Source organism: Apostichopus japonicus, chromosome 13 (assembly GCF_037975245.1).
Source record: "Apostichopus japonicus isolate 1M-3 chromosome 13, ASM3797524v1, whole genome shotgun sequence".
Lineage (NCBI taxonomy): Eukaryota > Metazoa > Echinodermata > Holothuroidea > Aspidochirotida > Stichopodidae > Apostichopus > Apostichopus japonicus.
In genome coordinates, this window is record NC_092573.1 from 3,733,710 (window position 1) to 3,937,957 (window position 204,248).

The 204,248-nt window shown below is 37.1% G+C and overlaps 9 protein-coding genes and 1 non-coding gene across 12 annotated transcripts; 3 read left to right on the forward strand and 7 right to left on the reverse strand.

The window, feature by feature from the left end:
* Positions 1–74,977: 74,977 nt before the first annotated feature.
* Positions 74,978–114,278, reverse strand: LOC139978506 (coiled-coil domain-containing protein 87-like). The gene is made up of 23 exons (XM_071988791.1): positions 114,117–114,278; positions 112,494–112,603; positions 111,672–111,744; positions 110,693–110,742; positions 109,978–110,091; positions 107,847–108,015; positions 107,152–107,233; positions 105,741–105,876; positions 104,738–105,015; positions 103,302–103,461; positions 100,247–100,411; positions 99,694–99,794; positions 99,174–99,339; positions 98,392–98,508; positions 97,382–97,545; positions 96,486–96,771; positions 95,923–96,035; positions 95,205–95,320; positions 94,373–94,566; positions 93,779–93,931; positions 81,724–81,838; positions 80,734–80,876; positions 74,978–78,293 (listed from the first exon to the last, which is right to left on the reverse strand). The coding sequence occupies exons 2-23, from the start codon at positions 112,575–112,577 to the stop codon at positions 78,108–78,110; spliced, it is 3,165 nt and encodes a 1,054-aa protein (XP_071844892.1). The 5' UTR covers positions 112,578–112,603; positions 114,117–114,278; the 3' UTR covers positions 74,978–78,107.
* A 1,380-nt stretch (positions 114,279–115,658) lies between these two features.
* On the reverse strand, positions 115,659–123,873 carry LOC139978507 (histamine N-methyltransferase-like). 2 transcript variants are annotated; one of them, XM_071988792.1, is made up of 4 exons: positions 123,629–123,873; positions 122,633–122,855; positions 120,317–120,649; positions 115,659–119,367 (listed from the first exon to the last, which is right to left on the reverse strand). In XM_071988792.1, the coding sequence occupies exons 1-4, from the start codon at positions 123,719–123,721 to the stop codon at positions 119,009–119,011; spliced, it is 1,008 nt and encodes a 335-aa protein (XP_071844893.1). In that variant the 5' UTR covers positions 123,722–123,873; the 3' UTR covers positions 115,659–119,008. The 2 variants fall into 2 exon arrangements, with proteins under 2 accessions (XP_071844893.1, XP_071844894.1); XM_071988793.1 differs by having other exon boundaries at positions 123,538–123,761.
* On the reverse strand, positions 118,340–118,412 carry Trnac-gca (transfer RNA cysteine (anticodon GCA)). Its single transcript has one exon. It is a non-coding gene; the product is annotated as a tRNA-Cys (tRNA).
* A 2,408-nt stretch (positions 123,874–126,281) lies between the features above and the next one.
* LOC139978839 (myogenesis-regulating glycosidase-like) lies at positions 126,282–129,594 on the reverse strand. The gene is made up of 2 exons (XM_071989363.1): positions 129,060–129,594; positions 126,282–128,305 (listed from the first exon to the last, which is right to left on the reverse strand). The coding sequence occupies exons 1-2, from the start codon at positions 129,345–129,347 to the stop codon at positions 126,623–126,625; spliced, it is 1,971 nt and encodes a 656-aa protein (XP_071845464.1). The 5' UTR covers positions 129,348–129,594; the 3' UTR covers positions 126,282–126,622.
* A 3,902-nt stretch (positions 129,595–133,496) lies between these two features.
* Positions 133,497–141,127, reverse strand: LOC139978939 (eukaryotic translation initiation factor 3 subunit J-A-like). Its single transcript, XM_071989522.1, has 8 exons — positions 140,931–141,127; positions 140,271–140,359; positions 139,616–139,694; positions 139,013–139,122; positions 138,156–138,255; positions 137,091–137,255; positions 135,960–136,033; positions 133,497–135,381 (listed from the first exon to the last, which is right to left on the reverse strand). Exons 1-8 carry the CDS (start codon positions 140,941–140,943, stop codon positions 135,271–135,273), a joined length of 741 nt encoding a protein of 246 aa, XP_071845623.1. The 5' UTR covers positions 140,944–141,127; the 3' UTR covers positions 133,497–135,270.
* Positions 141,128–142,395: 1,268 nt separating this feature from the next.
* Positions 142,396–146,426, forward strand: LOC139978940 (uncharacterized). Its single transcript, XM_071989523.1, has 3 exons — positions 142,396–142,547; positions 143,602–143,895; positions 144,439–146,426. Exons 2-3 carry the CDS (start codon positions 143,745–143,747, stop codon positions 144,690–144,692), a joined length of 405 nt encoding a protein of 134 aa, XP_071845624.1. The 5' UTR covers positions 142,396–142,547; positions 143,602–143,744; the 3' UTR covers positions 144,693–146,426.
* Positions 146,427–146,850: 424 nt separating this feature from the next.
* Positions 146,851–161,987, reverse strand: LOC139978935 (ubiquilin-1-like). The gene is made up of 13 exons (XM_071989518.1): positions 161,753–161,987; positions 160,221–160,323; positions 159,483–159,529; positions 158,807–159,034; positions 157,857–157,982; positions 155,705–155,833; positions 155,071–155,200; positions 154,789–154,944; positions 154,024–154,172; positions 152,595–152,678; positions 151,863–151,978; positions 151,340–151,583; positions 146,851–150,232 (listed from the first exon to the last, which is right to left on the reverse strand). Exons 1-13 carry the CDS (start codon positions 161,855–161,857, stop codon positions 150,095–150,097), a joined length of 1,755 nt encoding a protein of 584 aa, XP_071845619.1. The 5' UTR covers positions 161,858–161,987; the 3' UTR covers positions 146,851–150,094.
* A 113-nt stretch (positions 161,988–162,100) lies between these two features.
* Positions 162,101–174,940, forward strand: LOC139978937 (endonuclease 8-like 1). 2 transcript variants are annotated; one of them, XM_071989520.1, is made up of 8 exons: positions 162,101–162,235; positions 166,368–166,831; positions 167,375–167,494; positions 169,071–169,237; positions 170,312–170,467; positions 171,435–171,514; positions 172,295–172,517; positions 172,878–174,940. In XM_071989520.1, the coding sequence occupies exons 2-8, from the start codon at positions 166,374–166,376 to the stop codon at positions 172,913–172,915; spliced, it is 1,242 nt and encodes a 413-aa protein (XP_071845621.1). In that variant the 5' UTR covers positions 162,101–162,235; positions 166,368–166,373; the 3' UTR covers positions 172,916–174,940. The 2 variants fall into 2 exon arrangements, with proteins under 2 accessions (XP_071845621.1, XP_071845622.1); XM_071989521.1 differs by lacking the exon at positions 162,101–162,235 and adding an exon at positions 162,243–162,261.
* On the reverse strand, positions 173,925–185,405 carry LOC139978936 (protein disulfide-isomerase A3-like). Its single transcript, XM_071989519.1, has 13 exons — positions 184,954–185,405; positions 184,551–184,638; positions 183,682–183,799; positions 182,421–182,528; positions 182,156–182,279; positions 181,564–181,680; positions 180,987–181,087; positions 180,096–180,117; positions 179,632–179,799; positions 179,127–179,235; positions 178,182–178,310; positions 176,850–176,929; positions 173,925–176,055 (listed from the first exon to the last, which is right to left on the reverse strand). The coding sequence occupies exons 1-13, from the start codon at positions 185,088–185,090 to the stop codon at positions 175,905–175,907; spliced, it is 1,452 nt and encodes a 483-aa protein (XP_071845620.1). The 5' UTR covers positions 185,091–185,405; the 3' UTR covers positions 173,925–175,904.
* Positions 185,406–193,465: 8,060 nt separating this feature from the next.
* Positions 193,466–200,406, forward strand: LOC139978560 (probable ribosome biogenesis protein RLP24). Its single transcript, XM_071988872.1, has 5 exons — positions 193,466–193,709; positions 194,954–195,067; positions 195,609–195,745; positions 196,280–196,365; positions 198,251–200,406. Exons 1-5 carry the CDS (start codon positions 193,629–193,631, stop codon positions 198,328–198,330), a joined length of 498 nt encoding a protein of 165 aa, XP_071844973.1. The 5' UTR covers positions 193,466–193,628; the 3' UTR covers positions 198,331–200,406.
* The last annotated feature ends 3,842 nt before the right edge of the window (positions 200,407–204,248 follow it).

The window sequence follows — 204,248 nt, forward strand, 5'->3', positions numbered from 1 at the left end:
TTGGAGGAAGTGTTGTTCTACACCAATATCTCTATCGTAGAGACCAATGATGATATTTCACACAGAGGTTACAGTAACTACTGAAAATCTTAAAGTTTTGTACTACAGTAAAAACTGGATCGTGCTGGCAAATCTGATAAATAGATAGCATAGTGCTATTAGGTTTACAGTAAGAACTGAGGATATGTGTAAACAAATGCTTCAAACTGGATTTGTTGGGATAACAGATATCCTCAGTTCTTACTGTAATCCTAATAGCACATGCTACTGAGTATAGCACGATCCTGTTTTTACTTTGGTACAAAACTTTAAGATTTACAGTAGTATAACTGTCTTCTCCGTGTGTATCGGGTGGATTGCTGGGTTTCCTTCTATAACATACAATAAATATTGTTGATTTTTTATTGTATAGCAATTCGTGTTTGTATAAATTTGCGCTATAGATGACCGCATACGAACGTCATCATTAAGGACATTAGTCGATGTTAAAACGTAAAATTTAAAGTTCAAGTTTGCACAAAAAATAATCAATACGCATCTTAAGCGTGTCAAAAGTGCCCCACGTTTGCGTGAAATTTGTAAACTTTGTTGAATTATAGCCTGCGGGATATGTATGCACCTCGTATGTATGAACTCAATGTATAGGTGACAACTGTTGCGTCACTACTTCTGCGAAAAGTTACCAAAACTGCTTACAAAATTAGTTTATCTTAAAGCAGGCTTTTGTGTTTGTCAAATTAAAAATTCACAATAAGATCGCAATTCATCGAACTGAGACAACCCCTATCGATTTTGTTTTTGCACCAAATGGAGGTTAATAATATCGAATAACGAATGGATTAAATTAATCCTAAACATTTTCGTCGCCCAGGCACCTTTAATCAGAATAGCAAATGTCAAATTAAAATTTAAAAAAGAACAACTTTTCCTGGGAAACTACTAGTGACCAGGCAAGCTGATGACCTGTACTGCTAAATAGAATTGTGTTATCGAATAGCGTCGACATCATAATTAAAATCAACTAATATAGTATTTTGATATGGCCTAGCCGCGATCGTCAAATTTATCAGACTCAACTCTAGAGACATGTTTGAAAGTCCAGATAATCATCAGGCAGTCATTTAGCCGTTTTTTTGTGGATAACTTAGTAGTTCGAGAATTTTTTTCCAACAACATTTTCACGAGACAACGTGGTCATTACAACGGTAATTTTATATTCGTTTTACTCACATTCATAGAATAATATTTTATATCTGTATAATGTAATTCGTGTGTAAGAAAGGGATTTTTTAAAAATATATTTCTCTAGTGTATACACATTCGCCAAGTAAAAAGATATGTCTGCTGAGAGTATTACTTCCCTACATAGTCAATTTGCATATTATAAATATATAGTTCATACTGCATAATACACACAAACATATATGCTTTTAAGTGTTATCGTGGGGAACAGCATATGACAGGGTTGTCCAACCTACGGCCCGCGGGCCACACTCCGTCCCGCCGCATGGTTGCGTCCGGCCCGCCTCATGGTTGCTTCCGGCCCGCCAGAGATGCTCTACGGTGCGAAATTTTAGTGAGCACATTTATTGATAACAATTTGAAGCTATATAATCAATCATTCGAACCTTCTGGGTCCAAAAAACTGGATACAGGTCAAATTGTGTGACACTCTCTCAGCGGAGGGGGGGGGGGCGGCTGCACTTTATTAATCTGTTTTATCAGGAAGGAAAATAAATCAGTGCGCTCCGCGCGCAGTGCTCACATTGTGTTGCCTTGGGCTTCGGGCAAAAAATCGAGCGTATAGGGTTCATGCGGCCCCCTCTTCATCATAATCATTCCATGTGGCCCTCCTCTGCAAAAGGTTGGACAACCCTGGCATATGACAATACAGAATTTCGCGGTTGGGTATAGCCATAGCACAATAAACATGGCTGTCGTGTCAGTCCTGTTAGTCTCCCGTGTGTCGTATCGTATATGCATGAGTACAAAAGACATTGTTTGCTTCTATTGTTTTACTTAATTGTATTTTAATAGTGTGACTAATTGATGTTAAACATGGAGGGCACTTTTTTATATTTCCAGGCCAATTCCCATATGTTTGGTATCTATAAAACAAGTTAACCTAGGCCTACCCTACTCTTGCAATTGGGCTGATCTATTTTGTCGTCGAGCGATGATAACACTACCATATGCCGCAAGGCAAATGCTTCATATGCCCTCTATATACACGTGACCGTTATGCTTGAAAACAAACAACAAATGAATAGGACAAGCAGTCTGGCTGGCAGACAAGGCTGAATTGGTTTATTAATGAAACGCAACCACCTGCCTTAAAATTAGAGGATATTCCATCAGCAGATGTAGACAACACACAAGTAAACTAGAAATGACCATTGTACGCCTTATTGTTTCAATAAATGAAGGGGGGGAAAGGGGTCAGGTTATATTAAGAATAATTGTTAGCTATATCTGTTCTAAAAACAGATCCAATTCATATTGTTTTTTGACAGCCTTGTACATCACTACAAGGTCAGCAAGATTAGCTGGTATACGTCAATAGGGGGTTTAATTAGACGGCTGATTTTTAATACTTGAACGTGACTGACCGTTGCCTGAAATAAGTAGCGAATTAGTTGACCTCAGCCGATTTCAACAACTCAATAGAAAATACCAGTAATATCCATGAAGAGTGCTTATCAGCTTAAATCTAGACTTCCCTTGGCTGTACAACTGCTGTGATCATGACTCAAATATAGTTTTTATTGTTCCGATCCAGTGTACGACAACCAGTGCATTGACAGACCTGTACGAAATTAGTTATACAGTAATCATCGCATATGGAAGTTAAGTCTCTCTCAGTAAATAACAATATACGGTAATGCCAAACTGTTTTTTTTTTTAAAGAAAACTATATAATGGCATGGAAACCGGTGTTATTTCACTTCACTCTTGGTCTAAAATTAGACAAAAGCAGAGAAATAAGATATGAATCACAATTGACAAATAAGGAGTACTGTTTTAGGAAATACATTGGAATTTTCGGTCCCCCTCTCCCACCCCCCCCCCCCCGGACTTTTGGCAGCAAAACGTGACAATGGAATGAAAAGTACAGAAATGTTACTCAATGTAACATCAGGTAATGATGATCGCCGTACTACACGTACATGCGTGAAACTTTATCTACACCGTGTATTATAGTATATATATATATATATAGTGGTAAGGGTGTCCGCATATAAAGCGGGAGGCCCGGGTTCGAAACCCGGTGGAAGCTGGAAGTTTTTCACTGTTCTGGATTTTTCAAGTATATATAATTGAATATATATATATATATATATATATATATATATATAAATATATATAGATATATATGTATATGTATATATATATATATGTATATATATATATATATGTATATATATATATATATTTATATATATATATAGGCTATATATATAGGCTATATATATATAGGCTATATATATATAGGCTATATATATATATATATAATTGAAATCGTAGTGAGTTGAAAAATCACTAGTCGGTTGCTGCATGAATATCCCCTGGGCTCCACCGTTTTATCTCCATAATCATTCAGATGGGACCTAGAATAGACCACCGTTAACTCTATGGGTGTTTATAGCACCCCTTTGCAAAACAGATAAAGAGATAAATATGTAATCATTGTTCGACCAAATTCGTGGGAGGGCTATTCTTTCTATAAAAAAAAAAATGAATAGCTGTAATTGAAAAGGGTGTATATTGTATTGTAATACACAGGTTTCGAACTCTTTACGAGTGTGTAAGATTTTTGTTTGCGGCACTTACTTATCCTTTGCTGTAGATTACTGCTAATTTTTTTTTTTTCATCGAGGAGTGTAGAGGGGTTACCGTTGTTCACCAATGATACACCCATTGCGTAACATCGTCATGATAATACGGTCAGAGTCTCGATGTAAGGGGGACTGCATGGGGTTGAGAGTGGATCAAGTCGTTTGCTTTTCGTGTCCATGCAGGCTCTTTCTTCGGTGACCATTTTTAAAAAGTACCCATGTAAGCCGCATGTAACAGTTTGTGTTCGGTTCACTGACATTTTGTCAACTTTTCCATAGCATTCGTATCCTTGACATGTATCTTCCTTCGTCACTGTTTTAGTCGACGGTCTAATTATCATAACATCTGTAACAGAGGTTACTCCATATACTGAAGTAAGCAACTGCATATCGTGTTTAAAACTAGAAATGACATTGGTGTCGAGGATTAATAGTGGTTAATTACGTTTTACATGCAAGGTTAAGAGTTATTTATATAATAGAGAGAGCTGGGATGGGACGGGGTGGGGGGGTGTGTATTAGGAAGGTGGTGATGGTAACCGCAATCAAATGTCACTATATGTATCACGTATGTTTGTATGTATGTTATATATATATATATATATATATATATATATATATATATATATATATACATATATACATATATATATATACAACAAGAAGCAACAATTATTTGTTGTTGTGTGATTTTCTTTAGTCGTTAATGTAATTAATAACAAATTCGGCCTACACTCTGCATATGCTCTTTATATACGATGTACTTTCGTCTCCATACGAGCAGACATTAAAGCAGTTAAATTAGAAATTTAACTCAGTACATCTCACGTGGGCCTGTCACGTGTTACTCTGTAGAAAGACGATAAAATAAACGTACTGGTTTGATATACGCGTTACACTATTTACAACCGTAACTGCATGTAAAACCAGCCTTGCACGAAGACACAGTATAGGGATATCCATGCGATGTATTGTAGCTTAAATACTTATGAGCAGAATATGTTTGTTGCTGGTTTGCTAAATATTTGCGCAGTATCTTAATTGTAAACTCAACATCAAAAGAAAAAATACCGACGTATTATACTGTATAAGTATATAATAGTTATTAATAATATGCATTAATGTATACGAATATCATACTATCTTGTTTGCACAGACTATATACTGCGCAGTTCACCAATATTAATGCGAGACAACTGTTATAAAGCAGGAATGTCAAACATTTCAGTCACGAGATCTTTTCTATAAAAAAAACTTAGCAAATATGAAAAATCTTTTTTTTCATTTGTAAAAGAAGTCAGTGATTAATTTGAATGAAATACAATTACGATACATCTCAAGTCGATAATTTCCTTTGATTTGACTTTTCGCTGGGTGTTCACAATCCTCGGATATACTGTGCTTTTCTATATATAAACATATAATAAATTATGAAATATTATGTTTGCTTTCCACAAATATGCGGATGACAGTATTGTAAACATTATTATTAATACAATTCAAATAAACATTGATTAATCAATTTATAAATGTTTCGAGTGAACTATGATTATGTGGAAATGACATATTCACAATTCGTTAGCGAAGTGCCCTGCATGGATTTACATCGTTCAGAAGTATGCCCCACTCTATATCATATAACACATTTTGTTAACCAAAATGGGATTAACCTGGTCACCAATTCGAAAATGGTTGTGTCTTTTTTATTTATGATAGTTGATCCCATTTTCGCTGGTTTCCAGTATACGGTGTTGACGTGCAGTGCTTTACATATAGCTGTGTTGATACACAATATTATCTTCTGTGTTAGAATGTCGAAACACTAGCAACGGTCAATCCCGATTTTAACATCTATCACCCATCACAAACAGATTAAAAGCTCTATATTTCAGCAAACCAACCAGCAAAATAATTGAAAAATTACATAATTATATATGCATTGCTTATCCAGGACCCATTTAATTATATATGCACATATCGGTATATATACTATACATTTCTCAACGAAGAAGCTTTCAAGGACTCAGTGCATATATTTGAAATGTTCTGGTTCTTTGAAAAGGGTTTTGTTCCCTTCCAAGTTTTCTAAATACTGGCTATATACGTATTCATATTCATCTGATCCAAATAAAAAAATATGATATAAGTAGCGCAAATTGTAAGCTTTTCGTGTAGGCCTATATATATATATATATATATATATATATATATATATATATATATATATATATATATATATATATATATATATATATATATATATATATATATATATATATATAATCAGCGTCCATAGCCTAGTGGTAAGGGTGTCCGCATACAGAGCGGAAGGCCCGTGGTTCGAATCCCGGTGGAGGCTGAAAGTTTTTTCACTGTTCTTGATTTTCCAACTCATTACGATTTTCATTTATACATATATATATATATATATATATTGTGGACGAAAATATCGATAGATATGCGCTGTAACGAGTATTAAACTTAAACTAGATACCGGTACTGAATGAAAACGAAACGTCATGGAACATAGAACCACTAAAGACCAAAATATGTCTGCCGTTTTTGCTCTATGTCCATTGGACAGAGCGGAATATATGTTGATACTAGATGAGACTAGTGGAACACTAGTAGTTGTAACTCGGAGTTTCACGCTTTATTGCGATCTTCAGACAACTGGTAGCTTCAGGATACGATACGATACGATACACCTCGTGTTCTGCTTCCACCCGAAGGTGCTTCAGCAAACTAAGGAAATCCTTAGTCGGTAATTATTGAGGCTCCATGTTTTTTTTTGTGCGTGGAAGGACACCGGCGAATTTCGCCTTCTCTTTTCGAATAGTGCCCTGAAGTAACGAGGCAGGGGTGTGTAATCCTGCTCCCGGGACCGCAATTTAACGTCCCCTCCGAAGGACGTGAGTACCGCTTCCACGTGTAGCCACTTTCCTACCACGAGAAAGGAGCGGGGTGAAAATTGGTGTCAGTGTCGACACCGAGGTTTGAACCAGGGACCTCAGGTACTGCAGACGTGTACTCTCCCGTTCTGCCACCTCACCGCTCTAAACGCTCTGGTAGCTTCAGGTTATGCTCCATGAATATATAGGATCCTCGTCGGGATTACCGGGGATTGTGCGGTTGTTGGTGTATTGTTCTGCCGGTGTATTCTCTTTTGCGTCCGTTCTGTTAGTGGGTTTGTAAGGCTTTCTTCGGTGTTCGGCTTTGAGCGGTGAGGTGGCAGAACGGGAGAGTACACGTCTGCAGTACCTGAGGTCCCTGGTTCAAACCTCGGTGTCGACACTGACACCAATTTTCACCCCGCTCCTTTCTCGTGGTAGGAAAGTGGCTACACGTGGAAAGCGGTACTCACGTCCTTCGGAGGGGACGTTAAATTGCGGTCCCGGGAGCAGGACTACACACCCCTGCCTCGTTACTTCAGGGCACTATTCGAAAAGAGAAGGCGAGATTCGCCGGTGTCCTTCCACGCACAAAAACTTGGAACCTCAATAATTTCCGACTAAGGATTTCCTTAGTCTGCTGAAGCACCTTCGGGTGGAAGCGTAATACGAGGTGTATCATATCATTATCGGTGTTCGGCTGTAGGTGTATTCTCTTTTGCGTCCGATCTGTAGTTGGGGTTTTTTGCCTTCCTTCGGTGCTCGCTCCTTAGTTGTGTGTGGTTCTCTTGACGGTGTTTGGTGGTTGGGCTGGAGTTGTTTATGTAGAATTTGTTTTCGTGGCGACATTTCGATATGAGCTCTGGGCGTTTGTTCAGGAGGGTCCGTTTGTCTGTGTTTCCGCACAATCCCCGGTAATCCCGACGAGGATCCTATATATTCATGGAGCATAACCTGAAGCTACCAGTTGTCTGAAGATCGCAATAAAGCGTGAAACTCCGAGTTACAACTACTAGTGTTCCACTAGTCTCATCTAGTATCAACATATATATATGTATATATATATATATATATATATATATATATATATATATATAGATATATATATATATGTATATATATATATATATATATATATATATATATAAATATATATATATAAATATACTCCCTGCTTAATATGCATGCTTAATATGCATATATATATATATATATATAATGTAAATTGTAATACAGAGGTCACTGGGTCGAAGTCTGCCATTTTGTATTTTACAATTTCTACTCTAAAGCTGCGTTTATGCAAAACGATCAATCTGTTGAAACTTCCATGCTCCATTATTCCAGCAAAGAATATCACCCTTACTCTTGACAGTCTGGTAAATGATGAATAAGTAATTTGGTTTTTATCTTATAAATTAACTTTCTTTCCTTCAGAGACTAATATATGTAATTACTTCAAAAACGCCGGATAAACCTTTATTTTCCATTTCTTTGCCGGAAGATAACTTATATATAGGAATCTTTTCTCTATTTTTTTTTTGTCGACATGCGATGACAATACATAATTAGCATATACACTCGCTTTGACTTTATTTCTTTTCTTTTTATTTCTTTCTTCTTAAGCATTTTCCTGATTCCTTTTAATTACAAAGCGTGACGTTTCGTCACCTAGCCGTCTACCGGTTATTGATCACCTAAGTGACCCGCGAATCTTCTCCTTCCCAATGGTTGTATCAAAAATTAATGAGAACATAGTCTTATTTCTCACATCCGAGGAAGCTTTCCGGCGGCGCGTCGGCCATCAGGAGCCAGAAAAGTGTGAAAATCAGAAGAAACGTTACCACAAAATAACTGGGAGGATTTTCGATAGATATGAAATGAAAGATAATTCTCTTCACGGGAAGCGATACAATCGATGAAACTTTATACGAACACAACCAAACAAAATCTAACTTCTCCGTTTTTTTTTTGCTGCTTTTTTGCTTTTCCGAGATTTTAGTAAATTTTTATTATCCCAGAAGATCCGTGCCGGGTTGAGATTTAGACGAAATGTTTTTCTACCAAAGTTGAAAGAAAAATGATCTCAGGTTTATAATAAATAACTCAGTAAGCTGAATCTCAAAACCGCAAAAAAAAAAAGATAGAAAAAAGATAAATTAAACAATGCGTGGAGTTGTTGAATCGCCAAACACGAGAGTCGCGAGAGTATCTACAATTTGCCTTTTGAGTCATGAAATAAAAATAACATCACTTTTAGAATAGCGTTTTATGCTTGAGATTCTAGAAAGGAACATGTACCGTATAACGCCTCTATACACTACGACTTAGAGCCCTGCATATTACCCAATTCCAACTATCTTTATTAGAGAAGATTTTTAGTGTAGGCAATAAGGTATTGAATCCAAGTAAAGCGTAATACCGATACTGATTTATACGTGGGGTGGGGTGGGTCGTGGGATTATTCAGTGTTCCAACTTACAGCATGACTTTAGGCAGAATTTTATTCTTGATATTTTATAATCCCAGTCAGAAAGGAAAAGAAACCTGATCGGTAGTATTGTTTATGTAGCAAATCCATTTAACAAGGTATCCACCCTTTAATCCGTTATAAATCTCTGGAATGCACCTTTAAGGCTTAATTGATGATGAAGTCGGCTCCTCTTTTGTTTGTATGCCTTAATGTTAATAATTATCCATTGTTTTATAAGTTCTAGTACTTAACTAAAGATGTTTCTTCTTACTTAAATAAACAAAGCACTATAGGTCTGTGTTACATCTGAACGAGGAACGGACATTATTGTCGTTGGGACTAACTATATCTAGTCCATTCCGATTAATCGATGACATTTGTACTTAAAGTCATCATTATCCCAAATTAAGCTATGTTTGTGGAGAAACATGGAATTTATTCAGCAAATGCATATACTTTCCATACCATTGTTTCATACATATGCATAAAATGTTTCAAATGTATCGAGCAATTATGTTGCTATTGTTTATGATGCTTGTTCCAAGCTATGAAACTATCATTCACTTTCTAACAGAATCATTCATGTAACCATATAGTACATTATTCCACATTATTGGTAGGCATTCTAGCCAACATAAGCTGACAAAAGTAGCATCAAAATTAATGACATTGTCCTCGATTCCTTAATTGGAAACCTGTCTAGACCTAAATATAGGTAGGAGCGCAATAGCCTTTGTTAAGGCGTATCGGCCAATTTGTCTTTGCCAAATGCGCTGGGTCGATCCTTACTATTCATCACGCTATGAGCGATTCGTTTCGTGCATTGCGCCTGTGTGTGATTCGTTCCTCCTGTGATTGCGCCGGCATCTACTGTGAAGCGTATGTAGAAAGGGGAGGAAAATATAACAGCCGAACGTTGTATTTTTCTATTTTTATGTCGGGGGTCTCATTCGCTTCGGTGAGCAGACTCAGCAGAGACTAGGGGCGCACAGGAGCATTAATTGCTAGCGGCTCAGTGTGATCCAGCCAGGGGCGTTGATATATTAAAACAAGCGGCGGTATTTAATACTTCGGGAAAAAACCCAGCACTTTCGCGTTCAACAGGAAATCGGTGTCTACGACCTCACAACTTGGCGCCTCGAAACAAACGACGTACCTATGTTCTGTGCCAGTAAGGAAGTAGCGCAATCCATCCATGCCTAAAGGACATGCATCTGTTATAAAAATGTTGTAGAACCTACGATGCACTCTATCCGTTGATGTTAGCTTTGAAGAGTGTCTTAAACGTCTGGTCTGATTCATATTTCACAAGCTAACAATTTGTATTCAGTGCCTTTCTTAGGCTTGTTTATGTCTATAGCGAAATTTAGTTGTGTAGAAAACTCAACCAGTGGATTGTATTCACTATTACGTCATGCTGGCTTAATACAAATATACAATTAACAGAGCCCCTGTCAGTCCCCAGCGGTACGAAAAGTGCTTTCTTTTCTTGTAGAATATGCAAGGAATTTCTTGACGTCACTCCTCATTAATATTTAATGAGGAAAAACTTATCATTTTCGGAAGTCAATTTCATGCTGGTGCTCTTCCAAGTACAAGCCCTGTCACTGCAAAGACTACAAGCCCTGCCAGTGTCCCGTCAAATCCACCCTCGTGAAATTGTACATGTGGAGTGGAGTGGAGTGTGTGGAGTGGAGTGTTAGTGGAGTGTTAGCTCAGTGGTTAACGTCGGTGCCTTCCAATCATAAGGTCCTCGGTTCGAGTTACTCCAAGATTAATGTATGTCGTCCAGTTACAGAGTTGTTGACAATTGACAATTTATAATCATGGACGTTAAATATTAATCTAAGAGACTGACTTCGGTCAGCTTGAGGCTTCTCCTCCTCCTCCTTTTGTCCTTCTATTTCTTCTTCTCCTCCTCCTTCTCCTCCTCTTCCTCTTCTTCTTTTTCTTCTTCTCCTTATTCTTCTTCGTCTTCTTCTTCTGTTATAGACATGTTTGTTATTTTAGTTAACAATGGATGATCCGTACAGCTTATGTGATTTCATATGCATCTTTACATAATTGCTTTGCAGGAAATCGGCAAACATCTTCCACATAGATCTGTGCGACGTAACATACATATTGTAATAATAAAGACAGCGGGCTTAGAGCAATATATCTTTGAGGTTTCTAAGTCTAATAAATAATTCACAGTAATAAAAGAAAAGAATTTAAAAAAAGTCGTCAATGAATGAGCAGTAGATTTCAGCGAGATAATATTAGAATAAAAGTACCATGTCATTCGGCGCCTTCGCTGAAAGAAGAAGGGTTTTAAAAAACCACAATAAAGGTTGTAATAATTTTGCAAATAATTATCTTGTAGTTGAAATAGTCATTATCGTTATTTTTCAGGAAGTGATTTTGTTCCTACCAATGAGTGAATTCATATAACCGATAAACTGAAGATACATTTTTCTCTCTTCATGATCTGGTTGCCAAAATGACGAAGTCCTTAAATTACGTTTCCTTCTGATATGCAATTGAAAAGCTAAAGTGACCAACACCTTCAACTTTTGAAATAAGACAATTCCTTACGAGTTAAGAGTTAAGCTTCAACCGGTGTCACAGCCTTGCCCGATCCTCTCGCATTGACGAGGCAGCGGTTATCACACACAAAACTTTTATCATAGGATCAAAACTTTTGAGCACACCTCCTTTTGTTCTTTTCTTTATCTTTTTCTGGCTGTTTTGGCTTCTTAATCATATCCAAACGTGATTGTTGATCCTAATGTAGTTTATATAAGTGCGTGGTCTAATTGCCATGAATGAAATAATTTAAACACTTTGAAAGATTAAAATGGAAATAATAGCAGGTTCATTTTATTGTTTGTGTATGACTCGTGGGTATGGTATTGATGAGTGTAATCTGTATAAAATATGTATTGATGAAACGACCTTGTATTAATTATAGAAATGACGGTTATTTATTCCATAGCAGCTAATATTATATTACTCGCCGTTTTCATTATGAAAACCCAAGATGAGTAAAACTATATATGCGACTGTTATAAGTAAAGATTAATAAGTAAAGATTAATATTCCCAATAATAAGTATAAACGTCCTCTTATATCTATCTGCAGTGCGCTGTATCTCTAAATTGCTGGTCATTTTCTCCACTTGTACAAGATAATGACGTTTACGCCCATCGCGATATATTAGTTTTCTGCGATTTCAATAAGCAAGCTTTAATCATCAAACGTTTCTCTTTTGCATGATGGGTAATCAAAAATACTGTAAGTCAGTATATGTATTCATCAAATTTTATTGTTGATAACAGTACTGAGCTACAAAAGAAGGGCGATATTATACAACCTATTTATTATTTTTTAATTAATTTTGTACGGAGGACAAGTGTGTGAGTGTATTGGTGATTCAAAAGTTCAATTACAGCAGCCTATTAATGTATGCACAAGTGAACAACACTGCCATTGCATTACCGTGCAGTTAATTATGATCTAGTGAACAAGATTTTCATTATACAACAGTTACTTATGATCAAATGAACAATGTTCCCATTACATAACATTTTAATGAAACATTAGTGAATAAGATTGACATGGCTTATCTATCTAAGAACAACTAAACAATGTTATGATTGCATAATTTGTCATTTTTTAACAAAAAGGTAAACAGTTTGTTACATCTTAAGATCAAATAAATAAGTTTGCCATTACATAACCACTTACTTAACGTCGAGTGAATAATGTTGCTATAACATAGCCATTTATTTATGAACAATTACATAGACAATGTTACTACTACATGAACAATTAGATAAGATCGAGTGAACGATGATGCCAAAATGAAATAACATGATAATAACATGTGGCCTTTTTATCTAGAAAGAAGTACAAAGTTTTAGCCATTACACATCAGCAACAACTGTATAAAAAATTAACTATATAATACCCGTTGATAATCTTGCTATTGCGGGTCACCTTAGAATATTATTTTTCTATATCTTTATTATTTGGACCCAATCTTCAACCAATCAAATTTCTTTTTTCGAAATATAGGTATACGGTAAAACATATAACTAGAGATACATGAAGTTTTCACTTTGATTCAGACAATACGGGAAAAAAATCTGCAAGTACTTGATCAGAATTTTCCATATGCCTCTGCTTAACAAAATGATGACGTGTTTAGTAAGTATAACACGTCACAATATGTTGTACTTGATAGCAATCGTTAGATTTTTGCCTTAGGTTTATCAAAGCTGACCATAAAATTATATACAAACAATATATATATATATATATATATATATATATATATATATATATATATATATATATATATATATATATATTAACTACTGTATAGATACCATCAAAGTTTTCATTCTCACAAAAACACAACTTATGGTAGATAATGCAGGACAGCTTATGGTTAATAACAAGTAACCGTCGCAAGTTGGTTTTCAGCATATTGTTAACTTTACGTTCAACTGAACAAAACTAAACGAACACAAATTTAACGAAGCCTATAATGGGTTTCAGTTGGTAGTATGTCATATGTGGATGAAAAAGCTTATCTCAAAAGTCCATTTGATAATTCAGCCTTAAGGAGTATTCCATAAGCAGTTGTGCAATTCACAATATAGAAGACGGGAAATGATGTTGATTTTTCAAAATCGTGAACATAATAAAAAAAATAAATATGTCAGCTTTCTTGTATTTGTTATTAGTTATTTTTTATAGATATAGGTAACATTTATACAAAACAAAGCGAAGATCAGCGAGTTTGCTTACAAACAATCACATGGAATATAAGTGTGCATGTCAGGGACGTTGCTATGGTCTCTTGTAGGGGTTTAGAATCGTAATATTCCAACTAGAATAATAATTTTATAACTGGATGGATTCGTAAGGAGGGGTGTCGTACCGCAAGTTCGAAATTGTCAGCAGTATAACATTAGTGGGTTGCCAATTCGTTGTACCTTAAATATGCTATACTGAATACGGCTTAGAAATAGACTAAGGTGCTAAATCGAACTCCAATTTGTCGCATTCAGTTTATGCAACTTTTATTAAGGTTGCACAAGGAGGTAGAAAAAAGATGTTGGTTAATTGTTAGTTCGAATTTCGTCTACACTTGTGTAATAATGTTAGCCTAAAATTAGAACTAGCCTATGTTGAATCACAAATGAGAATTATCCTCTCAAGAGTGCGATCAGCTTAAAACTATTCTAAGAGATGTTGCATAGATAACATTTTCCAACTGTCATGTTTTTGACCAGCGATTTCCCAACTATTGAACATTCAAGCCAATTATCGTGGGTGAGGCACCCCCCCCCCTCCCCATGTAGCTACGTCCTTGGTCCATGTGTACCTGGAGAGGCATTTGGCATTTTGTTTTTCCCTTTGAGGCCATCACATCATCAGTTTTAAGTAGATCCCCCACTCTCTCTCTGTCAGTGATAGGGAAATACTATAGTTTAACATCTTTAGACTTTCATTCACTCTCAACCGTACAATTTTTTAATTAATGCAATGACGATGTGACTCATTCAGAGAATTGATCATGACATATACCCATTGGCAATGAAGCCATATATGCATAACCAACCATAAATGCGCCCTAAACAGATACTTATAAAGGCACATCAAACGAGTTGCCGGATAAATAACAAAGAATTGCATAGTACCTTCTTTTGTTTTATATAGTCATGAAACTAAGGGGGTTGTTTTCCCCCAATCTACCCTCACAGTTTTGCCAAATTAGCCACGTCGATTTGAGTCCGTAATGTTTTTGATAGCACTTCCCGTTTCGATAATCACCATGGCACCTTCGCTAGACCCAAAGGTCCATAGGCAATTGTCCAAAGATTTCAGCTAGTCATTTTTCAAGTGCACGTGTGAGCACTAACAGACAGGAAACACTTTCCTCTGGGGCTACCCACCGTTTAAGAACCTTCAAGTGTTGGGTAACAACCCTTAGTGGGGCTCCCACTATTGTTCCAAGTTCAATCCAACGTCGCAGCTTTTTTCTGTACACAAATTGCTTTTAAGACCTTTCCATTTCTGTAAAGGTGATTTATTAAATTCTGCTAGACAAATAGGTATCAATAATTTGAATGAATATATATCCAAAAGATACGACAAACAATATTAATTGCTTTTTGCTGAATAATGTTCTTGCTTAGGTTTTTTATTCGGTTTTAACACCTCCCTTATACTGTTTCTTATTTTTTCTGAGGATGTTGAATTTGTGAAAGAGTGTGGTTTTTGTTGTCTTTTGCATTCCATATATCTATAAGTTAAGGCAGAACTAATCATCATGCTACTTACTGTGTCTATATTGAATCTTTATTCTATTATATCTCTTCATTTTTTATTCATTTATTTTATTATACTTTGTTCTGATGATGTTTGTTATATGAAAGAGCTTTACTTCATCTTCAGGTTCATGTAAAATAAACTAGGAATCCTTAAAAAATTCACCTTCAGCTCTACGTTCATGAAAAGAACAAATGTTAGGTCCATACACATTTGCTATGGTTAGTTTTCAGGGAAAAACACAAAATAGGTCTGCAAAACTTATGTATACTTGTGTATTCTCGGATATACTTCGAAACTCGGTTCCTCATGCTCCAAACTGATGGCGAAACTTATTGGTACAAAGTGTATGATTTAAGGAACATGTTCTTTCAGCAGTTCAAATGTCCAAAATGTTAGGTTTGAAATAATAGTTAATTAAATATATAAACACCATGAAAATGCCAACAATTATAAAAACTTACCTGAGCATACTTTTTATTTATACTGCTAATAAGTGCAACAAGTTCTGATCTATCTATCTATCTATCTATCTATCTATCTATCTATCTATCTATCTATCTATCTATCTATCTATCTATCTATCTATCTATCTATCTATCTATCTATCTATCTATCTATCTATCTATCTATCTATCTATCTATCTATCTATCTATCTATCTATCTATCTATCTATCTATCTATCTATCTATCTATCTATCTATCTATCTATCTATCTATCTATCTATCTATCTATCTATCTACCTACCTACCTATCTATCTATCTATCTATCTATCTATCTATCTATCTATCTATCTATCTATCTATCTATCTATCTATCTATCTATCTATCTATCTATCTATCTATCTATCTATCTATCTATCTATCTATCTATCTATCTATCTATCTATCTATCTATCTATCTATCTATCTATCTATCTATCTATCTATCTATCTATCTATCTATCTATCTATCTATCTATCTATCTATCTATCTATCTATCTATCTATCTATCTATCTATCTATCTATCTATCTATCTATCTATCTATCTATCTATCTATCTATCTATCTATCTATCTATCTATCTATCTATCTATCTATCTATCTATCTATCTATCTATCTATCTATCTATCTATCTATCTATCTATCTATCTATCTATCTATCTATCTATCTATCTATCTATCTATCTATCTATCTATCTATCTATCTATCTATCTATCTATCTATCTATCTATCTATCTATCTATCTATCTATCTATCTATCTATCTATCTATCTATCTATCTATCTATCTATCTATCTATCTATCTATCTATCTATCTATCTATCTATCTATCTATCTATCTATCTATCTATCTATCTATCTATCTATCTATCTATCTATCTATCTATCTATCTATCTATCTATCTATCTATCTATCTATCTATCTATCTATCTATCTATCTATCTATCTATCTATCTATCTATCTATCTATCTATCTATCTATCTATCTATCTATCTATCTATCTATCTATCTATCTATCTATCTATCTATCTATCTATCTATCTATCTATCTATCTATCTATCTATCTATCTATCTATCTATCTATCTATCTATCTATCTATCTATCTATCTATCTATCTATCTATCTATCTATCTATCTATCTATCTATCTATCTATCTATCTATCTATCTATCTATCTATCTATCTATCTATCTATCTATCTATCTATCTATCTATCTATCTATCTATCTATCTATCTATCTATCTATCTATCTATCTATCTATCTATCTATCTATCTATCTATCTATCTATCTATCTATCTATCTATCTATCTATCTATCTATCTATCTATCTATCTATCTATCTATCTATCTATCTATCTATCTATCTATCTATCTATCTATCTATCTGTCTGTCTGTCTGTTTATCTTTCTGTCTGTCTATCTATCTATCTATATGCCTACCTATCTATGTATCTCTCTCTCTTTCTAGTTTTGTTTGTTCTTTATTCCTTATTGTTTACATTATTTATAGCTAAACCATTATATCTGTCGTCCATTTTATGCACCTTCTATGCATGAAATATCACTGCAACATTCCATATTATTTTCTTTACGTACAAACTACTCGACCCTGTTTCAGATTGCTGTTTTTCTTTTCATTTCGTGTCTTTAATATCTACTAAAACTGTCATTTCTCTCAGTTAGAATAATTTTACTTTAACAAGGATTCATATGGTGAATATTCATTAAGTGCACATTATTCCATATAATAAACTCTTGTAAAAATTGATTGAGATTTGCCTTTTTCAGTTTTAATTCCCAAAGATTGATTTATTAACAATTACGATTGGACATCAATCGTGTTTTAAGATCTTTTGTAACAAGTTTTACTTCTCAATATGTGTCACTTTCCGTTACTTTGATATATTCCATCTATAAAGATAACGTGTTCTACATAACAAATACCTTACAATGAGTATTTGATTGATTGAAACGTACATTCGTATGTGTAGAGATGGCATATATAAGACAAGGAAACACTTATTTACGTTCTATTGCTCAGCTGTATGAAAAACAAACGAAAAATAGATTTGTTACATATACGCAGATTGATATCGTGGTACACTACTACGAACTACTACGTAGATGTTAAGCTGCCGGTTAATTGTTAAGAACAGACTCATTCGTGTTATGAATATAATGTTAAGCATTTTGGTATTACTTTACTTTATTTAAATTTCCAATTAGCAGAACCAGTTGTCTTTGTAGATACATATTATTTTCAGTTACAACTGCGTCGCTCATTACAGTATGATTATATTTTAAGGGTGTTAACCATCCATGTATATATGCTATTGTTCTATGTAATGTCGTTATCTATTGTCTAGTATTAATCTTTTGTCTTTTCTCTTATGGCAATCGTTGTAAGTCTTTTGTGTGATAGTCCTAATCCAATACCCTTTAATATTCCACTGGTGTCTCTTATTCAATCCCATTGTTCTACGTTGTCAATACATTTCCCCCCACACTTTCTGTTAACAACGCAAAACCGAAGTTAGCAATATTCTGGTAATAATATTCAACTCGTTCTCTGGTATGTTGTACGTACAGGAGCAAATACAAAAACCTACTCACGGAGGCGTTGTTCAGACTTTATGTTTGCCAAAATATTTCCATTACATTTTGGGGGAAAACGACACACGGTGATGACTTTTTCGATTTATTTTGATTGCCACAATTGCTTGGTTAGGTTGATAACCATCTCATACATTCAACAAGTCAAATCATTTCTGTTTTGTTTTTTGTTTTTTTGGCTTGCAGTAATAAACATATTCATGACCAGGCGTGTGTCTACTAATATCACACACAGTGTTACAGTTACTATACTTGTATTATTGCTTATTACTCCTAATGTGTATAGTCAGCCTCAGGTTTGGACAAGCTGGCGAATCGCCACAAGTGTATCTTATAAACCCATTCACACTGTATCCATAGCTAAATAGTATTTTGTGAAAATTCATGAACACGGTGTACTGTAAATGATATATAGGGCCTAATATGAATATGGAGGCCTACCTCTCTAGTACTCTTCTCTCTGTATAGATTAGATTTACGAGAAATCATTGAAAGATTTACACTTTCTACATAGCCTCCCACTTATAACGCATTTTAACATTCAGAGGTAAATTTTGTTTATAGGTAGTTGCCCTTCAGATGCTGAATTCTTGAATTCTCGCGAAATGGCCTACTTTTGAAAATTATTCATTTCTCCGAACCCATGAGGACCATTTTGGAACAGTTTGCATGTATTTAATGAAACTGTTATAGTACTTGAAGTTTTGTTTGTTCGTGATGTAAAGGTATTTGTGCAGTAAGTAATTGATTGATGAGGGAAAATGCATATACGAAACATTCTCCAATGTTGTGTCAACCGTTCCAACGACCGAACAATTGATGGTCGCAGTCTGTATCACTTGAGTTGAAGAAAAAGCGGTAAAGTTCGATAGACAATAATCAATATTTTACGTTTATTTTATGAACGCACCATATTTATTACTGTTACTTATAGAAACATTACTTTTGCTACAACAGTACCATCAGATGCGTTAACCTTTTTTTGCCGAAGTTTTAAGGACTAATATGACAAGCAATATAACACTGAAATTATTGTGAATTTCAGTTTGATTAGCAATGCCACTCATGATAGTTTTAAGTGTTTTTGAGATAATAACATATGTCATCGTTTTGAGACAGATACATATATGATGCTAAGCCTGGGTGCTGTAAGCTGCTATATTATAGTCATTTTGTTATTTATCAGGTTACTCATTGTACCTCACATTCTACTTGAGCAGTTATATACATATGTTCACAAAATATTTTATTTGTGATTAAAGTTGACTGATGCCAAATACAGGACGGTAGCCTGTGGGGACAAGGGGGAGGGGCAGGGTTCAGCTGTCCCCGTGAGAGTTCCACTTCATATATGAATGAAGGCCCACCCTAATGCGAATGCCTGGACAGTTAGTTTTAGCGAAATGTTCAAATCATTTCTCCTGCTTTCATTAGTTAGTAGTGTGCAACCTCAATATTATAGCCACTTATTTTAGGAAGGGAGTTCAAAAAGAACACACATCACTTGCCCTATAGTAGTCTTCACGAGTGCACTCATTGCATTCATCGGGATGAAACAAGTGGTTTCACATTTACAACATATTTAACCGTTTTCAAGGAATTTATAGGTCCACAAAATGATATGACTAATTTTGCTGACATGGGACAGTATTTATCTGTACATATATGTTAGATACTGATCGACCATATTTTGTTTGTTACCAAGACATTTCAACAATTTCAAATCTTAAAGGAGGTCAGTTTGGTCAAAGAAGTGGATAGATGTTATGCAGCTTTTGTCGGTCAATTTTTTGAGAGCTTTGTCTTTTCAGTATAATTTTTTTCTCTTCTTCTGAAATCAAACCATTAAATATATGTATGCAACTTCCCTTTACAAAAATAATATTTAGTAATATATTCACACAACGAAGCTTGATTAATGAATTGGACACTGACAAAGCAATTTGCAAAGAACTTTATTTGATACTAACCTCTCATATACTATCAACTTTTGAGTCTAATCAATCTAATATTATTGTCAGATAAACAATTTACATGATAGCGCTAGAAAGTATTTTGATTTTTATTCTTTTTACAAAAGTATCAAATATAAACATGAAAAAGTCATGTCAAAATAGATTGCACATTATTCAACTTATTACAGTTCAACAAGTTGTACTGTAAAATGTTCATTGATAGGCTTTTGTATTTTGACCGATTATTCCCGTGGTATACAGCTACGTACTGTGCGCTGCTTAGCTACAAGTGGCCTCCATTTTTGGTCACCTCTCAATCAAGAAACCACGTTATCATGTTGTACATATTTACATCATTTTCCTTAAATTGTATCTTCTACAGGTAACGTGACATACTCTTGTTCAATAATAAAAGAAAAGCGAATTAGTAACACATGATTTTACTGAATACAAATCCAAGCTTAGCTATATGTAAACTACTACAATGCTATCTTACATACTGTTAAAGTTAATTGCCTAAAGTAAATGAAAGAAATTAACAAATCCATTGACAGTTGAAAAGAAATTGTCACAAATAAATGATGATGTCATAGTGACCTAACAGCGTTACACCCAATCATGCACTCGTCCATGGGCAGTAATTATCATCACTCATTCATTGTTCCATAAAAAAAAATCAAACTATTTATAAAATAATATCACTTTGATGAAAACGTAAATTGCCAATTCATTCTAAAATTCACTAAAGATTTTCCATTACAATTCTCTATTCGATGTAGAATATTTCATGCAATTTAATGTCGCCAAACATGTAGGCTATATTGAAGAATATTCAAGACTCATGTTTTCCTCTGACATGCACTAAGCTTCTAGACTCGATTGCTTTCTTGCTAATTAGCCAAAACATTTATTATTCTCTAATGAGCAAAGTTCTTTGTTTTAGTTTTGGGAACTACTTCATCCGATTACGTTTATTAGCCTGGGAAAAAGGTACCGTGACGGAAATGGCTGTTGTTTCTTTGAAAAATTCGAATGTAACCTAGTCATGCTTCGTGCAACCAATTCTCAATTTTATATGGATAATTACTGATTATAACGATAACTTACGGAAAACACGAGAACATTTATGATCTGAAGAGTTACCGTTATAATTGGTTTGAAATTTATATCATCTTCTTACCACTTTCAGCAACAAACTCTACCGAAGTGCTTTCATCATTATGTATAATTTAAGTAGAGAAACCTTCCAACGGCAGTTCACAACATATATATATATATATAGTTGTTGGATTCATTATGCACACATAAATATTGACATAAATAATGACAACTTGCTGTTGTATTTAAGTAGTCTACACGTCATTGAGTTCATGTAGAATAATATGCATAACATTTACTCTACAGAAGCCACATAGAAGTAGTGTACGATATTTGCCAGTTTGATGCTATCTGTATACATTTCATCTTAGGCTGTAAGTTTCTATCATGGTGCGATACCACTAGAGACAACGCGCTCATTTCTCCAGCCACAGAGAAAACTTATCATAGATCTCGATCAACGGGGCCAATCTTGGTAAAGCGTCAAGTGGTGAGAAATTCACACGTTATCCTTCCCTTTTGTTTAATTAAGTGTGCGTTTTTGCGTTGGTCTCAGCTCATCTTCCCTTCTCAAAGTGTCAACTGTTGTCTTTGACTGGTTGTCTCCGTCCATTGACTCTTGTATCATTCTTCACGGATCAATTTTTCATGGATGATTCTCGCCTTGTCTGCCTTTATCTTTGGTAACCTAGCTTTATGATGTGTTAACGGCACTCATACAGCTAGATAACCAAAGAACATGACAGTGGCACAGACAAATCGCGCTTAGAACAGAGTCTTCAGAACGCAGGAAAGGAGAACGTCAGTGTCACATCTTCATCCATGGGCTGACCATCGGTAAAAATCATAAATACCTATACTTTTCATAATTCAATCAATAACATTTAGTACAGTGAACGTTTCAGTGTAGGAAACCTTTGATGTTTGAACGCAAAGACAGTCACAGTGTGAATACAAAAACAGACAGGTTTATATTGCGCAATTGAACATATTTGTATGTACGACTAACGCTTTTCAACTGTTATAACATTTGAAAAATTAAATAATTCATTTTCTATTTTCATAATATTTTATTCAAATGTAACACACCATAGCAAACACAGATATTTAAAAAGTAAAGTAATTAATTGTAACTGTGCCTGACAAAGGTCTGGATGTTATCAACTTGTTGCGTGTACACAAAGTAGATAGAAATATATAGCCTACAATTCTATAGACAGTGTTATACAATACATTTTGATTTATATATATATATATATATAAATATATATATATATATAAATAAATAAGACATGAAGAATATGACACAGGAAACGGCACCGTTTGCAAAGCTGCATCGAAACAGTGTGTCATGTACTCTTCATCGATATGACTCATTCTAATAAAATCAAATATAGAAAGAAACTTACAACGAATAATGATTCCAGTAATAGTACTAATTACTATACGCCTGCATATCACTTTACGTGGCAGATACTTTGGCAGCCAACATCCAAGCCCAACCAATGATTGTAACGTACTCAATGTGTTAGACTGGAATAATATACTAGTTATTAATAAATACTTTAAAACATATTCCTCACAATCGTAAGTATGACTTTTATGACAACAAATGCACTGCGCATACGTAACATTTTATTTTGTGAGACGAGAGACATGTTGGATGAAATTTTAGGTACCACTTTGATCATTATTAAGATCAATTATGTTATCAGAATATTCGATAATACTTAAATACAGATGCCAACGTGTTTAGAATTGAAACAATATTCAGGGCTAAGGTTAGAAAATACGATAAGGTTAGTCATGTTGAGAGGGAAGAGAAATTTATTTAAATTGTTGAAGAGAGAAAATGGAAATACCAACAGCAATTGTCCATTTATAATTACCTTTCAACTAAGGAGAGAATGGGGGGTTCAAATTTGTAAACTTTATGGTTGAATTAACATACTGCAATACAACATACATACATACATACATACATACATAGATACACACATACATATATATATATATAGCGTATATATAGCATATCTATATATAGTATATACATACACACATATGGCCTTTATATATGTATATATATATATATATTTATGTAGCCTATATATGTAGCCTATATATATATTATTATTCTTATACTTCTACTATTGTTTTAAGAAATGATCTTTCATCTGTAATGCATTTCGACCATTTCCTGTGACTTTTGTAACTTAACTTGATACTAATGGTTAATATCGAGCTAACTTTAAAAGTACATTAATTTGCAATATACTAAAAGGGTCAAAGTTGTCACTGTACGGTTGAGTTTCATAAGGGATTTACGTTTTAATATAATATTACACTTAGCAAAAGAATCACAGACGGTTATTTCAGGGTTTCTTATGTTAGTAACCTGTGGTTCAGTTTTCCAAGCACTTTTTTCTTAAAGATTTTGAATTACCTGGACGACATCACCGTACATTCAATTATAACATGTACAGACTTGCAAGCAATTGGACACATTTCAAACAAAGATCATTCCACAAGATGTTAAAATTACATGCTAAATTATATTGATACCGACATGCTACAACATGAGTAGAATCGGACTATACTTTGCGTCAACAAAAAATAAGGTTTAAAACTCCCAAAATTGAAAATACTGATTTTTGTGAGTAGATCATAAAAATGCAGCCAAGGTAACAAGCTAATGAAGCTGAGAACATGTCTGAATTTACAAATGAGATTAAATTAACAAATATGATTAAACGGATAGAACATACAACAAAGACAAGAACGCATGTCACATGTATGTTAACACTATGTTCAATATCTATGAAATTAGGCATTTGAGCTCATTGGTATAGTGGCATTTTGACGGCTTCATGATGGAATTCCAGTTACTCCAAAGAAGAAAATATGATATTGAGCTATACCGCTTATTGGTCAAAAACTTGAAAAATTAGAACCAAAAACCTCTTTCCTTTGAGTGTCAAGTGAAATAATATCACAAATGACCGATCGCGAGTTGGTAAATTATGTCAATTGTTAACGATTGTTAATAATTAAAATCTTTTCTTACAGCCTATGGATAACTTTTTCTTTACATAACATAATAACCATTTACCTAGCACTTTAACCTCATGCATACCAGGCCTACATGTTTAAATCAGACGTAGGATAGCGGCCTACCTTAAACACATTTAATATATATATATGCTATCAAGCCATGACTTTTTTTCTTCTTTTTTTGGTATCCGTTTGTTACAAATCCTGAATCAATCGTGAAAATAAATTACTCAATTCTACAATAATGATAGATTTCTCCGTGATCTTTAATATGTAGGCAATATACTAGGCTGACATTATAACATTACAGAATCCTATACACTTGGGTGCGATATTTACAAGCATAATATCAAGGCACATTATTTGGTATTCAAAGTTATCAACAAAAACATTCTTTTACCCCTTTCTCTTCCTATTGCTTTGAACCTACCAAATAATTTGAGGTATACTCACATTCCTGCAGCTATACTGACTCACATGTGTGCTGAATGTTGTACATCAGGAAACGACATTGGTGAGAGCCAATCCTTCGTGGTGATCGCAATATGGTTATTGAGGGGGTGGGGGGGGGGGGTCTTTTCGAGATTCTTGACCGTAAGGTCATATATATACTTACTCCTTTGAGACTAAAAATCCTCACACGAGCTTTCATCTCTCTGCGGTGTCTATTCTTCAGTGCACCTGTTTGTGTCAAGTTTTAAGAAAAATAAAATAAAGCATATATATATAGTTACCGGTACTTGCCAAAGAAAATTCCATCGGCAAAAACACTAACAGTTTTGATATCAAACTTCCCTGTGTTGTACAGAATCATATGCAAAAGCATTACTGCACACACTAGACGAAAGTCGAACGAATTGTTGTTCAAATATTTCAAAATCTCGTGATAAAATCATAGCTGCATTTTTCGATGCACAAGTCCCGGGTAATAAACCGCTGGCAGAAACGCAGAATTTGACGCAAAACCTAACAGCTTGTGAGAACGACTTGGTTGTCCGCTTCTGGGCTAAAGCACAGAGCATGTCGTTCGTCTACGAGAGCATCCGTACAACTGTAGCGAACTAACAGCCGCTTGACTCAGCCAGGCATGAGCCTTCAAGCTTAGCCTACCCTTATTTCTTAACGCGTTACGGTTCATATCCTTCGAAGCTATATGGCGTCGTGTTGACGCTAACAGCCATACATTTTTGAATTGTTTTATATTGTTTATAGGCACAGACTCCAAGGTCAACTTCGGTGTAAAGGGTTTAATTATGACGAACGTGAACCTGCCTTGCACTTTAAAATGCTTTTTTTTTCTACTGTAGAGAGAGGAAAAAAAAGGCCGCACAAAAGCAATAACGCTATTGTAGGTGATACGTTTGGTTGCTTTCAATTATTCAGTGTATGACACGACTATATTATATTTATCATTACCATTTTGATTGTAGCAATTTACACAGAGAACTTACTGCACGAGATTCTTCCCAACACTGCCCAAACGACTAATAATCCCGCGATATCCAGCATATTAACAATTATTCAGCAATTGTGTTCAGGTGTTAATATAAAGTAACTTATCTGTAAGATATGATGACAAACTCGTAAGTGCTACAATTTTGAGAAATTTGTAAGACATGGAAATATTATTATTTTAAAAATTAAATCGACAAACAGGATTGTTAGCAAAGGAATTAAAGTTTTATTAAATATACATATGCTAAAACTAAAAAACATAATAATGGAGACATTTAAAACCAGTGTGTTCCCTCTCTACTAGGAATTTCAATTATTCAATTATTTAAAAAAATATTTGTTTCTCAAATCATGCATTTAATATTTACACTAATCAGAGGGTGAGAAGACATTGATAAAAGAGAAATGAGGTGGAGACAGTATAATGAATATATATTGAATTAAAACTCATTTTACTATTTTGTGAAAATCTGTGTTATTATGTGAAAAGAAAATTCTCACTCATCGCTGTAATCTGTAAGACAACAGATCATCAATGTAAATGTATGAAAAAGACAATCACGTGACTAAATTCAACCATAACTTAAGTGCACGGTGTTTTCTCGTGGAACTGGTATTACTACTTCCATGGCACATTAAGTTCAGGAACCTTCGTTTTGAAAAGCAAGATGCACCATTTCAAAGACCGCAATAATGGGAAGACAGTTAAAGCAAAGGAAAACTGAACTTTTGTATGTTTCACAGTTCACATGAAACCTCCATTTACTGAAATGTTGTAAAATATCGTCTCGCGTTTTTGAGAGATTTCTCTAAATAAACTATACAAAACTTGTCGTAGTTAGTCGAATATTAGGGTTTTCATTTCATTTCCTTGACTATTATAGGTTTAAAGGCATATCCCCAACACCGTTAAGTAATGGTCTGTCATATTGAAAGTTTTATCAAACAGTTGTACTGCGCCCATCAATACATTTTACCCACAGCATGAAGACACGTATATACGCACGGGCCTCTTTCAAGTCGAATACATGCAATAACTGGCGCTTTACTGCTCTCTTACATCCATGGAATCTAGGTTGCTAAATCGATGTCAAGGAGTTTCAAAGAGGCCAAAATATGTTATTAATTCATCATTTCCAAATCACAAGTTATAAGTAAAACTGCAGATAAAACGGAATGATTTCATGAGAATGGTGCAAGGGGGTACATAATTTGTTATTGGTGAGAGCAATTGAGTATACGAACTTCTCTAAAATTGCGCAGATTGGAGGTATGAAGGCACTTAGCAAGACTATAGATGGGAATAAATATTCATAAAACAATGGTTATCGTGGATGTAATCATTTAATCAGTTGTATAGATAGAACATTTCCATTTTACGAGCGACAGATATGTCGAATCAGCAGATACACTGCTGAAGGTCCCAATAAACTCAATTCGCAACAAAATGGCTGCTGCCTAGTAATGTAATATTAGTTATTACTTTTCTTCAGAGAATGACGATTCAACGGAGCAGAGGAATTCCGCAATTCTTCCGAAGTCACTTTATTTTGAAGAATTCAGTTATTATCCGTCAAAGACTTATCATAAAATAAACTTACTCTTGTTATTAAAGCTAATTTAAACGCTTGACAGTAGTTTTTTTTTTCGTGTTTCATTATTCCTTCTCCATAGTGCGATCAAATGAAACTAGGGTGTGATTATATCAAGAAACTGAACAAATTAAACAGGCAGCAAGCAATCAACTAAATAAAAGGCCATTATGAATATCAAAGAAGAAATATTGAAGGTACTTCTGCCAAACAAAAAGACCATAAGATAGAGATATATTTTCCTTCCCTGCTGTTTTAAAAAAAAAAATTATGTTAAATGTTAAATTATATTTATGCCATTTTTTCTACTATCTTCTGCATTAGAGATGTCAACGTACAAACTCCATCGAACTTTTATCGTCATTTCCCAAATCTCTATTTTATCGTACACAACAAATACACCGTATTGACTTTCATTTCATTAAATGAGATTGAAACAAAAGGTTTGATGAAGATGAAGAAGGTTTGATTGAGTTGAATATACTGCGACGACAACAGCAACAGAGATCTAAAGTTGGACAAAATCGTGTCATTCTTCAGATTTCCTCATATTGTAAGACAGGATTTCGTTTTTCTGTATATGATATATACATTTCAGGCACATATTTCATTTTCTTCGTCATTTTTTAGTTAGCATATAGATTGGTTTTTGATGAACGACTTAAGCCAAAGAAATAAGACAGCTTAGAAAGTTGTCAGAAGCATTTCCCAGCAGCATTGTTCACGAACACTAATAGAACAACCAAATACAAAAGAATGGAACGCGATTTAATTAGCCCTTCAACTCTATACGCATTATTATTTACCATTCGGTTTATGTTATACATGTACAAACTCGTTGAAATCTTTGAAAGCCATTCAGCTTTTTTTTTGGTCTTTTGGAATAATATAAATCAAATCTGAAGAGCTATTTAATAAAAATTTTAGCGGAGACAATGTAGTGCAACCTTTTGGTATACTGTAATAACTCTTTTAACTCAAGTTTATTTCTTTTCCTAAGATGTACTTCACTATGTCAAGTCCTCTTAAGCCATGCTCTTATTTCATAACACATTCAGACTTTTCTTTTTTTTTCTTTTAAAAACAAAAATTCAATAAGAGCATACAAAACCTGATGACATATAAAACTATAAGTTCATTCTTAGTAAAATGAGAATATAAAATCTCTAGAGTAAAGCCAAAATGTTTTCTGACAGAAGAAAAAAATAAAAAGTCAAAAGTCAAAAAAATTTTTTTTTATTTGTTGAACAGTTACTTAGTACCTTGCAAGGCTGCAGGGAAGAGCACTCTTGTGACTTGAAACCACAAACTAATTATCCTTTACTGGATATTTCAGAAATTCTTGTGTTTAGCATTAAGAAGGAAATAACTTCTGAGATCACATCTTGAACTGAATTTTGTCAACTTAAAACGCTTTTACGAAAGCCATTTCACCTTGGAGTTTACGTATTGATTTCAAAGATTTAACAAGTTATCGAACTCATAATAATCTCAGTAGCAGCTTATCATAACTGACTTTCAGCTTATGCTACCAAATTCTAACCCGGATATATATATATATATATATATATATATATATATATATATATATATATATATATATATATATATATATATATATGTCTTTATATAAATATATACAATGGAGTGATCAAAAGGCATGTTACGGAAATGAATCTCCTTTGTGCAAATTGTTAGTCTGCCAAAGAAGTACAAACAAAATTAAAATAAATTCATTATATAAATTCCCATTCTTATCTAGATCTTCTTCCACGTTTCTTTATCTCCTGTACCTCCCCCTCTTTTCCCAACTCTCCATTTTTTCTCTTTCTTTCCACATCCCCACCCCCCCCCCCGCCCCTCTCTCCCTCTTTCTCTTGGACTATTCAAATTTATCTAACAAGCTTACATGTAGGAGTTTGCTAAATAATTCATCCCCAACGAGAGACCAATGCTTCTCTAACAGACTTGATGATTCTCTTATTTGATCCATGACACATCAACTACATGTATTAGTTTTAATATCAAAATATGGCTAGAAATATCAACTTCATATATTTCAGTCTCCATAGATTAAGTGGACTAAATGCACCATTGGCTGCGTGTACATTAGACATAAAACACGTAGAACACTAGAAAAAAACACACTAAGAAAGGAAAAGTACATTGACGTTTATAGTGTCTTGGCTATGAGTCAGAAAATATTGCACTCCTGCACGATTGAGCAGGCTTAGACTCTTTGTATCTAAATACGTATAGTGCTTCCTTCACTTTTCTTTTCTTTTCATCTCTTTTGTTTTGTTTTTTCTTCTCTTTTCCTTGCAATAAGGGACACGTATTGAATTTCTGTTAGAAAACAGTTCCTGTGTTGGTTCCAGAGTGACGCGTTGTGAATTGCAAACTAATACATGAACTAAGTTTGCTTGCTTGCTTTTATTTATTTTTTTTGGTATGTTTTACTTCGTACATAATATGAGTATTTCATTTCGTATTTATTTTTTTAAAAGAAGAAGTTATGTCGTGCTGTTTGCTTTTCCTGTATACTACTACAGTAAAGTAAGGCCCATTTTAGTATCTATTAAAAGAATATTGAAGACCTCAAGATTGATTTATTAATTCAATATTTGGAGTCTCAGTTATTATTACGAACTTTTACAACCAATTTAAAATATTTCTACTGATATTTCGTTATACTGTTAGAGGTCAAATCACCAATAGAGTGCTTCGTGAATAGTATGAAAATGATCTTCATCATTACTAATCATTACAGCAGTATCTGGCTTATCAATTTTAAACTAGCGCCCTCGTAACATCGTAAAGAGGGCGCCATTCCAACAATGAACAGTTGATAGTATGATACTTTGATATTTGCGCTGTATATCAAAGTACTTGATGTAAATGAATAATTCCTTCTTATCTTGTCTGCTGTCTTCTTTTCTTTCTACCTAATAACATAAAGTTCAGCGCTGAACTTGAAACAATTGGCGATACTAACAAACAGAATTCACATTACGATAACCGACAACATTCACCTTTGTGTGGTCACCAGTTTAAAACTTTACTTATCATCCAAAAGTATGATTCTATCTGATAAGATTCGGTGCAAGTGCTTTGTGAAACTAAAAAAATAGTACACAATGAGGAAAAAACAGATTAATTCGTAGTTGGAATTCTTTAGTTAACGATGCTACCTCACTGCTGACGGTGATACTAACATTCTTTTCAGAACGTTAATCTTGATCAGCTTTAATTCGCTTGAGTCTTTGAATGAGTCATAATTCCATATATATTTACACATGAGTACTTCGTTGCAACAATGTACAAATAATGTATATTTTGTCATCGCTAAGTTCAAAGAACTTTTTGAGAAAAAAATCCTGGCCTGGGGAAGATATCTTTCTGAGAGCTAGGCTTATATGGTTAATGCTTGTGTCATTAGCCAGTATAATCGGTATAGGATATTAACAATTATTACTTGTTCCTCATGTATCCTCATGGTGTTTCTATAGTACACGGTCAGTTTGCTATTAATCTAAAGTAATTTAAAATTTTGATTTATATCCCGAGCTTTCTTGCATCATCATGTCAGTCAGATATATAGGTCTCCCGGGACAATAAATTGAATACACACACACACACACACTAACATTTATATATATTTATATATCTGAATAAAAATTGGCACAACAAGTGTGTGATTAAAAAATAACCCACACATGTTACGCTATATTGTATATTAGATAAAGAAAATATAATTAAACCTCACCGGAAGTAGTCTGTCCTAGAATTGAAAATAATTACTACTTATTACTATTAATGATCACCATCTCATCTCATAGGTACACTGAGAATTATAATTTACAAATAAAATACGAACTTCCTGTTTGGATTGGCTAGAGTGGATGATTTCGTAATTTAATCTTGTTGAGGGTCAAAAACACTGATTTGAAAACACACAGAACAACCTCTTCGAAAGTTATATGTGACCATCATAATAATGTTAAGGAAGACAAATACCCAAACAGTCATTATTGTTCTATAATAGGATAGTAATAACCATTGTGATGAACAACTTCCACAACACAGCTAAGAAAAAATTATATTTCATTTTGGAGATATCACAATTTTAATGGAACTTCACTTGCAAGGTCAAGACTTTGTCAAATATAAATATGATATCATCAAGCCCACCTGTTCTTCAGTTGCTTATGATGCTTTAACTTAGTTTATTCTGCACAAAGGAGGTGCAGGCGCTTGCAAATACTGAATATAAAATATTGAACCGCTTAACATGTCTCTATGATTGTACTGGATTCAGTGTCAACACTGTTTAACAGTCTACCTTGAAAATATATGAAAAGAAAAACGAAAAAGCAATAATAGGTTTCAGATTCTAGTGACATTATGACAGCTCCCTGCACTATGATTTTTTAGCTAGGATATAACTCCCAAAACGGAAGAGATTTTGTTGTTGTTGTAGCTATTCGAGGGAGCTGTTTTGTTTTTCACAAAGATCTCTGTTAATATAGCCGAAGATGATGGTTGAGTAATATCCACTTTACCTCTATGTAGACTATGTGTTCACATAACATAGTATATAGAAAGAAGTTAGCCATCTGTCTCTCTCTCTCTCTCTCTATATATATATATCTATATCTATATATACATATATCTATATATATATATATATATATCTATATATAATATATAATATATATATATATTATATATATATATCTATATATATTATATATATACTATATATATTTATATATATATATATATCTATATATAATATATATATATATATATATATATATATATATATATATATATATATATATATATCAGAATCAAAACACGTGTTTAGCGAGTGGAGGAAACATCACTGTAAGGCACGCCAACGTATCATTAGTCTGGTTCATTTAATTTCTTTTTGACATGAAGTTTTTGTCTGTATTTCGATTACTGCAGACCAGTTAGAAATCAAATGTGTACAAACTTGATCTTTCTTTGTCAGCGAATTGTGGAAATAGGCTTCAGAAAAAAAGTTCAAGCAGACTTCTACATTACTCTCTAATTGTTTCCTGTTGTTCGTGCTTTGCTTTCAGTTTCTCATTCAGCGAACTGAATTTGATAGCTTCTGTCCTCGGATTGAAGCATTGACCTCATAAAGACTTTTGTCAAGTATTTTTCGGTATTACCAATATTGCTTTCTAAGTTACTAAATTCCTTTGCTGGTATAAAATTTGAAGTGACACAGTCGCCGGTTTGAAGACCTTGTGTATGGTTAAATTTTACAACAGAAGTTTCCCTTGAAGGCTTTGGACTTTTGTGCATATGTGTGTGTATTAATTATATATATAAACCGTGGAATTTAAACCCGTATCCACACACACACACATAAACAACCGCGCAGACACACACACACTCATCCGCCTGCATGACTACTGGGTAACGATTATATATATATATATATATATATATATATATATATATATATATATATATATATATAACCCCAGACAACCCTGCAACCCCAGACAACCCAGCAAACCGGTGTTCTATCATTGTGTATGTTTGTGACAAGTTCAACCCCGCAACGATTTATAAGTTTATGTAAATGCTAATGTTTAATAGTAACTTAATGGTATCGTCATGCAACATGTTTGCTAAGTTTGCTGTTGTTGTTGTTGTTGTTTATTCCAGGGATATAAGCTTACTCTGTCCGTTAATATTGTGTTTGATTGTGTGTGTCTTTTAATGCATCACTTTACCTTGCTTATATTACATCTTCCGGGCCCTTTGTCGTTATTAATAGCTTCGTAATGTATTATTTGTTATTGCGAAATAAACAGGCTACAAACAGTCCCCAAACGCCTCCTGGCTCGTTATTTAGAGGCACACGGCAACACAGTGAAACATTATTATATATATGGTTCACGGTGTCCATGATCATGTAAATCTTACACTATCGTTCATGCATATTTTTTCCTGTATGCAGCCTCGAGATACGTACACAGTAGCCTATAGTATTTCATGAATTAACTCTTTTCTGATAACCAGTTGTACTCACATCTGTACACTTTTACACACATCGTATTTTTGGGATTTAAGTCACAATCTGACCTGTTCTCATGTGGGGTTAAGGGGGTCCAAGTGTTCCTCTAAAGCTCCTTTATAAACCGCATTCCTTTCTATATCCCTCCGGACAAACAGTTGAAAAATAAGAGAGATTACCCTCCCTAAATAAAACTGCCATCTGTGTTTCCATATCGTAGTAAATCTGCTGCACCATCGGAAACGCAGAGCTTATCAACGGTTGTTTGATTGTCCAATGTTGACCTTGCATGTAGTTATGATTACCAGCCATAACTTGATGTATATCCTTACTGAAAGAAGCATATGTCTCACAAATATAGCACCACAACACACATTGAAAGTTGACAGTTTACTAAAATGCCGTCATATCTATCGCCTGAAGTTTTTTTTTTTCTGCAAGAATGTTGTGCCATTGAACACACATGGGTTATAGACATACAACGCCTCTGTAAAATCATATGTGTGGTACCTTGGACTAGTCAGCTAAGTTTCCGATCTTGATATTCAAGTTTAAAACTACGGGTACCTCCATAAAGTCATTATGTTGATTACAAACTAATTGCTCTTGGTTTTGGCGCGCAAATATTCTCCATAATGTCTGTAAAAACTATATGAAATAACGAATGGATAGAAAAACGCGTGGACCTATAATAGGTAGAAACTTAGGGATGTCAAATTCCACTTGAAAAACAACCAGTTTCTTTCAAGTGTTACAACTAGTGGCGTCGACAGCATCAGTGGCCTATATACTCACAATATATATTACTTTGTGGCTACGAACAGATAGCATAAGAATACTGTAAAAATAGCATATCAAAATATCATACTGTAGAATACTGCAAAATCGAGTTACCAACAAACGTATCCATTCTTTACTGCAGATAGCTCTATTGGTGTTAGCATGCACTGAATCTGTGTGCTTCATTCTCAAGTAAAGGTTGTTTGCCTACAATGACTTGTAGACAAAGAAATGGACATTCAACAATTTTTGTAGCTCTTGTGATTTCATCTAATAGTGACTAACAATGATACTTTTAACATCCCGTTTCTTCTCTTCTACGCTTTAGCCTTTGTTCCTATCGTGTCGTACTAATATATTTTCTTTATGTAAATATAAACCGCAATTATGCAACAAAACATAGTTTTCGATTATGGAGGGCTAAAAAGCGACATTATACGATCTCATTATGGATACAATTTTTAAAGAGTCAATTGCCCAGTAGGTTTGAGGGTCTTCATGTGAGAAACTCATTGGAGGCTGGAGGTCTTTTTCAAACTATTACTGTTTAAAGGAAATTAGGCTATATCTGCAGATGTCGTTCTTTTCCCATTGTATTAATTATAGTATAGTATAGTATTATAATAAATAGCTTTGTTTGACAAGTTTAAGCAATGTACTGCAATAATTCCGATGATGTTTTATCCATCATGCCTTCGACATGCCCTACCTGTTCCCCTGTCTTTTACAGCCTCTTATGTTAGTAATTGCATTCTTGTTCTCTCACGAGAAGAGTTATAAACCAGGGACTAGTTGAATTGCCTGCTACACTCAAATGACCGCGTTGGTATAATCTAGTATGTACCAAAATAGCTCAATTCACCGCAGGACAGTTAAATTGAATGGAAACCGTCGTAGTCGCATTCCACCGGTCAATATGCTAGTGTTAAAGGTCAAAACCGAGCGCGAATGTCGTTGCTTTCATTTGTATTGTGTATGTGTGTGTGTCGGCTTACCGACTACCAATGTTCTATTCATTTTGGCGGGAAAATCAACCCTGACCCGCAATTGAAAATCATTCATCACTACATGTAGTGGCAGGCAGCATCAAAGTATCATGTGACTTAGAGCTTACATCTATCTTTTGTATGGATAAAACACACACGAACATCGAGATCGCAAAGAGACTTGTCAATAGATGAAGCGACTAACAGATGTTGACATTAAGAACTCACCAGACAGTAACAGATGTCGGTCGTAACTCGTCCGTATGCAGAAAGAGAAGCAATTGTCAGGAAAATGGGTGCGCCCTCAGTTGTGTACCTTCATTACACCGTTAGGTCATCTTGGCAGGATAGCCTATCCACACGCGGACACAGTACATGGCACGTCAGTCATTGTACTTGACGCAGACCTGCAGATTGAATGGAAAACAAACTATTCAAGTTATAAACTACAGAAGGCTTCCTTCACCATGAAGTGCTATATAGTTACTAACCGTTCGTGACTTTACAACGGGCTTTTAACTCATATCTCTCTGATGTCACAATTATAATAACAACTCAAGCGGCATTTCCAGTGTATGGGTAAACCTTTAACTGCCATACACGACTAGAGCACTTACCACACACAATGAAGCTAATATATATAGGCCTATACCGTCTTATCAAATGTTAATTTATTTCGTCTGTTTGGGTCAGCAAACCACCGAAGCTAGTTAAAAGGTAATATCCTGTGAATGATATGTTGTATGTTGACCGGCATCCAGGAACGTTGCATTTTCCCTGGTAGTTTTTTTTCGAACCCTATCCTAAAACAAAGAATCCTTCTTCATTCAATGGTGTGTGATCGGCGTCAAGTATAGCGGTTAAAACGGTGTCCTCTCTTGAATAGCCGTGTAGCTGACAACCGAACTGCAAGGCGAAGGTTGAAAGAGACCCCTGTCCCGATATACATATATTTGCATATTTGCAACATCTAGTAAACCCCTGGATTTTTCAGCAGCTTCTTTTTGTATAAAATGACAACATCATCAGTCAACCTCTGCATGGCCTTGAGGATTAAATTTCTACCGACCTCGCGAGACTTCTGTATCATCAGTTGAGGCTCAAAATCAAGTTGTCGTTAACGCTTTATCATAGAGAGAAAAAATCATTCACTTTTCCTTCCATTAATTAAACATTCATTCACTACTAAGCGGATGGTACGTTGACAAAAATTGTACCATTACCATAATTGTCACATAAAATTTTATCTACAAAATATTCGCCATTTGAAGCCTTAATACTGCAATAACTATTAGTAATCGTTGACACGTGCTAAGCTAGTTGGCGCCAAAATTAAAGTCCTCGGTACGGCAATGCACATACGACTGTAGTTCTCTGTAATGGTTTCTGCGTAGTCAACCAATTACGGACGTCGCTCGCTCTATATGATTGGTAATTGCTTCAGGTCAGATCAATCCTAACGTTTTGCCGCTGCTCCAAAAGCAGAAACTAGGTTCGTGTCGTCGTATATGCAACTGACAGAACATATTCTACACCCACGAAACTAAAATGAAAAAAAAAGTTGTCACAGGTTATCATTCTCCTGTATTTCCAAGTAAATACCATATTTATAGAATCAGTTTCGATAAAGCCATGATGCGTAGGTCACTTTAGAATATTACCTTCGTTTGATGTACTATAACATGAAGGTTTTAAAGGAATAAATGGGGAAAAAACATGTAACAATTATGATAAGCTACAACATGCTTGCAGTTATAAGTTTGGGAAGCTGTATGGACGCTCCCTCAACAGAGATTTACAGTCAGGAGGAATGAACATGATAACACGTGATATGAGAAAACGAGTTGACACCCCTCCCCCCCCCCCCAACCCTTCTGATAATGCTTAACATAGCCCAAGCTAATGTGATTAAAGGATATATTCGTCTCATCTGTTTCTTTGTTGGTGAATATTTTGAATAAATAGTACATTTTGGTTGGAGAATATTCTTACTGTTGTTGCTGTTTTCTTTTTTAAAGGAATTGTCTGGTGGAAGATTTTGAAACATTGTCCTCATTGTTCTGATTTTTCTCTTTCTAACCATTCGACGTTTTCTTCTTGTGGAAATCTGGTTTTCAAATTCACCAGTTTCTCACCGAAAGGAACTGTATGCAGCGTGGGTTATGTCGCAATCTGCATTTGCCCAGATGACGTCACGTTCGTTACTGTTCAAATTATATTTATGAAATATCCATCCTAAACGATTAAAAAATCGTTTCTCTGTCAAACGCAATATTAGCGTTCTCATACTTTGAATACATGTTTGGAAAATTGTTGATCGTCTTTTAAGGTAACTTCTAAGGGCTACCAGACAATTCTTTTAAATTGACATTACTAAAAGTTAAAAGACATACTACAAAGTTTGCCATTCTTAGATAGCTATGACATAATAATGTCGTTTTTCAAGAGGCGTTTATATCTAGGTTAAAGAAATAACATAACGAGTGCCCACTTTGTGGTCAGGTTTGCTCTCTAGGGATAAAGTTAAGATACAGGCTACATTAGAAAGACATCTACAACAGGTGAATAACGCAGATTATCTGGGGTCGGCTTGATCGTGATAACGGGGGGATAATTGCATCGTCAATTCAAAATTTAATTGACACATACCATCAACAAATTCAATATTTCCCATCTTGTAACATCGAACGTTAAAAAGAAGAAACAAATCCTTCTATCCTTTCCAGTTTATAAAACCCAATGTTTGTTTGAACGAACAGTTCTCACAAAATCTGAGGAAATTTGTCTCCGTTTAGAAAATTACATGGCTTTAAAGTAACGTCACAGGGCTGCCATTTTGTGACGTCATATTGCCAACCGAGGGTGATGTATTTTGTTTTTCCCGTTGTGTGCCATTACATATTGGTAAGGTGAAAGTACAAGCAAGTGCGTGTTAACATAGAAACAAATTCAAGCATTAGGTCATGTTAAGAACTTCAATAATGTAAATACCAGCAATTGAAAACACTAACTTTCAAGAAAATGTAGCTTAATGACGTTGTATGCACTTGATAATATCTTCAGCTCTGTGCTAGTGAAGACACATATAATCTACGAAATCTCCCAAATTGGAGTAAGATATATCTTAGCTGTTTGAGGGAGCTGTTTATCACAGTTGTGGTCTCTGTCACATTAAGAATTGTACAATAAAATCGTAATGCTCTTTACAATAACGTGAAACAACTGATTTACACAAAAGACAATGTCCAAGTCAGTTTTGGCAATGTGAGTAGCACATTCATGAGCATTGTATATAGAATAGAATAATTGGGTACTCATTCTTTCACCAGCAAAGCAACTGATATTGTAAACCTCAGGGCCGGCCCATATTTCATGATTCTTTTTTTTTTTAAATATTAATATTAATCATAATAATAATATTATTCAGGATAACGGTGTTCAAAGTGCATAGCAATATCACCTTGATCAATGATAACCTGTCAAACTTAGAGACAAATCCCTCCACATAGCAGCAGCTAAACAGCGCCCAACTGACAGTTTATCCCAAAGGTTCCCATTTATTCACCTGGGTGAAGAGAGGCAAGATAAAGTTCCTTGCCCAAGGACACAACATAAAAATGATCTGATCAGGACTTGAACCTGCAAACCTTAGATCACAAGTCCACTGCATTAACCATTTGACCACAACGCTCTCATTTATTTATTATAATTGGGTGAGAGGGGGGTGGGTCAGTCTTCCCCTTCCTAATCAATCGATAGTTAACATACATCTCCTATATGCACGTGCCGTTTTTTATGTTATTTGAAATGTTTCCACCTTGTTAGTGTGTAAGGAATAACTGAAAAGACCGAACATGGAGGTCAAAGTTCATACTATGGGTTATTCTGATTAACGGATTATTAAATTCCATGTTGTTGTGTTTACTGTGAAGCTGTTGCTCTGCATGTGTGTATTACATCAACGTTAACACACTGTGACAACGTTAATGAATCTAAAGTTAGACACGAAAGTATCTTCTTCATAAAACCGCAAATTATGGTTCTCATGTAACAACACATGTTAGGCACCGTTTTCTCCCCCCCCCCCCTCCCCTCCTCCCTCCTCCCCGCCAATTTTTTCTACACACGCAGCATATATACACAATTTCAAACATGCAGAAAAAAAAGTTCTTATCATATTACTTTAAATGAGCAAATAAAACATTTGTATAGTAATTGTCTTGCCTCTGGAAATGAGGCTCCCCCTTTAAAAATCCAGATTTCAGGCATGAATATATTTATGATTAACTGATGAGCATATTTTTCACAGATTCAGTTAGAGTCACTCTATTATTGATAGAGGATACACGAATTTCCTGCTCTCCGCAGTGAGGTGAGTATTTACATGTTACACTGATTTTCCGAGGTTCTAGGTTCACCGGCGGCCTCTTCCTGCCACACGGCTCGAGCAATAATTTGCAGATATCAGGGGAACCCATCATACGGAGACGCAACTAAACGTTTCTGACACCTACATTTAGGACTCCCCGGTTGGACAACCAGCTCGGAAATGGCTAGGTCAACTCAACAGACGTATTCACATAGGCTGGCTCTATCAGGCAAAAATATAAAAAAAAAAATAGGAAAGAAAGAAAAAAAGAAAAAAAATGGCGCGTTGCGCTGCTCCACACCACAGACTTCTAACAGCCGTACCGTGAAGATCGTGATTATTTTGTGGAGATTAGAATCCATTACTAGAAGGGAATGGTAAAATCATTTCAGTCTTATTTCCTGTAGGCACAGCAGCGCTAGAGGTGAAGAGAGAGCGAGAGAACTTGAGCAAGCAGGTTTGAGAAAGTTACGGATCGTGGTGGTCGAAGTCAATACGAAACAGTTGGTAGCTAGCTACTGCGACTACCGACGGGGGTTAAACACGTATGTCTCTCTATGTAGTAACTTGGATTGTACAAGATTACATTTGTGGCAAAGTACGTTACATTTGATACCTCAGCTTGCTTTATTTTAGGGGGAAGACGAGAGTAGACATGCAGCGGCATTTAGTCACATGTGATCGATGTGCTGTATTGCGTCAGTACGCTGTCTGATCATCATATATACAGAAATGAAAACCTTGGTTTGTGCTTCATCGTTCATAGTGTCTTGTGGTTCCTTTAACATTGAAAGTATTTCCTCAACAATATCAAAATCACGTAATAATACTCATTAATGATTTCAACATGGCGTCTACAATTTTTACTGTAATAAGAATGTTAACAGTATAGTGCTCCTTCACGGCATTTCAAACATGAATGACTATATTAGTTTACTCAGATTCAACAAACTGACGTTATTCATGAACACACACACAGTTTTTACCTGATTTGACTAGTTCGATATAGAATTAACTACATTCTGAAGGGCGTGTTTTCATTTCGAGTCAAGTCAAGCACCTTTGTTAGAAGTGAAGAAAAATCAAATACAATCATAATTTGCGGGAGCCCTTTCGTTTCAGTCAACACGCATCCTCGTAAACGCAAAGCCCACACTTCACAAACATGACACAGTGATAAGAATAGTGGTGTCTTTCTATCTGTGACAAGAATATAGTCAAATATGATCTAAGGTTTGAAGCCATTCAGACATCCCAACACAACCCCCCCCCCTCCCCTCCCCTTACCTTCCGCTTCAAGATAAAAATGACTCTTAAAAATCTAATCACAGAGCTGTGCCACTGACCGATTTATTATAAACCGTTCTTTCTGCTAATTCCAAACTGAGACTGATTTGAAAGATAATAAAAAGGAGAGATATTTGCCAAGAAAAGATATGACAGAATCCCACCGATCCCACGTGTTCGCATAACATAACAGCATAAAAGCTAGAAAAGTCTGAAAAAGGCCTTGACCACCTTATTAATATTCATGAATCAGCAATATAAATAGCCACGAATGGGACAACATATGAATCTTCCCCCAAACGGATCACTTCCGGTAAGTGTTTTGTTATATGGATATGCTAAAGAGTATTCACACAATCAAATTATACACCGCCTCATTAATTTTCATAAATCAACAATATAAATAGCCACGAATAGGAATACGTACAACATTCCCTTAAAGGATCACTTCACGGTAATTTTCTGGTTTTGTTATATAGATATGCTAAAAACTTCAAACAATTAATATAATCTCACACTGCAATTTTACTCCCCCAAGTTTAGGTTTAATGAGATATTGCCCTTAATCTTATAAGTGCTCATCGATCAAAGCGGCTGAACTAACTAGTTTAACATACCAGCTATTTTGTCTATATCGTCAAAGTAATGTAACAGTCAATATGAAAGCTAGATGGTCGGTGTTCACATGTGTACAGTCTATATATACTAGAACTGTTTTTAAGTACACAATGTGCAATATATTTCATCAATGGGTGTTTGCTTTTTTATATATGAATTTTAAAGGACATCATTGCTTTACAATAGTGTTACTATTTTAAATTTAGCATATGGTTATAAAATTCTATAGCTTGTCATGGATCTACAATGTAAATATGGGTACTGCTATACAACAGTCTTTCAATCCAAGGTGGAAGTGAACCTAATAGTACCATTGACACAGTAATTCATAGTATGGTTTCTCTAGTCAATACTACAGTTAGATTCTTGATACTAAGTCTTGAACAAAAGTGACTCGAGTCAATATTCCAGTTAGATACTTGATACTGAAGTCTTGAACAAAAGTGACTCGAGTCAATATTCCAGTTAGATACTTGATACTGAAATATTGAACAAAAGTGACTCGAGTCAATACTCAAGTAAGGTACTTGATACTGAAGTCTTAAACACAAGTGACTCTAGTCAATATTCCAGTTAGATACTTGATACTGAAATCTTAAACACAAGTGACTCTAGTCAATATTCCAGTTAGATACTTGATACTGAAGTCTTGAACAAAAGTGACTGGAGTCAATACTCCAGTTAGATACTTGATACGTATAGCATAAAATGACTAGATACGACTTCATTTTAGAATCGCGTATTAATGACCTCGTACTCAATGGTTGGTACATTAACTACTGTTCATGTCCCAGAGCCGTGCATCAGTTATTACTACTTTGTGTTCGTAACACGTGTAACATGTGTTATATGTGTTACATGTACGAGTAATGAGTATCAGGTGGCAAAATTCACAGTCGATTATGAATCATAGATGAACCTTTAAGTAAGAGTAAGAGTGCTTTCTTGTTTAGAGTAATATTTTAAGCCACAGTTCGGGTAAGCATTGAAATCAGCACTCTTCAAAAGAGTGATCTTCTTGACACTCTGGAAAATAAAAGAAAACCTTTAATTCTCACTTTTCTTGAATTAAGAGTACAAAAGATAGACTTTGCAATTCTATATATTATCATTATTTGTATCATTATTTTGTATCATTATTTGTATCATTATTATGTAGCTTTCATTTACTTAATGCAAGCACGGATGGGTGATTGTATACTACAGCGTGCTACTCCGCCCCCACCCCCCCCCCCCCCATTTCATCCATTTTATATAGGCTATACACACACTAATCTTAATCGCACTGAATCATCATGGATAGGCTTCACTTTTTAACGTTAAATTATCTTTGTCTATATTTACCCTAGAGTAAAGACGTTTTCCATGTTATAACAGTTCATATACTTTTCTTGTATTATCATCATTCAACATAGACGCCACAGCTTGCCAACAAACTATTTTAACATATGTTACAGAACAAAGAACATGTGACTGAAACAACGTTTCGATAATTGCCTTGATCAACATAATATTACAGGAAATGTGGATCTTGTGATATCTGGAAAAAAGTCCAGATCAAAGAATGATTTATGGATTTGTCATGTGTATAGCAGCACAAAGAAACGTAATTCAATGGCCTAACACTAATCTTTGTTCCCTACCCACACAATTATGGCCTACATTTAAGTTACAAATCTTTGCTGTCTGGGGAAAGCAGTTAAGAGATGGAGATCTCAATTGGTACACATGTAAGATAATAGAAATAACCCTGATCTGACTAAACAAAAAACACTATCATTGACATTGCCTGTATAGAACTTACCATGGTGTGGACAAAGGCGTCGTTAGTTTTATGTATACAAGGTCGCAGCTGCAGTTTACACCCACATTTTGTAAAGGGGACCAGCCTTAGGGTGAACGCCTTCAGACGAATGACTTGTCCATAGTATAGTCACTTTATTATTGTCCTCTGGTACACCAATGAACCTCGAAACCCTGACAGTTAGTACAAACTCTTGAAACACAATTGCACTTTGAAAGAAAACTTTATCCTAATCTTGAACTGAGCCAACAACAAACTTCATAAAATTCTCTTCCGACCGTAAACTTGGCATATCTTTCTATATACAATACAAACACTGCAGTCAAATGTAACAACCGAATCGGTTTACCTGAAAACCAAGGTGCGTACTTTGATGACCTTTGATATGGTGTAATTAAACCTAAGTTATATTTGATTAAAATACTTTTTTTTTAGTGCCGTTGTGAACAGGTCAAGTATTTCTAGGGCTCTCAAATAGTGTTGACAAACTGCATATTTTACCACAGAGACGCCGACATTGTTACGGAACTTGACGGTCAGTCAGTAACGGTTATTCACAAGTTTTTTGTTTGTTCAAGCAAACCGCATTCTTACAAATTCTTGGCAAGAATGCGAACATTGTTGCAAATTATCCGGGTATTTAGTTGGAAACGCGATATATTTATATATATATATACACACACACGCACACACACACACACACATATATATATATATATATATATATATATATATATATATATATATATATATATATATATATGTACACATATATATGTACATATATATATGTACATATATATATATATATATATATATATATATATATATATATATATATATATATATATATATATATATATATATATATATATATATATATATATATATATATATATATATATATATATATATATATATATATATATATATATATATATGCAATGGAGGTAAACGACAAAGGCAAATGAATATATATAAATGAAAATCGTAATGAGTTGGAAAATCAAGAACAGTGAAAAAACTTTCAGCCTTCACCGTGATTCGAACCACGGGCCTCCCGCTCTGCACGCGGACACCCTAACCACCAGGCCATGGACGCTGACTGCACGTCCAGAGGCTCGAAACCGGTAAGGAAGATCGTAATTCCACTGTAGGCGCCCGTCACCCATATCGAACAATACTAGTTCTGTTTTTGGTGACATATTTTGCCCTACTCTAGAGATCAAACATGATGCTATCCATCTCGAAAATCATTTGTGATTCCTAAAGCCGGATCTCGAAAGAGATACTTTGAACAGATATATATATATATATATATATATATATATATATATATATATATATATATATATATATATATATATATATATATATATATATATATACATATATATATATATATATATAATATATACATATATATATAATATAGTATATAAAGATCTGTGTGGTTTACATGAATTCAACTTCATGGATTTTTATCTTTGCGTTGCTCGTACAGGGGCGCTGTTATCGTTATACATCAGTTTGGATGATATCCCTCAAATCAAACAAACGAATCTCAGTGGCAAAAATCATTCAACTTCGTAGAGACTTGAGACCAATTTGAAATCAATGCCAAAAACTTGTGTGTCCAATTGTTAAGCTTCTATTTCCCGTTTGTCACAGCCAATGTATCATAATGTCAGATGCTGTTGACGTTTTAACGTGAGAGACAACACTTCCCGCTATATCACGCTATTAAAGTTGACCATTACATACGGGGGTGCCACCAATTTCGAAAACGAACTGCAGCTTGAATGGAGACACACTTTTCACATGTCAGATGTACTTTGTATGTTTTCCATCTGTTACAACAAGGAAATATACATTACTCAAACGTCAGAATAGATTATATTATAGATATCCCATAAAACTGTATATTAAATGACTCAACAAATGACTCTACCGAATAGCAATCGTTTTTTGTTTGTTTGTATAATTCCTTGTGTTAAAGTATTTTGCTTCGTCATGTAGAATGAGATATGAGGCTACTTTACCTAATTTATATAAATTGTATTCTATTCCATTTAACTCAGTATGAATGGTTTATTCATTAAATATAAACATTGAATCTAGAATGAACCAGTGAAGTTAAGAATCGTTAGTTCAGTGCGAAGGGTTTGGACAATGAAGACGAACACGCAATCTATACGATGAAACGTCTTCACCCTGTTAACTCTGTCATTGACTAGAAATTGTTTTTGTATCCTCTTACTAATCGAAAATAAATCGATAACTAATCGATAATATATATATATATATATATATATATAGGCCCTATATACGTTTATCTTTGCCATGAGTTCAAAATGGATGAGGTTTAACTACAACCCAACATTTTTTTCCTTTAATATTCCTTTCCTTTGCCCTCATATAGTGGAACGTCTTTGATTAAGTATAGCAAAAGGTTGCAAAAGACTGTTGTTATGTAGTGTACCTACTGAGATATGACAAGGCCAGGGGTGAAATTTGAAGTTGGGACTCAAACTTGATATTTGCATAATATGCAGACGTACCGGTAGTATATCCGAGGTAATTTGAATTTCGTTCGTTCATCACGGCTGTACTGTAATGATAAATATACGCATCTTGCATTTACCCTCTCATCCATCATGAACTGCACAAAATAATGTTCGTACACTTGGGATTTCGTGTCTTCAGTGGACAGGAGGAGGATTTTTTGTTATTCTTCAATTTTTTTTGCCTAACGTTTGCACTGCCTATACTTCTCAATCCTGCATGCTTGTCTATAAACGAGGAGTATTGATGTTAGCTGCTGCAGTGTGTGCATCAACGATTATCGTGTTTGTATTTCACAATGCAGTCCAGATGTCGTCGTGTCACACTTTTAATTTTAACTTTCATAGAATGAGGCAACATGTTGGCTCCTATAAACATCACATATTTCAATTCAACTTTAACTTAACCTGTAAACTGCACATGTTCAGCTATTTATTACCTTATAAGTTTTCGATAATTTTCTTTGCGTTAAGTTTTAACTTTCTTGAATCGAAAATTATAAATGTGCCATGAGTTAATATGATGTTTCAAAGTTTAGCATAGAGTCATATAACTGCATTATTTTTTTTTATGACTTGACTTTATTGTTTGAGTATGTTAGTTTTAACTTAATATTGACACGACTTGACACGATGATACTGATCATTAAAGCCGATTAATATCAAAATGATCTTTCATTTGTTGTTGGTAACATGCTGACTTATATAATAGCATTATCACATATCACGAATTACATTGTTACATTTTTCTGAATTCAAAGAACAAACATTCACTAATTGAGAGTGTCTGGGATTGTCCATCTTTTGGGGAGTTATATCCACTCCAGGTTCCTCATCTACAAGACTTTAAGCTAAAAACCTTGAGCGAAAATATCCTGGATGGTTAAGATTCCTCGCAAAAGGGTGACCATACTAGAAACTTCAAAAGAGTGAACACTCTTTGGAATTAGGAGTGTAATGTTGTAACATATCATACATATTTTCATATCTACAAAATAATGACATTCGTGGTCACATTGTCTATGTGGTGTAATTGTGTTTGCTAGTACAGGAAGCCGTATACCTACTAAGGGGATCTGTTATATTATTCACAACTTCTTGAAGCGGATTTTGTGTTGACATTGATCAATTCACTAGACAATATTATAATCACATGATAATGTCAAGAGTCAAGTTCTAATTATTAAAACTTAACTGAGAATGTTCTATTTGTATTAATAATACTTACATGAAAGTGTCTGGTGAAAGCAATGTTGAGGATCATATTCACATTTAGAAAGCCCTACTAACTATAGCAGAATATGTTTTAATCATTCAAACTTCACCTGAGTGAAAATCTTATAACCTGAAGTTGAAATTTGATAAATTTACTACTACTACTAGTCGATATTTCAATTCACATGATAATGTGAATCGTCAATGGTCAAGTTCCGTGTCCTATTTGCATTAATAATGCTAATTGAAAGTAAACATGTAAAGGATCGATGGATTAGGTAATCATAATGTGAACTTACTTTGTTGCAAAACAATAGCCTGGATGACGTAATGACAATAGCCTGGATGACGTAATGACAATAGCCTGGATGATGTAAACCCACTCTAATCTCACTTTCAGTAATAAGTGGTAGGATATGTAACATTGCCTATACGAAAACAAAACCTAGCTGCTTTCATTAATTTATAAATAAATTAAATTGTAAACTAAATAGTCCCCTCGTTGACATCATTTGCAGACTTCCATATACTGGAAATAAATTGGTCACATAAAATAGAAGCACCTCTCTATCACTTAATTCAAGGCCACTCTGTGGTGCTACTCATTTAATATTAGTACTATTAGTACATATTAGAATATATTAGGGAATAACTGTATGATTCTATCTCTCAATTTTGGAATTCTCCAAACAAATATATGTTAATGACTGATACTTTATGTTTTGTGATTATTATTAACGATAATTAAACCATTCATTGTTATTCATATGTTATAGGAATTTTCGCAATCGTTCTTGCAGGCTGGGAGATTCGGATACAATTGTGCGAAACCTTTCTTATATGTGAACTACTGCAGTAACATATTGTGGCAATGGTGAAGCATGTGCAATTATACTTTTGGGGTTTACCCCTGGGTTTAGTTTGTTTTCGTTTCTGCATGGTCACTAGCTTAGATAGCAGTATTTTCTGTTTTTCAAGTGCCCTTCTTACTTTCCAATCATACTACTATATTGTAGTTTTAACTTGAACAAACATATGAGAAATAAATTCGAAATTGAAATATATTTCTAAAAAATCCGCAAGATAACGATCAAAAATAGGACTTACAAACAATATACCTCTGTGACGCAACATGTTCTCTCACATCCCTTTCACTACTGCAAAATTGTATATGGATAGTAATAGAATTTGAGGTTGTTGTCAATTTAGATAACAGCTGATGTTAGGAAAGTTAAAAAAAAAAAAAATAGAAAACAAACACACAAATTAATATTTATTCATATTCAAACATATTTTTGTGATAATTTACTAACTGAAGGGGAAATGGAGGCAAAGTATGATGTAAGATGTTAGGCCATATAAAACATTACCCATAACTGCGTCATTGAAGGATGTGGGTTGCACGATACCATTATCATGCAATAAGTGCATGTTTCATAGCCCATTTTGACATCATTTCTTGAAATAGCTAAATATTATCACGTAGGCTGAGAACTATATTAAAACTCCCAGCAGAATACAATAATCTTCAAATTTTGTGACTTTTAAGCATCAAATTACTAACAGTTTAAATGGCAACGATTCCAAAGCCACTTTCACCCCGTAAGATGGCACCAAGTTGCTTTAGTTCATTACTCTTGCTGGTGTTATGCCCTTGAGATTAAGTGTTTCATTTCATTCCGTTCCAATAATATCACTGAAAGTAGACGTATATACCTGACCCATGGGAACCATATGTGGTATAGACGATAAGTAAACACATCAACTTGTTATAGAGGAAATTCTCTCCTCCCTTGTGGTTCAAAATGCGTTGATGTAAAAAAAAAAATGTATATTGATAAGTAAGATGTATAACGTATATATGATGTTACAGTATCGCAGAACTAAACGAATGTTAAATATGCATTTCTAGAACTGAACATGCAATAATGTGAAATATACTGCAAAACTTATTGTGTATTTGCGTATAGCAAACTCTGTAGCTCTATTTCTATCCAAAATCATTGAATCAATGTTGACAAGGTCAAAGTTGTTACCTTTTCATCAATCCGTTCATTTTTTTTTTTAAATTTCTGTATCTGGATTGCAAAATGGCAGTAAATATATATGAGAAACATGCATTAGCCATACGCATATATATACGCATATGATTAAGTCTAAATATGCATGCAACCGGTTAAATTTGAAGACTTTCAAGTGATTTGCTGCCTTGTCTTGCAACACATAATCAATACAGGAAAATAATAGATTTTCATGTAAGTTTTCATTGATATTAATAGGGGGAGGGGGACATAACAACAGAATTTTCTTTTTCATAAAACTTTCGAAAAATGCAAAGAAACTACACTGACCATATAGGCCTATATTAATATCGTATTATTATTATATTAATATAGTAGTTATATCCCCCTTAAGACATAACAGAAATATATAAGAGTATTCTGGTTATTACAAGAGAGCCGAATCATACAACGCAAAATATAGTTATCACTTATTACAATATACATCTTACACATCAGACAGACAACTCATAACTTAGAGATTTTAAAAGTAGAACAATATTTTTTGTTGTTGCTTTGATGCGCCTTCAACGATGAAACCAGACCTGAAGAGTGACATATCAATGATACCCTTGAATATTATCAATAAAGTCTGTTTTTGAAAGATGTATTGTTGTGTTTATTGAAAGATGATGAAAATAAAAAGAGATAAAAGGTTGGCGGCAGCGTTTCTTTGAGCAATCGTATACACACACAAGCACATATGTCACTTATTATGTATCCCATATTAATCTGTCTTGAACATATATTTTAAGAATGAAAGTAAAATTTAGGATATTAGAAGTTTTTTCAATATATTCTGACATATGGTCTGTAAAACACCCCTAAAAAGGTTAGTTATTGCCCAACGCTATTTCAAATTAGTTCACTAATTAGGAGTAAATAGCCTATATGGTCAGTGTTAAAAGTTAATGGAAATGTCTTATATGGGGCGTTGGTTGCTCAGTCTATTCAAACATGAGTACCGCATGGTCACAATAGTTTACTTGTAAACTTCGCCCTTAATTGGGGAAAAAACATCACTTGATGAGAAATATCGTAGAAATATTATGCAAAGTTATATCTAACATGGGTACAACTGAACTTTGCAAATCTCCTTCAGGTTTAAAATATAGAACCTAATTATTTATAATATAATAATGACAAGTACTTCAATTCTTGGTCGGTGACCTAGGGCATATATTTAGTTGATAGTGTATGCATATACTAACACACAAAAACCTGACATATGTTATCACATGTTATCATATCAAGCATAATGTTGAACTTAAGCGTTCCTAGAATGAACAATACGTTTTAGTATAATAATTTGTGGTGAATGAAAGAAAGAGGACAACCAAAACACCGTATATATCTTAAACCAAGACATGAACAGGAAGGATTTTTTTCCATGTTGAACTGAATAACATATTATTTTATTTATTTGTTTTTTTCTTCTTCTATTTCTTCTTACCGGTGGTTTTCTTTACAAAAGATATATTTGCATCTGAGGTTCATATGCAGTACATATTAATTAAGTTTAGTATGCTTAAGTCACCTGCTCTCGATTTTGTAATATTATGATAATTTGTTTTTTATCAAAACCCGGTTAGTTTCCAGAAATATTAAATTTTAAAACATGAAACTATATAAGTTTGAAAACATAACATATCACTTACCTCCATTTTCAATTCAGATAGCGATCCTTTCCTTTTAGATGCTTCAAAAGCAGACAAGTTAATTTGTTTGTTTGTTTGTTTGTTTGAAAAGCGGGTCAGTGTTGGAAGTCATGCCACAAAGGAGAGGTGGATTTCTGTAGATTTACAAAGAGGTATAGTTGCGGCACGGTATACGCTATATGTCACTCTAGTAAACGTTTTGGCTCATGTTCCAATGGGTCTCAATTTCAAGTACTTAATACGACGTCACTTCTCTGTCGTTGACTAATAATTTCTTCTTCTCTTCCTTTTTGTTGCCTTAATATTTCCTTCCTGGTTATGAAATACAGGCCGCTTTCTTCGTCTGTTAAACGCATTCACGATTCTAACCGTTTCATGCATGTTGTCCTGATGTGCAGCAAGTTGATTTCGCTATATATCGAGCCAGTATAGCTAGCTATACACTGTAAAAACAAGTTGTCGCGTGCGTCGTACTAGTACTAGCTATAGTTCCAAATTGTTACAATTTATTGTTACTCACATATTGCAGTCAAAGTAACGCTCGTATACAGATAGCAAAGTGGAATAAGAAAGCAAGTCCATTTAAAATAGATATTCGACGAAAGTTTCCCACGAGACCCTCAGAATTGATGATCAGTATTGAGTATACACAGAGAAGTAAACATGGATCTTATTATACTCAAGAAGCATTCACCTGACCGCTGTCTTCAACACTTACAATTGCTATGCGGTTAATATCAATATTGAATTCAGCACACATTGTAATAGTAGTATGCTACGTTCGCTCTCCTCGTATACGGTAAATGCGAAACTTGTTATGCTAACAACAGTATACTTGGGAAGCCGGTTAAAATTGCCTCGTCAATAACATATCGCAAAATGTATGCTGTAATACAGAGCCCCTCGTTAATTCTCACACACTCTCTGTATTAGAATAGCATCGTTATGCACGTTACATAATACAGCCCATGTAATGAACGTGTTAGCTATTAACAAATGTTGGATGTTTCTGGCCTAAAAAAGTCTTGATCTGTTGTTACAGAATGTGTGTCGTCGTCTATCCAGTTGGAGAGACTCGTTTCAATGCTTTCAACAAGCCTGCCAGGGGAGCTGTAAACGGTAGATACTAAAAAAGAGTTGCAGACCTAGGGAAACTCACCGTGGCGTGAAAGGCTAGTGCATTGAACCCTTATCCCATGAGAGCGTGAGTGAGAGAATCGGGTTCACGGCCATTAAACTCCGCCTTTATCTGCCAAGGAGAAAAAAATATATATGTTTTTAAAATCTACTATAGAATCATCGAGAATCCACATTGTGCTCATACAGCCTTGGACTTGTGTTAAGGGTGTCACATAACTTATTTGAGTATGAAAAATAAGCCTATCCATGTATAATATTATGATAATGTTTATGTCATGACAAAATAGGATAAATAAAAAAAAATAGTGGCATTGAACGAATCGTGAGACCATAGAAGATTAGTTTGTCATGGTGGGCTGTATCGCCAACAGCTATTGTCGTTTGAGTTAGAGAAGATGATTGTGTTGCGAAAAAAGAAAATGGTGTGGAAACCTTGAATTTTTGTTGGAAATTCTAGTGTATTAACTCATTTGCCAAAATATGCGAGAAATGTTTGGCTTCAATTTCGATCGGAAGTTATGAATCAACGTCGTCGCACGTAAAGGTTTGGTGTATAGCTTTATAGATACAGACGGTATAAATGTAAGAGTTCTATTGACACCTTCGGTGTGTGGAGTTTCGAAACTACCAGCCTAAGGTGATTCGTTGGGTTGAAGAAAGGGTACAAAAGGATTAAGTAACTTTCTCGACAGCCTTGAAATGTACAATAGTATACACGAATGTTTCCAAATCTGATATTTCTACTAAGTTTCATGTTTCTAGTTTATTATAGTTTTCAAATATTTTTTTATTTACTTTTTATTAGAAAATCCAGTATAATTACATAAAAGTACATATTTATAAATAGGATTTTAAAACATTTTGCTTAGCTACTGCAATTTGATCCTGAGTAAAGGTAAACATACAGAGTTACAGTGCTAGCTGGTGTTTATATACATCCGAATATTTCTTCAGAGGCTTATGAATACTACATCTATAAATACGCCATTTGGTCGCCATATTGTCATCTTCCCGCAGATTTAGGGATTCGCTCAAAGTTGCTTAAATAGCAGAAGTTTCATATCTCACATTCAAACCATTGTACTCCCCGTACAAAAGAATAATTAAACGTACTCACGCCCATTTGTTAAACCATTTACCACTATAGTTTTTCCAAGTCATCGCATAGTTATGGATATAGTTTTAATATTATAAACTGTAGGAATTTAAAAAACCCACATTCGATAGAAATATGGCAACTTGTTTGCTCTGACGTCATAATAAATACTATGCAAAAAAACAGTTGAGATATTCTAATGCTCTTGTATCAACAATTCTGTCTGATTCTGAAATATAATCCTGTAACAACAACAAAAGTTGGTCATTTTAATATCTAATTAAATTGGTCACTATTACCAGTTCAAAAGATTCGAATAAAAATTTATGAAGTGAAATTGTGTTTCAGTTTATTCATTTAAGATTATAGTTATTTATATTTTCGCTTTTTTTTTCTCAAAGAATATTTTTCTTCTTTTTTTCGGTCACACCATTCACTTGTTTACCCTAATTTTCGTCGGCATCGAATGGCAGGTTTATCAAAGATTCCCATCAATCATGAACATTATAAATAATTAATATATGAACCGAAGAAAGAGAAGAAGTCACTAGCCCAGAAGAAATTCTTGATAGATTGAGGTCAATGTATCGTATAGGAAAAAGATCTGTAATTCGGAAGTTGATAACTTTTGTGCAATGACATAGCAGACGATGGATATCTGGTAATGATGTTAGGTGACCGTAAAATGTGTAGCATAAATGATGGATGGAGTTATGAGATCCTGGCCCCTGGGTAAACCATCTATAGCGTGATTAATGCCAAAAGAAACGAACGCGTTCTAAATAAAGGGTCTAAAAGTAGAACTGCCTGGAAATGTTTTCTCTGGTAAATGTACGGATTTTTACCATTCTTTCTTCTCTCATCAATGCGTTTACATACACAACACATACCTATATTTCTTGAAGCTATATAGTAATATATTTATAAAGAAAATAGTATGAGTAACCAGAATATATTTTTGAAAAAGAAAACAAAAAATTCTGCAAAGAATAGAAGACCTCTGGAGATCTTTGCTATTCTTAGATATAACTGGTAATAATATGTACTTTTTTGGGGTGAAGGTCGCTTTATGATGTTATGCAAACTTCGACATACTAGCGTATTTTCTTCTATAGCAATTTTCTTTCATAGAATTAATAAAAAAAACCTTCGAATGGTATACAGATCAAAGGATTAAAACAATTATTTGTCTATACAGAAGAATAATCTTGTTTTTGTCGTTCTGGTCCTAGATACTGATATACTGTCGATTAATATTTAAAGAATAATCCAGCGATAAATCTTTTGATAGACTTTGATCAACAGAAGTAGATCAATAACGTTAGCATTCTGCAAGCGTTTTCCATACTTCAAAATATCAGAGAAGCCTAACAATTTCTCTTCATATGACTTTTTGTTAAGTGGTCTTTATTGCAACCATTTAATACAGAATAAATATCTTAAAAAAATTCGTTCGGATGAAAATCTGTGTCTTTTCCATATTTGACCTATATACTGTTTATTGATATTGAAGAATGGCCCAGAAAATTTTCCGTTTTGAAATTGTGAAACAGGAACTATAATTTTACATAATGTGCCTTGCTGTTTCGAGTTTCCAGTGGTACAGATTCTTTTAGCAAAACTTTAGGAAGAAAAATATCATTTTACTCTGATATGTGCATCGTATGTTTAGAATGAAGACCACCTCTAGAGAATGGTGTGTTTGCGTGGACGGTATATTAATGTCATTTTGACAGAATATCGCACAGCCGGACGTCAAACGGCTTCGAACAGTTAGTACTGTTATTAATTTTTATCGGCATTGAGATAATAACCACTGTGTAGGTGCTGACTACTATAGTACCGTATACCCGTCACAAACCATCGACAAGGGCACCATATTTACCTAGTTGTCACGGGCGAACAGTCAACAAGTTTAACCGTCACGACCAGCTAGTCAGCCAACCTATAACTGCAATCACCGCAAACAGAATACCGATCAGTGAATAATTGTAACCACCTTGACCAGCCAGGAGAAGAGCTAGCCTATATATAGGCACCGTGACCAAAGGATAATGCGGTCTATATTTATACCCGGTAACGAACCTACAGACGAGCAAACAATCTATATATAGCCAACACGACCAACCCCGCGACCAAAGAGGTATATATATATATATATATATATATATATATATATATATATATATATATATATATATATATATATATATATATATATATATATATATATATTTATATATATATATATATATTTATTTATATATGTATATATATATGTATGTATATATATATATGTATATATATATATATATATATATATATATATATATATATATATATATATATATATATATATATATATATATTTATATAGCTGCCACGAGGAACGGACTAGGACAAAACTTTGCTCTACCTGCTCAGCGCTGGGACCTTGCAATGAAGCCACTCATTTTGGTGTTACGGACGCCGTAAAAAAAAAGCACTATCCGCAACTAAGCTTTTTACCTATCAATTGTAGCGGCCCCTTCGGCGCCTCGGACCCAGCGGTGCACCGAATGTCGATGCGATCCAGGCGACCATGTAGACAATTCATAACTATATGAAACATACATGTCCAGACAGTCAATGACTATAGCCGCCACGAATCAGAACAAGTGAGAAACCTTTGCACGAAATCAAAGGATTATTGAGCAACACAGTTACCTCTAGGCTCTTGGAATATCCTTTTCTTCATCGAAACCTAGCGGACTGATTCTTTATACAGCGCGGGAATGTTGTCTGCCTATCCAAGTGCAAATCGAAGATGGAGGCACTAGTTTGTCTATACGCTGCAGAAATGACACGAGCCTTCTTTTTCATTTATAGCCTTTAGGATTTAGTCTATTGCATACAGTGGTTTCATAGCATGACGAGAACGAGTGTCGATACATACTTCTGTTTAATATATATACCATAGGAAGGTAAAGAGGTAAATAGCACAGAGAGAGAGCGATTTCATATTCAATGCGCAAGAATGAATACGGCATACACCGACCGTATTAAAGCTGTTTCATGAGTTAGCTTGGATGCATGTGTAAAATCGATCGCAAAGGGATATTGGGTTTTTGCGGAAACGTAATATACGAATTACTACGCAGTTAAATTCCCTTACAGATGAATTTTTAATCTTTTCTGGATTAAGCAATCTATTTAATTTAGGTGAATTTGAAATAGTCAAATAGGGATGCAACCAAGTAGATCTCCAGGAGTAGTCTTTATGAATATATAACCACCAAGATAAATATGAGTATATATCAGTATGGATATAAACACAAATTTTTCTACAGATGTTTCATGAGGATGCATGTAACCACATAGAGCTCCACGAGTGCTCTTATGAATGTAATCACATAAATCTCCAGGGGTATTCATGTGTATGTAACCATGCCTAATGGTATAGTCATATGAATGTAACCACAAAGATGTCTAGGGTATAGTCATATGAATGTAACCACATAGATGTCTAGGGTATAGTCATATGGATGTAACCACATAGATGTCTAGGGGTATAGTCATATGAATGTAACCACATAGATGTCTAGGGTATAGTCATATGAATGTAACCACATAGATGTCTAGGGGTATAGTCATATGAATATAACCATGCCTAAGGGTATAGTCATATGAATGTAACCACATAGATGTCTAGGGGTATAGTCATATGAATGTAACCACATAGATGTCTAGGGGTATAGTCATATGAATATAACCATGCCTAAGGGTATAGTCATATGAATGTAGCCACATTGATGTCTAGGGTATAGTCATATGAATGTAACCACATAGATGTCTAGGGGTATAGTCATATGAATATAACCACATAGATGTCTAGGGGTATAGTCATATGAATATAACCACATAGATGTCTAGGGGTATAGTCATATGAATATAACCATGCCTAAGGGTATAGTCATATGAATGTAGCCACATTGATGTCTAGGGTATAGTCATATGAATGTAACCACATAGATGTCTAGGGTATAGTCATATGAATATAACCACATAGATGTCTAGGGGTATAGTCATATGAATATAACCATGCCTAAGGGTATAGTCATATGAATGTAACCACATAGATGTCTAGGGGTATAGTCATATGAATATAACCACATAGATGTCTAGGGGTATAGTCATATGAATATAACCATGCCTAAGGGTATAGTCATATGAATGTAGCCACATTGATGTCTAGGGTATAGTCATATGAATGTAACCACATAGATGTCTAGGGGTATAGTCATATGAATATAACCACATAGATGTCTAGGGGTATAGTCATATGAATATAACCATGCCTAAGGGTATAGTCATATGAATGTAGCCACATTGATGTCTAGGGTATAGTCATATGAATGTAACCACATAGATGTCTAGGGTATAGTCATATGAATGTAACCACATAGATGCCTAAGGGTATAGTCATATGAATGTAACCACATAGATGTCTAGGGGTATAGTCATATGGATGAGGCTAATATTTAAGCCTACAACGTATTTTATATCAATTTTCTTTTGTTACCCTCTTCTCACTAATGACAAAATCAGTTAGATTGAAATGCCTTCCTATATACGGTTGTAGAACACACTGCTAACATAGGCCGATGATATGGTTCATTTCAAGTTGCCGATCACAGGTGACTTACAATCATTATGGATTCAACGTATGGGTAGCTTCTCCTATTGATCCCCCTGGATTCAGTTATCTGTAGATAATCCGGGAATGTTTTAGTCTACAGATCTGTTTCAACGATGGCTTTGTTGAAGGTTTGCTATTCTCTTGACCAGGAATAATCCCATTAAATATACTGGTAGTATACATTTTACGTCAACTTCAATTTGTACCAAACAATGACCTCTTATACTTGACCGAATTATGCGGGCTCTGATATTATTTGGTTACATATTTACATCAACGTCCACCTCCCCAGAAGTGGTACAGAAATATATAAACGAGTCAACATTTTATCTCTGTATATGATGAAGACAAGAAGGTCAGTGATGGCATCCCTTGACTATTTGTCTTGCAATCTGTCGGGACATGGAATAATTAGTACAGTATTTATGAATATGCATACAGAAGAACATTACATCTGCTGACAATATCCTGTACAGTAGATTAAATCTAGAAAAGAAGAATAATCCATTGATTAGGATGATTGATTAGGATTCCGCAAGAATCGCACTCATCACGGGTCTTCAATGTTTTAATAGGCCAAACATCACTGACTTATGGATAACGTCCGTTCATATATGGACATAAGTTTGCGTCTCTCTCTTTCTTTGTGATACATTATGACTCTGTTCATGTTTAATATCTTTCATTTCAGTTTCTTTAGAGGATAAACGGTGAAAACAATCCCTAATGTGCGACCTAAATCTCTCTCTTCACTATCTTTCTTCTTTTATATCTTACTAATCCATAAAGTAACTCTAGTAATCCACTGGCGGCCACGCCCCCTATATCCGTTTTGGCATCACAGTCCCAAGGAAGTAGTTCGAACCATGACCGAAGGAGTACACATATTCTTTATCGAGATTACCCGTTTTGCAATTAGATTTGCTCGCGGCATCATAGCGTACAGAGAGCTGCAAATCCCATTTGTCTGAGCTCGCTGGCACCCTTGACCTCAAACTCCGGCCACAACCTGGTAAGGTCAGACAGTCCGGAATTACAAAGAAGAAAACCTCTTCCTTTTCATAAGCGATTTATGCCGAGTTATTTTAAGCTTCACGACGGATGCCACGTTTGTACTGCAATATTACCAATAGCTGTTGTATATATGGGTGTATGGGCGTATGTCTATATGTATGTATGTATGTATGTATATATGTGTGTTTGTAAATTATGTAGGTATGTACTTTTATATGAATGCATGCTGTATTGAATTTCTACGATTGCATAAATTTTTTTCTTCCCCCTTCTCCCTTTTATCCTCTGCGGCTAACCGAGTGCTATGTAAGAAAACATACCCACAGGACTGCAAAGCGCGGCAGCCAGCTAGAAAGAAAAAGTTGATTCGTAAGAAAGCCATCGGGAATGTGGAATGAATTAGAAGGCGCTCAAGCGCTTTATATGAAAATGGATTGGTGGAAGCGAGGAGGCAAGCTCATCAGGGGCAATTTAGGTACAAGTAACGGGATATGCGGAATTTTTATCAGGATATGTGAAACTTTGCTCCGCGGACAACTGGTGATGTTTGATGATCTTTTTTTTTTTTTTTTTTTTTTTTTTTTGGAGGTCATTTTCTTCTTGAAGGAGGATATGATTGAAGATTTTTCGTTTTGACAGATACATGGCGGTGTACACCGATGAGGAGCTGAACCAATCAAAGGATGATCAATCATTCTCGTCCGTGGAATTATGATCTATCATATCTATGATAATGTACTAAGAACACATATACACTCATTATAGCAGGTTACGTCCTATACGGTTATACAAGTTGCAGCAAGTTTAACAAATACTTCGAGTGATAGGTAAAATTACGATTTCAAGTGACTTTAGTCCTTTCTTCATTTTTCTTTTGCCTTTTTATTTTGTTTGTTTCATTTTGTTTTGTCTTTTTCATTGTTTTCAGATATCTAGTGCTTGCTATTAATGTACGATTAGTATTCATTTCTGACCAAATTTGCCGCCAGTACACATTGACCATTATCATCTATACCATGTGCTTAATTCTCTCCTCCTCCCTATCTATATATATATATACGTGGCTAAGATCATACGTTGCACGCATTCGTTTCTTTAAATCGTGATACATTTATTACACACACCATCGTCCAATCAGGCGCGTAGCGAAGGGTGGGCGAAGGGGGCGACCGCCCCCCCCCCCTCCCTTGAGCAAATTTGTTTGGTATGTTTTTATGATATCCCTAGTAATTTCAAAATAGAAAATGCTTAGATGCAACTTACAAAGCCTGGGAAGTGTCATTTCCAGCGATCTAGGAGGCATTTTCGGCCAAAATTTTCTTGTACGCTTTCGCGCCAACTTATGGTGGCGCGAAGCTTAGATAGTTTCTAGTGACGAATCAACGGCTCCAAGAGTTTGCCTACAGGTTCACCCCTCCCTTGGCAAATTTCTCGCTACGCGCCTGCGTCCAATATCGTATGGTCGCAAGTCTCAGTAAGGTACAACGACTGAGGCCGACTGTCTGTCAGTGGGGATCGGGGCTGAGAATATACAGGGGACCGGGCAGGGGCGCAAACAACATTTGTGTTATTGGGGAGGGCAAAGAGGTAGTAGTGTGACGGAGGTTCTAAGGGGGAGAAGTTCAAATAAAATATAGACGATATTGAGATGCAACAAAATGGTGCTATATGATATTTTGGTACTATGAGTTTTCAAACCATGTGGAAAGAATTTACAACTGTTCACTGTTCGAACTGCTTATTTAAGGTATATATGTTTATAAACTGTACAATAGGATTGTTTTCTAATATTCCGTCTTTGGGTGGTGGGCTGATTCCCCCCCCCCCCCGTGCCCTTGATTTCCCCCAAAAGTATATGCGATTGCGCCCCTGGGACTGGGGCTGAGAGTGTTTCAGTGATTACTTTGGCTAAGAGTGTTCAGTTTATATCGTTTGGTTCTTCGTGTTCAGCCTGGCTGTAATTTGGCTATTTTTGTGTTTAAAACGGCGTAGAATTCACGTGCAGGCCCTGTAACGAACACTTATTCAAGCACCAAGGAATTTTGTTCTGGATTGTTTGAAAATGCATTGAATCGAGCTTATGGAATAAATATTTAAACGTGAAATGCTGCTCCGTAATAACAGAGCATTTTAGCCCAAATATGCTAGCTAGTCATGTCAAATATAGTCACATTGAATCTCCTTTACTTTATTTACAGAGTATGAATTCTCGTGGGAGTTTCATGGGAGGTTTATGCACTTGAATCCATGTATGTATATATATATATATATATATATATATATATATATATATATATATATATATATATATATATATATATATATATATATATATATATATACTGAATAGTAAGAATTAATAATAAACTTGATAATTGTCTATATTATTACATTTTCTCCGAATTGTCCTCTATATATACTGGCAAAAATCAAATCCGTTTATGAGTTCGAAGAGTGGGGATATCACGTTTGGTCTCTTTGCTTCATCGCCGGGAGCTTGCTCGATATCAATGAAAGCTACAGCGGCTTTGAGACATTTTACTAAAGGTCCAAAAAAATAAAGATGTCATAGCGCCAGAAAGAAAGTGTTATCTATATTAGTTTCCCTGTGCTTCTTTTGATATTTTCAAGGTTAAAAAGGTTAAAGTAAGCAGTGTTGTTACTGACAACATTACTAGTATATAAGGTAGCCTATAATGTTTGAAACTATACATCATCGCAGCAACAATCATTACAAATATACTTACGAAAACAAAACAAGATTATTATGAATAATGAAAAATATGAAATACGTAAACATGAAAGTGTTTTCTGTTTGTGATATAATTTTTTGGGTTTCAATTAGCTCAAGCCTTCATGTACGGTCATGCATAATTGAACACGACATCTCGTAAAAACGTTGTCAAGTTATCCTGTTTACTTGGTCTGGTTTTCTAAAGTATCTCTCCTAGATACAGGAATGACGATAACTGGGTTCCCCATTCATTAAAATATTAAATATCGGGTATAATTTTCAATGAAACCAAATTCTGCACTTCTCACTTTTCAGTCCATGCACTCGTGCTTCACATATATACAGTAGGTCTACATCGTTGCCTACAAAAAGTTAATGAAGTAGGCTTATTTCTTTCCGCACAAAATAGTAAAGAAGCAGTATATATATATATATATATATATATATATATATATATATATATATATACTGCTTCAATAGTTTACATATACATGCTTCTGAATGCACCATTTGACTTCTAAAACTTTCCTGTCTTTTCCTGGGGAGGACCCTCCTAGACCCCCTATATGGGAGTCTACCCCCAGGGCCATACCTCTCCTATATTAAACCTTGATCCGCCACTGTTTCGGTTATAACAACTTACTACAACCCATTCCTCACAAACTTAACTTACAATTTATATTCAGTTCTGTAAAACGTACCACACCGTATAAGCAATAGATTTAACTGTTAACTTTATCAAGTGATATTACTGCATTCATAGCATTCTCTCATGTAACAAAAATACTTTTTTAAATACTCTCACCTAATTATTTGACTGCTTCTTCACAATTTTATTTGCCCTAGATGTTTATTTAAAAGTGCCATTATTCGGTGGAAAGCATTCCAATACCTGAGTTTTGTCGGAAGGTCTTGAAAAGTAACAATTCAAAGTCGTCACGTGTCCCTCTGCCGCCCCCCCCCTTCACTCCTGGGCACCGCCAATTTAACTCTCTTTTGCAGCCAATGCTAACCAATACAGTCTTTCAGTGAAACATGATATACCATCAATTAAGACGGCCTTCTTTTAACTTTTTTGATGATTCCCTTTAATGCATACAATTTTTCAGTCGGACTTGTAACACGACCAATTTTCTTTGAACACGACGAGTATATAGCTATAGTATAAGTTGCTAACATTTGATTGATCATGAATAAGTAGTTTTCGCTATATCCTTTAAACTCCATTTTGTATTCTTATATATTGTGTCATTGAGGATGACGCCCTGTGGCAACAATTAACTAAGATAGATGCAGTATGGGCATGCGCACATACAGCGCGTAGCTCACGACAAGAAGTAGGCGGAAAAAACGTTCTGTTTCAATTGGTGATTTTAATGAGCTGAATTGTTTCAGTCACTAAATATGATACCCGTTCTTATCCTAACTCTGTTCTTGATAACCCTTAACTAGCCAATTATATATTATGATGATTATATATATATATATATATATATATATATATATATATATATATATATATATATATATATATATATAAACTGTGGCTTACATGCACCACCTTATCCTAATAATTTGCACAAAATCACTGAATTTATGTGAGGAACTGCGTTGGTTTTTTTTTATCATCTACAGCCAACAACTCGACAAAAGTCGGTTTGAAAAAATCAGTATTTCGTCGAATAAATTTATGGGAGCCTCAAGGCAATACATAGAATTCTTCAATAAGAAACACCAGAATATCTAGTGTAAACTCCACGCTGGGTGAATCATCATCCGTGTACTGCTGAGGAAAGGTACAATAGTTTTTTATTGATGTTTATAAACCACAAAGTTTGAGTCATAGTTTCTTCTAATCCACAGACAGACATGAAAAAAATTATCACCATCATAAAATTATTCATAGCAAAATATATCCCCTCACGTGATACCATGGTGATCTCTTTTGGATGTAAAATATTTGTGAACATTTAAAGTATATTACTATATACTGACTCTCTTGTCTGTGGTTGTTAATCAACGAAAAACGAGAAAAGTGACTGAGTTGTTGCAGCTGGAATAGGATAAAGTCCGAATAAACAAAGCGTAGATTGTGCTTTTTGCCACATTTTTTTAAAATATGACTCGCATTTTCATTCTCATAATTTTTCATAAATGAACCCATGCATGCTATACGATTGCACCGTGAATATTTCAATAATTTTCGAGAACAGTTGTCTGTCTGTATGTTTGTTCGTTTTGTTTATTGTTTATTGTTTGTTGTTTATTATTTTTTTTGTTGCATTGTTTAAGGCCTTTTGTTGTCTTTATTCTCACCTTTTCTCTTTTCCTGTGAAGGCCTTTTAGGACTTAACATTTTTGTTAGTAGAAGTCATATATAATGGAAACTCCAACCAACTGTGTCGGTGTTTATCCAGTAAAATTGACTTTCTATGCGGGGAAAGAAAGGTTATCTTTAAGCTGAGGTCAAAGGTCAACGGAATATATGGAGAAAATTACCTAGATATATAACTTTCTTGATCATCTGTCCACACTGGCGTATCGATTAGTTTGGGACCGGGGCCGGGGCCGGGCCGGGTGGCAGGGATCGGAAGGGGCCCCTAAAGATTTGGAAAGTGACCAATTCCAAGTATCAGGAGGAACCACTAAAGCGAGTTAAGTGAACAACCATTCGCTGGGGGCAATTTTTTTCCTTCTTACCATGGGCCCTTTTTGAGTATTGTTTACTTCTCGATTGTTTGTCTAGTCAAGTATTTACCTTTTCAACACTTGAGGTAGCTATATAGTAGGCCTACATGTATTTTCCTAACATAACTCCACTAGCCTAATGAGATTCGTCAAGTTGCGCATCTTTGTGGGGAATCGAACCTGTCACTTTTTAACACATGTGCTGTGTGTGCACCGTTTTGTTTGTAAGCACGGGCCACTAAGGCTTAGGGGGCCCTCGCAAACCCCCTGGCGCTAAGCCGCTGTCTGTCTACTAATATGATCATCTTCACCAAAGTATCATTTAATTTCAGCTAATCTCGAAGTAGGATCTAATTATATATGAACTGCCTGCGAAGATCACGAAGCAGAATATATACCTATTAAATAAATACTATGATACAAATAATTTAAATACTGTTCGCTGTTTGCCTTTAAACCGTTATCAGATGTTTTTTCGTTATGTTGTAACTTTGTGTCAAATAGACCAGGGAAGCAGTAACCAATCTCTGCTTTGACCAAATCATGTGAAATTCACAGTTAATTCTCAATATGAAACATAGATTTATGTGGATACAACCTCTCGGCTGCACTCCCACCTCCCCCTCCCCCATATTCGATGTCCCACTCATGTTTCCCCTCCCCTACCCCACCCCAATGAAAATTTGCCATGTCCACACACAAATAATTGGCAGGAAGATACACTTACTTCTACTGACTATAAATTAACTTACGGAAAGCCTAAGAGTTCATTATCCATAAACTTCCCCATGAAGGTTCATTGCTACTGCTGCACCAAGCCTGCTGGACCTTGCTACGCACGCCCCTGTCACAACGAGTTCATCTTGCAGAAAATGTCTCATGATTCAAATAACGATAATAATAGCATTGTGCAGTGGCGTAGGAAGGTACTTTTGTGTGTGTGGGGGGGGGGGGCTGAAGACTGATGGCCGGCCTGGGGGAGGGGTCTAAGGGGAGGGGGTGTTTTGCATTTCCAGGTGGCCTCAGATGCAATTTGGTGCAATATAGCACACTTCAACACCTGCTCCATTTTGTAAACTTAATTTTGTATTTTCACCTGGCCTTAGATGCTATTTGGTGCTCCAAATGAGATTTTTTTCTCATTTAGAAATGAAAAAGGGGTTTTCTGACTTGCGAAGCGGGGGGGGGGGCGGAATGATACTTCCGCCCCTCCACATTTTTCACTGGGGGGGGGGCTGGCGCCCCCAGCCCCCCGGTTCCTACGCCCTTGGCATTGTGTATGAAAGAGTAAAGCCTAATGACGAAATAGTTTTGTTTTTTAAAAAGGCCCCAGTAATTAATGTTTTAGATCATATCTTATTTTGTCATACTTATCCATTTCTTTTCGAAAAAGGTGACATGTAGGTTTAAAACGTGCTACATATAAAAGCAAGGAGCGTAGAAGTGACAAAGTTGAAAATGTGAAGGAAATTCTCATAAGAGCTTCGTATATATTTCTCTCCAAAGTGAACATCATTTAATCCATGACTAGCATATGGGTAAGAATCTAGGTACTGCTATCAGGATAGAACATATTCTGTACGGTATTTAATTCATTCAAATTGCTGTCCGTAATTTATTCACGTAAACTCATCTTTTACGGGCACTCGTTGTGTCTTTGATCAGCGGATGACTCTCTCCCCGACGCGCTCCTGCTTTCACAACGGTAGTGTAGAAGGATCGTCGTGTGAACATTACGATTAAACAACAACCTGTAAAGATTCTTCACAGATAACGTAGTATCCAAGAAAGCGGTAGAATTTGGGCGATACAAATCCTCGATCTCCCCCATCTCCGCCTTTCTCCATTTTGTCGGTCATTTTACGAGTTAATCCTTTCTGCGACGTCGTCAAAACCATCTCTGTCATGTCCTGCAGCACTTCCGTAATATTTCGTTCCGTTTCCCTATTTGTCAATAGATAAAAATATAAGCTGTCACAGCAATCGTTGCCTCGTTCGTATAGCAACTGATGCGCAATGGAGCGCTGAGAAAGAAACATGTATGCAAGCAGACTACAGTGAACACCACGCATCTACTCTGCGGCGATATCGTTTGTCTTTGCTTGTCATTCAGGGATTGCTCTATACAATTCGTGAAATGTGTCCAATAATCATCAATAAACGGATCGACGATTCGACTACTGACTATGCGTTCCAAAGAATTAAGTTCGATAACACGACTTTTAGTGTTGACCTCTGATAATTTCCTTGCACCTGTTACAAAAAAAAGCTACACACAGATCTTAATATAGACCTATACATGTAAAACCTACAATTCGCGAGGGCCTCTCTTAGGCGCAGTTAACGCGCTCACACGCATTTTAAATGGCCTTCACCAATTGACCTCTCTTGACCTCTTTTGACTGACTGATCCAGTCGACAGATGCACATAATGGAAGTCTATACATAAAATGGTCAAACTATCCACGAAATCGCCCGTATAGAAATTACCTTCACTAATAATCGCCGGCAAAACTGGTTTCAGCTTTTTAATTTTTTATTTATTTTTACTGACCCCTTGTTTCACCGGACCTGTACCAAACTTTAATATACTTCGATAATTCGGCATTACCGAGTTGCAAAACCATGCGTGATCTCATATTTCAGGTTAGATGGCTTACTTATAAAGCGCGAGTAAAACACAGCAAGATTAACTGGATGGATTTGCTTAGCCTCTATGAGAGATCATGCCCCCAAAATATACAATGAAGAAAAGGGGAATGCAATATATTTATTTCGAGAATATTACTACATTTAGGCTAATATCGTTATTATCTTTTTTATTTGTACGATAGTTACATTAGCATATATAGCCTATAGACCAAACAAAGAGCACAAACATCGAACGATTGCTTCCATTTTAGTCTTCTTTTTGCGTTGATGCTATCACCATGCAGTAAACCTGCATAATGCTGAATTAGTAAATAATTGAGCAGTCCCGCGAATTTATTATTACTAAAAAACCTCAGCGATGACTTCAAAACACTCTACGGGAAGCCCTCGGGGACTTTGTCGGTCACGTCGCCGGCAAGTCAAGAGCCTCCTTCGACGGCAGTTTAGTAGACTGATTCAGTACAGTTGTACTAAAAAGAATGCAAAAACGAGGTATTTTATGATTGATTTTAATTGATGACAAGATATTTCCAGAGCTCTCCGAGAAACTTCTATACGTCAAGTAAAACGAGTTTGGTAGTTGCCGTACTTCCGAGGGGAGTGTTGGTTCAGGGCAACGATCGTAAAAATAAACTTACGCATCTACAAGGATAATCTGAAACGCTTTGGAGTAAGATAACAGCCTATAGAACACTCGAGGAGTAAAAGGAGGTTGCAACTGAAAACTTGTTGAGATTACAAGAAAGAGCCAAGGTTCTGTCTTTGGAGACCTATTTCCCTTTGAGCATTCACAACTACTATGAATTGTGTTAGCGTTTTCAACTTTAATAACATAAAAAAAAAACTGGAATGTTCATCCCTATTTGTCATAGAAAATCTCAAAAGGAAGATAAAAGCAAAGAAAAGAAAAGAAAAAGAAAAAATAATAATGTTATTGTAGAATGCAAATAATCGGTCACATTTGTCTTATTAAATATTTGTCTCTTAATATGATCAAATTGAGTACATGCTGCTCCTGTGTGGTCATATAAGAGACATGTTAGCTTTTTGCTGAAGGCAGACATTTGGAAAATGACGCATATTAGTAAAAGTCATGGCCAAATGACGGAAACCTTCATTTGACAAAATGTCATCATCGTTTATATCAAAACAAATCTTCTGTTCCTCTTTCTGCTTTTGAAGAATGAAATTTTACTTTATATTTTTTATATATTTCAACAAAAAGCGTATACCGTATTCTCTTTCCAATTACGACCTGCATATTATTTTACACGAAAGTATAACATACAAAAATTGCCTTAGGAGACCTTCCATCCATGGAAACAAAAATTGCCCAGTCGAGACGTTTCATTTAAAGGGCACTAGTAGGGCATACTGTCCAGATATGTACCAGAAATTGAAATAATGGTCACCTATTTATATTCGAATTTTCAACAAACATTTCACAGACACCCGCCTCCCCCTCCCCTTCTCAAATACCTTTTCGGTCACGGAGACCCATTGTTGTCTACTTTAAAACTCTGAGTGTCATGGAGATAATATGAAGGAGCCATGTCCCTCAAAGAAGAAGCACTCCTGACAGGAGGGCCAGATTGGTCTACCTGCTTACTGGTGACGAATTTCTGCGCCCGTGGGTCCGAGGCAATGCAGGCGTCACAGATTTTAGATGCAGAAGGCGTATATTTTCTTGGCGAAAGGCGCTATTTTCGTCCAAGGCGCAGAATGCGCCGCTTCTTACAACCCCCCCCCCCCTCTAGCTGTGTTGACTGTTAATGGGCTGTTATAGCAATCTATGCCCCAGTCCATCAGTGCATGTATGATAATTTGCACAATACTTCCTTCTTCCCGGGGATTAATTATCGGCGGCCCGCGAGAGTTTTCAAAGCCCCTTTAAATGCGGCCCACGGAAACTTATGGCAAGGAAACATGAAATAAGGATGCTTCACTTCTGATGATCTATACTTATGATAGGAAAGAGCTACCAACCACTTTGTTCATCGAGGCAGATTAAAAATCTATAGTAGTAAAACGATAAGACATATAAGACGGGGTCTTTGAACGAACGTTTTCCTGCTTATAACTTATCATCGAGCTATACAACGGTAATATGATACTTATAACTTATTTCTAGGGAATGATAGCAACAGACCATTCATAGAATAAAACAGAATGAATGACCTTGAAAATCACTCCGAGGCGCCATCATGCTGCAAGTGTTACCAGCAAAAACACGTACGTCATCAAAGCTAATATGTAGCCTATAAATGGTGGCAGTACTTCAAACTTTCAAGCTTTACTACTACTACTAAAATCAAGGGCGGCGGAAGCATTTTTAATCTGGGGGGGGGGGGCACCGACGTCGAAGGGCTGATGCAGCCTGATATTTAGTACACTTTATAACTCTTATTGTATTATCTTATTTGCGTATACACATCACTCCATCAACGCCCGCCCCCCCCCCACCCTCAAGGAAAATATGCATACTAGCACTGCAATATCCAATGTGCAAATTGGGAAACAAGGAACAAGTTTTCTTTTGAGACAGAATGAGGTGAAATCATGCTAATTGCTAATGTAGGAACTTCCGAATTAGAGTTTATTTCTTGTTAATATCTTAACAATTTTTTCCATTCGAAATAGCTTTGAGTTTGACCCACAGAAATTCATTAAAAGTCAGGGGCGTAGCAAAGATTTGCAAAGTTGTATGCACGACTATCTGAGCGGAGCGCCACCATCAGTTGGCGCGGAGCGTACAAGAAAATTTTTGGTTTTACAATGCCCTCAGATGGCGGGAAACGGCCCTTCCCGAGTGTTCATTCTGGTTCCCTGGCCTCTTGCTAACTTGAGACACCTCAATTTTTATGTAGAAAAAGGGCACATTTTTAACCTGAGGAAAAGTGGGGGGCACGTGCCCCCTGTGCCCCCGCCCCGGTTCCGCCGCCCTTGACTAAAACTGACGTAGTAAGGTTTGGAGTCAATGAACAACATCCGACACTAGATCTTCGCCTCGAATGAATGCAATCTGTCGTATCAAAGCTACACGAAATGATAACATATATCTTCTACTAACAAAATGCACAACTGGTTAGTTTGCCGGCGATTAGACTAAGCAGTAAATGACGATAATTCCTGCCGTCCTAGTTGTTCGGGGGCTGAACCAGGATATTAAAAAAAAAAATGAGAGAGGTTGCCCCAGGGGTCGTTGAAGCCGGGTGTTATGTCCTCCGACAGATACAAAAAAGAAGAGTTTTCGACGAAAACTTGTGCATTATAACATCTAAGGCATACTAAGACTATAAAGTAAGGTCTATGAGTATAGGCCTAAACGCAACGTTAGAGAACACCTGCTCCCCGCCACACAGTCATCTAGCGATGTTATGAACACATAATATCACAGAACTTAAACGAAACAAAGACCGATCAACTGATTAAAGATAATGGATGTGCGTGTGTAGGAGGGGCAGAAGGGGTGGGGGGGGGGGTGATGATTAAAAACAAACCATTCTTGGCCATTCTTCCCTAGAATCCTTCAGATGTTTAATGTAGGCTATATAAACCATTCGTTCTCTGGATGAACAAGTTTGAGCAAAACCATAAAAACAAATTGAAAAAGACAACAAACCGACCGAGTTATGCATATTAACTAACCATATACAGCTGAAACGACACCATCGCAGGGAGGAAACTGACTTTGCTGACCTACACCAGCCCAAAACAAAGTAAATGAGTGTTCACCACGTATCCTTCACCCCTAACACCACCCCCCTCGCTTCCCCACTCCATCCGCCCTTATCTCCAGTTGTTACTGCAGTTTGGACACTGCGGTAACTTGACGAGCTTCCATTTTTGTGGTTGCAAGATGGCGAACGTCCCACCTCATGAACATGTTGCACCGTACTCTTGACTACTCTTACTAAAGCAAGTACTATATGCTATAGAATGTACATGTGATGTGTTAATTCTATGGTCAACGACCTTAATTCATTTAATAGCTCGAAGTTCGCAGAGATTATATTCGAATTGCTATACTTAATGAAGGTGTATACAGGAATGCCATCACCCGATTCTACAGTCCTTCACTCTTTGTCTTTGTCCTGGGTGGATTTTGAGGATCGGTAGGGTGCACATCCTACCATGAGGTGGGACATCTTCTCGGTAGGGTACACTGCAACCGATAAACATGGCTGGCAAGGAAGTCTTCCTTGGTGTTTGCGCATCGATAAACTCATTTTGTAGTTTATGTAAACTAGAAAATACAAAGAACATATCGTCACGTCTGCAATTTACTAGGGCTGGTCTGAAGTTCATGCCATTCCAAATTTTACACGCAAAGGAGGACAGTCTTTAAGTTGCATGACAGAGTTTTACACAGTTTACTGCAGGATTTTCATCATGCTGTTAATGGCTTATGAAACTCTCCTTTATTCTGTTTCTTGTTTTCCTTTTTTTTTTTGATATTCGGTCATATGGATGTCAGCAATATATATATATATATATATATATATATATATATATATATATATATATATATATATATTATTTTACAATTCTTAGCCAAGTAGAACTGTGAGCTATACCGCTGGGAGACCTATGAAGTTTATGATTAAAATCATGATAATATCGTCGATAGTTTACTTTCCTTCTACACGTGTGGTAAGACTTTATGGAGACACGGACTCTGCTTCTGACTATTAGCTCTTGTATAAATGAGAGATCTTATGCATAATTTCATAAGCCAAAACCGTATTTATGAAACGAAATATATGCAACAGTTAGATATGGTGTCTTTTGATGTGAACGAGATGTGATTCTGGAGATTTAAAAAATAAATGACAGGAGGCGAAGTGGGCATATAGCATGATGACACGAGGACGAGAATGGGTCAGGGGAATGGGGGACTGTCGGGAAAGAGAAAATGCAACTCTCATCATGAAAGACAAAAGGATTCCACGCTGGTGCACGTGACAGTAAGAACCTGCCCATGTGCATTTTACATCGGGGGGGGGGGGGGCGGGCGGATATTCTGCACTAGTGTAAAAAAAAAACTCCGGGGTAACTCCAACACTAGTATAGAATCTCACAGCGCATAGTAAATGCGAATAGAGAAAATAAACGAAAATTTGGCTGTGTATGTTGCAATAGTTATGATGGTAATATCTTGCATTTTGAAGCAATCTGGGACTTGGCAAAATGATTAACAGTGCGATATAGTGGCGATGGGGCAGGGGACAGGGTGGCCAGGGGTACGTCTCATCAGTTTTGTGAAAAACCTCAAGGTACCCCTATTCGTAAATTTAGACGTGCCCCTTTTTCGTCCATTATTGTAACTTAAAAGTTGCCTTTTGCTGAGAAATTCGATCATTTGTGATTAAAAAGTGCCCATTGAGGCAAATTAAAAAATGTTCAAAAACATTCAATTAGTGGAATTGGTGTTACAGTTCGAATGCATAAAGGATTAATTTTGCAGGAAATAATTAAAGTGATTTCCCCCTCAAATCAAAGTCAGATGTTACTCATATATTCAGCTGTTGAATCATATAGATTTCTTAGCAGCATCGATAAAATACTTGAAGAAATTGTTTATACTAGAAGAAATAGGTGCAGTATTTAAGCAATAGATAAGCTTTTTTTGGGGGGGGGGGGTGAGGGGATCCGGGTCTATACAAACGGAGGAGACTACACGATAGCAATAAAATCTCTCTGCGGAGATTTTACCCTCCTTCAGAACATCTTCAGACATAATAATCAACGGGAGATTGTACAAATTCAAATATGCTTAAAAAGTTAAAACTGGTGAAGCTTTGATGAGTACTTCTCTGTGGTCCAGTTTCTCAAAAGTTTGCTCAAAACATTTCGCTTCCCGGCCTCCCACCCCACCCCCTTCAATCCAGGCTACTTTACCCTTTGGCGACGCAACCGAATCAAAACGCAACATCCTGTCTTTAGTCGAAATCCACCCCCCCCCCCTCTCCACACTCCCATCCCACATTCGCCACTTCTTATCACCTAGATAAATGAATACAGCGTAAGTATTAGGGTACAAACATGGTGTGACCGCGATTGCGTGGGAGGTCATATGTCCCTTGGAATAGCTGTTAGGAAACTATTGAATTTTAATAGGATATTCTGTGAAACTTGATATTTCGACAATCTTAAGCCACGGAGATCGAAAGCCTGGTCTAAAAATAACCATTACTCATCTACTTAAAGCAACCCATACATATCGCAACGGAATAGCGCTTTATCTCCACCCGTACCTATCCGTACGGGTTAGCGCCTTCTTACTCCCCATTACGACATACACCCCTCCCCCCCCCCCGCCCACCCCCTTGTCATAACACCAATATCCACATTTAACGTAATGATGATCTAAAAGATAACTTCCTCCCAAAGATAAATATGATTTCATAAAAAAAAACCTTAGCAAACGTTCCATAGCCGGGGTTGTTACAGCGCTTCTAAAGTCCCTGTAGAAGAGCCCCCGTGGTTGGCTAATCCGAGGTGATGGCGATCACACGTGACGTGTGGGATTTTAGTTAAGACCGATAGAGGAAAATCGAATTACTGTTGAGAGAGATCAACATTACATGTGAATGTGACGAATTTCCGAGAGCAATTAATAACACTCGACGCATACTTATAGTCTGTGGTCATGTTATTTAACCTGTGTGGACGGAGAAATGCAAAGTTATTGGAGGAATCCTTTATGGACTAATGGTAGAGGGGAAAACGTCTCCAATCTCTGTTGAATATTTTACGTGATCTACTGTATTTCAATGATGAAAAATAGGCCTACAGAAGATAGATAATTTGGAATTCCAACTAAGCGGCCAAAGAGATAATAAATTACGTAGAGCAAATCTAGATTTTGACAACAGTTATCTTGCATGGGCAGAACTACTTACCAAACTGGTTGACGAATGGTTGGTGCAGGCTGATACGTGCAACGTCACTAGTACCATATACAAGTTGATACCTTATTACTGATTGAAGAATGGTTGGTGTAGGCTGATACTACGTCACTAGTAGCTTATTTGAGACCCTATCGGTGTTAGATCGTGGATGAACACCGGCTTGTTTCCAGCCTTCTCTTTTCGATAGTGTTCAGAGGATAACAAGGCAGGGGTGTGAGTTCGCGCCCATTCCTGCTCCCGGGACCGCCATTTAACGCCCCCATCCGACGGACGAGAGTGTATGCCTGTTATCTGACCACTTTCTCATATAATGAGGTAAGCAAAGGCTCAATGCAGCGAAATCAATGCAGCGCAGCCTTGGTGTAGGCTGATGCTGCATCACTAGTACAATATACAATTTGATACCTAATGATGACAGGACAATAAAATTGTACACATTTTTGAACAAATAATCAGACAGAATCGGGGTTAGAGATGCAGAAGTTGGCAGAACATCAAACTTTATCTCCCACTGACTTCGCCATTACCCTAGGCCCCTTTCCTAGTCCCTACACTAGTAAATCATAAACAACAAATCTAGTTCAGGTATAAGTGGTGGAAGTTTTGCATTGGGACAACAATAAAACAGATCAACACTAAACGAGGCATACATTACAGGAATTATACTCTCGTCTTATCCTCCACTTCTCCTCCTCCCAACCAACCAACCAACCACCTACACCCCACCTCAGGAATGTAGTTGAAAACAAACAGTAACATACAAGTGAAATAAGACACACATACTGAAAAATCATTGTTCACATCCTTGGAAGACCCTCCCCCCCTGTCCCATCCCCTCCCTCTCTATCATATAAAAAAGAGGAAAACAAGATTGTTCAAGATGTGATTATTCAGATTCTTGGACGGACTTCATCTTACTGATACAAACGGATATGAATAACATTTCTTTCTTCTTTTTAAATAGATGAGTTTACCAGGAAAACATCACCTAATGATATTATCATTCCAGACACATTCAAGATGTACTTGCTGCAAATTCAAAAGCAGTTAACATTTTTGAAGAACCTAATCATTTTTCCATGGTAAAAAAAGAATTGAACACAAACTAAAGGAAGAACCATAAACTCAATTACATATCTACAGAAAAAGCATAAGGGTTTTGATCTCTCTCTCTCTAAAAAAAGATAAATAATACTAAAAATATCAATAACATTACTCAGAATACATTGCTGTAAGTTCAAGGTCAAATAGTGATAGCATTCAGTCTTGTACAGGTCTTTGCTACATAGCTTACAAAAGTCTTCGTAACTAATATAACACCTTCAAATTAACGACAAGACCAAAAAACAAAACCCCACCTACTACACCAAAACACTCCATTAACTTCATTCTTGCCATGCCCTTTTGCATTCATAAACAAAGAGGATACATGTGAATATAGTTACCCAAATAATCCATAACTCTTTTATGCAATAGCTACAGAAGATAAGAGGCACATCAGTGAATGCTCTGATACAAAGTTGTATTTTATCAGACCACCACCACTGTAATAAAGAGCACCAATACTTTGTAACAACAAGTAGTCTGCTGTTCTCATCAGAGAGCCAACGCATCACAAACACAGATTTGCCAATACTTAAAGATTCTTACGTTTTCTTTCTTTTTTCATCTATATATGTAGCTCACTGTTTGTTTTCAACAATCACAGTTTTGTCACCTGGAAATCTTTACTGACAATATTCTAACTTTGATGGATTCTCACAAAGGAAATGTAGGTCATGAGAAGAAGAAGTGACAACCACATATTTGCAATACTGATCACTTTTCATATGTATGCATTTTTTTGTCAAATAAAGAAAAGTTGTAGGTTTCAGGGGCAATGTACTCCTCAGTCCTCAAGATTATAAAGAAATAAAAATAACTATGCTAGAACAGTCAGGTGGGGGTGTTGAGCATGAGGCTAGCAGGAACAGTGTGTCAACATCAATAGCCTGTTTAGTATCTGCAATGTCAGCAGGCTTCAAAAGACAGAGCCTTTATTCCACATAGTAAACAGAGAATCTGCTAGTATGGTCAAGTGAACCCCCTAGTGTACCAAGTCCAACAGGAACACTGTGACAATACTAATAACCTGTTTCGTGACAGAAGGGTCAAGTTTCCTTGGCTAATTCTGTCCATCCCGAAAGGCATACAATTAGTTTCTCGTTGATAAAGTCTTCATAGCAGTCTGTCTGCAAGGATTTGGACACGTAGCCGACGAAAAAAAATATTCATAAATATTGATCGTTCTCAGCAAGAAGTGTTTCATGCAAGAATAACCTACGGAAGCACTGAAACGCCATGGCAAAAGTCAAGTCACTCACATGGGCATAGAACGAATCTTTGTCTGCACTCTGTAAAGTGTACAAATTAAATAAACAAGACCGACCATAAGCCTCCGGGCTTTCTAATGAACACCCAAACATTTGAAGAGGGCATAGTTAAGCAATTCACTGGTTTACACAAAGGTCCATTGATGATAGATATATCACAAACCCAGCCACAGTAGAATTCCTCAATGGTTAGTATTACAAATCGATAACTGGTAGACCTGATGTAGGGAGTGCTTCAGAATTAAACATAGGAGGAGGAGGCAGCCAGTACCAAACGTATTCACCATCCCCTCTACTCCACATTCTTCTCCTTTCATTAATAATAGCATCCCTGACCAATACAACGATTAAATATAGACAAATATATATAACAATTTGATATCATGAAGTAATAATTATTTTTTACCTTTCTACCTCACCTATACAACCTCCTTCAAACCCTTCCCATAACTTAACCCCCACCCTATTATGTCCTTCACTACCATTAAAGCAGCCATTGAGAGAAGAAGGCATTACTTTTAATAGACACAGACTCCTTCAAGACCAGAGAGAAAGACGTTTTTTTTTTTCTGATTTAGTTCAAGAGGTTAAACGAGCTCACAGGAACACAATGCCAAAGTTGATTACCTGCACATGACAAACACTCTGTCGGGAATGCCTCAAAATGGTGATAAATCCTTTCAACATCTCACATCCTCCTTGGAGGTGCAGGAGGCAGGCAGAGTGAGTTGGACTCACTTCCTACCTTCAGACTCCCCAAGATATCATCACATATCAGCCAAAACCAATCAAGTGGCCCACAAAACAAATGCGTCTTTTCTTATGCAAGCATTACGAAGCTTCTTTCTCATCCAGAACCCCAATTTATTTTAAAACCTGATGCGTAATTTCCCCGAGGAGGTGATCAGATCTTGGGAAGCTTCTGTTCGCAGTATTACACACCCAGGTGTCCCCAATATAAAGTTGATATGGAAAGCCTCTTTCAATCTGTGGAACCCAATATAAACGAAAACCTTTTCTTGGGGAACTAAATGACAATAGCACACCTTCCTGTTTTCGAACCCTTTTCCGGGTCAAACGTTTATTTCGGAGATAAATTTCAAATTGAAACACATATACCCCCCAGACAGATTCAGATTGAGTTCGCATTAATGTGATAAGATTTACCACTGAGATTACACAAGATCAGATACAATGGGGTATTAAAGGATATTTCTGTACAGTGATATCTAGTTGTATACCTCAAATGAACAATCAACACAGCTCATTACTGTCTTAAACAGCATTGCAATTAGCGGCTTCATTTCAAAATACACTTTTAACTTCATACATGTGTAGGGTAGGAGTTTTCACAATTCATAACTAATTTATGTAAATTTATTCCACTACAAGGCTGTCTAGTAACAATGCAGACAAAGTTGAAAGGGCAGTATAAGACAAAAAGTGGATAAAAACACTGCACGAAGGTCTCTTTTATAAAAATCTACTACAAAAATTTTCAATATATATTTTTTCTCCCATACACAAATATTTGACTTTTGCAAATCTGCATAAGGGTATACAACTTAACATATATTCACACGTTCTTTGAGGAAATTGCACTTGAAACTAGACGTCGCTCACTAACGGCAGAGTTCAACGGACGGATGTAGAGATTGACGTAAATTCTGGAAGTTCTGCTACGGGAAGACCTTTGACTTCAGGAATCTCTCTGGAGGAGGTCGAGGAGGCATGCTCTAGGGCCTGCTGTCTCCTCTCCTGCTGTAACCAGTACAGCATCTCTGTACAGTCTACTCTCATTTTATCCAGATATGGACGACCCTGCTCGCAGAAAACAACACAAAAAAGAAATGCTTTGGTGTTTTTAAGACGGTTAAGGGAGAGAGTATTGGCACAGCGTTTTACATCCCTACGGTGTGATTTCAAGATGTAAAAGATACATAGGGAAATGGTTGTTTGTGATAATATGGTGGTAAGTATAAAGAAATTAACAAAGGAAAGCAAAACTATTTATCTGTTGTACTGACAGATGAGTTTGAAGAAGACCTGTTTAATTTATCAGGTAATCCACTGTAATACAATATTACTATGTTCTTCCCAATGACTCCAACACAGCTCCTAACCAAAGCATCTGTAGAATGCACAACAATTCACATGGTCCATCTGCTCTTTAACTAAGGAAGGAGTGGGGGTTAAAAAAAGTTCAAATTCTGGTGTAATTTGTCCATGAGCATAATTTCATTTTCTGTCTCCAAACCTACGTGGACATCCAACAGGAAGTTTAAGGTTTCATAAAAGTGCAAACGTTCTGCCAATACTATTCAGCATACAGTACATCGTGCCGGAAAAGCTTTGCACAGAGTTTGGAAGACTTCCTTAATATGACACCCACACACACACACACCCTTTACAGTAAAATTTAATTGGGGATTTAAACTGTACACATATAATAATAATAATAATAATACACCACATACAGTATGCCTTGAACTGAAGCAACCCTTGCTTCAAGAAGAGTGACTCACAACTGAGGGCAGCAGAGTACATTTCAGGGGACTGAGGAAGGTACATACACCTAATCAGTCATTTGGTGAGTGATACCTTCATTGCCAGCAACAACAAAAAATAGGATTCAAATCTCAAAATCTGTAGATACTTATTTGGTCTAATTAGTGGTGGCGGTTGTGATTTGTTTGATTAAAATTTGCTCTTTTAATCATTCGATTTTTCAGTAACTATTCACTGACGTGAACAATTTATTTGACTTTCGTTGATCTGTCATTTTGAATAGTTGGAACAGGATTGGCCTGATCTGTAAAGTTTTTTGTAAACCTCTGAGGTATCATAGCTCCCCTGAAACTACCTTCAAGGCAAAAATAATTTTCTTTATGGTTGTAACGAGGGTGACACTGACAACCAAAACTGAATACTTCAAACAGTCAGACCAGGTTTTATAGTATGTCCTGAGGTCCAATAAGACTACATTCTTTCATGAACAGCCACAACTGTCCTTGCGGTTGTCCTCAGGCAAGGACATTGTTTCCACAGTAAAATCATTTATCATCTTGCAACCAACTGTTTGCATATCTTTTAATAAATCTTTCAATTTAAAGTTGTCCAAGGAAGAACCAATGGCATGTATCTTACTATGTTAACAATTTGCATCTATTGAAAATTCACTTTTTTCATGATTTCAAAATACTGTATGACAATCAGAATAAACGTTTTAGCCTTCACTGTAATATTAGTCTTGACAATTTTCTCTGATGAAATGAAGCAAACATACTTTTCCCCTCATATTCCTTTTACCTGTTAACCAGTGTTAGACTTTCAGGTTTGTTTCGTAGCATTCTCAAAATTAAAATGCTTAAAATACTTGCAAAAAGAGTATATGCCAGGCATCGAAATGACATTGCGACTGCCAGCTCTGCAAATGGAAACGTTTCAATAGAGGGCGGGGGGGGGGGGGGGAATAAGGCAAAAAATGCAATGAGCCCTGAAACCATTCACGAAGAACTTTTACTTGTCATTGAGAGTTAGGTGCTACCGCAACAGTCCAGAATAGACATAGCCAAGTTAACTGTCACAGATTGATTAAAATAAACTGTGAAAGCAAACTGTTCATTCATGTTTAACGGCAAAAAAGAAGATGAAAGGTGCTTTTGTTGCATTTTAATCAAATGGAGTAAAAAAGAGTGTCTAGATATTGTTAATTTTTTTTTTATGGTAACAAAATCTTATTAACCTACTTTCACAAGGTAAACAGACGCTTTGACACAGACAAACATGCAGACATACAAATGCCACTTAGCGTCATGCATTACTCACATTTTATTTTCAGTCTGGAACAAAACCGACTTGGAATGGAGACCTGTATTTTACAAGGCTAAGCAACCACACATGCACATACACTTGGGGAATGACACATCACTTAAACTTCACGTCAGGGTGGTTATCAAATTTAATAATTGAGCTCATTTTGGCATTTTTTAACCAAATTTTGCAAGACCATTTTCAGATAGGATATCCATTGATTTCTCCTTGATGGAAAAAAAACCCCATCTTATTATAGCCGGACCAAGGCTGGAACCCACAACCTCCGAAAAGGTTGGGTCTCATTGCTGCTAAAATCACAGCCTATGGCTACAATGTACTTGACCATAGCACTGGCATATATATACAAGTAACCCAAACCTAAGAATTACTGGAAATTACAAAGCACATTACATTAAAAAGGAATACCTATCAGATTTATATTCACCTGGTAAGTGACCATGTCCTGATACCTTTTCTGAAGAGTTTGAATTTTTCTGCGAGTTTTCCCTTCTAGGTTGTGTAAACCGGTATAGAGGGAGCTTCTCTTTTTGGCCTCCTCCAGTCTGGCAACTGACAAACCTCTTTGACCTGTGTGGAGTAAATGCACCACAGTGAACACACTCGTGATGACATAGGACTGACAGAGATGAACCAGGGAGGCGAGATGAAGTTCATATTGTTCAAGGGAGGGGGGAGGGAATATTGAACATTTATCAGCTAAAATTGTCCCGTTCTCAGATATACTTAATACCAATTTTAAGGAAGGAAAAATCCTTTTGTATGGTAATTTACCTTTATACAGTATGCTATATTTCCCAATCAACATTGTAAAATAGCAATTTCTGGTGAAGTATATATTTTTGGCTTGATTGTATAAAATTTCAAAATGAAGAGAATTTGTCAAAATTGCCATTAACTTCCAATTTATCGCTCGATGACAGACATTCCCATATTTGAATACGTACCACTGAAGGAAACAAGTGAAATATGATATAATAGGTTGGAGTTGTCGGGTAAGGTTGAGGAGACCTTTCGAAAGGCCTACGAAACAATGGCTTGTGATGGATATCGTTTTCAGGATTCGGATGCAATCGTCACAGGCTGGTACGTGGGAGTACTTAATGTTTACTTCCGCCGCGATTAGGAACAGGACAGAAAAGCTGGGTCACTTTCTCCTACTGTTTCAGTATATATACGATGAAGGCAATTTATAGATTTGTGTAACTGAAAACCAACGGTATCATCAAAAACAAATGTCCCTAACAACAGAAAGAGGTCACTTGTTTAGATCAATGTTTTAAAATTACTGGGGGGTTTTTCTGTGGGAATTTTTTCTTCATCAAGAAGTGTACATCTTTGATAAAGCAGACATTGATACATTCCATCAGTTCAAATTTATAATCTGCCTTCCAAGTTTTTGCCCCTCTTAACTAACCTTTTTGAAAGAATCTGTCAGGATCTGATGCAAACCTTTCAAAAATTTCCAATTTTGACAAAATAGCCTCTCGTTGCAGAATCAAGTCAACTGCCACTTCCCAGGCTTCTATAGACTGTAAGACAAAATTAAACACATCCAGTTTGAGACAAAAATAAAAAAAAATGTGAGAAATGTCTCTGACAAATTAAGAAACATTGCAGATGAGATTTTCATTCACTGCAATTATGGATGACAATACAAATTTTTGCCCTGTGACCAATACAAAACATTAATTACTGTGCATTAACATAGCAGAACACGTATCCAAACATTACAAAATCATTCACTAAGGTTAACATAAGCTAATTTAAAATACCATTAATAAATGATCATGGATTAACACACATCCATGTGGAAGGTTGGAATGTCAGATGGTACAACCATGTGGTTCTAAGGATCCAACAATCGTCTCCCCAACACCCATCTCCCCACCTCATGCTCACTTAACTTCCCCCCCACCTCAACATCAAAGAAAGGAAAAGAAATGAACTGTTTAATACTGGTGAAACTACTGTATGACCTAAATACTGGTCCCTAACGTACATGTATAGTCTACATGACTAGACCAACAGAAAGCCAATGGACCCAAACAAAAATTTATACAATTTTGAAAGCTTCAGTCATGTTAGAAACTGTTAGAATCCATTTGTGGAATGTTCAATGTGCTTCCCATATCCTGGGGCTTTAGACTTCACAGCAACTAAAGAAAGTCTGTACAGGCATCTGTACATTTTCCATATGCTATACTGATGTGACATTGTGTCTTCTTCAATTGAGTCAATTAAAAAAAAACAAAGAAAAAAGCAGAGAAAAATTACAGAAAAGGAAGTATTTGTCTAGATACAATACATTAATTACAAAGTAAATCACAGTTTGTGCACATCCTCCAAGACAATGATCTAGTGGTGTGTTAAAGTTACGATTCATATATACAAAGTCAGAGTAATTGCATACAATTCTCTTTCGCTACATGCATACCCTTCCCGTCAAAGTCAATGCAAGCTGAATAACAACCTTTTCATGTTTTTCCAATTTTTCTTACGGCAATAACCTCTACAGGGATTCTCGTGAATACTCTAGCAGGGTGAACTGTTTAATGGTCATTTTGTTTTGATTTATGTCATCATAAACCGCTCTTAATAACATCCTGACTCGTTTTTTCCTTCTTCGATGACGCCATTTCTCGTACATCACATACTCTGTGGAGGATGATGATGATGAATTCATTCATAGGCATGATTGAGAACCTGAACTTACAACAAACTTAAAATATGCAATTTTACTTAGCCAAGCAGAAATGCTATCTGGGATGCAACTTATGAAATTACACTAATTAGAAACAAAAGACCTACGACCCAACCTGAAAAGATGTCTTTACTAAAAAAAACATCACACAGTGTGAAGTAATTATGTCCTCTAGTCCCACCGCTAATTACTTTAAAGGAATGAAGAATAGCACAAAGGCCTAATTTTTTTTAGAGTTCAGAAATAAAGAGTGTTGAAGCAGAATAGATGCGCTGCTTCAGTTTTTACTCTGCCCAATACATTAGTATTATTATCTGAGTTACATCACAAACCATAATGTCATAATGTGCATCAAATTATTAAGTATCTTTGGAATAACTTTACCATATTTATAAAAGGGTTGGTAATTCCCACTGAAACAAAGCCAGGAGCTGCATGATAGGGTGCTGTAACCTATGTTTTATCCCTTCCTATAAAGGTATGTTACTGGAGTAAGGGTAAACAACACTTGTAAAGAGTAGGGGAGAAGGTTTAAATATCTGAGAGGCTAAACTTTGACAAATATACACTACATTACAGGAACACTGCTCTCTATATCTTTACAGTGGCCCTTAAATGTGTCTATGTGGTGTTTGGAAGATGTTAGTACTGAACACTGCTCTCTTTATACAGTGGTCATTGGATGTGTCTCTGTGGTGTTAATAGTACTGGACACTACATTACAGGGACACTTCTCTCTACATATTTACAGTGGTCCTTGGATATGTCTATGTGGTATTTGGAAGATGTTAATACTGTACACTACATTTCAGGAACACTGCCCTCTCTATATATCTGTACATATTAAACTATGTCAGCTTCTGTCAACCACTTAAACAGTCAATATTACCAAATTCTTCACTTGGGCTAAGTTCATACAATATGACACTTGTGGATAATTAATAACTCTCCTTTCTGAAATGGTAAAGAAAACAAGGAATCTCTTCCAATACCTCCTCTCTGTTTTCACAATTTGGATCAATTGGATTAACTAAATTGGAAAACATTGTGTGTTATGCTTGGTCACATGGTACCCATGGATCTGAGGCTTCTGATGAGCACCCCTAGACAATAAATGTTAAATAGAGATCAACATCAATTTGATTTGGATTGCTCAGCAGAGATGGAGGGTTTCTGTTAATTCTTACAATCACTGGATCGAATCAAGTCAAATATATCCAATTCATAATGCTTGCTTGTTTACTTTGGGGTCGAATTGCTTTTCTTTTTTTTTTAAGGTAAATTACACTTCCTTGTTGTTGTTTTTTTTTTATATGAATGTTTTAATTATGTTCACTTTTGGAATGCAATTCAAATTTATAAATTACCCCAGCTATCTCCTAGCTTAAACATTAGTGGTACATATACCATGAGCACACTTTACATACATGTACATATCTACAAACAAATACGCCACCTGACCACAATGTTTAGCTTACATATAATAAACTAGACTATTTGATATTTCATTATAAGCTCGGATATTAAATGGTACTCTCTCCTATAGATGCTATTTCACTACCAGTGCACAGATCTGCTAACATATTGCAAGGAGATATATATATATATATGCGCCTGCTTTATGCAGCATTCATTAGGAAGTCAAACCAATCTCACTAGTCATAAATTTTCCTCTCAGAAACCCAACAATTAATGACAGAGATGCATTGGCCATCCATCTATCACGTTAAATATTTAATGCCAAACTCAATTTCTGAAACAAAAAAAATCCTCGGCAAGACGGTGGAAACGGAAAACAACGAAGAAGGAAACATCCATGTAAGGCATGCCTCTGTCGAGAATCGCTGTGTGCACTAATCTCTGTAACTTTCAATATTACATGACCCTAAAACTCTTCTTCAAGGCAGTGACGACGTCGTCGTCGGCGAGAGACAGACTGTTATGCCGATCATTTTCAAAACCGCAGAAAATGTGGTCGTAAGAAAAAATCAAGGCAAACGTCGACTCAGATGGATACTAAAGGAAAAAGATTTATGAAATGGAAAGACAACAAAAAAGAAGAGAAGAGAGTTTCACCAGTTGAAACTTTCATTTTGAGTGGGTGAAAATAGAAGTTACTGCGAGCTAGGGTTTAGATAATATTATGGAAACTGTCGATATTAATCACTTTAAGAACTGAAAAATATAGCTTACAAGCTATATCTTGTACTGCATTTATAGGTCACGATCTTGCTATATTCCAGGGACACTTAACTGTTATACAGTAGGAAGATTGAGGGTAGTACTCAGCAAGCATGAGTTGCTTCTTTAATCTACCAAAATTGCACCGTATAAAACGATAAAAGTTCTGGCTGTGATGTCAAGGTACGCCAGTGAAATCTAGAAAGTGTGGGACACAAACTTTTCTGCATAGCTGCAAACTGCATGTGTAAGTCGCTACAACAATGGTAGCAGCCAAAATGATTGTACCACTTTCTGCTTCTAGTGCTTCATATAAAGCACTAAAAATTACTCAAATAGTACACCCAATCACACATATATACACACCCGTATGCACGCACACCCAGGCAAACACACACAGAATAAAAAGGAGAACTACTGGTTTATGTCTTCCCTCTGTAAATCAATTTGTTCATTTATAGTATGTGGGTACAGTAGTTATGACAGTAAAACAGCTTTGTTAGTGATGCTAATAAATACATTTTGAAGACTGTATTATTACACTCAAAGCCATATGGTGACCTCAGTGAGTCAGTATCCCACGCATCCATCCATACCAGCATGAACAGCTCTCCCAGGCTAGCTGTATGCATATACCGGTTTCTAACCTATGGATGTATACATTCAGCATCCATAGCCTAGTGGTTAGGGTGTCCGCATATAAAGCGTGAGGCCTGGGTTCGAATCCCGGTGGAGGCTGGAAGTTTTTTTCACTGTCCTGGATTTTCCAACTCACTACAATATCGTATATATATATTTATATACATAAATATATATAGACATATATATAGATAGATATATTTACACATATAGTCAAAATCAGAGAAATAAGATATGACTCATAATTGACAATTAAGGATTATTGTTTGAGAGCATTTTCTTAAACAGCACATGGAGTACATGTTGACTTACATATAATATATGTATGTATAATACCCTCATAGACTTGATTGCGTGCCACATCTATAACATCAAGGCGCAACAGAAACAGCACACACAACACTGGCCTCTTTGTTTCTTGTTTACCACTTTTGAATGTAACAATGAAACTGTGCAGTAGTGGTCTGCTAACTCTCAGCTAGAAGGAATTTGAAAAATCACAGATGAAGCTTTCAGAATTTGGCATTCTAAGAGATAAAAATCACTTCTGAATGGTCTACCTTCCATCAGATGAGGATTTTAGATTTCAGAGGGGAGGAGGGGGGGAGATAGGGTGGACATCACTTCTAAATTTAGAATGTGCCAAAATTTGTGATTATGTATATAAATTCTCAGTTAAGCTGAAGAATCACTGTGTATGTTTCTTGCTGTTGATATTAACTTGAAGGGGGATACTGTGACTCAAGATGTTATAGCTCAAAGAGGATTTTATGACTCTGAGATATTATGAAGGTGATAATGTAACTGAGAGACTACGACTCAAGGAAGAGGATATGTACTGTTACTGAGAGATTAAACCTTGAGGGTGATACTGAACCTGAAATAGCCTGGCCATAGTCTAACCCAGAGACACTGCAACCTAACAGGTGATATTGTAAAACCCCAAAACTGGGAGAATAAATATGATAATGCCAAATAAGGTAGGACTTTAACTAAAAATAGTATAAATTTAAGACCATGATACAAAATAAAAGATGTACTACTAACTTGAAAGGGATACTACAATTCAAAGATATAAGGAGACTTAAACAAGAGGATCTGTTGACTCGTAGATATTAGAACTCAAAGAAGAGGATATGTTGACTCAAAGAAGAGGATATGTTGACTCAAAGATACTAGAACTCAAAGAAGAGGATATGTTGACTCAAAGATATTAGAACTCAAAGAAGAGGATATGTTGACTCAAAGATATTAGAACTCAAAGAAGAGGATATGTTGACTCAAAGATACTAGAACTCAAAGAAGAAGATATGTTGACTCAAAGATACTAGAACTCAAAGAAGAGGATATGTTGACTCAAAGATATTAGAACTCAAAGAAGAGGATATGTTGACTCAAAGATATTAGAACTCAAAGAAGAGGATATGTTGACTCAAAGATACTAGAACTCAAAGAAGAGGATATGCTGACTCAAAGATACTAGAACTCAAAGAAGAGGATATGTTGACTCAAAGAAGAGGATATGTTGACTCAAACATATTAGAACTCAAAGAAGAGGATATGTTGACTCAAAGATACTAGAACTCAAAGAAGAGGATATGCTGACTCAAAGATATTAGAACTCAAAGAAGAGGATATGTTGACTCAAAGATATTAGAACTCAAAGAAGAAGATATGTTGACTCAAAGATACTAGAACTCAAAGAAGAGGATATGTTGACTCAAAGATATTAGAACTCAAAGAAGAGGATATGTTGACTCAAAGATACTAGAACTCAAAGAAGAGGATATGTTGACTCAAAGATACTAGAACTCAAAGAAGAGGATATGTTGACTCAAAGATATTAGAACTCAAAGAAGAGGATATGTTGACTCAAAGAAGAGGATATGTTGACTCAAAGATACTAGAACTCAAAGAAGAGGATATGTTGACTCAAAGATACTAGAACTCAAAGAAGAGGATATGTTGACTCAAAGATATTAGAACTCAAAGAAGAGGATATGTTGACTCAAAGATACTAGAACTCAAAGAAGAGGATATGTTGACTCAAAGATATTAGAACTCAAAGAAGAGGATATGTTGACTCAAAGATACTAGAACTCAAAGAAGAAGATATGTTGACTCAAAGATACTAGAACTCAAAGAAGAGGATATGTTGACTCAAAGATATTAGAACTCAAAGAAGAGGATATGTTGACTCAAAGATACTAGAACTCAAAGAAGAAGATATGTTGACTCAAAGATACTAGAACTCAAAGAAGAGGATATGTTGACTCAAAGATATTAGAACTCAAAGAAGAGGATATGTTGACTCAAAGATATTAGAACTCAAAGAAGAGGATATGTTGACTCAAAGATACTAGAACTCAAAGAAGAAGATATGTTGACTCAAAGATATTAGAACTCAAAGAAGAGGATATGTTGACTCAAAGATATTAGAACTCAAAGAAGAGGATATGTTGATTCAAAGATACTAGAACTCAAAGAAGAAGATATGTTGACTCAAAGATACTAGAACTCAAAGAAGAGGATATGTTGACTCAAAGATATTAGAACTCAAAGAAGAGGATATGTTGACTCAAAGATACTAGAACTCAAAGAAGAGGATATGTTGACTCAAAGAAGAAGATATGTTGACTCAAAGATACTAGAACTCAAAGAAGAGGATATGTTGACTCAAAGATACTAGAACTCAAAGAAGAGGATATGTTGACTCAAAGATATTAGAACTCAAAGAAGAGGATATGTTGACTCAAAGATACTAGAACTCAAAGAAGAGGATATGTTGACTCAAAGATATTAGAACTCAAAGAAGAGGATATGTTGACTCAAAGATACTAGAACTCAAAGAAGAAGATATGTTGACTCAAAGATACTAGAACTCAAAGAAGAGGATATGTTGACTCAAAGATACTAGAACTCAAAGAAGAAGATATGTTGACTCAAAGATACTAGAACTCAAAGAAGAGGATATGTTGACTCAAAGATATTAGAACTCAAAGAAGAGGATATGTTGACTCAAAGATATTAGAACTCAAAGAAGAGGATATGTTGACTCAAAGATACTAGAACTCAAAGAAGAGGATATGTTGACTCAAAGATACTAGAACTCAAAGAAGAGGATATGTTGACTCAAAGATATTAGAACTCAAAGAAGAGGATATGTTGACTCAAAGATATTAGAACTCAAAGAAGAGGATATGTTGACTCAAAGATATTAGAACTCAAAGAAGAGGATATGTTGACTCAAAGATACTAGAACTCAAAGAAGAAGATATGTTGACTCAAAGATACTAGAACTCAAAGAAGAGGATATGTTGACTCAAAGATACTAGAACTCAAAGAAGAAGATATGTTGACTCAAAGATACTAGAACTCAAAGAAGAGGATATGTTGACTCAAAGATATTAGAACTCAAAGAAGAGGATATGTTGACTCAAAGATATTAGAACTCAAAGAAGAGGATATGTTGACTCAAAGATACTAGAACTCAAAGAAGAGGATATGTTGACTCAAAGATACTAGAACTCAAAGAAGAGGATATGTTGACTCAAAGATATTAGAACTCAAAGAAGAGGATATGTTGACTCAAAGATACTAGAACTCAAAGAAGAAGATATGTTGACTCAAAGATACTAGAACTCAAAGAAGAGGATATGTTGACTCAAAGATATTAGAACTCAAAGAAGAAGATATGTTGACTCAAAGATATTAGAACTCAAAGAAGAGGATATGTTGATTCAAAGACACTAGAACTCAAAGAAGAGGATATGCTGACTCAAAGATATTAGAACTCAAAGAAGAGGATATGCTGACTCAAAGATATTAGAACTCAAAGAAGAGGATATGTTGACTCAAAGATACTAGAACTCAAAGAAGAGGATATGTTGACTCAAAGATACTAGAACTCAAAGAAGAGGATATGTTGACTCAAAGATATTAGAACTCAAAGAAGAGGATATGTTGACTCAAAGATACTAGAACTCAAAGAAGAAGATATGTTGACTCAAAGATACTAGAACTCAAAGAAGAGGATATGTTGACTCAAAGATATTAGAACTCAAAGAAGAGGATATGTTGACTCAAAGATACTAGAACTCAAAGAAGAAGATATGTTGACTCAAAGATACTAGAACTCAAAGAAGAGGATATGTTGACTCAAAGATATTAGAACTCAAAGAAGAGGATATGTTGACTCAAAGATATTAGAACTCAAAGAAGAGGATATGTTGACTCAAAGATACTAGAACTCAAAGAGGATATGTTGACTCAAAGACACTAGAACTCAAAGAAGAGGATATGCTGACTCAAAGATATTAGAACTCAAAGAAGAGGATATGCTGACTCAAAGATATTAGAACTCAAAGAAGAGGATATGTTGACTCAAAGGTATATACAACTGAAAGGGATACTACAAGACAAAGATATTAAAACTCTGAAAAAAAGGATATGTTGACTCAAAAATATTAGAACTCAAAGAGGATACATTCACTCAAAGGTATATACAACTGAAAGGGATATTACAACACAAAGATACTACAACTAAAAAAAAAGGATATGTTGACAAGAGATTTACAACTAATAGAAGGGGATACTGTTGAGGTATTATGCCTAAAAGAGGAGGTAGTAACCTAAGGTCAGCTGTTACTTGTAATCACAAAGGATATCGTATACCGAAGAGATTGTAATTTCAAAAGGGAAGCTTTCATCTAAAGAGACTATTGATGGTTTATTTTTCAATTTTTTTATTTGTCCCTTGACTTATGACAATCAAGAAGTAATCCAGCTACATTGATAATTTAATGGTCCAAAAAGAAGATTGTTTACTGACGACGTATCCCTCCCTTCTTTAATCTTACTAAAACATTGTCTGAAATATCCAAGTTTTAATAAATTCCTCCCTCATTAAAACTTTTTTACCAATCATTAGTTTTAAACAATGTGCTTGTAGATCTTCATCACTCTGCTGTATTCTAGTAGCAGTCTTAGATACATGGATACCAATCAACCATACTGTACAATGTCAGAATACCTTCATTTATATTTACCATATCTCAAGTACACAAGACTTGAAAAACCTTCAATTTTATTTGCTGGCATAAATGTACATGTATCAACCGAATTGTGCGTTCACGGTGGAAGTGACTTTGACATTGTATACTGCAGATTTCAATTAGCTTGGTTTCAACAGCACTTGTGTGTTAGTTCTAGCTTACATTGTATCAAATTTTAATTTGGTATCCATACCATCATCTTTTGTAGGGCGATAAAAACACAGTATGCACTCGAATAGGTTTCAAAACACTCCTAATGAAAAAAAAACTAAAAATGGAAACTTTATGACCATTGAGAAGTAGTTCACAAATTTTCACCCTCTTGATATCTCGTCTTTTTGTTGTTGAAACACAAGCAACTTTAAGAGTGCAGAAGAGTGTATACGACATATATGCACCATGTGACTGACCTTATATAGTCAAACAACTCAATTCTCAGTCAAATAGGTTCTAAATTTAGAGCTATTTTGAGAGGTCAAACCATCAATCTCTTGTATTTGAGACAAGCAAAGAGAAGGAAATATACTCATATATAATGTCATGACAGTATACATTTATAGTTTGTATGACAGTTTTTTATTAATATTTCACTACACTAGGAAGTTTAAATAAAGGTTTATAAAATATATATCACTTATAAAAAAATCCCTGTAGTTATAAAAGCAAATTTAATTTTTGTGGAAACGTCACATCGTCCAAAGTGTAGTTTAACGGCTAGAAACTGTTCCTTGATCTCATTTCATACGGAAAAGCATTTTAATGTAATGAATTTCAATGATGTATTCATAAACAACTAAGCTGTTCATATTTGATCAAACAATACAGTAGGTATTATTACAGGATAGGCATTGACGTTTGTTCCCATTCGAGGCCATTACTACAAAGCCCATATTCTTCCAGATTTCGCATGCGTCTCTCCCAACTATAATTGTAACAGCTTGGGGGTGCATTTTTCCTTAAACCAGTCCATTCATGATTCATGTCAAATAACAGTGTTTATTATGAATATTTGTGACTCAAGCAAACGAATCAAATGAATTAAATTATCAAGTTGTTTAAAGCAAGACCACTTTTGCTACAGAATCATGAATAATATGGAAATACATATCTATAGAACTATGGAAATACATATCTATACAAATGTGAATGAAACCATGTGCATGAATAAATGAATCAATCAGTCACAATAAACTTGAGATACTTTTTAATAAAAGTCGCCCCATGATAGAGCCCGAGCGTGAAAATCAAATGACTTGAACCAATGTTAACTCTGTTCCCCCTACATCAGGACTGTAACCATGTGATCAAAATCAAATGGCTTGCACCAATGTTAAAACTGTTCTCCCTACATCAGGACTGTAACCATGTGATTATAACAGTATTACATCAAGGGAGATCGACTTGATCCAATGTAAACTCTGTTCCCCCTACAACAAGACTGTAACCATTTGATCAAATCAAATGACTTGATCCAATGTTACCTCTGTTCCATCAAGACTGTAACAATTTGATCAAATCATATGACTTGATCCAATGTTAACTCTGTTCCCCCTAACATCAGGACTGTAACCATTTGATCAAATCAAATGACTTGATCCAATGTTATCTCTGTTCCATCAAGACTAACCATTTGATCAAATCAAATGACTTGATCCAATGTTAACTCTGTTCCATCAAGACTGTAACCATTTGATCAAATCAAATGACTTGATCCAATGTTATCTCTGTTCCATCAAGACTGTAACCATTTGATCAAATCATATGACTTGATCCAATGTTAACTCTGTTCCCCCTACATCAAGACTGTAACCATTTGATCAAATCAAATGACTGGATCCAATGTTATCTCTGTTCCATCAAGACTGTAACCATTTGATCAAATCATATGACTTGATCCAATCTTAACTCTGTTCCCCCTAACATCAGGACTGTAACCATTTGATCAAATCAAATGACTTGATCCAATGTTATCTCTGTTCCATCAAGACTGTAACCATTTGATCAAATAATATGACTTGATCCAATCTTAACTCTGTTCCCCCTAACATCAGGACTGTAACCATGTGATCATGACAGTATTATGTCAAGGGAGATAATCACAAGTTCCTTCGAGAGGGAATAGATACTACACATGATCTCAGTTAACTGTTGATAAGCCATCTACTTGTGTGCCATTGATTTGAGAAAACAATTTGACACTACAAAGAGACAGGAGTGGGCAAACTATGGCTAGGCTTTATTTTTCTCTCTAACTTTGACTGAAACAATGCTGGGGTGTTCCAATCATTTTTGATGACATTAAACTGGTTTTTATGGTTAACCATGCAGCCATTTACCACAACGGTTTGAAATGCCAAGATTCAGACACTTTGGATGGGTTCAAGTGATCTTTCTTCTAAGTACTTTTTTTAGTTATTTCTAAATCTGTTTGAAGTATCTACATCATTAACATAAACTTACATAATTCTAACAATGATCAGCAGACAGAGAGTCTCATTGACGGCCAAAAAACATGGTTAATGCTAAAAATATTTACATTGTTAACAATACAGTTTGCCGCCACAATTTAAAGTGTACATAACACAAAGTTTGATTTATAGGTCTGTGACTTTGATGCCAGTTTTTGTTGTTGTTTTGCTCTGTAAGAATAAGTTTATGATGCAATGTTGTCACCTCTTGTTGCTGTCAGTGATATTTGGTAAGTTTCTTATCAGTTTATCATCCAATTTTGTCATCTTTTGTTGCTATCAGTGATATGTGGTAAGTTTCTTGCCAGTTTGCACAAAGGATTAAAGAACCTGATGAAGAGTTCTAATTTTGATTTCCTCTCCTTAAACTGAAAAGTTGTAAGATGGAATTTTTGAAACATGGAAGGAATTGTTAAATATTCATACCTCTACTAGTTTATCTGCATATTCATTAGAGCTGTACTTGATTGCCATATCAAGCCTCAAATGATCTGGCATTTGTAGAGAGTTCCACACAGCTTCCAGTCTTTCCTGAGACGTTGGCAAAACAGCTTCAGGACTTCCAATCAGTGGACTTGCCTGAAAATGTCAAAACAAAAATGCTGCGTAAAACTTTAATCAAACTTGAAGAAAGATAGCGTCAAAGGTATGATTTGCTATAAATTTTCTCCGTTTCCAGTGGTGATGTCAGAGTTTAATTTTTTTTTTTTTTAATTTAAAGTGTTTAGAATGTCTGCAGCTTTTATAAAACAGAATTTGCATACAACAATCAGGGCACAATACTTTAATGTCAATAACTGTTGGGGATAACTAATGGCCTTTATAACACATCCCTTATGAAAAATATTATAGACCTATTAGAGAGAACACTGTTGAAATTACTTGAGTATCTTTGAAGAATATACATCCAGTCTGATAAATACCCTAAGGAGTTCCTAAAGGAACCTGGTAACCTGGCCCAGCCCAACCACAACGTTACAACTACAATAGTCTCTTTTCTCTACAGGAGGTATTACTCACTGTATCAAACTGGGCTCTGGATAGGCCTGACCTAGAACTGCTCCTGGATACTCCAGGGACTCTTAATGCTGCGCCTGCATCTGTAGGAGTCGATGAGTGGGATTTTACTATCCTAACTTTACCCGAGTGGGTTCGGTGGATATTTTGAGGTGAAGGTGTGTTTGGTACTGTACCAGTGGTCTCCTCTAGGTCCTCTGTAAAATGAAAATATAGAAGACAAAAAATCGTAAGTACGTTTGCATTTGAATGAATTTGACAAAGAAGTGAACAATAGATAACACATTTAGTGCTATTAATGTTTGCATTTAGTTTTGGTATTTCTAAATAGCACAAGGTTAAAATACTGAGAGAAAATGAATAAAGTCATGTAAACATTTTAATTAGTAGCCAGGCTGAAAATTAATGCATTCAGGTGCCAAAAATGATTAATTAAATGTACTTGACACACTTCAGACAGTCTGTATATTTTGAAGGAATGTATGTAAAAAAAAATATAAAAAAAATTGGGGGGGTGTTTTTACAGAAATATTACAGTTCAAAAACTCACATTTAGCCATTATCTAGCACAAAGAATTCATCATGATAACAGCAACATTTCCGATTCTAATATGCAAAGGAGGTTAGGCTTGGTAGATCTGCTTTGAAAGTGTGGTAGGATAAGGGTAAGTGTTGATATTAGCTTTGAAAACCAACACCTTTTTATTAAAAACATTTTATACATCTGTTGTGATAATAAAACAAGTTAATTGACAAACTTAGTTTTTTTTCAAGTACACCTGAAGATGAAACACAACCTACTGCTTAAACATGAAAGGAAGAAAGAACTGCTTACCTTCTAGTTCAGGATCTCTTCCCAATCCTCCCAGGGTAACCGTGGCAACATTCCACATTCCTTCTGTGAACTGAGATTTTTGTTCCCTAAGCTCTGTCAGCTTCTGAAGTCTTTCCCTGTTAGAAAGGAACAGCAAAAGATTGAATGCATGTGATGATTAGCAAATAAATTATACCCAGTAGAGATCTCCTTGGTTTTTCACACAATCCTTGTTTGTATAGCGTAATGTCTTAACATTAATAACACAACAAAAATTGTCCAATTGACCGACAAGTGAACAAGTTCAATAGACAAAAAACTTCACCCAAAGCTTTAACATTGTATCTAATATGCGCAGCAAGCACGTTTTTTCAAAGTAGTGGCCTTACTCAATTTGTCATGAACAGACCAGCTTCCCTGTCATAAGCTCAAGTCATTCAACTTTGAGCTACAGTAACACAGCAGGTCAACTCTTGTAGTTTTCTGCACCAACATCTTCGCATGTTTGAAAGACATGTCAAAGTTAAACAAATGAAGTGTTGCCTGATGTTTATGACTCAAACTGAAATCAACTTATTGACGAATCTTAATCGTAGTGAATGCTAGTTTACTACAACACACTAGACAGACTTTCTTGTAGATAGTTTTGTAGAGGTAAGATGTTACAAACAGTGGTACATATCATGTCAGACACAGAGCCTGGAATACCTTGAGAGTACACACAACATCTGCCACTCACTTTTCTTTTGCCATCTGAGCCAGTCTCTCCTCGTCTGTCTCTGATTTGTCATCGATGGAGGTGCTCCCCTCGTGGTCATAGAAATGAAAGACCACACCCAAGTAGTCACTTTCCTGTAAGAAGTATTCAATAGTTGAGAGATAAATATGTTTCTTTCATTCTCAACAGAGATATACTTTGAAACATTCATGTTTCATAGTAAATCAATATGAAACACAAAGAAGAAATATCAAATTAGTCAAAATATGAAGCAGTTAAATAGTTACCTGTATCTGCTACTCATACTTCAAAAACAGCCAAGCACTTAATGATATGCGTGGGGACATGGTGCCCTCTTTAACCCACTACCCACAATAGTATTGTTAGGAGTGAGAGTGCGAGGGAGGATGGGAGAGATTTGATTTACTATTCTTACCTGTGTAGAGAGGTACTGAATGTAGTCTTCACTGCTGACAATGTTCTTCTACCATGCCAGCCACTAACCGACTAAGGACAGTGGTATTCTTAGGAGGGAGTAGGGGGAGGGGGGGGGGTGAGGGATATGCTTTGTTTAGAGCTCTCACCTGTGTAGAGAGGTACTTAATGTAGTCTTCACTGCTGACTGTGTTCTTCCACCATGCCAGCCACGATGCATATGATCTGGCATTTCTATCATCCATTAGTGCCTGGTTCATACCATGGCTGTACCCGTCATCACCAAGGGGACCAGACAGGTTCTGCCCTGGTCCCCCGAGGGTGTAATGGTTGTTACCCGTAGGTAGAGTGAAATCCCCCAGAAGAGTATTACCACCAGATGGATGGAGAGGCTTGGCTGGATTTTGTTGGGCAAATGTGGCATTAAATATTGGACTGTGTAATGAAAAGGTGAAAATAAATGACAAAAATACGTAACATTTGGACAAAATTATTACTTTTTTCTCTTGAAGAATATTTTCTGATAGATTTTAAATTAATTAAATTAATTGATTACAAACCTCAGTTCACATTTAAGAAACTCAGAGTAAAACCTGCATGTTTGTTTTTAAAGTCATTTAATCTTTTTGTACCTTACTTAAAATACTCATATTGATATGTAAACCCGAAAGGAGCCTTCGAAGCATTCATCTTGAAGGCTGCTTAGAGTTTTTTAGACGATTGAATCACTTTTCAGACAACCAAAGCCTACCCATAAAGTTATCCAAAAGGAGAACAACTACTTTCATTGTAAAACAAAACAGTAACATCTCGATATTGCAGCAGGGTCTAAACCAATCAACTTTGCTGTTTGGACAGCTTTTAATGAAAGTCCAAATTGTTCCATGGATCACCAGAAAGAAAAAAAACCAACCCTCCTTTGTTAAACAAATAAATAACTTTGGTTGCTGTAATCAACTGTTAGGTAGTTATGACATATGACTATTTCAAAGTTTTTGTTCCTTTAAAAATGTGTGTAGAAAATGTCAGTGATTTTTTTGGTTACCTTTGGCACCAGACATCTCTATCTTCACCCCACGGAGGTTCATTGATTGCAGAGAGTTCACTATTGATGACACGTCCTTGTCTAGTAGCAGTCAGGTTCGCTGCAGCAAGGAGGGGTGTCTTGTAAAGAGCCTTTGGATCAGCACACAGTTCTATAAAGTCATCCTAATGATGGCATTGAAAGACAGATAGACAATAATTAAAACCGGGAAAAGTAAAGAGAGCAAAGAGTTGTTCGTAGTTAGATTTGAATCCTTTCTCGGTGGGACATTCCATTGACTCTATTGTTATGGCAACGTTTCATTTCGTTGCGTTTATTTTCTGCCATTAAATCCATTAAGTACATTGCTAAATACATAGTAATAGCAATGAGACAGCGGGACCAGAAGTAAGAAAACGACCAATTTGTGATAACTTTTAAAGGACATTAGGCAAGGTTGCCCTTCAGTGTAGTGATTGACAAACTCAATCAATGTCAAAAGTAGGGCACTGAGGGAGCTGCAGCTTCTGGCAGCTGCAGCAGGCTGTGAAGGACGTAATCCTTTGTGCTGTACAATTCCACACAATAGACACTGCAGGTGGTCAGAGATATTCCCTATCATTTGATATTGTTCCATCCTAACTGAGCAGGTTTTTGCAGCTGCTGCAGCTTTGTTCGCTTTGACGGGGCGCTTAAATGAATCGACTCTTCAAGCAACATACTCGTGATATCTTTACAATGGCTTTGGCCTGGCACAACTAGACTTCATTTTGTAAACAAAATATATATATATATATATATATATATATATATATATATAAATCTTTTGTTCCAATTGACCCCACATGTGGTTGTTGTTGTTTTTCATAAACAGCCATTTTATGATACTAATAAGTTTCTTTCTCATTGAATTTTTGGCTCTAGGAAGTGATGAATTGCCTAATATTAGCATACCCCACATTGCACTGAACGATGAAAACATGAATTCAATATACGTTTCACTTTTACTATTATTTTTTATCATTACTCACCCCGTCAAAGTCGTGATGATCTGTAGGAAGGGTTTTCATAATCTCATTGTACACTTCGTTTATCTCCTGACCTCTGAAGAGATTGCTGTCCATACGTTTTATGGTATTTGCATCAACCTGAAGAGAGCAAAACAGAAATGATGGATTAAAAAACTTATCTGGGAAGAAACTTGATTTTGCTCATTTGTAAGGTTTCCCTTAGCTGATGATGTCTGTCCAAACTAATTTCCTTGATTACATGTTAAGTCTGTTTTGTTTCTTTCACATGAATTGTTTTCATACCGGCATTAATGATGTTGTAGACCATCTCAGCAAAAGGTTTGAAAAGTCACAATTCATGTGGAGACGTTAAAATATCTGTTTTAACCTTCCTATTTCCTTTCTTTTCTTAATGTCATCCCTTCAACCGAAAGTAAAACTGTAATTTACCAATCTACTACCGACAAAAGTACAGCAACTATTACTGACTTTTGAAACTCGTTGAAATCTCGCAAAATCGGTTCTCTTTTCAAATCAAAACATCCAGCATTTAACCTAGCGCTGCAACGATTCATACCAGATATATGCCTTAACTTGCCAACCACTTGTAAGCTGTCTACATGACTACTCCCTCAACTTGTTTCTTGACAAAATATTGAACCAGCCCACAAAAAAATTCCTTCAGAGTTAAACACTCTATGATCAAATTAAATTGAGCCCTTTTCATCAAAACTCTACGCTCTATCAAGACCTATTTTCTGCTAGATGTCACTCTCCGACGTGTATATGGTAGGGCAACGTACCTCGTCTGTTAATTCGTTGAACACCGTCTTGTACAGCTGCAGCGATACTTTCCCCTCTTGCACCCGTTGTGAGACTCTCACGTCAGACGTACGGACGACGGACTTGTCTCGTAACTTTGTGGTCACTGTCGCTGGTTGAGGATGAGTCGGTTTGGTGACTTTGTACCTTTCGGTGGGAAATGTTCAGAAAAATAAATTCAATTCCTCGATATTTTGGAAGGCCCTACACAGAACTGAAAACTTATATGGCGAAACTTAAGTATTACTACTAAAAAGTATTGCCTCTTCTGATGTTCTCCTTGTTTTTCATTCCACTCATTGTGGGCACAGGATGATTTCAATCATTGAATAAGTTTTCTTTTATTCAACCAGTGATGTGCAGACCTCTTGATGGGATTCTTTAAGCTGATGAAGACTAAAAACAAGAGGCTTCATTTTCTATATATATACATACGTGTAAGAAATAACTCCCATTTTTTCTCCCATTTTCTTAATTTATGGAAATTGTTCAAAGACCAACCTCTCCTCCTCCTCTTTCTTCGTCCTCTCTGCTTCCATCTCCTTCATCTTTTTCTGTAGCATCATCCTCCTGGTTTGACCTCTTTCACTCTCATCTACCGCCTACGAAACACAGAGCACGATGAAACTAGTCACAATCGGTTACTTAAACCGCAATTAGCATTTCTGCAAATATTGATTTCTGCCTGTAAGTACATGGTAACTGTGCCCCCCTCCCCCCCCATGGTAGCTAGACCTGTGTGTATTCAACTCCGGTATTTGTCCAATGAAAACAAGCTGAGAAAGCCTTGCAAGTACCCACATGTACCAGTTTTCCAGAGTTGATGAAGTAACATTTTGGGAAGCACCTATTTGAAAACTAGACATAAAATATACATTCAGGTTTTGGTGATATGATATGATGAAACACTTTCAATTAATGTTACTGTTTTAGACAAAGGTGCACAAGCATATTTTTAGTCTTGCTCTCTTCTTTGACCTGTTGCTGCCCATACCCCCCTCTGCCCAAGCTTCTCCCCTCCCCCTCCCCTACCCATCATGATATTTTCAGCTACCTGCAGGAGAGGAGGGAGGTCTTCCTCTTCTTTCATAGGTTCATCCCGGGCTTTCTCTCTCATAGATGTATAGACAGACAGTTGCTGGAGGTCCCTTGTCAATGGTGATTGCAGAGCTGCTTTCACTGGAAGCACCTGGTCAGTAGACTTAGCTGTCGCACTAACCTATATAGATGTTGAGAAAGAAGAATAAGATGATATATTTAGGTCAACTTCAACCAACAACCATTTGATTTTAGTTAGACAAGTTTATCATTCCATGTGGAATATGGGCAAACCTCTTAGCTTCAGGTCAACCCCTTTTCTTCCATGCAATTCTTCATACCTATATATGCCAGCAGGAAAAACTGTGACAACTCACTCTTTGGATTTAACAAGGTTTACCCAAAAAAAGTTCAAATTTAGAATTGAAAAGGAGTTGCAGAAGCTGGCAAATTTTTGTTCGGTGTGTGAGTAGGCATGGATACACTCTACTTTTGAAGAGCGCCACCTATTAAACCGCATGCTCTGAAGGTCAGCATCATGTAATGTTTCATGTCAGATCTTCAACATAAATGACACATTATATGAATTAGGCACTAGGCAGTCATGGTGACAGAAATACCTGTAGCATATTATGCAAGGAACTGACTTCCATTAAATATTGAGTAAACTAGGATTTAACAATAGAAGCTAAAGTACAAAAATGAGATAATTTGCCTCGAGTATAATTGTTTTCACGAAACCATTGTAATAAATGTTAAAATATCACTTTGAACTAATTTGTTTCCCCTCATTGTAACCAATTACTTCTATCCTTGTAGGTTGTTGCAAGAAAGTGCTCAATACAGTGGCTTGCTTAAACTACATGTAACAATTCACACTGCATTTGTAGAAATTTAGAAAATTAACATCCATTAACATTTAACAAAAGGCAAAAATAGGGTTATATTTATTATATCAGGACTTATTTGAATTATGCTGAACTTATCACAAAATGTACCGTGACCCATTCATATTTCTGAATTTTTTTTTTATCAGATATTGCAGTCTGTTGTTTTCAACAAAGCTGTAAGACGAGTTAATAAATTACTAGATTGTAACAAAGGACCTAATAATGCCAACTATTATTCCTTGACATTAACGTAAAATAGCAATATCTTTATCAAACACAACGTATGACCAGCCCAAAATTTTTAAAATAAGAACAAAGTCATAGCAATTGGCAGATCTGGAAATTTAGTTCCAGTACCTCTTTCACTGCAACATGACACAGTGGTTTCAATTTTGTTTTATACATATATATATATATATATATATATATATATATATATATATATATATATATCATAATGGGTTTGCCCATTTACAAACAACTTATGGAAAAAATGGCTTAAGTTGATAGGAAACTTATGTGAACCTTTAAAGTACATGCAATATCTAGATGATGAATAATAATCCAGTTTCTATATTTTTTTTATTTTTACTTCATTCAACCATTAAGGTTTGGCTAGAGTTAAAAAGGATAAGACCAGCTGCTTATAAGCCTTATCATATTTGGTTTCTTTGAAAGAAGGGGAAAAAAACGTATTTGCTACAAAATTCAAATACACCATTCCATTCCTTCCTTATAAAGGAATTGTTAAACTACTTAATCACTGATGTGCTATGTCTTAACTTACAGCCTAGGCTGTAGCATTGTTTTAAATTAATCTATACAGTTGAAAATTTTATTACTATTGGTATTTCATAACCTTTCCACACATGTAAAAACCAATTTGAAAACTTTTCCCAGATCTGAATGAAAATCTGGAACATATATTGATCAGTATTGAATGTATGTTTAAAGGTTACAAAAGTTACATCACATACTAACAAAATAAATAAAGGGCGATTTTTCTTTAAACAAAATGAGAAAAACATCAAATGAAAGCATTGATCTACACAGAAACTCATCTGAAGACATTGTCCTCAGTCAGCTATATTCATTCCATTTGTAACAAATGTTCAAATGCTTATAGCTTCCATGATAAAGAGCCCCATGCTCTCTTTTCTTGATTTGTTACACATCTGTACAGCAATACATGATCTGTACATTACATTGCACAATCTATAGTTCACTTTATCATCAAAATGCACCATTCATTGAACTGAGGGGGCTATTCCAGAAGACATGACCTTGAAACTAAGACAGAGACCCAATGACTTCTTTTTTAACCTTTGCCGTTGTTTGCATAACTTAATGACGAAGACAGCATTCTAAGAACTACGAAGAAGGCTTCACTGGAAAACTGCAAACCATGTGAGAGCATACTTCAAAATCGAACAGTCCTCATGATACACCCACAACAGAAATTTAAAATTAGCTATGAAATATATCAATAACAAACAGTGCTCAAGTGAGGATTTTTCCTCACTTTTCCAGACTTAACTTAAGACACAGAAGTGAGGTTTTTCCTTTCCTCTACTTTTTCCATCTTTTCCCTTTATTTCATACTGTGTAGGAACCATGAGATATGTAGATTTCATCACTGGGAAAAGAATCTGTCTCCTGTTTACTTACAATTAACATTCATGCATAACATCTACTCCAATGAGATCCAACAGAAAACGGTTGACTCTTTTCTGGTTCACAAAACTAAACTGATTTTGAGGACAGCTTTTAATCAAGATTGTATGTCCCTGAGGTAATGTTAGCAGCAAGTCTGTTACCTTTTATGAAATGTGTAAAAGTAAGTTGGCCTGACGTTTCGATCTTAGCAGGATCTTCTTCAGAGGCTAAATGACAAGTAACAGTAACAGAAGGGACAAAAACACGCACAGAATACAGACAGGTTAATGAGCATGGTGAACACAATGAGATACATGTAAGGGGATTAGTAGACAAGGGATGGAGAGAAGAAAGCAACAGGGGAAGAGAAGACGTAGGAGATAAACAGTGGAGGGACAAAGGGAGGATTAAAGGAACGGGGTAGGGAATAAACTGGAGAGGACAAAGACAGAAAGGTGTGGAGAAAAAATAAAGCAATAAATAAAATTAAAAAAATGAAAGAAATAAATAAAAAAGTCTACCCACCTCCTCTTCCTCTTTCCATAACTTCTTCCTAATTTGAGTGGAACTTGAGGGTCTCTCAGACTCGGAAGGCTTTTCCATTCCAAGTTCTTCTAGAAGGACATTTTGATGCAGCTCAGGCAAAGAATCCGGTCTCAGTAATCTGTTACCCTTTCTCTCTTCACTGTGTAAAGAGAGATTAAGAATGAGAGGAGAGAATAAATTTACTAGTCATGTTGTGATTAATTCAGTAGCAGCATTCTGTAAAATAGTGATAGCTTAACAGAAAGTCCAGATAGCAGTCTTTAATCTGCAAGTAACTTGATTTGGATGTTGCATCATAATCAAACAAGTTCATTATATATAGCTTCTGGGTCGGGTAGCCATTTCATACGTCAGAATTATTGAAACCACTTGGAGTTGGTTTCACATGAAAGCCTAAAATAACTGGTCTCATTTAATGATTGGAAGTTGGAACTGGCTGCAAAGAAAACTTGAAAATAAGCAACAAGACTGCTTTTTCACAGTTTCTGATAGAGAGATCTGCAATCTCAGTGTGGAAGGATGAAGCCATAGATAAGAGAACTTACTGTCAGAAATATCAGCAAGGGAAAATGAGGTGAGTATTTCCTCTCAAGTGAGAACCTTGCTAACTTCAAACAAAACCTTTATTCCACATACAAATATCTGACTGACATTTACTCACACCTTAATTCCACATACATATACTTTTAGGAGAAGCAGCATTTCAATTAAATTTATTTACTGAAATGATTCCAATGACCTCAAAAGACTTTCACTCAGAATAATTAAATTTGAATGATTATATATCAGAGTTAGACTACTGCTAGGACCAATACATCAGGTCCTCTACTTTTACATATTAACCTACACAGGCCTTTTGCAGTAGATAAGCAGTTTGCCGACAGTTTTTTTTTCTCACTCTGAATAATTGTCAGAAGTTACAAATCCCTCATTCAAACTAGCACTGCGTGTAAATCTTACAGTATAAACAGAGAGAATCAAGTCGACAGAAGCTGTTCAAAATATCATGCAACATTTTTAGCCAGAAAGACTCAACAGATTTAAAAGCTGCATAATAATAACTTTAATAAAATGAATTGGCCCAAAAGCACACACTTAAACAACAAACAAACACAATTACAATACACATTTACAATACACATACACATTTACGATTACTTCCAATTGTGCATAAAAAAAAGCTAATTTTCTCGGTTTTCAGGTTGTCAAGGTTTGTCAAGATTCTTCCTCAACATCCTTCCAGTTTTTGTCATAATGACAGTCATTTACATTAAACACAAAAAGTACAAATCAGCCCTTATTCCTGTGTTTTCATCAACTTTCTTGAACAACCAAGGGATGGCCATTTGGGACAACCTCAAATAAAACTAAACATTTCTCCAGAGTCCATCCTGTCAAGCATATTTCAAACTCACCTGCATATTTGTATACTACTCTTTTCATCTTGTAATGAATCTTCTTCCTCTGGTTCCTCGTAGAGGATTTCATCGACGACCACCGCCTCTGGTATCTCCTCAGGATGGTAGGTCCTCTCGTCCATATCGTCTAATGTGCTCTGCATCAGTTCTACATCCGGCATGAACTCCAGTGCTTTCTTAGGCTGGATAGGAGGCATCTGTTGGTCCATGTCTCTGATCTCTTGTTCCACGGTCTTACTGTAGCCATGCCCACGTTTGGGCCTGCTGCATTCGATCTGGCGAAAAACACACACAGAACGAGAATCTCGGGTGAAAAGTTAAAGCAGCTCGGTGTGTTCATAAGCATTGCAATTTCTCCTGACATACAGAATACAGAACAAGTATGAATTATATTTAGTGGTTGGTGCAGGAATGTCTCAATTAAACTGAACCATAATAATACCTCAACAAAGTCTATTTCTTCAAGATTCAAAAGCAAATATCAACACTGTTGGCATAACCCTGTAATATTTTCAATTATGCATAGGACTCTAGTCTAATTAAACTTTGTACTGCACAGTTTTAATTGTCATCAAATTTTCAGCCTAATTGCTAGTTATCTGACATCACATGGATATTTATTCTTCATAGAAACTGTAAATATACAAAAACAATGAATCATACATAATTCCTTCATTGACAAATAGTGCACCAAGGTCATATACTTCAATATGTAATGATTTGCAACTACTTGCTCACTGGTAATGTCCGATATAGTAGAAGTGTGGAGCATTTATCAGCATTTGTTCTCATTGCTCAAAGCGGCATAAAAAACATATATTAACATAGCTTGCTAAAAACCTTTGATGTCAATAAGGTGCAGAAAAGTCCCAAAAAATCAAACCTTTTCGGTTGGATTTTAGTACTTGTTTTGCGAAGAAGTAAAAGAGCACAGGCATGCGAGGTAGAAATACAAAAAGGTCAACCGTAACAATGTTCTGTCGTTGCTTGCAATGCTTACCAGTTTTTTGTATGATAATGGCGCAAACGAGTCTTCTGCATTCAGTAGTCCTACTGTTGGGTTCTCTTCTTCCAAATCCAACAATTTGCCTTGTATGTCAGCAACGATGTATCTCCTGATGGCCAGTATGTTAAGACTGAGAAAGAAAATGAGCTTTGTGGTTCAACCCATGGTTCTTTTGAAATAGATTTTCTTGTCACCTCGTAAGACAATGGGATTTTACTTCAATCATTGAACTTTTTAAGTTACACATGCTTTTAGAACCTCCACCAGAGACAGTGTTTCCCTAAAAACTTGAAATGAACTGTATAAGAAAATATAGCAATTAAGAATTTAACTCTCTAGAAATATAAAAATTTATCAAGGAAAGTGAGATCAACCCGTGCAATTATTCACCTGGTCCAAATGAAAACCAAAAATTGTCTTTACCCATATGGTTTCGTGACAATGACTGTAAAACCTGATTCTTTGTTTTATTGAACCTAGTAGTTTTATACTACAGCATTCATTTGTAGCAATTTAAGCTACAAACACTTATCCCAAAAAAGAATAACTATGTGAAATTATACAGTAATATCTCCAATGGAATTTGTCTAGATTTTCACATATTTTTCGCATAACGCCTGTCAAGGAAGTACGGTATATGGAATCATTTCTTGGTTTGATATCAAGACTGTTTTTGCATCTACGCATGATTGGCTATGTTGAAGCAAAACTCTGATTCCTGATTTATGGTGATCAATTTTACATTGAGCTCGCATTGTTCTTGAGGTTAGTACAAATACACCATCCGACCATTTATTCATCACTTGAAACTATGATTACACACTCTGTGTTTAGTTACATTTCTATTTACAAACCTATGCACTAAACAGTGTTCCTTTGTCTTTTTTGTTTTTTGTATGCAGTACCACACTACATTCCTTACATTCCCTACATTCCTTATCTCAGCTAGAGCTCAATATGCACAAAGTTCTTCATTTTTTACTCATTAGTAATGTTATAAGTCAATTTTATCAGTACGACCTGAACAGTACGGCACAAAGTCATTATAAGTGACAAAAATTGCATATTTGCCAAAGTGGAAAATACTTTAGATAAAAAAGAAAAACATGCATGGTGTCATTTAGGTCCTCATCAGGTTCAAGTTTTTTTTTTTTTTTCTTTTAAGACATGCATATTAATGAGGTACTGCAAACCATGTAGCTATTCTTTCCTGTTTAATATCCATTATTTTATTGAAATTTAAAAAAAAAAGGGAGGGGGGACAGTAAATAAAGTGTTTTGAAAAGATACCATACTGTTTGGTAGGTCAATGTGCTACCTAAATGCAAGGCTGATATTAAGTTTTGTTCAATACTGTAGTGACAAACAAAGAACATGGAAATTTGCTACAAACGAACACACTCACAATTTGTTAGCATCCAAGGACAGCTGAGCTTTTAGACGACTTATATTTGCCTGTTCACTGAAGACACCCCTGCTGTTCAGAACTGTGAAAAAGCAACACGACAGACACATTGGACTCGTGCATAGGACAAATATTGATTCAAATAATGAAAGGAACCGTCAGTGTGAAGGATATCAAAAAGACAAACACATTGAGATAATGCGTAGGACAAATATTGGTTCAACGATACAATTGAAACTTCGATAACTTTATGAATGAAAACAAAGTTTGAAGGAATTCAAGCATGGCAAAGCGAAGTGTGATATAAATGAATTCAACTTGATACACACATACATACAAAAATGGTGATCTAGTTGAAGACTATTTTAAGAGGCCAAATGTAGGCTTAAGGCCAAAATACCACCTATATCATTTGCTCTTTGGTTATTTTATCTGCACTGTACTGAAGTAATGTTCAATATGGAGTCAGAGTTTGAAAAAGTTGGTAAGATACTTTGGTTGCACTCTTCTCTGCTGCACAATACAGACATAAAGTGGCAGCCCCAACAGGAGTAGCTACACAAGCAAGGATCAACTCACTCATTCTCTATAAAAAAAAACACTTGTCAAGGAGACTTACTGTATGTTTGCTATAAGCCAATCAGACTCTTAAAGGTGAAATTATTCACATTTCTAGTTTTTGACTCAGTGTTTACCTTTCGCCTTTTCCACATAATGATGGAATATCTGCTGACAGACTGTCACAATATGCACTGTTATCCTCCTTTGAAGCTCTTTATTCTCCTCGGGAGTCAGAAAGGGATCGTCCACTTGTCTTCGAATGTCGGGCCAAATGCAATTGACTTCCCCCATGATAACACCAGCCTGCAAGAAATGGAATGCGTAAATTAATTATAGGGGCTTGTATTCAAATTTATACCCCCTCTCACATCCACCCCCTACCCATCCCCATCGTTGACAAGGAAAGCAAACTTCTAAGTGCCAACTAGAAGGAGCATACAGTATGTAAGCAAGAGCCTTGCTTATTCTGTGATACAACTAATCTAAATTCACCAAAAATTGAAACCTCCTTCCATCTTTAGTAGTTATCACTCAAAGGCACAACAACTGTGACCAATTGGAATGCCACCTCATTGAACACATGAATCGAAGCATATATATGCATTAAGTGTTCGTAACATACTGTTTAAATGAGGTAAACCTTCACAATATTATTTGTTGTCAACAAGGAATGCATTTCTCATTTCAATCTTCTGAAATGTTTTTTTTTTACTATTTCTTCAACATGATCAAACAGCACATGCAATTTCATAGAGAAAATCAAAGAATTAGGTCTTGTAATCAAGTTGCATGCAAGTAGATCTGTATGCAGGGCTCAAATATAATCACGTCTGACAACCTAAAACCCTGCTTAGGTTGTCATACGCACGACTAGCTTATTTGCCGTAAGTGTTCAACACTTCGAACAAAACTTGGAAAATCCTATTCTTTAAAGTAAAAAATCCAACCCAAAAATACTATAGTAGCTCTCCATACATATTAGAAAATGTGTACACTTTAGCTGTATGTGCATACTGTACATATGCACTAATGGTTACCAACAGTATCGTATACTTTGAACACTACAGACCCTGCTTGCCTTCCGCCTCATGGCCACAAGCACGTATGACAGGCTAGCTGGAGCACAACGTGTATGCAGTACTATACTTTGCATGTGGGCATACCACATGCTCATTTATGTTGCTGCAAAGTACATGATGTATACCCTGGGCTTGCCCTCTATCTCTGGAAATGATCGGAAACGATTACGGAAACTTTTTTTTAATACCAGAGAATTTCTGCAACCCAACATGATGAATCATAAACAGTGTCATACACCACATAAAATTTGTATACAGTTCTACCCAAGATTTGTCGATCTCCATAAGACTATTCATTAAGAGTGAGACTCAGGCCGAAAGACTAGGCCTGCATAGCCTAACATTACGGTACTCACATGCAAGGTTAAATCGATACATTTTATTATCACTTAAGGTCAGCTCTCTTGCAAGGCTCACCATTTTTAAAAATCCAAATGCTTTCATTTGGACGACCCAAAAATTCTTTGGACAACCAAATATGAAGGCAAGTTTGTCCGAAGGACGACCTTAAAGCAGCATTTTGCGTCCTTTTCTATGATTTTTCTCAACCTCACTGATTCCACTTTGCCATAACGACATACATAAGTAGCTAATCTATTTATATTTTACTTCAAATGGTGGCATAAAAGTCGAAAAAATTGCAACTTTCAACTTTGTTGTTCTCCAAGATATTTTCCGTTGGGAACCCAATAAACCTCGCCCATAATATGAATATTTAAAACACTACGAACGTCATTGACAGATACATAATATAACACCACGCTTGATTTGTGTACAGTCTATATGGCAGTTGTACCAGGGAGTTGCATAACAACTCCCTCGTACAACCAACGCGAAGTCTTGAATCTATTTTTAGCAACGGCTCATAACTAAACCTGCATCTCTGATTGGTTGAATTCAAACTAGTGGGTTTGGCGGAATTGTATGCCATTAATTTTAACTGTGAAATTTGTCGAGGACACTCTTCTCATTTATCGACATAAATCGTTAATTACTCGCTAATTAACGCTCTTGGCAGGGTGAAACTTGGATGGTATCTTAGATTGCTGTTTTATGATTGATACATGTAAAAAAATCGATGCACATGTTAAAAAAGTGGAAAAAAGCGACCCAACGCAAAATGCTGCTTTAAAATTTTCTTGAAAATGAGCCCTGGTATGTATGATGCTAAGGGGAGTATTCTCACCAATGTCTTTTGTTCATCTTGAGTTAGATGTTCAAGCCCAGGCTTAGCAGCAACTCTTCTTCGTATCAGTTTGGCTAACTGCTTGAAGGTCGATGGCGGAGCTTTAATACTTTCCTAAAATCATTTACAAAATGAAAAGCAAAAAACAAAGACTGAATTTGATGTTCTGGACTTGTATGCACATAAACCCAAATCAGACTATCACTTGTATCGAATTGCCTAAAGCTTTTAGAGAATACTTTGATTATGTCCATGCAGGATGGTGTTCAATACTAAAAATTAATATTTCATATCAATCTAATAGGTGAAACAAATTACTACTTTACATTCACTTTTACCACTTTACATTCACTTTTTAACTTTACAATTTATTTCAATGATATCTGCAGCAAAATACAACAATCAGAATGACATTAAAATGATAGTAAAATTTTACACAGTATAGTAGCAATATGTGTGAAATTATATCTGAAAGACAATTAGCAGTAGAAATTTTTGGGAGTCCCTGGAAATGGGTGAACAAAATTAGACATCTAGAAGGATAAGAGCACCTCAAGTTAACTGCTTGATCTGCTTTGATGACAACTTTACTCAGATGTTACAAATTCTTGACTTAATTGTCATTTTGCAAATGTCAAATATTTTCCAACCATGAAACACTTTAAACTCATCAAAGAAAACAGACCAGAATGTTTTAGCATAGAATGTAACACACCTCTATAGGGGTAACAGGTCTCTCCTCTTCAATGTCTTCTTTTTCCTGAACTGTCAAACGAACAAGTCAATACTGGATTTAACATATGACAACGAAAAGATTATGCAGTGTTTATATGAAAAGAGAAGATGCACAGAACATTACAGCAAAGCATGGTACAATACAGTAGGGTACAGAACCTTTGCAGTGACAATTGAGACATTAAAAACAAATAGCCCTCACGATGATTTCTGACTATCACCTTTGAATGCAACTCTGTGAAGAACAAACTACCAGTGCAAGACGCTACAGTTTGCCATCAAGTTCAAACATTCTCAGAGGTACAGTAGGTTTACATTACATCGTAGGTTTAATAGGCCAAAGAGACTTTCATGTCAACAATGACTTAGCTATCACAAAAGTGTATCATACACCCATAGAAACCCTGGCATAATGAATAGCAATGGGGCTTCTGTACTGCAAACAAAATCAGTCCTATCTAAGTCTGCGAAAATTGACAAGCTTTCGATTCAAGTTTTTGTACCATTGGAATGAAATAACCAGTTTCCATGAGTCATTCACTAGAAGCTTTTTAACAAGTTTGATCATTTAGGTCAATAGTAATTGTTTTATAATATGCACCTTAACTTGTGTTTTCTGAAAAGGTCTTTTTGTTTTGTTCCATGAAATAGCACAGTGGAACTTTGAGTGAATCATCCAGCATGAATGAAAGTAAGTTCATCCAACATGTTCACATGCTTGTGAGTGATTTCACAAATGTGGTGTTACTTTGGTTCAGAGAACTGACAACAGATCGGGCACATTATGACATACAGAGCATATGACAGTGCCCTCCTTTGAGACGATGAGAAGCCCCATTGCTTTAGTGCCACTCATTAGTATTGGAAATCTGGGGTAAAATCTTTAGCATTCAGAACCAAACACTAACACATTGCACCCATGTGTACAGTAGGCCTATGTTCTCAATACTGTCTCATACCTTCTTCACTTGGTAAAGGGGCAAACAAACTCAGTGGACCTAAAATGTCTTCATACTGCTTTTCCAGTTGTCTCTGTAGAAGAAAGGAAACAAGGGTTTAATTCAACACACTAGTAACCTTACAAATATCCTTAGCTGTATGCTGTCTGATGTGTTCAGGTAAGGATTGATTTTTAATGACTGTCCATCTTTCTGAGACAAATTCATGTCTCTAGAAAGAAACAAAACTGCTGGAACCACTTTGGGGGAAAGTATCATCATACGCACCAATCCAAATATACAGTAATCGTGTTGGACACTGAGGTACATAGGGGTCTTAACTCTCAAGGGTACTGAATAAAAAACCAATGTTGCATAATGTCCAACATGCAGCACCCTGACAAGTTTAGGGGCTGAGTTTATTTTATGGGGCATGGACTAGGTATTATCTCAAATGCTTCATGGTATTCAGACCTACAGTAATAGCAGGGGGAAGAGCTATTGACTACAATTGGACTTAAATTGGTATCAAATGACTGTAGCATGCAGAAAAAATCATTTATTGGAACTATAGTACTGTGTCCATCTTTTTATGTTGTAAGTTTCCCTTTAAGTACCTGATTTCAGGCTTTCTTTTACACTGATAAATGTATATCAAAAGTTGGTTTAGTCTTGTTTTGAGTGATTGTACCTGACATTTACTGCATTGACTTAAATAATACCTGTTCTGAAAGACACTTTGAAAGCGAACTAAGTAGGTAAAACAAACAAAGTATTCACTAGTTATTTAAGAAAAATTGTTGTAGAACACAAATAAGGATAATTTCTGCGTGTATGACTTACTGATCCATATTTTGTTTTCTCCAGCTCATACAAAGATGGTCCAACCATTTGGTCACCAGGAATCCTGCCAGTTAAACTAGTCATTGTAATGTTGAGGTTGCTGTTATCACCTGCATCAAAAATGTTAAATACCAACACCAGTTATTAATAATGGTATCCTTTAAGATCATTAACTTTGCTACTGCATATGTACCAATCCGTAAAATTAGAAATTTAATGCAGATAATTCTAAGCATATATACCCAGTGATATTTTGCAGCACCAGGTGCACTATAGATGACTTCCACAAACCTTTCCAATTACTGTAACTTAAAGGATGTCTTTCAGCACAGGCCATTAGTTCAGTTCCTCACATGCAACACAAAATATAATGGGGCAAACAATATAGACGTTCATGTTACAGTGTAGTAGTATTAAAGAATAAACATGCAATAAAAACATGTCCCGACTTGCTCAAGGCTTATGACTACCCAATCATAGTGCACCGCCTCACTGCGCAATAACAACCATCCCAGATTAGTCCTAGTAACATTGTATTAACCAATGCTCATTCATCTATGGGATGAGAGCAATCAATACATGCAAGTTGACTTAAACCTAGCCAAGGTAGGCCCAACATTAATTATGTAAGTTACTACTAGTAGTACGACTTCTAGTTCTATGCTAGTACTATGTATTAGGCTAGTATAGTCAGTATTGCGAAGTTCGGCATACTGCGATGTTCGGACCACCCTAAGAAATACACGATTTCACCATGAAAATCTACAGGAAGAGTCAAATTTCACCAAAAAGTACGAAGCTACAGTTATTTTCTCTCCAAAATGACCTGCGTGCAAGAAATTACTTACATATTTGTCAATAAAATGACGAAGATCTATGAAGTCTGTTATAATTACTGAAAGAGCAACTGCGCCACCAATTTTATCACCAGCGCCACACTGTGGGTTGCGTGTCCGAACTTCGCAATACTCTAGCAAAGAAATACCAGTTCCACAATCACGAAGAATCTTCTTGGAAAACAACGTGAAAACAGTTTGCAGGAAAGAAAGTTTGGCCGTGTATCGTACTATAACACAATTCTCCCACCTTATGAAGTATATTTTCAAATGATTTATACCAGAAGATTTAGTTTTGGGGTGTTTTAAGTCTTAAGTGTCCGAACTTCGAAGTCACCATGCTACTATTGATATCTGTTGGGCAATCATACAAAGTGAGTGAAACTGAATTGAAACCCGAAGAAAATTCGGACCATTGTTACAATGTTACCAAATTATGGCTAGCCTACTACCAGTTTTAGCCTAGGCCCAATGTGTTTCCTGTAATAACCTTAACTTGGCGGAAAGTAAAGCCTAACGTTAGCTCTAGCCTGAACAATTGTGTACAACGTGAACAATGATTAGCATAGTTTACGATCAAAGCATAATCTATCGGACATTCAAATGCAACATTTATTTGGGACCCTCCATGCTGTGTGTCATACTCAAACTGTCCTCACTAATTAGACTATAATAGAGGCCTAGCCTAACTTAGGTTTTATGCGTGGGTTATCACTGGCTTGGGCCCTTGGGGTTTAGAATTGTGTTTAACTTTAACTAACCGAATTTTCAAACACGTTTGTCTTACCGTTTCTCGCGCTAGCTTAGCTAGGCTTGACTGCTTCCATCTTCCAGCAAAAAGACGAGGTCCGTCTCACTAGAAGAAATTGTGACACTGGTGGAATACTAAAAATATTCTTAATGTTCTGTGCTAGCCTTCATCCAGGCTTCTTCTTGGCTATCCGAACAGCCTAGGCTAGGCGACTATTTCATATCTAATATAATCAGCCGTACCCTATCTACTAGTATAGATGAAGTACCTGTTATCTGCGTCGTTGCTATGGCGTAAAATCTATGGGCGGCCATCGGGGTAAAAAATACACTTTGGTCAAAACGTTATTAAGAAAATTATTTTGAACGGAACAAGACTTCCTATGTATTAAAATTAAAATCATTCATCGTGAAAGAAGAATAATTATTGATCAGCCAAAATAAGTTACCTAGATGCAGGATTAATTTAAACGCGAGAGACAATATCATCACAAATCAATGTAAGTGATCCAGAAATAATCAAATAATGGGACTAGGAATTCCGACCACAGGCGTAATAAACGAGAGAAGAGGCGCAGCTGCTACATCACATTGAAAATTGGTTAGCCTATGTAAACTCAATGGCATTCACAGATCATTTTGCGTGATCCTTTGCACTAGTGAAATGAGTGTCAGGCAATCAAATGACATATTTTCCAGTGGCGGAGCTAGGGGTATTGGTCATGGGGGGCGGCGAGAATGGTCTGTAGGGGCGCTTCCGACACTATCTAAGCGGAGCGCCACCACAGGTTGGCGCGGAGCGTACACAATTTTTTTGAGTAAAGATACTTCCTAGATCGCCGGAAATGACCCTTTCCGGGACTTGCTAATTTCAGATAAACGAAGAATAAATAGCTGTTAAAGCATCTTGTCAGAAAATTACACCAACAAAATGTGACAAATGTCAATAGGTAGATGAGAGCGCAATAAAAAAGTCATTAATCGCGAATAAGTAAAAAGTGGTAAAAAGCTGAAAAGGGCGCCAGCAGTCCATTTGAGTCCGTCAGGGGGGGGGGGCATCCGCCCCCTGACTGTATGGACGCTCCGCCACTGATATTTTCAGTTTTGTATACCATATATTCCGTCGTAAACTCTATATCTTTTCGGCTTACTAAGAGTTCGTCACTGGGAACCCTTGCCAACTCAACAGTAGTCACGAAATTATGAACATCATGCAACTTAGATCAGTCGGTCTCAATTGGAATTTTATCCAAAAATTTTAGCATTTGTATGCACTGCAAACGTTTGAACGAAGGTGGTGACTTCGCAGTTTTAGTGGCCTGTGCGATATACAAGAAAAACTGTAGGGTCGATTAAAGAGGAAGATCCCCTTTCATGCTTCTGAATTTAGTAGGATTCGATGCAATTTGCCACCAATTCTTCTATATTTATAATTTGTTCAATGTTCCGGACAATATCAGCAATATTATCACAATTAATAGAATATCTTTTATAAAATATCATACGGAAGAATTTACCAACGTAAGAGGGCCTGACAATAAAAGAAAGGAATGATGCGTGACACTGGTACACTTTAATATTCGAGTTGTTTCATTTATTTTCCGAATACTTTTAACATAACGTGAGGAAGGCACGAGTACTAAATATATTTTACTTGAAGAAGACAAAAGACCCAAAATAAAGCACATAGAACCGGAGATAACAAAAATGAATTAATTCAATGGAAAAAAGAAACAACTCTACCGTGGGTTGATTTTTTTCTCTCGACTAAATGTTAGTTTCATATGACTATATAGTAAAAAATCCAGTACGAGAATTGTTACCAAGTACGTTGATGATTTATTCAGATCAATAACGATTTCGTATCAACCGGACTTCTATACGTTAAGTTACTTGCACCTATTTCTTCTTTCTTGTTCCTGAACGGCCAGACATTTTTTTCTTCCCCCTCTCACACCCCTCTCCACGTTTGAAAACTTCCTATGTATCACCGTTGACTGAGTCACTTTTGCGGCTATGATACAACTTATATAGGTACAACTTATTTTTGCCATGCTTTCAGATAAATACATTCATTCATTCGTTTATTCATTTATGTTTATTTTTCTGAAAACCAAATAAGTTGCTTCACATGTTTTCATGCAACGTGTAAGCTGAGGAAAAAAATCGGCGGCTTAAGTTTTGATAAACCGCAGTCAATAACGGTATAAAATTTTGACGTAATTGTCCGTTTTTTTTTTTCTTCTTGTTTTTTCTTTGTCCGAAATTCATTAGAGCTTGACTATTTTTTTTTTGGTCTACCCGTGTAGCCTAATTAGAATGGACAGCCAGGACTTCGTCCTTGAGTCGAATAAATGGCAGGTATGAATAACAAAAACAAAAACAATTCTTATTGTTTAAGTCAGTTTCCTTTGATCTCACACAAACCACACGTTCCGTAGAATATGATAGTACCCTGCTGGAGTTCAAAGGGCAAGAAGTGAAATTCCTAATCCATAGTGTCAAGGGGACAACAAAGCTCCTGCAGGTTATAGCAAAAGTTTTGTTTTAAACAGACTATTAAATATTAATAATACTTTAATGGTAAAGAATACAAACAATATACACAGAATGGAAGCTTTAAAAGATACAACGAGGGGAAGGTTAAATACTAGGGGGGCTGCTCCAAACCATGGCAACGCCACCCTCCCAGGAGGAGAACTAAGCTAGGAAAAAAGAAGACAAACAAAATTAACAGTGGGTGGGCATGTTTCCTATTCTTCCGGAGTGTAAAAATTCCTAATCCGTCCGAAAACAATTTTTTTTACACCGTAGCCTTGAATAAGTAAGAGTTTAATTTCGCTAACGGTTTAATGCATTGTGAGCTGGTGGGCTTGTACATCCTTCATAAGTTAGGTGATCTCATCGACTCGCACGATATTGGCCCCACAGAGATGATGGTCTTGCTGTACTCAGGAACCACTCGGGCAGCCAAGCGGATAGAATGCGGAAACGTATCGTAGCAGCCTTTCATACCTTCGGTCTAAAGATAACCACCCAAGCCAACATTAAGACCGTCAACTACCTCGACGCTACACTGGACCTACGCACCGGAACACATCGCCCATTCCGTAAGCCGAATGACCAACCCACATATGTTCACTGCCTCTCCAACCACCCCCCGGAAGTCACCAAGCGTATTCCAGAGGGCATCGGCAACAGGATCTCCACTCTTTCATCTAACGAAGAGATCTTTGACAACGCTGCCCCCATATACAACGATGCGCTCCGAGATAGCGGCTACACCGACCACCTAGTATACAACAACAGTACGGAGAGCAGCAAGAAGCAACCCAGAAAGAAACCCCGTACCAGGAACATAATATGGTTTAACCCACCTTATAGCCGTAATGTCAAATCTAATGTGGGGAAATTGTTTTTCAGACTACTCGCCAAGCACTTCCCGAAAGGAAACAAGCTCCACAAAATTTTCAACAAAAACAACGTGAAATTGAGTTACAGTTGTATGGGCAATATGCGATCAATCATCAACAGCCATAATAACCGGCTTTTATCACAAAATGAGCTTAGACCGCAGCTGGCTCAACGCATATGCAATTGTAGAGAAAAACTTAATTGCCCCCTCAACGGGAATTGCTTGGTGAGCAGTGTAATATATAGGGCCGATGTTACTACTGGTGATGACACCAAATCATACATAGGGCTATCGAGTGGCCCCTTTAAGCAAAGATACAGTAACCACAGTAAGTCATTCCGACATGAGCGTTACGAGAAAGAAACAGAGCTTTCCAAACATATATGGGACCTGAAGCGTAAGGGTGCCCCCTTCGTTATTGAGTGGAGCGTGCTTAAGCATTCCAATACCAGCATGCGTAGATCCGGTCAATGTAACCTCTGTATTGATGAAAAGCTTTGTATCCTCCTGTCCAAAAACCCGCATTTACTCAATAAGAGATCTGAATTCATCTCCAAGTGTCGCCACAATAGGCTCAAACCAATGAACCGTGCACGTAAGAAATAGGGTTCGTGTTCCCCATAGAATATATCCGCGCAGAGAGTATTTGTTCAGTTGTCTGACGATCGCCACCCTAAGGGCGTGAAACTCCGAGTAACAGCTGTACTTACCAAGGCATTTACTTATATGTTACTTATATATATATATATATATATATATATATATATATATATATATATATATATATATATATATAAATGAAAATCGTAATGAGTTGGAAAATCAAGAACAGTGAAAAAACTTTCAGCCTCCACCGGGATTCGAACCACGGGCCTCCCGCTCTGCACGCGGACACCCTAACCACTAGGCTATGGACGCTGACCGCATGTCCAGAGGCCCGAAACCGGTAAGGAAGATCGTAATTCCACTGTAGGCGTTTGTCACCTATATCGAACAATACTAGTTCTGCCTTTGGTGACATATTTTGCCCTACTCTAGAGATCAAACATGATGCAATCCAACTCGAAAATCATTTGTGATTCCTAAAGCCGGATCTCGAAAGAGATACTTTGAACAGACTTTATGTATATATATTTATATATATGTATATATATATATATATATATATATATATATATATATATACATATATATATATATATATATCTATATATATATATATATATATATATATATATATATATATATATATATATATATATATATATATATATAATATGTAATAGAAAAGGATTTTGCTATTGCTGAATCTAAACAATTCTTAACGTGACCTTACACCGACAATCTTCTCAGTGCCGATACAGTTCTCACCCTCTAGAGACACAGTGACATATATAACATAAATTGTCAGCTCCCTGTAATAACTCTTAACAAAATATGGATTTTCGTTAGGCTTTTTCCGAGTGTTTATCATCATAGTAATCTGGTTTGCTCCTGTTTCAGCCAAGCCTTACTTATGTCTTTATTGCGAGTACGGCCTCCCACTTATCATGAAACATTATCTTGCCATCTGAGGATATTTTGGAACAAGTAGACGTTTTCAAGAAATCTAAAACCTCCTCTTCCAATGTAGGCGTTGCCCACTCACGAAAATTCACAATGCTTGTGATGAAATCAAGCGCCAGATCGCTTTGCGTTGATTGGTCGTGATAACATGACGTAATATCCAGAAACGCACTACCATGAAACGAATAGTAAGGTACATTCATCCAATCGAGCGTACTCTTAACATGGCCAGAGTGGAGATGGAAATAATTATTACCCATTGCTAGGACAGGGAATCGAGACCAGAGCTCACCAAATCCACTGTCACCTGCATGAGACAAATATAAACATTCAACATAGTTGTAGTTAGATAGAAATTGATAGTTTGCCAGATCATTTATCTTTATTTTTGCTAAGTATACACTTTTAGTTTTAAAGGTAGTCAGTATAGGCCCCAAATCATAGCACGCTATACTTGCTAGAAGTTTTCAAAAAGGACTTTCATGGAGGTCTTTACTCTCCAAATTGTTCTCAGACATTTTTAACGAACATAAGATATGACTGAATGTCCCAGTGAGGAAAATTTCCTCGAAGGTTGTAATAAAAACAATTGAAGAATTTTGACCACAGGTGACCATATTTGAATATCTAGCATATTTGGGACAAATACAGCATACCTTTAACGCATGCAATGTGCCATTGGCAGTAGCTTATAACACTACATGGAGACTGCCCAATAGGAAAAGATGTGTGGGTTTATGTGGTGCTTGCAATATGGTTCATTTGTTGTTGTTGCATTATGCTGTTATGAATGTCTCAATCAATAGACATATAGGCTCTTATTTAGTTTGCGAATACCTCTTACAATCGTATTGTAAAGCAAGGTATAAACAGCCACAAGTATACATGTTGGGCAGGTCGGATGCATTGCAAATTACCTGTACTTTACTTTGAGGCCATCCAGTTAATCTCACCCCCACTCCACCCCAGTAATCTCCTCCCTCGCTTCTGGTTTGTATCAGGGTAGACTATACCTGAGTGAGTGGGGTGATACTCGTTCCCCACTACTCAAAACTTCATCATGGCTGCGTTTCTTGAACGAAATTACATATGGAAGACGGCGATCTTAACCCATTTCAATGTCAGAGACACGTTGGGAGGGCCTCGAGCAAAGTAGTGTCTTCAAACATTTGAAGCAACTTTAGCATACTAAAACTGCCATGCACCAATATATACTGATAACTTTTAAACAGTCGAAACAGTAATGATAAATTTACCTGTCGAAAGGATCACCATCATTATGCCTCCACTTTCTAGAGAATCGTACATGAATTTAATGGTATCTGACGGATCTTTGACATGATATAGGCAGTGAAGCGCACTGATAAAATGGAAACGCTCTGGCTCCTGCTCACGCGTTCGTGTCATTCGTTGATATTCTCCGATGGTTTGGTTTTCCCATTTAAAGTCAACAAACTTCAGAAGTTTATCATCATTCGAAACCGACGTTTTATATTCCAATATCCTTTCTTCTGATGGTTCCACCACGGTATTCTCGATTCGGTGGAATTTCTTGAGTAATTGGAGTAGCATTTCGGATTCAGCCTCACCTGAAAATGACATTATATATATATATATATATATATATATATATATATACGTTTTCAATTATATATATATATATAAATATATATATATATATATATATATATATATATATATATATATATTCCATTCGTTAATCGTGTGCGTTTTTCTCACCATGGGGAACAGCTCATTCCCCCACCCCTCCCTGTCCCAAATGTACTGACGTCATCATAAAAGATCAACATGTTTTATTCTAGTTCATATGTACGATATATATATGTACTCAAACAGAAGCTGTATTTCTGCGGTTTCTCTTATATACATATACGTTAAAGTCGAGTGTATTCACAAAACCTTGAATTGTTCAACCTAAATTGAGTTAATATCGGATAAATGTGGACAACAGAAACCTCCAGATGCAGCTTCTTTGGTCAAACTTTACTACCAATAGTTCAAACTATTTTCAATCGAAAAAACGTAGGTTCAGCCGAAAGTATTTAGAGCGTGTAAATATATCGGTAATGACGCAAAGATAATTCATCTTGTAACCCTTAATAATTTAAGTCTGTTTTCTTTCTTACTAATTGCCTTGTTTGCGCCTGGTTTCTGTTTGTCCTGTTCCCTTTAACAGCAAGTGTGCTTGACCGAATTAAGTTCCATCGTAAAGAATCAATTTTAAGCTCGTGGACGGGCCATAATGGTTTCCTTTTGCACCGATTGAAGTGTGTTTTGCAAGCCGTCAAGGTAACGGGGATGTATAACAATCTTTACTTACACAAGAGATTAGTTCTTACTTGTCATGCATGGATAACAGCAATCAAATAAATTGTGTAGGTTTTTTCTAGACCATACTAACACCTATATTCATGGTATTAACTATCATGTAAGACAAAACTGCGGGATATCTGTTTTCAACGTCAACAGTATCAGCATTTGCCTTTGTCAATGTTCTCTGTAGATTTTGCCCTTCCATGTTGTCGGTTTATGAGAAGCTGAACTCCGAAACTTGGAGTTAGGCCTCAATGGATCACTCACTGAGGTCACTTAGAAATGGGAGACGCAGAAGACAGATCCCGAAAGGCTCAAATAGTGACGGTTTTCTTAAAACAGGGGTCGGGAAGAAATCAGTTGCGTGCACAAAGTAGGGGGAGGTCATTGCCCCCTACATCCATCGTCATTCTGTGGAATAGACGTTCAGTCGAGGAATCAATTTTCATTCATTCGGGGAGGGATATGAACCACTCGTATGGTGCCCGGATGCCCTGAGGTGGGTAGATCCAGTAAGTAGAGTACCCCAGACCCCCGCCATTTATTGGTTTCAACCACGCCATTGAGGAGCATTGTCGTACGTAGTCAGTCTGTTCGCGTTCCACAATATTTCGGATATATAGCACAGCGTGAGTGCACCTTGCAAGAACCCATTTGCTTATATAGCCAGTATAATGGTTGCCAGGCAAAGATCATAAATCTGATATAACTGATTCTCTTATCCTAACCCAAACATAATCAAAATGTTGTAAATTTGATATAATAGTTGCAAGTTCTGTTTCACCCATCACTCATTCAAAACGGGGAGGAAGATCATATCGGATTGGAAACAAGTAATTAAAGATTTGCACATCACACCCTGCTCTTCTCGAACATAGGGGCCTTGTAAAATCATCCTTCATGTTCATTTGGTAGGGCAAAGAGCCCCCTCAACACACACAGCCTCTTCCACGTGCACGTAGCAACAGTGTGCAAACTGTTCAGAAGTGTAAAATGCGATTAAACACCACCAGACAGTGATTACTTAGATTAATAGCAGCTTTTAGAAATTGACATTGGTTAAAACAACATCGTCATTGTTAGTTTTATGAGGCTTTCAAAAAGATTGAAGAATATTCGCTTCTATAGTTCCAATCTTAATGGCAGTTATAAAATAACGTAACTTTGTGAAAAGAAAGGTATCAATAAAATATTACTTTATTTACAATCTTAAGTTATTAACCAAGGTCTTGACTTACCTGCCCCACTACCGATTCCCAGCATCCTTAGCGTTGACAGTCCCGGATGTAACTTATCTACCACCGCAGACGGGAAGAAGCGTTGACTCCAGTTTGTAAACTCCTCGTATTTAGCCGAAAGATTCTCAAAGGCGTGATAGGCTTTAGAGTAATGTTCTGGGTCGCTACAGATACAAACCTTCGTTAACTTGCTCATCTTTGATCCAGTGTTGTGATGTGCAGTCTGTTAGGGTTAGAATTAGTTACATATATTTATAGATAGATCGATAGATAGATAGATGGATAGACGGACGGACGGACGGACGGACGGACGGACGGACGGACGGACGGACGGACGGACGGACGGACGGACGGACGGACGGACGGACGGACGGACGGACGGACGGACGGACGGACGGACGGACGGACGGACGGACGGACGGACGGACGGACGGACGGACGGACGGACGGACGGACGGACGGATGGATGGATGGACCTCGACGCCGTCAGCACATCAACCTAGAGGTACCTTCCGCGCCGATAAGACGTGCCGAAGCATCGTTTCTGAGTCAGTACGTTTACGCCCCTAAATAGTCAAATCCACAAGGGTTGATACAATCTTAAATACCGGCTGCGTTCATTTTCAGTAAAGGTTACAACCAATGTAAGTTACTTTATGTGGTACTTAATATACAAAGTCGTAGTTGTCACCATTACTGTATTTTTCACATTGCAAATTCAAAGAGCAACATATATTGCATATCGGCCCTTTGAATTCCAGCTATATTACCTTTAAACGATAAACATGTATAACGATAACACTTAACGGACCTATTATAAAGCGAACACGCAGGGCATGAACTCCTATATGCACATATGAAACACTTCACCTCGAACACAGAATCGTACAACTTTTGGTACTCACCAACAAGATATAACACGTCGTCCAAAGTTAACGTACTAGGTTCGAATTTGCTGATTTGCATGAAAATAGTTTTTACAAAATTTGATCAAACCTTATATATTTTGTCGAAGATATTTATATATAGCCTACAAAGTGGAACCGCAGTGAAGTTGCACGAAATTATCCAAGCGTCTATTAACTTCATTGTGCGCTAAAGACCTGGCATACGTACACAATGTATTCATATTAACCATCTGGAAGTATCTGAAGTATTAACAAACAATAGGCAGGAAAAATTATGACGTCATTTAATTGCTTTAAGGGGACAATATTTGTTTTACAGTGGAAATGCGATATGAACCTTTCCACAGATATGTGGGCAAATGAAAGGTATAGGCTATCCCTGTTTTTCCCCATTTCCATCGTCCTCGAAAAAACGTGGTTACAGATCAGGGCAAGTTTTCGACTTTTGGACTTAATTTAACGCAAAGACTTTGCCCGAAGTAACTATATAATTATATATATATATATATATATATATATATATATATATATATATATATATATATATATATATATATATATATATATATATATAAATGAAAATCGTAATGAGTTGGAAAATCAAGAACAGTGAAAAAACTTTCAGCCTCCACCGGGATTCGAACCACGGGCCTTCCGCAGGTTATGCGCAGACGTGGAGAATAGTGTTGGCTTGGGTCAACCAATGGCGTATGGTAGCATACATCATCCATTAAAAGCTCCATATATATATATATATATATATGGAGCTTTTAATGGATGATGTATGCTACCATACGCCATTGGTTGACCCAAGCCAACACTATTCTCCACGTCTGCGCATAACCTGGTGAGCAACGAGCGAATGCTTGAGTTAAACGATCAAAGCTTGTGATATCCATATATTTATGACATCTACTCAGTAAAACATCATAGATCGTATTTTCTCCGTGTGTTCTTGACACCTTTAAATTGCTATACCCAGGCACCTTTTCAAAATTCAATCCAATCTTTGGGAAGTAAATATTAGCTTTATTAACTTGGGTGGGATTTCTTAAGTTTGTAAAAAAACAACTCATTATTCATATTGATTTCGGTTGGTACATATAGGTCCTTGCGTTCATCTATATATAGCTGATCTTTATAGATAGATTAATATGCTCTAAATTTGTCTGGCTATTCTTTATATACAGTACTATAAATACTTTATCCCTGAATAAAGCAACTCGACCTACATTAATGGCATATATCGCTGTGCCAACACACTATAGAAAATACAATGTAGGATCCCTATATGTTTAGGATTTGTACTTTGTACTTCAGATGTCGCGCAAATCGCTTGTAGTGTTATTTATTTTTAATTTGACAGCGGTTTATGAAACATCACATAATCGAGTAAATTAGAATCTGTTCATTGGATGGATCATCGATATACTATAGTGGACGTGTATGGGCTGGTTTGCGGGGGGGGGGGGGGGGGAGAAAGACCGAGCAGGGTGGGGCGGGTTGGGAGGAGTATGTTTCACCTCTATACAGAGGCTACCTCCTTAATCCATCCCAGGATAACAAGATTGTAAGTCACTAATTTTCAACAGTGGTAAAATATCCAAACCCTCTACACAGTGGCGGAGCGTCCATACAGTCAGGGACGGATGCCCCCCCCCCCCCCCGACGGACTCAAATGGACTGCTGGCGCCCTTTTTAGCTTTTTACCACTTTTTACTTATTCGCCATCATTGACTATTTTTATTGCGCTCTCAACTACCTAATGACATTTGTCACATTTTGTTGGCGATGACACCTATTTATTCTTCGTTTATCTGCAAATTAACAAGGCCTGGAAAGGGTCATTTCCGGCGATCTAGGGAGTATCTTTACTCAAAAAATTTATGTACGCTCCGCGCCAACCTGAGGTGGCGCTCCGCTTAGATAGTGTCAAAAGCCCCCCTACAGATCATTCTCGACCCCCCTGACCAATACCCCTAGCTCCGCCACTGCCTCTACACACCCCTGAACCCCTCCCTCCCTCCCTTCCATCCTTAGATCCTGTTCACAGCTTACATTAGGTATCGCATGAGTAACATAATATCAGATCATTTCAGTGGAAAACTACGGTAAGTACATGGACCTATGTGCAGTTGTTACTTGTCCATGGTATGACTGATAATTCTTGTCGGCCTTTTGCTGAGATCAAGCATGTGTAGTATCATTTTCCCCTTCTAGGGGAATCGTGATACACACATGACGATGATCAAACAGTCACATGTGTCTCGAGGAGGCTGGGGTTGAGATCGGATCAGTCGTTCGGTTGTTTGGTTTTTTTTTTGTCCCCAGGTTCTTTCCTGGGTGACTTTTTTTAAAAAGTAATGATAATTCTTGGTGTGACAGTTATTGGTTTAACAAGTCGTGTCTTTTCGAATTAAACTGGGGAAAGTTTCATTTTTTGTCAACCTTTTTTGTTCTGAGCTCAAATTTATTTCACAAAATCCAACTTGTTGTTATTATCTCAATGTTTACTTGCACACATCAATAATGGATATGATAATAATCAAAATTCTCTACAGTTCAAATCGTTTGCAATTTGCAACCTTCTGTCGAGGCTATAGCTTTGTGAACTGTGATGCATAATACTTTCAGCACAGATGACCACCCCTCCTCCTGTCCAAAGTATCATACACCTCCCCTCCATCCATACCCCCCCCCCCCCCGATAACAAAAGACAAAAATCAAGCACGGTATAAAGGTAACTTTTTTACATCAGTGATCTGTAGGTCGACCAATGTCGTAGATTTTAATAAATGCTGTTAATTTAACCACGTATAGGCGTTGGTGGCAAAAGGGTCAGAATATATTCATTGGGTAGGACTCCCCCTCTCATCTCCCTCCCCCTTTCGTTGCAAAATATAGCTCAATGTAATGGATTTTACCTCCGTTGAGTCCTTTTAAATGTTAACTCTGGTACAGTAGCGGGTGCAAATGGGGAGAAGGGGGGAGGGGGCGTGCCATAGCCAATATGATGAAGGTGAAAATTGGGGTCACCAAGCAAAACAGTCTGAATACCTGCAGGGTCCTACAACATTGTACTCTACACTACAATAGTATAATATAATATCTCATCCAATGGCACATCCACATCGATTAACCATCTACCGCCCTCTATTATTTCCTCATTCATGTGATCGAACCATTGTCCAGATGGCAGATATACGTCACGGCTTAGAGCTCCTTCTGTCACGACAGGCGCCACCAGCATTCCATCACCGAGTAAAAACTCTGAATCAATCTTTTGTGCTTCCGGGTCATTCGGAGCAATCCACCAAAGAGGACGATTCAGGGGTTTCCCTTCCGGGACAACCTGATCTTTGATGATTTGGAGTAACATGGGTGTGATGACATTTTCATGGAAAGCAGTCCACCTGAGCGCTATTTGGATGACCTCATCATCGTATTGCCATGGAGATATTGAATACTGCATGGAGGGAAGGAATGCCGTTAGTTCTAACCAACGTATGAAGAGTTCTCGAGATGGTAAATTGGTGGAATGGAATCCATCATCATATACATTGCCACCTATCATATCCGGTAGGACGTATGGATAACCTAATATATTAAAGGTTAACGCGGTAGTTATCAGTGTCTTCAGGCCATTATCCCAGCCCCAATGGCTCTCCTTGTCCATCATTCTTGCAAAGACAGGTTGATCTTGATTTTCGAAGCCAACACGTACCTCGATTTGCCCCCCTAGACGAGCACACATCTCGACGTATTTCGTGGTATACTCGCATGGATTTATCAAAGTTTCGTGAGTGATAAAGTTATTCACAAGGTAATTCGTCTCACCAGCATCAAACTTAAAAGAATCTATTCCGAGTTCATTTCGCACTGCTTCCAAACGGTCGACGAACCAATCACAAGCTTCGGGGTTTGTGACGTCAAGCATACCAGCTACACCGTTCCACCAGATAACTCTACCAGATTCACCTCTGTCATTTTTCACCCAATAGCCCTTCTGGTCCCCTTCGTCGTATGCGTCGCTGTTAATATTTGCAAAAGGGGTCGTCCATAGTGTGACACGGAAACCCATTTCGTGTAATTGATCTACCATAACGGAAACATTTGAAAATTTAGACGGATCGAAATCATAGTCCCCATATTTCAGTTGAAATCCATCGTCAATTTCTATCTGGCTGTTATTAAATCCATTATCTCGAATACTTCTCGCGTAGTCAAGAATTTCGCTTTCGTTGATATAAATTTTGTACTGGGCCCAAGTCGACCAGATCGGTGACTTAATCATTCGCTCATCTGGCCACCCGACTGGTTTCGAAACGTAGGTCGATGACATGTAATCGTGTACATCTCTGACGTCATTTCCGGTACATACGGTGTAATCAAGTGTTGGGAGCTCATTCTCAGGATTCGGGTAGTATGAATCGTCAAAAGTCGCCACGAAACATAATTTGCCATCGTTGTCAGCATTAATACTTACATGTAGTGGAGAATGTTTGTGTACCCTTACTGCTACCCCTCTGGATGATAACCAATACCGTTCTAATACTGACCCGTATTGATCTTTGAATAGGTCCCCAGATACGTAATTTTCGATGGTCTTGTTCTGTCTTTTGATTGGCCAGTATTGGTAGAACATTTCAGCGGACCCGTACCAATGCGCCGGATCCATCAGGTAGCAGTCACTGAGCCTGTTATTACTGAGGGCGTTCCACGAAAAATGGTGGCACGTGATGCTGTCTATGATCTCCAGAGTTGTCTGTGGACGGAATATACAGACACATCTAGTACTTGGTCATTTTCACTATGTAACAGACAGTACTAGATATTGTGTCCAACACAGAAGCGCTGTTAAAATAGTCGACAAAACTGATTGGCTTGCATGTTTACTTACAACGCTGGTCATGTCTTCAGCAAGTATATAGGGTGAAGCATCGCTCGGTGATGCCAACATTTAGCTTCTTTTACTGACAAAAATTATGATTACTATATCAAAGATATTCCAAATCTGTTAGGTAATGATTCGTAATTTATTCTTTTTTTGGTGTAGCTAATATAGTTTATCTAGCCACCTGGCATCACTAAAACACTAAAACATTAAAACACTTGTTGTGTTATTGTCAACAACAACTTGGAAAACGAACGAGTGAACAAAGGAAGGAAAGAATGAATGAATGGATGCATGCATACATACATACATGGATAAATTAATGTAGAAACGAACAAAAAAGCGAACGAATTAATTAATGAACTAACTAATTAATTAATTAAATAAGGAATAAATCTATAGATGAATAGGACGAATGCACGGATGGTTGAATGATATGATATGAGATTATAAATAGAACACCCCTCCCAAGCAGCTCCAGGAGCTTTTCTTTTTGCCTAATTATGCCTTCCTTCCTTTTTTTTAAATTATTTTCGAATACCGCGGGTTTAGCTGGTTTTGTCCACGTGTGACAGGTAGAGGTTATACATAAATGAACTCCAGCTGGATTTTTTTGGGTGCTTACTTGTAAACGAGCTTGTCCAGTCCACTCGAAACAGAATTCCGAATCGTCGATTAGTTCACATTGAATTGCTGCCGTGTCAAATTGAGATCCAAGGTGTCCTTGTAGAACTATATCTTCACTTTTCCATATCTGGATATCACCTGTTTCCGGATCAATAGATAACTTACTTTGTGTAACTTCATTACTGTCCTGGTCGTCATCTCTTAAAGTAACAATCAAGACTGGTATAAGTACTGCTACAACCAGCACCAGTATCACAATAATACTAATGACAAGGCCCTTCGCCATCTTTTCTTGTCGGCTACGAATAGTAAATGCTTGATACAACAGGTTTGATGGGCCAAATAGTAATTATTATTATAAATTTGATTTGACTTGTATCAATTTGATGATTTCCAGAAAGATAGTGTAAAATTATAGTATAGCATATAGAGTGACTTGTCTATGTGTAGAACCCGGCGTTCTGTATTCTTATTGATCCAAGACTTAGGCACACACGTTATAAAAGATTGTTCCAACCATGAAAGCCTAAAAAGGAAAACAGTAATTGAAATAGTTTGGCTTACATCACAATCCATGTTAACTAACAACAGACTCTACTAGGTAGCAATAAGATCTTGTCTTATCGGAACAATTCACCTTTGATCAACTTAAGATCGATTACGATAAATTTACAGGCTATGTTTGCCCGGTAAACTATACTCAATCGACTGCAGATGTGTATATGGAACGCCAAAAGCACCACTATACATAATGACGATCAAGTAAAACTTATACGCAATATTCCAACACATACTACAGTGCCAATGTTTAGTCGTAATGACATGTATGCTGTTATGCGTAAAAACATATCATAATTATTCCAATTGTAAGATGACGATGTGTTAGATGATTCTCATGTATTTTTTTATGTAGCTAGCTACATCGTAATAATTTGAACATGCATAATATTCATTTACATCGGGTATTTAATCACATTGGTGATGTTTTCCTACATAATAAAGTGTGTTTCTACATGATGATGTAAATGACATCATCATCATCATGATGTGTATGTAGTAAATCGTCACGTGTTTGTGGAACAGCATCGTATACTTTTATCATAGACGTTTACACAATCATCATATGTGGCTGTACATCATAAGGTCCCCAGTTCGAGTCACTCCAAGATTAATGTATGTCGTCCAGTTACAGAGTTGTTGACAATTGACAATTCATAATCATGGACGTTAAATATGAATCTAAGAGACTAACTTCGATCAGCTTGCAGGAGGTTCTAAATTACATACATGCAGGGACGTCGCTAGAGGGGGGTGTGGGGGGTGTCTCACCCCCCAATCATGGTAAAAGTGACGATAGTTGGAAAATTTGAGTGCGACAGTCGGAATTTCCGACTGTCGGAATTTCCGACTGTCGCCAGCTTCAGTTCGGAATTTCCGACTGTCGCGCTCTAATTTTTCTGACTGTCGCACTCTTATTTTCATATGTTCTTGTAATTTGTGAGTGACATGAAATTTTCGATCAAAATTGACCTTTAATCAGTCATATTTACCACGTTTTCCTCGTCACATTGAGAAATTGTATCTCGCGATCCTTATACTCCTCCATACAAAACTTCGTATGATTTTGAATACTCTAAAAAAATACAACGTTCGCCAGCTTCAATTCGGTAAATGTATGTATTAATTTTGCTATTGAATGGGGCGACCCTGTTCGCTAGCTTAAAGTAAGTTCAGGATATACCAGGGACGTAGCCAGGGGGAGCAGGGGAGCGACTGCTCCCCCTTTTGAGTGTCGAAGAAAATGTTTACAAACTGTTGTTTTTTTAGCATGGTATTTTGTCAGTGCTCTTTTGATCTTGAATACTCGTCAGCTGCGTTAACTCGATTATAATCGTAATAACATGCAGGCCTACTGATTCAACTACTTACTTAGTTTGGCAGATGCAATTAGATAAATTTAGCCTATAGCCTATTTCAAACCTACAGTTGGCCACTGCGTAATAAAATACATATTGCCTACCTAACCTCACTCGATGGAATGTCACGAACCGTACGCACAACGACGACGATAAGTTCGTTCTCATCCGTATAATTCTATGATTCGTCCTAAGTTGTTGCACCAACAGCATGTTATGAAGCTAAGCTAGCAATCGTACGTGATACGCACTTCCTATAAATAATTATTACATTGTTAATACACGGAGATAACGATATTTTTTAGGCCACTGCAAATCTGGCTGTCTTACAAAATATGAAAGTTTATATTGTCCATCAATTAAGTTCGTCAAATGTATTTAAGTCCAGACATTGGACAATAAACAAGAATCATCCTTCTGGAAATATTGTAAAAGAGCACTATGTTTTTCTTTCTGATATATTATGTAAAAGAACATGTAAAAGAATTCAAACAGGAAACAAAATCTGCTGATAATATGATATCATATGATAATGATGAAACTGGCAACAAATTGCACCAGATCGCATCTAAGGACCTTCAATTGTTCCAAAAAATCTCAAAGGGGAGGGGGACACCCCCTCCCCTTAGACCCCTCCCCCATATCAATTGCAAAAAGTGCTTCCCCTTTCAAATTCCTGGCTACGGCGTTGGGATATACATTGTCTCTATGGTATACAATTAAAACACTCAATGTTAATCTACGGAAGTTTAGAAGTGCCATCAACATAAGCAAAAACTTTGCCCCATAAGGTACAAATGTATTGAAAAAAGTTCGATGGGGGAGAGATGGGGTGTCTGACTGACACTGACCGTATCGTTGACGATGAGTGCGGGGGGGGGGGGTACAAGGCAGCAGTCGGAATTTTCTGACTCCAAAACCCATCCAGTTGGAATTTCAGCCACTACACCCCCCCCCCCCCCAATCATCAGGCCTTAGCTACGTCCCTGCATACATGTGAGGTGGTGGGGGGGGTCGCCCGTGCTGCATGCGTACTTGGCAATGGCATTCTTGAATTGTTTTTTCGACTGTCATCGCTGGTCTGTCGAAGAACAAAGTGATAGCTATGGGGAATTGGCCCAAGATTAACGTCGGGTATATTCCTGTTAAATATTCGTACACTAAAATGAGCTGGGTTCCTGGGGATATCACAGTGCCCTTAACGTTTTATTAAACGTGTTCTAGCACATGCTAGTATAGCCTCCTGCACAAACTGCGCTGAGAACATCCCTAATTCTTAAGGCATATGGATACAGTGTACGTACCACTTAGGTCAGTTTACGAGAGTGGCATACTGTCAGACAGACATGGACTCCTTTCGACTTCAAATCTGCTTTGGCCCACATCAGTGAAACTCCACACATATCATGCATTAGGGTTTGGGTAAATGTACACCATACGAATTCAAAACCTGCATGTCTTTGGTGTTTGGAAAAACTGGTCTCATTAGTGTTACAATTGAAGTTGAAACAAGATAAATAAAGAACATCTTACTCACAGTAAGGCTGTTTTTTGTGGCATTTAAAGGTTATCTCCATAATATTTTAAAATAAATTGTATTGAAGAACAAATTGGTTTCTGTTAACAGTTTCCTTTACGTTAGCAATAATCCATTTTCATTGAAATATGAAACTGCTAAAAGGCACTTAGAATAGGTCCAAAAAGCATGAATTTTGCCCTCAGATAACCACAAATTGTAAATGTTCACAGGAGCTGTTGACCCCCCACAAGAGGTCCCAAAGAACCTGGCCGTATGGGTGAATGCTTCATGTTTGCGAAGTTTCGGCATCATGATTTTGTGACACAAAAATAACACACCCATTATTTTTTTTAATTTGCACACTCAAATGGCCAATTCCTGCCTCAGCCCCTGATTGGGTACATTTGTTGAAATTGTGCCATAGCAGTCTAAATTTATTGCACACTGCCGAGAGCCTGTCAGATAAAAACAAGATAAAAAGAAAAACCATATATGTTCAGTTTTCTCTACCGAAGCCGATGCGACATAGACCTAGTAAAATCTCGATGAGGCTGTCTTACGTAATCGCAGAGGCTGTCCGGACATTCAACGGAGAGAGGTGCCCCATTCTTAAACTCTCAGGCTTTAATGACAGACCGGTTTCCTGCTAGGGGCGGATCCAAGATTTAAAGATAGGGGGGAGGAGGGGGAAAAGTGACCCTGAAGTTGATGCAGACTCCCATGTAAGGGTGTCCTCCCCCAGAACAAAATACGATTTTAGAAATTTCGTGAAATGATGCATTCTGAGGAATATTTCGGGTAATGATTATGTATGTGCACACGGTTGGGCTAATAACTCCTTTTCACGAGGGGGGGGGGGTGTGATTGGGAGGTGTGTACACCCCTGGAACAACGCCTGCCTCCCATCACTACATGCCATTGAAGTAGGTCATTATCCACGGTAGATGTGTTTCTACCTTTCCATAACAAGAACACACAAAAAAGGAGACAAACCCAAGTCTCCAGTTTACTTTGGACAAAATATTTGTATATTTCCAAGCAATTATATTTGTTTTAGACATTTAATACAGTAATACTTTGTCAGAATTGATTATTCGCCCACCAGTATGGCAAAGTAGCAGTATTCATAAGGAATATTGATACCATCTTTCACATCCCAAGGCCTTTGACTCGATACTAGCCAGCAAATTCTATCATTTAAAGGGCGGTCAATATGACTCTGTGTGAGCTGGTTTCCATCACTCAGCAATGCAACTTAGTATGATACAAGATATCTTCCATTGGTGTATATCTTAAACCAGAAATGAAAGACTCACAAAAGAGCAATATGTCCCTGGAATTGAGTAAACAAGTGGCATAGCCACAAGTTTCCCCACACCCTCTACATCCAACCCCACCCCTCTGCTACCCATTACCATAAAGCAAAAAATGGTGAAGGTCCCCCTCCAAATGCTGTAGGCCAAAAGTTGATGACTTAATTGCTTTAAGTACAATATTGGTTGTAGAAGTTTGGTAATGGAAGAGTGACTTTGGGGTGGAGGGGGTTGGGGAGGAAGGGGGCTGGGAAACAAAATCACATTATGACATATTCAACCTCAACATTACAAGGATTCAAGATGTCACTTCTCTTAACCTCTTGTATAATATACCCTTCAGTTTCATAATTAACAGAAAACACTACCATGACAACTAAACTATGATTGTCATAAATAACTCTTCCCACTACCTTTAAATCCTACCCTGCATAAAATACTTCACTCCGTATAAAATGCCCTTATAAGCCCACCTCTCAACCCAAAGAACTAAACAGACGAAACTTATCAATGACAGAGTAAACTCATAGAGCATGTAGCACCTTCCAGCAGGTGGGTGAGGAAGGGGGTGGAGGTGGGTGGATATGATGCTGTAATCCATCAGGATGGGGTGCTCTTGGGTGATCTCTGAACCAGGATGGGAAGTGATGAAGTGAAACAGAACAAATTTGCCTCATAACAGTCTCAGGAAAGAGAAGAATTAACTGGGCCTTCCTTCATCGTCAATCTTCAGAAGGATGGGCTTGCCACGGAACCAATATAATTCCTAATCCTCTGGGTGCACATAACTGAACTAAGCAAAAAAAAATGTATATCCTGTTTGCCCTTGTAATGTTGAGGAACCAGATTTCCTTCTAATATTGCCAAACCTTACCATGGAATATTTCACCCAAGCTAAGATATAGTTTAACAACATATAAATCTCATATTCCTATTTATGTACACAAATGCATTTACTTTCCATCTTTAAGTTATTCCTTGGGTATGACTCTGAAGAAGCACTTTGAAAAGATTTAACTAAAATGAGAAAGAAACAAAAAAGAAAAGAAAAGGCAGGTTTTAAAACTTCATCATGATAAATAAAAGCCAGTGTAAACAACCTTTTACACGGAAGAAATTTAACCTGATCATTCAGTATGTGAGTATCCACATTTATGTGAATAACGTTGAATCCCCCTCCCCAACCCACCCATCTCGATACTACCTGTATCCAATCAACTACCACAGTAACCAATTCCTAAGACCTCTGAACGATCTCAAATTTCCCGTCGATATCCCCTGCGAGGAGAGGCAGGTCTATGGCACTATAAACTTGTTTTAGTATAGCATGCAAGAAGTACGCAGCATTTAAGGCTTGCCTCGAATCCAAACAGTTTCGGAAGACCACATTTCTTTTCTCGACGAATAGCAATTTGTCAAAAAATAAATAGCTCCTGATATGAATTAGAGACTTGATCGATGTCAGATAAAGTCCTCCAGGTCATTGTAGGAATCCAGTTCATCCATCTTCCCTGCCTTCGTACTTCCGACCAACACGCCCTTCTTGTTCTTCTTCTTCCCTTTCACTGCAGCCTGTCAAGGAGAAAGTGGAACAAGAAGCAGCTGACTGTTAAAACAATTAACATTTTAGTTCAATGACGAGGCACAACTTCGCTGTAGCTGACCCTTACAAGCAAAGAAGGCCAGTTATCTCTGTGTTACTGTTCGTGTAATCTAACTAAATATCCTCTCCGGGTTTGACATCGTTTTGAGTAAAAGATGTCTTGTGATAAGAGGATAAATTGTATCGACGTATTGTTTATATTAATCATCGCTGTCGAGTAAATTGTGATCGTTTTGAGGGAATGAGACTGTTCGCGGTACAATCAGCACTGATTTATCTCAGGACCTTCCTAATTAATCTTTTGCATTTCCTCCCTCCTTAAATTGGACAATCATTAGTACATCTGTAATAAACATCATAAAATGGCAAAGCAGTTGCTGTTTTAATTCAAATTCCTTGACAATTTCATGGAACTTATCAGCTTAAATACATCAAGAACGACAGCTGTGAAATGTGAATTCTTCCAGTTTCTTAGAAAGATAGGGAGTATCTAGCATTGCTACTACAAATATATAATTCTCCCTTAAAATTAAACCGATGGGCTCACCTTCTGTGCTTTGGCCTTTTCAGTTGCGATCGCTGTTACACTATTTCCAATTCTTTTAACATAGTCGGTGTCCACTGTAAAATAGGGAAAGAGAAAACAGCATATGTTGATTAATGTACTATAATTATGTCTACAAAACTTGTAATAACTTCCCAACCACATCCAAGTGATGACTGGTAGTATACCCATGCAACAAGGGGTTTACCTTTTGAGAAATTAAAGCCATAGTTTACAGGAGGTCAAAAACCTTTCAATAGACACATTCAAAGTTGTTCTTGTAGTTACGGCTATGAATGCCCAGGATTTGAAAATATGACAATAAGAATGGGAGGTGAACTAACAAAACAACAAGTATACAATACGCAGTTCCCCAAAAACACATGATTACAGAATTTTTAAAATTTTTATATTGGTCATATAGAAATTAAGAATGTACACTGAATATTTAAAGGAAACACACGTCACACAGTCATTACTGGTAGATATGTAAATAAAATCAAAAAATCTTTTCTTTGAGTACGTCTCTCAAATGGAGCAACATTTTTCATAGCTGTTCCAGGGAGTTGTTCTTCACAGACAACTGTCATATATGAATAATGAAGCTAACATTGATATTCGGGTTAGTGTCTCTTATATGGATTTATTGATATGTAAATCATATGGTTCTATGGCCAAGTGGATAATGGCGATGGCATTTGAAGCAATGAGGCTTAGCAATCCCCAGCCAGTTCATAGTAAAGTGGATTTTTCATCCAAGAACAATCTACGGTTTTCCCATCAGAAATGACTTTCTAGATTTGAAAAGATTCCAAATTTGAGTTAAAATGTTGAATCGGAAGCCACCCGATGTGAAACTTGTAATCCATAAGCCCTTCCGGGCTTCTCCCACATTCGTGGTCGCTTAAGTTTCCTGCAAATAATTGCCTGATTACTACTTTTATTAATATTATACACATTAGTTCCAAGCAGAGAGATCTGACAAGTCACACCAGACAACCTGGTGTAGTCTCCTGACCACAAGTTGGCCACCTTTACCCTTTACCCTACCATATTCCCTTTACCCTTCCATATTCCCTTTACCCTACCATATTCCCTTTACCCTACCATATTCTACTAAGTTGGCAGACTTACAATTTATACAACAGTCTTTCATTACATCTTCTAAGAAATCTACATAAAAAGGTGAAGATTCTAAAGTTTCCAGCTTGGCTTTTAGAAGTCTTGCAAATCTGTCAAACTGTTCCTTTGTGGTGGGGTTAAGGGCGTCCAAAGAATCCTCGGCCAACGTAGTTACATCTGAATTATAAAAAATATTAAATTTTGAAAAATAATATAGAAGAAGAATACCACATGTCATTCCCAGCAAATGATCACAACTACCTGTCAAGAGAGAACTACAGACTTTATTATTAAACATACAGAATAGAGGAGGAGGAGGAGGAGAAGGGGGGAGGGTTTGGTCGGATTGAGTGAGACACTGGTTAACTACGCGACACGTTTGGAGAGAAATCAGCTAAAAGAGATGTCAGACTAATGGAAAGTATTCATGAACACTGAAAACATATAAATACAGATGGCCGAGTGGATAAAGGTGGTGGCATTTGAAGCAATGGGGCTTAGCAACAAGAGGTTCCGGGATCGATACCTGGCCAGGTCATAGTTAGTTGGGGTTTTCATTCGAGAGCAATCTACGGTTTTCCCATCTGAAATGACTTACTTAATTGAAAAGATTCCAAATTTGAGTTAAAATGTTGATATTGGAAGCCGCCCAAAAATGTAAGTTTCAAGCCATAAGCCCTTGCGGGCTTCTCCCACATTTGTGGTCACATAAGCGTCGTAAAAATAACTGCTGATTATATATTATATATTTTATTAAAGACCAGCCTAAACAATCTCACTTTCAAAGCTATAAGAATAACACTGTTAAATTAGCAATGATATTTTCTGTATTTAATACCTAGATTAACTTTAACCAATTAAATACAACTTTTCCCATACAGTCCCATTCTCATACAGTACCTATCAACAGACAAAGATTCTCACACGATATTTGTTGTTTTTGCTTTCAATTTTCTGTCACATAGTGACTATCATATGATCACAATAGACAAACCTTTGCCAGTTACAAATCAAATAAATGTACGCGACCGTCATCGTAGATTAAAAATATACAAGCACCGTTTATACCAAACTTACCAAACATTTCTTTTGTCAGTTCTAGTTCAGCATCTTTCTGAAGTTGTTCTTGTCTAAGATTTTCTGCAAGCTGTTCTTCTGGGGACAGTTCCTTTGTTGACTGTAAACAACAGAAACATAAATTGACTGAAATTAACTTTCTCAAGTGTAACTTTTGAACATAATCCTGGAACAGCTTGACAGCTATGAGATTTTGATGTTAGGAGGGAAAAGCACGAGGAACATATTCCTTCTCAAATTTTATCGCTTTAGTCAAAAGCTTATTAAAACAGTCATAAACATAAACATCAATATGGCAAGGGTGCCATGATTTCAAGACAAGAAAGACAAACAAAAGACAAAAACCAAAAAGTCAACATTGACTCCTGCGTTGAAGTGAAAGTTTAAGCAAATGATAAATCTACTGAATACACACACCAAAATAAGCCAGCATTGCTGTTGTTTCTGAAATTAACACACTGGTGAATTTTCCGACTGAAAAGTAAAACCAATGACAGAGCCTTACCTACGTGTGTAGTTCGAGATGTTTCTTTGTGGTAAAATGTTGGGTGCAGGGACTGGGAGATCTCCCACTGTTCAATTACTGTCAGTTTCACAAAGTCAATTTACAGTGGCAATTTTAGCAAACACCAGCTAGTAAAAGATGCAGTTAACTGAAGAATGCATTCTCAAACTATGTTGAAATGACATTTTAATCTTTATTTTCCTTTCTTTAAATATACTTAATTTTCACTACCAGAACTCAGTTCACACATTGCTCTGAGCTAATATAGCATACATGTGTTTGACAAGCCTGAACGTTTTCATACGCAACTTTGATCACTGTCTTTTTACTGTTAGTAGTTTTAGAGACTGACCTCTCCTTCCTTTTTTAACTGCTCTAGTTTCTCTTTCCTCTTCTCTTCCTTCTTTCTCAAGGCCTCTTCAAGGTTTGTTTTCTTCTTCTTTTTGACTTGGAAAGCTTTAGCTGAAGTAGAACAGATGTTTGAAAATATTTATAAATCACACTTGAAAAATGATAGAAAGAAAAGGGTTTGAATGGAACCTATATATGTGGATTATAACAAATTACCACACACTGTCACTTTGTGATATGAACACAAAACACAACTTGTGGCATGCAGGGGCATTGTGTGAGATACTTAAAATTCTACTGCATGTCAAAAAAATATATTACTGATATAATGTGGGCATGTAGAAAACTCCCTTAGTGATATACCATGTCATCTTTAAATGTAAGAGATAATATTTTAAGATACTGTAACAAATTTGAATATCAAACTTTCTTTTTCAGCCACCGCATATTCAAACTCTCCCACATTTAAGCTCATTTTATATCCGCTATCTTTCCGACACATTTTAATCTTTAGATCCATGTTGCATTCCCCTATACCTTACATATTGTGCAATTTCTAATTTACTTCAAAGCATCACTACTGAATTAAAGTGCAACTTTTTACCAGATTCACTGTCCCCTGCTTCTTTATTCTCATTTTCCTTTCCCTCTGTGGCTTCTTCATCCTCATCATCCCAAGCATCCTAAAATAGAAAGGAAACAGAAAGAAGAAAAATGAACCCATGACATTATAAGTGATGTAAAACACTGGTCTTTTGTTTCAGTTCCTCCAATATCAATATTTACCAAACAGAAACCATGTTGACATGATGGTAAAAAATAGCTTTGAGGTAGTACAATGGGAAGTTGGCATAGTGCAATAAAGTAACTGCTTATATATTGGTACACTAGTACAGAGAGTGTGTGGTGAACTGCCTTTTGTAAAGCAAAGGAAGGGGAGAGAGAATACCAAGGAAGTTGTGGATAGACACAAAGGAAATGCTGATGGCTATCAACATTGCTATTGGAATGAGATGCATATGTTGCTTAATATTCAATAAGAGAAATATACTAGAAAGTAGTATTATTTGCACACCAATGAAGAGTGCTGGAGAATAAATTATAGTATGTTTCACACTATCTTAGGTTTTGTACAGTAACTCCGTAAAAAACTTGTTACCTTAAGATCCTTGTCATGTCAGTCCTACGGAATACTTCCAATTGCCAGGTGCATCCCTTGACTGTCTAATTAACAAATATTTTAATTAGATATAAATTACCTTGACATCATCTTCATCTTCTCCGTCCCATTTGTCACCAACAACCGATGGCTGTTGAAACCCAGCATCAGGGTCAAAATCTTCGGCATCTAAAAGTCACATACAAATTTTTGAATTAGGCCTAAGCTAGTAAGTAGTATTAATATTTTTTTTATCATCACACATGTAACTTTTTGTTAGGCCTAGGCTATTTAAATATTTCCTTCCAGTTTCTGGTACTAATTTGGAATCCGTACCATTCAACTACCCAACTAACCATATTCCCTACTTCCTAACGCTTTAATTAATTCCAGCGAATCATTCACGCGACGCACCTATTCACTGACTGTTATTCTATTGAGCACACACATTCAGCCGGATTATACAGTTGTTATTCTGCCGATTCGAAGTAAGCTTTCCCATTCATATGGTACGGATTCTAAAGTTAGGCCAAAAATGTTACATAGCATCTATACTACCATGTTTTTGTATTGTGGGTACATACTTAGGCTAGGCTAGGCTTAACGTTCGTTCAGTATGTTTCAGGAACTTGTCTGCTAGCATAAGGTCTGGCCTAGGCTAAGTTAGGCTACGGAAATTGTGTGCGGCGTTTTAACGTATATCCTTAGAATTATTACATTATCAAGGCAATATAAGCTGTATGAACAGTAAATAGCCTACCCCAGTCTGTCATATTTGTTTTTAATGTACGTTGTCAAAAACAGATGTGTAGAAGCGTTTTCTTCTAGGAACATGCAACATATGTCATTTGTAGATTGCTTGCTGTTAGTGCTTCACCACTATCAAATTAGTGTACTATGTATGGCTGATAGGTTAACAAAGTCATACTAGCGCACATTCCTTTTTAACCCAGCATTGTACTGTGTAGGGATGATAGCACGTTGAAAATCCGTAAACGCCTGTGTTACCAGAAAGAATCTGTTCACACATATTTTCTGACTTATGATTTTACTTAAAATCATGTTCTTACATTTTTTCTTTTAATTTTGACCTATAAAACTTAATAAATTTTTTTATAACACAATTTCAGTATTTGACATATTTATAATGTTTTTGTTGCTTATTTTTCAATTAAACACAAACGGTTTACGTGCGCATATTCTCGTGAGATTTGATGTTATATCGTAAGTGTTCCAAGCATTCGAAACAGCAAGCATCAAATCGTACATTACCAACGAAAATATTTTAGAAAAGCAACGTAACTTCGAGTTCGAAAATTTCGAGTTGACATTCATATCAAATGTTGATGAAAAACCATCCATAGCTAACTCGCTTAACTAACTCCCCATGCAGGGTGAGATTTACTTACTCTCTGCGAAAACATGAGTGCTTACACCAACTATCCATGACTAATGGCTTATCCCTAAAAATCAGATCCATTGATCCTTGCCTCATACCTTCAAAACGTGCATGACCACGTACATGTCTTCAAACTAATTGAAGGAGGGTTGTACCGATTGATAAGGCTTCGTTACATGTTTTATTTATTTATTTTGAGCGGAGTCCTCTGTGGATTCGATAATTCTGGCAAACTTGAGAGTTTGGGTAGCCCCGAAACAAGTTTGCCAACTACTGTATGTTGGCTGCATTGCAGTGAAGATGCATCGCCGGAGCGTTTACCTTCTTGTCAGAACTTGAGAACAAATTGGTATTGGATGCTGGGTACAATCCCGTTCGTCGTTAGGCGGGACATTAAGTGCCCCATTCACCTGTCTGACCTGCCATCCAATTTTCTTGAAGGTCACAAAGGGTACAAAACAGCCTACGTTATATATAGCCCCTTCCCAGCTTCCTACAGTACTGTGCCATTTTAACAGAATGTTCACTGATATTGACAATATAAGTTTTACTTGGCAAAATTTCCGATCGTGGACCATATCTCTTATTATACTAATATAATAATAATAGTCAGCTGTTGTTTTAACGACGTTTATAAAAGACATATGTTGGAGAAACCCGCCAAGGGCTTATAGATTACAACTTATACACGTCGGGTGGCTTCCAATTTAACATTTTAAAAGTTAAGTTTGGAATCTTATGATATTCAGTAGGACCATTTTCATGATATTTGGACATTTCGGGCATGCCTTTACAGAATCTGGACGTTGTCATTTGAGTAGATTTGGGCGCACCGGTCTACTGTGGGCGAAACCATGCCATGAAAGACTTCCCATTTAAGCAAAACCATTTAGTCTGCACCATAGAAATTGTTGGTCTGCACCGATAGTGTATCGTATTCATCAGGACCCATCGTTATGAAGATTTAAGACTCAAAATGTGCGTTGGTATATCAGTTATTTTTTAATTAAGTTTCGAAGGTCATTCAAACTATTTGAAAACTAAAATTATTTCGGAAACTGCATATTTCTACCGTTAGGCAATGTTGGCTTACTAAATTCCAACCGTGTCGAGATTGTATTCTCGCAAAACTGAACCACGTAACAACTATCATATAGACCTAATCCTAATAGACGGTAGTGTTGGTAATGTACTACGACTACTAGGCTCTAGTAGTAACTAATACTAATACTAGTCTTTAAGTAAGGTGACCCTATTTTTTCCAACAACACCAGGGACATGATGTTGACCATTCCCCCCTCCCCCTTCAATTTTAACATCAAGCGTTATGCACAGGAACTATACGCTTAAAGAAAATGTGGAATTTTGAGGCCTGTGAATGTTTTCATGGTTCTATCTAATTCTATGTTTCAACTTTCAAGGATGATGTTAAATCATAGAAGTTAAATGTTAGAAAACCTCATCCAGAAACAGGATTTTTGTCCAAGATATCAAAAATCCAATGCCAAAAATTTGACTGGGAGTCGCCTTTATATTACTTAGTTCAAAGGATGTTTTCCATGGACATACAGCCGATGAAATTGTTCAGGTGTAACAATGTTGTGATTATGTGCACGTCAGAGGTGCCTAGCCTCACGTTACAGGACAGTAGGTCAAGGCCCAAAGATGGCGTTGTGGCTATTTGCTAAGCATATGTGAACTATGATTATCCCAGCATAAGTATGTTTGACAAACCTTACATAATACTTAAAAATTTATGACATTACAAGGAATTACCTTGTAAAGTTGTAATGTTGTAGGCATAGCCCTAGTAGTTCCAGGCCTAAGATTCTACGAGAACTGTGTTAAGATTATTCCTCGGATTAGTGAGCCACATGCTAAGCATGTAATCAAACTTTTCATTAGTGGTAATGTGTTGTCAAACAAAGTTCAAAAAAACAAATCTGTGTTCACTTTGAGGCTAGGTTCATGTTTGCATTAGCTCTCAAATTCTGAATAGACCCTCTGATTTCTTTCCTGACTGCATTTACAGGTGGCAGGAGTCTCATCTTTAAGGTGGAAACATCTACTTTGCAGCCCACATCTACTTTGCAGCCAAGTTTCCACTTTTGTGACACTATTTCAGTACAATACTCTATCAAGATATCTTTACAGAGGTAGAAAAATTCAGTAGAAATGCCAAAATTGCTTGAAAAAAGACCTGAGCCTCCAGATCTCAAGGAAATTTTAGAAGACCTGACAAATTCTGAACCTGATGATGTTGCTTTCAACTTCTTCACAGTTAATGCTAAGTCATCCCAGGTGCTTGAAGTTGCTCATTTTTCAGGTAAAGATCTTCTGTTTTAGATCAAAGTTACTACAAAGATGAAGTGTAAAACTGGTGTTATTACAAAAAATACATTTAGTGACAGATATTGTCCAAAATTTTGCCCAAATATGATGATGATGATGATGACGACGATGGTGATGATTATGATGATGGAAGGTCATTTGAATTTAACAGAGGTCAAAGTCTGGAAACCTTTTAAGCTTGCAAACTCAATTCTATGATGTCTTTTCTGTGTCACTGTTATAGGATTTGAGCTTTCCTATTTTAAGTGGCTGAGAGGGTTTTTCCAGTTCACTAATGACTGTTATCAGTCATCAACATTCAGAAGTATAATACCTTTGCAATGATTAAGTCATCTGGTATGATGTTCTGGTACTTGACTTCAGGACACATTTTCCTCAGTTGCTCTATCAATCAGGTGATTCCATACTCAATTTTAAATTTATAAGGCAAAGAATCACTAAGCCTAGCTTTCTGGTTAAGTTCAATGTTGCTACAGTACATCACTGTTGGTTAAAAGGCACTTTTATTTTCATGCAGGTGTAGCAGCAACAGGTAAACAGTCAGATCTTGGCAGTTCCAGTAGACCAAGAGGAGAAGAAAACAAGAAACCTCAGGACCAGCTTTCGGAAGTTGACAAGTGTTATGAAAGAGTAACTGATCTAATAGAATCATACAACTATCTAAAAAACTCTCAAACAACGTTATCAGAGAGTTGCAACGAACTCGAGGTGATGGGTCAAAAGGTCCAAGAACAAATTTCAGAACTGAAAGATCACCTCAGCCACAGATGATGAAAAAATATCACTCAAGATAGATAGCATAGCCAAATGCCCAGTCTCAATATACAAAAATTGACCGTCATGTTGTGCCATTCTATACTCTTGCCTACAATAGCTTCTCAATCTACTAATGGTTGTGTTTTTAATGAGGAGCATCACTGAAAAATCCTCTAACAATAAACAAGTACTGTATTAAATGAAATGGGAGAGGGAAAGGGGTCATACCACTTACATGGTATGCTAGGTAGGCTACTGTTCCTTCTGACTGGCAACTTTGGCAAAGGGACACAACTAAACTTGACTAAACTGATTAGTTGATTTAACAAAGGACTTATTATCCCAAGGTCACAAGTTCAATCCCCATAACACCTAAAGTTTCTTTGCCCTTTACTTCCTGTAATTTCCCAGCCTTTTTATTTGTTTGCTGATTCACTTAAATTTGAATACTACATATCAGAAATAACTTTAGTTGTTTGCATCTTTTAATATCAAATAATTCGGCCTGAAGGGAGAGGCTTTACTGAAGCTGAAAATGGCTTTATGAAGGAATTGTAAAGCATATACAGCCATCTACTTTAAATTTATTGATTATTTGAGTTTCTCTTGAATTCTGTTCACTTTGGATGGATATATTAAGCTCTGTTGGATCTAGAACATCTAACCTCCCTACCACTCTGTTTCACTAGAGTAAATACATGCAGTTGATGCTTACATTACAATCTACGATGTTTCTTGTATGCTTTCTAGGTCACAATTCTTTAACAGATAGTTACAGGATTGCTGCACACGATATGTAACTGTGGCAACTTTTGTTTAATTCTTGGTTAAATTAATGTTCATATATCATTAACTATTATTGGATTACTAAGGTTGCAAACAGAGGCACATGGAATGTTGTGACTATTGATTGATAGGCAAGTTACAGTGTATCAAGAAATTTTAGAATGTATTGATACAATTCAAACTAGAAAGCCAGTTGGCTTTGTGATTCCTTGACTAATGTAAAGGGAGTTAAATTTGTCCAAGAATTAAGTGTGAAGCAGAAAAGATCAGCTATTTCCAGCTCTTATTTGAAGCACTCCCTTGTGGGCATCAACCAATTATTCACTGGGTAAGGATTTTACAGTATTTTCTTCAATATCCAGAAAGAACAGTCTTCCTATATGCAATATAGACACAACTTTTACCAATTTTGAGCTAGCAAATCAAATCTGCCACTAACCATACCTTTTAATAAATGAATAAGAGTTACATGACATTGTTCATACACCGTGAAATATTTTCACAACTACTGCCAAAGCCATCTAATATAAATCACAGAGACCAATTTTGAGCCCATTTTAAGATAACCTGTTGACCTTTTGAAGCTGATAGTGAAAACTGATAAGGGCCACTTGAGTGTGTTTTCTACAAATATATCATTCATAGCAGACAATTTGTGTATCTCTAGACTTGAAATCATGTGTGGGTAGTTACCCTTCCTTTCTTCATGCTTGTACTTCTCACTCTCAGATCTTCATGTGAGGCTGGCTGTGTTAACACTCAACCAGGTGCCTTTTTTGTGAGACCAATTTAGGTGCAATGTCTTTTAACTTTGCAACAAACTGAAGACATGGTAGAACTTCTCAATTACTTTTCTCATAGATGTTAAATTATTTGGTTCGTATAAGATAGCATAAAGGTGGCATGTTTGCCTTTGGAATGTTTGCAGGCTATTAATAAATTCATCAAAGCATTACAAAAAGATGCTTTAATCTCTTCGTTTTCTCTTTACAAGTACATATGGTCATATATGACCGAAGTGAAATTATTGTCACTTCCCTTTCTAAAGGAAAAAAAATGTTAAATCCCTTATGTTAATCACAATCCCCCCTCCCCCACCCACAGGGAATTTTCAATATGGATATCATCCTAAGGCCAAACCACAGGCTCTCCCTTTAACGTGAAAAATATGAAATTTTTGACATTCGGCATGCCGGTGGGTCATACAGCGAATCTGGGATATTAACGTAGATTGGACTGGAATGCACAATTTGTTGTGAAAAACAAACAGAAAAATACACCAAATATGAAATAATCTTTTTATCATAAATACTTAGCATACTCTCTGTAAAGGTAGTAAAGAGAAGTGAGACGGAAAGGACGAGAAAAAGATACGACGACCAGCAGGTTGATGTCTTAGGTGATTCAACATATTTGTGTATTAGATATTCACAATATGCAATTTTGCCTTGACATAAACACTATTAATTACAACACGGGGAATTAGCATAAGCAGAGTATGACATGTGATAATGGTTGGAGTAAAACATGATCAGGTTGTATCCACTTGAAAACATTCCAACCATCTAAAAAAGATCCTTCCAACTTGACTGTAGTTTGCATTGAATTTGCCTCAATCTTGGATACAGCATACACCACTGGTAACTAGAGACGAGGTACCGTAAAATGTTTTTTACTTTAGTCCACCAAGAGGCGTCAAAAGAGAGGCCTGGTTACCGGGGAAATTCTACCAGGCCCCCTTTCTTGTAATCTTCATTTTACTCAAGGTATATTGTGAAACTGAGAATAAATTATCATTTATACCATATTTCCCCCAGCCCAATAAATGACCCTGGAGCTTTACTGTAGCTCCTCCCCTCCCCCCCCCCCCTTTTCCTTTGAACTCTCTCCCCCTCTAATCAGGCCTGAGTCGCAAATTAGCACGAAGAACAATCAAATTACACATGATGAACCTCAAAATGTCTGTAAAGTAAAACATTAAATAAATGTATGGCACCGGAAATTTTCTGTAACGGATAAAACAGTAAATAAACTCAAAGAGCCAAATGATTTTATCCACACATTCTAATAGTTTGGTTGTAGGGTATCCTATTATATGCAAATGACACTTGACCTGGTCAAAATGATGCAAACCAAGACAAATGCAAAGCAAAATGTAGCTTTAACAAAGTAAGGTGAATTGACATTGTTCCCTTTTTACATTATCTTTGCTTCACACTACCCCCTGACATCCACCCCTATCCACAATGTATACAATCTATGAAGTTTCAAAGAAATTTACATTTAAACAAAATCTTTTCTCAGCTTATTATAGCAGGCACAGACAAGTACAGGATAACCATACATTCATGTAGCAATGATATAATTAAGTCCAGGGTTAGGTAGCCAACTTTATGGAAAGCTTCTACAAATATTCTGTTTTCAAAGTATTTTCATTATTAACCGGTAAGTTTTCTGACTTTGATTACGTAACGGAATATCAGCATTTAGAACAAGAAATAACGTGTGCAGGCGAATGAGAGCTTACTGGGTATAAAATGCCTGTGTGGGCATAAATGTCATTTTTTTTTTTTACCCCAAACTTTTAGGCAGCAACCTCTCTGTAAACTTTGACTATTTGAAAATGATTTGGTGATAAAGCATGCTACATGAGTGGTGGGGTGAGAAGAGATGTTTTCAGTCTTACACCTCTGTCCATAGGTCTATCCAGAGATATGAGAAGGCTGCAACAGAGGCATTCCTAGAATTACAGGCAACAAAATAACTCCATCCCCCCCTCCCAGACTCAGTAGAAAAAGATAAATGCTTCTCTAGGCTTAATTACAAAATGTTTGATATTAGTATCAGATATTTCAAGTGAGAACTGTTGAAAGTATTCACCATCACCAGTTATCATTAACTGAAACATGCTAATATTGTTTTGTATTACGAGGCAGGCAGAGAGTAGAGATTTTATTGACACTATACTTTTCTACGATGCTTTAGATACAGCTGACTCTGTACACCACAACACTAAAGTAGAAAACAATCTAATCGCGATAAACTTGTCATATCGTAAATGTGGAGATCCATACCAAATGATTATTTATACTGAAAACCGATACTCAATAAATCAATTTAAAAAATATTTCACATTGCACCGCCGGATAAACAAAACTTAAAACCATAATTTATACATCGGTCAGACGGCTCTGTGGTAATGTAAAAAGGCTGCAATGAGCAATTACGAATGAAGAACAGACAGAGGTCAAAGTACTGAAACGACTTTCTTTTCAATTTAAACATTATTTTGGGGTTAAATCGTATAAGTGACGACACCTGATCCCGTTTGACAAAGCTTTGCCAATCAAGTGCCAATTTGTGGTGGGATCAAACTTTTCTGTGAACGACACTTTCAATTTCAAAGGATGCATCAAAGTCGCACCTCTAATCGTTAGGTGAACTTCATTACTTTTAATAGTTCTCTCCTCAGCTGTGATGCTCAACGATATCGTACACATCAAAAGCAGTCTTGTCCCTGATGTGCAGCTTTAGACCCTAGAATGCAAATTTCCAGTGCAAATCCAATGCAAATCATCACATTTCAACAGCAAGAATTTTCTGTTTGTGGAACGTGAGGAATCGAGGCCCTTTAAATTTTTTTGTAGCCAGGTAATAGACACTCCAACTGTCACAAGTTGTTGAAATATCTGAATAATTATAAAATAACACTGAGTAAAACATACAGTAGAATGTAAATGCTTTCAGGCTGGGACAAGTCTTTGTAAAATAGAAATTACTGTGAGTAGTGACATATTGAATATGATTGCCACCAATCACTTAGAAGATAATAGAGTGTTGTGATCTCTAAAAACAACACTGTTTAATGAAGAGAAGAGCCATTGGTTTGGTTAACGGGGAATAGTTCATCCGACGACCAAATTGCAAACTGCTAAGCGCACTGACAAAATTTGCTACATAAAAAAAGAAAAAAAACCTTTCATAGTAGCTTTTGTACAAAGAAACTTTTGAATATATGGTAAAATAAATTCACAAGCTGAATGGAGCTATGCAAAATGTAGACGCTAAAATTATTCCCTGGTTAAGACTTGGGGGGGGGGGGTGAGAAAGCACACCACATATACGCTTACTTCATCTTCTTCTAATACAGATTACTTCACAATTTAATTAAATATTTAACATATCAATAGGAAAATACAACTTAGTTTGCTTCCACAAACACCATTGAAAAATTAAAAATGGTTTATTTTTTCGGTTGTGATGAAGGTTGGTCGCTGCAAAACGATACCAGCCAATCTACCGGTCCACCCAGTATAACATGATGACACTAATAACTGCAGCAAAAAGTCCAAAATTGCCCCTACCGAATGACCGTGGTTACACCGCTTGACGAAATTGGTCGCCAATTCACCCCCAGGTGTTGTCTGCTGCGGGGGTTTTTATTCCTTTTTACCTTGAAATCTTGTTATAGATAACTCCAATATTTGGTGACATGTACTTAGAATTTTGTCATGCATGTGCCCTTACACAATCATTAGTGTACAAGCACCCATTTATGGCTTCTTATTTTTACCGCTTAATAAGGATGTGTCGTCAGCGTCGCGTAGCGAGACGTTCCGTTTAGTTCACCGCTAGAGTATTAGTCTCTCCACGGCAGCGTTCACATCGCCATTCGTTGCTATCAATGCTTGGATGTTAGCATCTCTATTCACAAACCCCATCGCCGCCAGCTGTTCTAATTGTCTTTGATATCTCTGCTCTGCGGGAATCTACAATAGAAGAAGAAACATACAGGATACAGCATGAAAACTACAGACAGTTTTTCCAAATCTGTATCAAAATAAGCTAAATCATATTACATAATAGAATGAGTAAAACAGTCTTTTCATGGTAAATAACCTCAGTCAGATCTACCATGCCAACCTCACCCAACACACACAACCCGAAAGGGTTAACCTTTGTCCCTCCTCCCAACTCCCAACCCCCCCCCCACCGAAAAAAATTAAGTCCTGTTGACTGTTACGTCAACTAAGAAGGTAACAATTTAACATTCTAACAAATTATGTATGTGGAAAGCATGACTACATTCTTTGGAAGCTTCCTTTGACGTTGCAAATGTCCTCCATCCAGTTAGGTTTACTCCATGTTAGATTTTTGCAGGTGATATTTGAGATTTTGCATCGTGAGATGATATATATAGATGAGACTGTGAGCCTCAGGGTAAAGCCAAGTTGGGGGGTATGCACCCACGGAGCCCAGCTGTTCAGTTTTATTTCCTACCCCATTCAAGAATTTTCCATACTGGCCTATTTATAACTGTCACTACAGTTTCATCCCTAAGAGAAGGAATAAACTTTACCTTCCTGGAATTCATCAGAACATTTCCTACCATGACTATTACATTAGAGACGCTCCCTCATTATGCTTAAAAGACCCACTTTTCTTATGAAATCAAAAGTCCTCCAGTTAACCTTAGGCTTGGTCTTACATGTGTCTATCACTGTTAGGGTATCAATGTGGAAAACCATAAATGAGGATATGCTTGAACGTAGAAACTTCTTTACTTTTTTTTACTTCTGTTTTATCCCACTGTTTAACCCTGACCAGCTTTTTCTTTTATTAATTTATTTCAATTAACCATTTGAGCACCTTACACCCTTGCACCCTTTGTTACAAGCCATCAAATTGTATCAAATACAAAAACTCAGGTGCCATTCCCCCCCCCCCCCCCCTACTTTCTCTGTCTCCTAAGATTGTTTGAAAACTCCTCTTGGTTAAAAGAGAAAGGCAAATTCATCCTATTCAGACATTGAAATACCATCGTCACCATATCATAGGTTTTCTTGAGTTACAAGACGTTGCTTATTGAGACTCACCTGACTGTTGCCCTGACTTGGCTGACCAGTGGACATTGCTTGAAGCATCTGTGTCATGAGATCCCCCCACTGGCTATTCTGCCCCAGGGCAGGGGTTGGGGTAGTGGTAGTGCCACTCGAAGGGGTTGTGGTGGTACCTGTTGAAGGGGTTGTAGTGGTTCCCGCAGACCCTGCAGGAGTACTTGTCGTGGATGAAGCTGTAGGCGTTGTGGTTCCAGGTGCTGTACCCACACCACCCCCAAACCTAAGAATACAAAGGTATATATACATATATTAACTGACTGCAACTCAAATACACACTGAAGGATGATGACGGGTAACACAAAAGAGATTCAAAGCATTGTGCTGGAATGGAGGTTCATTTTTTGTAAGAATTGAACAACCGTACAGCCCAAAAAGAACAGGACTTTCACCTACTCTTGCAGAAGGTTGTTAATGCAAGTTGCAATTTGAAAACTGTTCTGTGAGGACACATATGGATGTTAGGAATGCATATTACTAGATATTATGAGACATCACTTACGCTGGTAGAAGAGCCGGTGCTTCATTCGCCAAGTCGGCCATTCCCTGCTGAATCTGAAGAATAGCCTGCAAAACACGAGGATTACTCATCGCTGTCTGGACCTCTGGATTCTGCATCTATATGTTAAAGATAGTTTTCGAACCGAAAAGTTATGAAAGACATGGCAATACTTGGATATGATGAGTTGATGACGTCAGTTAATACAAAGTGCTGGGGCTCAGATATGATGACATCAGTTAATACAAAGTGCTGGGGTTAGACTTGTAAACTGCCAGTTTGATTTGTATAAACTGGGAAGACACTACTCAAACATGATCTATTAAAAACATTCAAACCTTTACATTGCTTGCATAACTTTTGAACATCAAATAACACTTTTATTTCAAGATATTTTCCTCTAAAACTAACAATAATCTCTTAAAAGGGGGCTATGTTTCCAAGATGTATGGATATGTGACTGCTTCTGTGTAAAGCTGCATAACCCACAAAACTGTCATAGAAATGTTGTTCTTATTACATACATAGCCATGAGTATGCTTTTTGCTTTTATAAATTGTGTGTTGCGAACAGATATTTAATGCATTAGAGAAATGCTTTGAACTTTTCATGAGAGTGTCTCCAGAGATAATTTATTGCTACTAAAAGCAGAAGGTATACTATGCTTGGTGTGAGTTACATTGTAATTCTCAACAGAACTGAAGACAAAGAGGAAATGTAGATAGTGACTTTTACCTGGTTTAGGAAGGTTGGTAACATCTGTAACATTTGTTCCTGCATCTCTGGGTTTCCTTCCAGCATTGGATTGCTACGAACGATCTGCAAAAACAATCAACAAAAGATCAAAACACATCTACATGTAATGTTTAATAGTTTAACAGTTTCTAAGACAACCATTGAGTGGGGGTGGGGAGGATGGGTGTGAATCATCACATTAGGCAAATACAAAGTTCTATTTTGCCAGGAAAATGTGGGACCTTTATCCAGTTTGTGTGTTACAAGGCCAAGTGTAAATTTGATAGATAACACTTGCTAACTGTGGGTTTGATAGATAACGATCACATGTGATGCTAACTGTGGGTTTGATAGATAATACTCACATGCGATGCTAACTGTGGGTTTGATAGATAGCACTCACATGTGATGCTAACTGTAGGTTTGATAGATAATACTCACATGTGATGCTAACTGTGGGTTTGATAGATAGCACTCACATGTGATGCTAACTGTAGGTTTGATAGATAATACTCACATGTGATGCTAACTGTGGGTTTGATAGATAATACTCACATGTGATGCTAACTGTGGGTTTGATAGATAGCACTCACATGTGATGCTAACTGTGGGTTTGATAGATAGCACTCACAAGTGATGCTAACTGTGGGTTTGATAGATAGCACTCACATGTGATGATAACTGTAGGTTTGATAGATAATACTCACATGTGATGCTAACTGTGGGTTTGATAGATAGCACTCACATGTGATGATAACTGTAGGTTTGATAGATAATACTCACATGTGATGCTAACTGTGGGTTTGATAGATAATACTCACATGTGATGCTAACTGTAGGTTTGATAGATAGCACTCACATGTGATGCTAACTGTAGGTTTGATAGATAATACTCACATGTGATGCTAACTGTGGGTTTGATAGATAATACTCACATGTGATGCTAACTGTAGGTTTGATAGATAGCACTCACATGTGATGCTAACTGTAGGTTTGATAGATAATACTCACATGTGATGCTAACTGTAGGTTTGATAGATAGCACTCACATGTGATGCTAACTGTAGGTCTGATAGATAATACTCACATGTGATGCTAACTGCAGGTTTGATAGATAATACTCACATGTGATGCTAACTGTGGGTTTGATAGATAGCACTCACATGTGATGCTAACTGCAGGTTTGATAGATAATACTCACATGCGATGCTAACTGTGGGTTTGATAGATAGCACTCACATGTGATGCTAACTGTAGGTTTGATAGATAATACTCACATGTGATGCTAACTGTGGGTTTGATAGATAGCACTCACATGTGATGATAACTGTAGGTTTGATAGATAATACTCACATGTGATGCTAACTGTGGGTTTGATAGATAGCACTCACATGTGATGCTAACTGTAGGTTTGATAGATAATACTCACATGTGATGCTAACTGTGGGTTTGACTGCATACTCTGCATCATAGCCTGCATATACGGTGTTGACATCATGTTTTGCATCAAATCTGGGTTTCCAGCAATTTGAGATAACAAGCTTTGCATTCCAGGGCTATTGTAAACATGTGGACCAGCTGTAGTGAACAGAAAAAGGAATCAGTTCATACAGAGATATATTTGAAGTAGTTTTTCTTCCCAAATACCGCAGTCGGAGAACTTTATTTCTTACACGGAAATTAAAAAATTTTAACTCACAAGAATGCCAGCCAAATTAAATCATCACATCTAAAATCATAGCTGTAACTATGGCTAGTGGTGCCATTCATGACCTATACTACTGTAATGCAATGCAGGGTTATCCTATGAGGGAGCATCTTCCCTGTAAAGGTGCAGGTGAATACTATGTACAAGACACCAATAACAATTGTTTACAGCATCGATATACATGTTCCTTTACAACACTGTTTAGACTGATATCTCGGTACAAATTACTAGGCCACAAGCTTCAAATAACTTACAGAACCAACAGTGAACCAACAGAGGTGGATGTTACTTTCGAATTTGCTACAGTAAGCAAGACACTTGCCATGATGTAAGATACCAAATTTGGCTTGTAACCCTAGGTTACCAACCTAACATGGGTATGTATTTCTTTTCTTTTTCTGTGGCTGTGCCTAGTCAACTCTCTGCTTTAATCCCTATTATATAACAGCCTGGCAGTCTTAATAGGAAAGTAGCACACTAACTCACCACCTTGCAGAGGTGTCTGTGTTTGGGGCCGAGAGTTACTGGATGAACTTGTAGCCGTTGTTGAAGAACCAGATGAAGTTGACCCTGATCCTGGTGAGGCCCAAGGGTTCGGTAATGGTGCCGTATTTTCCCTTCCCTGCTGACTCGACGTGCTCCCTGAGAGACAGTAAAAACCGATTTGTTATCAAATTGAAAAAGACTTAAAACTGAACAGATCAACACATATTGAGGTTGAGATGGCTGTTGAGCTTGTCACTGATAAACGAGTCGATGCCCACTTACCTTGTGTAGTCCCGCTGTTGGCAAGTGCTGCAAATGGATTTCCAGTGAGCTGTTCTTGAGCTGCATTCATCATAGGTTCTTGGATATCTGTATACATCCTGCGTAAGGCGTTATAGCCACCAGGTAGACTCTGGTAAAAATCAAATGGTGAACAAAATGTCAGACTTTTCATTGTTGCATCTTTTAAGTCAAACTACGCTCATATTCAGGGCTCGGTAAGCTTTATCAGCATGAGTCAATGTCGGACAGAGAAATCTAAAGGAGAACTACAATAATTAAAGCGGCTGCTTGCTATACTACTAACAATAACATATTACAACATCAACTTTCCACCAGACTAAGATATTAGTGCAGTGTTTCTTTAAACATAATGAAACATGTTGTAACAGTTGCGAGTATCTATAACAGCATATCCCAAAATATGATTCCAACTTCCTCTCGATTTTTGTTTTCCATTTGTAACACCAGAACCCCTGCTCTTGTGGTACGTTACATGTTGTGGCATGAGCAACACGCCATACAATAGCAGTCTGTCTTATGTGGCATCGCCCAACAGACCCAACCTATCTGCGACTACCCCCAATGCTTTTCGATGGATGTAAAACAACGACGTCAAAAATTAAATATTGAGTACCTCAAGGTTACTCAGTGCTCTATCCTGCGTCCTCATCATCTCTTGCATTGCTGCTGGGTTCCTGGCAATCTCCATCGTCTGCCGTAAAAGCTCTGGATTATTTAGCATGTGTGCGATCTCAGGATTCCTCTGAAATAGAGAGTGCGTTTTCAAAGCAATTAGAACACACACTGCAGTGGAAGACTAATGTGCCGTATTCATGCCAAACTTCATGGCATGGGGGACATGTTTGCCTTTAAGACAGTTTAGTGCCCACTCAGATTATGCACACTTGAAGTACAATGACAAAATAGATACAAAACATACACAACATATCTCCCAATTGATGAACATTTGCAGTGATTTGTACGAAAATTCAGTTTGGTTTGCCCTTTGCAAGCAAGCGAAAGGAAAATAATCTTCTAGACAGAATCAGCCAAGGGCGTAGGAACCGGGGGGGCTGGGGGGCGCCAGCCCCCCAGTGAAAAATGTGGAGGGGCGGAAGTATCATTCCGCCCCCCCACTTCGCAAGTCAAAAAACCCCTTTTTCATTTCCAAATGAGAAAAAAATCTCATTTGGAGCACCAAATTGCATCTAAGGCCAGGTGAAAATACAAAATTAAGTTTACAAAATGGAGTGGGTGTTGAAGTGTGCTATATTGCACCAAATTGCATCTGAGGCCACCTGGAAATGCAAAAAAATCCAAAGGGGAGGGGGACACCCCCTCCCCTTAGACCCCTCCCCAAGGCCGGCCATCAGTCTTCAGCCCCCCCACTCAAAAGTAACTTCCTACGCCAATGGAATCAGCGATTTAATTGAGAGGAATGATAAAGCAGGAGCAAAGCTAACCATCATCTTTAGCTAAGTACTAAAACAAAGTCATGACATGTATTGTTCCTTAAGAGGGGAGGGGGGGGGGACCAGTACTTTCCCTTTCTCTTTCTTTTTCATATTTTCAGGGTGAATGTAATCAGTGCTGACACTGAATCCAATAACAGTAGGTCATCGTAACAACTTCCAATATCTTAGACTTTGGCATTTCAAAACCTGATATTATGACAAAAAAACTAAAGGTTGCAAGTAAGGAAATCCATTGAAACTACAACAAAACGTGTGGCTCAATGATATCCCTAGTTAAACTTGCTTGTGTCTTTGGATTGGTTCATGTCTAATACAGGGATGTAAGTGCAGCCCAAAAAAAAAATACGGAAAACTATTCGGAGACCCCGGGTGAATGCCGTCCTAACACATCCTAGCTCTGACTACTTACACACTATCGCTATGCTAGCTCAAAAGTATTAGCGCTAACACATCCTACTCCTAGTTCTGACTACTTACACACTATCGTTATGTTAGGCTAGCTCAAAGTTACGAATACGTCGCAGCGAACTCCGAAATAAAAAACAGTCTCACATTCGAATGCGATCACAAATATTAACTATCATATGCGAATCCCGTAGATTTCCGCCGCTCACAAATATCACAAGCGTTAATTCCGAAACTTATGTCGAGCACCAGCAGTTAAGAAGATGTGAATTAGGCAAGGTTTTTCAATGACAGAAATGAGCTATGGCGATTTGAAGTTCGCACGTACGCAACGATGTTCACATGGCACAATGTTGTACATTGCAATGCGATGTGTAACAGGAAATGGTATTTTGGTCGATTGATGAGTGAAAATTGAAGTTAGCTTGCTGCAACGGGCCAGGCATTTTTGCCGCATTGTGTCTTTGATATTCGTACAATTTTGTGGAAACTTTAATTGAATTTAAAAAAAAACGGATTTCCGTAAAAATACGGAAGACTTACATCCCTGCTAATAAGGTTGAGTGTGTAAAGGCCTGAGGGTCAATACAGCTATTATACCTCCCACATGGGCCACATTCCAATTGGGAAACTTGTCCATCACAACTGTCAAGATTACATAAACCAATGGTCGGGATTTTGAAGGATAATTTGTCAGAAAAAGCTCCCTGTAGCTGGCCCTGTTTGGCAAAGTTGACCAATTTACAATACAAATCCTGACGATACTGGTGCTTGCTGAATAATCCATGATCACGATAAAAAAAATTCTCTCAAGACAGTCTCAAACTTACTACACTGGCCCAAGAAATATATATTTAGCTGATCCATATTTTCATGGAATATATTCCATATGTGAGCAAGACTTACCTCCATCAGCTGCTGCATCTGGGGATTCCCCATAATCATCTGTCTCATCATTTCTGGATTCTGCATCAGATTCTGTACCATGGGATTATCTAACACCTGTCTCATCATGTCTGGATTAGACATCAGCTGTTATGGAAATGAAAATAAAAACAATAAAAACTATCATAACAAGAACATTTCCTGTGCATGGTACTGTTCTTGACAAGTCCCAATTTTCTACTCAATGAACTTTGTTGGTTTTTTTTACCTTCCTTACATATAGTCAAATTCCTCATACCAAGGTAAAGAGCATGAGAATGGGATATAATTAGCAAGAGTGTTATATACAGTTTTTTTTTTTCAAGTAAAGCTCCTTTCTTGAATGACTTTCCTTTGGGTGAAAAACATCTGCTGGACTATTGTGTGGGGTTTGGCGTAACTGCCTAATTTGCTGGGGGGGGGGGGGGGGCAATGCTACAATTACTGGCAAGGAGCGTATTAGTTAATGTATTAGAGGTACAGGAGGAGGTGGACAGTGGTCACCACTGCCTTGTACCTAGCAGGCTGGAGTCCCTTTGGACCGACAGTAACCACTCCCTCCATGTCCAGCTTATGACATAGTGGTATGCTCAGGAAGTCTTCTTCTGTTACCAAAACCTGCTATCCTCTATATTTCATTCCTCATACTATTAAAACTCATAATATTAATTTAAAACGTTGCCTTTTCTGCACAGCCGGCTGTTTTTCAGGTTTTCTTTTTTTTTAGTTTGACTTCTTTACTCTTTTATGTTTTATTGCCTTGCGAGCACTGTAGTTTCCTTTTAAGGATCAATAAAAGTTATTCATACAGTACTTTTCCTCTTATAGTGCTATCACACTACGAGCAAAACTGATCACAATTTGACAAGCTCCTAGGCTGATGGATGTCCAGGTTATCTCACTCAATTTAAAGATTACTTAAGAACCTGTACCTGCTGTTGCATCTGCTGAGACATCTGAGCGAAATTTGCCGAGTCTAGACCGAGGCCAGATAAACCTGACATCCCTAAGCCACCCATGCTACCAAATAAGGGATTAGCAGTATTTGGAGCAGGTCCAGTAGTGGTACTCCCTGTACTTGATGTGGACGTGGAATTATTAGCTTCTGAGGGCTGCGGAGCTGGGGAAGTCGGAGATGGAGATGTGGTATCTGTTGGACTCTGTGGAGGAAATAAAGTTTCCATTTGGAGGTCAATTGGTGAACTATACCTGGATCCTATGTACAAGGTTGGTGAAGCTAACAGTCCTGTACAGTTAAATGTTGAATGTTTATCTTACAAAGTAACTTATGTCTTTGTAAATCATGTACCAAGGCATTGTCATTCTCTAAGGCAGCAGTCTACAGACCCACCCCTTCTTTTAGATAGTAGCTTTGTTTGATAGAGCTTGTTAGATATTACTGCAAGCAAATATCATTTTTAAATTGTAGAGAGGATGAGATATATAAATTGATAAAACTAAATTGAGACTATGACAAATAGTAATATTCTTGCCAAACAAAACCCATGAAATGATCTTTAAGTGCTTAGAAGTACTATATTAAATCAATTTGTGGCAAGCCAAGAAAGTATTATCAATGAATGATAAACTGCGAAGCGCATCTCTCACCTTGTTTGACCTGATGACCAGGTGCACTGTTAGACCATCGCCAATGGCTACAAATACAAAAATAATAGATCAGAAAAGTTATATTTATTGCATTATGTAAACAATTACTTGCAATTCACAATATTGTACATATACGGACACATTTAGACATGTTTGTTGGTGGAAGAACAACCTTTTAAAGACAACCCACAATAAGCTGAAGATTGCTGAAAATACCTACAGTACTAAATCCATTGTTGGACTTACTCTTAAAACTTGAGGTCAATTTATTAAATATATTAAGGTTGGATACAAAACATTTCCTTTCCTAGTCAAGCCATACCAAAGTGGAGGCCTTACGTTCAAATTATTATCTTATATGTAATTTTCAAGGGGGAAAATGCAATGTGCAAATGATTATTGTAGTACAGTATCTTCAAGTAATAACTGCTAACATATGCAATGTTCCTGAGAATGTCAGTCCATTGCTACCAGATTTCCTATTTTATTATTATGATTATTTTTTTGGAAAGAACAGAGCGATGCCTGGTTAATACTCACAATGTAGACTGCAAGTTATGACCCAATAAGAGGTACATGACTGACACCACCACTCCAAATCCTGTTATGGCCAACTTTTCTTTGCTCTCTCAAAGTGTCAATAACTGTTCGTTTTATGTTTACTGATAAATATTTCATGCAGTAAACAACCAGTTACTGATCTTAACCAAGTTGCAGAGTAAAAATACAAATACTTACAATGCTGCTTAAGGGTCTCATTATCCTTGAGGATCTTGCCAGCAAATATCAAGCATAACAGCTTTTCTTCTGTTTTGAACTTCTTTGCAACCACTTCTTTGAACTGTATCCATAAAAAGTTCAGAAATAAGTGGCCAGTTAAATGTAAATTTTGAGTACTTTACCTTATGAACTTTATAGATTTTTAGAAAATGATTCTTAAAAATGCAAGGGATAATTTAGCATTTACATTTTAACAAAATGTAACCACAATATGCTGAGTTTCACACTATTAAAATCAATGAGTTAATGACACAAGAACCTATTACAGCTGATATAGGCTCTATGTAGAAAATCAAATCCACACTAGCCTAGGCCCCTGTGTGATTACCCTAAATGTCATTTTCGTAAAACATTTTGCTGACCAAGCATGGAACTGTTGAGTTGATTAGGCCTCACAGTGTCTTACAGTACACTTAATATGGTAGAAACTTCAAATTAGAAGTTATTCTATAGTTGTGGCATAGCCTTAAATCATATTGGGGATGCCTGTAACTAACCAAATTGAGGTTGAGGCCATGTCATTCAGTACTCTCCACCATAGAAAATGTGCTCTTTCTGCCATAGAAAAAGTGCCATTGCGCCATGACGGTAAAGTACTTTTTGTATGGCCGAAAGAGCACATCATGAGGTTGCATTGTATATGCACTGTATATTGCTTCACTTCACTCTACCTAGGCCAGCAAAATCTGTCATTTAAATCAACAATCAGAATCAGACTTTTTAATAAACAATCAGCTAATTTGATTTATTCAACCAACTATTATATATATTTGAAGACTGTGTATCGATTCTTACGAACTTACAATTAAAACTATTCAATCAAGCTGTACATTACTGACTGTGTATCAATTCCCCAATCTTATCTTAACTACAGTTTAGTCTATCCAGCATCCGTCACATTTGCAGACAGTGTAACTATTCTTCCACGCGATTCAAAGAAAGTTCCACCGACATATTCATGTACACCACGGTAAAATTGATTCCTAAAATGTACCTTTCTGCCATAGGTTTCGAGCCTTTGCCATGGAGGAAAGGATCGAAACCTATGGCCGAAAGGTATGCCAGTATGTACCTTTGACGGAATGGCACTAGATCCTATTGATTAATGTAGCATAGGCCTATGCTAGGCCTGGTGATGTAATATTACTAGGCCATGCCATTTAGGCTAACTATATCTAGGCATTAGCTAATTCAAAATAGGGGTAGGCTTAGAAAAATGCACACAATATCAAACATTAGGCTGAATGCGCTCAAAATTAAGCCAAATTGTATGATGTTTATCTATACCTAGCCTATATATGTCACTGTTTAGCATACGTAATTGGCCTTGCTCAAATTATATAGGGCTAGGCTTACAACACTGTAGCATACACCATAACAAACATTAGGCTAGGCTGAATGCTGTAAAATTCAAAGCATTTGGTAGGCGCACAGTGACGACCTATGACAGTTTTGAAACATGAAAGGCAAACAAGAAATAGGATACCTACCTCTTTAATTGTTGAACCGGGTGAAATTTCTATTCCTTCTTTCTCTCGTGGTGTTTTCACAAAAACGACGATCGTGCTCAGTGTTTCTTCACTTTTGTCAGCCATGATTTTTCACTTTTACAACTAAGTAACTAGATTAATCAGAATATCTCTTTCAAAATGAAATTATATCAGAACTAATGGCTTTCAGGCTATAGTCCTTCCAGTTTCTTTTTATTAGAAAATTTCAATTAAAACTTAAATCAAAGAATAGGAGGAAGTATTCTGCTAGTATTATTGATGAAAAAGCTTTTCGCTGAAAAAATGGTTAAGCTGAGGTATCTATTTGCGAAGTAGTTTTGCTCACGGCATCACATGTATTTTACGTGACCCATCGGCCGTGAAGATACGATACTTACGCGTCAACTTTACATGTTATGAAATCAGTTCAACGAGTAAGAGTAACGTAGAAGGTACTAGAAGTATTAGAAGACCAACTCTCTGGTAATAGTGTTATTGTCATTTTAAGGGTAAATCCAAATTAAAAGGTCAATTAAATTAATTGGATTCACGGCAACTCATCGCTTAGCACACTGACAGGGCCAAGTTCTTAGCTTCTCTTACATATCAGCAGACTACTGCGACCTAAACTAAAGTGTGTAGGCCTAATATAACTCTAATCGACCTTAGCGAACTAAGTTATGCTTACGCCAGTCGTACTCAGCCAAGCATTAGGCCAGGCCAACCATGCACTTTACATAGTGTTGGTCTATCTAAGCCTAACTTAAGTCAGCCGTAAGGCTTGTCATGCAGTGTGGGGCCGGGGAAGGCCAAACTTAGGCCTACTTAGTTTCACGTTAAACTCACAAATTTGTTACCTATGCCTATAGCCTAAGTTTACAATTAGGCCCCTAGCCTGCAGTAGGCCTTAATAAGTTACAATGACTGAGTGGAGACTATGTGCATAGCCTTAGTAGTACTCACTAGTAGTATGATAGTATACATTAGTGTTCTAAATTACTGTATTCCGTACCATAGGCCTAATGGTAAAACCAAGTTTTAGTATAACTTGGGCCTAGCTAGCCAATAGTTGTAAAGTTCTGTATAACCTATGATATAGCATACTAGGTTATGCATCCGTTTCGCGTAACTGTGCCGCCAAACGCCCGCTGGAGAATTAATTTTAAAAACGAAGTGATTATTCGCAGGGCAGCCCGGCGAATAACGTACACAGACACCTTATTCGCAGGGCTGTGACGATTTTGAAAATAGGTTTATTATTAGGTTTTGCTATTGATACCAGTCAGTTTAGGGGCCTTGAAAAAGCCAACCTTTTGGGCCCAAATAGTCTTAGCCACTTCATAAGCTAGTTTTTGGAGCCCCAGCAGTTCAAGTTTAAAAGCTTATTTTAAGGGAGCTTATCTTGGGATTCCCCAAAAGCCGATATTGCCTGAAAGCCAATATGGTCAAAGGTGTGACACCCCCCCCCCCACCTCCCACACCTTTACATGCAAATGAGCAGTCACTCTGCAAAAACAAAGGTGAAAGTGATCGAGGGAAGACATTTTTATGTTGGCGGTACTAATGCTAGACTGGTTCAATCTTAAGGCCCTAGGCTCCCAAAACCAATCCTAACAGCATTAAGATAGGAATCCCAAAGGCCAATATATTCCTCAAAATATAGAGGCTCCCAATTAAGACTCTCAAAAAGATAGCTGGTGCCCAAAAGCAAACTCGAATAGCCCCAAAAGCAAACTCGAATAGCCCCAAAAATGACTGAGCCCGTTAACCCAGTCTAAGGCTGCCCTGTGAATAAGGTGTATGTGTCTGGCTATTCGCAGGGCAGCCCTGCAAATAAGATGCTTGTGTCTGGCTATTCACAGGGCTGCCCTGCGAATAAGGTGTATGTGTCTGGCTACTGTATTCGCAGGGCTGCCCTGTGAATAAGATGCTTTTGTCCGGCTATTCGCAGGGCTGCCCTGTGAATAAGGTGTATGTGTCTGGCTATTCGCAGGGCTGCCCTGCGAATAAGCCCCACCTTTTAAAAAAAATCATTATTTGTCGAACTTACCATTAAATGTTATATTTTTGGTATTAAAATCATAAGAACATATTTACCCAACGTCAAATAAAAGTACCTTTCCAACGCTCGAAATCTTTGGCAAATTCCTGAATGAAAATTTGCCCCACACTGTGACCAACTTGTAACTTGACTCATAGGAAATGTTAATTGCCTATAACTATATCTGCTTCTTTGCGCCTTGTGGCTGCTGACCAGCAGAAGCAGGAGGGTAATTGGTGACCTTTCTCCCGAGGGTTATGATTTTGTTCATGTCCCCAGACCATCAACAGGGGGAGGTGATGCAATTTTGCACAAGGATTCCATCAGATGTGTCAAACACTATGCTTGCAAGCTACATCTTTTGAGAGTATTATTGCAACCGACTTACCTGGCAAGTTCAATGAATTCTTTATCACCAAAATCGAGACTATTCAAGCGACAGAGGATGAAGTGTTTAAAGCTATTAACTCCTCCCCTACGTAGTCATCACCAATGGATCCTGCACCTACATGGTCGTTGAAATTGCATCTTGCAACTTGATTATTAACAAGTCACTTGCACAGGGAATCTTTCGAGATTCAATGAAGAATGCTAGTGTTCTTCCACTTCTCAAAAAGTCAACATTGGACTGTAAGCAATTCAAGAACTAACAACCATTGTCAAATCCTACGTTCAGTCTCAAAGTTATTAGAGCGGATTGTGTCTAACCGGTTGTCTACTTAATGGAAACACATTCCCTTCATGAACCTCGAGACAGCCAGCATTATAGATTGCACCACGGAACTGAAACTGTCCTACAGTACCTTGGGTGAAAGATTACATTCTTAATGCCGTGGGTGACCGTAAAAGTGTGTTCTTAGTCACTGCTTGACCTATCTGACGTGTTTGACACTATCCATCATGAAACTCTCCTTTGCCGTCTTGAAACTAATATTGGTGTCAAAAGTATGCTCTCCACTGGATGCAGTCTTATCTGACAAACCCGGAAACAACAAGTTTACATCCAAGGGGATTAATCGCAACCAACAGTGCTAAAGTTTGGCATTCCCCAGGGCTTTCTGTTGGGACCAAAACTGTTTACAATTATTTACTCTGCCCCTATGGTGGTTATTTGCAAGTCACAACCTAGATGTTCAGATGTATGCGGATGACACCCAATTGTTGATGTTCTTTGACTTAGATAACAACAGTGGTGAAAATGATGTCATCCAGCACCGCATTGCAGACCTACGTTTGTGGATGAAAGTTAACCACCTCAAACTGAATGATGACAAAGACTGATCTACTTGTTGTAACTCCTTCACACTTCAAGGAGTAGGTACAGGGCACTAAAATTCAATCTACTTGTTTGAACTCCTCCACACTTCAGGGAGAGAGTACAGGGCTCTAAAATTCAATCTACTTTTTTTAACTCCTCCACACTTTAGGGAGAGGGTACAGGGCACTAAAATACAATCTACTTGTTGTAACTCCTCCACACTTCAGGGAGAGGGTACAGGGCTCTAAAACCCAAGTGAGGAGTGACGTTGTTGAGTCCTCATCATCAGTATGTGACCTGGGTATCATTCTTGACTCCACCTTAAACATAGAGAAACATTAATCTGTGGGGCAGCATACCATCACTTGTGCAGCATCAATGCCATAAGGAAGTCACTTGATACCAAACACACAGAACATACAGAACCTTGATACAGAATTGCTGACACACTGATTCATACAACTACGAAATTCTTTTGCTAACATGGAAGGCCCTTCATATTCAATATTTGTGTGATCTCATCTCCCCTTACCATCCAACTCGTTCTCTCCACTCTCAACAAGCTAATTTCTTTGAATATTGAGGCTCGCTTCAAATTCAACGGATACGGTGGTCATGCATTTCATAGAATTGGCCTTTGTTTATGGAATTCCATGCCACATGAACTCGGGCATTGCCACTCACTGAACAGTTTCATGAAACATCTTAAAACCGTTCTCTTTCACAGCGCCTTTCCACGATGTCAGCACTCTATAAATACTGAGTTGATGATGATGATGATGTAGCATGGCTAGTTTAAAGGAATAAAATTTCAAATTATCTGTAACAAATCATACCTATAGGCCCTGGGAAACTTGAAATTAGGTGGTCCCAACAGCAAAGTCAAAGGAATAGGCAGGGGGGGGGGACACAGGGCAAGTACTCCATCTCCCTCCCTCTCCCTCCCTTCATTTCATGCTACAAACATGAAGTCTTACAGGTTTTGTTTACATCTGGATTTTTTTAATGCGCTCAGTCTTTGTGAACAGGTCAAAATGTGTGTGGAAGAGGGTGAGGGAGGGGGGAGTACCTTTTTAAATTGTGGTGGTCTGACAGCAGTATTTGACACAGATTAGTGCCAAGAAAGATGATTTAGACCACAGAGACTGGTTACACTTTTGATAGTGTTTATAATTAAATGCCCTATATGACCTTAAATTGACCTAATTTTCTGCATGTTTTCCCAAGTCATTTGATTGCTATACTGTATGTATCTAATATTACAGTGCTATACTTTTATTTACCAATGGAAAGCTATCTTACGTTTTGATCAACAGTTCGAAATGCCCGAGGGACCCGAGCTCCATCTTGCCAGCCGATTTGTCAACAAGTGCTGCAAAGGGACAGTTTTCTCTGGCAACATTGTCAAGTCTGAAGTCCATAAAAGTGAAGAGATTAAGTTTAAAAGTGACGCTTACACCATATCTGCCACTTCCAGAGGCAAAGAGCTTCAGCTATTTTTAAGTAGCGTCCAAGATGACAAGAAATCCGCTAAGAAGGCCGCCGCCATTGATCCCCAATCCCATGCCGCCATTTTGTTCCGATTTGGCATGTCGGGCAAGTTTGAGTTCACTGCCGAAGCGGATTTGCATAAGCATGCACACTTGAAGTTTTTCACTAAGAGTGAGCCCAGGATGGTACTCAGCTACGTGGACGTCCGAAGGTTTGGAAGATTTGAAGAGACCACGCAGTGGGGCAAGGACAGGGGCCCGGACCCTATGTTCGAATATAAAGAGTTTAGGTATTCCATCTCATTTTACTACCATTGCGGTAGGATTTTCTTCCAATTTCAAGACAAGTTGTATGATGTGATTTTCAAGTTTAACCACATAAAGTATGATCATAAAAGAATACAGGGGGGTAGGTTAAAAATGGTAGTTGCAGACCCAGGGGTTGAAGGGGGGTGGGAGTTTACAACTCCACCCTTTTCATCCCCAAACAAAAGTTCAAAACTATTTATTAGCGCAATCTTGAATTTAACTGTAACTATCATAGACCTAATTTTGTTAGTATACATAGGCCTCAGAATGCACCCTTTCATGTCTACAATTTTCCTTTGTGGCAGAGAACGGGACACCACGACAGCTATGTTGGGGCATGTTTTCCTTTATTGTTCCGTGAGTGTTCCTTGTATGACCCCAGGGTCACACCTTTACCTTCATAAAATCTTAATTGTGGGATAGATTTCTTTTGAGATCTGCAAAGGGCCAAATCTTTAGCAAATTATGATCTTTTCTTTTTTCTTTTTTTTCTTTCTTTCTTTCTTCTATTTTTCCCATTTCAGATTAAACGTCCTCGAAAGTTTATCCTCATCGGAGTTTGATCGTCCCATCTGTGAAGTGCTCTTGAACCAAAAGTACTTTAATGGCATCGGCAACTACCTCAGAGCAGAAATATTGTACAGGTAAAGGACCATTGACCTGTTTGCCTAAGTAGTGAATTTAAGTACTTTCAGTACCAGTGTGTAACTTATCATGGTATTTGTGGGGAAATTTCAGAGAATTTTGTAGGACATTTGTATATATCGCTGAAAATTGTAAAGTGTACACTTTTTGAAAATGGTATTAGATTCTTTCCTGCCAACACAAATATGTATGTTTTTTGAGATATTGGATATTTTTAGATAGCAAGTGATTTGATCATTTGTTGTGTTCATACTGTGGATCATTTGGATCAATTGCACCCCACCTAGTATTTACCTGAAATTTTATGTATCCAGGGACAATTTTGAACACTTGCCTGTTGTTCTGAGGTAACTAAATTCCTTTGTAGTAAAAATGATACATATTTGCATATTATACATAGAATTATACATAGAAAGCTTGTTAGACTACCAATTCTGCTGTTCAGTCAGTCGTAAGAACTATCCAGATCATGCAACTGACAACCAGCAAGATTTCTTACAAATCAGCTCTGGTTTACATGTATGTACTGGTATATACTGATAACTTGTGTTATATATGGCATGTCTTGGGTGGGATCCATAACACAGTTTGCATAGCTTGACAAAGGTACTGTATTCACCCAGCAGATTTTTTTCAACATTGAATATTTAACTTAAGATGAAACTATTTGCTAGTGTTGCTTCCTAGGCTATGCAAGTTTTTTTACCAGCAACAAATTAAAACAAGAGTATTGCATAATTCCTGGTTTCAAAATCCAAAAGAATTTGTTGAGATCCCACCTCCCTTTGACTATCTGTGAGCATATTTCATTTTGTTCTCAACTGTGGTATCCACAAACACTGGTGTCCAGGTAGCTAGAAAGGAAATTAGCTTTCCGCTGGAGCTGGAAAAATTTTTGGTATCATGTTTTTAGCCCTTTTTGGAATGCTATTTTGCAAACCACAGTTTGTGCTGATGAAGGTCAATGGAAGACAGAAATATTCATTGGTTTTAAGCGTCTTAATGATATTCAGAGCATTTAATGATGACTTAATGCCATGACTTTCTGTTCCTATGGAGATGTGGTTTAGCTGTTAGAGTCATTTTGTAACAGTGAAGTGCACAGGATTTCAAAGGTGGGGGAAGCAGCCAAATTTCAAATTTCTCCCAACTGATCAGTAGAGGCATGAATCTTTATGGATCTATAGGCTGAGACGGGTCAAAAAAAAATTCAAAAGCGTCTTTCAGCTGTGGGGTAGTTAGTTGACTCCCTTGAAGGGGTTAGGCGTTCTCCTCTATTAAATGGTACATTCTGTGGCATATTTAGACTATAAATTGTGTCTATCATTAAGTCTTAACACAAGTTTGTGATTATGTCTGTAATTTTGAAAAACATGTATTCCTTTATGACTGAGGTGGGAGCCACCTCCCTTCCCTCTTCCAACCCCCCCTCCCCCTCCCTCCTTGCACATGCCACTATTTTGAAATATGAATATTTACCAGGATTACTTTGTTTGTGTAATTCTGCCAAAACTCAAGGGCAGAAGATATTTGTGTAAGCCATTGTATGATTTGTGTTCTTGTTTTCATTCACAGAATTGGTATCCCACCCTTCGAACAGGCAAGAAGAGTATTTGAAGGATTACCAGAAATTCCTCCAGATGTGAAACCAAAGATGAAAGGCTCAGTTTCAAAGAACAAAGACCAGAAGGCTGATATCTTGCATCTTTGTCATAGTGTCCCTCTAGAGGTGGTTAATTTAGGTAAGCAACCTGATGTACCTAAGAGTTTGCTTTGTTGTCATAGTGTCCCTCTAGAGGTGGTCATTTTAGGTGAGCTTAGGTGTACTTAAAACTTGCTTTGTTGTCAAAGTGTCCCGCTGGCAATGGTTAATTTAGGTAAGCAACCTGATGTACCTAAAAGTTTGCTTTGTTGTCATAGTGTCCCTCTAGAGGTGGTTAAATAATGTGAACAACCTGTTGTACTTAAAAGTTTGCTTTGTTGGATGGTTTAAGTAGATTGCTTATAGTTGAAAATGCCCCATTTTGCAGTCATGGTTGTGGGTATTGTTTATCACTCTTTCTTTGTGAAAGAAGAAATATTCGAGTAAGGATTTACATCTGACTCAGATATCACATGACAGATATCCTGCTGGAGTACTTGCTTTGTTGTCATAGTGTCCCTCTAGAGGTGGTTAAATACAGTGAACAACCTGTTGTACTTAAAAGTTTGCTTTGTTGTAATAGTGTCCCTCTAGAGGTGGTTAATTTAGGTAAGCAACCTGTTGTACCTTAAAGTTTGCTTTGTTGTCATAGTGTCCCTGTTAGTAGAACTCTAATGTCATATCATTCTCACTGAAATTAGCTTGATGAATGTTTCATTTGCAAAGATACAGTACATGAAAACTGTGCTTCTTTGATCCCTTCATTATTTCAAAGAATGCCTGTAGTGGATGGTTGAAATAGATTACCCATAGTTGAAAAAATCACATTTTGCAGTCATTTTTGTGGGTGTTGTTTATCGTTTTTTCTTTGTGAAAGAAGAAATATTCGGGTAAGGATTTCAATCGGACTCAGATATCATGTGACAGTTAACCTACCGGAGTACTTTAAGAGATTAGTCAAGTTGCTCATGAGTATTTTTGTGAGCAAGGTTGAGAACAATAATTCATCAAGATCCGCCCATTGCTTCAGCAGATATATAAGACATGTATCCTTATGTTACATGTTACTACCGACATTCGGTATATAGCCTACACCGGTGTGACTATTGCCTCAAGTTTCAGTCTTCCAATCACACAATGTCGATCTTTATGTTTTGCTTCTTTTCGCTTTAAGGTGGCGGTGGTTATGATCCCGAGGGTAATAAGACGGATTACAATGCCTTCACAGAGTGGTTACAGTGTTATTATCAAGATGGCATGAAGCAAATGGTAGACCATAACAAAAGAACTATCTGGTTCTCTGGCCCAACTGGACCATTGATTCCCAAAGGTAACAATCCATCCATTTTATATTTATACATTTATCAATATGTATACTTTCAAACAAAAGGAAGAAGCAGAAAACTCAGTCTTGCACTCTTGCATTTTAATTAGTTAGCAGTAAATTCTTAGTACTCCAAAAATTTTGTTTTTCATCAATTTTAATATGTCCTCCGTGGCTGAAGTGATTGCTATTGGATGGCTATTGGATGGTTATCAGTATGTAAGCCCACTATGTATGCTGTAACTGCAAGCTAAAAATTCTGTCATTATTAGGCTCTGTCAAGCTGACTTTAGAAAATGTCCTTTTGGGTAAGATTTATTGAAGGTCTGTCTGCTGGAAAATTTTCAGATAATTCCAACTACATAATGATATAGTGTGAGTTCATCAGTTGACTAGAGTTTACCCTTCTTTCTTTCATATCTTGTTAATAAATACAGCTTGTTGGTTGGATGCATTTTATTTTCTGGCTCTGTCAAGGTATACTTTGATTTAATTAGAATTGATTTACCCTCATTTCAGACAATTACTATTTACTTCCAATCAATAAAAATTAATTAGTTTAAAAGGTGATAAACATCTTCAAGAGTTGTCTTTACTGACCACACTTGATTAATTTTAGTGGCGCAGCGTCAGAAATTGACCACCAAAACTTTGAATGTACAGTATGGTCTTATCCTTAACAGATTGTGTTAGAAGTCACTAGCTTCAACAGACAGAGTTAATGGTGTAAAACTATCTTCATAAGAGATCACAGTTTACACACCAAGTTCCTTCACTTCACTTGGCAGACAGCTTTTCTAGCTTCAGTAAAATAGCTGTGGTTTGGAAAAAGTTCCTTTTGAGATGACGTGTCACATAGAAAGTGAGGAACATTTTATATATTCCATATGTAAGTGTAGCATAGTCTGTCGCATGGACTCGCTAGCCATGTCGTAATTTAGGTAATATTTTTCATTGTTTGGGTCTTCATTAGATGGAAAGCTAAAATCACCGACAAAGAGGAAGACAGACAAACAGAAGAAAGAAAACAAGACAGAAAGTCATTCAAAAAAGGTTTGTCTCGTCAGCGATGTAACTTCATTACTTCCACAAAACAGGCAGCTGTTTACTCTTTGCTTCTATGACGGTTTTGGATAACACATTTTGGACATTTTCCTGTCTCCACTGTGTTTTTGAGGAATTTTGAAATGGCTAGAAATTATGATTTATTGGAACACATATTTTCTTACAAGAGCATGTCTATTGTGGGATTTTATACAGGGCAAAAGGGGCAATGGTGCCAGCCCCCTGCCAGTGCCCCCCATACCTCTATACAAAAAAGATAATAATTAAACTCTAAGTTTTTTTTCTTAAAAAATTTAAATTAATGAAAATTAAAAAATATATATATAGCTCTCAGTTCTTGAGTATGTAGCCACCATTCTTTACTGCCATATACCTTAATGTTATGACAAAATTCTTGTAGAGTTTCTAAGACTTATAAGATTAGTTGTGATCTGATATACTGTATTCTGTGTGTTACGTCACTAAGCGGTACGTTTGGTATGATATCATTGAAGAAAAACAAACAAGGTGGTTTAAGTTGGCTGACGCTTTTTGCCTTGATCATCCTCTTAGGGTTTTAAAGTAAAATCCAGTGTGTTTGATTATATGAAATTATTTATGTTATGCCCTCGAACATTAGTAGCTCCCAATAAAGTTATCTTGCTTTTGCTGCACTGGATACATTGTCAGTCTCTTTGTAGAGGCATGGGTTGTAAAAATGAAAGGAAAACTTTTGTTACCACACAATTCAACACCTGGTAATAACTTCTTTCTTTTTTCCAAGAGTAGAAAGCCAAAGAAGGGGATGAGGAAAAATCAACATCAAAGATGGAGTCACAAGAAAATGGAGAAACAGCTAAAGGTGTATCGTCAAAGTCAGAACAGAGGAAGGGTTCTGCACGAAAGCAACAAGATACCACCAGAGGGAAGAAGAAAACTTCAAAGAAAACCAAACCAGACAGCAGTAAAGTGGAGCATTGTGTTATGAAATCAGAGGAGCAAGACAAGTCGGGTATGTCATCTTAAATCTTTTGGGAAAGGAGGGGGTAGTGGAAGAGCAAAATAGTAGGGTGAAGTAGCCCTTGTTTAAGGAGTGTGATGGATATCCAGCCATTGAACAGAAGCCTGTGTTTAATAGTGGAAAGGATACCCAGCTATTTATTGGTATCATGCAATGTTACATTACAGCTACTCTGACATACCACAGCTTTGTTTTTTTTAACTATTTTGTTGTATCTTGTAAAGGCCCAAAATGATTTCAATATATTCTGATTTTTTAGTCCAACGATGAGAGTTGATTCCATGAGATAAGTCATTGTGAAGCTTTTATGCGGTCACAAATGCATTATATACAGTTTTCTTTTCTTTTCAGTGGGGCAGCGTCGTTCTGCAAGACTTAGGAAAGTTTGATTCCCTGTGAGCAGATAGATGAACAAGATTGCATTCCTGCCCTATGACAGTAATAGAGCACACTTGGTTTGATAACCTTATTTATACATCGGTATCAAGGTATCTATTTTTGACATGTCAGTGTACACACGTCAATTCAAAGGGAAACAAGATTATAGTACATGAACAGAACAACTGCTCTCCTGCCTATCATTATAGTCTACAGTACTAGATTTTCAGCATATTTTATATGTAGATTTAGTGTAGATAGTTTTGATGTATAAAAAAAAAAATCTTGGGCTGACACTTACCTCAGAGAAGAAACATGAAGAAGGGGACCGAGAAGACGACCTACATGGAATAAATGTTTTCATATATTTTTCTTACACTGTATCAGTTTCTTAGCCATATGGTGTTATAGGATTCATTGTGCATTAAGATATCCATATTATGGTAGTCATGACTTTTGTATTGTAAAGTGAACATGAGGCTGGCCCTGATCACGTTTAACACTAGGAGTTTACTCTGTTTTAATATAATAATATTCATCAGGCAGTCATTTTTACGACGCTTAAGCGGCCACAAGTGTGGGAGAATCCCATAAGGGCTTATGGATTACAACTTTCAAGTTGGGTGGCTTCCAATTCAACTCAAATTTGGCATATTATCCATTTAGAAAGTCATTTCAGATGGAAAAACCATAGATTGCTCTCTAAAACCCACTTTACAATGAACCAGTCAGGGACAGAATCTCCCCATCGCTAAACCTCATTGCTTCAAATGCCACCGCCTTTATCCACTCGGGTCACAGCACCCGTATCTAAGATGTAACTTTTTAAGATATTTCATCTCACAATCCATTGTTATCATGTATTTCCACTTTTAGAATTAGAAATGTATTTTTGTACAGCGGGAATTAAATTCATCCCATTACAGAGGAAGTGTTGTTATTCACCTTTATTTGTGTAAATGCCGGCCACTTATATCAACTAAGAAAAGTGAAACAAAATAACACGACAGACAGACAGACTGACATTTTGTGAAGTATATTTCTGTATTGCAAATTACCATGACATCTTATGCCTGCCTTTAATGCAGTAATATTCATTTCAACCTTCCATCAAGATATGAAGAAATATACTATTCGATGTTCTTCTTCAAAATTAACCATAGATTTATAAAAATGAAACTAATGAGGTCATCTCTTCCTAGTTCCAAAGGCAACATTTAAGGAAAATCACCCAATTTGCCGGAGCAATAAACCCAGTCTCCTTCAAACGAGACCAATGACGATGTTAAGTCAAATGTAATGCATCCTGTCACTTTTTTCTTCATTTTGTGATTGGTTGATTGCTGGGTGTTTGCATCAGGTGTAATACAGAACCTGTTGGAATGCTGTCATGGAGACCACTAAGAGGAAAACTATAAAATCAGAGAAAATGAAACAATATTTTCCAATGATGTTGATCGACACTAGGAAATCAAAATTGGCATCGCCTGTTCCCATCAACCATGTGTCCTCTTCCCCTTTGTAAGTTATGTAATTAGATATAAAAAGATATGCTTTACCAAAATAAATACGTTGACCTAATATCCACTGAGCGCTTTTCTTAAAATTTTATTTATCCCGTCTACTCTCGACAATGGCCTCCATGCGTGCATTCGTTGATCAGGTTGATAAATTTATGCAGCAGCAGATTCGAAGAGTAGAAAATTTAGAAAGTTGAAAACATGAATCTCCATCAAATAATAAGTCTCAATTATGAATTCACTTATTAACTTGGACAGATCAATACACATCCTCCACATTCAGACCATCAGCCTTCCATGCTTTTTAGAGTTAAATGCCAATTTTTTTTTCTTTTTTTATTTCCTTCACAAAACAGTACATTCTAATGGAAGACCAGAACATTCATCTCCCAGGCTTTCCATTCAAATTTTGAAACACCTTGTTTTGAATGCTTTTGAAAGCATAATTCTTGGTAGAGGTGGGGTTCTGGTTATATCCTTGTTTATAATGGAAGGTATAGTTAGGCCTTGGTGATATCAGCAACATGTCATGAAGTTAACAAAAGTGAGTGACCAAATACAGACTCATAATTTGTCTAATAAACCAATTACAGTATCGCATGAAAGAAGAGCCTAACTATACATGAAATAGTTAGGACTCACACTGTACAACAAGTTTCACACTTTCATCAGGCAGAAGTAACATCAAGTTGTGATTTTTCTGCTGACATTTGTGCATGTATTATAAAGCTTGACCTCATTGCCATACAAAACTATCGTATACAACCAATAGGCGGTCCAATTTGTCAATCAGTTCATTCTCTGAACTTATGAGCATTAAAGAGAAAAAGGAATTTTGAATTCAAACTGCAACACAATATATCATTTCCATAACCACTAGAAGAGATATATATCGAGTACAAATGTTGCTGTACAAACAATATTAAGACAGTTGTGAGCTAGCGTTGTGTTACTCTGAATCATTACATGTTAGAAGGGATCCTTCTACTGTGTCTCGATCGACCAACGCTTTCAATTCTTTACGCATGGATCAGGCGTACCTTGTATCAAACCATAGTTAGTCATATCCAGACCTTTGGTACCTTCACATTTACCGGAGGACCAAACGGGAATTTAATTTCATCCTCTGGGTAAAGCGATCTTGGAACCCAAAGGCAAAGCAGAATTCTCATGTTCCTCTTGAAAATGTTACTCGAGACACAACTTTGATCTATCGCTATAACCAAATTATTTGGTTTACAGACCAGTCTGCCTGCCAACACACACTCGGTCCTTCAATGAAAGCTAACAGTTGTAATAATCATTCCTCACCAATTTCGTAAAAAAGAAGGAGAAAAAAGAAAAAAAAAATCAAACTTCACACCTGTCGGAATAACCTATCGTACAGAGAGAGGAAAAGTGTAAAGTTTAAGACAGTACAAAAAGGACAGTGACGACGACATAGTAATAAAATTTAATATCCTAAAGGTGTACGCTATTCCTAGAGTTCTGTCTTATCTTTCTTCTCGAGTTGGACAGGATTTGTGGCTTCCTTCTTGATGAACTCTAGAAACTCTGGCACTTCGCGGCCTCCTTGGTACTTCTTGGGGTTCTTCTTGTTACCTGCTGGTGCCCAGTAAATAGTTGGGAATCTGCACAACAGGAAAAATATGGTACCCATTTTGTCATCACGTATCTTGCTCTCTGTATCTCTTAGATATAAATGTTAGGGTGACCACACAGTAAACAGGACGACACATGGCAAATGAAAGAGTCCATTAAAATGAGAGGTGCAATAGAGAACTTTCACGGACTTGGTAATCAGCCAGAATGCAACATTGCACAGAATTTTGAAGTAACCGATTCTTTTAAGAACTTCATACTTTTATATTCCATGCAGAGGATCTTTTTTCTATACTTTTTCGCTTGCTGATGTTTTGTGGTTAAGCTTTCACGAAACTTGGCCTCCCTCGTTAAATATGTCTTCTTGACAATGTATCTTCAAAATTTGCACTCAGTACCTCCAAAGATCTTTGAACTATACCAAAACCAACAGGCTTCCTTCATGCTCAAAGTGGCGGTACTTCATGTGACTTACTTAGAGAACATTCACAAATATTTACATAACTGACCCCATTGAGCAAGGACATAAGCACATGGCTGGCCCTGTTGACCCCCCTCCCCCACCCCCAACTAACCTTAACCTTTGCTTAAAATGGATGCAGTTCTTTATACCAAAGCAGATCTTCATACCACTCAGCCCAGTGCTAAGTTCTTCTTGGCTGTCCCAGTCTTAACACACATTCAGTCATAATGCACAGTCCTAATATCATCCAAGGAAACCAAAACGTAAGTTTCATGCACATAGATGGCTGAACGTACTTGCATACATCTTCTTTATTGGGGGTAAAATGCTATCTGATAATTTCTTGGTGAGTCAACTTACCCAGAGACTTGGTAGTTACCAGGCACATCATTGGCAGTAGCATCCATCTTGGCAATTACAATGTTTTCATCTGAAGTTAACTGTTAAAAATGAAGAAAGAAGTCATTCATTCTGCTTGCATACACAATACCTCAAGACAATGCAGCAAACTGCACAACCTCATTTCTCAAAAACTGTTTGTCCAACGGGTTGAAGATGATGGCAGTGGGTGCATCACTGATAAATATACAGGGTCAACGGGTTAAAGATGATGGCATTGGGTGCATCACTGATAAATATACAGGGTCAACGGGTTAAAGTTGATGGCATTGGGTGCATCACTGATAAATATACAGGGTCAACGGGTTAAAGATGATGGCATTGGGTGCATCACTGATAAATATACAGGGTCAACGGGTTAAAGATGATGACATTGGGTGCATCACTGATAAATATACAGGGTCAACGGGTTAAAGATGATGGCAGTGGGTGCATCACTGGTAAATATACAGGGTCAACGGGTTAAAGATGATGGCATTGGGTGCATCACTGATAAATATACAGGGTCAACGGGTTAAAGATGATGGCAGTCGGTGCATCACTGATAAATTTACAGGGTCAACGGCTTTTGGAAATTCATTATTGAATGTCAACGTAGCACCTCCTGGATGCTCGTTTACAAACTTGCAGCTTCGATAAGATTTAATACAAGCTCAACATCAGAAACTTCCCAACTGAGGAGTGGGGGGGGGGATGGGTTAGTTGGCAAATATGGCTCCAATCTGTGAGAAACACTTGCAAAATGTGAGCAAAAAAGATTGATCATTCCTTTGAGTTAAGTTCTTGTGTATTATTGGCCCCTAAGTTGCCAAATGAGTACACTACTTGGCCCGCAGTTAAAGAGCCTTAACTAAGCTTGGCTCGGTTAACAATCAGCTATGCTTGCTGACTTTTACCCTATGAGACTTATGAGACTAAAATGGCTACAGTATGGCCAATCAAGAAATTGTAATGAGCAAGACAATATAATTGACCACAAAATCGCCTGCAGCAAGTGTGTTGATACGTGCAGGCTTGCAACCTAAAGTAGCACTGGTTTTACAAACCTGGGTACTTCAAACCTGCTTTTACCTGATTTTACAAACCTGGAAGTTTTAAAAGGTTTCTTGATTGTTGGCATGGCAACTTGATTTGGCATATTAATGGATTGATGTGCCATGGATCACATCACAAGTATCACAAGGGATGAAAGTATCAATTTCAATGATTACTTTGCTTTGAAGGTTTAAAGCTTATAACTCCTGGACAAGATAGTAAACAAATCTAAGCCAAAAATAGGAAAGGAATTCTCACCTTTTCTCCTAGCTCTTCATATTTTGGAGCGAGGGTCTTACAATGTCCACACCAGGGTGCATAGAACTCAATCAACACGTCTTTATCTGCATCGTTGACGATTTCATCAAAAGTCTTTGCCACGACAACCTACCAAACAAACAAGACAGAGAGAAACATGAGAGGTCACATGGTGTTGGTAATAATCACTGTAGCATTCAAAGGGATACTCCAAAAGCAATGTGTCAAGCAATATGGCTGTGTGGAATCACAATCCAACAAAAGATGTTTCATTGCAAAGTAATGAACTTAGAGACTAGGGAGAACACTTTAATAAGTTATCTAGCATCAGCAGGGGTGAGAGACATCACTGTGACAATTGGAACTGCCATAACCTACTGTATCTCTCTTAGTAAAGAAGGTTGATCATAGATAGGTAGATAAATTTGTCCTTTAAAACCCTTGTTAGTGACCCTTGTGACGAACAGACACCCCCAAATATAAAGTAAAAAAAAATATGTGATGCCATAGTACCAGTAGAATGAAACTTTCATTTTATACATTCAAGACGTCTGAAGTTAACACCATCGCTAGGTCACATTGAGAACGGCAGTACATGCAAAAACCAGTACAATATTAACTTTGTTGTCAATAATGAGAACCTTTAACAGTTTCCAGCATTGGGTGACTCGATGAAGTCATCTTTCAAATTGTTGGAGTATCCAGTCTTGTGTGCGATGCAGCTCTAGAACTGTGATATATATCCTTAATGGAATCAGACTTTCATGTAATAAACTGTCTGAAGAATTATTTCATCAGTTTTCTCTATCAAATAGACCCAATGGTGATGGTTTGTGTTCCTCATCTCCTTCAAGCAACTCCCCCAAACATAAAACTCTCAAATCCACAATAAAAAATAAAAATAATAAATCCAATCAAAACCTCTGAAGTAAAGAATAAGTATACCTTTACAGGACCGTCATTAGAAGCTGGGACAGGTTCGCTCTTAAGGTATTGTTCCAGTTCACCAGCAAAGTACTTGGTGAGAAATTCAGAGAGGGCGACACCGTCTGGCCTAGCGGGGTATAAACCAAACTTGATTACTGCTTAAGTATAAATTTAAAAATTTCTAAGAATGGAATCTGCAATGGTTATCATGGAAATTGAGGTTTGAGTGATCAAACAAACATAAAAGGCACCTTCTGTCACAGATATGGGCAACAGATATTCATAAAACATTTCACTAAAGCTGCCAGCCAACATACAATACATGGACACAAGGGTTTGCACAACAGGGTTCTTCACAAGATGATTGCAGTAATGGGGGAGGATCTCATGAAAAAACTACAAATAGAGCAAAACAGTTGGCAGGGGACTGGGAATTGATTGCAGAGCAAATATACAACATGTTCATCAATATGATAAAATGATGATAAATAATAAAAAAATGTTAAGGTTGTATTAAACATACTTAAATTCATCTTCCATCTTGAATTTTTCGTCGTTTTTTCCAGTTATCGTGACGACAGGTTTGTCCGTGAATTTAAGATCGTATTCCTCCAACTGATGAGAGAAATCTTGAGCATTAGCCACGGCAAAGTAAATCTCTTCTGTTTGAGCCTTGGCCACTTTCATTACCCTGCAAAGGTGATGATAGAAAAATGAACAAGGAGATGAAGAAAGGGAGGTGGGGGAGGGGGGAGAGGGGGTGGGAATGCATAGCTAGAGAAGAACCTTAACAGTGCATTTCCAACATTTTCATCATTCAAGTTTTTTAATATTAGACCCAAAAGTAACCTCATCTTGCGAAACATCCATAAGGTTTGGTACAGTTCATGAATCAAGCTATGGTTGACTATATGGTCCCATCCACATATAAAAGGAGATGAGCGCAGACAATGACTAGCCAACTGAAAATGCCAAAATACCACTTACCGGTTCCTCCAATAGTTGGATCCTGCAGAGAGGAAAAGCAAAATTTGATTTCCATCATTTTTATTGAATGCAATCAAGTACATTAGATTGAAGTGTTATCCTTCAAATAATGAAGTAGAAAAACAATTCTGCTCTCACTCACTAAAAAACCTTCTTTTGGTGGAAATATGCGTGTGGAAAAATTGTAGTCTTTTTCATGCATATTACTTTGGGATGTTTTGGTTAAATTTTTTACCGAACTCAAAATGTGCAATTCACAGCAGACCAATATGGCATTTCTTAAACCGATTAAAGGAGACACAAACCTTCCCAGTATTGTTGGTCTATGTGATAAAGATAAATGTCACGTCTTTTAAGTTTTTCTTCAGACCTTTCTTAGTTTTAAAATCTTTCTTAGTTTTGCTTAAAAAGTTTTCTTAAAACCTCTATACATCTTCCTACATGTATAGCATTTTGCGATGCGATACTGGATAAATTAAATCCTGGTTGGGGGCAGTTTTTCTTTACAAAGGTCTCTGCCTAACAAGCTAAAGATGGTCAGACTGGTATTAACTTTACACATAAAAAAAATTGTAAAAATGTATTTTTGAATCAAGTCCACCAGAATCTCTCAATATAGCATAAACATCAAAAGTTTGCAAACAGTAACTAAAGAAAAATAACAACATCAAATGTTGGGTGGGGGTGGGGCATGCACACAATTTTGTGTAGTTTAGATTAAGTTGTTAATGACTATCAGATATAATCCAAAGGCTGTAATCAACACAGACATCTTGTTAAGTTACTTGCAAAGAACTTAAAAAATATGGAGTACAAAATTTTGCGAGACAAACTTTAACAGGCAGACATTTTGAACCATTGTACAAGAGATTTTTTTAGAAGACATCTTACCTTTAGGGTTTTGTTTGTAGTCTACTGCATAGAAGACGGTCACTAAAGGTTTCTTGAACTCGTCATTATTAGATTGGGTAAGATGTCCACACAAACCATGTCTAGGAAAAGAAAAGATTTGATCATTTAGCAAGACACAAACTGAAAAAAAAACAGGAAAGAAAGATGCAAAAAGGAAAATAGTCATATACCGGCTATTTATTGGGGGGTTATCCAAATTATGCATGAGGCTAGTTTGTTACGATCTCTTTCTTATTGCAAGATATAAACAGGAAGTAACTTACCACATGATATTAAATTGCATCTGCATAATAATGCAGGAGATCAAACACCCAGCAGGTCTGGGGTTAGGCAGGAACTCAAAAGTATTTCCAAAGCAACCACACAGCTTCCCAAACAAAGTCAAAAGCCCACCAGTTTATAGAAACAAGAACGTAAACGTCGACCATTAATCTTTTAAATTCCTGTGTTGTTAGCTTCTTCTTTCTTATCCCCCTTTTTTTCGATACACATTTCTGAACAAGATCATTTCTGCATTTCTAATTGCCTTTATTTAGTCATACCGAATAACACTTACGCATTTTCTTTAATAAACTTCTCGACTTTGAATTTCTTAATGACGCCGTCATACTTCACGGACGTAGGTTCCAGTTTGGTGTGTAACCTCCTTGGTCTGAACAATACAACTGCATTCCTGAGAAGACAAGATAAGTATCATATGTGGGTTAGTTTACTATTTTGCAAGGTGTAGGAAACCAACAGAATGCTCATTTGAAATTGAAACCCTATCCATCTGATGATCTTGTTTGGACACCAACTGTTGCCAATCCTTCACTTTCCAATAGTGTTCAGAGAGCAATAAGGCAGGGTATAATTGTAGCACCCAGTTCCACTCCAGGGACCACTGTCACTAAACGTCCCCATTCCAAGAGGTGGCACCTCGGCATCTTGACCACTTTCTCAAATACTGGTTCAAAATCCTGATTCAGCAGAGAAGCCAATATTTAGCACAGAGGAAAGACCAAAACAATTACCATTTTATGTTTCTTAGGGGGGGGGGGGCAGGGAAGGAGTTCCATGACAAAAAGGAAGGAACTGTTGGCTTCTTTAATAGACATTTACATTCTCAACAGCAAAGTACTAAATGTGTAATCTTTTGAACTACTTACTCTTCATAGCCATGTTCTTTTGCTACATCAGCATTAGTAGTAAAGGCAAACTTGTATTTTTCAAACAGGCTGTTGGCAACCTTGTCAAACTCTGATTTATCATCATTATCACTAGGAAAGAAACCTATAGGAAACAAAATGAAAAGTATCAATTTTGTAACTACTTGACCGACTGACGGATGGACAGACAATCAGAGATAGACAAACATTGCACATTTTTATTAGATTTGTTACTATGAACAGTCACAACAAAATAAAAAATTACCTATGACTGCTGGCTGTTCTACTCCCAAGAAATCTTCAACAGCTTGACTTGTGGTAAGTTCTTTAGAAACTGGTCCAGCCTGCTTCTGCATATAACTAACAATGCCACCTGCCACAAAGATAAAGACAGAACAAATGAATGGCTTAATGGCTACTACAAGCCACTGTAGAACTATAAATATATAGAGGGTACTATTAGTTTGGAAATTGAGGAATTTTTATGCGTTTTCAAGTCTTTCATGAACTCGACAAATTCATCTGTAGCGTGCTAAATTAAACTGTTAAACAGTTATCAACATTAATATTCTCTCATCAAAGTGACTGCTTGGGCGTTTGTGATGATTCACACTACTCAAAAACATTGACGAGTGTCAAGTCAGAGATGTGTTTGAAAAGAAGATGCTTAGAGAGTGGCAGTGGTAGTGGTGTCAGTTGTTTGTGAGACAGAGGACCCTTCAATCAAATAAAACTACATGATAAAGAAAAAGCACTATGGTTATCTTGAGAATATTAAGGCCCAACATGAAAACAACTACAAACCAGAATGCAAAAATGCATTGTGGTTTCGATGATGTAACATGAGCAGTGAACATGTTTACAAGGCTTTCACTGCTGTTGTCCCCATATGACCTTTGACTTCCACCAAAATCAATAGGCTTCTTTAACTTAATGTGGTACTTCTACACACTAAATATGAAGTTGGTCCGACCTTCTATTCTTGAGATATCATGTTTACAAGGTTTCACAATTTCACCCCTGGTGACCCCAAATGACTTTTGACCTCCACCAAAAACAATCAGGTGCTTGTACTTAATGTGGTATTTCTAAACACTAAATATGAAGTTGGTCTGACATTCCATTCTTGAGATATCTTGTTTACAAGCTGGGCGTCACAAACGCACTCACACACACACACACGCCATCATGAATGTAAAGGATACGATTATCATCAAAACCATAAACTACAAAACGCATATAAATACAGTGGTTGTACTTCACCAAATAAAACATATTTCTGACATGCTGAATATTACCTATAGAAATTTTATTTTTTTCTTCGCCATAGTTTGTGCCACTTATGATCATCTGAAGCTCATCAGTTAGTAACCTTCATGTTCATTTTGAATCCTCCTTTTTACTAAATATTAATTCTAGTGGCAGGCAAAAGGTGACAGTATGTCTAAAACAAATGCTGAAGCATGTTAAGACAAAGCAGAGACAAATCTACACTGAACTTAACTCGTGCATGACAGTTAGCTTACCTGCATCTCTGGGTCCGTTGTAATCTGCTGACATACTTCCATCACGAAAGATTTTTAGGGTTGGATATCCACTTACACCAAATTTTGAGCATAACTCTTTATTGGCATCACAATCCACCTGGGAATTTAAAAAGCAAATACTGTAAAGAAGGTTACTAAAATAAAACATTTTATCATAGACTTTGACAACCTGGATGCAGGCACTATGTGGGATCATATTATTATACATGTAGGTAAGATCGTGTTGCTGTGAGAGGAAATACTGACAGAAATCACCGAAAAACAGAACATGCTGTACCTTTTCGACATCTCATTAATCGATTGAAATTTAGTGATTGAGTTCATCAATATACTGTGAACGGAGGTGTAATTTTCAGGGAAGTGTGCAATTGACATCAACCCTGTCAGTTAATTTGAGTTCTGATCTAAGTAAGAGGGTATCTTTCAGGGAAGTGTGCAATTGACATCAACCCTGTGGGTTCATCATAGTCCTGATCTAAGGGATAACTTTCAGGGAAATGTGGCGATTGACATCAACCCTGCTGGTTAATTTACGACCTGATCTAAAGTGACATACATCCTCAATCAATGGACTCTTTCATATACATACTCGTCTGTGAACCTTATTCGTCAGATGAAACAAAAAATTAGAATTGTTAGTAGTCCAACAGACTAAACTTAGAAAACTGAATCATGTCGTTTGTCGAATATATCTTCAGATTCCAATAACTCAGTTATGTACATTTGTCAAATTACAATTTACACCACTTTCACATATTTATATACATGTTGCCTAGGTTTGCAGTTTAAGCAACTTCATCAATACTCATAACTTTTTGTAAAAATTCATTAACGTTTCATAGCCTCACCTTAGCTAAGGGTACAGGTGGATCTGACACCTTCAATGCTGTAGCAGCTTCTTCATACTGTGGAGCCAATTTCTTGCAGTGTCCGCACCTGAAAAACAAAGAGCAAGGTATACTAGGAATACTTTGTTTTGATAGATTTACAGTGGTGCCAATGACCCTGACTGTACCTGGTAGTTCCCAGACAGTGTGACATCAAATCTGTACTATAGTCACTGTGGAATTGGAAGCAATGACATCTACTGTACGATGTCATGTGAATACAAGCTACTAACTTAGGCAATTTGTTTACCTTAGCCTAGGCCTAGCCTAAGTTAGGCCTAGGCCTAGGTTGCATGTCTAGATCGGTACGTAAATGAGCATAGGCCTAGCCTATAGCACTAGACTTATTTAACGTTATGCTTACCACGGAGCGTAAAATTCTACGAGAATAATTTCGTGGTCTCCAATATTATCATCGAAAGTATCTGCATCATATTCCAGGACATCGTCTGCACGGCTCACAGCCGCAAGGGCAATAAAAAGTAAGAATATGGCCTTCATTGTTAATTTTGAAATTCCTACGTTCGAGATGAGTTTCCTTTTTCTCTCTTTCTTGTAAACGGAGGCCCTCAGAACGATATTTGAGCTACTAGTTTTCCCACGCACTGTGTTAAGTCAGAACTCCGATAATTAACCAATTGCCGAAACCTAACGTAACTACTGGACGTCTAAAGTGTACAACCACAAGAAATCAAGTAGCACTGAGAGTAAAGTACACCCTCGTAGTAGTAGTATTGAGTTTAATGTAGTATCCTGTACAATTATGTACCAATAGTTGCAAAAGACGTCCTAGTGTTACAGCTTGTGTGTAGCATAAGAGCATAGGATGATAGGCGATATTTCGGTGTAGTTGATTGTGATTGTACCACGTGTGATATTTGACTTCGTTGTCGTACTCTGATTGGCCCACAGTGGCGGGTTGATTCATTTTCTTGTATGCATACCAGAAAAATTATCCTGGAGTTGTAGACACGGGCAGCTTTATATAACATATAAGTGCATCAATTTTCATTGTGAAAACTTCGCATCTATGTAGAATACATAAAGCAACGTTTTACTCAGTGCAAATGCTATTTTTTAATAAACAATAATAATTAATAAGCCATTCTCCCTCATCAATCAAACTTTACAGTGCCACTCGACTATAGCGAATCTCAGTGCGGCGTGAACACTGCTAAAATTATTCCTTCAGAATATGGGACTGAGAGTGGGGTTTTATGAAAGAGTAATATACCAAGTAACTGTGCAAGATGGGTTAAATTGTTATCTTCAAATCAGGTTCATTTCTCATTAGAGATTATCCAAACACATGCAGTTTTTGCCCTTGACTTACAGGGGTCAATCGGGGACATCATCGGTCCATGGGTCAATAACTTTCAGTGGGCAGGAATAATAAAAGACACCCTGGTACTTTCGGATAAACAGTGGGGTACTATTTCAATTTCCAAACTATACAAAGGTGTCTGGTGACATTAAATTTGTCCCTGGGCCCTAAATGCCTCTATATATGAGATTTCTCTAGCTTTCCCACCATCCAGGTACAGATGACACAAAGCTGGCATTTTCTCCAAAATGACAAATTCAAGCGTTGATTCTGTTTCAAATGATGATATAACTAGATGGAGTACCTCGTGAAAGTTCATACTGTGTGTATAGGCTTCCGTCAATCGTTGTGAGCTAGCTCAGTCAGAAATAAAGTGCGCGATATATATCTCATCGGAAACCTGTTGTTTGGAAACCTTACACAAGGATTTTTCACTGCGTGTAATTAAAGCAAGTATTGACACCAAGTGTTGGCGTAGCAACGACTGCATGAAGACTATATGGCGATTCAGACACGGGGCAACCGGGAGGCTGGCCCCCTCCCCCACTTTCAGATATCGAGCAACAAGGACGGCGGAAGCACTTTTAACCTGGGGGAGAGGGCACCGACGTCGAAGGGCACTTTTCAGAAATTCGATTGGACTGATGCAGTCTGATATTTAGTACCCTTTATAACTCTTATTGTATTATCTTATTTGCGTACTATACACATCACTCCATCAACGCCCCCCTCCCCCTCAGTGGCGGAGCTTGTGGTAATGGTCAGGGGGCGAGAATGGTCTGTAGGCCGGTCGCTTTCGACACTATCTAAGCGGAGCGCCACCACAGGTTGGCGCGGAGCGTACAGAAATTTTTTGAGTAAAGATACTCCCTAGGTTGCCGGAAATGACCCTTTCCGGGCCTGGCTAATTTGCAGATAAACGAAGAATAAATAGGTGTCATCGCCATTTTATCAGAAAATTACACCAACAAAATGTGACAAATGTCAATAGGTATTTGAGAGCGCAATAAAATAGTCAATAATCGCGAATAAGTAAAAAGTGGTAAAAAACTGAAAAGAGCGCCAGCAGTCATTTTGAGTCCGTCGGGGAGGGGGGGTATCCGCCCCTCTGACTGTATGGACGCTCCGCCACTGCCCCCCCCCCCCCTCAAGGAAAAAATGCACACTAGCACTGGAATATCCAATGAGCACATTGGAAACAAGGAACAAGTTTTCTTTCGAGACAAAATGAGGTGAAATCATTATAAAGTCCAAATCCATACACACGCGATCGATGCATGCATGAAAGCAAATGAAATATGTCAAAATACGAAAGGATGGGGTAGGTTATGGGATATTAAAACTAAACTCATTATTCATAGTAGGCTATAAATGGCTCATGCTTATTACAAAGTCAAAATGTAATATAGCAATGTATTTTTGGAAATGTATTGGGATTTTTTGGACACATTGAATATGCCTAATTTCACTCACCAGAATGTTAGAAGCCTTGTGGTAGTAAAAATTTCAGTTTGACCCACAGAAATTCATTAATATTTCTAAATTAGGATTAGATCTCTTACTGAAATATCGCTGAACTAATAAGGTGATCGAGAGAACAATTTATTATGTAGAAGAAGGGCATAATTTTATCCTGAGGAAAAGTGGGGGCACGTGTCCCCCCCCCCACGTTCTTCGTTTCTTGGTAAACTAAACCCATGCAAGTACCCATTTGCCGATCTTCAATACAAAAATGTTGTGGGACTGAACACACGGAGAATGACTGTTATCGGATGGTTTTGGAGTATCATAGGTTTGCCCTTTCAAATCAAGGCCAGACGTCTCAATGCTTTCCGATGTTGGTGCCCACCTACCACTGACCCCTACCCCCCCCCCGTCCCGCAGAATCCATCATAATCCATCACTATGTCTTGTATTATAGACATTTTCAGAGGGTACATTCCTTTCTTAGTAAATCTATATAGGCCTACACCAACGATAATATAACACGTGTTGTGATCATTTTTATAGCATAATGGCTTTGCCAAAGCCTCGTGAGTTTGGAGTAGAAGGATATGACGGTTCCGAAAAATTGAATTCGTGAAGCATGAACACATGAAGCCATCTTGTTGAGGCAGAGCGTTTGGAAACAATGTGACAAAAAGTTGTTTTCATTCGTGGGAAGATGACCATGATCATACCAATGAAGTGGCGGCGGAACCGGGGGGGGGGGGGCTTGGGGAAGCTCAGCCCCAATGAAAGAGTTGAGGGGGCAAATGCATGATAAGCCCCCCCCCCCCAATATTTACCAAGGCTCCGAAACGTTCATCTGCCCATTTTTCAATGCATACTTGTCGATCTGTCCGATGCACACGTATACTATATAGGTGTTATAAGTTTTAGTAAATGCTGGGAGACCCTCGGCCCGTCCCCTGGCTATAGACCATGGATATATCCTTCAGGGACATTTCCTTCTAATTGGAGATGTATCTTTCGTAGGGTATATCCTTCTAAAGTGCCCTTAAGTGTTATAACTGGGTGCTCATTTCGTTTGTGCATTGCATATGGAAAAGTTTCAAGGGATTCCTTTCATCAACGACAATCACCGCGATTGTCACAGCGGGAGGGCAATCATTGGTGAAAGTATGAATATACAATGGACTCTACGATCATTAAGAAATGCTTTCTGTTTTTTTCTTATGACATTTATTTAATTATTGCATTTAATTACAAGTAGTAATTTACTACACTCAAAAACGTCTTTGCGAGTACACTATACGAGTATAATAGCTACTCTCTTAAAACACCATCGAATATACAAATTACAATGTTTTTACGGATTTGTACGTGCAATCTGAGAAATTGCAGGCTTGAGACCCATATTTTAGGGCTAGGTATTCGCAGCATAAAACACTCGGGAAGTGCCGTTTCCGGCCATCTGGGGGTTTGAAAAACCCTAAATTTTCTTGTACGCTCCGCGCCAACCGATGGTGGCGCTCCGCTTAGATAGTCTCCACACATTAGCAGGGGCGGATCCAGGGGGGGGGGGCCGACCCGGCCCCGGCCCCCCCTTTTTGGAAATCAGTTGCGTTTTTTTTATGTGGGAGTACTTTAAATTCCTAATAGGCATAACTTGGTGAAAGAAAAGCCTAATATATATCCAGCTGTTCTTCCCTGAAACGCGATCGTTTTTATTCCAAATTTGAAACTAAGGCAATTACCAGGCCTACGCGACATCACGTATTAATTAGATACGGCTCAGTACTATAGTGCTGACTATTACTGTCAGGGAAAATCAATGCACAGTTAGCAAGTATATCATAATTATCTGAATGAAACGGGGTGTAGGCGGTTTTACACTATCTAACGCAACGTAGTCGCCAAGAACCTGAAGTATTTTTAAGGGAGGGCCCAAGGAACATGAACTTATAGCATGCTCCTCGTGGTGAAGCATAATTGCACCTATTAGGTGAATTGAGTGTACTGTTAATAGTAGGAGAGACTAGTGTAGGTTCTTATGACCAACTAGACCGGTTTCTGCTCTCAAACTTTATAGGAGCTTCATCAGTAGTAGCCTTTGAATATTTTATATTCGGCCTGGGCGTCTCGTTCTCAAAATGCATCAATTTTCTGTGCACGAGTTTTTATGGGCTCATAATGCAGCTATAAGAGCATCTAAAAGAGCTTCGTGTGAACCTTGAGAGTCAGCTGATTCTTCGTTAGTATGAAACCTTGAGTTAACAAGTAAACCTTTGAGATTTTGGTTTTATTTTTTTATTTATTATATTATATATAATAATTTGGTCGCTGTCGGCAAATTTTGGGTCTGTCGGCAAAAGGAGAAAAGGTGAAGAGAGCGGAAGGGGAAGAAAGAAGGAAAGCTGAATAGAGAAAAGGAGAACGGGAGCTTCTTTATCGGTTTTTTCGATTTTCCAGTTCTTCATCTGATAAACTCATTCACCAATCCAATCACCCGACGCCTGCAAGTTAAAAACCTCTCGGCAAATAACTGATAATGTCACGGCCGTCAGTATAGCTACTGTAGCCAGGCTCAGCTAGACGAGTGCCAGAATCGCCGGCAACTCAGTGAAAGAAATGGAATTAAAGGCTTCCGTATAGGCCGTAGCCCATGAGTCGTGCTATCGTGTGACAACGTGTTGTTATTAGCCTCTGTTCAGAATGACGTCATCGCAGATGTCATTCTTCGTTCTCCGTGGAAAACTTAAGGACACGGCTCACGAATTGTACACAATTTTTAACGTTTCTCGCTTGTATATCAATGAATGTTGTTATTTCTCATTACCGGAAAGTTTTCTGAACATTTTCATCACGAAGTTTCACTATTTCAACGATCAGTGAAAGAGAAAACACAGTTCGATAATTGGTCCCAATTAATTCTTCTTCTGCCGACTGCCATAAAAATAATATCGAAATGGAAATTCTACGGTGCCAAATTTGACTTAAAATATGCACCAGATTGCATCTAAGGACGTTTGCATCTAAACTAAAAATTTTCCAAAGGGGAGGGGGACACCCCCTCCCCTTAGACCCCTCCCCCATTTCAGTCCCCACTTCCAGATCCGTCGGCAAATCAAATTTGACTTAAAATATATACCAGATTGCATCTAAGGACGTTTCAAAACTAAAAATTTTCCAAAGGGGAGGGGACACCCCCTCACCCCTTAGACCCCTCCCCATTTCAGTCACCACTTCCAGATCCGTCGGCAAATCAAATTTGACTTAAAATATACACCAGATTGCATCTAAGGATGTTTCAAAACTAAAAATTTTCCAAAAGGGAAGGGGGACACCCCCTCCCCTTAGACCCCTCCCCCATTTCAGTCACCACTTCCAGATCCGTCGGCAAATCAAATCACCCCCCCCCCCCAACAAAAGAACCTTCGCTACGCCCCTGAATAGGAAGCAAGAAATAATCCACAAATTCCGATATATTTTCGGTCGGTGATCCGTTTCCGCTTATTATCAGGCCCTCCCTTAAAAATACTTCAGGTTCTTGGCGACTACGTTGCGTTAGATAGTGTAAAACCGCCTACACCCCCGGGCCCATTTCATTAATAAGTATATCATAATTATCTCATTGAACATATCTTGTTTTATGTTTTTTCTTGGGATGAATCTGGCGTCATAATTTTCACGCAAAAGAAAAAACGAATCGACGCAATAATAGTGTATCCATTGTACATGCACTGTTGAGCGTTCTTAAATATGTGTCTATCGAGCAAAAATATGTGCACAAAAAAGCGTGTCTGCAACGTTTCTGGTTTTTCTAGTTTTTGGCGAAATGTTTCACCATTTTGCATCTAAGCACTCACAATTAACCAAAAATTTCCAAGGGGGAGGGGGCCCCTCCCCCTAGACCCCTCCCCCAGGACGCAGATCACTAAAGTGCTACCATCGGGATGTCGGCCCCCCCTTTCTCAAAATCCTGGATCCGCCCCTGATTAGCCCCCCCCCCCCAATAATTTTCCCGTTCCGCCGCGCCTGTTAACCAATGCACCAATAATAAACTATAGGTAATCCACACACTTGGACTGGTGAAACCCTCTGAATTTTGTATTCCGTATTTCTAAAGAGTATATCTAGCGGTGGTGCTTTTGACTGTAAAATTATGAGAAAAAAGAGGCTAGCAGTTGGTCAGAAGCCGTTGAATTCCTACGGTACGAAATAGCTTCTCGTTCTACTACCCCGACAACCGCACAGTGCCCTTCAGCTTAATTTCATCACCGTGATATTCTCATTTCGCTCGTATGGAACGCCATGTTAACATTTATTCAATAATTCGAGATATCTTGCAATTTAATCTCAGATATCTGCAATTAATTTCAAATATCTCGAATTAAATGGAATATATCTCGAATTATTTCAGATATCTTCAATTCAATTTGAGATTTTATTAGAACTTGCATTTTCGATATCTTGAATCTCAAATTGAGTTTAATATATCAAGAAATAAATTAAAGATATCAAAAAAGGGAAACATTGTTTGAGATATATCGAATTGAATTCGAGATATTCAAAAGTTAGTTCGAGATATCCAAAATTGAATGAGAGATATCAAGAATACGAATTGGAGATATCAAGAATTCGAATTGTAGCGCTAACAAGAAGAGCGCCATCTACTCGGCAAATACATGATAGGAAAACGAGTCATATTCAATTTCAGTGGCTGCTACTAGTATTAGTACTAGTAAACTAGATTGGTAGGCTACTAATATTACACTTAGGTCTACAGGACTGCTGTATAGACTCCAACTTTAGCACGCTATCATGGAAAAGTTTCTTGAGATTACGTAATAAACCTGCCTTGGTCGTAAAATGACCTCTTTTTGCCGTTTGTCTGCAACGCCTGCCACATATTTTTTCTTGTATGAGGGTCTTTGTGTGAACTCTGTATGATCAGGGAGTTATAGTGGAACAACTCCCTGCTCCAATTATATAACGCTACAGCTAGGAAAGTTTTGTGATTACGTAATGGACCTGCCAAGGTGGTAAATCGACCTCATGCTGTACAATTAGCCTGCTTAGCTTTTATCACCATTAGGCTCTTTGTGTAAACACTGTGTGGAAACAGGGAGTTGCTATGGAAACTCCCTGATTGGAGCCAATAAAGCATATCTTTAATGCTAGGCCTAACAGGTAACGTTAACTATAGTAATGCAAATAGTTCTTCGATTCCATTCTACTTATACGTACCAACTGAATGCGTCTGGCAGACTCAGACACTTTAGCGAGAATTTCCTCCAGTGCTTCCATAAATCAAAATCCCAATTCTTTAGATGGACCTGACAATTTCATTAGATTTTGTAAGATTTCCGATTTCTGAAACTCAAAAGTGTCACAAGGGCACGTGAAACGTGTTTTATAGGGCATATTATTCAGATGGTAGCAGCAGTGACGGGCTTCGGAGCGTGTTATGAATGCATATAACATGGCAATGTTAGCTGCTCACACATAAACTACCGATGGGCCAAGTATATAAATAAATGGTTTCCTGCGCTCCATACATTAGCAGATTTTCTTGATTTCTTTCATGTCCGTCACATTTCTAGAACTCCAGCTCATGAATTCGATTTCCGTAATTTCACTTATATCAAGAAGTTCATTGAAATATACCTTCACTCATCGATTTTCCGAAAATTTCATTGAAAGTGGAAGTACTGCTAAGACTACTTATTCGCGTTCATGCATTTTAGAGGAAAGTCACAAGTACCGGAAACTGAATTCTCTAATTCTATTTTGGATATCTCTAATTATGCTCCCGAAATCTCTAATGCAATTTTAGATATACCAAATATGTTTAAATTATTGATACCTGGAAGTGAATTAGAGATATCTGGAAATGAATCAGAGATATCTAAAAATGAATTAGAGATATCCAAAATAAATTAGAGATATCTGTGATTGTTGAATAAATGTTAATATGGCGTTCCATACGCCAGTCTTTCGGAAATTTTCCACATGTACTTTTAAATGATGGCGCTATCAAGTTATGTTATCAGGCATGATTGCGACAGTTGATAAACTCATGCCGTAATCGTGTAATAATGTCGTTGTGCACTTTGCTCCACTAACTACATGTGGACACGAAGTGCGTAAGCAGTAGTGAACTAGCGATTTATGTAGTGTGTGTATAACTACAACATTGCCTAACGTTAAACCTTGTGTGAGGTGCACCCTTTCATTACACTAACTGAATTACGAGATTTCAAAGCAAGATGAGAATTGAAAAGTGTTACTTTTGTTCGGCTCCAGTTTATCCAGGGCATGGTCAGCAGTTCGTCCGAAACGATTCAAAGGTAGGTTCCTAATTAACAAAGACCTGCAAACTGCATGTTCCTGTATATACCGACTGAAATGATGCATAGCCTAACGTTAGTCCTAACAGTAACACAGTAGCAGTTACTTAGGCCTAGGCCCCCATCGTAATTTGTAGTATTGTAATTATGTAGGTTGTCATCTTTTAAAGTCACTTGTAAATTTACCAGCTCATCAATGATGTGCAGACTGGTTGACAGGTTACTTATCCATTAACATTAAGGTGGGAGCTGTAAACCCGATTTGGTTCAATAACGATGGCGCTCTTGTCTGTCTTCCTTATTCACTCGATCATCAGGACAATAAGCGCTGTTGATCTGGCGTAACTATTGTTGGTTCAATAATGATGGTGGTCTTCCTTATTTACCTTATTGTCGGCTGAATTAGTGATCCTTTGGTGCTTATTTACCGGATAGTCAATTTAATAAGGCATGCTTATATGCCGAATAAAGGTTTAATGTGCCTGATGTAACACTTATTTAGCTGACCATTGGGAGTTAACAGGTTCAGTGGGTGGGGTTTACATAATAACATACCTCTACCTTTATCAACACCCTCCCCTAACATTAAGTATATGAAATAGTTATAAGTAAAACATTGCATGAAACCTTTAGAAGTATATACCTAATTTGTAGCCGAAATATGTCATAAAAGGCACCATTTCACATCTATTTTATTATTGGAAGGACCCTACGATGCCCTACATTAAAATATGTCATAAAAGGCACCATTTCACATCTATTTTATTTTATTATTGGAAGGACCCTATGATGCCCTACATTGATTCTGTCTGATTCAATTGACCACAGGGCAATTACCCTCTCCAAGTGCTTACAAGCATAGTTGCCAAAATATATTTCTTTGGGTAAACTCCATGGTCTTTTATACAATTACACGACACAAGTATAATGCATCGGAAGACTTTCGACTGTTTAGTTGTGATGCATCTTTACAGAAATATGTTCCTCTCTAGCCTGATAGGTTTATCAGCTCACAGAATGTTCAGATGAATAATTAACAGCACTTCGTGCAGGCCTATTTACACGATGCCAGGGTAAAAATTCACAACTTACTACTAATACAAACTGTCTCAGTTTTGATCGTCAGTTTGTTGATGTTGTTTGATAACATGGGTAAAAACTGGTGTTCTTTGCTGAATATTCTTCCTAGAGTAGTCTTTAGCCGATCCTAATAATTTATGTACTCTTTTTATGTTTTACTTCAGTCATTTAGATTCTGCAGATCAAAGTGTCACAAGGCGTTTTTGAAGAAGAAGAACCCAAGGAAAGTAAGATGGACAAAATCGTTCAGAAAAGCGGCTGGAAAAGAACTGACCGTGGTAGGTCTTTGTAGCATTGTTGAGGCTGACCCTGGTAGGTCTTTGTGGCATGGTTGGGTGTTGACTGTGATAGGTCTTTGTGGCATAGTTGGGTGCTGACCGTGGTAGGTCTTTGTGGCATAGTTGGGTGCTGAGTGACTGTGATAGGTCTTTGTGGCATAGTTGTGTGCTGACCGTGGTAGGTCTTTGTGGCATAGTTGTGTGCTGACCGTGGTAGGCCTTTGTGGCATGGTTGGGTGCATTTCATAGAGCTTACCTGGCAGTGTTCACTCCTTGCAAATTGAATTTTTCAAATTAATACATGATCTAACTTCTGCAATCACTTTAGATGGATTTACATCAATATTTTACATTCGGATGAAACCTAAATGATGCATCTCAGGGTAACTTCTATAGGAGTGGTTTTGTGGTAGATAGGTATTATGGTGCAGTCTACGTACTTAAGTGGAATGTATCCGAAATAAATTTTAATCTAAGCAGTTAACCTTGCCAAAGTGCCAGTGCACAAGAAATTTTGCATCTTTACTCTCTTCGTTCTCAGGATAACTCTTTGGAATTTGAAAAACGCCGGAACGTTCCTCTGAAATACGACAGAGAATTGTGGCAGAAGACTATTCTAGCAATGGCAAGAGTGGAAGAAATTAGGAAGAAGAGGCAGGATCAGTTTATTATTAACAGGTAAGAGGAGGGCGTAGATGGACAGGTAGGAGAGAGAGAGACAGGGGGGGGGGGTCATATAGACTGGCAAGAGAAGGGTGCTGATCAACAGCTTACAGAGTGGTGTAGATGGATAAGAGATATGATATCAAGTGGTGAAGAAGGGTTTCTCAGTTTGGGCCCTAACATCTTCTTTCAAATAAAAAGTATGAAGGTTTCTCTGAAAGTGATGTTTGAAGCCCAAATACACACATAAACAAACATTTGTGAACATGCTTGACTGTGTGAATGGGTATTTGAATCAGTTCTGACAGTTGTTTTGTCTGGAAATGAAATGTTCAGGAATAGGTAGAATTCGACTAAACATTCTACCATTAATGATAATCAATATCTGTTTATACAGGACCTGACAAGTGAAAATCACAAAAGGTCAGAGTTGTCTGTTTGAGGGAATCGCTTTGAAAAGGTTGAAATTGTTCATGGACGAGATCAGTATGTTTTTCTTCATTTGCTGTCACATGGATTATCAAAATGTCTAATTCTTTATACTCTCAGATTAAACAAAGGCAGAGCATTAAGGAAGCAGAGAGATATCAATGAAGTGAAGACCAGCATTCACCTGATACGACCACCTGCTGCTGGTAAGTCATTCTCTTTCATCCGGTTCATCCGGTTCACATTTACTCAATACCATCACCTCTGCCTTACGTTACTATTTGCTCTATGAAGCAGATTTTGATTGCCCAGACCATTGGTTTTAATGTATTTCTATGCATATCTATATTCGCACTCTCATGCTTTTGAGTATAATATCCCATTCACTTTTGTGGATAATTGCTTATATTTTTTTTTAAAAACAAAAAAAACAGAGTACTTTGGCAATATATGTGGTAAAATAGCAATCCATTACAGTTTAAATCTTAGAGCACATGACTGGTTATGGCAACAGAGGACAATATGGAATATTGAAAGGCCTGTTTAGTCTGCTCAATGAAAGAGACTCTCAATCCAACATACTCACCATCAAGAGAACTCTCCAACTATCATACTCCTTATGAAACAGACTCTCCAACTAACAATCAATCCAACAGACCCTCCAACTAACATACTCTCCATCCAAGAGACTCTTCATCTAAGGGACTCCATCCAACAGACTTTCCATCTAACACTCTCCATCCAACAGACCTTCCCTCTAACAGACTTTCCATCTGAACAGATTCCCTCTAACAGACTCAAGCTGACAGAATCTCCATCTAACACCCTCCATTCAACATACCGTCCCTCTAACAAACCTTCCCTCTTACAGACTTTCCCTCTAACAGACTTTCCTCTAACAGGCCATCCCTCTAGCAGACTTCCCATCTGAATAGATTCCCTCTAACAGACTCAATCTGACAGAATCTCCATCTAACACTCTCCATCCAACATACCTTCCATCTAACAGACTTTCAATCTAACAGACTTTCAATCTAACAGACTTCCCATCTTACAGACTTCCCATCTGAATAGATTCCCTCTAACAGACTCAATCTGACAGAATCTCCATCTAACACTCTCCATCCAACAGACTTTCCCTCTAACAGACTTTCCCTCTAACACACCATCCCTCTAACAGACTTCCCATCTGAACAGATTCCCTCTAACAGACTCAATCTGACAGAATCTCCATCTAACACTCTCCATCCAACATACCTTCCATCTAACAGACTTTCAATCTAACAGACTTCCCATCTTACAGACTTTCCATCTGAATAGATTCCCTCTAACAGACTCAATCTGACAGAATCTCCATCTAACACTCTCCATCCAACATACCTTCCCTCTAACAGACTTTCCCTCTAACAGACCATCCCTCTAACAGACTTTCCATCTGAACAGATTCCCTCTAACAGACTCAATCTGACAGAATCTCCATCTAACACCCTCCATTCAACATACCTTCCCTCTAACAAACCTTCCCTCTAACAGACCATCCCTCTAACAGACTTCCCATCTGAACAGATTCCCTCTAACAGACTCAAGCTGACAACATCTCCATCTAACACTCTCCATCCAATAAACCTTCCCTCTAACAGACTTCCCATCTGAACAGATTCCCTCTAATAGACTCAATCTGACAGAATCTCCATCTAACACTCTCCATCCAATAAACCTTCCCTCTAACAGACTTCCCATCTGAACAGATTCCCTCTAACAGACTCAAGCTGACGGAATCTCCATCTAACACTCTCCATCCAACAGACTCTCAGCGTGTTACTGCTCCTTTGTCTTGAAGTTCATAAAAACATAAGCATCAGTTTGAGTTGATTGATACATTTGTAGCTGGTGACGAAGAAACCAAGAAGAGTGCTGAGGTAGTAATGTGAGACCTGGTTACATCTCTGGTCACTTTTTTTGCAAGAATGGAAAACTCTAAACCTGCTACGCTTCAGAACACCTATTTCTGCACATCAATTGCAGAGAAAGTATTTTATATATTAAAAGCAAAATTTATAAGTTTCTTGTTTATTTCAAATTTTCCTGCAGATTTGAAGAAGAAGAGAGAAGCTGAAGCAGAAGTGCAGGTCATTCCAGATACTGAGGATGTGGAGATGGTTGAAAACTGAACGAAAAAAGGGACCCCACTTCGAACAATGGACATAAATAAAAAGTGGACTTGGCTTCTTTAGATAGACATGGACTTGAAAAGCAGACTTTTCACTTTCAAGTTCATTATTAGTACTACCATCAGACTGTCTGTGTTATCAATTATCAGGAAAAGACGCAATGGGGCGGCGAACGGGTGCGTACACAGCTTCACAACGCTGTGAATCGACCGATGGTGCTGGAGCAGGAAACAAAGCAAGATATCTGGCACCTCTGATGATGGAACTGGCGATGCCACGGTTTTGAGAGGGGAAACAGATTGGTCAATCTGCCCCTGGTCGGGTTTTAAGCCGGGTAAGGGACTGGTCAATCTGGTCCGGTTTTAAGCTGGGTAATGGATTGGTCAGTCTGCCCTGGTCCGGTTTTAAGCTGGGTAATGGATTAGTCAGTCTGCCCTGGTCCGGTTTTAAGCTCGGTAACGGATTGGTCAATCTGCCCTGGTCCGGTTTTAAGGAGTGTAATGGATTGGTCAATCTGCCCCTGGTCTGGATATGCATCACTGAAAAATTATTTTAAGAATTAAGTCATAATCATGACAGCTTCACTGAAGGTTGTCTGCTGTAATGGTGGGAAGTTTATCTCATTCAAAAAGGCAGGGGGGGGGGGTTGAATTAGAACTTCTGTACCTTTAATGGAGGGCTTTAGGAACTTTGGTACCTTCAATGGAGGGCTTTAGGAAGATTGGTACCTTTAATCGAGGGCTTTAGGAAGATTGGTACCTTTAATGGAGGGCTTTAGGAGCTTTGGTTCCTTAATGGAGGAACTTTGGTACCCTTAAGGAAGGGCTTTAGGAACTTTGGTACCTTTAATCGAGGGCTTTACGAACTTTGGTACCTTTAGTTGAGGGCCAAAGGAACTTTCGTACCTTGAATAGAGGGCTTTAGGAGCTTTCCAATCTATGAATAAGGTAACATGCCATCTAGTGAAAAAAAATTCCCTCTGTAGAAAAGTTCCCTTCAATACTTGACAGGTTGATATAGTGTTAGGGCCAACATAATTGATAAGAAAACAATTCATTCATGTCAAAACTGGTCTACTACACCCCCCCCCCCCATCAACGGACCTCCCACCACCCACCCTCCAATAATTTGATTTGCTGTATCTCTGTTGTCCTCAAAATGTGTGAAATACCGCTTGCTTAATGTCCAAGAAAATAGGGCTTCCTGACTGGTTTTACAGATTTAACTCGTCTCATATTGATGCATGTTTGTGAATGCATTACATTTAACATAGCTTTCACTGTAAATGGCAGGTTAAAGCTGCTCACCTAATAAATGTGTAAGTTGCAAATAGTTAAGTACCAGGGATTTTGCTACAGTAAATAATAGCGTGAAGTACTGGTTAAACACAACGATGCTATGGATGTATGTTTAGAAGAAGATGAAGACATCAGTCAATAAATAAAAATTAAAAAATAAATTCTAGACATGGAGGTTACCTAGCTGTGTCGTTCTGTTTGCTTCATCTCTGCAAGCTGTAGTATCATCCGCTTGAAATGTTTTTCTTTATCGTGGCAAATCCTGCAAGTTGTTCAATTTGGTTCCATGTATTTAATGTTTAGAAAGGGTAAAATATATATTTGGTCATAAATGCCTGTTTTTTTTTTTGTAATTGACCAGCTAATATGTCTGAAATTCTTGAAATTTTATCAGAATACTAACTAGATCTCACGTCACAAAGTGTTATGTTTTCAGTGGGATCAATTGTGAACGAGAGTGTGTGACATGTTCAACTTGATCTGGGCATGGTTTGTACCAAAAGGGTTGTAAAATACCATATAATGGATTGTTTCGGGACACACACACTAAAATATATGTACCACAAAGGGGACCGATTGTCTCATTGGCATCCACAGGGTTATGTAGTGCCCGTAGTCGGAGAATGAGGAGCCAAGGGACAAGCCAAAAGAATCTGTATGCTTCAAAATTCCCAGAATGAAGAGGATTTTGTTGTTCAAATGTTGTTGAAGAGACAAAGTAAAAAAATGGTATTTGGTTTTTATTATGAATTAAATACAAAAGAATACATATACACGACTGAACATGTGTTTGTCATTTGTCTGTTTCGTATTGCATGTCTATGGCAAGCCATGTGGGACAAACACCGCATAATATATCCGCGTATTAATTCGAATATATACGCGTATTAATTGTATATGTGTAAAGTTTCGCTTTTTGAAGCGATCTCGCGAGCCCACCAAAACATTTATCGTTGGTATATGTACACAGCAAGAGCGGAATTGTTTTTTCGTGTATATTCTAATTAATCCGTGCATATATTGGATTTAATCTCCATATGTATTTTATTTAATACGCGGATATATTTTCGAATTAATACGTGTATATATTCGAATTAATACGCGGATATATTCGAATTAATACGCGGATATATTTAAGCCATATGATTGGCTCATAATATATACGCGTATATATTCCAATTAATACGCGTATAAATTCCAATTAATACGCGGATATATTATGCAGTGTTTATCCCATATGGCTTGCCATACACGTCAGCTGGAAGTTGTCATAATAATGTAAATTAGGCAAGTAACGTTGTTATCATGATGTATTCGACCTCTGCAAATGGAATGGCAATGCATCGAAGGCCACATGTTGAAGTTATCCAAGTACTGGGGTTTGGGTTCGTTCGAAGAAGATGTTCTCCTTTGGCGAGTTCTGGGCGGGATGGGGTGGCTACACAAGGGTCATATGTCCATGTTGTTGGCATGTGGGAGGGGGGGGGGTGGGGCTTGTGATTGGGCATTCTGCTTGCAAATAAGCTTGAGAGTAGAGAGGTCGACATACTCAAGATTTCTCAAGAGGAGAGAGGGCTAGTATCGGTTGATAAACATTCTACCGAAAAAGTAATTCCGTAAGAAACCAAAAAGTAAAGAAAGCCTGCTGAACTTTTGATGTCGTTTTCATCCAAATCATCTTTAAAGTCAATTCTCAGTGTCCTTTGTTGATGGCTGTAGGGCCCTTTCAGATATCCGTATGGTTTTAAAGGAATGAAAGATGGGATGGGGGGGGGGTGTTGGGTGATTAATAGCTCAAATCACACAGTTGTTACAGTTTTGTATAGCGATTCATAGTTTTGCAAAGACTTATTTTATTTTGGGGGGGGGGGGGGGGTGACCTTTCACTGTTTTCCTTCGTGATATGATTGTGAGAGTAAAAATAACTGTTATTCACGCTTAGCCGCCACAACCCCCCCCCCCCCCACCACCCCTTCAATCTGAGCGTGTAAGGGAACAATAATGCAGAGGATGAAGCAGCCAAATCTATTATTGATCAGTTAATTCATCTGCAAAGAAGATAAATTGATTTAAAAAAAAAATCCAATCATAGTATAGACCGAGGACAACTTGATCATGTGTTCTTGCCATGAATGCGGGATCTACAATTTTGCAGCAACTGTTTTGCAATGTTGCAGGTCCGCCATTAGCAGACTCAAAATGTTTTTGCATTAATCAGATTCGCAATAGTAAACTTTCTCCATTTCTTTCTGCATTAGTCAGGTTCACCATGAGAAAACTCTCTCCATCTCTTTCTGCAATAGTCATGTCCGCCATTAACAGTCTCTCCATCTCTTTCTGCAATAGTCATGTCCGCCATTAACAGTCTCTGCATCTCTTTCTGCAATAGTCATGTCCGCCATTAACAGTCTCTCCATCTCTTTCTGCAATAGTCAGGTCCGCCATTATAACAGTCTCTCCATCTCTTTCTGCAATAGTCAGGTCCGCCATTAACAGTCTCTCTATCTCTTTCTGCAATAGTCAGGTCCGCCATTAACAGTCTCTCCATCTCTTTCTGCAATAGTCAGGTCCGCCATTAACAGTCTCTCCATCTCTTTCTGCAATAGTCATGTCCGCCATTAACAGTCTCTCCATCTATTTCTGCAATAGTCAGGTCCGCCATTAACAGTCTCTCCATCTCTTTCTGCAATAGTCATGTCCGCCATTAACAGTCTCTCTATCTCTTTCTGCAATAGTCAGGTCCGCCATTAACAGTCTCTCCATCTCTTTCTGCAATAGTCAGGTCCGCCATTAACAGTCTCTCCATCTCTTTCTGCAATAGTCAGGTCCGCCATTAACAGTCTCTCCATCTCTTTCTGCAATAGTCATGTCCGCCATTAACAGTCTCTCCAGATCTCTTTCTGCAATAGTCAGGTCCGCCATTAACAGTCTCTCCATATCTTTCTGCAATAGTCAGGTCCGCCATTAACAGTCTCTCCATCTCTTTCTGCAATAGTCAGGTCCGCCATTAACAGTCTCTCCATCTCTTTCTGCAATAGTCAGGTCCGCCATTAACAGTCTCTCCAGATCTCTTTCTGCAATAGTCAGGTCCGCCATTAACAGTCTCTCCATCTCTTTCTGCAATAGTCAGGTCCGCCATTAACAGTCTCTCCATCTCTTTCTGCAATAGTCAGGTCCGCCATTAACAGTCTCTCCATCTCTTTCTGCAATAGTCTTGTCCGCCATTATAACAGTCTCTCCATCTCTTTCTGCAATAGTCAGGTCCGCCATTAACAGTCTCTCTATCTCTTTCTGCAATAGTCAGGTCCGCCATTAACAGTCTCTCCATCTCTTTCTGCAATAGTCAGGTCCGCCATTAACAGTCTCTCCATCTCTTTCTGCAATAGTCAGGTCCGCCATTAACAGTCTCTCCATCTCTTTCTGCAATAGTCATGTCCGCCATTAACAGTCTCTCCAGATCTCTTTCTGCAATAGTCAGGTCCGCCATTAACAGTCTCTCCATATCTTTCTGCAATAGTCAGGTCCGCCATTAACAGTCTCTCCATCTCTTTCTGCAATAGTCAGGTCCGCCATTAACAGTCTCTCCATCTCTTTCTGCAATAGTCAGGTCCGCCATTAACAGTCTCTCCAGATCTCTTTCTGCAATAGTCAGGTCCGCCATTAACAGTCTCTCCATCTCTTTCTGCAATAGTCAGGTCCGCCATTAACAGTCTCTCCATCTCTTTCTGCAATAGTCAGGTCCGCCATTAACAGTCTCTCCATCTCTTTCTGCAATAGTCTTGTCCGCCATTATAACAGTCTCTCCATCTCTTTCTGCATAAGTCAGGTCCGCCATTAGCCGTGACCAGGAACGCTGAGTTTAACTGGAACCAACAACTTATAAACGGGTAGAAAAACTCGTGTTGATACTGGTGGCACACAGGCACAGATGGTAGGGGTCAGTGGCGTAGGAAGGTACTTTTGAGTGGGGAGCTGAAGACTGATGGCCAGCCTGGGGGAGGGGTCTAAGGGGAGGGGGAATTTTTTGCATTTCCAGGTGGCCTCAGATGCAATTTGGTGCAATATAGCACACTTCAACACCCACTCCATTTTGTAAACTTAATTTTGTATTTTCACCTGGCCTTAGATGCAATTTGGTGCTCCAAATAAGATTTTTTTTCTCATTTGGAAATGAAAAAGGGGTTTTCTGACTTGCGAACCGGGGGGCGGAATGATACTTCCGCCCTCCACATTTTTCACTGGGGGGCTGGCGCCCCCAGCCCCCCGGTTCCTACGTCCTTGGTAGGGGTACAGTAGTCTTCACGGTGGACGCCCCCTATGTCTGGCCTAGTAACAGACCTGGAATTAGCATTGCAACTGATACCTTATGTCGTCGACACACATCCGATGGATTTCTCCATATGTGTAGCTATATGCTTTGTGAAACCACTGTTGTGTGACACTGGTTTCATGCGAAGCTAACTTATGCTATTAATAGCACTATTTGCATATCAGAATCAAGGCTGCATTAATAATCAGGAGTGGTTGATTACTAGCAGCTGGGTAACTCCATTTAGACCGAAAGGAAATAATTCATTGACCACATAAGGAGCAATGCGATATTAACTTGAGTACGAAAAG

Bases quoted from the DNA above. Each gene is read 5' to 3' on its own strand.
- LOC139978937 (XM_071989520.1), top strand. From the start codon at position 166,374: ATGCCCGAGGGACCCGAGCTCCATCTTGCCAGCCGATTTGTCAACAAG. The intron at 166,832-167,374 runs GTATTCCATCTC...TTCCCATTTCAG, and splicing joins TTCGAATATAAAGAGTTTAG to ATTAAACGTCCTCGAAAGTT. The intron at 171,515-172,294 runs GTTTGTCTCGTC...TTCCAAGAGTAG, and splicing joins CAGAAAGTCATTCAAAAAAG to AAAGCCAAAGAAGGGGATGA.
- LOC139978560 (XM_071988872.1), top strand. From the start codon at position 193,629: ATGAGAATTGAAAAGTGTTACTTTTGTTCGGCTCCAGTTTATCCAGGG. The intron at 193,710-194,953 runs GTAGGTTCCTAA...GTTTTACTTCAG, and splicing joins TCGTCCGAAACGATTCAAAG to TCATTTAGATTCTGCAGATC. The intron at 196,366-198,250 runs GTAAGTCATTCT...ATTTTCCTGCAG, and splicing joins GATACGACCACCTGCTGCTG to ATTTGAAGAAGAAGAGAGAA.
- LOC139978839 (XM_071989363.1), bottom strand. From the start codon at position 129,347: ATGGCGAAGGGCCTTGTCATTAGTATTATTGTGATACTGGTGCTGGTT. The intron at 128,306-129,059 runs GTAAGCACCCAA...TTCCGTCCACAG, and splicing joins CTGGACAAGCTCGTTTACAA to ACAACTCTGGAGATCATAGA.
- LOC139978940 (XM_071989523.1), top strand. From the start codon at position 143,745: ATGCCAAAATTGCTTGAAAAAAGACCTGAGCCTCCAGATCTCAAGGAA. The intron at 143,896-144,438 runs GTAAAGATCTTC...ATTTTCATGCAG, and splicing joins TGAAGTTGCTCATTTTTCAG to GTGTAGCAGCAACAGGTAAA.
- LOC139978507 (XM_071988792.1), bottom strand. From the start codon at position 123,721: ATGAAGTTAATAGACGCTTGGATAATTTCGTGCAACTTCACTGCGGTT. The intron at 122,856-123,628 runs GTTTGATCAAAT...TAACCCTAACAG, and splicing joins TCTTCGACAAAATATATAAG to ACTGCACATCACAACACTGG. The intron at 119,368-120,316 runs GTAAATTTATCA...TGTCTCATGCAG, and splicing joins GATGGTGATCCTTTCGACAG to GTGACAGTGGATTTGGTGAG.
- LOC139978935 (XM_071989518.1), bottom strand. From the start codon at position 161,857: ATGGCTGACAAAAGTGAAGAAACACTGAGCACGATCGTCGTTTTTGTG. The intron at 154,173-154,788 runs GTGAGTTAGTGT...TGTTCACTACAG, and splicing joins ACAGACACCTCTGCAAGGTG to CTGGTCCACATGTTTACAAT. The intron at 151,584-151,862 runs GTAAGTGATGTC...TTGTATTCTTAG, and splicing joins GCACCGGCTCTTCTACCAGC to GTTTGGGGGTGGTGTGGGTA.
- LOC139978936 (XM_071989519.1), bottom strand. From the start codon at position 185,090: ATGAAGGCCATATTCTTACTTTTTATTGCCCTTGCGGCTGTGAGCCGT. The intron at 180,118-180,986 runs GTAAGATGTCTT...TCCTCTCTGCAG, and splicing joins CTACAAACAAAACCCTAAAG to GATCCAACTATTGGAGGAAC. The intron at 179,800-180,095 runs GTAAGTGGTATT...TCACCTTTGCAG, and splicing joins TCCAACTATTGGAGGAACCG to GGTAATGAAAGTGGCCAAGG.
- LOC139978939 (XM_071989522.1), bottom strand. The intron at 139,695-140,270 runs GTAATTTATATC...TTTCTATTTTAG, and splicing joins AAGATGAAGATGATGTCAAG to GATGCTTGGGATGATGAGGA. The intron at 139,123-139,615 runs GTAAAAAGTTGC...GTTCTACTTCAG, and splicing joins AGCAGGGGACAGTGAATCTG to CTAAAGCTTTCCAAGTCAAA.
- LOC139978506 (XM_071988791.1), bottom strand. From the start codon at position 112,577: ATGACTAGTTTAACTGGCAGGATTCCTGGTGACCAAATGGTTGGACCA. The intron at 105,016-105,740 runs GTAAGCATTGCA...GTTTTTCGCCAG, and splicing joins CATTATCATACAAAAAACTG to ATCGAATGCAGCAGGCCCAA. The intron at 80,877-81,723 runs GTTAGTTAAGAG...TACTCCACACAG, and splicing joins TGACAGATTCTTTCAAAAAG to GTCAAAGAGGTTTGTCAGTT.